Source organism: Phyllobates terribilis, unplaced genomic scaffold (assembly GCF_046119375.1).
Source record: "Phyllobates terribilis strain yellow unplaced genomic scaffold, ASM4611937v1 Scaffold_7__3_contigs__length_470593459, whole genome shotgun sequence".
NCBI lineage: Eukaryota > Metazoa > Chordata > Amphibia > Anura > Dendrobatidae > Phyllobates > Phyllobates terribilis.
In genome coordinates, this window is record NW_027362767.1 from 201510618 (window position 1) to 201798975 (window position 288358).

Consider the following 288358-nt stretch of genomic DNA (forward strand, 5'->3'; position numbering starts at 1 on the left):
ATTAAAGGAAGTGAGCTGACCGTTGTTCAGGTGTTTTCCGCTGCGAAGATGCTCTATACAAAAGTCAATGGGAAAGTTCAGAAGACGCCCGGACATCTTTTTGAGCGTTTTGCCAAGTTATTGATTGTAAAACCGCTAGCTAATTCTTCATTGTTGAATGGAGCTAAAAGAATGACTGGAAAAATGACTGCCATAAAAATGCTGGAAAAATGTTCAAAAAAATACCGGAGGCTAAAAACTTTGAAAAGCACTCAGGAAAAGAGGAACAAAAAAAAATAGTCTTTAAAAAGTTGGGCAAAAATTTTTGGAGTTGGGCAAAAATTTTGCTACTTTTCACTAGAGTTTCGCCCAGCACTGCTTATATGTGTGGAGCTGGGGCATTACAACACAGTTTGTCTAATTTTTGACGAGCTGTGGCATTCCTTACTGGAGTTCCCTGACTTGAGTAAGATTTGTGGCAAGACACACGGAGGAGCTCACCACTTGTCAGCATGCACATCTTTCTTTAAAAAAAAAAAATCTTTATGCGAGAAATGAGAACATAAAATTTTTCGACAACAGACCAACAGTTACGATAATGATATTAAGCATCAAGTTATATTAACATCATATGAGCATCAATTAAATGAAAAGAAGCTTGTCCCTGAAAATTAATAAAAGCTGAGGAGGGATCCACAGTATGGTAACTGAGTTCCTTCAAAAGAATATTTAGTCTTGCAATTTTTAATTTTATAAGAGAGGAAAGCTAAAGAAGAAAAATAGAAGAAAAGAAAAGAGAAAAAAAGCAGGGGAAGGGTTGGTAAGTCTGGGAGGATTAGGTTTCCATATTCTCTGGCTCATTAAAACTCGATCCAGTGGTACTATGTTTTGTAGAAAGCATCATATCTATTGTAAAGAGTCCTCCATATACATTAAATCATATATCTTGGAAGTTCAGAGGGAGAGGTGAGGTGAAATTGTTGTCTTAAAAAGTAAAGTGATGCAGGCACTGGCCGCCATCACTAGGAATCCAAAAAAGGAGCGTTTCTAAGAGGAAACAGAAGTTTTGCAAAGGTGAAGGAGAAACAGTTCAGGACTAGTGATGAGCGAGCGTGCTTTGTTAACCCTTTCGGCAAGCATGCTTGGGTGCTCGCTGAGTACAGCTTTAATACATGTGAGGAATGCCTAACAAACAGGCATTCCTCACATGTATTAAAGCTGTCAAACAGTCGCAAAGCATGCACTCACAGTGACTCAAACATAACATTCGAGCAGGCTGAAGATACTCGGAAAACACCCAAGCATGCTCGTAAATCTCGAGTAAAGAGCATGCTCGTTCACCACTATTCAGGACCCATCTCTGCTTCATGACCAGTGACTAGCCTAATTATACCTTTCAAGTTTGTCCTGAAGGGTTGTAGAACTGGGCAGGACCAGAAGATATAGAGAAAATTTCCCTCATGACATCTACATCTCCAATATACAGAATCAATGGAAGGGAACATTTTATTTAGTTTAGTTGGAACTCTATACCATCTGGAGCATTCTTGCAGATGTAAGCTTATTGATGATTTATGAGCCAAGGACAGTACCTTTACCCTTTGATCGGCTGAGAGATAAACACCCAAATCATCCTCCCACTGAGTCAACAATCCATAAGGTGGCTGATCTATTGGATCAACTAGGAAGGAGTACACGATAGATAATGTATGGTGGATTATACTCTCACCCAAACAAAGGGTGTCAAAGGCAGTTGGCTTACATACATATTGGGTATAATTTGGAAGGGAGCGAAAAAAATGGTGAAGTCGAAGTAAGCGCCAGGTTCCAAACGGGGCGGGTTCCACTATTCGTTGTAAGGCCTTCAAGGAAGGCCACTCTAGGCCCAAACCAATCTAAATAGCTATAAAATCCCCCATAGAAATCCAGATTTGAAAGACTGGATCTGTTAAGCTTGGAGAACCAACGGGAGAGAAAGGTAATGGGATGCATAAGAGTTGTTTCTATATCTTTGAATTGTCAATGTGGGAGAGTTGATGAAAATAACCCTAGAAAGCTCTGCACTATTTGAACCCACGTCTTCTTGAACGCATGTCTACACCAATCTAATACTCCTGACATAAGGGTAGACAGACAACCCTTAAATCTGGAAGGCCCAATCTGCCCCTATTTTTAGGTCTACAAAGAAGGGCCCACTGTATTTTGGCCAGTTTGCTAGACTTTATTTGGGCAATCTGCAGAGAATCAATGGATTTAAAGAAGGATCTAGGGGTTTTAAAAGGGAGAGTTTGGAGAAGATATAAAATATGTTGAAGGATTTTCATTTTCTTCAGGAGTGAAAACATTGTGAATATTGTGAATATCATCATTTTCTGAAACTGAAGCCACATCCCATGACCAGCCCTGTTATGAGTCATCAAGGTGAGGTGTGTGGGTGTAACTTTGGTGCTGTCTCTCTGGTGATTGGCAGCACTGTCTTACCTGGAGCGCACATTGTCTGCAGAGAAAGCTCAGGTCAGCCAGCGCTGTCAATCACCAATGAGTAAGACGGGGATATGCAAAACCAATGGGCAGAAAGGTGCACTGAGCCTCTTGGCCCCGCCACAATGCACCAAGCACCCTAATTAGCATACTTGATTAATCTTCAGTTTCTGCAGATTGGAGGCAGCGATTAGACTCTGTCAGATGTCCATTTTTAATGTATTTTCTTTGTGTGGTTTTCATTAATAGAACACATACCGATTATAATCGATGGAACTGTTCACAAATAACAGAGACATGTACATTTTTGATCAGATGATCAAATTGATCAATTTTGATTTAAAATTACCCAAAACAAGTCTATGGATCCATAAAATGTAACTGATAACATACAGTGTCATCCGTGTGCAATCTGTGCGCTGTCCCTTTTTACCATTGTAAAGGCTCGGAGAAGCAGTGCAAAAAATCACCAATAAAAGATTGATAAAAACTGAAACACTGGTGGAAACCAGTCTGTGTCCTCACGCACAAGAAACGTCACCGATGTCTGAATGAAGCCTAAAAGTACGTTATCCCACAAAGGCAAAGCCTTTTTGTATGGCTGTGAGTTTATTCCCTAAGTCCCGTTGATCAGATGTTATTGCAAGAGATTCAATGCACATATCAAACATTGCAGGGAAAATGTAGGATTAGAATAAACCGAGTGAACGCCCTTCCATATAACACACGGACACATCAGAGATCACCATTTATTTTCAACAATATAGGGTAACAATTTTTTCGGTAAAGGTAAGAAATATGAAAGAGGCTAAGAAAAAGATGTATGAAATAGAATTTCTGCTGAAATTCTGTAGAGTTACTGTATAGGGAAAGTCTTGGCTTTGAAATTCCAGAATTCATTCTTCGAATTCTTAATAAAAGAAACTAAGGATTTATTGGAAATTTTGAAAATAAGCCAATGTCACTTTCTCCACAATAGACATCAAAGTGAAGTGTAATTTAACGTCACACCCTTGGTTTCCTGCTGTGAAATTTCCTTCCTTTTCAAAGGCAGTTAACAAAAAATTAAAGGAAGGGCATCTACTAATAAAAGGAAGATTAAGGCACATCCAGAAGTGAGACATTCTTGGGTGACAGCTTGCGCCCACAATGAGGCCAGCGAGCTTCCTTCTGCTGTCATCTTTATGTCACCCATGTGCGGCCGTCACAAGAATATTCTATATAGCTGCTGTGGAACAGCTGTGGAATTACAGGGATGGGACAGTGTTTTCGGGAGAAGACAGGTAAACCTCACTGCATCAGTACAAGACTATTGTTGATTTGGAAATCTTATATTTTCTTGCATGTGTTTCAGTTTTCACCATTACAATATTGTGGTGCTGCCAAAACTCAGGAGTCACAATTGATTTTAACAATTTTCAAGAACATTATCTACTCCCAAAAAATTTGTAGTAGGTGACCTGGCTGATAGTTTTCAGCTTACAAAGTAATGTTGTACAGTATATTTATTTCATATGGGAATTTCTGTATTTTGCTGATGATAAAATTGGAATGCCACCCTTGTAACTGGAAGACATTTTCAGTCTAGCAGAAATGTTGCTACGTAATGTAAATCAATATTGTTTTAATAAATGGGGAGAATTCATCGTCCCCTCAACACCAGTTTTCAAGTGTCAAAAAGTTGCTTAATGTGTCTCAAGTGTTAATTGCGCAAAATTTTATGAATGTTTGCTCTTTTCTAAAAAGCGGTTGGGATTTCTCAGAAGGGGATATGACCTACTGCTGCACAACAAACTGTAATGTACACCAGAAAAGGGATGTACTTTGTAGCCAAAATTTACTTCAGTTCAAGGTTGGCATAGATTTCGTTTTTTGGCACATGGAAATCCCACCTTTTTTTAGGTTGTAGGTAGAGATGAGAGAACACAAACTCAAAAGTTTGGGGTTCGTACCAGACAGTTAGTGTCTGGTGGTAAATGCCGAACACGGACTTCTCCTGGAAGTCCGTTGAAATGTTCCGGGGGAAGAAGAGAGACATAATTTTCCAGCTCAAAATTTCGGGTCACCAATTTTTTTCAATGGGGTTTGGGTTCTGATTCAGGTTTGGGTACAGATCTGGTACCCGAAGTAAACTTTGGAATAAAGATCGGGTCGGGTACCAGAACCCAAGGCTCCATGGATCCGCTCATCCCTAGTTATAGGTTCATAACTGGCATAGGAAACATCAATCTTGATAAATTCCCCCCCGATGAAAGCCTCTAGTGCCATGGATTAATAACACGCATGCCTTACCAAGAGCACCATTTTCTCTATTCAATCTAAAATATGCCAGATAATTCTGCAAATTTACACTATTACAGAATAAGAAGAAACTATCTTGCAATTACCAACCAGGAGAGGTGACCACACTATAAAAGTCTTGCAACATGACGAGGGACAAGTGCCAAGCCAGAAACTCAACTAATTCAGCTCATCAATGTGAAACAGAGTCTGGCTGAGTGTAACACCCTTCTAGCAATGTGGGGGAAATACTGGGTCTTCCCAAAAGAGACCAGAAGAGACTCATTTGGCAATGCTCCATGAAGGACAAATATGCATCGATGGGGTTTATCATGTGGTAGATCCAGCACATTCATTCATTTTGTTTTTCTGCTATTATAATGGAGCAGAACATTGGAATTAGAAATTCTGATGTGAACAAAGCCTAAAGATAAGCTAAGATGTTAAAAATTGCAATGCATCTTAAATATTATTAGATTAATTTTCTTATATATATGCAAAGCCAAAAAACTGAGCTAGACTATAAGCTGGTATATGTGTGAAGTGTAAGAGCACGTTCACACTGTGGCCATCTCACAGACAAAACCCAAGAAAAAAAGCAAAAATGAGCATAATCCCTACAACAAGTAAATCAGTAAACGGTATTAGTACATGTAAATTATATACGGTACTTAGATAACACTATTTTGATCATAAAAGCATAAAAGCCATCCCACCACGACAAGGTTTACCCATCGGGACAGTCCCCTTTCTGAGCAAAGTATTCCATCTGTCTAGCTTCCCATGGACGGGTGTCTCAATCTGGCCTTGTCTTGCTCGGCCCTTATTCACACTGACATTGTTTGACACATGGTAAGGTTTTTACACTAGAGACAGGTTAAGACCATCCCGATGGGTACACCTTGTCGTGGTGGGATGGATTTTATGCTTTTTTGATCAAAATAATGTTAATTAAGTCTCCTAAGTTATTTACATGCACTATTACCATTTACTGATTTACTTGCTGTAGGGTCTATGTTCATTTTTGTTTTTTGAGGTGTTTTTCTTGTATTTTTTTCTTAAATATATGGCAGTCAGTTGTTCATCAAACACTTCATTGATGACTGTATAAGGAGTATGGCATCACAAATAATATAATGCCCACCCAAAACTATAGTGTGGCATCCAAATAATGACATCATACAGCCGCTAAAAGATAAGTACTACCAAACAGTGGCCACATAACACTGCCCAATTTGTTTCCTACACAATATCGCCATTCGCTGTCTGAATAAAACTGCAAATCAATGTCTAGATAATGCAAGTTGCATGTACATAACTTTGTGCCAAGTAGTAATAGTTACCTAAAGGGGTTCTCCAAGATTTACATATTGATGAGGTATTCATAAGATAGGTTATTAATATGAGATCGGTGGGTGGTCCGGAACCTCTACTAATCAGCTGAAATTAGCTTTAGAAGCTGCCCGATATAAGTGAGGTATGGGGTGGAACAAGTTATCCCTGCACATTACATAGCGGTGGCTGGCCAGTGCTGCACTTTATTTCCCATTCAGGAGACGAAGAGCAGCGCTCGGCAGCAGCTACTGAGCAATGTACGGAGCTGCTGTGCTGCCCAAAAAGGACTTCATTCCGGTCACTCGAGGCCCAATTTTCAGATGATCCGCGAAATATGTCATCAATGTGTCAGTCCCGGACAATCCCTGTTAAATGATATTAAATAGAGTGATATTGGGGGAGTAATTGCAGTATTTCCTTTAGTGTACATGTATGTTTAAAGTTTGTGTTTTCTGATTGCATATTTCAGGCCATTTTTAAGACCACCGGGTTCTCAAATATACAAAAAAGCCCTTTATGTGGAGTACACTGATGGCAATTATGCCGACATCAGACCGCAGGATCCCTGGACAGGTAGGAAGGTGGAAGAACACACGTATTGTATGGAAATTGTATGGGAATCAGTGCAGAGGGAATAAGCTGCAATTAGGCTTTATTCACATTTGTGTGATAACATCCGCTGTATAAGAGGGAACTGCTCTCAGCTTTTATTGGCTTGGAACATGCAAAAAGAGGGGGACCCATCGCTCCATCCAGCCCTAATGTAGAAGGAGTGTCAGTCAGGGCCGGAGGCGCGATTACAGCAAACGCTCTGTATTCTCAGAGCAATGACTGAACCGGCGCCACCCTTCACCCCATGACTGAAACCGAATGCTGGCGGAGAGAATAAAGAATAAATAATTTTCTCCCTGCTGCATTCAGCTGCGTGCAGGCGCCGGGCAGCAGAATAACTCTATTAACCTGCAGACTAACCCCATATCTGCCGGTTAACAGCATTATTTCTGGCAACAGGTTCCCTTTAACTTTTTAGTACAATACTTCAATAAAATGACGCCGGACTCAGCGTATGCGGGGCCATTTTTTTGAAGACCCTGTGTCTACAAATTCGCATATACAGTGTCTTCCATAAAATTGCACCGGATAGCAAGGTATGCCCACACGCTGAGTCCAGCGCCATTTTATTGAAGTAATGTACTACAACAGCAACATAGCAGTGCGCACGCACCGTCCATCACCATTATACCTATGGCTGTCGCCTCGCACTGCTATGTTGATGTTGTAGTACATTACTTCAATAAAATGGCGCTGGAGTCACACTGTATATGTGAATCCGCAGACAGTGTCTTAAAAAAAATGGCACCAGAAATGTACCAATAAAAATGCTCGTTACCCGGGCGTAGAACGGGTTCACTAGGTAGTATGTATATATATACCGTATATACAGTGGTGGCCAAAAGTATTGGCACCCCTGCAATTCTGTCAGATAATACTCAGTTTCTTCCTGAAAATGATTGCAATCACAAATTCTTTGGTATTATTATCTTCATTTAATTTGTCTTCAATGAAAAAACACAAAAAGAATTGTCCTAAAGCCAAATTGGATATAATTCCACACCAAACCTAAAAAAGGGGGTGGACAAAAGTATTGTCACTGTTTGAAAAATCATGTGATGCTTCTCTAATTCATGTAATTAACAGCTCCTGTAACTTACCTGTGGCACCTAACAGGTGTTGGCAATAACTAAATCACACTTGCAGCCAGTTAACATGGATTAAAGTTGACTCAACCTCTGTCCTGTGTCCTTGTGTGTACCACATTAAGCATGGAGAAAAGAAAGAAGACCAAAGAACTGTCTGAGGACTTGAGAAACCAAATTGTGAGGAAGCATGAGCAATCTCCAGGCTACAAGTCCATCTCCAAAGACCTGAATGTTCCTGTGTCTTCCGTGCACAGTGTCATCAAGAAGTGTAAAGCCCATGGCACTGTGGCTAACCTCCCTAGATGTGGACGGAAAAGAAAAATTGACGAGAGATTTCAACGCAAGATTGTGTGGATGGTGGATAAAGAACCTCGACTAACATCCAAACAAGTTCAAGCTGCTCTGCAGTCCGAGGGTACAACAGTGTCAACCCGTACTATCCGTCGGCGTCTGAATGAAAAGGGACTGTATGGTAGGATACCCAGGAAGACCCCACTTCTTACCCCGAGACATAAAAAAGCCAGGCTGGAGTTTGCCAAAACTTACCTGAGAAAGCCTAAAACGTTTTGGAAGAATGTTCTCTGGTCAGATGAGACAAAAGTAGAGCTTTTTGGGAAAAAGCATCAACATAGAGTGTACAGGAAAAAAAAGAGGCATTCAAAGAAAAGAACACGGTCCCTACAGTCAAACATGGCGGAGGTTCCCTGATGTTTTGGGGTTGCTTTGCTGCCTCTGGCACTGGACTGATTGACCGTGTGCATGGCATTATGAAGTCTGAAGACTACCAACAAATTTTGCAGCATAATGTAGGGCCCAGTGTGAGAAAGCTGGGTCTCCCTCAGAGGTCATGGGTCTTCCAGCAGGACAATGACCCAAAACACACTTCCAAAAGCACTATAAAATGGTTTGAGAGAAAGCACTGGAGACTTCTAAGGTGGCCAGCAATGAGTCCAGACCTGAATCCCATAGAACACCTGTGGAGAGATCTCAAAATGGCAGTTTGGAGAAGGCACCCTTCAAATATCAGGGACCTGGAGCAGTTTGCCAAAGAAGAATGGTCTACAATTCCAGCAGAGCATTGTAAGAAACTCATTGATGGTTACCGGAAGCGGTTGTTCGCAGTTATTTTGGCTAAAGGTTGTGCAACCAATTATTAGGCTGAGGGTGCCAATACTTTTATCTGACCCATTTTTGGAGTTTTGTGTGAAATGATCAATGATTTGATTTTTGCTTCATTCTCTTTTGTGTTTTTTCCTTGCAAGCAAATTAAATGAAGATAATAATACCAAAGAATTTGTGATTGCCATCATTTTCAGGAAGAATCTGAGTATTATCTGACAGAATTGCAGGGGTGCCAATACTTTTGGCCACCACTGTATATATATTTATATATCTATCGTGTCTAGTTGCACTTTATTAAATACAATGGAATAAAATAGACACATCTCAGATTATACTTTGTTCTTTTCACAACCTTATTATTTTCCTATTTTCCCCCTTATCGGTCAGTTCTCTATTAGGGTAAATATGTACAGTTCTCAGAAAAACCCCATCCAATTTCAAAAGATATTAATGTCAATTTTTTTCTCACATATTAATGAACTATGATCATATGTCTTTTTTTTATTAAAAAAATGGATCAATTTAATTATATCAATTTGTTTAAGTCACTCTATGGGAACTATTTTCTGTCCAGTGTTATCAACTTCCTTTCTGCGTTCACGGTTAGTACAGTAGAGAGGGAATTGATTTACAGCTCTCTGTCTGTCTGACCAAAACTCTTACCATGGTGAATTTAAGGGTGGTGGATTCTACTCGGATTTTATAAAAATCTGCATTCACCAAAATGCAGATTTTTTGTATTTTGCTTCATTATTGATTCAGCAACTCTCCGACCTCTCTGCATCACCCATCTGGTCCTCGCCGCAGCTCGTGATGAAATAGGCTTTGATGAGGCCGGGAGAATTCTGTGAAAGTGCACAAAAGATCAAGGTGCCATGATGTTCGCAGTGACCTTTGTAAAAAAGCAGGCAGTGAGGTCCTGGATGGCAGATATGTGCCACCGAAGTGGTTGGCCTCGCTATTGTAAAAATCTGTACCAGTAACATTAGGTTACTGAGGGGGTTAAAGTGACTGGATTTTGGGTCCGGGATTTGAGAATATGTAAAAGAGTCTGGGTGGGAAGGTCATTCCCATAATCCAGCTCGATGTAATCAGCAGGGAGAGATAGATATAAATCTAATGATATAAATGATATAAAATCTAACTTTTATCAATATCATTAAAAATAGATAAATCTAGTGTAGAAGGACAAATTTATACCGACCAACCTTCACAAACATATAAAGTGCAAGTGCTCATAATAGCCAGTGCTCATAAAAAATGTTTCAGCCTCACCCATGTGTCTTGATGAGACGTATTCCTCCAAGGTCTAAGGTAGGCAGGAGCAGTTGCAGAATGGAATCTGGCACTAAAGTATCCTGTTGTGCCCCTTGTAAGACTCCTGCCCTTACATGTACCCAAGGGTGTACCCTAAAGTAACCCTCCTACGCGTTTCCTCCTTTGTGGGGAGGACTCTTCAGGGGGGAATATGTATTAGCATAAAGGGGAGAGAGGCAAAAAGAAGGGTCCTGCAGTGACAGGAGACCCTAAACAGCTTTGCATGATGTTGCAAAACCTTGCTCAATCAATATGGTAATCCCATATGACCTTATGAAAGACCATATTGATTGATCAAGCTGATGCAAAAATGTGTAAACTTGTTTAGGGTCTCCACTACAGGACCCTTCCCCCCTTCCCCTCCATTTTGCCTTTTTGATGTGCATTTGCTCCTCTACTTCACCTGTCTGTGCCATCTGCCCATAATCCAATGCTGCCCACTAATGCTGTCATGTCACCGGCATCTTAGTACACAAGAAAATGCAAGAGTATTGCTTTAACTAGCAGTGCCCTGGACACCCGCAATGGTTCCTCAGTGACACCCTACGTGAGCCATTTTTAGACTTGAGATCTATTTCCCAGGTGGTCACTGGAGACCCCCACCGACCGGTCAAAAACTGTGCAGAAGCACTCAGCTCCAGCATGAGCACACGTACAGCGGTATACGAGCTCTATAGAAAGACACATGTGCTCATGCAGGAACTGAGACTGGTGAGGGTCTTAGACCCCTGACGCCCTTCCACATACACCACTTTTAAGAGACTTCAACAATTAAAAAAAAAATAGTGATACATTTAAAAGACAGTAACACTTTAGTTTTTGTAAGAAGTTGTGGGCCCTTTTTCAGGCCTCTACTGACCACGTATCGCTTTCACATAACTCTTCACAGATCTTGTACCAGGTTACCACCGATCTATTATTAATCAGCTTAATCCTATCCAATTGCTGGTTCATTATGCAATTAAAGTCATCTGAGACCAAGACAGGTACATCTCCCAAATCAGTGTTTTCCCCAACTTTCAAAGTTTTTTTTTAAATGGGCCCAGAGTGGGATAATTAAAAAATAGTGCAATCCTCAGCTCCTGAACCGGCATTGCTCCTGAGCAGTCCCAGCTGTGTCCCTGGCCGGTCTGCTGGCATCAGCATCTGGCAGGGGCTTCATGTGATCGCGGCAGCCTTAACATTCTGTGAAAGTGGAAGAAGTCGGCATAGACGGAATGTGAAGACTCCAGATGTTTAACCACCCTTTGATTGGCAGTAGAGGTCATATGACCTCATGTGATGCCAGTATACCAACGGGGTACTTAGCAGTGAATGCGGAGAAGTGTGGCCGCTCCAGGAAGTGGGTATAGCATTTTTTTTTATTAACCCACTTTGGGCCCATTTAGAAAAACATTTAACCCTTTCACCACCTTGGTATTTTCCATTTTTTGCATTTTCGTTTTTTGCTCCTCTTCTTCCCAGAACCATAACTTTTTTATTTTTCCGTCAATATGGCCATGTGAGGGCTTATTTTATGCAGGAAAAGTTGTACTTTTGAACGACACAATTGATTTTCTCATATAGTGTACCGGAAAGTGGGAGAAAAATTCCAAGTGCGGTGAAATTGCAAAAAAAGTGCAATTCCACACTTGTTTTTTGGGTTTTTATTTACCATGTTCACTAAATACTAAAACTGAGCTGCTATTCTTATTCTCCAGATCATTATGAGATTGTAGATACCAAACATGTAGAGGTTCTTTTTTATTTAAGTGGTGAAAAAAAAACCAAAGTTTGTAAAAATATATATATATATGGTGCCATTATCCCGAGACCCGCAGTGTCTCCATTTTTCAGGATCTGGGGCCGAGTGAGGGCTTATTTTTTGCGTGCCAAGCTGACGTTTTTATTAATACCATTTTGGGGTAGATCCGATGTTTTGATCGCCTATCATTGCATTTCATTGCAATGTTGCGGCGACCAAAAAAAATGTAATTCTGGCGTTTTGATCTTTTTTCTCGTTACACCGTTTACCGATCAGATTAACTCTTTTTATATATTGATAGATCGGGCAATTCTGAACATGGCGATACCAAATATATGTTTTTTTTTAATTTTTTTATTGTATTATTTTGAATGGAGCAAAAGGGGGTGATTTGAACTTTTATATATTTTTTATTTTTTTTATATTTTTAAAATAATTTTTTTTACTTTTCACTTCCTTCAATAGTCTCTGTGGGAGACCTGAAGCTGCGATCGTCTGATCTTTGTGCTACACATAGCAGAGCTTCAGCACTGCTATATGTAGCAGAAATGCTCATCTGCTATGAACGCTGGCCACTGGGCGGCACTCAGATAAGCAATGACAAGCATGTAATGCCAACCCTTTGGCGCCCCCGCGGTCATGTAACAGGGATGCCGATGGGAGGGGTTTGTGACGCAATTCCGGCAAGCACATGTTAAATGCCACTGTCAGAGATTGACAGCGGCATTTAAAGTGTTAACGCGATTCCACCCATGACTGTTAGGGGCACATGACAAATGATCAGATCAGCTGTCATGTGCCTGAAAAGAGGCGGGCACAGCTCCAGAGCCCACACCAAAGACAGGGAGGCTACCTTGGACATACCTATATGTCATCGGTTGTAAAGGGGAAAAGTAGGGGAAAACCCCTAGAATTTTTTTTCGACTGCACTTATATTGTATCTTATGATGGGACATAATTCGAATAACAGTTGAATAGTTGAGATGTTAAAACTGAAAATCTTGACTAGACTATTGTTACACGTACGCCGCTAGGTTCAGATAGGGGCGAGACGGGTTTCATGAATTTGTTGGAATCCTGGGGGAACCGTTACTCAGGGCGACCATAGGCTGCGGCTTCTCTAAGGCACACAATAGATTCAGTTGCTGACCAGACACATCTGACAAGAGTCTTTTTCAACAGTTTAATAGTGCAATTTAATCTGAAGCACGGCTAGTGCAATTCAGGGATATTACAGCAACAATCTTCATCACAGTACAGCTTCATAAAGCAGGCACAGTAACGTCAGTCTCTTCAGTATCATAATTCAGCATAGATTAGATCTCTTAGCAGCACACTTCTATGCATACATAACCACAGGTTTTTCCTTCACAAGGACACAATAGTACACAGCATTCTTTATCCTGCATGGAGATGGAGGGGGGGAGGGTTTGATGAGGGAGATGATCCCTGTGACACAACTCCTTCCAGTGCTTATCTTCCTGCCCTATAATACTCTCCACTGTTAGTACAGGGAATTTATCTGACCTGTGTTTAGTTTCTCTCCTGATCTGAATCCTGTTCAGTTGCCTTCTGTCAGATCCAGATAACACACCACCTTTCTCTTCGGCTTCAGCCAGACTACAATAACAAGTTCCCTACAATCCCCCTGGGGCTCTGCTAAAACACTCCCTGTCTCCTGTGACTGTGTTAACCCCTCTAGTTGCTGGATGCTTCTGAAGCACAACACTTCCTGTCTCCTGTGCTTGTGTTATTTGTAATAGTTGCTGGATATTTTTGAAGCAACAGCACTACTTCTGCATGTAACACTACTTTTGTTTTTCTTAAATATGCTATAAACATACTTATTTTTCTTCACTCATGTGTTTCGGTCAAACAAAGCACAGCTAGCCTGTGTCTATTTACAAGATGAAACAATGGCACAACTTTTATTTTTATCACCAATACCTTTAATATTAAACATGACTAACTTTTTACTTGTTTAAAGTGAAAATAAAAATAAAATAAAAAAGGGGAACCAAAACGTCTGCGAGACACCTATCCACTCCCAACACACAAAATCGGGTCTGCAAAAAACCACAAACCTGCATCCTGTTTCTCAACATCCTCGGATGAACGTATTGAATTTAGTTACACATATTCAGAGAAAAAAGAGGATAAAAGTGAGGTCTCTAATACCATCTATCGGAGGAAACAATTTTAGAAGTTATTATTGGCCTTTTATAGAGGACCTTTGATCAAGTTTTCAAGTTGAGCTGGGCTCATGATGTAATAGTGGCTGCAGAGCGGAATACAATTTTAATTTTTTTATTTCTTCTCTCTGTTATGAAGATATTAGCAATCAAAGTATTTGGCACCTAATTAGTTATTTTTCATTATGGGTGTTATCACATAGTTTCCACTTGGGGAGTGTAATTATTCCTCTGTATGTTGTTGCCCAATCATAAGCAGGCAGTAACACTCAGGGGAAAGAAGAACACACCCCCACTATAGCTTAGAGCAGGTTTTTCAGTGTGTGAGATGTAATGATAAAGCCTTGATCTCCTGGTCTAACCTCCTGCATGATTGTGCTGGGAGCATAGCACAGAAGACCAATATATTTCAGACAAGGTCACGGCAGTGAGTGTGGGGAGCGAGTCAGCACAACTGAGCTTAACTGTGTCACATTATAAACCCTTCTACCAGCTCTTCTCCTCTTTAAAGAGACTTTCACTCACTCTAAGTGATGTCTTATCTCCTGCCATGCAGACTTCAATGTGCGTTACTGATTAGTAATTCCTCCTCCAGGAAAAGGACCGCCATCTCTGTGCTCTGTACATGCTTACATTCATTTAATTAGCTTATACTTCCCTTCATATGAAGTCTGGTCCGCCCCCGTATTTGAACTCCTAACCTGTAGCACTGGAGGGAGCAGGAATAGCCATAGGCAGCAATGTCTAGTATAGAACTTTCTGTGCTTGAATATGCATTGTAATGTTGTTCTACTACAAGCACATTGTACCTGTACATAGACATACATCTCTATATACCAGTGCATTTCTTTGTACCTGTAAGGGTAAGATTTTTTTTTCTTCCTCTAAAATTGGGTGTGACCAGGGGGTGTGGTGAGGGGCTTGGCCAAAATGCACTGCATAGTTTGTCCCTCTTTCTTTTCTTTAAAAGATGGGCGTTATGTATTATGGCATCTAGTCTGTGGCTTTGTCACTATAGTTTGTGTGATAATTTCTTCACTATGCTCATTTCTGAATGTCAAAATAGTGATTGCCGTCACTCATAGTCTGTGTCGCATTGTGGTGATAAATATATAGTCTATTGTGACATCATCTTATATGAACAGAAACTTTTCCCATAACCTGTTTTCAGCTGTACTGACAACACAGTTTTACTTCTCTTAATCCTTAGGCTGCGCTCTATTGTGCTGATGTCAGCAATGGATTTCATTATTTATAAGCAATGGCTACTGATGATCGACATCAATAGTGTTTATCACGATTTATGAGCAGTGCTCTAATTTCATACAATAGACTTATCCACATATATAATGGATGCTGTGTCCTATCAGGATGATGGCACTGTAGTGCTTGTCCTCATCGCTAAACTGTAGGGTGAAGAAGACCTGGACCCCAAGACAGCAATGGGCCCCAAACATCTCATAGAAAAACGCACCATCTTGAGCAGAGTATGGAGTTTATTTTATTAGCTTATATAACGCCAATCTTCATTAATCATCAAAATCTATTTCCTACGAGTTGATCTTGTAGACCTTCCTGATCATTTGTCCTGGGTGCCATGATCTGTTTTAGGTGCAATAATAGTGAACATGCACATTTGAAATATGACAACTTGCTGTCATTCTCTCTTTTATATATATGTATAGAACGGCAAACATACAGGTTGTAAGGTCCTAGAACCAAACTCCAGATAAACAAAATCCAGCTCATGGGTAGCGACCGATCCGGGACAAAGAGTAGCCTCCCTTCTGTGAGCGTTGGAAGCGGGCACCGCAGTGACAGCAGTTTGCAGTCTTTGAATGGCTCTCACTGGGGGTATAGTGACCGTGCCTGGAAGCTGAAGGCACACATTAGACAACATTGATTTTGTCATACGTATGTGTTCACCTGCGGGTGAACACATATTAAATAGCAATTCTATGGGATCCAAAAGAGCCGACTCTTTTTAACGAACGGAGCCAAATTAACCAGTTTACCAAAAAGAGCCGGACTACCCACAACTACTCATCAGAGCACTTCCTAAACAGTATGACTTCCCCGTCTCTCACACACAAAACAGTAGCTACATTACATGTAGTTTGCATGCAGTTTGAGAGCAACCACATTGCTCTGTCCGGAGAGCGACCAGACTGTGTCCAGCTAGAGATCTCCGTCCGTCTCGTCTCTTTAATAATAAGATCTTAGCAAAACCAGTAGTTGGCAAAGAATGGAGGCTGTCTCACCCAATACACCAAAGCCCCCACGTCCAGGCCATACTGAGACTAAGGGTACATTTCCATGAGTGTATTTTCGGTCAGAGTGACGTCTGTGAAAAATGGACAGCACTTGAACCAATAGGACAATGCAAGTCAGCGATTTTTTCACGAACCAAATCTGCTGATGAAAAAAAATCACAGCGTGCACTAGTTTCTTTAGTGTATCAGATGAGACTCACCCATTCAAGTCTGTGCATGCGCTAGAATGCTTGGATTCCATAGGGAGCCATTGAATAGCATCCCATTTTTACAGATACGTTGCAATTCTTTAACATTGGGAACTGTTTTGTAAATTTTTAATAATTGCTGATGTATAAAAATTCCATGTGAATGACAAATGAGAAAAAAATCATCCAAGTTTTCTGGATGAACTCAGACAATTTGTTACAGTACAGACCAAAAGTTTGGACACACCTTCTCATTTAAAGATTTTTCTGTATTTTTCTTGACTATGAAAATTGTACATTCACACTGAAGGCATCAAAACTATGAATTAACACATGTGGAATTATATACTTAACAAAAAAGTGTGAAACAACTGAAAATATGTCTTATATTCTAGGTTCTTCAAAGTAGCCACCTTTTGCTTTGATGACTGCTTTGCACACTCTTGGCTTTCTCTTGATGAGCTTCAAGAGGTAGTCACCGGAAATGGTCTTCCAACAATCTTGAAGGAGTTCCCAGAGATGCTTAGCACTTGTTGGCCCTTTTGCCTTCACTCTGCGGTCCAGCTCACCCCAAACCATCTCGATTGGGTTCAGGTCTGGTGACTGTGGAGGCCAGGTCATCTGGCGTAGCCCCCCATCACTCTCATGCTTGGTCAAATAACCCTTACACAGCCTGGAGGTGTGTTTGGAGTCATTGTCCTGTTGAAAAATAAATGATGGTCCAACTAAACGCAAACCGGATGGAATAGCATGCCGCTGCAAGATGCTGTGGTAGCCATGCTGGTTCAGTATGCCTGCAATTTTGAATAAATCCCCAACAGTGTCACCAGCAAAGCCCCCCCACACCATCACACCTCCTCCTCCATGCTTCACGGTGGGAACCAGGCATGTAGAGTCCATCCGTTCACCTTTTCTGCGTCGCACAAAGACACGCTGGTTGGAACCAAAGACCTCAAATTTGGACTCATCAGACCAAAGCACAGATTTCCACTGGTCTAATGTCCATTCCTTGTGTTCTGTAGCCCAAACAAGTCTCTTCTGCTTGTTGCCTGTCCTTAGCAGTGGTTTCCTAGCAGCTATTTTACCATGAAGGCCTGCTGCACAAAGTCTCCTCTTAACAGTTGTTGTAGAGATGTGTCTGCAGCTAGAACTCTGTGTGGCATTGACCTGGTCTCTAATCTGAGCTGCTGTTAACCTGCGATTTCTGAGGCTGGTGACTCGGATAAACTTATCCTCAGAAGCAGAGGTGACTCTTGGTCTTCCTTTCCTGGGGCAGTCCTCATGTGAGCCAGTTTCTTTGTAGCGCTTGATAGTTTTTGCAACTGCACTTGGGGACACTTTCAAAGTTTTCCCAATTTTTCGGACTGACTGACCTTCATTTCGTAAAGTAATGATGGCCACTCGTTCTTCTTTAATTAGCTGCTTTTTTCCTGCCATAATACAAATTCTAACAGTCTATTCAGTAGGACTAACAGCTGTGTATCCACCGGACTTCTGCACAACACAACTGATGGTCACAACCCCATTTATAAGGCAAGAAATCCCACTTATTAAACCTGACAGGGCACACCTGTGAAGTGAAAACCATTTCCGGTGACTACCTCTTGAAGCTCATCAAGAGAATGCCAAGAGTGTGCAAAGCATTCATCAAAGCAAAAGGTGGCTACTTTGATGAACCTAAAATATAAGACATATTTTCAGTTGTTTCACGCTTTTTTGTTAAGTATATAATTCCACATGTGTTAATTCATAGTTTTGATGCCTTCAGTGTGAATGTACAATTTTCATAGTCATGAAAAAACAGACAAATCTTTAAATGAGAAGGTGTGTCCAAACTTTTGGTCTGTACTGTATATGCTTGTATGAACCCAGCTTAACTAGGAGCCTTTTACTGTATATGTGTGTGATATCTGTTTTAACATATAAATATATACTGTATATACAGAGGGGGAAATAAGTATTGAACACGTCACCAATTTTCTAATTAATATATTTCTAAAGGTGCCATTGACATGCAATTTTCACCAGATGTCGGTAACAACCCATCCAATCCACACAGGCAAATAAATCACCATAGATGTCCATAAATTAAGTTATGTGTAATAATGAGAAATGACCCAGGAAAAAGAGACTGAACACATGAAGAAAGAGAGGAGCAAAAAGCCACGGAAAGTTATGATGCCCGCTGAAATCTATCAGTAGAAAGCAATCCTGCCACTTAGTGAAAAATAAAATCAGCTGGTTCAATTGGTGGACTTCTTGATGGTTAAAATCAGTGAGCTGTCTCAAGACCTTTGCAACCTTATTGCTGCAAAACATACTGATGGCATTGGTTACAGAAGAATTTCTAAATTACTGAAAGTTCCAGTGAGCACTGTTGGGGCCATAAACCAAAAGAGGGAAGAACATCATTTCATCATAAACCGGGCATGACCCTTCAAGATTTCAGACAGAGGAGTGAAAATAATTATCAGAACAGTTGTCCAAGAGCCAAAGACCACCTGTGGAGATCTTCAGGAAGAGCTGGAATCAGCAGGTACAATTGTTTCAAAGAAAACTATAAGTAATGCACTCAACCTCCATGGCCTGTATGCACGCTCACCAAGACTCCATTGCTGAACAAAAAGCATGTTTAAGCACATTTAAAGTTTTCTCAACAACATTTAGACAAGTCTGTGAAATACTGGGAGACTATAGTCTGGTCTGACAAGACTAAAAGTGAATTCTTTGGATGCCATAATGCACACCATGTCTGGAGGCCAAAAGTCTCTACATATCAACTCAAAAACACCATACCAACAGTGATGTTTGAAGGTGTGGGGCTGTTTTTCAGCATATGGCACTGGCAAACTTCATGTAGTTGAAGGAAGGATGAATGGACAAATGTACTGAGACATTCTTGATAAAAATCTGCTGCTATCTACCAGGATGATGAAGATGACATGAGGGTGGACATTTCAGCAAGACAATGATACTTGAACGTTCCAACATGACAACGATCCAAAATACAAGGCCAAGTCGACCTGTCATTGGCTGCAGCAGAACAAAGTGAAGGTTCTGGAGTGGTCATCTCAGCCTCCTGACCTCAATATCATTGAGCCATTCAGGGGAGATCTCAAGCGCGCAGTTCATGATAGACAGCCCAGGAATTTACAGGAACTGGAGACTTTTTGCCAAGAAATATGGGCTGCTTTACCATCTGAAAAAATAAAGAACCTCATCCACAACTACCACAAAAAACTTAAAGCTGTCATTGATGTTAGAGGGGACAATACACAGTATTAAGAACTGGGGTATGTCAACTTTTGATCAGGGTCATTTGGAAGTTTTTGGTTGTCATTAAGATTTAGAAAGAGAAAACACAGTAGTTTGACAATAAATGGCTTCACCCAACCAATAACCATGAGTGGAGAAAAAGTTTTTTTGTTATCATTCATATTCTCTGAAACAAGGCCAAGAAAGGAAAAATTCTGCCGGGGTTTGTAAACTTTTGAGCACAACTGTAAAGTCACTCAGAATACAAAAAAATTCCAGCATAGAAAAAACTTCATAAAAGTTATAAATTTAATGATAATTTTTTAAAAAATTTGAAGCTTGGACATTTGAGAGACAAAAAGATATATTTTGTCTCTTTTATATGCTTTGTCTCTCAAATGTCCAAGCTTCAAATTTTTTAAAAATTATCATTAAATTTATAATTTTTATGAAGTTTTTTCTACACTGGAATTTTTGTATTCTGAATACTTAACCTGTGGCATTGCCAGTTTTTTGTGCTTGAAATTTCAACTTTATTCAATACTGGGTGAGCTCAGCTGATTATTTTTCTTTTTTTTCAATGTAAAGTCACGGTTCGGTCAGTTTGGTGTGGAAGAACTTGGCAGAGCCTTGACCTTCAAACCATTGAATACTTTTGGGATGCCCTTGAATGGAGATTCTGAGCTCTGTCCTGTACTCCTACATCAATATCTGACCTTACAACTACCTTTCTAGATAAATCAGCAAAAATTCCAACAGACACCTCCAAAATCTTGAAGAAAGTCTTCCCAGAAGAGTCCAAGCTGCTTTAGCTGCAAAGGAGGAACCAACTGCAAACTAATGCCTCTGGATTTAGAATGGGTTGTCACCAAAGCTCTCGGAGGTGTAAAGTCCCAGTGTGGTAATGTGGTATTGATGACTGTTCATGTGAATACATTTTCTGTTATAAGAATAGGTGTAAACTTTCTCTTACCAATGTTATTACTTTATTTTTTCAGGACTATTGGGTCCCACCATTCGGGTTGAAACATTTGATAATGTTGTTATTCACTTTAAGAATCTTGCCAGTGTTCCATACAGTCTACATGGCATTGGTGTATCATATGGAAAAAGGTCAGAAGGTGAGAAAGCCATCTTATAGTATCCAAGCTACACATTCCTTTTTTCTATATTGCATAGGTAAAAAACTAGCCCTCACACCAGGGAGTAAACCTGCAGGTGGCTCAGGGCTGCTCTTGGCTAAACATGTACAGTATGCCCAAGGTGGTCATAGGTGTCTAATAAAGATAACTAATTTTATGTTCCCTAATCGAATATGTGGTAGTCAAAGAAAGAAAAGAGCTGCAATCAAAGAATAGATCATGCTATGGCGACTCGTAGAGATTAGTGGATCACTTTGTGCAACCCTGCTCTATGGTCCATGTCAGTACTCTGAGCTGCAGGAATATCTTGACCTTCTGGGTTCCTCAGTGCTTCGCTTGGTTTGCTGGTCTGGTGTGTTGTCTTCTGGTGGCACACAGCTAAATATAAGAAGATATTAAGATCCCAGAAGGTGAGGAAACCTGTTCACAGCCAGAGAGCAATGACACGGAAAGTGCACTGAGGTTGCACCAACCGATCTGCTCATGTCTACTGGCAAGCTCAACCTGTCCATGTGGATGACATAGCTGGCCATTTCTATGCATTAGAATCTATTGTGTATGAATAAGTAAAGAACGCTGATGGGCCAGATTGTGGTTTTAAACTGGAGTTGCTTAGCAAACTATATTGTCATATTACAATGTACTGTATATTGCAAGCATTCACTCACTTTCAGACAGCTGGGTAGCGTTCACACAGGCACAAAGTTCTTGTCTCAAACAGGAAGGTCTATTAAAAAGTTCATAACACTTCCAAAGCAAAAATAAACAGCTGTTTTTCAGCCATAATATATGTATAGCATAAAATAAAACAGTCCCACAATAGGTACAGGCTCACCCATTTACAATAAGCTCTGCACTCAGTCAGATTCCTGACAAGCTTGAAAAACACCTCACAGGTCTTTCCACCTTCACTTCCAGACTGTTATGAGCACCTCAGCTGCCCTTTTTATCTGAGCTGCATCTCCTAGATTGGAGGATGGGAACAACCAGTCCCGTCCAGCTCTTCCAGACATTCCTTAAACCCGGACCCATGCTGTACCTATTAAAAAACCTTCTCACTACCTATTAGAGTTAGAGCCTTCTTTCCAGGTTTCACATCACTGAGGCAAGGCACCTCAGTGACACATATACTCAATCCAGGACTTGACCATCAGCCACCTTACAATATCTATTATCAGACACTGTACATAGTGCAACAAGTGATAAAGAGATTAATATTAGATCAAATTGGGGAATTGCTCTTATATGGTTATTTTGATCTTATTAAATTTTGCATCCTTTTCTTTACATCTTATTGCCTAGGAGACCGACCACCACTGCTGTCTAGCTTAGAAGCACTGTACCGAAGCTGGCTGGGACTAGGAGGCAACAGCCCAATCCAATGATCCAGGCTAGCATCAAAATAGTGCTTACAAGCTCAATTGAAAAAACATGAGCAGCGCTTTTTCTATTGAGCTTGAAAGCACTGTGCATTCTCTACTGTGTAGCAGCAGTGGTTGTTCTCTAAGGAAACAAGCTGTAAAGTGTTAACATCTTAAGAAAAGCTGAAAATTTTAATATGCAGTAATTTGCAAAATTATTTACAAGCAATATCCGACAAGATAGGAATAACCCTTTAGTTTACATCCCATATCAGGTAGCCAGGTAAGTTATGGCAAGAGCAGTTATTACACTCACATTACTATAGATGCCAACAGTCCCGAATTTGCTTTCCCTTACTTTATTAACGTAGTATGGAGTATGAATTACAATGTCAACCACTCAGCCCATAATATCTCTCTGACTTGTGTGTTACTAGCGCACACTGGCCTAGTATCTTCATGGTTTTCCGGTGCTTTGGACTTTCTAAGCCAACCAAGAATATAATCAAAGATCTCTACAACAGAAATGTAACATTTACTGACAATATGACCAAAAATAATAATGGATGAGCTGTACTTCCAAATGGACTAATGTAAATTTGTCTGAAAAAATGATTTTATTTTTCAATATGACAGTCCTTAGCGAGTGAAAATTCATTGTCGATGTAGATAATAATGGTAGGCGGAACAATGTTTAAAAAGTACTGTACCATGTGCCTCCTTATATAAATTAATATCAATTGATTCAACAATGTGAACTATATTACGAAAGAATTTCTTTATCCTCTTTCCCTCTCTTTAGGTGCAGGATACAGTGATGGAACGGACAAATTGGAGAAGGCCGATGATGCCGTCCCACCTGGACAATCATATACTTACATTTGGAAAATTCCTGAAAACTATGGACCAGCAGAATCTGACCCCATCTGCATAACCTCTGCTTATTACTCTCACAGTAATTCCTCGTATGATATCAATTCTGGATTAGTAGGAGCAATCCTTATCTGTAAACCAGGTAAGATAGACATCTGCCTTAAAAATCTGTCAGTTGGTCGTGGCCTTCTGGGTTAAGATGAAATCGAATATGCTTTCATCCATTGAGTCAGTGTCTGGGGTGTCTGGGGTCCTACTGCCCACTGCTGCTCTCCTGCCCGGGTCTATTGCTTTTCATGCAGATTCAACCTCTAGCCAACTCTTAGCTTTTTAATCAACTTTCCTATTACCTGGACATTGCTTAAAGAGGACCTGTCACTTGGTCAAACAATTTGAGTTAAACGTCTTATAAAAAATCCCTGAACTCCTCTGGTCCTGACTCTCTTTTCCATTTTGCACTGCGTTGCTCCATTGCAGAGATATTCACATTTCGTTTTTTTATGGAGCGCACTATGTGAAATCTCTGCTTTGTAGTCCAAGTAAATGTTTCTTCAGAGTCTTCTCTGGGGGCGTGTGCTTTCATCCCTCCCTCCAAGATGCTGCCAATCACAACTCAAGCAGAGTTCAAGACTGCTACATCAGCTGTCGAACTGTGATTGTTAGCTCCTGAGAAGCGCAATCCACCAGAGAAGAGTCTGAAGAAACATAAAGTTGCACTACAAGCAGAGATGTCACATGCTGCGCTCCAGAAGAAACAAATGTGAATATCTCTGCAATGGAGTGACGCAGCACAAAACTGAAAAGAGTGGCAGAATCAGAGGAGCTCAGGGATTATTTTACAAGGTATTTAGTTGTCATTTTTGAGATTTTATTGTTGGCATATGTGGCGCCCCTGTGGGTTCAGTCGCCACAGAAGTACTGCATCTTATCCAGAGGTGTGGTATCCCACTCTCAGGTAAGGATGGAGTACTGCCCGGGACCCACACACTTGCATCTATTACACTCCACTTCAGAGGGAAGGGCGAGATTGCTCCTAAGGGAGAGCACAGTCCCTGGTCCCTAGCTGGAGGGTGGAAGCATGTAGTGGGTGTGGGTGGAGGAAGTAGTTCAGGGGAGCACTTCAGAAGGAGTATAAGAAGGAATGGAACCATCTAGAAGCAGCCAGTCCTGCTCAGGAGAGCAGTGGAGGAGGTCCAGACTCCTGGCTCCACTGCTTGGAGCAGGAGTTGAGAGGAGTGGGGCCTAGCCTGAGAGGCCCAGGAAGAGAGAGAGAGAGAGGACGGGAGGAGGGAAGGCTCCAAGAGGAACAGAAGGGATCCTAGGGGCACAGGAAGGGCGGATGCCACCCATGCGCCCGAATCTGCTGGAACGTAGAGGGATCAGGCCGCAGAGGGGACCGGCCCCTAAACTAGTGGAGAACTACAAGGCTCAGCTAGAAACCGGAGGCTGCTGTATTTGCAAGGTGCAGCTGCCAACCACCACAATTACATCTCCGAAAAGGTGGCCACAGAGGGTCCAGGGGACTGCAGGTCGCCCGACAAGATCCGAGGCTAGTAGCTTGGGACACTGATTGTGAGGCGCAGGGCAGGATGGTGAGAGCCAGCGCAGGAAGATGACTGAGGAAGGCACATAGAACGGGGTCCCTGAGTTACTTGAGAGATTGCTGAACCCCTTCCTTGGTGAACGCAGGACAACATGGGAGGTTACTCTGGTACTGGTAACCTTGAGTTCAACAACTGTGAGTAAACCATGAAGACTGTACCCCACTGTGTCCTAGAATTATTATCTGTGCCATCCCCTGCACTACACAGCACCAGCAACATCTACCTCATCTATAACATCACTGCACCGACCTGGAGCTACGCTCTACCTGTGGAGAGCTGAACCAACTCTGCTGCGTCACCATCAGCTCCAGAGGATCTGCACCCCAGCGGCGGCTCCATATAGCCGCATACCACAGGTGGCGTCACGAACATTAAACTATAAAAACTGTTATGGATCCGGGTGGTGGAACCTCTGTGCCGCGGTGCAAGGAGGGACCCAGAGGGGCGTAACTAAGTATCAACTCAGACCGACCCAGGTCGTACGGCGGCTAACGACTCCGTGACCAGGGAGGGACCGAGCAGAGGGACCAGGTGCTACTCTGGGGACGACCTTGTAAGAGAGCCGGTGGCTCCCACGGGTCAGCAGACTGGGACTGACCGGTATAGCGGATGGACACAACAAGCAGGCAGAAGTCTCTGGGTTAGTTGACAGGTGGTCACGGCACGTGACGGCAGAGCAGGCTGAAGTCTCTAGGTTAGCAGACAGGTAGTCTCGGCAAGTGACAGCAGGAGCCTCCAGGTAGGCTATCAGGTGGTCACAGCAAGTGATGGCAGAGCCTCCGGGTAGGCTAGCAGGTAACAGGCAGGTAACAGGCGAGTGCTCCCAGGTGAGCGGGCTAGCAGGCACGGCTGGTAGCAGGCAGGTAACTGGCAGGTGCTTCCTGGTAAGCAGGCGGACTTGCCCATAGACAGACTGGCAGGTTGAACGGAAGACAGACTGTTGGGCTGGAGAGTAGTCAGACTGGCGGACTGGAACAGTAGTCAGGCTGGCAACTGGACCTGAGGGCTGAAGCAGAGATAAGTATGCTGTGCAACAACTATTGCTCGGGCACCTCCATTTTGGAGGAGGTGCCTTATATATGGGAGGTCCTCCGGCTATTGGCCGGGGACTCCTTAGGACGGCGCTCGCGGCCCCCTTAAGAGAGGGGGAGCGCGCGCGCGCCCTAAGCACAGTGCCCGGGAAGCTGCGCGCGCCGGCAGCAGCAGGAAGAGGAGCGCAGGAGGACGCCGCGCGGGGATCGGGGAGGTGAGAGGGACGGCGTCTCTGCCTGGCAGGGGGCAGAGATGCCGATGCTACAAAAACTATAATCCCCTTTTATTGACCGCCCTAGGTCACGGACCGGGTCACTGCCATTGTGACATCCCCTGCACCGACCGGCCCAGCACTGAGTACCCCACGGCCCAGGGGGCGCGTCACATACACATTAATTAGATATATTATCAATGTCTATTCCGTGGTCATCTGATTGTAGAAATTGCAACACTGCAGTGGTAAAATAGAGGAATGCGATCATTTAGGTTCCAAAAAATATTGTAGCATATCACATTGTACATGACTGTGCTTCCTCTTTTGCAAAGTGTTGACAGAAGACTACGTCTAAATAATTTGTGATATATGTCGTAATGATTTGGAAAATGGCTTCTTTGAACCAAAAACAGTTTTGTGTGAAGCTTATAGCCATTACCCTGCTTGTGATTTTTTTTTGCCATTTCAATTGTACTGCATGTGTTTTCAAATTCATAGGATCACTTACAGAAGATGGACGTCAACATGGCGTACAGGAAAAAATAATTGCCCTAGCAGTGTTTGATGAAGGTAAAAAATATTCATCTTTAAATTAGAGAAAGCATTGCATCCAGATGAAGATCTGGAACTGTTCTCTGGCAATTTTTATATCCCTGCAATCAGGGATGGATTAAGAGTAGCAAGGGCCCCGGGCAGTTTAGAAGGCGCAGCCCCCCCCACACACACACATCTGATGTATCACATGTCACATGATCCCCTGTGATAGATCATGTGATAGTTCACGTGAAATTAATTTGGCACAATATTAATTATAATATTTTTTTTAGGCTATGTGCCCACTATGCGTATTTTAAGCTTTTCCGCAGTGGCAATTCCGCTGCAGAAACGCTTAAAAAACGCATGGTAGAAGGCCTGCCATGGTCCCCAATGATAATCCGCATGTGCTGTGCACATCCTGCGGAAATTTCCGCTGCGGATTATCATTGCGGAAAAAAACACAGCATTACCAATTATTTTGCGGAAGCTCGGCGCTTTCGCCGCCATTGACTTGCATTGGAACACATGTAAATAGCATCACTTCATCTGTACATGCAGAATCCATGCGTTTCAATGTGCGGATGGTACCCGGGTGTGGAGGACAGGAGACTCACCTCCGGACCCGGGTACCACAGAACCTGTAAAAAAAGAATAAAATAAAAAATAAATATCATACTTACCTTCTGATGGCCCCCGGTGTCTTTATCCGATGCGTCCTGGCTTGCCGGCAGCTCACGATGGTCTGAAAAGGACCTGCTGTGACGTCGTTTAGTCATGTGACGGGTCACGCGACCGCTGACGTCGGCAGGCCATCAGAAGGTAATTATATATTTATTTTTTATTTTTTACCATTCTTTTACGGTCACACTATATAAATTCATGCTGGTTGCCTGTATTTATATAGTGTGACCAAGTTGTCAAGCACTTTCCAAGTGATACTAAAATCGCTTGTCAACCCACATGTGGAATTGCAAGTGAAGAACGCTTCTCATCCGCATGTCCCTGGCAGGAAAAACGCATGTACAATCCGCATGTACAATCCGCATGTACAATCCGCATGCGTTTTTTCTGCCAGGGAGATGCAGAAACGATCAAAAAAATCCGGATCATTTCTGCATCGTGGGCACATAGCCTTACATTAATTGTATGACTTAATATGGAGAACACGTAGCCATCTATACACAGCAGGAGGCCGCACGTAGCCATCTATACACAGCAGGAGGCCGCACGTAGCCATCTATACACAGCAGGAGGCCGCACGGCGCCATCTATACACAGCAGGAGGCCGCACGTAGCCATCTATACACAGCAGGAGGACGTACGTAGCCATCTATACACAGCAGGAGGCCGCACGTAGCCATCTATACAGAGCAGGAGGCCGCACGGTGCCATCTATACACAGCAGGAGGCCGCACGTAGCCATCTATTCACAGCAGGAGGCCGCACGGTGCCATCTATACATAGCGGGAGGCTGCACGTAGCCATCTATACACAGCGGGAGGAAGCACGTAGCCATCTATACACAGCAGGAGGCCGCACGTAGCCATCTATACACAGTGGGAACCCGCACATAGCCATCTATACACAGCAGGAGGCCCCACGGCGACGTCTATACACAGCAGGAGGCCGCACATAGCCATTTATACACAGCAGGAGGCCGCACGTAGCCATCTATACACAGCAGGGGGCCGCATGTAGCCATCTTTGCACAGCAGGAGGTCGCACGTAGCCATCTATACACAGCAGGGGGCCGCACATAGCCGCATGTACAAACCGCATGTACAATCCGCATGTACAATCCGCATGCGTTTTTTCTGCCAGGGAGATGCAGAAACGCTCAAAAAAATTCCGGATCATTTCTGCATCGTGGGCACATAGCCTTACATTAATTGTATGACTTAATATGGAGCACACGTAGCCATCTATACACAGCAGGAGGCCGCACGGCGCCATCTATACACAGCAGGAGGCCGCACGTAGCCATCTATAAACAGCAGGAGGCCGCACGTAGCCATCTATACACAGCAGGAGGCCGTACGTAGCCATCTATACACAGCAGGAGGCCGCACGTAGCCATCTATATACAGCAGGAGGCCGCACGGCGCCATCTATACACAGCAGGAGGCCGCACGTAGCCATCTATACACAGCAGGAGGCCGCACGTAGCCATCTATACACAGCAGGAGGCCGTATGTAGCCATCTATACACAGCAGGAGGCCGCACGTAGCCATCTATACAGAGCAGGAGGCCGCACGGTGCCATCTATACACAGCAGGAGGCCGCACGTAGCCATCTATACACAGCAGGAGGCCGCACGGTGCCATCTATACACAGCGGGAGGCTGTATGTAGCCATCTATACACAGCAGGAGGAAGCACGTAGCCATCTATACACAGCAGGAGGCCGCACGTAGCCATCTATACACAGCGGGAACCCGCACATAGCCATCTATACACAGCAGGAGGCCACACGGCGACGTCTATACAAAGCAGGAGGCCGCACATAGCCATTTATACACAGCAGGAGGCCGCACGTAGCCATCTATACACAGCAGGGGGCCGCACGTAGCCATCTATACACAGCAGGAGGCCGCACGTAGCCATGTATACACAGCAGGGGGCCGCACATAGCCGCATGTACAAACTGCATGTACAATCCGCATGCGTTTTTTTTGCCAGGGAGATGCAGAAACGCTCAAAAAAAATCCGTATCATTTCTGCATCGTGGGCACATAGCCTTACATTAATTGTATGACTTAATATGGAGCACACGTAGCCATCTATACACAGCAGGGGGCCGCAAGTAGCCATCTATACACAGCAGGAGGCCGCACGTAGCCATCTATACAGAGCAGGAGGCCGCACGGTGCCATCTATACACAGCAGGAGGCCGCACGTAGCCATCTATAAACAGCAGGAGGCTGCACGTAGCCATCTATACACAGCGGGAGGAAGCACGCAGCCATCTATACACAGCAGGAGGCCGCACGTAGCCATCTATACACAGCGGGAACCCGCACATAGCAATCTATACACAGCAGGAGGCTACATGGCGACATCTATACACAGCAGAAGGCCGCACGTAGCCATTTATACACAGCAGGGGGCCGCACGTAGCCATCTATACACAGCAGGAGGCCGCACGTAGCCATCTATACACAGCAGGGGGCCGCACATAGCCATCTATACACAGCAGGAGGCCACACGGCTATATTTATACAGAGCAGGAGGCCGCACGTAGCCATTTACACACAGCAGGAGGCCGCACATAGCCATCTATACACAGCAGGAGGCCGCATGGTGCCATCTATACGCAGCAGGAGGCCGCACGGCGCCATCTATACACAGCAGGAGGCCGCACGTAGCCATCTATACACAGCAGGGGGCCGCACGGTGCCATCTATGCACAGCAGGGGGCCACACGGTGCCATCTATGCACAGCAGGAGGCTGTACGGTGCCATCTATACACAGCAGGAGGCCGCACGTAGCCATCTATACACAGCAGGAGGCCGCACGGCGCCATCTATATACAGCAGGGGGCCGCACGTAGCCATCTATACACAGCAGGAGGCCGCACATAGCCATCTATACACAGCAGGAGGCCGCACGTAGCCATCTATACACAGCAGGAGGCCGCATGGCTCCATCTATACACAGCGGGAGGCTGCACGTAGCCATCTATACACAGCGGGAGGCTACACGTAGCCATCTATATACAGCGGGAGGTCACACATAGCCATCTATACACAGCAGGAGGCCGCACGTAGCCATCTATACACAGCAGGAGGCCGCACGGCGCCATCTATACACAGCAGGGGGCCGCACGTAGCCATCTATATACAGCAGGAGGCCGCACGTAGCCATCTATACACAGCAGGAGGCTGTACGGTGCCATCTATACACAGCAAGGGGCCGCACGGTGCCATCCATACACAGCAGGAGGCCGCACGTAGCCATCTATACACAGCAGGAGGCCGCACAGCACCATCTATACACAGCAGGGGGCCGCACGTAGCCATCTATACACAGCAGGAGGCCGCACATAGCCATCTATACACAGCAGGAGGCCGCATGTAGCCATCTATACACAGCAGGAGGCCGCACGGCTCCATCTATACACAGTGGGAGGCCGCACGTAGCCATCTATACACAGCGGGAGGCCACACGTAGCCATCTATGCACAGCAGGAGGTCACACATAGCCATCTATACACAGCAGGAGGCCGCACGTAGCCATCTATACACAGCAGGGGGCCGCACGTAGCCATCTATATACAGCAGGAGGCCGCACATAGCCATCTATACACAGCAGGGGGCCACACGGTGCCATCTATACACAGCAGGGGGCCACACTGTGCCATCTATGCACAGCAGGAGGCTGTACGGTGCCATCTATACACAGCAGGAGGCCGCACGTAGCCATCTATACACAGCAGGAGGCCGCACGGCGCCATCTATACACAGCAGGGGGCCGCACGTAGCCATCTATACACAGCAGGAGGCCGCACATAGCCATCTATACACAGCAGGAGGCCGCACGTAGCCATCTATACACAGCAGGAGGCCGCACGGCTCCATCTATACACAGCGGGAGGCCGCACGTAGCCATCTATACACAGCGGGAGGCTACACGTAGCCATCTATATACAGCGGGAGGTCACACATAGCCATCTATACACAGCAGGAGGCCGCACGTAGCCATCTATACACAGCAGGAGGCCGCACGTAGCCATCTATATACAGCAGGAGGCCGCACGTAGCCATCTATACACAGCAGGAGGCTGTACGGTGCCATCTATACACAGCAAGGGGCCGCACGGTGCCATCCATACATAGCAGGAGGCCGCACGTAGCCATCTATACACAGCAGGAGGCCGCACAGCACCATCTATACACAGCAGGGGGCCGCACGTAGCCATCTATACACAGCAGGAGGCCGCACATAGCCATCTATACACAGCAGAAGGCCGCATGTAGCCATCTATACACAGCAGGAGGCCGCACGGCTCCATCTATACACAGCGGGAGGCCGCACATAGCCATCTATACACAGCGGGAGGCCACACGTAGCCATCTATGCACAGCAGGAGGTCACACATAGCCATCTATACACAGCAGGAGGCCGCACGTAGCCATCTATACACAGCAGGGGGCCGCACGTAGCCATCTATATACAGCAGGAGGCCGCACAAAGCCATCTATATACAGCAGGAGGCCGCACATAGCCATCTATACACAGCAGGAGGCCGCACGTAGCCATCTATACACAGCAGGAGGCCGCACGACGTCATCTATACACAGCAGGGGGCCACACGTAGCCATCTATACACAGCGGGAGGCCGCACGTAGCCATCTATATACAGCAGGAGGCCGCACATAGCCATCTATACACAGCAGGAGGCCGCACGTAGCCATCTATGCACAGCAGGGGGCCGCACGTAGCCATCTATACACAGCGGGAGGCCACACGGCGACATCTATACACAGCAGGAGGCCGCACATAGCCATTTATACACAGCAGGAGGACACACGTAGCCATCTATATACAGCAGGGGGCCGCACGTAGCCATCTATACACAACGGGAGGCCGCATGGCGCCATCTATACACAGCAGGAGGCCGCACATAGCCATCTATACACAGCAGGAAGCCGCACATAGCCATCTATACACAGCAGGGGCCACACGGTGCCATCTATACACAGCAGGGGGCCGCACTGTGCCATCTATACACAGTAGGGTGCCGCACAGTGCCATCTATACACAGCAGGGGGCCGCACGGTGCCATCTATACACAGCAGGGGGCCGCACGGTGTCATCTATACACAGCAGTGGGCCACACGTAGCCATCTATACACAGCAGGAGGCTGCTCTTTGCCATCTACTGTATACACAGCAGGGGGCCGCATGTAGCCATCTATACACAGCAGGAGGCCGCACGGTGCCATCTATACACAGCAGGGGGCCGCACGTAGCCATCTATACACAGCAGGAGGCCACACGGCACCATCTATACACAGCAGGAGGCCGCATGGCGCCATCTATACACAGCAGGAGGCCGCACGGCGCCATCTATACACAGCGGGAGGCCGTACGGCGCCCCCTCCATAGACAGCAGGAGGCCGCACGGCGTCATCTATACTCAACAGAAGGCCGCACGCAGTCACGCACACACACAAACATATACAAACATATACATACATACACGCATAAACACATTTGAAACACAAAAATACATATAAACAGACATCACACAATGATATCTGCCTGCACACACACACACACACACACTCAGTCTCACACACTCTCACACACTCACAAACACTCACCATCCCCCGGCTCGGCTCCAGTCCTCCTGCTCCTCTCCGGTGCAGCAGTGCAGGCCGGGCGCGCACTGCGTGACGTCACAGCTAGGAGACACGGCCGCGCACAGAGCCGTGTCTCCTAGCGGTGACGCGGCCGGGCCAGCACAGGGAAGTTAACTGCTGCAGTGCTGGCTCGGCCGAAGAAGATGCAGCGGCCGTGCGCGGCTGCTGGGGGAACGGTCCGGGGGCCCCCCCGCCACTGTCTGCTGGTATGTGCTGGGGCGCCGCACATATAATGAGGGCAATCTGGCCATAGACACCCCGGAGCCCCGGGCCCCCTGGAGGCGCGAGGCCCCGGGTGGTAGCCCAGATTGCCCTCATTATAATCCGCCTATGCCTGCAATGACGTAGAGATATTGACGGGAAGCTGGAATAGCCAGACATGAGTCCATGCAGGCCCCGGTGTCTGCTTATGACCACCAGAGCAAGGAGTCACCACAATACCACAATGCTGATGATTATAGGCTGACACACAAATGACAACACAGCACATCAAACTTTTTTTCACTATTCTGATTTCTTTTTTTTACTTTTTATGTAATCCACATATCAACAGTCGACAAGCAGCACAGTGAACTTGGAATCCACAAAATAGTTCAGATTTTCTTATTCTTCTTATTTGATGGTTTACAGAAGTGCAGAAAATGAGTAATGAAATACTATCATGCTCTGTGTGCAAATGAAAAACTATAACGTAAGGATATCCACAAAATAGAGCGCAGGTATACGAATAGCAGGAGCCTACTCGCCGACATCGCTGCTGGCAGAATAGGGACATTCAAGCTCTACCCTAATCTTGCCCGGGAATGCTTCCAGACTGGGTGAAGCCATTCAGTTTTAGTTGGGTTTAGATAGACCTCAACCCCTTTTTGGCCTGCCACAGTCTTAAAGTGAATCTGTCACAAGGTTTTGTTATGTAATCTGAGAGCAGAATCATGTAGCGACAGAGACTCTGATTTCATCAATGTGTCACTTACTGGGCTGCTTGCTGTAGTTTTGATAAAATCCCTGTTTTATCAGCAGAAGATTTTCACTAGAGGACTCGTAAACCTGCTGCCATGAAGTCCTCCATATTCTGGAGCTCTGTATAACCCTGCCCAAACTACTGATTGGCAGATTTCTGCCTATGCACAGTATACACAGAAAGCAGCCAATCAGTGGTGTGGGGCGGGGTTATACAGAGCTCAGCTTTCAGAGAACTGGTAAATCTGCAGCAGAGAAAAACAGGGATTTTATAAAAATGACAGCAAGCAGCCTCGTAAGTGATACATCACTGGAATCAGGGTGTTTTCACCTACATTATGCTGCTATCCAATGATCAATTCATTAAAATCCCTAATTATTCTGGGCTTACATGGGTCCATGGAGCCGTTCTAATCAGTGATTGACAGCTATCTCTGTTTGAAGACTGATACCAGAAAGACAACCAAAGTCTAGGTTCGGACGGCCATATTTCATGGTCCCTATGCAATGTCCGGGCTGACTGTGGATCTCCTGACCCAGACTTACAGCCCCAGAGGCTGATATGAGGCTGTGAGATATATTCGGGAGACCGTGGTCAGTCCGAGCATTGTGGTACATATCCAGACCGTGAAATACGACCATCTGAAGCCGGCTAAACACTGATTGCAGACCAAACCCCTGACTGCTGAGCCCAGAATGAGCAGGAACTGCAATCCCTAAAAAATCAGATTGCATTCGTATAAATGTAATCCTGTGATGGTGGGCTCAGCTCAGATCGGATCACGATTGGACTGAAAAAAAAATCACAGCATGCTGTGATTGCATGCCGGATTTGGATCGCACGCACCCATATAAGTCTATGGGTGCATATGAAACATTGCACTGCACTTGGATATCACCCGAGTGCAGTGCGATTCCCGCTGACGCCGGCAACAGAGGAGATGGAGAAATTACTTCCTACGTCCCTTCCACAGCTGTGCTCTGATTCTCTCTGTGCAAGAGGATTGGAGCACAAAGCACTGACACTCGGCTCCCGCTCGCAGTAGAGCAGGAGCCGAGTGTCATTACCGTATCACATCCGATGCCATTTGCTAATGTAACTCCGGCCTAAGGCCTCACTCAGATGTCAGTGGCTTTTTTTCGTATGCAAAAAATTTTGAGTTTGGTCAGAGTGTCATCAGAGTTTGGTCAGAGGTCATCAGAGTTTGGACAGAGTTTGGTCAGAGTTTGGTCAGAGTGTCATCAGAGTTTGGTCAGAATTTGGTCAGAGTGTCATCAGAGTTTGGTCAGAGTGTCATCAGAGTTTGGTCAGAGTGTCATCAGAGTTTGGTCAGAGTGCTGTCAGAGTTTGATTAGTGTCAGTCTTTACCATCAGACTTTCATCAGATTTTCTTGGATGAAGTAAAAAACTGATGGAGATTTCTCAACCTTGTATCAAACAGTCCGTGAAAAACATACAGCACGAGGGTGGCTCCGAGTACTGTCTGATCTTTTCACAGACCTATAAACTTGCATTGATGATTTTGATCTGAGAATCAGATTAAGATCGGATGTCTCTGCGATTTTATGCGAAATTATCAGATTGCAAGAATACACAGACATGTGAACAGCGCCATAGACTACAATAGGCACGAGTTCTATCCGTGAAAACAACTTATAGATCTTGTACGACAAAAACTGATGTGTGAATGAGCCCTAACTCCTGATTTCAATCCAAGAAAGAAATTAACTTTAAAAATTGTTTCTCCATTCAGGTCACAGTCACTATGCACATGATGGACGCGTTCAGCAATTGCATACAATTAATGGACACATAAATGCCTCCATTCCTGGTAAGTAATGTACAGAATAATGTAATAACATTGTATAATGGTCTTTTTTTCTTACACTTTTCTAACAAGTCTTTCAGCTTAGCAGTGGGTTCTGTTTCTTCAGTATCACCCTTTATATGAAGAGCCGCATTGGCGAGATAGTCACCAAATGTAACTCCAGGACATATTGTTGCAGTGGAGATATTCATTGTCACATCATGAATTGTTGGTGCTGATAAATTGCAGGTTTATTTTTAAAGGTAATGTGTCAGTAGGATCGTCCCTCCGGAGCCGTCTATAGGGGCATGTAGATCATAGGAAGCTGAATAACATGACACCCTGATATCTGCGATCTGGTGTTTTATTCCTGAGAAATCCACATTTTTCTTAATATGTAAATGAGCTGTTGGGATCTCTGGGCCGGACATAGATCTCCATGAGAATCTGCCCCCAGATATTATTGTAAATGACAGGGGGCGTTACCAGTGTGAGACATGTAATGACTGACAGTCCGCTCTCCTCATCTACATGTCACCCCCTTTTAATTAAAATTATCTTTGGAGATAGATCTTTAGGGAGATTTATGTCCGGCCCAGAGATCTTAATGGCTCATTTACATATTAAGGAAAATATGAATTTCTCTGGAATAAAACATCAGATCACAGATATCAAGGTGTCATGTTATTCAGCTTCCTATAACCTACATGCCCATATAGACGGCTCAGGAGGGACGATCCTACTGACAGTTTCCCTTTAATTACAATTTGCAAAATGGCTAGTATCTAGATTTGAGATGATATCATGTGTCCATGACGCACCCCCTGGGGCCGTGGGGTACTCGGTAGCCGGGCCGGTCGGTGCTGGGGATGTCACAGTGGCAGTGACCCGGTCCGTGGCCCCGGGTGGTCAATTAAAGGGAAAGTAAGAGGGGAAATAAGTTTTTAGAGATAATGTTCATGACGCCACCTGTGGTATACGGCTATATGAAGCTGCCGCTGCGGTGCAGATCCTCTGGAGCTGATGGTGACGCAGCAGAGTTGGTTCAGCTCGCCACAGGCAGAGCTTAGCTCCAGGGCAGTAGATGGTGATTTTATGAGGTAGATGTTGTTGGTGCGGTGTAATGCAGGTGATGGCGCAGATAATGAGTCAAGGACACAGTGAGGTGCAATCTTCAGCTTTACTCACAGTTCTTAAGTTCTCCAAGTTACAGTCACCAGTGTGCAACCGCCCACGTCGTCCTGTGTCCTCCGGGGTGGTGATCCAGCACACTCTCAGGTATTTCAGGAGCACTTGGACAGGACCCCGTTCTATGTACCTTCCCTGGTCATCTTCTCTGCGCTGGCTTTCGTCCTCCTGCCCTGTGCCTCACAATCAGTGGCCCCAGGCCTAGTGGGGTGACGTGCAGTCCCCTGGACCCTATGTGGCCACCTTTTCAGCGATGTAATTGTGGGTTTTGGCTGCAACACCTTGCAAATGTTGCAGCCTCCGGTTGGCTAGCTGAGCCTTGTTGTTCTCCGCTAGTCTGGGGCCGGTCCCCTTTTGAGGCTTGACCCCTCCACGTCCGTGTGAATTCGGGCGCACAGGTGGCTTCCTGCACTCACCGTGCCCCTGGGATCCCCTCTGTCACTGCAGCCTTCCCTCTGCTCCTGTCCTCTCTCAGTCTCCTCCTGGGCCTCTCGCATTAGGCCCGACTCTTTTCCTCTCCTGAGCAGAGCTCCTCCTGAGCTCCCACTCCCAACTGTCTCCTCTCTGTACTGTCTGACTGAACCCCTTCTAGAAGGTCCCCCTCCTTCTTATACTCTTTCTGCCTGTGCTCCTCTGATCTACTTCCTCCACCCACCTTCTCTACCTAGTTCCACCCTCCAGCTAGGGACCAGGGACTGTGCTCTCCCTTAGGAGCAATCTTGCCCTTCCCTACTGAAGTGGAGTGTAATTGTAAGGTGCCCCAGTGAGGTAGTCGTGGGCGAGCTGTAGCCCCCTCTCGCTCTGGCACCCTACAGACAATTTGTGTCCTCCCTCTGATGTGTGGCTGTGTATGTGGGGCTCTCCACTTACTTCAAACCATCCGATCGCGGCTGTCTCCAGGCATTTCTCTTCTGGGACCAGGGCAGCAATAAATTCAGAGGACACGAGGTTCTTAACCATAACTTGGACTTTACTTGGGGAAGAGGAATATGTACAGCATTTACAGGCAGATATAATGGATAAGGCCCGACAGGTTATTATCTCCCTCACAGGCGCTGGCAACATCTTCAGCCCTGGTTCCCTCTTTAAGTGAAGCATCTCTGTGACTCTAATCTCTAGCCCAAGAGACTCTTCTGCAATACCGACAGTGTTCCAGATCCGATATCTCCCCCACGTCTTAGCCTGGAGTCCTATTTATCCTCCTCTGCTTCCTGCAGACTAGAAGTGCCCCGGGTCCTCAATACCTTTGTTGAGTTTCTCCGGCCGGCTAACAGGACTCTTGCGTAGGGAGACTTTTACACTGGTGATCCCACTGTCTGAGGGTATGGAGCTCCCGTCTACCCTAGCAGCCACCATATAGTCAGGCTGCCCATACAGTTCACTGTCCTATCTCTTACTACTCATCACTTCCTGCTTCTGGAAACTAAGCAGAGATTTTCCTAATGTGCCCACCCTCTGTGGGCTATCATCACACAGCATTAACCCCATCACTGTCTGTAACACTGCTGGCAAACTCAACCTGACATCTGCACCCAGGGCAGTGGCATCTTGTGGCTGGTTACAGGTACTGCAGCCCACAAGGAATTATGCCAGGAACAAGCTCTATAACACTCAAGGCTTGATCAGGGCACTAAGTTCCACCTCTACTCTACTAACTGGACCACTGAAGCTAACCCCTTAGCTTGGCCTTCCGAGAGTCCAGAGAGGTTTAACTACGGGAACACTTTCTTTAACTACTTCAGTGCCAAAGGAAGGCTGCGTCCTTCCCCACTATTACATAATGGATGTGTGTGTGTGGGTCCCGGGTAGTACTCCGTCCTTCCCTGAGAGTGGGGTACCACACCTCTGGGTGAGATGCAGTACCTCAGTAGCAACTGGACCCGCAGGGGCGCCACATCCACACCTGAAAAGTCCAGGACGTCTTCACAACATATTCATGATAGGAAAAAAGGTGTCAAAATATTTATTACAGAACTTTTCAATATATTTCTTTCTCTTTTTTTATGTTCTTCTATGTTGTAAAGAACTTTATATATATATATATATAAATATATATATATATATATATATATATACAGTACAGACCAAAAGTTTGGTCACACCTTCTCATTTAAAGATTTTTCTGTATTTTCATGACTATGAAAATTGTACATTCACACTGAAGGCATCAAAACTATGAATTAACACATGTGGAATTATATACTTAACAAAAAAGTGTGAAACAACTGAAAATATGTCTTATATTCTAGGTTCTTCAAAATAGCCACCCTTTGCTTTGATGACTGCTTTGCACACTCTTGGCATTCTCTTGATGAGCTTCAAGAGGTAGTCACTGGAAATGGTCTTCCAACAATCTTGAAGGAGTTCCCAGAGATGCTTAGCACTTTTTGGCCCTTTTGCCTTCACTCTGCGGTCCAGCTCACCCCAAACCATCTCGATTGGGTTCAGGTCTGGTGACTGTCGATGCCAGGTCATCTGGCGTAGCACCCCATCACTCTCCTTTTTGGTCAAATAACCCTTACACAGCCTGGAGGTGTGTTTGGGGTCATTGTCCTGTTGAAAAATAAATGATGGTCCAACTAAACGCAAACCGGATGGAATAGCATGCTGCTGCAAGATGTTGTGGTAGCCATGCTGGTTCAGTATGCCTTCAATTTTGAATAAATCCCCAACAGAGTCACCAGAAAAGCACCCCCACTCCATCACACCTCCTCCTCCATGCTTCATGGTGGGAGCCAGGCATATAGAGTCCATCCGTTCACCTTTTCCGCGTCGCACAAAGACACGGTGGTTGGAACTAAAGATCTCAAATTTGGACTCATCAGACCAAAGCACAGATTTCCACTGGTCTAATGTCCATTCCTTGTGTTCTTTAGCCCAAACAAGTCTCTTTTGCTTGTTGCCTGTCCTTAGCAGTGGTTTCCTAGCAGTTATTTTACCATGAAGGCCTGCTGCACAAAGTCTCCTCTTAAGAGTTGTTGAAGAGATGTGTCTGCTGCTAGAACTCTGTGTGGCATTGACCTGGTCTCTAATCTGAGCTGCTGTTAACCTGCGATTTCTGAGGCTGGTGACTCGGATAAACTTATCCTCAGAAGCAAAGGTGACTCTTGGTCTTCCTTTTCTGGGGCGGTCCTCATGTGAGCCAGTTTCTTTGTAGCGCTTGATGGTTTTTGCAACTGCACTTGGGGACACTTTCAAAGTTTTCCCAATTTTTCGGACTGACTGACCTTCATTTCTTAAAGTAATGATGACCACTCGTTTTTCTTTACTTATCTGCTTTTTTGTTGCCATAATACAAATTCTAACAGTCTATTCAGTAGGACTATTAGCTGTGTATCCACCAGACTTCTGCACAACACAACTGATGGTCTCAACCCCATTTATAAGGCAAGAAATCCCACTTATTAAACCTGACAGGGCACACCTGTGAAGTGAAAACCATTTCTGGTGACTACCTCTTGAAGCTCATCAAGAGAATGCCAAGAGTGTGCAAAGCAGTCATCAAAGCAAAAGGTGGCTACTTTGAAGAACCTAGAATATAAGACATATTTTCAGTTATTTCACACTTTTTTGTTAAGTATATAATTCCACATGTGTTAATTCATAGTTTTGATGCCTTCAGTGTGAATGTACAATTTTCATAGTCATGAAAATACAGAAAAATCTTTAAATGAGAAGGTGCGTCCAAACTTTTGGTCTGTACTGTATATATATATATATATATATATATATATATATATATATATATATAATGCTTTCAACATTTTCTCCTTTTCTATTTTAGAGCAAAACATTTGTCTTAAGAAGCCAATACATTTCCATGTCATTGGATTTGGGACCCATTTTGAAGTTCACAGCATTTCTCTGGAGAGACACAGCTTTGTGATAAGAGACCATCGTGTCCCTGTACTTTCTGTTACTGCCTTTAGCTTTCTAACAGCCATAGTCCACCCAGGAGAGAAAGGAGTCTACAAGCTATCCTGCCAGTCCTGGACCCATCCAGAAGGTACTTATAATGGCTGAAGCGTCCTCTAATCAGCGGTATCTACTAGATGTCCAGAAAGGGTTAAAGTAATCGGCAATAAAAGCATCCACTATAGAGACACCTTAACGCACCTACAAAAGTCCAGAATGAAAGAAATAACGCACTAGAAAGATCTACAAATATAGCACTGCAGTCTGTACTAATAATACTGATTAATTACTAATAACTTTTAATATTTATACATTTCCATTGTCCATCAAATGATATTTAGACACAAAATGATGCCGCACGCGCCAGCATTACTTCAATAAAATGGCCCCGGAGTCAGCGATCTCCAGCACCATTTTATTGACGACACTATATATGCGAATTCACAGACACAGGGTCTTCAAAAAATGGCACGCATACCACTGTATACGCACGCTCTGACTCCAGCGCTATTTTATTGAAGTATTGTGATACAAAATTAAAGGGAACCTGTCACCGGAAATAACGCTGTTAACCTGCAGAGACGCAGTTGAACTACAGGTAAACAGCGTTATTATGCTGCCCGGCGCCTGCACACAGCTGAATGCAGCGGGGAGAAAATGAGCTTTATTCTGCCCGCCAGCATTTGGCTTCAGTCATAGGGACGACGTTGGTTCAGTCATTGCTCTGGGTATACAGAGCAGCTGTTGTAACTGCGCTCCCGGCCCTGACTGACACTGGGTCTGCATTACGGCTGGCTGTCTGTCAGGGCCGGGGACGCAGTTACAGCAGCCGCCTCCATGACTGAAACCGAATTCTGGTGGGGAGAATAAAGTTCATCTTCCCCCGCCTCATTCGGCTGTGTGCAGGAGCCGGGCAGGTTAATAAAGCTATTAACTTGCTGATTAACCCCATACCTGCAGGTTAACAGCATTATTTTTGGTGACAGGTTCCCTTTAACATAGCACAAAAATGTACCAACAAAAATGCTCACCACCCGGGTGTGGTATATGCTTCCCCCATCCTTGTATATGGTCTCCCATCCTGGTATATGCTCCCCCATCCTTGTATATAGTATCCCATCCTGGTATATGCTCCCCCATCCTTGTATATGGTCTCCCATCCTTGTATACAGTCTCCCATACTGGTATATGCTCCCCCATCGTGGTCCCCCATCCTATTATATGCTCCTCTTTCCTGGTATATGCTCCCCCATCCTGGTATATGTTCCCTCATCCTGGTATATTCTCCTCCATGCTGGTAGATGCTCCCCATTCTGATATATATCCCCTATCTTGGTATATGATCTCCCATCATTGTCCTCCATACTATAATATACTCCTCCAGCCTGGTATATGCTCCCCCATCATGGTCCCCCATCCTATTATATGCTCCCCCAGCCTAGTATGTGCTCCCCATCCTGGTATATGCTCCCCAATCCTGGTATATGCTCCCCCATCCTGGTCCCCCATCCTATTATATGCTCCCTTATCCTGGTATATGCTCCCCATCCTGGTCTGTGCTCCTCCCATATAGGTATATTCTCCTCCCATCTTGGTATATGCTTCACCATCCTGGTATATGCTCCACCATCCTGGTATATGTTCCCCCATCCTGTTATGTACTCTGCATACTGGTATGTGGTCCCCCATTCTGGTATATGCTTCCCCATCCTGGTATATGCTCCCCCATCCTCTTATATGTCCCCCATCCTGGTATATGCTCCCCATCCGGGTATATGCTCCCCCATCCTCTTATATGTCCCCCATCCTGGTATATATGTCCCCTATCCTGGTATATATGTCCCCCCATCCTGGTATATATGTCCCCCATCCTGGTATGTGCTCCCACATACTGGTATGTGCTCCCCCATCCTGGTATATGCCCCATATCCTAGTATATGTTCCCCAATCCTGGTATATGCTCCCCAATCCTAGTATATGGCCCATATCCTGGTATATGCTCCCCCATCCTGGTATATGCTTCCCCATCCTGGTATATGCTCCCCATACTGGAATATGCCCCCATCCTGATATATGCCCCACATCCAGGTATATGCTCCCCCATCCTGGCATGTGATCCCCCATCCTAGTATGTGATCCCCCATACTGGTATGTGCTCCCCCATCCTGATATATGCTCCCCCATACTGGTATGTGCCCCCCATCCTAATATATGCTCCCCCATCCTGGTATATGTCCCCCATCCTGGTATATGCTCCCCCATCCTGGTATATGCTCCCCCATCCTGGTATATGCTCTCCCATCCTGATATGCTCCCTATACTGGTATATGCGCCCCCATCCTGGTATATGCCCCCCTTCCTGGTATATGCTCCCCCATCCTGGTATATGCTCCCTATACAGGTATATGCTCCGCCATCCTGGTATATGCTCCCCATTCTAGTATATGCTTCCCTTCCTGGTATATGCTCCCCCATCCTGGTATACGCTCCCTATACTGGTATATACTCCCCCATCCTGGTATATGGACCATATCCTGGTATATGCTCCTCCATCCTGGTATGTGCTCCCCCTTCCTGGAATATGCTCCCCTTCCTGGTATATGCTCCCCCATCCTGGTATATGCTCCCCTTCTTGGTATATGTCCCCCATCCTGGTATATGTTCCCTATACAGGTATATGCTCGCCCATCCTGGTATATGCTCCCTTATCCTGGTAACCCCATATCCTGGTATATGCTCCCCCATCCTGGTATATGCTCCCCTTCTTGGTATATGTCCCCCATCCTGGTATATGTTCCCTATACAGGTATATGCTCGCCCATCCTGGTATATGCTCCCTTATCCTGGTAACCCCATATCCTGGTATATGCTCCCCCATTCTGGTATATGTCCCCCATCCTGGTATGTGCTCCCCCATCCTGGTATATGCTCCCCCCATCCTGGTATATGCTCCCCCATCCTGGTATATGCTCTCCTTCCTGGTATATGTCCCCCATCATGGTATATGTCACCCTTCCTGGTATATGCTCCCCCATCCTGGTATATGCTCCCTATACAGGTATATGCTCTCCCATCCTAGTCTCCCATCCTGGTATATTTTTCCCCATCCTGGTATATGCTCCGTTATCCTGGTATATGCTCCGTCATCCTGGTATATGCTCTGTCAACCTGATATATGCTGCCCATCCTAGTATGTGCTCCCCCATCCTGATATATGCTGCCCATCTTGGTATATGCTCCGTCATCCTGATATATGCTGCCCATCCTGGTATATGCTCCGTCATCCTGATATATGCTGCCCATCCTGGTATATGCTCTGTCATCCTGGTATGTGCTCCCCCATCCTGGTATATGCTCTGTCATCCTGGTATGTGCTCCCCCATCCTGGTATATGCTCCGTCTTCCTGCCTGTGCTGTAGTTGTTCAATACATACATAGAAACGAACATAAAACACTCCTGCTCACTTTTCCCCCGCTTCCCTGCGGAGAGTCATCTGCATTTGATATTTAAATAAATTGGTGCCGAAGTCAGCGTGTGCATACTGCACTATATGGCGCTATTTTGTTGAAGACACTGTGTGTGCAAAATTGTCTTCAATAAAATGGTGGCGCAGATTGCGGTATGTGCAGATGCTGACTTCGGTGCCACACTCCTCCTCCAGCGTCGTCTGCCGCCCTGTCACCTCGAGGCACTGGACCGATGGTGTATTAACGCTGGATGCGTCCTTCTGCCTCCGGCCACACTGCACAAGCGCAGCCTATACCGGCTTTGGACAGAAGGACGCATCCAGCGTTATATTATTATTATTATATTATATTATTATATATTATAATATTATTTATTTGGCTAATTTTTCCGATTACTATGATACATCCCTCTCATTATAGGAGTTTATATTAAGTCGCATTACCTGGACTTCTCCACATAAGACCCCCATTGGACAGGTGAATGTTCTGATTGCCTTCCCTGCTCCGATGGTTTAATTACTTATCTTTGTTCAGATAATGAAATTTACACTAATTGTCCTCAACAGGAAAGATGACATCTGTGATGAGCGTACAAGACTGCACAACTGAGTCTAAAATGCAAACGCGTGTATTAGACAATAATGATGATGAGTATGAAGATGATTATTACGAGTCTGCAGTATTCGATGTAGATGAGGGCAATGATGTTCCACATGTTCTTGTGAGATCTCATGGAAAACGTAAGCCAGTCACATGGACGCATTATATTGCTGCTATAGAGATGGAATGGGACTATCAGCCAGAAAAAAGTGACAAAAGGTAAGAAAAAAGGAAAATCACAAACATTTACGAAGTTGTTATTAAAAAGATTATCTCCTTTTAGACATTGGTGGCATATGGCTAGACTATGTCACTGATCTCTTATTAGGATCACACTACTTTGAAATAGATCCCATTCGGGATTCAGCGGGACTATCCTGATTTGAGGACTCAGTCCCGCTGTCCCGGCTTCTGATAGTCAGCTCTCTCCCACGTTATAATTGCTCTATTGCTCCTCCTCGGGGAAGGGGGGCATGGCTGTATCACTCTCTGCACTTACATATTACATATCAAATTATAATATTCACTGCTTCTCCATGTTTGCAGGCAACAGCTCTACCTGTGAAGAAAGTCCATAATGATATAGATAGGAGAATTTTTTAATCTTGGTAACCTTGAGCTGTATTGCAGGCAGTGAACCAGGAAGTAGATTACACAGGTACATAGAGATATATTGTATATAACAATGTATTCCTATGTTGCCTGTATAGTAGAGGTGAAGAAAAAGTCCGATTTTTTTGTTCCTATAAAACTACTAAAAATTATAAGAACTTAATTTTTTTCTTTTTGTGAGCCTCCCCAGGACTCAAACCTACAACCTTCAAGATGACAAGCAGAAGCTAAATCTATTGAGCCACAGGCTCTGGCATGTTAGTGTGAGAATTTTGTGCACTTAATCTATATTGCAGGCTCTGACTCCGCAGGCAGATTGTTATACTGATACATTGTACATAGCAGTGTATTTCTATGTCCCTGTATTCTAGAGGCAGAGTAAAAGAGATTTTTTTCTAATAATAATAAAACAACCACAAATACTACCGCGCTAAGTACACGCAGAGCTGGTGGCTCTGACTAGATGGGTAAATACAAATAGAGAAAATGAAAGTGCAACCCAAATGGATATCCTACTTCTAACTGCCCCCTCAGTGAGGATACACACATAGATCCTAGCTATAATCAACAATAGCTCTATGAGAAAGAAACAGCATAAGTGGCAGCACTTACTCTGAGAAGTATGGGCTACTTCCGTAGAAAGGTGTGTTGATTAGGCAGGCTTTCCAGAATCACAGCCATCGGCTGTTGGTTGTGGCGTGGAAGTCATCAGCCAGCCAGACCGAGCACAATAGTTCAGCAGTTGATGCACGCTGTTACCATACGTCCAGCTGGGTCTGTACTGATGAGCCGGCGGGGTAAAGCGGGAGCGTCCTCCAGAAAAGGTGCCTCTTACCCACTCTGTAACGCTGGTACAAACGCGGCGTGATCCGGCCGGAATCTTGGCCGCGTGAGCGCAGAGCTGGTGGGGCGCGGCACTGTGACGTCACAGCCCAAAGTACGAGATGTACAGGGGGCCACAAAAAAGGCCGATGCGTTTCGAAGGACACAGTCCTTCTTCCTCAGAGCGGGTAGGAGGCACTTAGCACGGTAGTATTTGTGGTTGTTTTATTATTATTATTATTACATTGTGCAGGCAGATACACACAGAGCCTGCTAACTACCAGCAGCTTCTATATCCTGTGTGAAGCGTCAGTGTGTTTTTTAGTCTTTTAGATTTTTTTTTTATTCCTATAAAATTACTAAAAAATAATGAAAAACACAACGATGTCAGTTTTAATTTTTTTTTCAACTTTTTAAAAAAATAACCATCACAGATCAGCAAATAACTTGGACATGTTTGGTGTCCCTGTGATCGTAATGACCTGCACAACACAGAAATCAGATTATTTACTGTGATAGATAAATAGAGCAAAAAATGGACTAACTGATATTATTTCTCTATTAAACCCGTAAAAAAATGTAATAAAAAGGTAACGCTGAGGCCGTGTTCACACATAGCATAAATGCTGTGTTTTTTCTACTGCTTAATTTTGTGCACATTTTCTGCAGGTGTCCTCACCATAAGATGTAACAATAATCTTCTCTGATTATTGCGTGTTGGCTTCTTTTATGTGTTTTCCTCTCCTATTGATGCGATTTTGGGGCAGATGTGAAGCTGCGGTTTTAACACTATTTTATAATATTATAATACAGAAAAACTTTGATTCTGTGCTTAAAAGTTCCACAAAGAAGACTATAAAGGAAAAAAAAGCACCAAAACAGCAGAGTTCAGCAGCGCCTTTACACGCAGCAAGGGCGGAGTTTTCATGGAATCACATCCTCTTTACTTGGGAATTTACACCGTGTTCACATGTAACGTAAATGCTGCGTATTTTCTGCTGTTTTTTTGCAAAGAAATTCTGCTGTGCTTAACTGTTCAAGCAAAGTGGATGTGATTTAATGAAAACTCCAACTCTCGGTGCGGCTAAAGACGCTGCTAAGCTGTGCGGTTTTGGTGCTTTTTTTTTCTATTTTCTTCTATGTGGAGCCTAAAAAAAACCACATGTAAATATGGCATATAACATAACTACCCATATAACTGTAGGTTATCAGCCCAGGAGAGGTATCAGATTAGGTTAGGTTCCAAGAAAAGAAGGTCGTCTTGTTGACGGCTATTGGGCACACATGAATTGGCCAAGTTATGTGCTATGCGCTAAGTATCTTCATTTTAACTTTTTTTCTAGCGCAGCAATGTCATTCCAATCTCATATATTCCATGTTTGCATACTATAGCGTTACGGAGTGCAGCTTTAATTTGTTTGTTAGATATAAAAAACTGCAAATACCTTTTTTAAGTAGAGAATCAACCCTTTTCTGTACTATAAAAAACACTTTAAAAATGCGGCTTCACAGAAATTACAACCTAGCTTGCCTTTTTCGATATATAATAGATTGACTTCATAAAAGACATACATATTCGGACTACTCGCTAGATTCTAACTGTGCATCCCCCTACAACTTAACAGTTCTCCTCCACTCACGATTTACCTCGCTACCCTTAGTAATCAGGAATTCTGTGATCTTTAGAGATACTATCTCTACATGGAAAGCAGTCAGGAAAAATCTGGCCTTTCATTCAGAATCTCAAAACACCTTCCTTTGTGGCACAACCCAGAATTCCCCCAAGGTAGTGAGAATAAACTCTTTATAAAATGGCAACAAGCAGGTGTTGTGAACATATCTCATCTTCTTCACCCAATTGAACAGAGATGGCTAACATGTGCAGAAACTTTGGGAAAATATGAAATATCCCCACAGCACTATTTCCAATATGAACAGATCAAACTCTCCGTCATGGCTAACTTAAGGGATGTTACCTTTGAAACTTCCCGAAACGAGCTGGATAATATCCTGTCATCTCCAATGGGTACCCCCTCAATATCTACACTATACTCATCAATGAAACCTAACCTTGTGGAAACACACCCAGATACCTTTTTCAAGTACTGGAAACAACAATTTGGTGATGTAGATATCCCCGAGAAGATTAGAATGGGTTGGAGGATATTCAGGAAACATATTATAAATGAGCCGTGGAGAGAAACTCTGTTCAAAATGGTGCGATATACGCCTTTGTAGCGCCCCGTGGGTTCGGTCGCTACAGGGGTATTGCACCTCAACCAGAGGTGTGATATCCCACTCCCGGGTAAGGATGGTGTGTGGACCGGGACTCAGTTAGCTGCATGCATCACACACACCCCATTTCTGGGGAACAGCTCAACGGTGCTCCCATTAGACAGTAATGCAGGCACGACAGCATCTGTTCCTGGCTGGAGTGGGGAGGGGGGAGGAAAACCCAGTGATGTAGGAGCAGATAGGGGTGGGTTTCTGGGCATAGGTAGGAGCCCATTGGTTGCAAGTCACCTGGGCTCATACACAGAGAGGGAGGTATATAAGGTGGGCACCATCTTAGAACAGTGTTCAGTCTGAGAGAGGAAGTGACAGAGCAGGGCCTCTGTGGAGCTCTGCTCCGGAGGCGGGCCTAGCCTGTGAGGCCCAGCCAGCACTGGAAGAGAGGAGAAGTTCAGTCAGTGGAGTGAGAGAAGCAGCTCAGCCAGAGAGGGCTGACAGGGAGCTGTGGCTCAGTCTGGGCCCAGCTCCACGAGGCAAGCCTGGAGTGAAGGCCAGAGCCAGAAGAAGGGAACAGAAAGGAACAGAAACAGAAAGGAACAGAACACCAAGAGAGGCCCAGAGACACGAAGGCAGAAGGAACCCTAAGGACCCAGGAGATTGCGGGTGACGGGTTGGCAGAACAGGGTACCAGATCCCAAGTTGGTGGAGGCGACTAATCCTCAGCCAAGGACCGGCGGTCGTGACCATTTACTGGTGCGACCTCTCGCTACACCTACTAGAAAGGCACACCACATAGGGTCAGGGAGGTGAGCACGAAGCCCTCCCAAGAGAAGGCCCGCGGGAGCTGGACAGACGTAGTGTCTCTGGTGGGCCAGAGAAAGGAATAGAAGGGAGTCCTGTGACACACTCTGGAATTGCCTGGGGGTTGACCGAGCCCCGCATCTGGTGGACGCAGCACGGCTCGGGCAGTCATTGTCGGCGGAGTGACTCGGAATATAAAGAAATGTGAGTAAAGAACTTGAACTGCAACCCCACGTCTCTGTGCTTGATCGCCGCACCAGCACTACTAGTGCTGGGACGCCCGTGCACCATCGCTCCAATCATCCACTCTTACTGCCCTGGGGCTGCACTCTTCCCGTGGGGAGTCACACTACCTCAGCTGCATACACCATCAGCCCCAGCGGTCTACCTTGCAGCGGCGGTCCACACTGACCGCAATCCACGGGTGGGGTAGTCGGACATTAAACCATAAAAACCCCATAAATAGACTGCCATTGGTTTGACCACCCTGAGCCACGGGACCGGGTCGCCGCCACGGAGACTACAACCCCCAGCATCCCACAAGAGGCCCAGTTCCGGGTTCTCCACGCGGCCCAGGGGGCGCGTCAACTTTGGCGTAGTCGGCAGGATCGTGACCAACCCGCCACAAACGGGTATTGCGTGCCTGAAAAAGACTTTGCAGTTACCGGAGGGAAGTTTCCCACCATCCGGAGTCGTCTCCCGCCATCTTCAGTCGTTTCCCGCCATCTTCAGCCGTTTTCCCGCCATCTTCAGCCATCTTCAGGACGCCGCACGGGAAGAAGAGGGGCGTGGACGTCAAAAACGCGCGAAGTCCGAAGCCCCGCCCCATGCGCTGACGCCGCACAAGGTCCTGGAAGGAACCCAGCGAGCGCTGACGTCAGCAGCACGCGACGCCAGGTCCTCAACGCAGACCATCGCGAGCGGAGCCGCGGCCTACAGAAGAGGATCGCCGGAAGGTAGGCCACGGTTAACCGGGGGGGAGGAAGACATCAGGAACGGAGAGCAAGATGGCGGACCGGCAGCAGACTAAGCTGCCCAGCATCGGCAGTGCCCCAGCCGTCGCAGGCCCCGACCAGCGCCAGGAGAAGACGCGTGACACAGGAGCGGTCGCGGGAGCAGGTAAGAGGAGTCTCCCTGTCCCGGACGCTGCCAGCGTCAGCCTGCTCCCGGGCCCCTGGTGAAGCCGCCGATCCCGGGCGTCATCAACAGCGGCCCTCTCCAGGCCCCGCCGCAAGGCCTACTGCATCGCGGCGCAAAGGGCTGGTATGCCCTCAACATCCACCGAGGGGGCGCAGAGAGTCACACTGCTGAGGACCCGGACGGGTCTGAAGATCGTCGCCATGAGGAGCAAGGCGCGGCTGGAGTGTATCGCTACCAGTGAACAGTGGCATACCATTGTATATAGTTACCCGACAGAGTACATGGGACTGTTCCAGATTTGAGTGTGGTCCCCGTTGGGACTATTATGGGACTGTTACCTGCTAAAGTTGTCCCCTTCCCCAAGTTACCTGGCTGAGGACTGAGAACAGCCACCCCTTTTTCCTTAACCTGGCTGAGGACTGAGAGCAGCCATTCCCCTAATAGAAAAATGGACACCTGGTCGCAAGTTGCACAGTGGCCAGTGAAGAAGAGAATTTACTAAAATGTTTTACCTGAAAAAGTTTGATATGCTGAATAGTTTTATATGCTGCTAGAAAATGTTATATGACAAAAGAGTTCCAGTAATATTAAAAGTGCAGTATAATATCTAGTAAAGAGAAAGTGTTTCCCATAAAGGGAAGTTGAATAATGCTGGCCGGTTTCTAATGTGAAAAGTTTTGAAAAAGTATTGCATGTTTTTGAATTGTCTTGACTCTTTTCCAGCCCGAGGACGTGCTGTGGTTTATTGGGGGGGAATGTAGCGCCCTGTGGGTTCGGTCGCTACAGAGGCATTGCACCTCAACCAGAGGTGTGATATCCCACTCCCGGGTAAGGATGGTGTGTGGACCGGGACTCAGCTGCATGCATCACACACACCCCATTTCCGGGGGACAGCTCAACGGTGCCCCCATTAGACGGTAATGCAGGCACGACAGAATCTGTCCCTGGCTGGAGTGGGGAGGGGTGACAAAAACCCAGTGATGTAGGAGCAGATAGGGGTTGGGTTTCTGGGCATAGGTAGGAGCCCATTGGTTGCAAGTCACCTGGGCTCATACACTAGAGGGAGGTATATAAGGTGGGCACCATCTTAGAACAGTGTTCAGTCTGAGAGAGGAAGTGACAGAGCAGGGCCTCTGTGGAGCTCTGCTCCGGAGGCGGGCCTAGCCTGTGAGGCCCAGCCAGCACTGGAAGAGAGGAGAAGTTCAGTCAGGAGGAGTGAGAGAAGGAGCTCAGCCAGAGAGGGCTGACAGGGAGCTGTGGCTCAGTCTGGGCCCAGCTCCACGAGGCAGGCCTAGAGTGAAGGCCAGAGCCAGAAGAAGGGAGCAGAAAGGAACAGAAAGGAACAGAACACCAAGAGAGGCCCAGAGACACGAAGGCAGAAGGAACCCTAAGGACCCAGGAGATTGCGGGTGACGGGTTGGCAGAACAGGGTACCGGATCCCAAGTTGGTGGAGGCGACTAATCCTCAGCCAAGGACCGGCGGTCGTGACCATTTACTGGTGCGACCCCTCACTACACCTACTAGAAAGGCACACCACATAGGGTCAGGGAGGTGAGCACGAAGCCCTCCCAAGAGAAGGCCCGCGGGAGCTGGACAGATGTAGTGTCACTGGTGGGACACGGCCAGAGAAAGGAATAGAAGGGAGTCCTGTGACACACTCTGGAATTGCCTGGGGGTTGACCGAGCCCCGCATCTGATGGACGCAGCACGGCTCGGGCAGTCATTGTCAGCGAAGTAACTCGGAATATAAAGAACTGTGAGTAAAGAACTTGAACTGCAACCCCACGTCTCTGTGCTTCATCTCCGCACCAGCACTACTAGTTCTGGGACGCCCGTGCACCATCACTCCCATCATCCACTCTTACTGCCCTGGGGCTGCACTCTTCCCGTGGGGAGTCACACTACCTCAGCTGCATACACCATCAGCCAAGCGGTCTACCTTGCAGCGGCGGTCCACACTGACCGCAATCCACGGGTGGCGTAGTCGGACATTAAGCCATAAAAACCCCATAAATAGACTGCCATTGGTTTGACCACCCTGAGCCACGGGACCGGGTCGCCGCCACGGAGACTACAACCCCCAGCATCCCACAAGAGGCCCGGTTCCGGGTTCTCCCGCAGCCCAGGGGGAGCGTCACCTTTAATCTACCAAAAAAGACCCACTTTCTAATAGACTAATTGCATGTCCCAAGTGCCAATATCCACACTCTGACTTCCTACACGGCTTTTGGTCCTGTCCTGCATCAGTTTCCTATTGGGACCAGGTATGTCCTTTCTCCATGTTTAGCCCTGCTGCATGTTTGGACAACAAACAACCCTAACAAATTAATAGCGAGTCCCCCCAAGTTACTACATACCTGGCTTATATTGGCGAAAAAACAGCTCCTAAAACATTGGCTAGATCCCAATATCCCCCCCATTACGAAACTAGCACAAATGAAGCATTATATGGAGGTAGAACAACAAGACGCCCTATGTAATAAAAAGAACCAAGCAGGCAAATTCCTTCTAAAGTGGAAACAGTTTATTATAAATTGTTGTTCAATAGAGGACAAAAGGAAAATGGTAGAACCCTTTACATCTACAGCATGGTATATACTAGAAGATCTCAAAAATAACTTACCGTATTTTACGGACCATAAAACGCACTTTTTTCCTCCAAAATTTTGGAGGAAAATGGGGGATGCATTTTATGGTCCGAATGTTGGGGGGGATGTATATTTATGTGTGGTGTGGGGGGAGCGGTATCGGTGGAGGAGCGGGGCACAGGAGGCAGCAGCCGCCCACTGCAGCCTACACTGTCCCTGCTGCTAAAGAAAATGAATATTCACTGCTCCCCACGCCCATGGGGCGTGGGGAGCACTGAATATTCATGCTCCTTAATAGCGGTATACAGTGTAGCCACGCTGCGGCTGCTGCTGCTGCCACTATCTCCTGTGCCCGCTGTTAAAGGCATGAATATTCAACCTCTCTCCACGCCCATGGGCATGGGGAGGGGGTGAATATTCATGCCCTTTAATGAGCGGGCACAGGAGATAGCAGCAGCAGCCGCAGCGCGGATCCGCTGTGTGCCGGCTATGAAGGAGACTGAAGTCACTGCTCCCCGCGCACACAGACCTGGCGTGGGGAGCAGTGACTTCCGGCAGCTGATTTCTCCTTGTGAGCCGCGCATGGCAGTGACGTCATGCGCGGCTCACATGGAGAGATCAGTGCAGGCAGACCAGATGCAGCGCTGGAGGAGAGAGAAGAAAGGTGAGTATGAGTGTTTATTTTTTTTTAATGTGCAGCCTGATGGGGATTAGGGGTGCCATGCATACCTGGACAGGGATTAGGGGTGCCATGTGTAGCGCCCCGAGGGTTCGGTTGCTACAGGGGTATTGCACCTCAACCAGAGGTGTGATATTCCACTCCCAGGTAAGGATGGAGTGTGGACCAGGGCTCAGTTAGCTGCATACACGCATTTATGTGACACCCCAGGGGTCTGGTTGCCACAGTGATAGAGATATTACGTCTGAGAGCAGGTGGGAGGTCTCTTGGTCAGGAATCCTATGCATGCCACACCTCCTGCCCAGTCCTGGGAGGGGAAGAACTTCCCCTATATAAACCTAGGGCTGAGGCAGGGTTAGTGAGTAGAGAAGAAGTAGAGACAGAGAAAAGAAGCAAATACAGGAACAGAACATCAGGAGCTCTGTGGGAGCAGTGTTACAAGGAGTCAGGGGCTGGCAGCTGCAGAGCTCGCCCTGACTGAGAAGATTTCTTACCGGACCCGGAGTCCGAGGCTGTGGGGACTAACTCCTACCCAGCAGCAGAATCCGTCAGGCAGGGGATTCCAGGTCCTCTGGCCAAGAAACCCGAGTCACCGGCCATACGGGTGAGCACCACACGGTACACTCAGGGACGTGGGCTACTTATACCCGCCTCTAGCAAGGTAGCCAGAAGAGTACAGTTAGTTTGGGAGGCCTACAACTCCGCCTGGCCAGGGGAGATCCCATCTGCTCAAGGACTGACCAGGCCCCAATCGCTAGCCAGTACTCCGGGAGGGTCTATCTTTGTCACCAGTAAAGACCCTGAACTACACCGTACCGTCTCCGAGTGGTTCCTGCTACCCCCATCATCCACGTCGGCTGCCCTGAGGCCATACCCCTCCCGTTGGGGGTTATACTATCACGCTGCACAATCCTACCACCGGCCTCAGCGGTCTGCCCTGCAGCAGCAGCTCCTTAGCTGTACTCAACGGGTGGCGTAGTCGTCCAACATCTACCGCTGATACATCGCCGCTCAGTTTGACTCCCTGGGCACGGACCGGGTCACCGCCACGAGACTACAACCCTCAACAGATCCGGCTCCGGGTAAGCTCCCGCGTGCGCAACGCAGCGCGACACAGGCCCAGGGGCGCGTCAACTTTTGGCGTAGTCGGCAGGATCTCGTGCCCGCAACCACCGGGTACTGCGTGCCTGAAAAAGACTGTTCAAACTTACCTGTGGTGAAGATTCCCGCCATCCGGCGCCATCTTCAGCCTTCTTCCCGCCATCGGTGAAGATTCCCGCCATCCGGCGCCATTTCCAGCCTTCTTCCCGCCTTTCGTGGAGTTTTCCCGCCGTTGGACGCCATCTTGAAGACGTCGCGCGGGAAGAAGAGGGGCGTGGACTCCGAAAGCGCGCGAGAACTGAAGCCCCGCCTCACGTCCGGACGTCGCGTAAGGTCCTGGAAGGAGCCCAGCAGACGCCGACGTCACAGGAGCGCGACGGAAGGTCCTCAACCCTGACGATCTACTGCAGAGCCGCGGCCTACGGAAGAGGATCATCGCAAGGTAGGCCACGGTCCACTAGGGGGGAGGAGGATGTCGGATATGGAGGAGAGCTTCACTGCCTCAACCCCCGCCAGCGCCACCGCTGCTGCAGTCATGCCTTTCACCATGCCCTATATCCCGGGAGCGGCCTGGCTACCCCAGTACTCAGGGGAGTCACATACCCTGCATGACTTTAGAGAAAAGCTGGATAGCCTCTTCCAGGTGTACCCCCTCACAGAAGAGCAAAAAGTGAGCATCCTGGTGGCCCAATTAACTGGGGCAGCCCGAAGGGAGGTAAAGTCCTGGCCACCTGGGGGGAGGACTGTCGCAGGGATACTAACCCGGCTGAGGGACACCTTTGATACCCGCACCTCAGCCGAGATCAAGCTTAGATTCTACGGGTGCAAACAGCGGGCACATGAGAGTATAAGGGACTATGCCCTGAACCTACAAGAGGCCCTGAGAGCCATTAAGCAGACCGACCCTGACGGCGTGGGAGACGAGGACAGGCTGTTGACTGAACAATTTATAGAGGGTTTATATTGCAATGCCCACCGAACCCAGTTGCGGGCAATGGCCTTACAGGACCCTCATCTGGGATTTGCACAGTTCAAGGACAGAGCCATCCGGGTGCTTCGAGAACCGGCACCAAGTGGCGTTGTGACCCCCAGACGCCCCACTACCACTTACCACCAGGAGGCGGCGCCCTTGTCGGCAGGGCCTGTGGGAGCTGATGCGCAGGCTTTGAACAATGACCCGGCTCCAGACCTGCACCATCAGGTCCAAGAGCTAGCTAAAAGTGTTGCTGCGCTAACCCGAACTGTGCAGTCTATACAGGTTTCTACTCCAGGGAAGATCCAGCTGGCATCCGGACCGGAGGACATCCCGTGGCGTCGACCAAGGAGGACCCCACCGGCCAGAGGAAGACCCAGCGACCGATACAACGAGGACGGACGACCCATCTGCCGCCGCTGTAATCAACCCGGACATATGGCAAGGTACTGTCCTTTAAACTGGCACAACCTAGGGTAGAGGGCCAACCCCTAGGAAAAAGATCATCAGGCCCATCGAACTGGCGCGACAAATATGTGGGAGGACGTCCAGTCTTGCCCGTGGTACTGGATGGCATTCCTATGAGTGCCCTACTGGACACCGGGTCACAGGTCACCACCATCCCGTACGTGCTCTTCAAGCAGTACTGGAATGACTCGGATATTACCCGCTACCCTGACGACGACTTGAGTATCATCGCCAGCAATGGTCAGCCCGTGCCACAGATCGGATTTAAAGAGGTGACCATTAAAATTGGTAGAGTTGAGCTGGCAGCACAGGGACTGATCATTGTAGACGTTGACAAACACGAGAGTCACCCAAAGATAACTCTAGGAACTAATGTAATTGAAAATTGTCTTGCAGAGGTGATTTTCCTTTTACAGCAGGTTGCCAAGAACGCCAGCTCCGGCGAGCAGCGAGTGCTCCAAAAAGAGATCCGGGCACTGATGCGACGGCAACAGGTGGAACTCTCCGGCGGTGAGATTGGTAGCGTGAGAATGTGTGACCCTTTCCCTATTGCCATGCCCCCAAAAAGTGAAATGATGATTTGGTGCCGGGCAGCTATTGGTCTGAGAGGTAGAGATTACCAGGCAATGGTAGAACCAGTTTACTCAGACAGTAGGCCCACCATCTTGACAGCACGGGGGGTGGTTAATGTACGCCATGGGAGGGTGCCCGTTCGCATAATCAATATCGGGAAGAGGGAAGTGTACCTGCCCCGGTATGCCACGCTAGCCAAATTATATACCATTAACCAAAATGCTATACAATCTGTGGAACCCTTGCCTCCATCTCACCCGGAGGAAGGTAACGGCTCTAAGAAAACAATGGAGGACTGGTGTCAGCAACTACATTTGGGTACTGACTCCACTCCCTCACACCAGAAACAGGGAGTCTATCGGGTGGTTCAAGAGTACGAGAGAGTGTTTAGTAAACACCCGTTAGACTTCGGGCGAGTCAAGGGGGTAGAACACCACATCCCCACGGGAGACCATCCTCCCATAAAAGAGAGGTATCGACCCGTACTCCCTGCACACTACCAACATGCCAAGGGGATGCTTAGAGACATGAAGGAGGCTGGGGTGATCAGGGATAGCTGTAGCCCCTGGGCAGCTCCACTAGTCTTAGTCAAAAAGAAAGACAACACCATGAGGATGTGTGTAGATTACCGGAAAATCAACCGTATCACACACAAGGATGCGTACCCCTTACCAAGGATAGAGGAGTCTTTGGCTGCTTTAAGATCTGCTAACTTCTTCTCTACCTTGGATCTCACTAGTGGGTACTGGCAGGTTCCTGTAGCAGAGGCGGACCGGGAGAAGACCGCATTCACCACCCCGATGGGACTTAGCGAGTTTACCTGTATGCCGTTCGGACTCTGCAACGCACCAGGAACCTTCCAACGATCAATGGAGTGCTGTCTGGGCCACAGAAACTTCGAGATGGTCCTGTTGTACCTGGACGATGTCATCGTATATTCTAAGACTTATGAGGACCACCTGAAACACCTGGCGGAAGTGTTCGAAGCTCTGGCAAGCTACGGCCTAAAGGTGAAACCCTCCAAGTGTCACCTCCTGAAACCAAAGGTGCAGTACCTGGGACACGTGGTGAGCGCTGACGGAGTGGCTCCCGACCCTGATAAGATCACCGCAATTAAGGAATGGCCAAGTCCCTCCAGTGTAAAGGAAGTGCGGCAGTTCCTCGGGTTGGTAGGCTACTACCGCAGGTTCATCCCCGGTTTCACCAAAAAGGCAGCTCCTATGCAGGACCTCCTGATAGGCCAGTCCCGGAAGGCCAAGAACCAGAAGCCGCCCTTCAGATGGGAGAAGTTGGAAGAAGAGTCCTTCCGCCAGCTGAAGATGGCCCTCACGGGGGATGAAATCCTGGCGTACCCGGATTACAGCCAGCCCTTTATCCTCTACACCGACGCAAGTAACATCGGGCTAGGAGCCGTGCTGTCCCAGATCCAGCAGGGGAAAGAGCGAGTAATCGCTTACGCCAGCCGAAAACTGCGACCCACCGAAAGAAACCCTGAGAATTACAGCTCATTTAAGCTAGAGTTCCTGGCAGTGGTGTGGGCAGTCACCGAACGCTTTAAGCACTACCTCGCTTCTTCCCGGTTCGTCGTGTACACGGATAACAACCCGTTGACACACCTGGACACGGCAACACTCGGTGCCCTAGAGCAGAGATGGATGGCCCGCCTGTCCAACTACGAGTTCACCATCAAATACCGGGCAGGACGCTCCAATACCAACGCGGACGCCCTGTCCAGGATGCCAAACCTACCGGACGTAGGAGAAGATCCAGAGGGACTGGAAGAAGTCGAACTCCCCGCGTTTCACCGTCATGGGACTATCCAGTATTCCCATCGGGTAAGGAGTAAGCAAGGCGCTACGCTTAACCCCTTACCTCACTACAACTGGGCGGAAACGCAAGACAGTGACCCTGCCGTCCGGCTGGTGAAGGAGATGCTGACTCGGCCAGAGGCTCGCCTTGACCCAGACGCTCCGGAGGAAGCCAAGCAACTGTGGGCAGAAAAGAGTAGACTGTTCCTTTACAAGGGGAAGTTGTGCCGTAGGATGGTTAACTCCCGGACGCATGAACTAATCTGGCAAGTAGTGGTGCCACGACGAGACGCAGCCATGGTGATGGAGGCATACCACGATGGAGCTGGGCATTTCGGATGGAAGAAGCTGGAGTTCCTGCTGCGCGGGCGGTTCCATTGGGTAGGCATGAGGGGAACCATCGAGAGGTGGTGCAGAGACTGTGGCCCGTGCAACCTGAGGAGGAAGGACCGTGCCAGCCAGAAGACTCCCCTGCAGTCCATCGTCACCCGGCAGCCGTTGGAACTGGTAGCCTTGGATCATGTAAAACTGACCCCAAGCAGAAGTGGCTACGTCTACGCGTTAACCATCGTGGATCATTACTCCCGGTTCTTGGTTGTCGTCCCCGTCAAGGACTTAACGGCTCAAACAGCAGCTAGAGCCTTCCAGCAGCACTTCTGCCGTCCACACGGGTACCCGGACCAAGTGCTGACGGACCAGGGACCTGCCTTTGAAGCGGAGGTCTTCCAGGAATTCTGCAATCTGTATGGCTGCCGGAAGATAAGGACGACACCCTATCATCCGCAAACTAATGGACTTTGTGAGAAAATGAACCAGTTGGTAATGGATCTTCTGAAAACGTTGCCCCTGGAAGAACGCAGTCTGTGGCCTGAGAAGCTGCCCGATCTGGTGGACCTATACAACCACATCCCGGTAGGTTCCACCAACTGTACCCCGGCTTACCTAATGAGGGCGAGACCTGGTAAGTTACCTGTTGACCTGGAAATGGGAGTCCTGACACCCGAGGACACTTCACCAGAAGCAGACTGGGACACAGAGAGGCAGCAGCAGTACCGGAAAGTACAGGAGAGCGTGGAGCGAAGTCTCTGTCAGGCTAGGGAGAGACAAGAGAAAACTTACAACCAGTATGCTCCCGCTGTTCCCCTGGTGCCCGGAGAGCAGGTCTTGAAGAGGAAAAGACGGCTCCACAAGTTGGACAACCAGTGGGAGAAGGACCCGTACACCGTACTGCCCTCAAGCCACGAGAACCCGAAGGTCTGTACCATCAGTAAAGACGGAGGGGAGACCACAGCCATTGTATCCCGGGATCACCTGAAGAAGTGTCCTGAACAGCTACGGAACCCTGAAGAGGAACAAGAAGACCATCGACCCGTAGAGGAAAGGGAAGATATGGTTAGTACTGTGCTCGGAGACTTCCCTCGGTCTTGGACTCAAGTCAATGGTGCAGTTGTGGTACCCGTACTCACCTTCCTCCAACCAGCATCCCAAGCACCTACGGAGCAACAGGTAGAGCTGGAAGAACAGCCGGTCCAGGAGGCAGAAGATCCCACACCAGCAGATCAGGAGGATCAACCCTCTGCTTGCAGTGAGCCTGCCATATCCCTAGTGAGCCAAAGGGCCCGTAGACAGCTGCCCAATTTACCTTTGACAGCTCCTACACCCTGTAGTTCAGGGCCAGACAGTCAGCTCCGTAGGTCCACTAGGGCCACTAGAGGCCAGTTACCCGCACTTTGGAGGATTTGAAGTGTATAAATTGTTTTATTTGTGGTTACCTGTTTTTCTTGTTGCTTGTGTATAATTATGTGTTTCTAGTTGTTTATAGGAGTCTTTGGTGGATTTACCGGGAATCCTGTGTACATAGTTGGAGCGTAACCCAGGATGGACTAAAGACTGTTAAGGACTCGGGGCAGGACAGACCCCTACCTGGTTACGTCTCCCTGTTTTGGTGAAATGGACACCTTGCTTTCTTCAAAGACTGCACCCGGTTACGGACATGCCGTGACCACCTTTATGTGTTTCTTTATTGTATTGTTATTGTTATATCTTGTTATGTTTTTCTAAAATATGTTTAGTCCCGGAGTACTAAATTTCACTAGGGGGGAATGTGACACCCCAGGGGTCTGGTTGCCACAGTGATAGAGATATTACGTCTGAGAGCAGGTGGGAGGTCTCTTGGTCAGGAATCCTATGCATGCCACACCTCCTGCCCAGTCCTGGGAGGGGAAGAACTTCCCCTATATAAACCTAGGGCTGAGGCAGGGTTAGTGAGTAGAGAAGAAGTAGAGACAGAGAAAAGAAGCAAATACAGGAACAGAACATCAGGAGCTCTGTGGGAGCAGTGTTACAAGGAGTCAGGGGCTGGCAGCTGCAGAGCTCGCCCTGACTGAGAAGATTTCTTACCGGACCCGTAGTCCGAGGCTGTGGGGACTAACTCCTACCCAGCAGCAGAATCCGTCAGGCAGGGGATTCCAGGTCCTCTGGCCAAGAAACCCGAGTCACCGGCCATACGGGTGAGCACCACACGGTACACTCAGGGACGTGGGCTACTTATACCCGCCTCTAGCAAGGTAGCCAGAAGAGTACAGTTAGTTTGGGAGGCCTACAACTCCGCCTGGCCAGGGGAGATCCCATCTGCTCAAGGACTGACCAGGCCCCAATCGCTAGCCAGTACTCCGGGAGGGTCTATCTTTGTCACCAGTAAAGACCCTGAACTACACCGTACCGTCTCCGAGTGGTTCCTGCTACCCCCATCATCCACGTCGGCTGCCCTGAGGCCATACCCCTCCCGTTGGGGGTTATACTATCACGCTGCACAATCCTACCACCGGCCTCAGCGGTCTGCCCTGCAGCAGCAGCTCCTTAGCTGTACTCAACGGGTGGCGTAGTCGTCCAACATCTACCGCTGATACATCGCCGCTCAGTTTGACTCCCTGGGCACGGACCGGGTCACCGCCACGAGACTACAACCCTCAACAGATCCGGCTCCGGGTAAGCTCCCGCGTGCGCAACGCAGCGCGACACAGGCCCAGGGGCGCGTCATTTACACACACCCCATTTCCGTGGGACAGCTCGACGGTGCTCCCATATAATTGCAGGCACTACTGACCATGTCCCTGGCTAGAGTGGGGAGGGGGGAGAGAACCCAGTGATGTAGGAGCAGAGGGGACGGTTTCTGGAGCATAGGAAGGAGCTCATTGGGTGCAGGTCACCTGAGCTCAGACACAGAGAAGCAGATAAAAGGTGGGAGCCATCTTAGGTCAGTGTTCAGAGATAGAAGGAGTTCAGCCAGAGAGAGCTGACAGGGAGCTGTGGCTCAGCCTGAGCTCAGCTCCACGAGGCAGGCCTGGGTAGAAGGCAGGGGCCAGAGAGGAGAAGAGGAGAAGGAGAAGAAAGGAAAGAGGAGAGACAGAGGAGTAGAAAGGCTCCAGAAACAAGAAGGCAGAAGGGACCCTAAGAGAGCAGAACGGACAGCAACCGTTGCAAACCCGCGTTATATCGGGTGAAGGGTCAGGCCGCAGAAGGGTACCGGATTCCAAAGTTGGTGGAGGTAAATCATCCCTCAGCCAAAAAGCAGAGGTCGTGATCATTTATTGGTGCGACCCCTTGCTACACCCGCTAGGAAGGCACCACATAGGGTCAGGGAAACTGGCGCCAAGTTTTACCAGAGAAGGCCCGAGGCAGCTGGACAGAAGCGTGGTCACTGGTGGGGCACGAAAGGCCAGAGAAAGGATAGAAGGGGGTCCTGTGCCATACTCCTGAATTGCCTGGGGGTTGACCGAGCCCCTCACCTGGTGGACGCAGCACGGCTCAGGCAGTCCTTGCCGACGGAAGTGACTTGGATAACAACTGTGAGTAAAAGGCCTGAACTGCACCATTGGACTCTGTGTGATTTATGCTGCGCCTGCACCATCACCCCCAGCATCCACCTACATTGCCTTGAGGCTACACTCTTCCCGTGGGGAGTTATCCTATCCCTGTGCTGCACACCAACATCAGCCTCAGCGGTCTGCCTTGCAGCGGCGGTTATCTCTGACTGCAATCCACGGGTGGCGTAGTCGGACATTCATAACTCTACAAATAGACTGCCACAGCATTTGGTCTGGCCTCCCTGAGCCACGGGATCGGGTTGCCACTACTACCCCCAGCATCGCACAGAAGCCAGGTCCCGGGTGCCCCACGGCCCAGGGGGCGAGTCACATGCATACCAGGAGAGGGATTAGGGGTGCCATGCATACCAGGACAGGGATGAGGGGTGCCATGAATACCAGGACAAGGATGAGGGGTGCCATGCATACCAGGATAGGGATGAGGGGTGCCATGCATACCAGGACAGGGATGATGGGTGCCATGCATACCAGGACAGGGATGAGGGGTGCCATGCATACCAGGACAGGGATTAGGGGTGCCATGCATACCAGGACAGGGATGATGGGTGCCATGCATACCAGGATAGGGATTAGGGGTGCCTGCATACCAGGACAGGGATGAGGGGTGCCATGCATACCAGGATAGGGATTAGGGGTGCCATGCATACCAGGACAGGGATTAGGGGTGCCATACACAGGGATGAGGGGTGCCATGCATATCAGGACAGGGATGAGGGGTGCCATGCATACCAGGATAGGGATTAGGGGTGCCATGCATACCAGGACAGGGATTAGGGGTGCCAAGCATACCAGGACAGGGATGAGGGGTGCCATGCATATCAGGACAGGGGTGAGGGGTGCCATGCATACCAGGACATGGATGAGGGGTGCCATGCATACCAGGATAGGGATCAGGGGTGCCATGCATACCAGGACAGGGATTAGGGGTGCCATGCATACCAGGACAGGGATGAGGGATGCCATGCATACCAGGACAGGGATGAGGGGTGCCATGCATACCAGGACAGGGATGATGGGTGCCATGCATACCAGGATAGGGATTAGGGGTGCCATGCACAGGGATGAGGGGTGCCATGCATACCAGGATGGAGGGATGCCATGCATACCAGGATGGGGATGGGGACCACATATAAAAGGAAGGGGGCGGCATATATACCAGGATGGGGGATATTGTCAGAATTGGGGGACATTACCCTATACCAGTGTCAGCAGAAGACCCCCTCCCTCTTAAAAGTGCATCATGACCACACTTAAATTTTCATTTTTTTATTTTCCTCCTCTAAAACCTAGGTGCGTCTTATGGTCCGGTGCGTCTTATAGTCTGAAAAATACAGTAGGTCCACTTCGTTTAACTTAAAATGAAGAAGAGTATGGTGAGGAGAACAATCAATGGGCCAGGACTTCTGGCATAGATATAAATGCATTAATTATCCATGATGGCTTCAATGAGATATAAGACATACTGTCTACTAATTCATTTTGTTGGTTGTTATATCTGTTATACCAATTAAATATGTGAATAGAGTTGTTATAGACCCAGTCTGTGTACGGGCACTCTGACCTCTCTATGTATCAGATTAGATGTATGTTATGTTTTTGTGTCATGGAAAATCAAATTAAAATGATGTTGGGAAAAAAAAACACGTCTTCACATCTGCACCAGAAACGCATCAAATAAGGGGGAAAAGGCATAAAAAAAATGCAACAAAAATGCAATAACCAGAGAAGATTGTTATTGTGTAGTTCGGTGCGTATCCTGCCGAAAACACAGTATTTCTGCACTGTGTGAACACAGCCTTACAGACACCAAAAAGTGAAATGTCAGGTAATGAAGCTACATAAAGATGAGAAAGTTCTGGCTCCTCCGACTGTGAATGAAGGAACAAAAAATAATCCACAACTAGAGATGAGCAGGACGCACAGATGACGTCCCGCCAGCTCTGGTTAATAAAAAGCCGCACCGGGGACACCGGATGGTTAGAGATTCATGGCCTCCCGTCTAGCTGCCTGGTACCACTGACCTGGACGCTGGACCGGAGACCTGTAAATCCATCCGCTCATCTCTAGTCCAAACTGTCCCGGATACAGCGGACATTCCCGGATTCGGGTCTACGCCCTGCAGTCTTGAGCGCCTGCTGAATGTCCCTCATTACCAGCGCCCCTCTGACAACTCCTCCTGCCAGGGGAGAAAGAAATGGTAAATGGGTGGGGATTGGGGTGTGGCCAGGGGCGTGACCAAAATTTGCCACGTCGCGCTACACGCACCGCTTGATCTGTCCCTCTTTCTGTTCGTCAATGATTAAGAGGTACGGTGTATCCTATTGTTTGCTAGGACGGCACTGTGCTCCTTTGTCTTTTGGGGGGCTCTGCCAGGATTTTCATTAGTGGTCACATAAATGTCTCTTTAATTCAATAGGAAAAACAAAAGAATTAAGAAAATCTTTATGTGAGAAGTGGACGTACCACATACAGTAGACTGTACGGCTTCGGGTGTTGTTCTAGGGTTGATATGTTTCATATCTGTATCTGATACGTTTCATTTACATTTTTCTTTTCCATCTTATTTAGGACACGGATTACTAAAGCAGTGTACAGGGAATTTACAGACTCGCGCTTCACCCATCCGAAAATATCAGAAATTCCAGGAACCGGGATCCTCGGACCAGTTCTTAGAGGAGAAGTTGGAGATCAAATCCGGGTAGATATTTCCCCTTGTAGATTATGAAGTTCATTAAGTCCTTGGAACTCTTAAAAAACTGTTTGGAGATGTAATATTGTCACATACTGATTCCTTCTGTGAAATGGTGAGATGCGGATGTGGATGATAAATAAGAGGATATTATATATTTACTACATTCACTCATGGCATCATAATACAGGAAGGCTTCCTCACTCTCATGGGTGCTACTATATCATGTCCCAGTGTTAGCCCCTCTGCTGGACCTAGAAAAATTACACTTGCACTAAACCACGGAAAAGTTACTTTCATTTGATTTGTTGCCAGCAATGAGGAAGACTCTGCAGGTTACTTGCAAAAACATTTTTATATGTCCCAGTGTAGCTTGGGTAGACACCATGGCCCATTTCATCAAAGCTTTTGCAGCAAATTTCTGGCTTAAAAAGCTTTGAAAAGTCGCAAAATGTTGGCGCACCACTAGGCTGCTCCAAGATTAGAGCAAAAGAACAAATAGAGTACCGAAAACCACCAATACAATAAAAAGATAATTTATTGAACAAATCATTTAGAAATAATTACCATTAGGTACACAAATGAGTTAAGAAAGGAGGAAGGAAAAGGGTTGGGGAGCTACAAAAGAGTCCAATAAGTAAAGCAATCCAATATACACAGTATAAAGCAGCACTAAATGTGCAAAAACACCTACACAACAAGTCTCAGAGAATCATATGTAGTAAAGAGAGCCAAATAGCCATAGACACAAAGTGAAACAGAGAAGATAATGTAAGTACGGTGTTGCTTACCCACAATGAGGGGGATTGATTGAACCCAACAACAACTGCCCTGACGCGCGTTTCACGTGTAGCTTTCTCAAAGGGAGGTATCAAATAGTAGTGTCCTATCCATTATTTATACTATAGTCACAGGTGCCTCTTCAAACAGCGCATGGGCGCTGCTGCTCATGCCATTATAACGATGTCGCCTGCAGCCATAACGGCAGTGCACGCGTGTTGGGCTAATCAGGCCCTGTGACGCATATACACACGCGTCGCAAAATAGATGACCGGACAGAGTGATGAGGTAACAGAGTACAGCGCGTATGCGTATATTGGCTGCCATGTTTAAGAAGTCCACAGTGAGTGGCCATTTATACATATCGGCGGCCATATTCAAGAAGTCCACAGTGAGCGACCATTTGTAAGACCGTCGCCATAACTAAGTGTGAGAATTATCAAAAATGCAGGAAAGAGGATGAGGGTGGATAGGGAGGGGAAGGGAGAAAAAGGGAAAGCAGAAGAAAGGGAAAACCAAGGAAATACCAGGAGGCCCAATCTTTCATAAGTCACAGTGGACTAGTAAGGCGCAAAGTGCAAATGAGGACAAAGTGGCTAGTGCAGATAATGACCCATGTCAGGTGGCAATGCATCCCAGAAAGTCAAAAAGACAGGAAAACAACCCATAACAACCCATAATGGATGCATATATACTGTAATACCAATAGTGGCAAAAAACGATCAATGAAAAGAAAAATAAAAAATGAAAAAGGTGAGCATTATATTAGGAAAAGTAATGGTGCCATCACTTACATAGTGACAGAGAGTAAAAAATACTTTTACCATGTGAGAGGCTTTTTTATGAGCCAATAAAAAGTTCAAAACCCCTCTGTTCTCAAAACATTATCATAATCCCCCCAGCCAGAAAAGAACCCCCAAAACAAGAAAATCAATTGATGTTAGTGACAGAGGAGATCCATCTTCAAGCCCCACATAATAGGTGATCCACACTGATTGCTGGAGATTGTGTCAGAGATGGTGAGGACATCAATCACTGTAGGCGTGAACCATCAAAGGACATAATGGCATTACTATAAAAACAGGACACACAAAAAATAGGGGTTAAAATAATAATAATTGCAAGGAATAGATACGTTATTAGGCCAACTTATTGGGCATGTGAAGACGCGGTTGCACAGGACCAGAATTATTTTATAAATAGGGGGCAAAGCTGATCTTTTGTTAAACCCTATTGTGACGAAGTGTTATAGAGAAATCCAGGCAAGAATCTGCTTAGCATTTCCCCCTTTAATGCCACAAGTAACCCTACCAATGGCTGGTACCTTAAGCCTTCGGGGATCACACTCATGGGACATCTTAAAGTGTTTTGGCAAGGTTTTCAAAAGGGACAAATCCGACACCCCTTTCGCAGCCACAATATCCCTAACATGTTCTCTAATGCGTGCTCCAAGATGTTGCAAGTTTTGGTGTTATTATGCCATATTCGCCCAGCTCTGACAAAGTGGACGAGACAGGGGCATGGCAGAGCATGGTAACCTCCATGTATCAAATTCATGACAAGCAGTGGCACATGTTACGCCACAAATCTTTTCCAGTCACCGACTGGAGTAAAATTAATGCAAAACACATGTCACTTTGTGCCTTACCTGATTCATTAAACGGTTGGCTCCTCCTAATGAATCAGGCGCTTTGCTCTTCAGCACGTCCATTCCTCAAGACCAGTGTGTGTAATATGCCGGTCTGGATGAATCGGAGCCAATGTTTTGGGGCAGTCACGATAGAGGATGCATACACCCCCAGGTTGCATTGTGCACATGTACGTCAGCTCATTGACCACCAACTTTACTGCCAACATCTCTGGCTACGGTTTATCTCATGGAAAACAAAGTATCGACAGTCCGAAATTGGACATGCCAGACAATCATCTGAATGGGGTCCCATACACATCAGCTCACTGAACCCTTTGATATTGATTGGTTTGGCTGACGTTAATCTAAAGTGCATGGGGGGCTTTGGACAAATAAAATGTGTAAAACACAAATTACATGCCACACAATACTTTACACATATAAGCCCTGCCCAGAGTCATACCACTTGCCACAAATTATAAAGTTATGAAATATTATAAAAGTCTATTTCTGTGATTTCAGATTGTGTTCAAGAACCTAGCTCATCATCCCTTCAACATTTATCCCCAAGGATTAAGCAATGTGAGCTCCACTCATCGTTTCTTGACAGGTATTGTAATATTATGATATTAAAATGACAGGAGACAAAGGCTTAGTTGACACGTGTGCTTGAAATGTTTGCTGTAGATTCTGCTGGCATAGAGCGCTGTACTATTTGTTTCTGTTAAAATGACAATAACATGTGAACCAAGGCACCCCATTATAAATTAATGTTCTCCGGCAGGCATCATTGGTGTTCCAGCACTACTATTTTGCTACTATGATAGATAATTCTCAAGTTGTCTCTTGAGCAGCTCACAGCTCTGCAGTCTCCACACTTCCTGGTTGCTTGCTCCTCCTTGATAGTTCTTGTCAGGAGCTCCATCCTGCTACTACACATTAACGATCTGTCAGTGTTTGGTCTGAGTCTAAACTGTCATCACTATGACATATAGCAACAACAGGGCGTTTGAACAAGCACACAGCTCAGGAAAGTGAGAGCTGTGATTAGGAGAACTGCTGTGGAAGCTGCCGATGGGGTGTACCATGGCGGATTGGGATTCTACAGACTTGATAAGAGCACTGTGGTCAGGAGCTGAAAGAGACAAAGAGGGAGGTGAGCAGCTAACTTCTGTGGAGAAATCAATAGGTGGGAGAGAGCTGACTTGCATATTAGGAGTTAACTCCTCATATGAAATGTAACCACGGCGCACTCTCAGCCAGGCTCCGATGGCAAAGCTCATTGGAAACAATCTTTACACTATGTAAGATAAAAGCTTTCACTGCAGGAGAATAAAATCAGATAGAAAAGGCAAGTCAATTGCAAACTTGCTTACTTTTATGTTTTCTAACTAAATTAAATAATTTAATAATATTAGAATAATCCTTTAAGGAAGATTTTCCTGTACTATCTAGGTGGAAAGACCTTGAAGGACAATTATTATAATGACTGAGCTCAGTATTTCTACTTACAGCTTCCTGCTGGGTTTAGAGAAGAAAACTTACTTCATCCATGGAATTTGGGTTACAATTTCATACAGTGTGGGAAATAAGTATTGAACATGTCATCAATTTTCTAAGTAAATGTATTTCTAAAGGTACCATTGGCATGAAATTCTCACCAGATGTCTGTAACAATCCATCCAAATCCACACACGCAAAGAAATCATCCATAGATGTCTATAAATTATGTGTAACAATGAGAAATGACACAGGGAAAAAGTACTTAACACATGAAGAAAGAGAGGTGCAAAAAGCCCTGGAAAGTCATGACACCAACTGAAATCTTTCTGTTAGAACTCTCCTGTTAGGTTTTTTCTATCTTGCTGGTCACATGACCTTGTTTGCCTATTTAATCCTGCTCCGCCCTCCTGGCCTTGCTGGACTTCATTGTAATTTCTACTCTTAAGTTAGCCTGGTGCTTAGTTACCTTTCTCAGTCAGTTTAGCTTGGTCTTCGGACCTTTATGTTCTATGTTGTGTGTTTGTCTTTTACTGCTACAATTTCTGCTAGGAGGTGCCCAACTTTATCCCAGTCCCTGGTTCTTGTAGGGATCCCTCCCTTGCATCTATAGGTCTTCGTACAGACTAGCCGAGGACTTTAGCGGGTCTGATCGCAGGATCAGGTTCCCCGTTACATCGTAGGGATCTAGCTTAGTTCTATTGTAGGGACAGATCTCCTTTCTTTCCTTAGTGCTTGTAGCAGATCATAACAGTAAGTCCAGCCAAAAAATATCTCTAAGGAAAGACTTCCAGTTTCCATCATGGTGTCGGTTCAGGATTTGGCTCAACGCCTGCAGGGACTCTCTCTGGAGGTGGCCAAGCTCCAACAACACGTGAGTAGCTGTTCTGGAGCACATTTTGTGGAGCCAAAGGTACGTTTGCCTGATTTATTCTTTGGTGATCAACAGGAATTTTTTTCCTTTAAAAATGCTTGTTTATTGTATTTTCGTTTGAGACCCAGATCCTCTGGTGATGAATCACAGCGCATAGGGTTCATAATGTCACTTTTGCGCAAAGAACCTCAGGGATGGGCCTTTTCTCTCCAACCTAGTGATCCATGCTTTAGATCAGTGGATAGTTTTTTTTCTGCTTTGGGTTTGTTGTATGATGATCCTGATCGTGTCTCATCAGCTGAGACTGAATTAAGACATTTGAGGCAGGGATCAGGTAATGTGGAAAAATATTGTTCTCACTTCCGTCGGTGGTCTGCCCAGGTGGGGTGGAACGATTCAGCTTTGAAAAGTTTGTTTCTTGCGGGGCTAGGTGAAAGGGTTAAGGATTTGCTGATTGCTTATCCCACACCTGGAAACTTGCAGGAGGCTATGCAATTAGCTATACGGGTGGACAGGAGACTGCGTGCAAGGGTTAATGAAAGTAAATCCTCTGCCATGTCAGCTCCGAGTCTTGAGAGGGTCTGTACTGACATTGGAGAGCCGATGGAGATTGGGGCGATGGCACCCCGCTCTCAGGAAAAAGACCGCAGATCTTCTGAAGGTTTGTGCTTTTATTGCGGGAAATCTGACCATTTTATTAAGAACTGTGTGCTTCGTATGAACAAAGAAAAAAAAAAGGTCAGTTACGCCCGTATTGCCTGTTTAAATTCTAAGGGGGTATTTCTTTCTGCTACTACTGCTGCTCAGGAAGAATTAATTGAATTTCGGATATTTGTGGATTGTGGTTCTACTCTGAATGTGATTGATGGGGGATTCTTGGAAAAACTTAAATTAAAACCCAAACTTTTGTCATCCCCTATTGCTGTGGTTTCTGTCGATGGCTCCCCCTTGAAGAGTGTTACTCACAAGGTCTGTGAATTTCCCCTCACTATTAATGGTATTCACCAAGAAAATTTGGATTTGGTGGTATTAAATAATTTGCCTTCTCCAGTAATTTTGGGGTTACCCTGGTTAAAATTGCACAATCCTGTACTGGATTGGTCTACCAATGAAATTAAGTCCTGGAGCCCTAAGTGTTATGACAAGTGTTGTAACGGGCGCATTGCTGCTGTGGATAAAGGGGAATTACCTGTACCTATTCAGGATTTTTGGAGAGTTTTTTCTGAGGAGGAGTCGCAGGTTTTGCCTCCCCATAGAGACTATGATTGTACCATTGAATTTGTCCCTGGAGCGACTCTTCCTAAAAGTCATTTATTTAATCTTACTATTCCTGAGAGAAAGGCTTTGGAGGAATACATACAGACAAGCTTGGCAGCCGGTCACATTAGGCCTTCCAAGTCTCCTGTGGCTGTTGGATTTTTTTTTGTTAAAAAAAAGGACGGCGGTTTACGTCCTTGTCTGGATTTTCGTGAGATTAATAAAATTACTGTACGCAATCCTTACCCACTGCCATTGATTCCTGATCTGTTTAACCAGTTAGTGGGGGCCAAGTGGTTCTCTAAAATTGATCTCCGGGGGGCATACAATTTGTTGCGCATGAAGGAGGGTGATGAATGGAAGACTGCTTTTAACACTCCTGTGGGTCATTTTGAGAATCTGGTTATGCCTTTTGGTCTTACCAATGCTCCAGCATTTTTTCAGAATCTTATTAATGACATCCTTAGACCTTTGATCGGCAAAAATGTGGTTGTGTATTTGGATGACATTTTGATTTATTCACCGAATCTGGAGTCTCATTGGCGGAGCGTACGTGAGGTATTACAGTTATTAATTGACAATTCGCTTTTTGCTAAGCTGGAGAAATGTGAGTTCGCTGTACAGAGAATTAGTTTTTTGGGTTACATTATCTCCAGCGAGGGCTTTGAGATGGACCCTGTGAAGGTTCAGGCGGTTCAGGAATGGCCTAGGCCTATTGGTTTGAAATCGATACAGAGGTTTTTGGGTTTCGCCAATTATTACAGAAAATTCATTAAAAAATTTTCTATTATTGTCAAACCACTGACCGATCTCACCAGGAAAGGTGCTAATGCGGTTCAGTGGACTTCTGAGGCCATTGAAGCGTTTGTGTTTCTAAAGGAGAGGTTCAGTTCTGCCCCCATCCTTATGCAGCCTGATGTGACTAAGCCGTTTTTGGTTGAGGTTGATGCTTCTTCTGTGGGGGTTGGTGCGGTGTTGTCTCAGGAAAACAAGGATGGAGTACATCCCTGTGCTTTTTTTTCAAAAAATTTTTCTGAGACTGAGCTTAATTACGATATTGGTAATCGGGAATTGCTGGCTATTAAACTCGCATTTGAACACTGGCGTCATCTCTTGGAAGGTGCTGAATTTCCCATTCAGGTTTTCACTGATCATAAAAATCTGATCTATCTTGATGCTGCCAAGCGCTTGAATGCCCGTCAGGCTAGGTGGGAACTTTTTTTCTTGCGGTTTAATTTTTCCGTTACTTACATCCCGGGTACCAAGAATGTTAAAGCTGATGCTTTGTTTCGCAGCTTTTCTCCCATGGTTGGTACCAAGGAGGAGGAGAGCATTTTACAAGAAGGTGTTGTGATTGCTGCATTGGACTCCGTTTTGGAAGATGAGATTCTTAAAGCACAGGAGAATGCCCCATCTAACACTCCCCATGGGAGGTTGTTTGTGCCTAGGACCTTTAGGAGAGATTTGTTTGTTGAGTGTCATGAGTCTCGGTTGGCAGGTCATCCAGGAATTTCTGAGACCAAGAGACTTGTGGGTCGCAGTTTTTGGTGGCCTGGATGGCAGAAGGAAGTCATTAAGTGGGTGCGTCAATGTACGGTGTGTGCTAGATCTAAGTCTTCACATACTCCTGCAGCGGGGTTGCTTTGCCCTCTGGAGGTTCCTAGTGCACCTTGGACACATCTGGCTATGGACTTTATTACTGACCTTCCCCCCTCTGAGGGTTTCACAGTCATCTGGGTGGTCGTGGACCGTTTTAGCAAGATGTGTCACTTGGTTCCTTTCATCAAACTGCCCTGCGTTAAGACACTTGCTAAGGCCTTTGTCAAGGAAATTGTCAGACTACATGGCGTTCCTACTGACATTGTTTTGGATAGGGGACCTCAGTTCGTGGCTCGTTTTTGGCGTTCTTTTTGTGACAGGTTGGGAGTTCATTTGTCGTTTTCATCCGGATATCATCCTGAGTCTAATGGCCAGACAGAAAGGAAGAATCAGAATGTTGAGCAGTTCTTGCGTTGTTTTGTGGCAGACAATCAGGAGGGGTGGTCTGAGTTTCTGCCACTTGCTGAATTTGCTCTTAACAACCATACATCCTCTTCTGCTGGTTGTTCGCCTTTTTTTTTGTTGTTCTGGGAGACATCCGTCTTTTGGGTCATTCTCCAAATTGGTATCGGCTGTGCCTGAGGAGGAGAGTTTTTCCGGTGACTTGGAGAGAGTTTGGACGGATGTGCGTGGTAATCTTCAGGAGGCTAACAAAAAATCTAAGAGGTACTTTGATAGGAAACGGCAAGAGGTTTTGTTTGCTATTGGTGACATGGTTTGGTTGTCCTCTAAGAATCTGCGGTTGAGGATTCCTTCTAAAAAATTGGGTCCCAAGTTTGTAGGGCCCTTTAAGGTGCTTCAGGTAGTTAACCAATCTGCTGTTAGGTTGGAGGTTCCTACCTCCTGGAAGATTAATCCGGTGTTTCATGTTTCTCTGTTGAAAAGAGCTTATGTGTCGGATGGAGACGTCTCTGCCACTGTTCCTCCTTTGGTGGAGGACGGGGAATACGAAATTTCCCGCATCCTAAATTCTAGACGGTATAGAGGGAGTTTGCAGTATCTCGTCGCTTGGAAAGGTTTCGGACCCGAGGATAACTCATGGGTGAGGGCGGATGATGTTTCTGCTTCCAGACTTGTCAGAGCGTTTCACAAGAGGTTTCCTGATAAGCCTGGGCCTAGGGGATCCGGAGGATCCTCATAGAAGAGGGGCTACTGTTAGAACTCTCCTGTTAGGTTTTTTCTATCTTGCTGATCACATGACCTTGTTTGCCTATTTAATCCTGCTCCGCCCTCCTGGCCTTGCTGGACTTCATTGTAATTTCTACTCTTAAGTTAGCCTGGTGCTTAGTTACCTTTCTCAGTCAGTTTAGCTTGGTCTTCGGACCTTTATGTTCTATGTTGTGTGTTTGTCTTTTACTGCTACAATTTCTGCTAGGAGGTGCCCAACTTTATCCCAGTCCCTAGTTCTTGTAGGGATCCCTCCCTTGCATCTATAGGTCTTCGTACAGACTAGCCGAGGACTTTAGCGGGTCTGATCGCAGGATCAGGTTCCCCGTTACATCGTAGGGATCTAGCTTAGTTCTATTGTAGGGACAGATCTCCTTTCTTTCCTTAGTGCTTGTAGCAGATCATAACACTATCAGTAATTAGAAAGCAATCCTGCCACTTAGTCAAAATAATATCATCTGGTTCAACTCAGGTGTCTCATTACCAAGGTGCCACATAAGAAACATCTCTTGATGGGTAAAACCAGAGAGCTGTCTCAAGACCTTCGCAACCTTATTGTTGCAAAACATATTGATGGCATTGGGTACAGAAGAATTTCTAAACTATTCAAGCTTCCACTGAGCAGTGTTGGGGCCATAATCTGGAACTGGAATTTCACCATAAACTGGCAACGACCAGGTGCTCCCTGAAAGATTTCAGACAGAGGAGTGGAGAGAATTAACGGAAGAGTTGTCCAAGAGCCAAGGACCACCCGTGGAGAGATACAGAAATACCCTGAATCAGCAGGTACAATTGTTTCAAAGACAACTATAAGTAATGCACTAAATCACCATGGCCTGTGTGCACAATGAAATGAAGTTGGACATTTCAGCAAGACATTGATTCCAAACACACAGTTAAGGAAACTCTCAATAGGTTTCAGAGAAAGAAAATAAAGCTGCTAGAATGGCAGGCCTGAATCCAATAGAAAATGTATGGAAGGAACTAAAGCTCAGAGTTCATAGAAGGAGCCCACTGAAGAGTCAGGATTGGATTTGAAGAGTGTTTCTGTGGAAGAATGGGCTAAAATCTCATCTGAGCAATGCCTGCGACTAGTTTCTCCATACAGAAGGCATCTTGAAGTTGTCATCACCAACAAAGACTGTTGTATGAAATATTAAATAAATTTCAGTAAGCGTCTTCAATACCTTTTCCCTGTGTCATTTCTCATTATTGCACATAACTTAATTTATGGACATCTATGGTGATTTCTTTGCCTGTGTGGATCGGATGGGTTGTTACTGACATCTGGTGAGAATTTCATGTCAATAGCACTAGTGATGAGCGAGCACTAAAATGCTCGGGTACTCATTGCTCGGGTCGAGCAAATTGGAATACTCGGGTGCTCGACCCGAGAAACGAGCCCAATGTAAGTCTATGGGAAACTCGAGCATTTTTCAGGCGGCTCCCCCCGGCGGTCTGCAGAGGGCCTAAAAATTGCCCAAATCAATGGGATATTGCCCAAATCAAATGATATGGGAACAGCATAGGGAAGACCCCTGGAAGCATCTCTGACTCCCAGATCACTGCTGTCAGCAACGTGGTCAGAGTATTACACCTCTTTTATGGACTCACAATAAAACATACAAAAACGAAACCAAAATGGATTTTCCAGGGAAATATGTTAAGGAACATCCTTTCCAGGGTAATGACAGGGTATATAAAGCAAAATAAATAACCAAAAACAAAAATACTCCTCCATAGCTTGGGCTATGTTCACACGTAGCGTTTTTGATGCATTTTTGCACTTTTGAATTGCTTTCAACCAAGATAAATGCATTCACCAGGAAATGTCATTTTAACATTTTACAACTTTATCTGGCCATGCGGTGTGTGACACTTCATCAGACACATGCATACAGTGCTGAAAAGACATGGGAACAGCATGGGGAAGACCTCTGGAAGCATCTCTGACTCCCAGGTCACTGCCTAAAAGTGTGCCTATCATAAGTGATCCTTGGCGCATGTGAAGATGCCTCCCGCCATGCACCTGTCGTTGCAGACTTGCAACAATCACCGTCCACGTCCTTGTCGCACTGCAGCGTTCAGTTGTCCCTACCCCATTCCTTGGAATGCAAGCACAAGTATGCAGCCAGCCACCCACCCACCCAAAGGCCGCAACACTAAACTGCCAGATTTCTGGGCAGCTCTTTGCACTCGAAATATGGCCTTTTAAGCTCGTGGAGGCGGAAGCTTTTCACAACCTCATGCCGGTGGCGGCCGGGTGTCCATACTCGGTCCCCAGCCGCCACTATATTTCCCGGTATCGCCTCCGCCTTCCACAAGCACGGGTCCCACAATATTACCCGTGCCCTCCCCAGTGCACTTACTGGGAAGGACCGCCTAACCACAAACACGTGGACAGGTGAATGTGGCCAGGGATGGTACGAAGCCTGTCCACAACTTTTTTGGCTGAGAGTTGTATTTAGCTCGGTGAAAGGACTGGCATAGAGGGAAACCGTATCTACCCTGCGTGTCATTTCTCCCAGGAAGTCCTCTAAAGCTGCTTGCACTTGAAATGTGACCTGAACATTACTGCTGGTACTTTTCTGTGTGAATTTGCTTGCCTCCTACCAACCTGGAATATTTCCAGCAAACTATGGTATGACGCCATGGTATTAGCACTGTCCCCAGTACCAGTAGCGAAGCCATCTCCAATTTCCTTCTCAGGAATTTTATTTGGTAGACTGAGTGGCTGCCCAAATACATTTTCTCACAAAGGAGCTGAAGATAGAGTGGCAGTAGGTGCAAGTTTCTCCAGCCTGTTAGATATTAGAGGGTGAACGGCAGCACATTGGATCAGTGGTTAGCACTGAAGCCTTGCAGCACTGGGATCCTGGGTTCAAATCCCAGCAAGGACAACATCTGCAAGGACTTTGTATGTTCGCCCCATGGGAGCGTGTGTTTCCTCCTCAGTAAAAAAGCAGCCATAGAGTGTCCGGGAACCTTCCCACACACTTTTCTTAGCCAGGACTGCTTCTCAGCAGGGTTGGACGGTCCCACCAGAGAATCCTCTGGTGTGCCTTGGCTTCTACCTCAGGAGAGTTCATGATAGCACTAACTTTGCAGCTGCTATGGGGCTCTTGAGAGGGTGAGAAAGGTTAGCCCTCAGAATCAAATCCTCTGGTGAGCACAATGTTTTTCAATCTCAAACAGCTTCTCAGTGGGAGTTGTATTTCACCACAGCCATATTCTTTAGCTCGGTGAAAGGACTGGCATAGAGGGAAACCGTATCTACCCCGGCTGTCATTTCTCCATCACCAGGTTCCGCCCATTGTCACACACGACCATGCCTGGCTGTATATTCAGCTGTGAGAGCCACAGATCAGGCTGCTGTGTTACAGCCTTCAACAACTCTGCAGCGCTGGGCGGTTTGTCAATTAAGCATTAAGCATGTTATCTTCAGCACAGCCTGTTGCCGCTTGGCCAAGGCAGTGCTGCAGTGCTGTCAGCTTGTGACTGATGTGATCATTTCGGAGATGGAGAAGGAGGTGCATGAGCTGAACAATGTGATTACATTGAGGTTAAATTGGTGACGCTGTTTTTTATAATAAAGAAAGATCCTATTGCTTTGTTTTTTTGCGTTATTTTTTAAGACAAATGCATTCACCGGGAAATGTCATTTTAACATTTTACAACCTTATCTGGCAATGTGGTGTGTGACACATCATCAGACACATCCTTTTTGAAAGTCATAAAGCCTATTTTTACAAGGACATCAGACGGCCCTTACTATTCTTAAAAGGCCAGCAGTCGGCCCTCGCTATTGTTAGAGAGCCATCAGCCAGTTATGCCTTGCTGTTTCCATTATTAACAAGTGGGTCTCCTACACTGTTATTGCGTATCCAGTGACTGCAAGGGCTGCCAAACAATTGGACGCAACCTAATACCCCTTTGAAGAGACATAGAGGAGGGTCTCAGTAAAAAAAAATGTTCTCATTATAAAGGAGCAGGTCTCCTATAGTGGTAATGCCCATGCTGTGACTGCAAGGGCTGCCAAAATTTGGGAAAACCCCCACTAAGAATTTAAAGACACATAGAGCAGGGCCACAGTAACAAGTACGACATGTTCCCATTAGAAAGGAGAGAGTCGGCTATACAGTTATAGGGTATGCAGTGAGTCCAACGCCTGACCAATTTTAGGAAAAACCCCACTAAGAATTTAAAGACACACAGAGCAGGGCCACAGTAAAGACAAATTCCCATTAGAAAGGAGAGCGTCTCCCATAGTGTTGGCCTATACAGTGAATGCAAGGGCTGCCAAAAATTTGGAGGCACTTCAATGCCCCTTGGAAGAGATGTGGAGGAGGGCCTCATAAAAAAATGTTCCCATTAGAAAGGATCGGGCCTCCTATACTTGTAATGCCCATGCACTAAGTGTATGGGCTGACAAACATTTACCCCTGGGGGGTATACATGAACATACTGTATAAAAAACAAATTTCACGGGCATAATAAACACCCTTTAAAAAAATTATGTGGGTGTTGCATCACGGACCACGGTCACTCTGGTGATATGGTGGTGGAGGATGAGGTGGTGAAGGAGGATGACAAGAGCAAATAGACAAAATCAGGAAGCGTATACCCATGTGTGGGTGTGAAAAGGTGCATGGGAATACACCTCCCAAGAAAAGACACTGGATTTGAATTTATGTTACGCTGCTATCATTCGGTGGTGTTGAGAAGTCTGGCCCAATCCAGCCCTTGTTCATTTTTATAAGAGTCAGCCTGTCAGCATTATCAGTTGACAGGCAGATGCGCTTATCAGTTATAATTCCACCAGCGGCACTAAAAACACGCTCCGATAAAACGCTGGCGGCAGGGCAGGCCAAGACCTCCAAGGCATAGAGAGTCAGTTCATTCCACGTATCCAGCTTGGATACCCAATATTTATTAGGCACAGAGGAATCACAGAGGACGTTGGTACGGTCGGCAAGGTACTCCCTCAGCATCTTCCCAACTTTGCACTCCTTGTGAGAGTACCCCGCGCCTCAGGGCCTGTGTGATGGGAAGGTCTGAGAAAACTCTCCCAGAACTTGGACAGTGTTCCCCTGCCTCTGCTGGTTTGAAGTTGTGTCTCTCTCGCCTGTACTCCTTGGTTGTCCAACGAAGTGTGCCCTCTGCCGCCAGCGTTTTCAGATGTGAATTTTTTTAATAGTTCCGCAACAAGGGCCTTCTGGTATTGCCCCATTTTTGTAGACCTGTCCGCCTCAGGAATAAGAGATATAAAGTTCTCCTTGTAGCGTGGGTCTTGAAGTGTCACCTACCAGTAATGACTGTCACCCAAAATTTTGAGAACGCGAGGGTCATGGGAAAGACAGCGTAACATAAACTCAGCCATGCGTGCCAGACTACTAACAGGCAAGACTTCCATGTCCTCACCAAGAGGATGACTGACCATGCTCTCCTCCTCCTCCTTCTCCTCTCTGTCATCTGGCCATCCATGCTGAACAGACGGTACGACAGCTGTGCAGGTAGTACCGTCTATAGTGCATGAAACTAGCTCCTGTCCTTCCTCCTCCTCCTCCTCTTCCTCATTGTCACCCAATCCACGTTGGGATGAGATGAGGCTTGGCTGTGTGTAATCACCCTGTATGGTTCCTTGCTCCATCTCATCGTGCTCCGCCTGCAATGCATCCTCTTTGATTGTGAGCAGACAGCGTTTCAGAAGATAGAGAAGCGGGATGGTGACGCTAATTATGGCGTCATCGCCGCTCACCATCTTGGTGGAGTACTCAAAGTTTTGGAGGATGGTACATATGTCTGACATCCAAGTCCACTCCTGAGGTCTTATGTGTGGAGTCTGAACTGAATACCGACGGCCTTGTTGATGCTGGTACTCAACAACTGCCCTCTTCTGCTCACAAATCCTTCCCAACATCTGCAGTGTAGAGTTCCAATGCGTGGGGACATCACACACCAGTCTGTGAGCCGGAAGCTGCAAATGCTGCTGAAACACTGCAAGGGCGGCGGAAGCTGTAGCTGACTTTCTAAAATGGGCACACAGGCGGCGTACTTTAACAAGCAGATCCGGCAGCTCCGGGTAGGATTTGAGAAACCGCTGAACCACGAGGTTAAACACATGGCCCATGCATGGTACGTGTGTGAGCTCGCCTCGCCTCAGAGCCGCCACCAGGTTCCGGCCATTGTCACACACGACCATGCCTGGCTGTAGGTTCAGCGGTGTGAGCCACAGATCTGCCTGCTCTTTCAGAGCTGTCCAAAACTCTTCAGCATTGTGCGGTTTTTCACCTAAGCATATTTGCTTCAGCACAGCCTGTTGCCGCTTGGCCGAGGCAGTGCTGCAGTGCTTCCATCTTGTGACTGATGTGGTCATTTTGGAGATGGAGGCTGAAGAGGAGGAGGAGGATGAGGTGCAGGAGCTGTAGACCGTGGGGGCAACCCTGATTGACCTATGGTCCGCAATCCTTGGCGTCGGGAGGACGTGTTCCGTCCCAAGGTCCGACTTGGTCCCGGCTTCCACTATGTTAACCCAGTGTGCCGTCAGTGAGATGTACCGTCCCTGCCCACAAGCACTTGTCCACGTGTCCGTGGTTAGGTGGACTTTACCCGTAACTGTGTTGTTGAGAGCACGGCTAATGTTTTGGGACACGTGCTTGTATAATGCGGGGACGGTACACCGGGAGAAATAGTGGCAGCTGGGGACCGAGTACAGAGGGACGGCCACCGCCATCAGGTTGCGGAATGCTTCCGTGTCCACAAGCCTAAAAGGCAACATTTTGAGCGCAAGCAGTCGTGAAATGTGAGAATTTAGTAGTGTGGCCTGTGGGGCGTTGGCTGCATATTTGCGCTTGCATTCCAAGGACTGGGGTATGGCCAACTGAACGCTGTGCTGGGACAAGGACATGGACATGCTTCCTGATGCTGCTACTTGAGAGTGTGCAACGACAGGTGCAGGGCAGGAGGCATCTTCGCATGCACCATGGACAGGGGATTGGCTTGCATGCACAACAGCGGAAGAAGCAATGGTGCCACCTGCAGACACTGTTCCTGGACCCTGTGGTTCGGCCCACAAAGTCGAGTGCTTTGCTGCCATGTGCCTGATCATGCTAGTGGTGGTCAGGCTGGTCGTTTTGCCACCCCTGCTGATGCTGGCCTGGCAGGTGGTGCAAATGGCCTTTTTGGGGTTATCGGCAGAGTCTTTAGAAAACAACCAGACTCGGGAAGACCTAACAGTTGTACTGGCAACTTCCTTCATGTTGGTGTTACGGGGAACGGTTGCCTGCCTTATGTCTGCAGCCACCACACTGCTTCTTCCTGCCTGTTGGGTTGCTCTGCCTCCCTCCCCCTGTGTGCTGCTGTCCTCGCTCTGCATGTCGTCCTGCCAGGTTGGGTCAGTTACTATATCATCCATCACCTCATCTTCCACTTCCGCACCCTGGTCCTCCTCCTGACTTTCTGGCAATTGTGTCTCATCATCGTCCACTTCTTATGACACTTTCCCACCGTCGCCTTCGTGTGACTGTGGCTGCTCAAATATTTGGGCATCGCTACACGCGTTCTCCTCTTGACTCGCTTGAAGCTGGCCGGGCGAGAGGCCCGAATCTATAAATGGAAAAGTGAACAGCTCTTCAGAGTGTCCAAGTGTGGGATCAGTTGACTCTGGGCACTCGGCTTGGTGGGAGGAAGGAGGATCAGGGTGAGGAATATGCGGTCCAGACTCACGGCTACTGAGACTTGACTGTGTGGAAGACAGAGTGGTGGTGGAGGCTAAGTGACTGGAAGCATTATCCGCTATCCAACCAATAGCCTTTTGACACAGCTCTGGGTTCAATAGTGGTGTGCTGCGGTCCCCTAGAAATTGGGACAGGAAGGTCAGGCGAGAAGATGTGGGTGTTTGTGGTGGCACAATTTCGGCTTGCCCACGGCCTTGTCCTCGGCCTCTGCATGCACCATCACCATCACGTCCAGTTCCCCATCCCTTGCCACGTGACTTGCCCATTTTAAATGGAGGACAATATCTTCCACGCTCACTACAAATGACTGAGTTTGGAGCGAACTTATATGTGATCCGTGTGACGGAGAAAACAGAGTTTATACCCGGCATGTAGGTAAGTAGTTTGAACAGCAAACTGCTGTGAATTGCTTCACTGACACACTAAAGGACATTTTTAATGGAGGCCAGAAATGACAGTATTTTCTGACAACGTATTTGTGATCCGTGCGACGGAGAAAACACAGTTTTAAATAGCTGGATTTCTAGCGCTGTAATATGGAAAGGACCTGGCTGTATTCTGCAGTGCCAACAAGCAAATGGCGCAGAAAAAACAGTGTTCTCTGGATTGCTTTTTAAGTAAATAATGAGGATTAGGATCCAAAGAAAAGTATTCCTGGCCCCTGAGACCTGGGCCTTTGTATAGAAATATCTAACAGCAGCAGAAGGCAGAATTAGAATGGAGCCTCTTGTGCTATGTGCACTGCAGTTTGCTATATACACTGCCTGCCTGCCTATATACACCCTGCCTGCCTGATATCTCTGCAGATGGGCTAGTTAGTCCTCAAAAGGACTGTTTGTTAAGATGGATATGTGTAATGTACGGTTTTTCTCCTTACAATACCTAATAAATCTCTCCCTAGCTCAGCAGCACCTCTCCCTGCACTGTCTGATTCCGGAGTGACTGACGAGCATGGCGGCGCCAGATCTGATATAGACCTGATGACGCTGTGCGGCCAGCCAATCACTGTAATGCCACAACCAACATGGCTACGGCATTACAGTGAGTGGCAGACTATCCCTGCATGTTCATTGGCTCTCTAAAGAGCGCCAAACATGCAGGGAGGGGACCCGAGTTCCCACCCGAGCTACCCGGAAATACTCGGCGAGCGCTGAGCATCTCGAGCAGTGAGATGCTCGGGCGAGCACCGAGCAGTAGCGAGCATGCTCGCCAGGGGTGGATTAAGAGTAGCAAGGGCCCCGGGCAGTTTAGAAGGCGCGGGCCCCCCCCCTCACACCTGATTTATCACGTGACATGTCACATGATCCCCTGTGATAGATCATGTGATAGTTCACGGGAAATTAATTTGGCACAATATTAATTGTGCTGCCTCATCTGAGAGCAGCACAATATTGGGGCAGATACCCTGATTCCAGCGATGTGTCACTTTTTCAGCTGCTTGTTGTCATTTTGAGAAAATCACCGTTTTATCTGCTGCAGATCTAGCAGCTCTCTGAATGCTGCGCTCTGTATAGCCCCGCCCACACCACTGATTGGCAGCTTTCTGCCCATGTTCAGTGTACACAGAAATCTACTGATCAGTGATGGGGGTGGGGTCCTACAGAACTTACTAGTCATCTAGTGATAATTACCTTCTGACAAATCAATGATTTTATCAAAACAACACTAAGCAGCCCAGTAAGTGACACATTACTGGAATCAGTGCCTCTAACCCTACATTATGCTGCTCTCAGATTAGGTGGCAAAAACCTGATGACAGATTCCCTTTAAAGGAGCTGTAAACACAAAAAAAGTTTATATTAAAAAAATACAAGCCATTTGTTAAATTAACTTTTTTTCATTGTTAATTCACATTAGACTGTATCTTCAACACTTTTGTCAGCAGGTCTTATTACAGACTCTGAATAGGGCAGCTCTCTCCCTCTCCCTCAGCAGAAAGTCACAGCATGGTTAAAAAACGGGATCTTTTATGATTTTCTCATAATAAATAAAAAAGGACATGCAAGTCCTCCAAACTATTTTCCGTTTCTCTATAGAGGAGGTCCTAAATCTTTCTTGTTCTTTAGTTGATCACATGTCAAAAAGGCAAAGCATTTACTATGAACTCGCCTAAAAAAATATACACTTGGAGAGTAATATCATCATCTGCATGTAAATATTCCTTGACTCTAAGGGCTCGCTCACACTGTCGTATAACAAGGCCGAATGCTATGTGATGTTTTATCGGATAGGACTCGGCCTTATGTTATACTATGGGACAGTGCAGATCTGCTATTATTGGCATGAGAAAATAATCTCATTCGATATTCGGACCATGTGCACCCATACAAGTCTATGGGTGCACGTAAAACATTGGACTGCACTCGGATGTCATCCAAGTGCAGTCCGATGAACACTCACAGAGACTATAGAGAAGATGGAGAAATTAAGTTCTCCATCTTCTCCATATCTGTGCTGCAAGAGAATCGGATCACACTCAGTTGAAGCTCTGACAGAGTTTGAGCCGAGTGTCATTAGCATAATTGGCCCTATTCTCTTGCATGAGAGAATATATGGCTTAGTGAGTGGACCCTAAAACTGAATAGTAGTGACGGACAGGCACCTCACAAGCGGGATCCATGTAGCTCTCAGATGTCATGTAGGTAGGGCTTCATTCCATGGGGTAGGGCTTAATTTCAAGGTATATAAAAAAATGGACTTCAAATAAAAATTAAATGAACACAAAAAGCACTAATTGAATTATTTTTTTCGTATTTATGTTTGCAGCCCCTTTAAAAACCCTTTGAGGACCAAGGCACATATATGTCCCATAGTTTTAAACTGGAAAAAAATTTGATTGAATAAAATTTAAGGTCCTCGAAGGTTTAAGTAGGTCATAAATTCATATGAATACTTGCTCATACAATTGCACATGCCATAAGATGAAGAAGAACAGAATCAAAAATATGACATTAAGTGGAGCACTTACAGGTATTCAAGGTGAAAGAGACCAGCAAAGGCATCGTCTCGAATGACAGTAAATGAGTTAGAATTCAGCAAGCTGAAAATGAAGACAGCAGGTTAGAAGCGAACCAGACTTTATGGTGCTCAGAATTAGTCAAGCAGAATTTATTGACTGCTCTTGCAAAGCACTGAGACTCCCGCAGTGTATAGATGGCTATGTGCGGCCTCCCGCTGTGTATAGATGGCTACGTGCGGCCTCCCGCTGTGTATAGATGGCACCGTGCGGCCTCCCGCTGAGTATAGATGGCGCCGTGCGGCCTCCCGCTGTGTATAGATGGCGCCGTGCGGCCTCCTGCTGTGTATAGATGGCGCCGTGCGGCCTCCTGCTGTGTATAGATGGCGCCGTGCGGCCTCCCACTGTGTATAGATGGCGCCGTGTGGCCTCCCGCTGTGTATAGATGGCGCCGTGCGGCCTCCCGCTGTGTGTAGATGGCGCCGTGCGGCCTCCCACTGTGTATAGATGGCGCCGTGTGGCCTCCCGCTGTGTATAGATGGTGCCGTATAGATGGCTACGTGCGGCCTCCTGCTGAGTATACGTGTATAGATGGCTACGTGCGGCCTCCTGCTGAGTATAGATGCCGCACGGCGCTCCCCCCAGAGACAGCAGGAGGCCGCACAGCGCCATCTATACTCAGCGGGAGACCGCACGTAGCCATCTATACACAGCAGGAGGTCGCACGGCGACATCTATACTCAGCGGGGGGCCGCACGTAGCCATCTATACACAGCGGGAGGCCACACGTAGCCATCTATACACAGCGGGAGGCCGCACGGCGCCCCCCCCAGAGACATCAGGAGGCCGCACTGCGGCAACTATACTCAGCAGGAGGCCGCATGCAGTCATACACACACACACAAACATATACAGACACGCATAAACACATTTGAAACACAAAAATACATACAAACAGACATCACACAATGACATCTGCCCACACACACACACGCAAACAGACAGACATCACACACACACACACCTGCCCACACACACACACCTGCCCACACACACACACCTGCCCACACACACACACACCTGCCCACACACACACACCTGCCCACACACACATCTGTGTGTGTGTATGTATAGTGTGTGTATAATGTGTGTGTATGTATAGTGTGTGTGTATGTATAGTGTGTGTGTGTGTGTGTGTGTGTATAATTTGTGTGTGTGTATTTTTTTTTTAAGTTAAAAACAAGTAAAATGCATGTGGCATCAATATCAAGACTCCAGATATAAGGGCCTATTCACACTGAATTTTGCAATGCATTCATCTCCTCTTTCCAGGCTTCTATCTAAATCTCTGAAAAATGGCATTCAGATGGGCCTTGACATAGCCATTGATTTGAACAAAGGCAAACCGAGGCTAAAGTCTGAATCTTTAGGCTCCATTTACTCTGCTTTCAGATGTCTCATTTCAGACAGCACAATCCTGAATTTCAGGGATTCAGTTGTAAGCCTTGTGTAAAGACCTGAATGCAGCGCTGAATGTGGTGTGAATAGGTCCTTACATCCTACACCACCTCAGGGGATTGTTGTTATGGAGTATTGCCCCTGAGTGGCCGCAGTTATGACCACCACCAGGGCTCGCGGTCACCCACCCTAGCTTTGGTATTCTGGGGAGCTGGTATAATGAATATCTGAGAAGAGCCCTAGAGAAGCAAGAACATTGGACAACCAAGAGGTGGTGGCCTCAAGTCAGGTGTAGTGTTCAACAGGGCAAGACTTTCTAACCTGCCCACACACACACACACACACACATCTGCCCACACACACACACACATATCTGCCCACACACACACACACACATCTGCCCACACACACACACCTGCCCACACACCTGCCCACACACACACACACATCTGCCCGCACACACACACCTGCTCACACACACACACACACAGACACCTGCCCACACACACACACCTGCCCACACACACACCTGCCCCCCCCCACACACACCTGCCCCCCCCACACACACACATCTGCCCACACACACACACCTGCCCACACACACACACCTGCCCACACACACACACACATATACACACACACACCTGCCCACACAGACACCTGCCCACACACACACCTGCCCCCCCACACACATACACACACACACACATCTGCCCACACACACACACCTGCCCACACACACACCTGCCCACACAGACACCTGCCCACACACACACACACCTGCCCACACACACACAGACACCTGCCCACACACACACACACCTGCCCCCCCCGACACACACCTGCCCACACACACACACACATCTGCCCACACACACACACACCTGCCCACACACACACACACCTGCCCCCCCCCACACACACACCTGCCCACACACACACCTGCCCCCCCCGACACACACCTGCCCCCCCCACACACACACATCTGCCCACACACACACACACCTGCCCACACACACACACACACACACATATACACACACACACAGACACCTGCCCACACAGACAACTGCCCACACACACACCTGCCCACACACACACACACATATACACACACACACCTGCCCACACAGACTCCTGCCCACACACACACCTGCCCACACACACACACACCTGCCCACACACACACACACCTGCCACCCCCCACACACACACATCTGCCCACACACACACACACCTGCCCACACACACACACCTGCCCCCCCCCACACACACACATATACACACACACACACCTGCCCACACAGACACCTGCCTACACACACACACCTGCCCACACACACACACCTGCCCACACACACACCTGCCCACACACACACACACACCTGCCACCCCCCCACACACACACCTGCCCACACACACACACACCTGCCCCCCCACACACACACCTGCCCACACACACACACCTGCCCACACACACACACACACCTGCCCCCCCCACACACACACCTGCCCACACACACCTGCCCACACACACACACCTGCCCACACAGACACCTGCCCACACACACACCTGCCCACACACACACACGCACACACACACATATACACACACACACCTGCCCACACACACACCTGCCCACACACACACACCTGCCCCCCCCACACACACACCTGCCCACACACACCTGCCCACACACACACACCTGCCCACACACACACACACACACCTGCCCACACAGACACCTGCCCACACACACACACGCACACACACACATATACACACACACCTGCCCACACACACACACCTGCCCACACACACACATACACCTGCCCACACACACACCTGCCCACACACACATACATACACATATATACACACACACACACACACCTGCCCACACAGACACCTGCCCACAAACACACACACACCTGCCCACACACACACACACACATATACGCACACACACACACATATACACACACACACACACCTGCCCACACACACACACCTGCCCACACACACACACACACCTGCCCACACACACACCTGCCCACACACACATACATACACATATATACACACACACACACACCTGCCCACACACACACCTGCCCCCACACACACACACACACCTGCCCACACAGACACCTGCCCACAAACACACACACATACACACACACACACCTGCCCACACACACCTGCCCACAAACACACACACATCTGCCCACACACACACATACACATACACACACATTCACCATCCCCTGGCTCCATTCCTCCTGCCTGCTCTCTCTCCTCTCCGGTGCAGCAGTGCAGGCCGGGGCGCACTGCGTGATGTCAGAGCTAGGAGACACAACCGCGCACAGGGCCATGTCTCCTAGCAGTGACGCGGCCGGGCCAGCACAGGGAAGTTAACTGCTGCAGTGCTGGCCCGGCCGATGAAGAAGTAGTGGTGGCCGCTGCTGGGGGAGTGGTCGGGCCCCCCCCCCTTCCGCCACTGCTACCGCTATGTGCCGCGGTGGCCCGCACATATAATGAGGACAATCCGGCATTAGACACCCCGCCTGGAGCCTCGGGCCCCCTGCAGGCTCGGGGCCCCCGGCGGTCGCCCGGATTGCCTTCATTATAATCCGCCTATGATGCTCGCTCATCACTAAATAACACCTTTAGAAATAGATTTACTTAGAAAATTGGTGACGTGTTCAATACTTATTTCACCCTCTATAGATGCTTTGCTTGTGTTATAACAACATCACCTTTAATAGTTGGGATATACAGTATATTTTCTATTTATTTAGGAGAACAACTGAAGGATTATCCCATCCAGCCAAATGAGTCTATTACATATATATGGCCCGTGACAAAATATGACAGCCCTGCGTCTTCTGATCCACGGTGTCTTACAAGGTACTATGGCAGTTTCCACAATCCACAGAGAGACTTGGCATCGGGCCTTATTGGACCGCTTCTAATCTGTTCAACACAAAGTTTGGATCAAGGTGGAAATCAGGTACTTGTGAGATACACCATGTGCTGTGCTGCTTTTTGACTAAGTATGGCAGAAAATTACCTGGACTCAGACAAATATTGTTATAGTCTCTCTAACAGCAGATATTTTATTGCTGAGCTTTTCCACAAACTTTTCTGAAGTATACAGTATAAGTATATATATATATATATTTTTTATATATACTTCTACTTATCAGGTTTCCTTCAAACTTACTATATAAAAATATATATTTCCTCTCTTTATCAACATTGTATTGTTCTGCTTGTCTCGTGATGTCACGGCTTAGTTAACACACGTTATTTATTTTTAACCAAATGTTTCTTAGCAAGACTTATACTTAAAATGATTAGTTGTTCAAAGACAGGAAAGACCTTTACATTTTCTTTGACGGCTTTTATATTACAATGCAACATCCTCAAACTATCAATAGCCAATGCAAAAGAAAAAGAAATGTGGCGCTCGCTCCCACCTCTGTACTTATACCCTTCTACCACCCCCACCCTCTGCTTCTTCTACAAATGCTGATTGTTCCGCCATCCCCCTGGTTATTTCATTACAATCATTCTAAGCTAAGAGAAAACTTCAGAACACATGAGACTGATCATTTGCTACACCACTTATTTCGGCCCATTTCTTCCTTCCATTCTGTAACATCCTTGTGGAATTAAAATGAAAAGTCTTTGCTTCCCAGATAATCTCCAGTTTAGCTGGGTATATCACTGAGAACTGAATTCTTGCAGCTTTGAGATCCCATTCTGTGTTTTTTTGCTACCACTGAACAGTCTAAGAACACCATTAGTGTTGGACCCCCGCAGCTTCTCTTGACTTATTAATAATGGCTTTGCCGTCCTGAGAATACCATTTTGCAAACAACTGGACGGTGATATTGTCCTGGATCAATATTATTTTTACTGCAATCCCATGGGCGTTTTCCACAACACATAATTTGGTAAAGCCCCCACGGCTAAAAGTGGCCAATAGCCCTTTCTCTATTAACACTAACGGCCACATCACAGAATAGTGACTGCAGAGCCGAGTAACGTAGTTTTGATTTTTTAATTTCTCCTCTCCATTGAGGAGATATTAGCTAGTAACATTTAGGTTAGAATTTATTTTTAGGCATTATCAGAGATTTTTCAGGGGAAGATGTCGATTGGGTATGTCAGATTTCGGGCTGATGATCGCTTTTGTCACAATACTGTTGACTGATAAACCGGGACCTACCCTGTCCCTAATGCTATTGGCGCAATAGCTACTCCTATTCCCCAGGTTACTTCTGATGGTGAAGATGCTGGGGCCACGTACTGTGCTGTACTCCTGAATCGGCCCTTATCTGTCTCCTCCCCCACCCAGGGAAGTGGGGAGGAATAGTGTATGTAAATAGCCAAACCAGACAAACAAGGAAGGACATACAGGGACAAATGTCAATACCAAACATACAAAATATACACTCACAGACAACAGAGGGAAACACCACAAGGATTAGGAGAGTAAACAAAAATAGAAGAGGAAGGGACTATGCACACAGCAAAAACACCAAGCAACAGTCACAGAACAACTCTCCATAAACGCTTCTACCAAACACCGAATCCTCCACTCCTCACCAGGCAGTACAAGACTTAACACTGGCAATCCAGATTGCCAAAGCAGAGACTATATAGGAGAGGGGAGTGGCTGATGCTGCCCAGCTGAGAACTTCCAAGAAGGAAGCTACAGAGACTCAAGGCTGAGCAGTGTAACTCCTGCACTGCTGAAAGAAACCAACACCATTTGATAAGAGGGAGAAGTGCTTCTATTCAATGCAGGAGTATGTGAACTCAGATGCTGCGGTCTTCTGGCTCCTCTCTGTCGCATTAAACCAGCTTTGTTATCTCCTGGTGATTAGATGCCACCAGAGATGTCTGGCGGTGGGTTTCTCTTATAGAACACAGGAGTGCTCAGCCAAACGAGTACTTTTTCCATTTTTAATGTGAAAGCTAGGCCAGTTTCACACAAGCGCATTGATGAACGTCAATAATCTATGTACGCAATCTGTATGGATTACTGATGAAAATATATATTTGTGTCATCGGTATATCATCAGATGTAGATGGAGCTTTACCGTCAGGAAAAAATTATAAAATATTGGTGAAAAATGCGCTGACGTGAAAGCAACGTTGGGATTTTCTGGATGCTTTTTGCTATTTTAAAGTAACCATTAGGACTGTTTCGCAAAAGGAAACCCATGCAAACGATATTCTTGGTGGGAATTGAACCCGGGGAACCAGTCTTGCAAGGTAATAATTCTAACCACTGAGCCACCCTCCATGTACATCCTCAGTATTGCATCTGATGAAGACAGAGCTTTACAAAAAGAAAAAAAACTATAAAATGCAGAATAGGCTCGTGATTAAAAATCATTGTGTGGTTAAAGGGATGATCCAACATCTAACACTGATGGCATATTAATAGAATGTCCAACTGGTGGGAGGTCCAAGGAGGTCCAAGCCTCTACGTCTACTCAACAGATAAGACAGGGGAACAGATCAGACTAGATCAGTAATACAAAATGTTTATCGTAACCAGACATTTTTCATTATAGATTGTCACGGATAAGGAACATATTCTTTTCTTCACTGTATTTAACGAAATGCTGAGCTGGTACCGCGATCAAAACTTCCAAAGTTCAGAAAACATAACCACAGGTGAAATGTCACCAAGGGAAAGTTTGCAATATAGTAAGTATACCGCAATGTTATATTTGACAAAAATGTTGCCCCACGCAGTGCTAATCTTTCTAATAGGGTGATCCAAGTATTTGCTCAGTATTTTACACCAGTCTTTGTACACCAAAACCAGGAGTGATAAATACAGAAGTGGTGACGCGTTTCTATTATGGTTTTGGGTGCATCGGTTATAGTTGGGTGCATCGGGAACCAATGGGATCTGTAGTTTAGCAGATCCCTTTTTTTATCACTTTCTTCAATAATATATGGAAGAGTTTCCAAACCTCAATCGTCAAATTCCTCCAATAGGATTTAATGTAAAGATAGAATAATTGCAGCAATTCCTGATGCACTGACAATAATTATATAATCTGCGGAAAATCCAGAAAACATGGCCCCTTAGCAGAAATTCTCATATACGGTCTATATTATCATCAAAATAAAGGAGCTGTACAGGCTTTTTACAAAAGTGCGTTATGAGGATTCTCCGGTGCTGGTGACGAGATCGAGCGGTCACTCGATACTTCCAGCCACACTCCAGCTAGACGTGCACGGTCCCACTCATTACAAGTCAGTGAGGCTGCACACGTCTAGTGGGAATGTGGCCGGGATTATGTATATCACATACTTGCAGTCACATGAGTGCTCGGCATCGGAGAATCCTCATAGTGCATGATGTGAGGACTCACATAGAGTGACTGCAAACATTTGTGGAAAGCCTGGACAAGAAACCAGAAAATATCTAAAACCAGACATTGCTGTGTCGATATAATGCATGATGCGGTTTCTTTATTATATATGCTATAATAACCAATGTCCTGCTTCCCCAGCTATAAACGGTTTTGTGAGCTCTCTCCAGATCCCCATTTGCCAGAATGAGGTCAGTGTGTTGCACGTTTTGAACCTCGTCCATTACACAGAGCTGCTGTCCGTTTACTTTGGAGGAAATACATTCTTTGTAGACTCAAGCTATGAAGAAACCCTGACGCTATTCCCAATGAATGGAAAGACCCTTGTGATGGTCATGGAGAAATCAGGTTAGAACGGTGGTATAGTTATCAACATGGTCACTGGAGATCAGTGGCTGCTGGGATTTACAGTACCGTAGACCCCGGGTTGGATGGAAAGAGTCGGACCCCCACCCACCCAGAATTTAAATCAATAACTTTCAGAGTTGGGCTTTCTGGAGGCTTATGAGCAACTGAATGTTTCTTCCTTAAAGGGAATCTGTCACCAGGTTTTTGCCACTTAATCTGTGAGCAACATAACATAGAGACAGAGACCCTGACTCCAGCGATGTGACACTTACTGGGCCGCTTGCTATTATTTTCATAAAATCAGAGTTTAACCAGCAAGATATTATCAGTAGAGGACTAGTGAACCTGCTGCCATGTAGTCCAACCCCGCACCCACCACTAATTGGAAGCTTTCTGCCTATGCACAGTGTACACAGGAAGCTGTTAATCAGTGGTGTGGGTGGGGTTATACAGAGCTCAGCATTCAGAGAACTGCTAGATCTGAAGCAGAGAAAACAGAGATTTTATCAAAACTGCAGCAAGCAGCCCAGTAAGTGACACATATGTTTCTTCTGCTTTATCATTTCATCATTTGTTACTTCCACATAAAATAACATGTTAGATTTGTAAAAATGGGCCTCATCCTTGAGCCCCAAATAGTCCATGTCATTAAAGGGAATTTGTCGTATGAGAGCAGCATGATATAGGGGTAGAGACCCTGATTCCAGCAATGTCCCTTACTGGGCTGCTTGTTATTATTTTGATAAAATCACTGTTTTATCAGCAGAAGATTACCACAAGAGGACTAGTAAACCTGCAGCCATCTAGTCCAATCCTGCCCCACCACTGATTGGCAGCTTACTGCCTATCTACAGTTTACACAGAAAGTAGCCAATCAGTGGTGTGGGTGGGGTTATACAGATGCTAGATCTGCAGCGAATAAAACAGGGATTTTATCAAACTTACAGCAAGCACCCCATTAAGTGACACATCGCTAGAATCAGGGTCTCTGTCTCTACATCATGCTGCTCTCGGACGAGGAAGTAAAAACCTGGTGTCAGATTCCCTTTAAGAGGTTAATAGTGATAGTCAATAAATTCCAGCACAGGCATTACCAGTGCTTGTAGTTCTTTTATGCTCGTTTTACCGGGCTCTGAAAACTGTTGCTTCTTCTTTTATCAATGCAGGGTATTGGCCGGTGACATCCAAGTCATCACTGGCAGATTTAAGTATGAGAGCAACGCTGAAAGTTTCACACTGTGAAAATAACCCGGAGGAATACGATGATTACGATCACGACGATCACAAGGACTTTCTAGAAGACTCTCCAGCGTATGAAGACCCTGTGGATGCACATCACAGAATGTATCCCTCCGGACCCCGCAGCTTGTCTAATAAAAAGAAACCTGCCGGACACGTGCAAAACATACACAGTGCTGACCATGAAGACCATGGTCTGGGGCTTTTTATTAACTCGTCAGATCCCGTTATAGCAATGGAGAGCGACGCTGTCGAAAAGGAAAATGCAGGAAGAAGAAGAGAGAACGAACGTCACTCTGTAAATAAAGTACATGGAGAAGACGAGCCGGAGAGCAACCGTCCAGTCCAGAAACTACAGGACGAGTCGGAACTTCCCGAGTCGGCAGCAGATCACTCTGACTTTTACGACTACGATTACAATAGTTCTGGCCTGGAGGACATTGATATGTATGGAGACCTCCCCGAAAAAGACCCTCGTAGTTCTCAAGGACAACTGCGGACATATTTCATTGCCGCTGTGGAAGTCGTGTGGGACTATGGAGCCGGGAACTCCTCCTTCTATACAAAAGACAAGTCAGTACCTAAATATCTTTAGATACTTAGTGATCAGCATTATTCTATTACATCTAGTAGATAAGAACTTTACAATGGTGAAGTGCTTGGATACATTGATGGTTTCTTCATTGTCATCTGAAATAGCGCTGCGCCTAAAGACCTGTAACATACCGTGACTCCTCGGTCATGAGCATCGGGTTTGTACAGGAGTAAGTTATGTTACATCATGGATTTTATATGGAATGATAGGGCCTTGTTCACATTACGTTTCCGCAGTGTGTTCAGCTGATTCCTTCTGAATCCCCTTAAAATGGGAATTAAATGAATGGACCCCAAAGAAGCAATAACCCGCAGTGACATGAACAGATTTCAAAGGAACGCTTTGTTTTTATTCTGAATATCAACTTGTTCCGACGGACACAGAAACGTAGTCTGCTACGAGCAAAAAGTCATGTTCACGAATAAAAACACAAATGAGCTTCATTTGGACTCCATTTGTGTCATTGCAGTGTTTGACTCTGGTGGGTGTCCCATTTTTAGGGGGATTTAGATGAAGCAAGAAAATGCAGTGTGAACAGGGGCTTAGGCTCCCAACACTATGTGAGACACTGTAAGTAACTTCTCTGTGACATGAAGCCAGCTGGTTAGCTTCCACGCCTCTCATATACTTATTATTTATAGATATGTTATATATATACACAGACAGCAATTTATTACAAATTACTTTCCTACGGTTGGTGTCCAATGGGAAATGAAATAGGAATTAGGGAAACAGGATAATGGGACATTCTGACTTGGATAAGGTGAAATATTTTAATATCCTTATTTAATACAACGGACGGTACATTAGGACACCTACCCATTACATTACAGGGGCTTTCATGACATGCTGATGAAGTGACCGCGGGCAAGGCCGCGCGTTGGTATCTATGATCTGGCCCAGCAAGATCCCCACACACAGACTCCATCTTGATAACCGTATCTTTACTCGTATACATTTTTAACATAGCAGAACACAGTAAATGACAACCGTAAATGTTCACAGCAATAACGTGTACTGATAAGCTGACCCTCACTGTCCCTACTCACACATTACCAGCCCTTTACTCCAGAAGGATGTGTCCCCCGTCGCAGGCCTGTCTGTCTTTGCAGGAGGGCGTCCCAGCCGGAAAAAAACAGGAACAGCAGACTTCGCGAAAAGAAAGGAAGGGATACTCTCGCCAGAGGTCCCGCTTACAGTCTCTCTGATCCGGGTAGTAGCTCCTGTGGATTCCCTTGTGTAGTCCACACTCCAGTAGCAGGGAGTGTAACAGCTGAATCCTTCAGCAGTGCGGAAGCTGGGGAAAACTCTGAGGATAAGATGTCAGATAACAGCAGCCACGTTGAGAGTATCCTCTACGGCACAGACGAGGACCTGCACACCGTCCTGGCTCTTTACACAGACTCTCTCAGAATCTTCGCGCGCTTTTTCCTGCTTCTCACTCTGCTCACGTGACTCTCCAGGGTGGGACACAGGAGACTCAGTCTTTTTCTCTGTCATCACATCCTGCGCAGGTGCAACCTCTGGCCACAAGGTGGCAATACCATCCTGCGTTATCTTTTCTGTCACAGGCTCTATCTCAATTATCACAGAACAGCCAGAGCCGGCCAGCTCACTACACGCCCCCCCACGCAAAGGTTGGCAGTCCCTGTCAACGACCGGCTCCAGGGCGGAGATGGCTGTGGATGTGACAGGGGGCGGCTGGGAAGAGGGCCACACATATTGGTCTCTGTAGGACTGTCCTGGAGGTACCCCTGCAGTGGTCCTCGTTGTCCGCCTAACGGGTTGGATCCCCTCTTTCCGACCAGTAACCCCACTCTCTTTCCCAGTCGACATGTCAGTAGAGGAGGTAATCGGTTTAAGTGCGTCAGTCGGACGGACAGGGGTAGGCATGCATTCAATCTCTACATCCCCGGGGTCAGTGTCTCCGACAGTATTAGTGATATCCATCTCTCTAGGTATCACAGTAGGGGAGTCAGGCTGGGAACGGCAGGGGCGCAACATATTACGGTGCAAAGTTTGGATGCTGCCGCTGTCTTCACCCTGCACTCGATAGACGGGGCCACCGGGGTACGGCTGTCCAATTACTCGATAGACTTCAGTCTCCCACTTGGGCCGGAGTTTCCCTTGCGGTTTCTTTATACGGACTAGGACCAGTTGACCTACATTCAGTGAGTCCTCTTGTACCGGAAGTGGGTCAGCGTGCACTTGATCCTGAATTTGTCGGCCTACTAGCCGGTAGACAGTCTCCATTCTCTGGCGGTGTGTTTGTAGCCAGGAAGGATAGGTACCACAGGTATCTTCTTCGGAGCTAGACAGTTGCAACTCATGGATGTCTTTGCCTGTACGGCCAAAGAGAAGGGTGTATGGGATGTATCCGTTGACGGAATGGACTATAGTCCCACAGCAGTTCTGGGAGGAATCGAGGCCAGTCGGGCTTTTTGTCTTCAGCCAATGTCCGGATCAGTTGTAAGAGGGTCCGGTTAAAGCGTTCACACGCGCCATTTCCTTGTGGATGGTAAGGGGTGGTCCTGGACTTCTTGATTCCATACATCCGTTGGAGTTCTTCAATGACTCGCCCTTCGAAACAAGCCCCCTGATCAGAGTGCAGCCGCTCCGGACATCCGTAGACCCGAACGAACTGCTGACAGATGGCCTGTGCAGCTGATTCGGCAGTCTGATCTTTGGTAGCAACAGCGACGGCGAATTTCGTGAAGTGGTCCACCATCACCAGACAGTACTGGTAGCCACTATTCGCCGTTCCGATCAACAGATAGTCCACCATCAACAGCTCGAGGGGCCTCGACGTCTTAATAGTCTGGACGGGGGCACGCTGCTCCGCGGACTTGTGGAATTCACAGGTACGGCATTCTTGACAGACGTTTTCAACCAGCTTACGGAGCCCCGGACAAAAAATTAACTGCTGGGTCCACCGGAGGGTCTTGTCTATGCCGAAGTGGCCGTTCCTCCTGTGAGCTTCGCCCACCATCTCATGGGCCAACTGCACCGGGATGACAATCTGCAAACACTCCTCCAGCATATGGGATAAAAGGGCCCTGCGACACAGGACTCCATCTTTCACGATCAGCCGATCCCATTGAGCAAGCAGAGCCAAGGCTCCGGTCGATAGTCGGGCTCTCACTTCGGAGGGCGGTTTCTCTTGTTAAGTTGACGCGCCCCCTGGGACATATTCCTTTCTGAGGGGAATACCCGGCACCGGATCAGATGGGGGGTTGTAGTCTCCGAGCGGCTGTGACCCGGTCCCGTGCCCAGGGCGTCAAGCTCAGTGTTATGTGGCAGTCTTTACTGATGTTATTAAAGTTCGTTGTGTCGACTACGCCACCCGTTGTGATGCGGTCACTGTGGCCGCCGCTGCAGCAGGGTCCGCTGAGGCTGATGGTGGATGCGCAGCTTGGTGGGATAACCCCCAACGGGAGGGGTATAGCCTCAGAGGGGACAGGCGCAGAGGATGGGGGTTGTGGTGGTGCGGTGCAGCCGGTAATGATGACAGACTCGGGTTGTGCAGTTAAGGGTCTTTACTTACTGCAGATGTTCCTGGTCACTCTAGCTCCAAGTGACCTCCCGAGCCGTGCTGCGTCCACCAGGTCCTGGATCCGGTCAACCCCCAAACAAGTCCGGAGCGTGGCCCTGAGCTCTCCCTCTGTCCTTTCTTCAGCCGTCCCCACCAGTGATTCACCTAAGTCCAGCTCCCTCGGGCCTTCTGTTGGGCAACCTTTGGCCTAAGGTTCCCTGACCCTTCCTGTGGTGTGCCTTCAGGGTGAATGTAGTGGGTGACCGTGACAGACACTGCCCACGGTCTCCGGTCTCTGGCTGGGGAATGTCTTTGCCCCCACCAGCTTGGGTTCCGGTACCCTTCTGCTGACTCCTCACCCGGTGTTCTTATTTGGGTTCTTGGGTCCCTTCTTTGTCCCCCCTCTGGGTCTTTCTACACTCCACTCTCTCTCTTCAGGGCCTCTCTTTCTTTCAGCTGCTCCTCTGCCAGCTTCCGCTCCTCCTCATCTGACAGGCTCCTCTGCGTCTGACAGGCTCTCTGCGTCTGACCCTGATTCTAAGTTGGTGCCCTCCTTATATATCCCTCTATGTGTGAGCTCAGGTGACCAGCACCCAATGAGCTCCTATCACTACCCAGACTGCTCCCCCTATCTGCCCCTACACTACATGGGATGTTCCTCCCCCCTCCCACTCCAGCCAGGAACAGGCTCGGTCGCACCTGCACATTTCTAAGTGGGAGTGCCGTCGGCCTGCTCCTCTGGAATGGGATGTATGTAGTGCATGCAGTCTATCTGAGCTCAGTTCCACACTCCTTCCTTACCCGGGAGTGGAATATCACACCTCTGGGTTGAGGTGCAATACCCCTGTAGCAGCCGAATCCTCAGGGTGCTACATTCCCCCCTGGTAAATCACAGCACGTCCTCGGGCTGCAAAGACAAAAACACCAAAACATACAAATTTTTTTATAAACATATAAAACATATAAAATATTATATATATATAAACTTTTTCATATAGACATCATTATAACATTCTCGTCGTCTCGTTCTTTCTTCCTCCTCTGGTCACCGTGCAACTCGTGACCAGGTAAAGTGCGACAGTCTTTTGATAAGCAGTTTCTCATAAAACCAGTAGGGGGCGCCTTAGGAAGCGCAACTATGTACAGGGAAGTTTTGGCCGTTCTCAGTCCCCGGCCAAGTAAAGGGAATGGGATGGCTGCTCACAGTCCTCAGCCTGGTTTGGGTAGGGGACACACGGGTTAAACTGTTCACTGGTCCCAACGGGGACTAAACTTTAAAGCAGCCACGGTTACTTGGGTACCCCGACGGGTAACTATTTACATCTCCTTTGTACTATTTCAGTCATAGTACCTTCTAGCCTTGAACCCGTCCGGGTCTTCTGGCTCCTCCTCCCTACACCGCAACTCCTCCTCTGTCAGGCGATGCACGTGGAGGGCGTAAGGTCCCTTGGCACACTTGTGCCGGGTGAACGTTACCTCGTCACCGACGTAGAGGTCACGGCCTTTGTGACCCTCTGGCAGGTGAGACTCGACATCCCGTCGGGTAACGAAGACGTCACCCATGGTGTTCCGGTCCTTTATGAAGCCCCACCCATGCTGCGCATTAAACTTTATTACCGTCCCGATGGTACGGGGACGATCTGCTGCATAGGGGTCCCTTCTGGTCCGACTCTTTTGCTCCGCGCTGCGGGTCCGGGCCCATTGCTCTCTGGCCCGCCTCTCCTCCCGCTCTCTCTTGAACTCTGCCAGCTGTTGACGGCAACACTCGGTACGCTCTGCTGCAGCTGCCCGAGTCTCTCCGGTGAACCCCATCAAATCTTCTCCCGTGGGGTCCCACACGAACTGGGCTTCCTCGAGTGGAGGCGAGACCCGAGTCACGGGCTTTGGAGCCGGGATCAGGGGCTCACACAGGGGACCTAACTTCTTTTGTCGCTCCAGTTCCAAGAATTCTTTGGGCCAGATGAAAGGCCGCCCGTCCGGCCACGCTAGCTGGCTGAAGGGGTCCTCTCCCAGATATGGCACCCTTGGTGTTGCGGGTGCGGGCGCGATGGTGGGGGCGCCCAGGTTGCCCAGGCCTTGCGGCCAGGCCTGGGGCATCTGGAAGGTAAATGGAACTGTTAACACGGCGGCACCCTGGGCCACCTGGCCTTGCGGCCAGGCCGGAGGCTCCGCGGAGGTAGATGGCTCTGCTGGGGATGCGGCGCCCGGAAACGCTAGGCCCTGCGACCAGGCCGGAGGCTCCTCTTCCTTAGCCACGCTCCGGGTCACGACGCGTGACGTCACCGGGGTCGCGACGGCGGCTTCCGGTCGGGGCCTAGTCGGTGGCGGTGTCATGGCGATCTCGGGTACGGCCGGGGGACCTTCGGGCTCTGCGACGGGGAGCTGGGGCAGGTGGGCGGTCTTCCGGTATGGGGTATAGGCGTCCCCCTTACCTGCTGCCATACGTCTCGCTCCCTCTTCTGCGCCGTCTCCGGCCTTGGGTCCTCCCGCGTCATCCGCAGAGGTAGTCGGTGTCTTCTTCCAAGGGAGCGGGTTCCGTGGACGGATTCCAGCTTGCTGGGCCATCTCCCGGCCCCACTCCGCCAGGATCTCCCTCTGCACTCGGGCCATCCTTCCCGCGAGGCCCTCCAGGGCACTCCGCGCGCACTCCCGATCTCGGGGAAGCTGCGCCAGGATCTCCGCTAAGCCCAGCGGGGTTGTTGACTCCAGCAGGCTCCTGACCATCGGGTCGGTGCTGCTCTGCTCTGCTTCCGGCAGGCTCCTGGCCAGCGGGCCGGTGCTGCTCTGCTCTCCTCCTTCTTCCTTCTGCAGGCTCCTGGCCAGCGGGCCGGTGCTGCTCTGCTGCCGCTCCATTCCCGGGTCTACTCTTTCTCTTCTCGACTCCGGGTGCTCTCGCTCTGGACACCTTGCCTCCGGGTGCGCTCGTTCTAGACTGCCCCAAGCGACACCCATCTTTTCTCTTCTCTTTCGTCTCCTCCCACTTAGAGGGCGGTCCCGGGGCAACTCGGTGACTGTCAGCTCCAGGGGGAGTTCTTTCACGCTGACAGACACCTCCAGCATCACAGTCTCTGTTGGTGGGGGCGGTTTCCACTTTTGGCGCCATTTTCTGTCCTGGCCCACGATGGGAGGTGGCCTCTTGCCCTCCTTTGGCACGCCCATAATGGCGTCCGCTGCTCTTCCAAGGCGGGAAATCTGCGGTTTTGGCGGGAAGCGTCGCCCAGTGGCGGGAAACTCTGCAGATGGCGGGAACAAGCTGGAAATGGCGGACAATCGGCGGGAAACGACTGGTGATGGAGTCCGATGGCGTGGACCCTCCGGAACCGGCGGGAGACTTCTTTCTGAGGTAAACTTGCACTTTTCTTCAGGCACGCAGTACCCGGGTGTTGCGGGCACGTAATCCTGCCGACTACGCCAAAGTTGACGCGCCCCCTGGGACATATTCCTTTCTGAGGGGAATACCCGGCACCGGATCAGATGGGGGGTTGTAGTCTCCGAGCGGCTGTGACCCGGTCCCGTGCCCAGGGCGTCAAGCTCAGTGTTATGTGGCAGTCTTTACTGATGTTATTAAAGTTCGTTGTGTCGACTACGCCACCCGTTGTGATGCGGTCACTGTGGCCGCCGCTGCAGCAGGGTCCGCTGAGGCTGATGGTGGATGCGCAGCTTGGTGGGATAACCCCCAACGGGAGGGGTATAGCCTCAGAGGGGACAGGCGCAGAGGATGGGGGTTGTGGTGGTGCGGTGCAGCCGGTAATGATGACAGACTCGGGTTGTGCAGTTAAGGGTCTTTACTTACTGCAGATGTTCCTGGTCACTCTAGCTCCAAGTGACCTCCCGAGCCGTGCTGCGTCCACCAGGTCCTGGATCCGGTCAACCCCCAAACAAGTCCGGAGCGTGGCCCTGAGCTCTCCCTCTGTCCTTTCTTCAGCCGTCCCCACCAGTGATTCACCTAAGTCCAGCTCCCTCGGGCCTTCTGTTGGGCAACCTTTGGCCTAAGGTTCCCTGACCCTTCCTGTGGTGTGCCTTCAGGGTGAATGTAGTGGGTGACCGTGACAGACACTGCCCACGGTCTCCGGTCTCTGGCTGGGGAATGTCTTTGCCCCCACCAGCTTGGGTTCCGGTACCCTTCTGCTGACTCCTCACCCGGTGTTCTTATTTGGGTTCTTGGGTCCCTTCTTTGTCCCCCCTCTGGGTCTTTCTACACTCCACTCTCTCTCTTCAGGGCCTCTCTTTCTTTCAGCTGCTCCTCTGCCAGCTTCCGCTCCTCCTCATCTGACAGGCTCCTCTGCGTCTGACAGGCTCTCTGCGTCTGACCCTGATTCTAAGTTGGTGCCCTCCTTATATATCCCTCTATGTGTGAGCTCAGGTGACCAGCACCCAATGAGCTCCTATCACTACCCAGACTGCTCCCCCTATCTGCCCCTACACTACATGGGATGTTCCTCCCCCCTCCCACTCCAGCCAGGAACAGGCTCGGTCGCACCTGCACATTTCTAAGTGGGAGTGCCGTCGGCCTGCTCCTCTGGAATGGGATGTATGTAGTGCATGCAGTCTATCTGAGCTCAGTTCCACACTCCTTCCTTACCCGGGAGTGGAATATCACACCTCTGGGTTGAGGTGCAATACCCCTGTAGCAGCCGAATCCTCAGGGTGCTACATATTCACATACTGTTTCAGTAAGACGTGCTCGGGATCTCGATCTTGAAGCTTGGCCCATTCTTGCTGGGACAGGGGAGATCCCACTACGGCTTCAATCCCTCCTACAGCATACTGGCGGCTATCTTCTATTTGCTTTGCGAGCCGGGCAAAGTCAGGCATCTCATCTTCCTCCAACTCTTCATCCCGGTCCCCCACTGGCGGGGATGATGTCACTCTAGACAGGCTGTCAGCATTCTGATTCTTGTTCCCCGCTCTGTATTTAATTTTGTACTGGAATCTAGAGAGCCTGGCCATCCAGCGCTGTTCCATTGCCCCTAGTTTGGCATTCTCTAGGTGGGCAAGAGGATTGTTGTCCGTCATGACCAGCACCTCCGCCCCCGTCAGATAGCCAGCAAATTTCTCCGTCATAGCCCAAGTCAGAGCCAAGAGTTCCAAGCGAAAGGAGCCGTAGTTGACGGGATTCTTTTCGGTGTCACGGAGAGACCTACTGGCATAGGCTATCACGCGTTCTTTATTATCTTGAACTTGAGAGAGGACCGCCCCTAGACCTTGAAGGCTGGCGTCGGTATGCAACTGAAACGGTAATGTGTAATCTGCATACGCCAGAACAGGGGGTGATGTTAGAGCAGCCTTAAGTGCCTGAAAGGATTTTTCTCGGTCAGGCCCCCAACTGATGCTTCGTCCTCTGGGACTGTTCACGGTCCCTCGGAGAACCTCATGCAGTGGTTCAGCAAGCCGAGTGAAGTCCTTGACAAACCGACGGTAGTAGCCTGCCAGCCCCAGAAAAGCCTGGACTTCTTTGACTGTAGTTGGCTGCGGCCACTCTTGAACGGCTGCTATCTTCTCCGGAGAGGGCTGGACGCCTTCGGCCGAGATCCGGTGACCCAAGTAGTCGATTTCCTGCTGGAACAGACGGCACTTGCTGGGCTTCAACTTCAAGCCGTGTCCCCTCAAGCGCTGGAACACTTGGCCAAGCTTGTGAAGATGATCCTCGAAGGTGGGGGAGTATACCACGATGTCGTCAAGGTATATCAGCGTAAACTCAAAGTTAAAGTCTCCCAGACAGCGTTCCATCAGTCTCTGAAAGGTCCCTGGTGCATTATTCAAGCCGAACGGCATCCGGTTGAACTCATACAGGCCCATGGGAAGGATGAAGGCGGTCTTTTCCCTGTCCTTCTCACTCATTGGAACCTGCCAATATCCACTGGCCAGGTCTAGGGACGAAAAATATTTGGCCTTCTTTAGGGAGGTCAGTGACTCTTCGATCCGGGGAAGTGGATATGAGTCCCGGATAGTGCAAGCGTTCAGCCTACGGTAGTCCACGCAAAATCTCAGGGAACCATCTTTCTTTTTGACTATCACCACGGGTGCAGCCCACGGGCTCTGGCTTTCACGTACCACTCCGGCGTGTAGCATGGACTCTAATAGGCTTTTCACCTCCTGGTATTGTTGAGGTGGTATCTGCCGGTACCTCTCGCGGATAGGGGGGGTATCGCCCGTGGGTATCTCGTGCTGGATACTGGTGGTACACCCAAAATCTGTGTCATGCTTTGCAAAGGAGTCTTGGTGTTCCCGCAGGAGTTCCTCCACTTGAGACACTTCTTGTTTGGTGTATTGAGACGTGTCTAGCTGTACTTTTTCCCGTAGTTTTCGCCCAATGTCTTCATCGTCTACTTGAGCGTTTATGGCTGAGACGGTTACCGTCCAGTCGCCTTCTGTAGACGGGGTGAATTCTAGGGGTCCAATGGGATTCACTTCCATGGGTAGAGCATATACCCGGGCAAGTTGAGTGCCGGCTTCAAGGGCTAGGCCTACGTCCGCGGTGTTGTTTAGCCTGACAGGGACTCTCCCGTTCCTCACGACGGCTAGAGTGCGAGCAACTAGTGGGTTTAGCTTACCCCCACTTGGGGTCCTCGGCTCGATCAACACTTCAACCCCCTCAAGTTGTCGGTGGGTGTTAAGGGGTAAGGAAATGACTGTCTCTTTTTCAGCGGGCAAAGTAATCCGAGTACGGCGTGGCACCGTAATGGCGGCTAGGGGTAGTTGTTCCTCTGCCTTCTGTTGAAGTCCAACGGTCCGGATTACGCGCTGGAACGCCAGACGAGTCGGCTTATGTTTGGTGACTTTCTGCCAGTATTTGGGTCCTTTTCTTGTCGACAGCATAAGATCCAGGTCTTTCAAGATGTTCATTCCAACTATCACTGGGGTCTCGGAGCCGAAACCTTCCTTGACGATGACAATCCCTCGTTTCCCTAAGTCCTGTCCGCAGGCCTTTGTGTCCATCCAAGCAACTCCGGTCACTGGAATGGGTAGATTATTAGCTGCAATAATCTTAATGGCGGTGTCTGGGTCACAAGCAGTTCTTGGTTTGAGGTAATTTTCGTAAAACTGTTCAGAGATCGTGGTCACTTGTGACCCAGTGTCCATCAGTCCCTGTATGGCAATTCCTTCCAGGACAACTTCAAGTGTCGGGCTGCTCGAGGCAAGAGCACTCCGCCGTCGGCTCTGTCTTTCCACACCCCTCTCTTTGGCCTCCCCTGCTGCGCGAGCCTCAGCTGCACAGGTGTCTAGTTTAACGGCGGCCATTGTGGTGAGGCCCGGCGTGGTAGCTCTGCTTGTGGATATGGCTGGGGTTCCATTCGCTGGTCTGATCGAAAATCCCTTCGCTGAGGTGACTGAGGGTTTGTTCGTTGATGCAACGGAGGTTTTTGTGGAGGGAAGTGTTGAGGACAACGATTTGCCCTATGGCGAGGATCACCGCATGACCAACACTGTCCCACGGGACGACTAGGCTGTCTTCGCTGGTCTCCCTGTCGGTCTAATGTTAACTGTAATACCTGTTTCTGTAAGTCTGCTACCATCTGTTTCAGGTCTTCCATGTCACTGTTCGGATTTTTAATGTCAGATATGGATCTGCACGCAGCACCTTGAATCCCCACATCCATGACGGGTCCCCTTGAACGTTCTATGGCTTCCTGTTTGACTTCAGCAAAAGTAAGAGTCGGCATCATCCGGATCAAGTCCTGTAACGTGCGGTTAAGATACTGGTCTCTCAGTCCTATTACAAATTGGTCTCTCAGTACCAGGTCACGAGGAGCCATACCAGCTAGTTGTTCCCCTTTTCCACAGGCTTGTTCAAGGAGTACCTGAAGGGCGTTCGCATATTGGGAAATATCCTCCCATTCAAGCTGCGTCCGTCTAAAGAACATGTGTCGCAGTGTTCCCTGGTATGTGGTCGGCCCATAAGTGTTCTCCAGCACCCGCACCAAATCATCCACTGTACGCTGGCCCCTGACCGTCTCCAGTCTGACTGTCGTCCATGCCTCCCCCTCTAGCGTCAGTACCGCCATTTCTGCCAAGGTCTTAGGGTCAATATTATACATTTCTCCCAGTATCCGGACTTGTTCCGCCCACTCTGGTACAGGGTAGTTTCGTCCGCCAAATTTCCTGACCTGATTCACAATAGACACCGGCGGGGCTTTCTGACTGTACACGTGGCCTGGGTGGGAATCTTGTTGGTCACAGATCCTGCCGACTATGCCAGATGAAGTGACCGCGGGCAAGGCCGCGCGTTGGTATCTATGATCTGGCCCAGCAAGATCCCCACACACAGACTCCATCTTGATAACCGTATCTTTACTTGTATACATTTTTAACATAGCAGAACACAATAAATGACAACCGTAAATATGCACAGTAATAACGTGTACTGATAAGCTGACCCTCACTGTCCCTACTCACACGTTACCAGTCCTTTACTCCAGAAGGATGTGTCCCCCGTCGCAGGCCTGTCTGTCTTTGCAGGAAGGCGAACCAGCCGGAGAAAAAAACAGGAACAACAAATTACGCTGAAAGGAGGGAATACTTCGGCCTCTCGCCACAGGTCCCGCTTACAGTCTCTCTGATCCGGGTAGTAGCTCTTGTGGATTCCCTTGTGTAGTCCACACTCCAGTAGTGGGGACTGTAACAGCTGAATCCTTCAGCAGTGCGGAAGCTGGGGAAAGCTCTGAGGAAAAGATGTCAGATAACAGCAGCCACGTTGAGAGTATCCTCTACGGCACACACGAGGACCTGCACACCGTCCTGGTTCTTTACACAGACTCTCTCAGACTCTTCGCGCGCTTTTTCCTGCTTCTCACTCTGCTCACGTGACTCTCCAGGGCGGGACACAGGAGACTCAGTCTTTTTCTCTGTCATCACATCCTGCGCAGGTGCAACCTCTGGCCACAAGGTGGCAACACCATCCTGCGTTATCATTTCTGTCACAGGCTCTATCTCAATTATCACAGAACAGCCAGAGCCTGCCAGCTCACTACACTAAATCCATTGGCATTAATATCGAATCCACAGCTAAAACTGATCCCGCTCTTCTGGGAAGGTTTTTGCCACAATTTTTGAGTGTAATGTAGCGCCCCGAGGGTTCGGTCGCTACAGGGGTATTGCACCTCTGCCAGAGGTGTGGTATTCCACTCCCGGGTAAGGATGGAGTATGGACCAGGGCTCGGTAGGCTGCATGCATCACACACACCCCATTTCCGAGGGACAGCTCAACGGTGCTCCCATTAGACAGTAATGCAGGCACGACAGACCATGTCCCTGGCTGGAGTGGGGAGGGGGGAGGAAAACCCAGTGATGTAGGAGCAGGAGGGGACGGTCTCTGGGCATAGGTAGGAGCCCATTGGTTGCAAGTCACCTGGGCTCATACACTGAGAGGGAGGTATATAAGGTGGGCACCATCTTAGCTCAGGGTCTGTTCAGGGAGAGAAGGAGCTCAGCCAGAGAGGGCTGACAGGGAGCTGTGGCTCAGTCTGGGCCCAGCTCCACGAGGCAGGCCTAGGGTGAAGGCCGGAGCCAGAAGAAAGGACAGAAACAGAGAGGAACAGAAAAGAAAGGAAGAAAGGAACAGAACACTAAGAGAGGCCCAGAGACACGAAGGCAGAAGGAACCCCAAAGGCCCAGGAGATTACGGGTGACGGGTTGGCAGAACAGGGTACCGGATCCCAAGTTGGTGGAGGCGACTAATCCTCAGCCAAGGACCGGCGGTCGTGATCACATCTTGGTGCGACCCCTCACTACATCTACTAGAAAGGCACACCACATAGGGTCAGGGAAGTGGACATCCAGCCTCCCAAGAGAAGACCCGAGGCAGCTGGACAAAAGTAGTGTCACTGGTGGGGCACGGCCAGAGGAAGGAATAGAAGGGAGTCCTGTGCCACACTCTGGAATTACCTGGGGGTTGACTGAGCCCCCTGCCTGGTGGACGCAGCACGGCTTGGGCAGTCATTGCCGGCGGAATGACTAAGAATATAAAGAACTGTGCGTAAAACATTTGAACTGCAATCCCACGTCTCTGTGCTTCATCGCCGCACCAGCACTACTAGTGCTGGGATGCTCGCACCATCACTCCCACCATTTACTACACTGCCCTGGGGCTACACTCTTCCCGTGGGGAGTCACACTACCTCAGCTGCACACACCATCAGCCCCAGCGGTCTGCCTTGCAGCGGCGGTTCGCACTGACCGCAATCCACGGGTGGCGTAGTCGGACAACTAATCTAAAACTTTCAAATAGACTGTCACTGGTTTGACCACCCTGAGCCATGGGACCGGGTCACCGCCACAGAGACTACACACCCCAGAGAACTGGTTCCGGGTAACCCACATGCGTGCGCAAACGCGGCCCAGGGGGTGAGTCAGTAACTCTGGGGATTTTTTGTTGATTCATCTAGAAGAGGATTTGTTCGGTCAGACACTGATGTAGGACAAGACTGACGAGATCTCAGGTCAAGTTTATCCCAAAGGTGTGTGAAGGGTTTGAGGTCAGGGCTCTGTGTCAAGTTCTTCCAACCCAACCATGACTTACTGGACCTTGCTTTGTGCACCGGGCACAGTCATAATGGAACATAACAGGACCTTCCCCAAACTCTTCTCACAAAGATGGAGTCATACAATTGTCTAAATTGTCTTGGTATTGTCTTGGAAAACAAGCCCAACTTCTCATCTACACCAAACTTTACAGCTGGCACAATGCAGTCAGGTAGGTAACTGCTCCAAAAATATTTTCCAAAATGATCCCGGACAACCAGATTTATTCAGATTTGACTTTCACTGCAGAAGTTTTGTCATAAATAGCAGCAAGTTTATAATGAATAGATTGTCAATGAATGTTCTCTGTATATAACAGCAGCATGCTGTGTGCACAATACACAGTCTCAGGCCGAGTTTACCTACAGGTGCATCTCACTAAATTAGAATATCATCAAAAAGTTAATTTATTTCAGTTCTTCAATGCAAAAAGTGAAACTCATATATTATATAGAATCATTACACACAGAGGGATCTATTATATAGAGTCATTACACACAGGGGGATCTATTTCAAGTGTTTATCTTTGTTAATGTTGATGATTATGGCTTACAGACAATGAAAACACAAAAGTAATTATCTCAGTAAATTGGAATAATTAACAAAAGACACCTGCAAAGGCTTCCTAAGTGTTTAAGAAGGTCCTTTAGTCTGTTTCAGTAGGCTCCACCATCATGGGGAAGACTGCTGACTTGACAGATGTCCAGAAGGCAGTCATTGACACACTCCACAAGGAGGGTAAGCCACAAAAGGTCATTGCTAAAGAAGCAGGTTGTTCACAGAGTGCTGTATCCAAGCATATTGATGGAAAGTTGAGTGGAAGGAAAAAGTGTGGTAGAAAAATGTGCACAAGCAACCGGGATAACCGCAGCCTTGAAAGGACTGCTAAGAAAAGGCCATTCAAAAATTTGTGGGAGATTGACAAGGAGTGGACTGCTGCTGGAGTCATTGCTTCAAGAGCCACCACACACAGACGTATCCAGGACATGGGCTACAAGTGTCACATTCCTTGTGTCAAGCCACTCATGACCAATAGACAACGCCAGAAGCGTCTTACCTGGGCCAAGGAGAAGAAGACCTGGACTGTTCTCAGTGCTCCAAGGTGCTGTTTTCAGATGAAAGTAAATTTTGCATTTCATTTGGAAATCAAGGTCCCAGAGTCTGGAGGAAGAGTGGAGAGGCCACAATCCAAGCTGCTGGAGGTCTAGTGTGAAGTCTCCACAATCAGTGATGGTTTGGGGAGCCATGTCATCTGCTGGTGGAGGTCCACTGTGTTTTATCAAGACCAAACACCAGGACATTTTACAGCCCTTCATGCTTCCCTCTGCCGACAAGCTTTTTGTTATGCACACGCCCGGGCTAGAGCGGCGTGTGCATGTGATTGGTAGTGATTCCACTGGACCGTGCCGGAGAGTGTATGCCTGGAGGGGCGTAACTAAGTATCTACCCGATCCGACCAAGGTGGCACGACGGCATACGACGCCAGTGCACCAAGGAGGAACCGAGCAGAGGGACCAGGTGCTACTCCAGGACAGACCCCGGACACGGCTGTTGACCCACACAGGGAAATACAGGAACAGACTGGTATGCAGGCAGGCGGGTATGCAGGCAGGCGGGTATGCAGGCAGGCGGGTATGCAGGCAGGCGGGTAAAGGCAAGCACAGCTAGAGTGCAGACGGGGAGGCACTAGCAGGTAGGAACACAGGCGGGATAGAGCCCAGTACACACCGGGACTCAGGAACAATACAGGCAGGATAGGGCCCAGTACACACTGGGACTCAGGAACAATACAGGCAGGATAGGGCCCAGTACACACTGGGACTCAGGAACAATACAGGCAGGATAGGGTACAGGCAGGGCAGGACAGGACTGCCGGAGCAGCGGGCAGAAGCAGGGCAGGACAGGACTGCAGGAGCAGCGGGCAGAAGCAGGGCAGGACAGGACTCTGTTCACACGGAACAGACAGGAAGGGAAAGACAGAGCCAGACACCCACAGGGTACTTGCAGTGAAGTAGCGAGTGGACCAAAAACTCACAAACGGGAGTACAGAGACAACAAGCAGGAGTTAGGTACGAGTACAGACTCTGCAGGAAAAGGAAGGGAATGGACATAGACAAAACAGGTAAAGGATAGGAGAGAGTTCAGACTGGAACTGAGTGTACGGAGGAGACCGACACTGCAGCGGGATACAGGAGCGGGTCTGGGAATACTGCCCCCAGAGAGGCGGGACGAACAGGCAAGGAGCGTGTTCAGACAGGACAGACAAGATACAGGACACAGTTCAGACACGGGAGCTGACACCGCAAGGCAGGAGACATACAGGACTTAGTTCAGACACGGGAACTAATACCGTAAAGCAGGAGACATACAGGACACAGTTCAGACACGGGAGCTGACACCGCCAGGCAGGAGACATACAGGACTTAGTTCAGACACGGGAACTAATACCGAAAAGCAGGAGACATACAGGACACAGTTCAGACACGGGAGCTGACACCGCAAGGCAGGAAACATACAGGACTTAGTTCAGACAGGCCTGGAAACAAGCCTCCAGGAAAGGCGGACAGGGAAACAAAGACGGGACCTGGCACCTTCAGAGTGCAAGCACACACTGAAAGAAACACATATGCTCAGGCAGGGATAGAAGGGAGCTGCTGAACTATATACCAAGTGACAGACAGCGATAGGCTGAGGACGCACAAGGGGTGTGACCCACAGCAGGTACAAAAAGCAGGAAGTGATCGGGCGCCGCCCTTAAGCAGCAGAGACAGACACAAACAGACAGCATGGAGGGAAGCCAGAGAGACATGCTGGACAGGAGATCAAGTGCGCTCTCTTGCACAGTGGGAGATGGACCACCATGCAAGGACGCCGCCAGGTATGTTACAGTACCTCCCCCCTTACGCCCCCTCTTCTTCAGGCCTGCCAGAATCTTCCGCAGGGAATTCGAGGACCAGTCGTTCACTGGGTTGGAGGGGAACAGAGACTTTAGGGTAATCTCTGCTTCGAGGTACATCTTGTCAAGCTCACAGGAAGAAATAGACGGGTTATCAGGTACATAATGAGGAAAAGTCACTGTCTCTTTGTTATCTGGTGGTACCCCGGAGGATTCAGGAAACAACTGGAGGTCCTCCGCCGGGTCAGAAGAGTACTGAGGCTCAGAGAAAACATCTGCTTCAGAGTTCACTAGGTCGGACTCACTGGAGGAAGCAGGCGAGGTATCAGGTGCAGGAAATAGGAAAGTCTCTGTCCATTCACCACCAGGTGGCACCCCGAAGGGTTCTAAACACAACTGGAGGTCCTCCGCCTGGTCGGAGGGGTGTAGAGACTCGGGAGTAACTTCTGCTTCGGAGAACACTAGGTCGGACTCACTGGAGGAAGCAGGCGAGGTATCAGGTACAGGAAATAGGAAAGTCTCTGTCCATTCACCACCAGGTGGCACCCCGAAGGGTTCTAAACACAACTGGAGGTCCTCCGCCTGGTCGGAGGGGTGTAGAGACTCGGGAGTAACTTCTGCTTCGGAGAACACTAGGTCGGACTCACTGGAGGAAGCAGGCGAGGTATCGGGTACCGAGTATAGGAAAGTCTCTGTCCATTCACCACCAGGTGGCACCCCGAAGGGTTCTAAACACAACTGGAGGTCCTCCGCCTGGTCGGAGGGGTGTAGAGACTCGGGAGTAACCTCTGCTTCGGAGTACACTAGGTTGGACTCACTGGAGGAAGCAGGCGAGGTATCAGGTACAGGAAATAGGAAAGTCTCTGTCCATTCACCACCAGGTGGCACCCCGAAGGGTTCTAAACACAACTGGAGGTCCTCCGCCTGGTCGGAGGGGTGTAGAGACTCGGGAGTAACCTCTGCTTCGGAGTACACTAGGTTGGACTCACTGGACGAAGCGAGCGAGGTATCAGGTACAGAGTATAGGAGAGTCTCTATCCTTTCATTACCAGGTAGCACCCCGAAGGGTTCAGGAGGTCTCAGGGAGGACAGACCCAGGCGTGACTGCTTGCCTCTAAGTCTAGCACATCTGGACTGCCTCTTGAGGTTGGGAGAAGTATTCCGGAAAGCGTAGTCACCCTGTGAGGATTCTGGGTGGGCAGTAGTCTCATTGGGCTGGAGAACTATTGCGCTACCCACACACATTACCCATTGGGGCTGCTCCGGGATACTGGGAAGTGAAGCTTCAGCAGGAGCCTCCGGGTTAGGATCATCGAAGACCATTAGAAAGGCCACCAGGAAGGCCATTAGGTCCCGGAGGATCGGATCCTGTGTCTCATATAGGGGGTTGATCCATTCCAAGGCATCCCCCGCCAGGTAAGACATAATAAAGGCCACTTTAGCCCAATCGGAAGGAAAATAAAGAGGGTAGGCCTTAAAGTGTAGCATGCATTGCTCCACAAATGCACGACACTGTTTTGGATCTCCATAGTAACGTGGCGGATCCGCAGGAACGAGAGCTGATAGATCCATCTGGACGGTGCGTAATTCGCCTGGAACTCAGCTAAGGGAAAAAAAAATTTATTTATTTATTTTAATGCATGTATTCGCTGGAAAACTTCTCAGAGAGCGAAGGCCGTGGGGCTCAACGGGAACCATGGCCTGAGCATGCTGTTATGCACACGCCCGGGCTAGAGCGGCGTGTGCATGTGATTGGTAGTGATTCCACTGGACCGTGCCGGAGAGTGTATGCCTGGAGGGGCGTAACTAAGTATCTACCCGATCCGACCAAGGTGGCACGACGGCATACGACGCCAGTGCACCAAGGAGGAACCGAGCAGAGGGACCAGGTGCTACTCCAGGACAGACCCCGGACACGGCTGTTGACCCACACAGGGAAATACAGGAACAGACTGGTATGCAGGCAGGCGGGTATGCAGGCAGGCGGGTATGCAGGCAGGCGGGTATGCAGGCAGGCGGGTATGCAGGCAGGCGGGTAAAGGCAAGCACAGCTAGAGTGCAGACGGGGAGGCACTAGCAGGTAGGAACACAGGCGGGATAGAGCCCAGTACACACCGGGACTCAGGAACAATACAGGCAGGATAGGGCCCAGTACACACTGGGACTCAGGAACAATACAGGCAGGATAGGGCCCAGTACACACTGGGACTCAGGAACAATACAGGCAGGATAGGGTACAGGCAGGGCAGGACAGGACTGCCGGAGCAGCGGGCAGAAGCAGGGCAGGACAGGACTGCAGGAGCAGCGGGCAGAAGCAGGGCAGGACAGGACTCTGTTCACACGGAACAGACAGGAAGGGAAAGACAGAGCCAGACACCCACAGGGTACTTGCAGTGAAGTAGCGAGTGGACCAAAAACTCACAAACGGGAGTACAGAGACAACAAGCAGGAGTTAGGTACGAGTACAGACTCTGCAGGAAAAGGAAGGGAATGGACATAGACAAAACAGGTAAAGGATAGGAGAGAGTTCAGACTGGAACTGAGTGTACGGAGGAGACCGACACTGCAGCGGGATACAGGAGCGGGTCTGGGAATACTGCCCCCAGAGAGGCGGGACGAACAGGCAAGGAGCGTGTTCAGACAGGACAGACAAGATACAGGACACAGTTCAGACACGGGAGCTGACACCGCAAGGCAGGAGACATACAGGACTTAGTTCAGACACGGGAACTAATACCGTAAAGCAGGAGACATACAGGACACAGTTCAGACACGGGAGCTGACACCGCCAGGCAGGAGACATACAGGACTTAGTTCAGACACGGGAACTAATACCGAAAAGCAGGAGACATACAGGACACAGTTCAGACACGGGAGCTGACACCGCAAGGCAGGAAACATACAGGACTTAGTTCAGACAGGCCTGGAAACAAGCCTCCAGGAAAGGCGGACAGGGAAACAAAGACGGGACCTGGCACCTTCAGAGTGCAAGCACACACTGAAAGAAACACATATGCTCAGGCAGGGATAGAAGGGAGCTGCTGAACTATATACCAAGTGACAGACAGCGATAGGCTGAGGACGCACAAGGGGTGTGACCCACAGCAGGTACAAAAAGCAGGAAGTGATCGGGCGCCGCCCTTAAGCAGCAGAGACAGACACAAACAGACAGCATGGAGGGAAGCCAGAGAGACATGCTGGACAGGAGATCAAGTGCGCTCTCTTGCACAGTGGGAGATGGACCACCATGCAAGGACGCCGCCAGGTATGTTACACTTTTGAGAGATGGAAATGTCATTCTCCAGCAGGACTTGGCCCCTGTTCACACGGCCAAAAGTACCAATACCTGGTTTACACACAACAGTATCACTGTACTTGATTGGCAGCAAACTCGCCTGACCTTAACCCCATAGAGAAACTATTATAGAGAATCTATGGGGTATTGTCAAGAGGAAGATGAGACCCCAGATCCAACAATGCAGACGAGCTGAAGGCTGCTATGAAAGCAACCTGGGCTTCCATAACCCCTCAGCAGGGCCACAGGCTGATCGCCTCCATGCCACATTGCCGCATTGATGCAGTAATTGATGCAAAAGGAGCCCGACCAAGTATTGAGGCATTTACTGAACAGACATTTCAGTAGGCCAACATTTCGGATTTTAAAAAAATTTTTCAAGCTGTTGTTATAAAGTATTCTAATTTACTGAGATAATGACTTTTGTGTTTTCATTGGCTGTAAGCCATAATCATCATTATCAGAAATAAACACTTGAAATAGATCACTCTGTGTGTAATGACTCTATATAATAGATCACTCTGTGTGTAATGACTCCATATAATAGATCCCTCTGTGTGTAAGTGTGACACCCCAGGGGTCTGGTTGTCACAGTGATAGAGATATTACGTCTGAGAGCAGGTGGGAGGTCCTTTGGTCAGGGATCCTGTGCATGCCACACCTCCTGCCCAGCCTTGGGAGGGGAAGAACTTCCCCTGTATAAACCCGGGGCTGAGGCAGGGTTAGTGAGTCCAGGAAGAGTAGAGACAAGAGCAGCATAGGAAGCAGCAGAGTCACAAGGAGTCAGGGGCTGGCAGCTAAAGAGCTCGCCCTGACTAAGAAGATTCTTTACCGGACCCGGAGTCCGAGGCTGTGGGGACTAACTTCTACCCAGCAGCAGAATCCGTCAGGCAGGGGATTTCAGGTCCCCTGGCCCAGAAGCCCGAAGGCCCGGTCACACGCGTGGGACCAGCACCGCCATCGTGGAGCGGAAGCCATTAGAAGGCCCCGAGTCACCGGCCATACGGGTGAGCACCACACGGTACACTCAGGGACGTGGGCTACTTACATCAGCTTCTAGCAAGGTAGCCAGAAGAGTACAGTCAGCTTGGGAGGCCTACAACTACGCCTGGCCAGGGGAGATCCCATCTGCTCAAGGACTGACCAGGCCCCGTTCGCTAGCAAGTACTCCGGGAGGGTCTATCGTTGTTACCAGTAAAGACCCTGAACGCTACCATACCGTCTCTGAGTGGTTCCTGCTACCCCCATCATCCACGTCGGCTGCCCTGAGGCCATACCCCTCCCGTTGGGGGTTATACTATCACGCTGCACCATCCTTCCACCGGCCTCAGCGGTCTGCCCTGCAGCAGCAGCCCCCCTGGCTGCATTCAACGGGTGGCGTAGTCATCAACCATTTTCTACCGCTAACAGACTGCCGTCCAGTTTGACTCCCTGGGCACGGACCGGGTCACCGCCACGAGACTACAACCCTAAACAGATCCGGCTCCGGGTAAGCTCCCGCGTGCGCAACGCAGCGCAACACAGGCCCAGGGGCGCGTCAACTTTGGCGTAGTCGGCAGGATCACGTGCCCGCAACCACCGGGTACTGCGTGCCTGAAAAGCAAAGACTGTTCAAACTTACCAGTGGTGAAGATTCCCGCCATCGGTGAAGATTCCCGCCATCCGGCGCCATCTTCAGCCTTCTTCCCGCCATCGGTGAAGTTTCCCGCCATCCGGCGCCATCTTCAGCCTTCTTCCCGCCATCCGTGGAGTTTTCCCGCCATTGGACGCCATCTTGAGGACGCCGCGCGGGAAGAAGAGGGGCGTGGACTCCGAAAGCGCGCGAGAACTGAAGCCCCGCCTCACGTCCGGACGTTGCGTAAGGTCCTGGAAGGAGCCCAGCAGACGCCGACGTCACAGGAGCGCGACGGAAGGTCCTCAACCCTGACGATCCACTGCGGAGCCGCGGCCTACGGAACAGGATCATCGCAAGGTAGGCCACGGTCCACTAGGGGGGAGGAAGATGTCGAATACGGAGGAGAGCTCCACTGCCTCAACCCCCGCCAGCGCTACCGCTGTTGCAGTTATGCCCTTCACCATGCCCTATATCCCGGGAGCAGCTTGGCTACCCCAGTACTCAGGGGAGTCACATACCCTGCATGACTTTAGAGAAAAGCTGGATAGCCTCTTCCAGGTGTACCCCCTCACAGAAGAGCAAAAAGTGAGCATCCTGGTGGCCCAACTAACTGGGGCAGCCAAAAGGGAAGTAAAATCCTGGCCACCTGGGAGGAAGACTGTCGCAGGGATACTAACCCGGCTGAAGGACACCTTTGATACCCGCACCTCAGCCGAGATTAAACTTAGATTCTACGGGTGCAAGCAGCGAGCGCATGAGAGTATAAGGGACTATGCACTCAACCTACAAGAGGCCCTGAGGGCCATTAAGCAGACCGACCCTAATGGAGTGGGAAACGAGGACAGGCTGTTGACCGAACAATTTATAGAGGGTTTATATTGCAATGCCCACCGCACCCAGTTGCGGGCAATGGCCTTACAGGACCCTCATCTAGAATTTGCACAGTTCAAGGACAGAGCCATCCGGGTGCTCCGAGAACCGGCACCAGGTGGCGTTGTGACCCACAGACGCCCCACTACCACTTACTACCAGGAGGCGGCGCCCTTGTCAGCAGGGCCTGTGGGAGCTGATGCGCAGGCTTTGGACAATGACCCGGCTCCAGACCTACACCATCAGGTCCAAGAGCTAGCTAAAAGCGTTGCTGCGCTAACCCGAACTGTGCAGTCTTTACAGGTTTCCACTCCAGGGAAGATCCAGCTGGCATCCGGACCGGAGGACATCCCGTGGCGTCGACCAAGGAGGACCCCACCGGCCAGAGGAAGACCCAGTGACCGATACAGCGAGGACGGACGACCCATCTGCCGCCGCTGCAATCAACCCGGACATATGGAAAGGTACTGTTCTTTAAACGGGCACAACCTGGGGTAGAGGGCCAACCCCCAGGAAAAAGATCACCAGGCCCATCGAACTGGCGCGACAGATATGTGGGAGGACGTCCAGTCTTGCCTGTGGTACTGGATGGCATTCCCATGAGTGCCCTACTGGACACCGGGTCACAGGTCACCACCATCCCGTACGTGCTCTTCAAGCAGTACTGGAATGACTCGGATATTACCCGCTACCCTGACGACGACTTGAGTATCATCGCCAGCAATGGTCAGCCCGTGCCACAGATCGGATTTAAAGAGGTGACCATCAAAATTGGTAGAGTCGAACTGGCCGCACAGGGACTGATCATTGTAGATATTGACAAACATGAGAGTCACCCAAAAATAACTCTAGGAACTAATGTAATTGAAAATTGTCTTGCAGAGGTGATTTTCCTTTTACAGCAGGTTGCCAAGAATGCCAGCTCCGGCGAGCAGCGGGTGCTCCAGAAAGAGATCCGGGCACTGATGCAACGGCAACAAGTGGAACTCTCCGGCGGTGAGATTGGTAGCGTAAGAATGTGTGACCCTTTTCCTATTGCCATGCCCCCAAAAAGTGAAATGATGATTTGGTGCCGGGCAGCTATTGGTCTGAGAGGTAGAGATTACCAGGCAATGGTAGAACCAGTTTACTCAGACAGTAGGCCCACCATTTTGACAGCACGGGGGGTGGTCAATGTACGCCATGGGAGGGTGCCCGTTCGCATAATAAATATCGGGGAGAGGGAAGTGTACCTGCCCCGGTATGCCACGCTAGCCAAATTATATACCACTAATCAAAATTCTATACAATCTGTGGAACCCTTGCCTCCATCTCACCCGGAGGAAGGTAACGGCTCTAAGAAAGACATGGAGGACTGGTGTCAGCAACTACATCTGGGTACTGACTCCACTCCCTCACACCAGAAACAAGGAGTCTATCGGGTGGTTCAAGAGTATGAGAGAGTGTTTAGTAAACACCCGTTAGACTTCGGGCGAGTCAAGGGGGTAGAACACCGCATCCCCACGGGAGATCATCCTCCCATAAAAGAGAGGTATCGACCCGTACCCCCTGCACATTACCAACACGCCAAGGGGATGCTTAGAGACATGAAGGAGGCTGGGGTAATCCGGGATAGCTGTAGCCCCTGGGCAGCCCCACTAGTTTTAGTCAAAAAGAAAGACAACACCATGAGGATGTGTGTAGATTACCGGAAAATCAACCGTATCACACACAAGGATGCGTACCCCTTACCAAGGATAGAGGAGTCATTGGCTGCTTTAAGATCTGCTAACTTCTTCTCTACCTTGGATCTCACTAGCGGGTACTGGCAGGTTCCTGTAGCAGAGGCGGACCGGGAGAAGACCGCATTCACCACCCCGATGGGACTTAGCGAGTTCACCTGCATGCCGTTCGGACTCTGCAACGCCCCAGGAACCTTCCAACGATTAATGGAGTGCTGTCTGGGCCACAGAAACTTCGAGACGGTCCTGTTGTACCTGGACGATGTCATCGTATACTCCAAAACTTATGAGGACCACCTGAAACACCTGGCGGAGGTGTTCGAAGCTCTGGCGAGTTACGGCCTAAAGGTGAAACCCTCCAAGTGTCACCTCCTGAAACCAAAGGTGCAATACCTGGGACACGTGGTGAGCGCTGACGGAGTGGCTCCCGACCCCGATAAGATCACCGCAATTAAGGGATGGCCAAGCCCCTCCAGCGTAAAAGAAGTGCGGCAGTTCCTAGGGTTGGTAGGCTACTACCGAAGGTTTATTCCCGGTTTCACCAAAAAGGCAGCACCTATGCAGGACCTCCTGATAGGCCAGTCCCGGAAGGCCAAGAACCAGAAGCCGCCCTTCAAATGGGAAAAGCTAGAAGAAGAGTCCTTCCGCCAGCTGAAGATGGCCCTCACGGGGGATGAAATCTTGGCGTACCCGGACTATAGCCAGCCCTTCATCCTCTACACCGACGCCAGTAACATCGGGCTAGGAGCCGTACTGTCCCAGATTCAGCAGGGGAGAGAACGAGTAATCTCCTATGCCAGCCGAAAACTGCGACCCACCGAAAGGAACCCCGAAAATTACAGCTCATTTAAGCTAGAGTTCCTGGCCGTGGTATGGGCAGTCACCGAGCGCTTTAGGCATTACCTCGCTTCTTCCCGGTTCACCGTATACACGGATAACAACCCGTTGACACACCTGGACACGGCAAGACTCGGTGCCCTGGAGCAGAGGTGGATGGCCCGTCTGTCCAACTACGAGTTCACAATTAAATACCGGGCAGGGCGCTCCAATACCAACGCGGACGCCCTGTCCAGGATGCCCAACCTGCCGGACGGAGGAGAAGATCCGGAGGGACTGGAAGAAGTTGAACTCCCTGCGTTCCACCGTCATGGGACTATCCAGTATTCCCACCGGGTAAGGAGTAAGCAGGCTGCTACGTTGAACCCCTTACCTCACTACAACTGGGCGGAAACGCAAGACAGCGACCCTGCCGTCCGACTGGTGAAGGAGATGCTGACTCGCCCGGAGGCTAGCCTGGAATCAGACGCTCCAGAGGAAGCCAAACAACTATGGGCAGAGAAGAGTCGACTGTTCCTTTACAAGGGGAAGTTGTGCCGCAGAATGGTTAACTCCAGGACGCATGAACTACTCTGGCAAGTAGTGGTGCCACGAAGAGACGCAGCCATGGTGATGGAGGCATACCACGACGGAGCTGGACACTTCGGGTGGAAAAAGCTGGAGTTCCTGCTGCGCGAGCGGTTCCACTGGGTAGGCATGAGGGGAACCATCGAGAAGTGGTGCAGAGACTGTGGCCCGTGCAATCTGAGAAGGAAGGACCGGGCCAGCCAGAAGACTCCCCTGCAGTCCATCGTCACCCGGCAACCGTTGGAACTGGTAGCCTTGGATCATGTAAAACTGACCCCCAGCAGAAGTGGCTACGTCTACGCGTTAACCATCGTGGATCATTACTCCCGGTTTCTGGTTGTCGTCCCCGTCAAGGACTTAACGGCTCGAACAGCAGCTAGAGCCTTCCAGCAGCACTTTTGCCGTCCACACGGGTACCCGGACCAAGTGCTGACGGACCAGGGACCTGCCTTTGAAGCGGAGGTCTTCCAGGAATTCTGCAATCTGTATGGCTGCCGGAAGATAAGGACGACACCCTACCATCCGCAAACTAATGGACTTTGTGAGAAAATGAACCAGGTGGTAATGGATCTTCTAAAAACGTTGCCCCTGGAAGAACGCAGTCTGTGGCCTGAGAAGTTGCCCGATCTGGTGGACCTATACAACCACATCCCGGTAGGTTCCACCAACTGTACCCCGGCTTACCTAATGAGGGCAAGACCTGGTAAGTTACCTGTTGACCTGGAAATGGGAGTCCTGACGCCCGAGGACACTTCACCAGAAACAGACTGGGACACAGAGAGGCAGCAGCAGTACCGGAAAGTACAGGAGAGCGTGGAGCGAAGTCTCTGTCAGGCTAGGGAAAGACAAGAGAAGACTTACAACCAGTATGCTCCCGCTGTTCCCCTGGTACCCGGAGAGCAGGTCTTGAAGAGGAAGAGACGGCTCCACAAGTTGGACGACCAGTGGGAGAAGGACCCGTACACCGTACTGCCCTCAAGCCACGAGAACCCGAAGGTCTGTACCATCAGTAAAGACGGAGGGGAAACCACAGCCATTGTATCCCGGGACCACCTGAAGAAGTGCCCCGAACAACTGAGGAACCCTGAGGAGGAACAGGAAGACCATCGACCCGTGGAAGAAAGGGAAGATATGGTTAGTACCGTGCTCGGGGACTTCCCTCGGTCTTGGACTCAAGTCAATGGTGCAGTTGTGGTACCCGTACTCACCTTCCTCCAACCATCATCCCAAGAACCTACGGAGCAACGGGTAGAGCTGGAAGAGCAGCCGGTCCAGGAGGCAGAAGACTCCACCCAAGCGGAACAGGAGAATCCACCCTCTGCTTATAGTGAGCCTGCCGTACCCCTAGTGAGACAAAGAGCCGGTAGACAGCTGCCCAGTTTACCCTTGACAGCTCCTACACCCTGTAGTTCAGGGCCAGACAGTCAGCTCCGTAGGTCCACTAGGGCCACTAGAGGACAGTTACCCGCACGTTGGAGGATCTAAATGTTTAAGTTGTTTTACAATGTTTACCTGTTTATTGTTGCTTGTGTGTAATTTTGTGTTTCTAGTTGTTTTTAGGAGTCTTCGGTGGATTTACCGGGAATCCTTTGTATATAGTTGGAGCGTAACCCAGGATGGACTAGAGACTGTTAAGGACTTGGGGTAGGACAGACCCCTACCTGGTTACGTCTCCCTGTGTTGGTGAAATGGACACCTTTGCTTTTCTTCAAAGACTGCACCCGGTTGCGGACATCCGTGACCATCTTATTGTGTTTCCTTATTGTATTTTATTGTTCTTTGATATACCTTGTTATATTTTTCTAAAAAGTGTTTAGTCCCGGAGTACTAAATTTCACTAGGGGGGAGTGTGACACCCCAGGGGTCTGGTTGTCACAGTGATAGAGATATTACGTCTGAGAGCAGGTGGGAGGTCCTTTGGTCAGGGATCCTGTGCATGCCACACCTCCTGCCCAGCCTTGGGAGGGGAAGAACTTCCCCTGTATAAACCCGGGGCTGAGGCAGGGTTAGTGAGTCCAGGAAGAGTAGAGACAAGAGCAGCATAGGAAGCAGCAGAGTCACAAGGAGTCAGGGGCTGGCAGCTAAAGAGCTCGCCCTGACTAAGAAGATTCTTTACCGGACCCGGAGTCCGAGGCTGTGGGGACTAACTTCTACCCAGCAGCAGAATCCGTCAGGCAGGGGATTTCAGGTCCCCTGGCCCAGAAGCCCGAAGGCCCGGTCACACGCGTGGGACCAGCACCGCCATCGTGGAGCGGAAGCCATTAGAAGGCCCCGAGTCACCGGCCATACGGGTGAGCACCACACGGTACACTCAGGGACGTGGGCTACTTACATCAGCTTCTAGCAAGGTAGCCAGAAGAGTACAGTCAGCTTGGGAGGCCTACAACTACGCCTGGCCAGGGGAGATCCCATCTGCTCAAGGACTGACCAGGCCCCGTTCGCTAGCAAGTACTCCGGGAGGGTCTATCGTTGTTACCAGTAAAGACCCTGAACGCTACCATACCGTCTCTGAGTGGTTCCTGCTACCCCCATCATCCACGTCGGCTGCCCTGAGGCCATACCCCTCCCGTTGGGGGTTATACTATCACGCTGCACCATCCTTCCACCGGCCTCAGCGGTCTGCCCTGCAGCAGCAGCCCCCCTGGCTGCATTCAACGGGTGGCGTAGTCATCAACCATTTTCTACCGCTAACAGACTGCCGTCCAGTTTGACTCCCTGGGCACGGACCGGGTCACCGCCACGAGACTACAACCCTAAACAGATCCGGCTCCGGGTAAGCTCCCGCGTGCGCAACGCAGCGCGACACAGGCCCAGGGGCGCGTCATAATGACTCTATATAATAGATCCCTCTGTGTGTAATGACTCTATATAATAGATCCCTCTGTGTGTAATGACTCTATATAATAGATCACTCTGTGTGTAATGACTCTATATAATAGATCCCTCTGTGTGTAATGACTCTATATAATAGATCCCTCTGTGTGTAACGACTATATAATAGATCCCTCTGCGTGTAATGACTCTATATAATAGATCACTCTGCGTGTAATGACTCTATATAATAGATCCCTCTGTGTGTAATGACTCTATATAATAGATCCCTCTGCGTGTAATGACTCTATATAATAGATCACTCTGCGTGTAATGACTCTATATAATAGATCCCTCTGTGTGTAATGACTCTATATAATAGATCCCTCTGCGTGTAATGACTCTATATAATAGATCCCTCTGCGTGTAATGACTCTATATAATAGATCGCTCTGTGTGTAATGACTATATAATAGATCGCTCTGTGTGTAATAACTCTATATAATAGATCCCTCTGTGTGTAATGACTCTATATAATAGATCGCTCTGTGTGTAATGACTCTATATAATAGATCCCTCTGTGTGTAATGACTCTATATAATAGATCACGCTGTGTGTAATGACTCTATATAATAGATCCCTCTGTGTGTAATGACTCTATATAATAGATCCCTCTGTGTGTAATGACTCTATATAATAGATCCCTCTGTGTGTAATGACTCTATATAATAGATCCCTCTGTGTGTAATGACTCTATATAATAGATCGCTCTGTGTGTAATGACAAACATATATAGGGCGGCACGGTGGCTCAGTGGTTAGCAAAACCCACCAAGGACGACATCTGCAAGGAGTTTGTATGTTCTCTCTGTGTTTCTATGGGTTTCCTCCGGTTTCCTCCCACATTCCAAAGACATACTGATAGGGAATGTAGATTGTGAGCCTCAATGGGCACAGTGATGATAATGTCTGTACAGCGCTGTGGAATTAATGGCGCTATATAAGTGACTAAAATAAATAAATAATGACTCTATATAATATATGAGCTTCACTTTTTATATTGAAGAACGGAAATAAATGATCTTTTTGATGATATTCTAATTTAGTGAGAAGCACCTGTATGTGGGAACTTCACCATCCAGTCCCTCAGCACTTTGGACATTGGTACCAATCTAGGTGTTATAGCTTCTCCATAGCAGGGAACAGCCATCCTCCATGGACGAACTCAGCAACTTGGGAACTGGGATCTGGGAACTGCAAATTCCCTGTGACAAGAAGACGTGGCTAATGGCGGTGCAGCAGTTCTCCGTCTGAGCACCAAATCAAGGGTGGAATAACGCAGGTTAGGGATGTCAGACAGATGGTGGGTTTTGTGATACCGTGGGACTTTAACAGAGCCTGAGCCATAAAAGAAGAAACTAACTTAAGAAACAAATGAACACACACTCAGTGTACCAAGAAAAAGAGGTTACTGAGAATCCAAAGTATAGTTTCACCTGCTCTCCTTAGGAGGAATCCAGCACTCTCCCGATCTGTTACTTATAGCTGAAAAATACCATGAATGTTAGCCCCATGATGATTTCATATGGGTGGTGTTTAAATGATATCCATAGGATATGCCATAAATATCTCATCGGTGGGGCCTTTTTGGAGCCCTAGGGTGCTTTGTGACTCTATTGTACAAGCTATACACGTGCAGGTTGGACTGGCCCACCAGAGAAGCGGAGAATCCTCCGGTGGGCCCTGGCTTCTCCTTCAGGAGAGTTTATAGTGCAAACCTTGCAGCTGCTATGCAGCTCCTGAGTGAGGGAGAACCTGGTGCCACCATCTGGATTTCACCAGTATGTGAACAATCACGTGATACTGATCGAATCACCAAGCAGAGCCCGATCCTAACATTGTGTATGCTATGACTATAACACTTCATATGGTGCCTGATAAAAATTAGTCTGGGTCCAAAAACCTACTTTAATAATAATGCATTGGTTTTGTATAGATGAAAGGTGCTCTGGTGGGCCAATGCTCTTCAGTCTGACACTGCGTGCGTAGCTTTCACTACTAGAAACATCTCAGTGTTCTGCATTCTGGTAAATACATATAAAATGAGTTCACATAGGTAACACTGATCTGTCACCAGGTTGTTGAAACACCAGCATGATTCAGGAGCAGACACCCTGATTCCAGCGATGTGTCACTTACTGGGCTGCTTGATGCAGTTTTGATAAAATCAGAGTTTTTTCTGCCGCAGATCTAGCAGAGCTCTGAATGCCGAGCCCTGTAAAAACCCACCCACACCACTGATTGACTGCTTTTTGTTTACACTGTGCATAGGCAGAAAGCTGACAATCAGTGGTGGTAGTGGGGTTACACAGAGCTCATGAATATGGAGGACTACATGGCAGCAGGTTTACTAATTTTTCAGTGATCATTTCCTGCTTATAAAACAGTGATTTTATCAAAACTACAGCAAGCAGCCCAGTAATTGACACTTTGCTGGAATCAGGATCTCTGCCCCTGTATCATGCTGCTCTCAGATTAGGTGGCAAAAATCTAGTGACCAACTCCCTTTAATAGTAAATAGGCAAAAAAGATTACAAGAGAATAGAATGTGAAAAATAAGAAAATTGCCGCAAATATGAAAGATTGAATTATCAAAGGTAGAAACACACATTTAAAAAAAATGAAGATTTTGGTTTAATTAAGAAAAGATAATAGATGGCTATTTACATGATGCATAACAATTGTTTTTATGTTTGATCAACAACAACTAACTCCGAACCTTACAAATGGCAACAATAGTAATTATATGTGAAGAAGCTTCCTAACTCATTGACCTAATCAGGCTCCAGCCTTCGCTTTGGAATCTTCCTTCCTCATCACATTATCTAACGAGTTACTTAGAAGATGGTTCTCCAGCGTCTCTCATTGTCCTTTTTTACGTTTCAGACATCCGGATTCCCATGGTTTCCAGAAATATAAGAAAGTAGTATTTCGTGAGTATCTAGATAGCCGCTTTAAGGAACCCGCTCTTCGCGGAGAGAGGGATGCTCACCTGGGACTATTGGGGCCGTGTATCCGCGCAGAAGTGAATGATGAAATCATAGTAAGTGAAATACTACATATTCTAACAGTCATCTCATAATAATTTACTACAGCATCAAATCTCACCTCACATTGAAAAATAAACTCATTCTCTTGGGGCTTTATTTAACTGGAAATTGTCAGGAATGTATTAAAAATGAATGATATTCAGCCAATACTGTTGCATAAGTTTGCTACAGATTGACATTGAAAAATGTGTAGTTGTATTGAATGAAAAGTGCCGTCTACTGTGGTCATGGTTAGCCTTGTAGAGTCTATAGTCAAGTCCATCTCTTAGTGTTGGCTCTTGTCCAAAGTGTCGTGTCCCTACAGACTGCCAGTATCACACTGTGGATACAAAAGGGAATAACAACACCTACCTGTCTATTAAACCTCGGCCAAACAAACATTTTATACATTGTAATAATGCTACTCACTTGGGAGCGAGATGAGCTCTCACAGGAACCGTTTCTGTTTAAAAGTCCGTCTGGTTTATTTCAGTCGTCATAAACCACATCAAAGGAAAACTCAAATACAGCCCTTGTTCAGCATAAGGTAAACAGTCCATACAGTAGTGATGGTTAGCCCGCTTAGGTTTGAGTCCAGCTTCTTTGTCCTTTAGCAAAGGTTCACAATCCTGGAGGTCTGCACACCTCCTCACACAGACTATGTATGAGACAAACAGGTCTCATTTTATAATGTGAACCACACTCAGAGGTGGAGATATGGTGAGCATCTGTCCCGCCCAACTCTTCAGTTGCTCACATTAAACTCAGCCCTGTCATGGCCGATCAACACCTCTGTGAAGACCCGGGGTCTTCAGTAGGCATAATACCACTCAGACAACACAGGGTGAGGGTAAAGCGGTGTGGCAATACTTTATTGAACCACCAAACAGACAATAAACACATAGAGCAGTCTCAGCAAATACGTGCAAAATTACACAGTCTCACCCTTCCACTGGCCCGCCGAGAATAGAGCAGCTGTGACTTTGGGACTTCCAGGGCAAACTACCTCAACCAGTGACCCCCGCTTTTGGTGGGTCCCAACAGAGAGACGGTAGCAGCAAGCTTAGGAAGCTGACAGTCCATCAAGGTACAAGGCCAGGAGACAGGAGGGTCCCACCCTGGCCTCTCCGAGAGTTTCCATGGGGCCAGATGACCGGCTGGTCCCAATCTAGCACCTCCGAACGTCTCCATGGGTTCCAGGCGACCGGAGGGTCCCACCTGGCAACCCCAAACAACATATCCATGGGGCCGGATGACTTTATCGCCCCAACCTGGTCTCCCCAAATGTATCCATGGGTTCTCTGATGGTCAATGGAGCAGATCCATATCCTTCCAGTCAGAGCCATATACCCTTAGGCCGGAATCATGTAGAATCCAAATCTGTGTCTCTCTGGATCGAGCCATGCTACCAAGCTGAAGAATGTGTCTCTGATCCTCTACTTTTCCATGATTTTCCTTGCAGCAGGATAGAAACCCCTTTTATATTTACATAGGTGGCTAAGGTCATCAGTCACAGGTCAGAGGTAAAGGTGCAGGGCTGACTCAGGTCTCATTGTTTGAGCTGATCCCCCTGCTCTTGTAAACAAACTAGCTGGTTTAGTACAATATGCAATTAGCATATTAACCAACATCATGGTTTCCAAACACTGAGTCACTGTCCTTCTTGACCAACCAAAGAAACACATACACTCAAAGGTCAACACAAAGATAATAGTGTATTTCTCCTAGCTTAACAAATCTAAACGTCTGCCTGATTACAATAAGAAGCTTTTTCGTCACACCCTCTTAGTACTATGTGTACTAGAGCATTATTCTAGGTTTTCATCACAGAGGACATCCACCTCTGTGATACATATCTCCCATCCACTATGTGTCCGGCAGCCACCTTACAGCATCCATTTCTGGAATACAAGTATTTACTAAAACAAACGTGCCAAGTTCAGTGGCTTATAGGTTATCTTCTCTAATTGTAGATGCTCCCTCTTTTTTTTTTTCTCCATCCATCCCAAACCACTACAATGACTTCTCCTGATGACTGCAGAGTTTTTGCCCTGATTTATGCCAAGAACTCGTGACAAAACTAAAATGTATAGCAAATATTCTAGCACGTGGGTCAGCCATGGACTTGCCAGTAGCCTTGGGCTCTAATGCCGGTATCATTCTCTTATAGGTACAATTTAAGAACATGGCCTCCCGTCCATACTCCTTCTATTCCAATGTTCTGGCAGTACCATGGAGAGAGGAGAACGTTCCCCCACAACAGACCCGTACATACACCGGAAAAGTCAGCTCTCAATTTGGACCCACAGATTCTGAAGAGGAATGCAGGACTTGGTTTTACACCTCTAATGCTCATCCGGTAAATAACCAAATATTTTTTAGTCTTAAATAAATGGGGGCAAACCGTCATCTTGATGGCATCTCCCGCCTCTGCCCCGCCTGGTTCAGCTAGATTGACAGGTTTTTCACTATACATAGTAAGGGTAAGTTCACACAACTGTATAAAAATTGGAAAAGCGGGACGATTTTTTCGTACTTGTCATCCATGTACAATCTGTTTTTATGGAGAGGATGGAGAACATTTATTTTTCATCTTCTCCACATTCGAGAAAAATCGAATCACCCTGTGGTCACACTCTGATAAGATGTCGTTTTTAACGTTACGATTTTCTGGTGTATAAGACTTTTTCATCACTTTATTACACCTTTTGGGAGGTGAAATGAAGAAAAGAAAACAAATTGTGCTTTTTTTTCTTGATTTTTTTTAAACACTGTTCACTATTGAGTTCGCAGATTGATGTGATAATGACAATACCAATTTTTTATATTTGTTTATGGTTTACTACTTTTACATTAAAAAATCTATTTTTTCTTAAATCATATTTTGGGCTGTTCCAAGACCAATATGTTTTCTTATTTTTCTATAGACAGAGCAGTGTAAAAGTGGTCATTTCCACTGGTGCTTATTTGTCTACGTGCAACTTTTTATTTCTTATTTTGTGAGACTTTGTATTCTGAAAGCCATAACTTTTTCATTTTTTCAGTTATCGAGGCTGGGGATGAGCGGACCCATGGACGTTCGGGTTTGTGGGGATCAACTGGATTTTAATCCAAAGTTCAGTTCGAATACCAGAACTGTATTCGAATTTGAACCAGAACCCGAACGCCATAGAAATCAATGGGGACCCTAACGTTGGAGCTGGAAAATATCTTTCTCTCTCTAATAGTAGCCTACGAGGGTTACATTTTCTCATAACAAACTGTAGTTTTCATTGCTACCATTTTGGGATAAATACAACTATTTGATTACTTTTTATTTCATTTTTGTGAGGCGGAATGAGCAAAAACAGCAATTGTTGCTTTGTTGTTCAAATTCGAAAAATAGATTAACCCCTTCCTGACATTTGTAGTATATATATACTGTATATGTCATTGTCGGGGAGGACTTCCCAACCAATGCCGTATATATATGGCATGGCTATCACCCGCGCACAGGGGGCTGTGCGCGGGCAATCGCTGCCATGTGTCAGCTGTTTCTGACAGCTGACACCTGGGACTTAGTGGGAGGTAGTGGTGCCCACGCCGCACCACGATCGCACCACGATCGCAGCATTAATCACGCAAGCAGAGAGAAGAAAGTCCCTCTGCCTTTGGATTGTAGACCCCACGACATTATCGTGGGGTCCTGATCGTTGCCATGGTGACCCAATGTCATCATGACAACATCCGGGTCACCAGAGCTAGCAAAGTTGCTAGATCATGCACAGTGCATGATCTAGCAACTTTGTGTGTCAGTGCAGCACTGACAGTTTATAAGGCATAGGAATACTCCTGCATCCCTGTGCTTTATAAGCGATCAGAGTGATAAAAGTGAAAGTCCCATAGTGGGACAAAGTGTAAAAGTAAAAAAAAGTTTAAAAAAATGAAAAAAAAAATTGTAAAAATATTTTTTTAAAAATCACAAAATAATAAAAAAATATAAATATATTGTATTCATAAATAAAAAATTTTATGAAAAAAATAGTACACATATTTGCTATAGCCACATCCGGAACGACTAGACCAATGAAACTGTCCCACAAGTTAACCCCTTCAGTGAACACAGTAAAAAATAAAAAATGAGGCAAAAAATTATGCTTTATCATGAAACCGCCAAACAAAAAGTGGAATAAAACACAATCAAAAAGACAAATGTAAATATAAATGGTATCTCTGAAAACATCATCTTGTCCTGCAAAAAAACAAGCCTCCAGACAGCTGCATTAGCGAAAAAATAAAAAAGTTATAGCTTTCAGAATAAAGCGATGCAAAAATAAATATTTTTTCTATAAAAGAGTTTTTATTGTGTAAAAGTGACAAAACATAAAAAACTATATAAATGCGGTATAGCTGTAACCATACTGACCAGAAGAATAAAGTTGCCTTATTAATTCTACCACACGCAGAACGACATAAAAAAAACACAAAAAAACAATTCCTGAATTGCTGGTTTTTGTTCATTCTGCCTCCCAAAAATCGAAATAGACAGCGATCAAAAAATGTCACGTGCCCGAAAATGGCACCAATAGAAAGGTCAACACGTCCCGCAAAAAAACAAGTTGTCACATGACTCTGTCGGCCGAAATATGGAAAAATTATAGCTCTCAAAATATGGTGATGCAAAAAACTAGATTTTGCAATAAAAAGCGTCTTTTAGTGTGCGACAGCTGCCAATCATAAAAATCCAATATAATTCTGGTATCGCTGTAATCGCACCGACCCGAAGAATAAAGTAATCTAATCATTTATTCCGCACGAGAAACGGCGTAAAAAATAAATAAGACCAATTCTTCATCTGTTCATTCTGCCTCCCAAAGATTGCAGTAAGGCTCAGCACACATTTATCCTGTGCTCTGCGCTGAGCGCTTACACCGCGGTTTCCGTGTAAATCTCTAAAATACGTGATTCAGATGGAAACCCCGGCGGAATATTTCCTGTAATGAGGCAGATGGAGGCACTGTGAACACTGTCTGACCTGTGATCCGGCAGTGTCCGTCTTTTTAGGCATGCATAAAAATGCGGTGCAAGGAAAACACTGAAGAGATGCCAGACGGAGTCCAGAGTAACTCTGCTGCCTTATTATAATGAATGGATCCCCCGGGGGTTCATCTGAATCATGTCACTCAGAGATTTTGATGGAAACAGCGGTATAAATGGTCAGCGTAAAGCGCAGGATAAATGTGATCCAAAATGTTATGTAAAATAGTCACAATAAAAGCTTCAACTCAATCCACAAAAAAGCAAGTCCCCACTCAGGTCTGTCATCAGTTATTGTAAATATAAGGGCTTCCACGTTACTGGTAGCACAAAGGCTCTGGAAAAGTGCCATGGCTCCACGACACCCCAAAATTTTTTAGCAAATTCCGCGCTCCCAAATTCAAATGCTCCCTTCTGAGCTCCAATGTGTGCCTAAACCGCAGTTAGCGTCCACATATTTGGCATTTCTGTAGCGATAAGAGCCCGCCTAATATCAGGTTCATGTCTCCAGAAGCATGAGCTGGGCATAATATACTGGTCAGTACAACATACTGGTCACTATAATGGCAGGTTGCAATTTTTTCCATTTTTACTCATTTCCCAGTGTGAAAATGTAAAATCTGGGGCTAAAACAAAATTTTGGTGGTAAAAATGAAATTATTTTTTTCTTCAGTGCCCAATGGTATAAAATTCTGTAACCCACCTGTGGTGTCAATATGATCACTGCACCCCTAGATGGATCCATTGATAGGTGTAGTTTGTAAAATGGGGTCTTTTGTGGGGGGGGGGGGTCTGCTGTTCTGGCACCTCTGGGGCTCTGCCAATGTGACATGGCACCCTCAAACCAGTACAGCAAAATCTGAACCCCAATATGGTGTTTCTTCCTTTCTGAGCTTTGCACTGTGCCACAAAAGTAGTTTTTGACCACATATGGGGTATCGGCGTACACAGAAAAAATTGCACAACAATTTTTGTGGTCCATTTTCTCCTGCTATCCTTGTGAAAATGAAAACAATGTGGGGCTAAAACATTTTTGTGGGAAAAATATATATTTTTCATATTTACAGATCCACATTGTAAAATTCTGCGAAGCACCTATGGGTTCAAGGTGCTCACTACACATATAAATAAATTCCTTGAGGGGTCTAGTTTCAAAATGGGGTCATTTGTGTGTCTTTTCCACTGTTTAGACACAACAGGGGCTCTCCAAACGCCATTCCATCAAAGTCTGCGTTCAAAAAACGTCACTCCTTCCTTTCTGAGCCGTGCCGTGTGCCCAAACAATAGTTTCCCCCCACATATGAGGTATCTGCGTGCTCAGGAGAAATCGCACAACAAATTTTGGGGTTCACTTTTTCCTGTTACTCCTTTGAAAATAAAATATTTGGGGCTAAAAGAACTTTTTTTGTGTGAAAAATTGGATATTTTTTATTTTCAAGGCTCTACGTTATAAACTTCTGTGAAGCACTTGGGGGTTCAAGGTGCTCACCACACATCTAGATAAGTTCCTTGAGGTGTATAGTTTCCAAAATGGTGTTACTTGTGGGGGGTTTCCTCTGTTTAGGCACATCAGGGGCTCCCCAAACACGACATGGCTTCCACTAATTATTCCAGCAAATTTTGCATTCAAAAAAGTCAAATGGCGCTTCTTCTCTTCCAAGCCCTGCTGTGTGCCCAAACAGTAGTTTTCATTCACATGTTGGGTATTGGCCTATTCAGGAGAAATTGCACAACCAATTTTATGGGGCAATTTCTCCTGTTACCCTTATGAAAATGCAAAATTTGTGGCTGAAAATATTTTTGTTGGAAAAATATTTTTTTTTTATTTTCGTGGCTTAATGTTATAAACTTCTGTGAAGTACCTGGGGGTTCAAGGTGTTCACCCCACATCTTGATAAGTTCCCTGGGGGGTATAGTTTCCAAAATGGTGTCACTTGTCTGGGGCTTCCACTGTGTAGATATATCAGGGGCTCTCCAAACGCGACATGGCATCGCCTAATTATTCCAGCAAAATTTGCATTCAAAAAGTCAAATAGCATTCCTTCTCTTCCAAGCCCTGCTGTGCACCCAAACAGTAGGTTTCCTTCACATATGGGGTATCAGCATGCTGAGAAGAAATTGTACAAAAAATTTTGAGGTCCATTTTTTCTGTTAGCCTTGGAAAAATAAAAGACATTGGGTCTAAAGTAACATTTTTGTGAAAAAAGTTAAATGTTTATTTTTTCCTTCCTCATTCCAAAAATTAATGTGAATCACCTGAAGGGTTAATAAAATTCTTGAAAGTGGCTTTGAGCACCTTGAGGGGTTCAGTTTTTAGAATGGTGTTACATTTGAGTATTTTCTGCCATATAGACCCCTCAAAGTCACTTCAAATGTGATGTGGTCCCTAAAAAAATGGTTTTGTAATTTTTTTTTTAAACATTCTTTATTTAAGTAAATAGAACAGAAACAAATGACATCAGTGCAGCATATTGAATTATAGACAAGGAAATTGAGATATCATAACAATATCAATAAAAAGACAATAGTATCTCAATGGAACAAATCAAGGCACTTGAAACAATATATAACAAGACAAATACGAAACTAAAGCTAGTATACCTAGACAACAAGAGACCTAAGCTAGGGAAATGAATAATATCTGAATAAAGTATCAGAAAAGAATTAATGCAAGAGAGCATAATGTATGAGAGACATCACATACCAAAACAAAGTTATGTGTGTTGCAGAATATGTTGGCACTATATAAATAAAAAATTATTATGTGTGTTGCGGCGCGTTGGCAAGATTAATAAACAATCTGAATGAGGTAGGAGATAAACAGTAATGGGAAGGAGAAGGAGGTGCTCAAGATATGACAGAATAAGTAGTAGTTATTTTTAACCCACAAAACCACTAAACCGGCCAGGTAGGTTTCCAGGTAAAACAAACCTCAAGAAAATGGGAATGCCGGGAAGTCTCCCAATTAGTGAGCTCCCCCAACCTCCTAATCATGTCAACCTTATTCAACCACTCAACGTGAGTGGGGGGTGTAACCTGCAACCAGTGCAGAGGGATCAGGTATTTCACCGCCCCGAACAGTAGAGGGAGCAGATCATGTTTTTTAGGTTTAAAATTTTGAGATGGTCAGGATAGTAAGACTTCTTTCGGAGACAAGGGACTCCTTATCAAACCTAGGTCTTTCAACGTCTCCTCTATTTTAACCCAGAAAGTTCTAATATTAGGGCAGTACCAAAATATATGGAACATGTTCCCCACCCCTGCTTTACATCTCCAGCAAAGATTAGAGTCAGACAATCCATAATGGCATAAAAGTTCTGGCATTCTATACCACTGTGTTAACATTTTGTACGAATTCTCTTGCAGAATTAGTAAGAATGGATTCGACTTCTTCATCCGGCAAATAAATGTTAAGTTCCTTTTCCCAAGAGTATGTAAAGGAAGGTTTTTGGAAGGACTGAGGCAGGATCATATGGTTATATATCTTCGATATTCCTTTAGGAAAAGAGAACGAGAGTTTACATAGCATGTCCATCCATGAACCTCCTCCCGCACCAGGGAATTGAGATTTAAACATCGAAAGAATGTGGGTGACATGTTTGTGTTGTAAGAAATTAATGGGGCGCGTGGAGGAATTAACTGGCCATGAATCCAGCAATGGGATTTTATTGGTCAGGAACTGTTTGATTGAATAGTTCGGCAAATCAGACCAGAGATGATAGGGATCTGAATAATTTGGGTCTAGAAAGTACGGAATGGTAGAAATAGGGGCCCGAGCTGAGGGAAGTATGCTCTTTTTTAGATCTTTATCTAAGTCTCGTTTAATCTTAATCTTAAGGGAAGTGGTAATAGTAATATCACTTATGGCCTCGGAAGTGGGAACAACCTTTGCCCATATGTATTTGTGTGGATTATTACCCAGGAGTAGAAGATCAATGTCTGAGGCATCCCCTCTCTTGGATGCTCTGGCTAATTTGAGCCATCTATTTAAGTGGATTGCTTTATAATAGTTTAGGACACTAGGAAGGCCAATACTCCCCTTATGATTAGGTAGGGTTAGGATTTTATGAGGAAGTCTAGATTTTTTATACTTCCAAATGTATTAGGATAGGACCTTTATTGAGGAAAAGAAGGCTAAAGGAAGATTTATAGGGAGCTTATTCATGTGATAAATAATTTTGGGGAGGATATACGCTTTGACTACATTTTTTCTACCTATCCAGGATAACAAAGGATTATCATATGTTCTAAAGAGGGATTTAATTTTCTCAATAAGAGGCATAAAGTTCCTATAGTATAAAAGGCTGGGATTATTAGTAATCTGAACTCCTAAGTATTTGATACTGACCTCTGGCCATTTGAAGGGTGCAGTTCTCTGGAGTAATTTTACGTTGCTTAAAGGAGTCGAAATGTTAAGAGCCTCAGACTTTTCAAGGTTAATTTTGAAGTTTGATATTTCCCCAAATTGTTCTAATATCATTAGAAGTCTGGGGATTGCTACGACGGAGTTAGATAACATTAGGAGAAGATCATATGTGAACACCGCAGCCAACAACTTCATATTTTTGATTTTAATACCCTGGACATCTGGATCTTGTCTGATTTTCAGTACAAGCGCCTCCATAAGTAGGATGAAGAGGGAAGGAGAGAGGGGGCACCCCAGCTGAGTCCCATTTTGAATATCGAAACTCCCTGACAGTGTGCCATTAATTCTAACACGAGCAGAGGGGGTAGAGTATAGCGAGAGAATGGCTTTCACAAAAACTGGCGGGAAGGCAAATTTTTCTAAAGTATAAGCTAAAAAGCGCCAACTGACTCTGTCAAATGCCTTCTCCGCGTCTGTGGACTGCAAAATCCCCCTACTCCTAGCAAATAAGAGATGGCGTGTATAATTTTAATAGAATTATCTTTTCCTTCTCTCCCTCTGACAAATCCCGCCTGATCTTGATTAATTATATATGGAAGTACATCCTCTAGCCTCTTGGCCAGAATTTTTGCCCATAATTTTATGTCTGCATTTAATAACGAAATTGGACGATAGCTAGCACAGTGTGTGGGATCTTTACCTTCTTTGTGTATTATTGAGATATGAGCTTCTAAAGTCTGTTTGGCTGGGACTTCCCCCTCAAGGAAAGAATTAAACAGGGTTACTAGATGTGGGAGCAGAGATTTGATAAGGTTTTGTAAATTTTGTTGAAGAAATGAGAAATCGCTGGTCACCTTTTAAATCTTAGAATTTCCTTACAAATAAAATTTATGTTTCCAAACTTGTGCTAATGTAAAGTAGACATGTGGGAAATGTTATGTATTAACTATTTTGTGTGACATAACTCTCTGATTTAAGGGCATGAAAATTGAAAGTTTGAAAATTACAAAATTTTCCAAATTTTCGCCAAATTTCCATTTTTTTTCCACAAATAAACGCAAGTGATATCGAAGAAATTTAACCATGATCATGAAGTACAATATGTCACGAAAAAACATTCTCAGAATCAGTTGGATACGTTGAAGCGTTCCAGAGTTATTAACTCATAAAGTGACAGTGGTCAGAATTGTAAAATTTGGCCTGGTTATGTACGTGAAAACAGGCTTGGGGGTGAACGGGTTAAACTATATATATATATATATATATATATATATATATATATATATATATATATATATATATATATATATACAGTACAGACCAAAAGTTTGGACACACCTTCTCATTTAAAGATTTTTCTGTATTTTCATGACTTTGAAAATTGTACATTCACACTGAAGGCATCAAAACTATGAATTAACACATGTGGAATTATATACTTAACAAAAAAGTGTGACACAACTAAAAATATGTCTTATATTCTAGGTTCTTCAAAGTAGCCACCTTTTGCTTTGATGACTGCTTTGCACACTCTTGGCATTCTCTTGATGAGCTTAAAGAGGTAGTCACCGGAAATGGTTTTCACTTCACAGGTGTGCCCTGTCAGGTTTAATAAGTGGGATTTCTTGCCTTATAAATGGGGTTGGGACTATCAGTTGTGTTGTGCAGAAGTCAGGTGGATACACAGCTGATAGTCCTACTGAATAGACTGTTAGAATTTGTATTATGGCAAGAAAAAAGCAGCTAAGTAAAGAAAAACGAGTGGCCATCATTACTTTAAGAAATGAAGGTCAGTCAGTCCGGAAAATTGAGAAAACTTTGAAAGTGTCCCCCAAGTGCAGTTGCAAAAACCATCAAGCGCTACAAAGAAACTGGCTCACATGAGGACCACCCCAGGAAAGGAAGACCAAGAGTCACCTCTGCTTTTGAGGATAAGTTTGTCCAAGTCACCAGCCTCAGAAATCGCAGGTTAACAGCAGCTCAGATTAGAGACCAGGTCAATGCCACACAGAGTTCTAGCAGCAGACACATCTCTGCAACAACTGTTAAGAGGAGACTTTGTGCAGCAGGCCTTCATGGTAAAATAGCTGCTAGGAAACCACTGCTAAGGACAGGCTACAAGCAGAAGAGACTTGTTTGGGCTAAAGAACACAGAGAATGGACATTAGACCAGTGGAAATCTGTGCTTTGGTCTGATGAGTCCAAATTTGAGATCTTTGGTTCCAACCACCGTGTCTTTGTGCGACGCAGAAAAGGTGAACGGATGGACTCTACATGCCTGGTTCCCACCGTGAAGCATGGAGGAGGAGGTGTGATGGTGTGGGGGTGCTTTGCTGGTGACACTGTTGGGGATTTATTCAAAATTGAAGGCATACTGAACCAGCATGGCTACCACAGCATCTTGCAGCGGCATGCTATTCCATCCGGTTTGCGTTTAGTTGGACCATCATTTATTTTTCAACAGGACAATGACCCCAAACACACCTCCAGGCTGTGTAAGGGCTATTTGACCAAGGAAGAGAGTGATGGGGTGCTACGCCAGATAACCTGGCCTCCACAGTTACCAGACCTGAACCCAATCGAGATGGTTTGGGGTGAGCTGGACCGCAGAGTGAAGGCAAAAGGGCCAACAAGTGCTAAGCATCTCTGGGAACTCCTTCAAGATTGTTGGAAGACCATTTCCGGTGACTACCTCTTGAAGCTCATCAAGAGAATGCCAAGAGTGTGCAAAGCCGTCATCAAAGCAAAAGGTGGCTACTTTGAAGAACCTAGAATATAAGACATATTTTCAGTTGTTTCACACTTTTTTGTTAAGTATATAATTCCACATGTGTTAATTCATAGTTTTGATGCCTTCAGTGTGAATGTACAATTTTCAAACTCATTAAAATACAGAAAAATCTTTAAATGAGAAGGTGTGTCCAAACTTTTGGTCTGTACTGTATATATATATATATATATATATATATAATTTTTATTGCAAATTTTTCATGATAATAACATCAACAAATCCAACACATTAAATTGATAACAATTTTGTCCAGTACGCAGACTGGGTAAACAAAAGTTTGGTCTATGTCATAATTTCGGGATACTTATTGGAGATCATTCAGTCAATTAGTACCCAAAGTCTTAGTTGGAAGAGGGGAAAATAAATAAGGGTTAAACAATAAAATAAATAATCATAAAGCCATCTTAAAAAGAGGAATAAGAGTATTAATTACATCAATTGTCAACTAGCCATACTTTTTCACATTCTCAGTCAACTATCAATTCGGAGCTGGCCCAAATTGCAGTCAATACTAAAGGTTGTGTAATTTTCTAAACATTTTTTTTACTAGGAAAACTAGGTTTTGGACAGTGTTTTTTTTATTTAGTGTTTTAAACACTTACAACACTTTACAATATCTATTGTTCACATAAGTAAGACACTGCACTACTTATCCTGTTAGTATAACAATAACAAAGCAACCTATCAGCACCCTGTGATAGCCCCAGGGGGGTGACAAAGAGATGACAGAGGGAGCGCTCTCCCTCTGTCAAACTCCTCATTAGCCTCTGTTACTATAGGAACCATTAAACTTCAGGGATTGGTGAGGACACTGATCCTAGCAGTTAAAGCAGGAGGCTGTGTATATTAGTCGTGCTCCTGCAGCTGATTGCACTGGTACAGAAGCTGTCAGCATGTTGGATATATCCATCAAGGAGCACAAACTAGTAAACCGTGCTCATGATGGATATATATAGGTAAAATTGTGCTAAGTAAAACCCAGATGACTGCATGAAGAGAGTCTGCGCCTGTGTCATGCTGCTCGAAGTTCAAGCTAGAAGATTTCCTTGGGTGACATAGTATCCAAAGTGGGATCCCTTGTGTTGGGGGGGTTTAGACTTTTTAAGCACCATTGGGGCTTTTCAAATGCAATATGGTGCCGGCAATCTATTCCAGCAGTAATTGCACTGCAAAAGTTACATAGCGCCCCTTCCCTTCGGCACCCTGTTGTGTGCCCAAACAGTAGTTTCCAACCACAACAAATTGTGGAATCCAATTTCACCTTTTACACCTTGTGAAAATGAAAAATGTGGGCTAAATCAACATTTTAGTTAAAAAATTTTTTCATTTTTACATTTTTTCCCTTCAACTTTGCATTAATTCCACAGAACGACCTGAAGAGTTATCAAACTTCCTAAATGTGCTTTTAAATAACTCGAGGGGTCCAGTTTTTTTAAATGATGTCTTGTTTGAAGTTGCTTCAAAAGTGAAGTTGCCCCTAAAAAACGTTTTTGTAAAATTTGATGAAAATAATGAAAAATTGCAGCTAAACGTTTAACCCTTTTACATTCTAACAGAAAAAAATGATGCTGACGTTAAGTTGATGTGGTAAAAGTTAATTATTAACTGTTTTGTGTTGTATATTTGTTTTAAGGGCATAAAAATTCAAAGTCTGAAACTTGCAAATGTTCCTAAACAAAAATTTACCACTATCATAAAGTAAAATATGTCATGAAAAAACCTTTTTTAGATTCACTGGGATACATTGAAGCTCCAGAGTTATTACCATATAAAGTGACGCATAGCAGATTGAAAAATTTAGCCTGGTCAGGAAAGTGAAAACCAGATTAATGCAGGAAGGGGCTGGAAGAGGCATGAACTCGCGGGAGAAGAACAGAATGCTACCACTTTACAAAGCGTTAGCGGACCCCATCTGGAATATGTAAGTCAGTTCTGGGCACCAGTACATAGAAAGGATGTCCTGGAGATAGAGAAGGTACACAGGAGAGCCACAAAACTGATAAGGAGCAAGGGGGACCTTCATTATGAGGAAAAATGAAAAGAACTACATTTATTTAGTCTTGAGAAGAGACAATTAAGGGGGAACACGATTAACAAATCTATAAAAAGCCCTTATGAGAGAAAGAGATATGGCGTCGCTATGCATATAATTTTGTTGCAGGATTCAATTTTTGGCAAAACAGTCTGTATCTAAAGTTCTATGTTTAGTATAGGCCATTAATATTAGAACGGTGGGACCCGACTTTCAGAACTGCTGCCGGTCATCTGCTTGAAGGGGACCCATGCAAACACTGCAGCCCCCTGTACAGCACTTTTTGTAGTGGTGGTCAAAGTTATTGCAGCATTGTCCCATTCACATGAACTTGACATATACAGGTGCTTCTCACAAAATTAGTATATCATCAAAAAGTTAATTTCAGTTCTTCAATACAAAAAGTGAAACTCCTATATTATATAGAGTCATTACAAACAGAGTGATCTATTTCACGTGTTTATTTCTGTTAATGTTGATGATTATGGCTTACAGCCAATGAAAACACAGGAGTCATTATTTCAGTAAATTAGAATAATTAACAAAAAAACAAAAAAGGCTTCCTATGCATTTAAATAGGTCCCTTAGTCTGTTTCAGTAGGCTCCACAATCAAGGGGAAGACTGCTGACTGCTGACAGATGTCCAGAAGGCAGTCATTGTCACACTCCACAAGGAGGGTAAGCCACAAAAGGTCATTGCTAAAGAAGCTGACTGTTCACAGAGTGCTGTATCCAAGCATATTAATGGAAAGTTGAGTGGAAGGAAAAAGTGTGGTAGAAAAAGGTGCACAAGCAACCGGGATAACAGCAGCCTTGAAAGGATTGCTAAGAAAAGGCCATTCAAAAATTTGGGGGAGATTCACAAGGAGTGGACTGCTGCTGGAGTCATTGCTTCAAGAGCCACCACACACAGACGTATCCAGGACATGGGCTACAAGTGTCGCATCCTTGTGTCAAGCCACTCATGACCAATAGACAACGCCAGAAGCGTCTTACCTGGGCCAAGGAGAAGAAGACCTGGACTGTTCTCAGTGCTCCAAGGTGTTGTTTTCAGATGAAAGTAAATTTTGCATTTCATTAGGAAATGAAGGTCCCAGAGTCGAGAGGAAGAGTGGAGAGGACACAATCCAAGCTGCTGGAGGTCTAGTGTGAAGTCTCCACAATCAGTGATGGTTTGGGGAGCCATGTCATCTGCTGGTGGAGGTCCACTGTGTTTTATCAAGACCAAAGTCAGCGCCGCCGTCTACCAGGACATTTTAGAGCACTTCATGCTTCCCTCTGCCGACAAGCTTTTTGGAGATGGAAATGTCATTGTCCAGCAGGACTTGGCCCCTGTCCACACTGCCAAAAGTACCAATACCTGGTTTACACACAACAGTATCACTGTGCTTGATTGGCAGCAAACTCGCCTGACCTTAGCCCCATAGAGAATCTATTATAGAGAATCTATGGGGTATTGTCAAGATGAAGATGAGAGACCCCAGACCCCACAATGCAGACGAGCTGAAGGCTGCTATCAAAGCCACCTGGGCTTCCATAACACCTCAGCAGTGCCACGGGCTGATCCCTCCATGCCACATTGCTGCATTGATGCAGTAATTGATGCAAAAAGAGCCCAGACCAAGTATTGAGGGCATTTACTGAACATACATTTCAGTAGGACATTTTGGATTTTAAAAAATTTTTTCAAGCTGTTGTTATAAAGTATTCTAATTTACTGAGATAATGAGTTTTGTGTTTTCATTGGCTGTAAGTCACAATCATCAACATTAACAGAAATAAATACGTGAAATAGATCCCTCTGTGTGTAATGACTCTATATAATAGATCACTCTGTGTGTAATGACTTTATATAATATATGAATTTCACTTTTGTATTCAAGAACTGAAATAAATTAACTTTTTGATTATATTCTAATTTTGTGAGAAGCACCTGTATGTACAGTGAAGGAAATAAGTATTTGATCTCTTGCTGTTTTTGTAAGTTTGCCCACTGACAAAGACATGAACAGTCTATAATTTTAAGGGTAGGTTAATTTTAACATTGAGAGATAGAATATCCAAAAAAAATCGAGAAAATCACATTGTATAAATTAGATACATTTATTTGCATTTTGCAGTGAGAAATAAGTATTTGATCCCTCTGGCAAATGTGGCGCCCCTGAGGGTTCGGTCGCCACAGAGTTACTGCATCTCACCCAGAGGTGTGGTATCCCACTCTCAGGTAAGGAGGAAGTGCTGTCCGGGACCCTAACACCTGCATCCAACACATCCACTTCAGTAGGGCAGGGTGAGATTGCTCCTAAGGGAGAGCACAGTCCCTGGTCCCTGGCTGGAGTGGAGGGGAACCAAGTGAGGGGGAACCATGTAGTGGGTGTGGGTGGAGGAAGCAGATTAGGGGAGCACTTGTGAAGGAGTTGTATAAAATGGGAAGCCATCTTGAGGGAGTGTGGTCAGTTGGAGGAGGAAAGTGAGGGGAGCAGGGACTCTGCACGAGCACTGCTCCAGAGTGGGCCTAGTAAGAGGCCCAAGACTGAGGAGAGGAGAGGAGCAGGAAGGAAGGCTCCAGGAGGAACGAGGGGATCCTAGGGGTACGGGCAGTGCTGGAGGCCACCCGTACGCCCGAATCTACCAGGTGTGGAAGGATCAAGCCGCAGAGGGGACCGGCCCCTAAACTCGTGGAGAACTACAAGGCTCAGCTAGAAACCGGAGGCTTCTGTACTTTTAGGGTGCAGTTGCCACAGCCACAATTACATTGCTGAAAAGGTGGCCACAGAGGGTCCAGGGGACTGCAGGTTGCCCGACAAGACCCTACCGGATTGGGACACTGATTGTGAGGCGCAGGGCAGGAGGGTGAGAACCAGCGCAGGAAGACGACTGAGGAAGGCACATAGACTGGGGTCCCGTTAAGTGCTCTGGAATTACCTGAGGGATTGCTGAACCCCTGCCTGGTGAACGCAGCGTGACGTGGGAGGCTGTAACCTGTACAGTGCAACCTGAGGAACTTAACAACTGTGAGTAAACTCTGAGGACTGCACCCCATTTGTCTCTGTGAATTACTGCTGCGCCATCACCCCTGCACTACAACGCCCAGCACCACCTATAACATCTACAGCAGTGGTTCTTAACCTTGTTTGAGGTACCGAACCCACCAGTTTCAAATGCACATTCACCGAATCCTTCTTTAGTGATAAATCAAACATGATTTTTTTCCAAATTCAAGACATAGCTATATGTTTTTTTACTGGTACACAAAATGAACCGTGCATGAACATCACCTTGATCAAAGAACAATACCAACACAGTGCATGAACTCACAACAAATTACATACCTGCAAATCAGTGTGACTTCTGCTGCTGTTTTTGAGAGACCAGTTCAGATATGCGTGGCTTCACCTTGGCAAGTGCTACTCTCATGTCATTTTCACAGCAAAGTCTGTTCCTTTTCTTTGTTTTTATGTCCAGCATCCTCGAAAAGGATTGTTCGCAGAGATATGTTGTAACAAATGGTATAAAAAATTCCAGGGCTTTCTTAGCAATAATTGGGTACTTTTCCAACTGTCGACACCAAAACGTCGAGAGTGTTGTTGTTCTGAAGAGTTGCTGTTGAACCTGGCTCTGCTGAATTTCAATGATTTCGTCGAGGTATTCATAATTGCCATTTGCTGTCTCAACAGCAAACGTGAACGGCTGTCTCACCCATGCTGGATATGACTCTCTTGTAGGGAAATATCTGTCGAGAGACTTTTCAAGCTCGTCTAAGTGCATGGCAATTGTTTGCTTCAGTTCCATGGATACAGAAATGTCTCCGATTCCAGACACATCTTCGATCTTACTTACACAGTCGTCCAGAAGGGGAAAGTTTGCAAAGTTATTGTTCTCTGTTCGTCGTTTCCATAACGGTAGTTTTTTTTTAAAAGCCTTCAGGTTTTCTTCTGCTTCCATGATGTTGACTCCACCACCCTGCATCTGCTGATTGAGATGATTTAGAGCTGCAAATATATCAGCCATGTACGCTAAAATGAGAATGAACTCAGGATTTTTGAAGCAATCTGCATGACAATGTTGGTGCTCTTGCAAAAACAGGGCTAATTCCACACACATGGCAAAAACACGATTCAGCACCTGTCCCCGGGATAACCACCGAACATTAGAATGGAGGAGGAGTACAGGAGTACCTCGAATTCAGAGCCTATTTCTTTACACAGCTCACTGAAGATGCGGTGCCTCAGAGCACTATTTCGCACATAGTTCACACATTCCACTACAGTTTTTAATACTTCTGCCATTTTTGAAGGCAAGGTTTTTGTTGCCAATGCATGCCTGTGCAGAATACAATGCGTAACAATGATTTGTGGTGCATCGGCTTTTACTAGCGCACCAAAACCAGACTTTCTTCACAGCATGACTGGAGCTCCGTCCGTACAAACTGCAGAAACCATATCCCATGAAAGATTGTTGTCTCTGAGGAAGTCATCCACAAGCTTCTTCACATCGGCTGCCTTAGTTGTTGTTGTAAGAGGCTTACAAAATAAAAACTCTTCTTTTATCATGTTGTCTTTCACATAGCGCACGAAAACAGCAAGCTGGCTTAGATTAGAAACGTCTGTGGTCTCGTCGAGTTGAAGGCTGAATTTTGCCGGACGTGAAATTAGATCTGCGACTACTTGAGCCAAGATATCTTTACTCATGCACTCTATTCTGTCACTGATGGTGTCATTTGAAAGAGGAATTTGGGATAATTTACCTTCGGCCGCTGTTCCGAGTATCAGATTCGCCATCTTTAACGCTGCTGGTTTTATGAGTGTTTCACCGATGGTGTGCGGCTTGCCCTGCTTTGCGATCAGGTAAGCAACTTCGTACGATGCGGTGAGGATCGGTTTGTTCACGGGTACAAATCCAAGAACAGGCAGAGTGGCCCTTTCATCGAATCTGGCTCTTTTCACCTTGAATTCAGCAAGCGTTGTGTTCTTGTATTCCCCATCTCCATGCAGCTTCAAGAAGCGTTCCTTCAGTTTTGCCGGTGCGAGACTAGAGTTGCTCAACTTGGCATTGCAAATCATGCAGATAGGACGCTGACTCCCATCACGTTCTGTGATACATGTGAATCCATGTTGTACATATTCGTCCGACCACTTTCTTTTTTTGCTCGACATAGTTAGTATGGATTAAAATATTAAGAAAGAAACCACACAACGTACGACTACGACAGTCACACGGTGACTACTGAGCACACTAAATTCCCCGCAGCACTGATTGGCCAATTAATGTAACGTGATCATCTGCAGCAAGTGATGGCCAAGCGGGGCGTGTCATCACAAATTTACTTAATGAGTCGGGTGTGTCTTGACCTCCGGGGCGGAGGCTCCACCGAACCCCTGAGACCGACTCACCGAACCCCTAGGGTTCAATAGAACCCCGTTAAGAGCCACTGATCTACAACATCTACACTGCCCTGCAGCTAAGCTCTACCTGTGGAGAGCTAAACCAACTCGGCTGCATCAACAACAGCTCCAGAGGATCTGTACCGCAGCGGCGGCTCCACATAGCCGCATACCACAGGTGGCGTCACGAACTGTATATAAAAACCATAAATCCCCTATAAATATTCCCCTTTTGATTGACCACCCTGGGTCACGGACTGGGTTACCGCCACTGTGACATCCCCCCTAGCAACGACCAGCCCGGCACCGAGTACCCCACGGCCCAGGAGGCGCGTCACAAACAACGCTTAATACTTGGTGGCAAAACCCTTGTTGGCAAGCACAGCAGTCAGACGTTTTTTGCAGTTGATGATGAGGGTTGCTCACATGTCAGGAGGAATTTTGGTCCACTCCTCTTTGCCGATCATCTCTAAATCATTAAGATTTTGAGGCTGTCGCTTGGCAACTCTGAGCTTCAACTCCCTCCATAAGTTTTCTATTGGATTAAGGTCTGGAGACTGGCTAGGCCACTCCATGACCTTACTGTGCTTCTTTTTGAGCCACTCCTTTGTTGCCTTGGCTGTATGTTTTGAGTCATTGTCTTGCTGGAAGACTCAGCTGCGAACCATTTTTAATGTCCTGGCGGAGGGAAGGAGGTTGTCACTCAGGATTTTACAGTACATAGCTCCATCCATTCTCCCATTGATGCGGTGAATTAGTCCTGTGCCCTTAGCAGAGAAACACCCCCAAAAACATAATGTTTCCACCTCCATGCTTGACAGTGGGGATGGTGTTCTTTGGGTCATAGGCAGCATTTCTCTTCCTCCAAACACGTCGAGTTAATGCCAAAGAGCTCAATTTTTGTCTCATGTGACCACAGCACCTTCTCCCAATAACTCACAGAATCATCCAGGTGTTCATTGGCAAACTTCAGACAGGCCTGCACATGTGCCTTCCTGAGCAGGAGGACCTTGCGGGCACTGCAGGATTTTAAACCTTTAAGGTGTAATGTGTTACCAATGGTTTTCTTGGTGACTGTGGTCCCAGCTGCCTTGAGATCATTAACAAGTTCCCCCCGTGTAGTTTTAGGCTGATCTCTCACCTTCCTCATGATCAAGGATACCCCACAAGGTGAGATTTTGCATGGTGCCCCAGATCAATGTCGATTGACAGTCATTTTGTATTTCTTCCATTTTCTTACTATTGCACCAACAGTTGTCTCCTTCTCACCCAGAGTCTTACTTACGGCTTTATAGCCCATTCCAGCTTTGTGCAGGTCTAGGATCTTGTCCCTGACATCCTCAGAAAGCTCTTTGGTCTTGCCCGTGTTGCAGAGGTTAGAGTCTGACTGATTAATGGAGTCTGTGGACAAGAGTCTTTTATACAGGTGACTATGTAAGAGAGCTGTCTTTAATGCAGGTAACGAGTTGATTAGGAGCGTCTACCTGGTCTGTAGGAGCCAGAACTCATAATGGTTTGTAGGGGATCAAATACTTATTTCTCACTGCAAAATGCAAATAAATGTATCCAATTTATACAATGTAATTTTCTTTATTTTTTTTGGATATTCTATCTCTCAATGTTAAAATTAACCTACCATTAAAATTATAGACTGTTCATGTCTTTGTCAGTGGGCAAACTTACAAAAACACCAAGGGATCAAATACTTATTTCCTTCACTGTAACTATGTATTTTGTACATGTCATACCAATAAAACACGAGCAAATTAATTAAGTTTTATTAACTAGTTAATCTTCTTTCCTTCTTACAAAGTACAAAGACTTCCATTCCGGACTCTTCGGACCTCTGCTTATCTGTCGACCTAAAGTCTTAAAGAAGTCTAATGTTCTTCAGCTATCAATGAAGGACTTCTCACTTGTATTTATGGACATTTCTGAGTCTGAGAGCTGGTATTTCAAAGACAATTGGCAGCAACATTGCTCTGCGACATGCACTTCTAAAATAACGGCTTCCTGCTCTGCAGCATGTAACATGGAAAATGCTTCTAAGGATTTTAGGCCAGAGCACAACTTTCATGGTAAGTTATTCAGTAGTACATGTGCCATGCTGTCTATAAGTCATACATCATCATCATCATCATTTACTGCATGTATTCAGTTTAAGCTACCTGAAACACAATGAGTGGTGATCAAATATATGTAATGACATTATCTGTCGTCTACTGTTTTTGTAGCATTCCTCATCTTATTAATGATTCCCAATCTTTAACTGATATGTAAATGTACAAAAACACTTGGAGTAAAACAAAAGGCTGTGGTATGCCTTCTTCAGGATAGTGTCACGTAGAGCCCTGTGACTAACCCAGCTATGTTGTTATTTCCTGTGTGTCGGACTACACGGGTGGCCTAGGACAAGATGTTCTGTCATGAAGCCAAACACCAGTGACATGGGTTCCTCTGGGTGTGTGGTTGTAACTGCTGTAGATGTTTTCGGTTTAGGCTTCACCTTACCGGATGGTACAGGAACCCAGTATAAGCAAGTAAAGAGTCTCTCTAGTTTCCTGATGGAACTTATATACAATAGGTAGCCGGTACAAAGCTTAATCTTTACATGTTTTGTATTACACAGTTACACACTTTGCGGTTGCAGGTGGTGATAAAAATCTAGTGAGATACGTTACCGTGATACAGCATACTTGAACAAGGCCCCCCATTTTGTAGCTTTCTTTCCTGCCAACCATAGCTCACTTCCAGATGTTACCTGTGCCGCAGCCTGACAAGCCCAGTATTTCTTCACTAATGCTTCCAGATCTGGCTTACACATAGATTCTGCCCCAAAAACTTTGTTTGTGCCGTCTCAGGGTCCCCACTAACCCATGGCTATACCTTCGCACTTTCAGCTCTGAACCCCGTAAACTGAGCTCTCCTTTCTGTCTCTCGTCCAGACTCTTCAGGCACCCAGACTTGCCTACTGTCTCTGGACCCGAACTGCCATGATCCAATGCAGTTACTGGCTTCCTGCCTGTGTCACTTTCGTATTCCTTTTGCACACACCCAAATTGCAGCCTATTCTGTCACAATACCTGTGACTGACTTCACTCTCCTTCTCTCACAGCTCTCTGTCTCCAACTGCCTGGAACTTACTTTCAACTCATTTGTGCTTCTGAAACTCCCACAAAGACTTGCTAACTGTTAAAGGGGATGTCCAGGACTATTATATTTTTTTACTATGGGCCTAAAAACTAACAGGCAAGCAGGTATGTAGTTGCTAACAGAGGCCACTACCTGCCTGTTCTACCAGGCAGCGGCTCAGAGCGGTCACCCACTGCTCCTGCTTGTTATTCAGCTGCTCTACATCGACAGGGCAGCTCTTCTTCTTCCGGACTGCTCTGTCGACGGTTGACAGCCAGATCACTGCAATTAGGCAGTGGGGAGACGGATGTCAATCAGCCCCATCAACGGAGCAGAGGGAAGAGAAGCCACTGAATCGCCGGCAGGAGTGGTCCACGACTGCTCTGTGCCGGCAGAGATCTGCGCCCGGCACAACAGGCAGGTGGTTAGCAACAGTTATGTCAGGCACCAACATGCACTAGAACACATTAATGTAGCATATCATCATATCAAAAAGGAGAATAGCGATGTCTTCAGCTCAGCCATCTTCTCACTCCTTTACAAACTTGCTTTTGTCACCATAGTAGGTCCATTTTGCTAATTATTAAAATTTGCTTGGAGTAATGCTTCGATAATTTGCTTCGATAATTACCCCTTTTAAGACAATGAAGATTTAGACACATATCTATATTTTAGACTGTTTTGTCCTATAAAAATTCAGGCAGAAAACTGGCTAAAACAGAATACCGAATAACTCTACTTGTGATTTCCTGTGTTTTTTTAAAAAAATTGATGTTGATAAAATGGAAAACCTAAATTATCACATTTCTTAATGGCATTTTCTTATTATAGCTATCAATGGATTTGTTGGTGACTCGATGCCTGGTCTGGTTCTGGCTTTGGAGAGAAAAGTACGATGGCATCTACTGAGCATAGGAAGAAAGGAAATTATTCCTGTTCAGTTTCATGGGAATATCCTTACACAACGGAGCCATAAAGATCATCCTATCAATATTGTGAATCTGTACCCCGGTAAGGACGGAGACATCTTGCAATCCCTTTAAGTCCAAAAGTTAGATTCCTCATCAGATTGTCAGTGTATGAAAGCATGTGATACTTAGCCCTATACTGGACAAACAAATGAGTGCTATACACAGAACATATAGGAACTGTAGACTCTACTACGTACAGTAGTGTGGTCTCATCTACAAAAGCAAACAATATTAATCCCATCTTGCATATCATTAATTAAGTTGAATTATAGTGGACTTGGACGTTGAGCAAAAATATTGTGACTTTTAGCGTTTACACGCAAGTCTGGGCCAGCTAGTCCAATATGGTCATAGCATAGGCGGAGAGGGGCATGGCTACCCCCACAAGTCAAATTCATGAAAAGTTATGCCACTAAAGGGCTGTAATTTACTCCAGTCCCTGACTAGGGTACATTTCTCCTGGAAGCGCATGACAATTAAAAGATATAGAAAATTCATTAAGTGGCATGATTCTCTTAATAAATTAAATGCATTTTATCAAAACTGCAGCAAGCAGCCCAGTAAGTAATGCATCAATGGAATCACAACCTCTGTTTCTACATTAGTCTATGTTCACACGTTGTGCTTTTGCTGCGTTTTTAAATGCAAATTAAAAGCTGCTTTTTATAGTACCAGCAAAAGCTATGAGATATCAGAAATCTCATGCACGCGCTTGTTTTTTTCTTCCTGACTGAATTGGAAAACTGCAGCGTTTTTGAAAACTGTAGTATGTCAATTCTTTTAGAGGTTTTGCAGCATTTTTTCACCCATAGAAAGCAATGACTAAGTGCAAAAAAGCAGCAAAAACTGCTGCTATCTGTTTGTCCAGCGTTTTTGGTGAAAAAAAACAGGCACAGCAGGATGCGAAACCCATTTTATTTTTGTGATTTTTCCCAAGTTTAAACCACAAAATCTTGGTGTCCTCACATAGATGATAGTATTAGTACAGTTTAATTAAATTTGTGATATATGTTAAAGTAAACAATGTCCTAACAACTCAGTGCCCTACCAATGTGTGAACGTAAACAATGCCCAACCAACTCAATGCCCTACCATATGTGTTGAAGAAAACAAAGACTGACCAACTTAATGCCCTACCAATGTGTGAAAGTGAACAGTGCTCTAACAACTCAATGCCCTACCAATGTGTAGAATAAAACAATGCCTGACCAAATTAGTGCACCACCAATGTATGAAAGTGAACAATGCCCAACCAACTCAATGCCCTACCTACCAATGTGTGAAAGTGAACAATGCTCTAACAATTCAATGCCCTACCAATGTGTAGAAGAAAACAATGCCTGACCAACTTAATGCCCCACCAATGTGTGAAAGTGAAAAATGATCTACCAACTCAATGCCCTACAGTAGCGTCGGCGTCTCTGCCTCCTGCAGGGCAGAAACGCCGTTCCCCTCACAGTCGCGGTCCCGGTCCGGCGTCCTCCAGCTCCCCTGCTGCTGCTGCGCGCACTGCACGCAGCTTCCCGGGCACTGTGCTTAGGGCACGCGCGCGCTCCCTCCCTCTTGAAGGGGCCGCACACGCTGTCCTAAAGAGTCCCCGGCCAATGGCCGGAGGACCACTCCTATATAAAGCACCTCCTCCAAAATGGAGGTGCCTGTGCAATGTTGTTGTTTGTGTGCTAACACTCTCCTCAGCCCTCAGGTTCCAGTGCCCGCCAGCCTGTCTGTTAGCCATGCCCGCCAGCCTGTCTTATCGGCCGTGCCCGCCAGCCTGTCTATCAGCCATGCCCGCCAGCCTGTCTATCTGCCGTGCCCACCAGCCTGTCTGTCAGCCGTGCCCGCCAGCCTGTCTGTCAGCCGTGCCCGCCTGCCTGTCTACCCGGATCACCTGTCAGGTTACCTACCATGTCCGCCTGCTTGCCTACCTGAATCACCCATCTGGCTACCTGCAATGCTCATCCTCTGTACCTGTCAGCTTCAGCCATATGACCCGTGGGAGTCGCCTGCTCTCACACAAAGTCGGTCCCAGAGTGGCACCTGGTCTACCTGCCAGTCCCTCCTTGGTTCTCGAAGTCGACTAAGCCGCCGTGCGACCAGGGTCGGTCCGAGTAGGCACTTAGTTATGCCCCTCTGGTCCCTCCTTGCATCCCAGCACAGAGGTTCCACTACCCGGATCTGTAACAGTTTGCACAGGCCATGGAGCCCGGTGGCTCCCAGGCTCCTTCTCTCTCAGACTTGTACCAAGAGGTCTCTTGCCAGAGATCCCAACAGGATACTATTCTGTCCTATCTGCGGACAGTCAACTCCCGATTGGACGCGCTGTCCACCCTGACTGTGTCCGCTTCTAACCGAGCGGCACCCGCTCCAGTGGCACCTCAACCCAGTGGTGCTGTGGTACCCGGCTTTGGACCCCGGCTCTCTGGGCCTCCACGTTTTGATGGTGTCCTATGTCGGGGTTCAGAAATCAGTGCACGTTGCACTTTAAACTCCTAGCACACCAGTTCACCTCCGACTGGGCCAAGGTGGCGTCCATCATGTCTCACCTCACTGGAGAGGCATTGGCGTGGCTTAACCCTCTGTGGGAGAGAGGGGATCCTCTGGTGTCCGATCTTCAGGCTTTCCTCGCGGCTTTCCGGAAGGTGTTCGATGAGCCCGGACGAAAATCATCTACTGCCTCCTCACTTCTCTGACTCCGCCAAGGGAGTCTCACTGTGGGCCAGTATGCCATACGTTTCCGAACCCTCGCATCTGAACTTGCCTGGAACAATGAGGCCCTGGTGTCCACCTTTTGGGAGAGCCTTTCTGGATGGATTAAGGATGAACTAGCCGGTCGTGACATACCTCCCTCCCTGGACGACCTTGTGTCATTAGCTACCTGGATTGACATCCGTTTCCTGGAACGCGCTAAGGAGATGACCCGTGAGAGGAGACCTCCGCGCCGATGGTCAAGTCTCGCCAGTAGACCCGTCGTGCCAAGGGGAGTTGCTTCTATTGTGGCAATATAGAGCATCAGATCCGCTCTTGCCCGGTGAGACCGGGAAACTCCAGTGTCTAGGACCACTAGGAGAGGTCGTCCTAGGCAAGAGTTCTTCATCTCCGCCCTTGACTCTGTCCGTTTCCATTACCAGTGGTGAGACCCGCTTCTTCGAGACTGCCCATCTGGATTCTGGAGCCGCTAGGAATCTCATCTAACAGGCCATTGTGGTGCGTTTTCAGATTCCTACCATACATCTGGCGGATCCTTTAGCGGTTTCCTCTGTGGATGGAAAGCTTCTCCCTGAAACCATCTTGTTGGTCACTGAGCCGGTAACTCTTCAGGTGGGAATGCTGTACTCGGAGATGATCTCCTTGTACGTATTGTCCGGCCTCTCTCATCCCATCTTGCTTGGCCCGTCTTGGTTACAGAGACATGAGCCCATCCTGAACTGGAGCTCGGGAGAGGTGCTCCATTGGGGTCAGGAATGCCATAAGACCTGCCTGGTTCCGGTTCGTCCTGCTCGACCCCCGTCTACTCCGGCTAACCTACCTGGCCTGCCAGCACCCTACTGGTCCTATGCGGACATTTTTGATAAAAAGGAGGCAGAGACACTACCACCTCATAGGCCGTATGATTGCCCCATCGACCTAATACCTGGTGCTTCACCTCCTCGCGGGCGAATCTACCCCTTGTCGCTTGCCGAGACCCATGCCATGTCTGAATATATTGAAGAAAATCTTGCTAGGGGATTTATCCAGAAATCCACCTCTCTGGCTGGAGCAGGATTCTTCTTCGTCAAGAAGAGAGACATCTCTCTTCGTCCTTGTATCGACTATAGGGGCCTAAACCAGATTACCATCAAGAATAAGTACCCCCTGCCTCTCATCTCAAAGCTGTTTGACCACCTAAAAGGCGCAAAGATCTTCACTAAGCTCGACCTGCGTGGGGCATACAATCTGGTCCGGATCCGCCAGGGAGACTAGTGGAAGACAGCATTCAACACCCGGGATGGTCACTACGAGTACCGCGTGATGCCCTTCGGTTTCTGTAATGCTCCAGCCGTCTTCCAGGAGTTGGTGAACGACATCTTCCGAGATCTCCTGTATTCCTGTGTGGTGGTGTACCTGGACGATATCTTGGTGTTCTCCCCTGATCTGCCCTCTCACCGGAGGAATGTTCGTCAGGTTCTGCTGAGGCTCCGGAAGAATCGCCTGTACGCTAAGTAAGAGAAATGCCTCTTTGAGTCGACCTCCCTACCATTTCTGGGGTATATCATCTCCGAGACCGGACTGCGGATGGATCCCAAGAAGGTGTCTGCCATCTTAAAGCTGCCCTGACCTGAGGGGTTGAAGGCTATTCAGCAGTTTATGGGATTCCCTAACTATTACTGCCTCTTCATTCCTCATTTCTCCTCCCGGACAGCTCCCATCTCTGCTCTTACCCGTAAGGGAGCAAATCCCAGGGAGTGGTCTTTCAAGGCAGAGAATGCCTTTATCTCTCTTAAACATGCCTTCTCCTCTGCTCCTGTGCTATACCATCTGGATGGCAATAAACAGTTCTTCCTGGAGGTTGATGCCTCTTCCTCCGGAGCCGGAGCAGTGCTCACCCAGAAATCCTCGTCCGGGTGAATGGTGACCTGCGGCTTCTTCTCCAAACTCTTCTCTCCGGACTAGCGCAATTACTCCATAGGAGATCGAGAACTGCTGGCCATCAAAATAGCTCTGGAGGAGTGGCGCTACTTGCTTGAGGGGGCTTTGCACCTGGTGGTCATCTACACTGACTATAAAAACCTTGCGTATTTGCAGACCGCCCAAGACTAAACCCGCATCAGGCCAGATGGTCTTTGTTCTTTCCTCAATTCTACTTCAATCTCCATTACTGCCAGGCAGACAAGAACATTAAAGCCGACGCTCTATCCCGCTCTTTTCTGTCTTCTGACCTGGAAGAGGAGCCTCTACACATCATTGACCCCTCCAGAATAATGACTGTTGCTCCTTTTGACCTGTTGCATCTACCTCCTGTTAAGACCTTTGTAGAGGCTCAGGATCGGAAGAGGGTCTTACTCTGGGGCCATTCCTCCAAACTGGCTGGCCATGCCGGCCAGAGGAAGACACTTTTGCTCATTTCCCGGCACTATTGGTGGCCCACCCTGCGCAAGGATGTTGCGGATTTTGTCGCAGCTTGTTCCTCTTGTGCCCGCAACAAGATACCTAGGCACCTTCCAGCCGGTCGTCTTCTTCCTCTTCCCGTGCCTTCCACTCCGTGGCAACATATTGCAATGGATTTCATCACGGATCTTCATGTATCGGCCGGTTGTACTGTCATTTGGATGGTCGCCTACCGTTTCTCCAAGACGGCTCACTTTATTCTTCTGCCTGGTCTTCCGTCTGCACCCGTGCTGGCTAAGGACTTCATCCATCACATCTTCCGTCTACACGGCTTATCCCTCCACATTGTCTCGGACCACGGAGTTCAGTTCACTTCTTGCTTTTGGAGAGCCATGTGCAAGCTGCTGGATGTCTCTTTGGATTTTTCTTCGGCTTATAATCCTCAGTTCAATGGTCAAGTGGAACATATCAATCAGATTCTTACCAGTTTTCTTCGGCACTTTGTCAACGCTCACCTGCCCTGGCTGAGCTCCTGCCCTGGCCGAGTTTTCCTATAACAACCATGTGAGTGAGTCTTCTGATAAGTCTCCGTTTTTTGTGGTCTACGGTCAACACACCCGGATTCCGTTTCCCGTCTCCGCTTCAGTGGACAATCCTGACGCGGAGTTTCTCGTCAGTGAATTTTCGATGATTTGGGAAGACACTCGATCTGCTCTCCTTCAGTCCTCCGAGCGGATGAAGAAGCATGCTGATAAGAGACGCCTGGATCCGCCTCAACTCCGCCCGGGAGACAAGATCTGGCTTTCCTCCAAATATGTCCGTCTCAGGATACCATCATACAAGTGGGGTCCGCGGTTCATTGGTCCGTTCGAGATTCTGAACCAAATAAATCCAGTGGCTTACAAGCTGAAACTCCCGGCCTCCTTACGGATCCCCAACTCATTTCACGTGTCTCTCCTCAAACCGGTTGTCCTTAATTCTTTCTCTGATGATCCAGGTACCACTCCAGCTCCAGTCTCCTCTGAGAACGTCTTTGAGGTAGAGAACATTTTAGCCATCAAGAGGGTAAGAGGAAAGACTTTCTTTCTTGTGGATTTGAAGGGGTTTGGTCCTGAGGAGAGATCTTGGGAGCCCAGGGAGAACATTCATGCCTCTCGTCTTCTTTAAAAATTTCTTGCGGGCCTAAAGAAGAGGGGGGCGTAAAGGGGGGGAGGGGTACTGTAGCGTCGGTGTCTCTGCCTCCTGCAGAGCGGACTGGACTAGTAGTCAGGTTGGCGGACTGGACTTGTAGTCAGGCTGGCGGGCTGGACTTGTAGTCAGGCTGGCGGGCTGGACTTGTAGTCTGGCTGGCGGGCTGGACTGGTAGTCAGGCTGGCGGACTGGACTTGTAGTCAGGCTGGCGGGCTGGACTTGTAGTCTGGCTGGCGGACTGGACTGGTAGTCAGGCTAGCAGCAGGACCTGAGGGCTGAAGCAGAGTATCCTACACAAAGCTACAACCTTGCACGGGCAACTCCATATTGGAGGAGGTGCCTTTTATAGGGGAAGTCCTCCGGCCATTGGCCGGGGACTTTTTAGGACGACGCGCGCGGCCCCTGTAAGAGGGAGGGAGCGCGCGCGCGCGCCCTAAGCACAGAGCCGGGGAAGCTGCATGCACCAGCAGCAGCTGCAGGGAGGCCAGAAGATGCCGGAGCAGGATCATGGCGGTAAGGGGGACGGCGTCTCTGCCGGGCAGAAGGCAGAGATGCCGATGCTACAGTACCCCCCCTTACGCCCCCTCTTTTTCAGGCCAGCAAGAAATTTTTTAAGGAGAAGCGGGGCGTGGATGTTCTCCCTGGGTTCCCAAGTTCTCTCCTCTGGGCCAAACCCCTTCCAATCCACCAGAAAAAAGGTTTTACCTCTTACCCTCTTGGTGGCCAGAATGTTCTCTACCTCATAGACGTCCTCAGCGGAGACAGGAGCTGGGGAGGTACCTGGATTGTCGGAAAAAGAATTAAGCACAACTGGTTTGAGGAGAGATATGTGGAAGGAGTTGGGAATCCGTAAGGTGGCCGGGAGTTTTAACTTGTAGGCTACTGGGTTAATTTGCTTGAGGACTTCAAAAGGGCCGATGAACCGTGGGCCCAACTTATAGGAGGGTATTTTGAGACGAACATGTTTGGAGGAGAGCCAAACCTTGTCTCCCGGACGGAATTGAGGTGGATCCAGACGTCTGTTATCAGCATGCTTCTTCATCCGCTCGGAGGATTGGAGAAGTGCGGATCTAGTATCCTCCCAAATAGTGGAAAATTCGATGATCAGAGACTCCGCGGCCGGGTTGTCCACTGAAGAGGAAACGGGAAACGGAATCCGGGGTTGTTGAACGTAGACCACAAAGAACGGGGCACTTGGAAGAAGATTCACTCTCATGGTTGTTGAAGGAGAACTCGGCCCATGGTAGGAGCTCCACCCAATCGGTATGGTGAGCCTTGACGAAGTGCCGGAGGTAGCTGGTAAGGATCTGGTTGATACGCTCCACTTGGCCATTGGACTGCGGATGGTAAGCGGAGGAGAAATTCAGGGTGACATCCAGCAGCTTACACGTAGCACTCCAGAATCGCGAAGTGAACTGGACCCCTCGATCAGACACAATGTGGAGGGGGAGGCCGTGGAGACGAAAGATGTGATGGATGAAGTCCTTAGCCAGCAGGGATGCAGACGGGAGACCAGGCAGAGGGACGAAGCGAGCCATTTTAGAAAAGCGGTCAGCGACCACCCAAATGATTGTACAACCGGCGGAAACAGGGAGATCCGTAATAAAGTCCATAGCAATGTGTTGCCACGGGGCAGCAGGTAAGGGAAGAGGCAGGAGACGGCCGGCAGGAAGATGTCTGGGAACCTTGTTGCGGGCACAGGACGAACAGGCCGTGACGAAGTCTACCACATCCTGGCGCAGGGTAGGCCACCAGTAATGCCGGGTAATCAGCAGGAAGGTTTTCTTTTGGCCAGCATGGCCGGCTAGTTTGGATGAATAACCCCAGCGAAGAGCCTTCTTACGATCCGGAACTGCTACAAACATCTTACCGGGTGGGAGACGAGACAGATCCAAGGGGGCCACATTCATCACTTTGGAGGGATCAATGATATGTATAGGCTCCTCCTCTTGATCGGAAGACAGGAAGGAATGGGACAAGGCGTCTGCTTTAACGTTCTTGTCCGCCGGGCGGTAATGTAGGGTAAAGTTAAAGCGGGCAAAGAACAAAGACCACCGGTCCTGACGCGGAATGAGTCTTTGGGCGTTCTGAAGATAAGCCAAATTTTTGTGGTCAGAATAGATGAACACCGGGTGCAGAGTCGAGCAGGTAACGCCACTCCTCCAGAGCCAATTTGATGGCTAGCAGTTCTCGATCTCCTATGGAGTAGTTGCGCTCAGACGAGGAGAAGAGCTTGGAGAAGAAGCCGCAGGTTACCATTCTCCCGGATGGAGATTTCTGGATGAGCACCACTCCGACTCCGGAAGAGGAAGCATCAACCTCCAGAAAGAATTGTTTGTTGTTATCCGGACAGTGCAGCACAGGGGCAGAAGAGAAGGTTTGTTTTAAAGAGAGGAAGGCCTCCTCCGCTTCGGACGGCCATTCCTTAGGATTTGCTCCCTTTCAGGTGAGCGCAGAGATGGGAGCAGTACGGGAAGAGAAATGTGGGATAAAGAGACGGTAATAGTTGGCGAAGCCCAGGAATCGCTGAATCGCCTTCAACCCCCTCTGGACGAGGCCACTTTAAAACGGCAGAGACCTTCTCGGCGTCCATCCGTAGACCAGTCTTAGAGATAATATAGCCCAGGAACGGAAGAGAGGACTGCTCAAAGAGGCATTACTCAAATTTTTCATATAGGTGATTCTGCCTGAGCCTAAGCAGGACCTGACGAACATCCCTCCGATGAGAGGGAAGATCCGGAGAGAAGACCAAGATGTCGTCCAGGTACACCACCACGCAAGAATATAAGAGGTCACGGATGATGTCATTAACTAATTCTTGGAAGACGGCGGGAGCATTACAGAGACCGAAGTGCATCACACAGTATTCATAGTGACCGTCCCGGGTATTGAATGCGGTCTTCCACTCGTCTCCTTGGCGGATCCGGACCAGGTTATACGCCCCACGAAGATCAAGCTTGGTGAAGATTTTCACGCCTTTAAGGCAGTCGAACAGCTCAGAGATGAGCGGCAGGTGGTATTTGTTTTTGACAGTGATTTGGTTGAGTCCTCTATAATCGATACATGGGCGTAGTGAACCGTCTTTCTTTTTAACAAAGAAAAATCCGTCTCCAGCCAGGGAGGAAGATTTCCGGATGAATCCCCTAGCCAGATTTTCTTCGATGTACTCCGACATGGCCCGGGTTTCGGCCAACCACAACGGGTAGATACGCCCACGGGGTGGAGTGGCACCGGGTATCAGGTCGATAGGGCAATCATATGGCCTATGGAGTGGCAGAGTCTCTGCCTTCTTCTTGTCGAAGACATCAGCATAGGACCAGTAGGGTGCTGGTAAACCGGGTAAATTAGTCGGAGTAGATGGGGTTCGAGCCGGACGAACCAGAACCAGGCAGGTCTCATGGCAATCCTGCCCCCAACGGAGCACCTCACCGGATTGCCAATTCAGAACGGGTTCATGTTTCTGTAGCCAGGGTAGACCTAGCAAAAGGGAGTGAGAGACACTGGAAAGCACATGGAAGGAGATCCTCTCTGAGTGCAGCATTCCCACCTGCAGGGTTACGGGCTCTGTGACGAGCAAGATGGTCACCGGAAGGAGTCTTCCATCCACGGAAGCGACTGCCAATGGTTCGGCCAGAGGTTTGGTAGGAATCTGATACTTCTCTACAAGGGACTGGGCTATGAGACTCCCAGCGTCCCCGAAATCCAGATGTGCGGTTTCAAAGAAGCGGTTCTCTCCTCAGGAAATAGAGACAGATAAAGTCAAGAACGGAGAGGATTTACTCTTGCCTAGGACAACCTCTCCGAGCGGTCCTAGACACTGGAGTTTCCCGGCTTCACCGGGCAGGAACGAATCAGGTGCTCCTTACTACCACAGTAGAAACAGCTCCCCTCAGCTCGGCATGTCTCTTGGCGAGATTTGACCATCTTGGTCAGGTCGATCTGCATAGGTTCGGGCAAGCGTGCCCGGGGAGTTGAAGGTTGGGAAGCAGGTCTCTGGAAAGCAGGAGCAAGACGAGGTATTCTTCTCTCCCGGGTAGTCTTCTTAGCACATTCTAGGAAACGGATGTCAATCCGGGTTGCTAGTGACACCTGTGTAACGGGTCTGGGAGGTGGAACCTCTGAGCTACTATACAAAGGGCAGTCCTTGTAAGGAAGCGGGTGGCTCCCAGGGAAGGCGGGTAGGTAGACACGGCAAGTGACAAGGACAGTCTCAGGGTAGAAGGGCAGGGCGGTCACAGCAAGTGACGGGGACAGTCTCTTGACAGGCGGGTGGTCACTGCAAGTGACGGGGACAGTCTCTTGACAGGCGGGTGGTCACGGCAAGTGACAACAGGGTAAGAGTCTCTAGGCAGGCAGGGGGTCACGGCAAGTGACGGCAGAGCCTCCAGGTAGGCTAGCAGGCAGGTAGCAGGTGAGCGCTCCCAGGTGAGCGAGTAAGAGTCTCTGGACAGGCAGGTGGTCACAGCAAGTGACGGCTAAGCCTCCAGGTAGGCTAGCAGGCAGGTAGCAGGAGAGCGCTCCCAGGTGAGCGGGTGAGAGTCTCTGGTCAGGCAGGTGGTCACAGCAAGGGACGGCTAAGCCTCCAGGTAAGCTAGCAGGCGGGTAGCAGGTGAGCGCTCCCAGGTGGGCGGGTGAGAGTCTCTGTACAGGCAGGTGGTCACAGCAAGTGACGGCTAAGCCTCCAGGTAGGCTAGCAGGCGGGTAGCAGGTGAGCGCTCCCAGGTGAGCGGGTAAGTTTCTGGACAGGCAGGCAGGTATCAGGCAGGTATCTGGCAGGTACTTCCTGATCCGCAGGCGGACTGATCCATAGACAGACTGGCAGGTGCTGGTAGGCAGACTGTCGGACCACAGGATTGCAAGCAGGCAGACCGAAATCAGGCAGATATCAGGCAGGTATCAGGCAGGTATCAGGCAGGTATCAGGCAGGTATCAGGCAGGTATCAGGCAGGTATCAGTCAACGGGACCTGAGGGCTGAAGCAGAGTTCAAAGGCTTTGCAACAACATTGCTGGGGCACCTCCATATTGGAGGAGGTGCCTTATATATGGTGAGGTCCTCCGGCCATTGGCCGGGGACTCCTTAGGACGGTGCACGCGGCCCCTTTAAGAGAGAGGGAGCGCGTGTGCATGCGCCCTAAGCACAGTGACCGGGAAGCAGCGCGCGCTGCCAGCAGAGCGGGAGGAAGACGCCGGGCACGGAGAGGTGAGGGTGCCTAGCAGGAGGCAGGGACGCCGACGCTACAGTACCCCCCCTTTAGGCCCCCCCTTTTTTAGGCTAGAGAGAAATTTATCAAGGATGAGAGGGGCATGGATGTTCTCCCGGGGCTCCCATGTTCTCTCCTCAGGACCAAACCCTTTCCAATCCACTAGAAAAAAGGTCTTTCCTCTTACCCTTTTGGAGGCCAGAATGTTCTCTACCTCAAACTCGTCTTCAGCGGAAACCGGAACAGGAGGCGTACCTGTAGACTTGGAAAAAGAGTTAAGTACCACGGGTTTGAGTAGAGATACATGGAAGGAGTTAGGGATCCGCAAGTTGGCCGGGAGTTTCAATTTATGGGCCACTGGGTTGATTTGCTTGATAACTTCCAGTGGGCCGATGAACCGAGGCCCTAACTTGTAGGAAGGAATCTTGAGCCGGACATATTTGGACGAGAGCCAGACTTTATCTCCAGGACGGAATTGCGGTGGATCCAGACGTCTTTTGTCAGCCTGTTTCTTCATCCGCTCAGATGACTGAAGAAGTGCGGATCTGGTACTCTCCCAAATGGAGGAAAATTCGCTAAGAAGAGATTCCGCAGCCGGGTTGTCCACCGAGGTGGAGACGGGAAACGGGATCCGAGGATGCTGACCGTAGACTACAAAAAACGGGGATTTGGAGGAAGATTCGCTCTCGTGATTATTGTAGGAAAATTCGGCCCATGGTAAAAGATCCACCCAGTCGGAATGGTGAGCATTAATAAAGTGCCGGAGGTAACTGGTTAAATTTTGGTTGATCCGTTCTACTTGACCATTGGACTGTGGGTGATAGGCAGAAGAAAAGTCCAAGGTGACCCCCAGCAATTTACACATGGCTCGCCAAAAGCGAGAGGTGAACTGAACCCCTCGGTCGGATACAATGTGGAGAGGAAGACCATGAAGACGGAAAATATGTTGTATAAAGTCTTTAGCCAACTCAGATGCAGACGGGAGGCCCGGCAGGGGAATGAAGTGAGCCATCTTAGAAAAGCGGTCAGCGACCACCCAAATGACCGTACAACTGGCAGAGACAGGGAGGTCCGTTATAAAGTCCATAGCTATATGCTGCCACGGGGCAGCAGGTACAGGAAGAGGAAAGAGGCAGCCGGCTGGCAGGTGTCTCGGAACCTTGTTGCGGGCGCAGGACACACAGGCTGAAACAAAGTCTATTACGTCCTTGTGCAGGGTAGGCCACCAGTAATGCCGGGTAATAAGCTGGAGGGTCTTTTTCTGACCAGCGTGGCCAGCTAGCTTAGACGAGTGTCCCCAGTGTAGGACCTTTTCACGATCAGGTACTGTTACAAACGTCTTACCGGGTGGAAGACGATTTAGATTCACGGGGGCCACCTGCATTACTTTCGCGTAGTCGATGATGTGCTTAGGGTCCTCCTCTAGATCAGAGACCAAAAAGGATCGGGACAAGGCATCAGCTTTGATGTTTTTGTCGGCCGGACGAAAATGAAGAATGAAATCAAAGCGGGCGAAGAACAAGGACCACCGGGCTTGGCGCGGGTTAAGTCTCTGGGCACTCTGGAGGTAAGCCAAGTTCTTGTGGTCCGTGTGGATTATTACCGGGTGAAGAGCCCCTTCGAGCAGGTAACGCCACTCCTCCAGTGCCAGCTTAATAGCCAATAATTCTCGGTCTCCTATAGAATAATTGCGCTCAGAAGAGGAGAAGAGTTTGGAGAAGAAGCCGCAGGTTACCATTCTTCCGGAAGACGACTTTTGGGTGAGTTCCGCTCCGGCTCCGGGGGGTCAACTTCTAGGAAGAATTGTTTGTTGCCGTCCGGACGATGCAGCACAGGGGCGGAGGAGAAAGCTTGTTTCAAAGAAAGGAAGGCCTCCTCAGCTTCGGGTGGCCATTCTCTGGGATTAGCGCCCTTACGGGTGAGCGCAGAGATAGGGGCAGTCCGGGAAGAGAAGTGCGGAATGAAGAGGCGGTAGTAGTTGGCGAAGCCCAGGAACCGCTGAATAGCCTTCAACCCCTCCGGTCAGGGCCACTTCTGGATTGCAGACAGTTTCTCAGGATCCATTCGTAGGCCGGTCTGAGAGATTATGTAGCCCAGAAACGGAAGCGAGGTCTGCTCAAAGAGGCACTTCTCATATTTTGCGTAGAGGTGGTTCTGCCTGAGCCTGAGCAGAACCTGACGAACGTCCCTCCGGTGAGTGAGAATATCCGGAGAGAAGACCAAGATGTCGTCCAGGTACACCACCACGCAGGAGTAGAGAAGGTCACGGAAGATGTCATTGACCAACTCTTGAAAGATGGCGGGAGCGTTACAAAGACCGAAGGGCATTACCAGGTATTCATAGTGGCCGTCCCGGGTGTTGAATGCCGTCTTCCATTCATCCCCCTGACGGATACAGACCAGGTTATACGCCCCACGGAGGTCCAGCTTGGTGAAGATTCTAGCACCCCTCAGACGGTCAAATAATTCGGGAATGAGCGGAAGAGGGTATTTATTTTTCACCGTGATCTGGTTAAGGCCTCTATAGTCTATACAGGGATGGAGTGAGCCGTCTTTCTTTTTGACGAAGAAGAAGCCTGCTCCCGACGGGGAGGTAGATTTCCGGATAAATCCCCGGGCCAGATTCTCCTCAATATATTCAGACATGGACCGGGTCTCAGCAGCGGACAACGGGTAAATACGCCCACGGGGAGGAGTAGCGCCGGGTATCAGGTCGATTGGACAATCGTATGGTCTATGAGGGGGTAATGTCTCTGCTTCTCTTTTATTAAAGACTTCCGCATAAGACCAATAGGGAACCGGTAGGCCGGGTAAATTGGCTGGGGTAGGAGAAGGACGGGCAGGATGAACGGGAACTAAACAAGTCTTATGGCAGTCCAGTCCCCAGCGAAGGACTTCTCCGGTCTTCCAATCATGCACGGGTGCATGTTTCTGGAGCAAGAAGTAGGCCTAGCAAGAGGGCGTGAGAGAGTCCAGGCAGAACATGGAAGAAGATGCTCTCAGAGTGCAGCATTCCCACCTGCAGAGTTATGGATTCTGTGATGAGTTGAATGGGATGCGGTAAGAGACCCCCATCCACGGAGGCGACAAATAAGGGTACAGCCAGGGGTTTGGTGGGAATGCGGTATTTCTCTACCAGGGATTGAGAAATGAGATTTCCGGCAGCTCCAGAGTCAAGTTGAGCTGGTTCAAAGTAACGGTTCTCCCCGCAGATGACAGAGACCGACAGCATCAGAGATGGAGAGGGTTTACTCTTGTCTAGGACGACCTCTCTGAGCGATCCTAGACACAGGCGTTTCCCTACCTCTCCGGGCAGGAACGGATCCGGTGCTCCTTGCTGCCACAGTAGAAGCAGCTCCCTTCGGCACAGCGTAATTCTTGACGGGTTTTGACCATATTTGTCTGGTCGACCTGCATAGGCTCGGATGAGTGCGCCTGAGGAGTAACGGAGGAAGTGACGGGTTTCTGGAAGGTAGGGGCAAGGCGTGGAAACCTCCTCTCATGGGTGACCTCTTTGGTGCGCTCCTGGAACCGGATGTCAATCCGGGTGGCAAGTGTTATTAAGTCTTCGAGAGTGGTAGGAATGTCCTGACCGGCGAGTTCATCTTTAATAAGGCCGGACAGACCCTCCCAGAAGACGGACACCCGGGACTTCGTTATCCCAGGCAAGCTCCGAAGCAAGGGTACGGAACCGTATGGCATATTGGCCCATGGTGAGACTACCTTGACGGAGACGTAGCAGAGATGAGGCGGATGAGGTCTTCCGTCCTGGTTCGTTGAAGACTTTCCAGAAAGCCGTGAGAAAGGCTGGCAGGTTGGACACCAGGGGGTCTCCTCTCTCCCATAGAGGATTTAGCCAAGCCAGCGCCTCCCCCGTGAGATGGGACATGATGAAGGCTACTTTGGCTCGGTTGGTGGAAAACTGATGTGCCAAAAGTTCGAAGTGCAGAGTGCACTGGTTAATGAAGCCCCGTGCCTGACCGGGATCGCCTCCAAAACGAGGCGGGGCGGAGAGGCGGAGACCGGGAAGGGATGCCATGGTGTTGATGGGCAGCGGCGGTACCGGGGTAGTAAGAGTGCGAGGGGAAGCTGCTCCTGATGAGGCAGTCAGTGTGTCCAGGCGGGAGTTAACACTACGCAGGTGACTCAGGATGGACTCCTGTTGGGACCTCTGACGGGAAAGTTCATGACATAGGTCCGAGAGCGAGGGAGCTTGGGTGCCACCAGGTTCCATGGCCCGAGCAAACTGTAACGGGTCTGGGAGGTGGAACCTCTGAGCTACTATACAAAGGGCAGTCCTTGTAAGGAAGCGGGTGGCTCCCAGGGAAGGCGGGTAGGTAGACACGGCAAGTGACAAGGACAGTCTCAGGGTAGAAGGGCAGGGCGGTCACAGCAAGTGACGGGGACAGTCTCTTGACAGGCGGGTGGTCACGGCAAGTGACGGGGACAGTCGACAGTCTCTTGACAGGCGGGTGATCACGGCAAGTGACAACAGGGTAAGAGTCTCTAGGCAGGCAGGGGGTCACGGCAAGTGACGGCAGAGCCTCCAGGTAGGCTAGCAGGCAGGTAGCAGGTGAGCGCTCCCAGGTGAGCGAGTAAGAGTCTCTGGACAGGCAGGTGGTCACAGCAAGTGACGGCTAAACCTCCAGGTAGGCTAGCAGGCAGGTTGCAGGAGAGCGCTCCCAGGTGAGCGGGTGAGAGTCTCTGGTTAGGCAGGTGGTCACAGCAAGTGACGGCTAAGCCTCCAGGTAGGCTAGCAGGCAGGTAGCAGGTGAGCGCTCCCAGGTGAGCGGGTAAGAGTTTCTGGACAGGCAGGCAGGTATCAGGCAGGTATCTGGCAGGTACTTCCTGGTCCGCAGGCGGACTGATCCATAGACAGCCTGGCAGGTGCTGGTAGGCAGACTGTCGGACCACAGGATTGCAAGCAGGTTGACCGAAATCAGGCAGATATCAGGCAGGTATCAGGCAGGTATCAGGCAGGTATCAGACAACGGGACCTGAGGGCTGAAGCAGAGTTGAAAGGCTTTGCAACAACATTGCTCTGGCACCTCCATTTTGGAGGAGGTGCCTTATATATGGTGAGGTCCTCCGGCCATTGGCCGGGGACTCCTTAGGACGACGTGCGCGGCCCCTTTAAGAGAGAGGGAGCGCTCGCGCGCCCTAAGCACAGTGACCGGGAAGCAGCGCGCGCTGCCAGCAGAGCGGGAGGAAGACGCCGGGCACGGAGCGGAGAGGTGAGGGGAACGGCGTCCCTGCCTAGCAGGAGGCAGGGACGCCGACGCTACAACCTGGTCATCCAGGGTGGTAGGAACGTCCCGGCCGGCTAACTAGTCCTTAATCCGACTGGAAAGGCCCTCCCAGAAGGTGGACACCAGGGCCTCGTTGTCCCAGGCAAGCTCAGAAGCGAGGGTACGGTGAGACTCCCTTGGCGGAGACGGAGCAATGAGGAGGCAGTAGAGATCCTTCGTCCGGGTTCATCGAAGACCTTCCGGAAGGCAGTGAGGAAAGCCGGAAGATCGGACACCAGGGAATCCCCTCTCTCCCATAGAGGGTTAAGCCATGCCAATGCTTCCCCGGTGAGGTGAGGCATGATGAATACCACCTTGGCCCGGTCGGAGGGAAACTGATGTGGCAGAAGTTCAAAGTGCAGCGTGCACTGGTTCAGAAAGCCCCGACATAGGACGGGGTCACCTCGAAAATGAGGAGGCGCAGAAAGCCGGGGTTTTAGGCTGGATGCCGTGGTATTGGTAGGTAGCGGCGCTGCTGGAGAGGGTGTTGCTCGACTTGAGGCGGACACAGGTGGGACAGACAGCGTGTCCAGGCGAGAGTTGACAGACCGCAGGTAGGTCAGGATGGTTTCCTGTTGGGATCTCTGATGAGAAACCTCCTGGTACAGGTGAGCAAGCGAAGGGGCCTGGGAGCCACTGGGTTCCATGGCCCGTGCAAACTGTTACGGATCCGGGTGGTGGAACCTCTGTGCTGCGGTGCAAGGAGGGACCAGAGGGGCGTAACTAGGTATCAACTCGGACTGACCAAGGCCGTAAGGCGGCTCAATCGACTCTGTGACCAGGGAGGGACCGAGCAGAGGGACCAGGCGCTACTCTGGGGACCGACCTTGGGGTCAGAAGGCAGGGACTGACCGGTACAGCAGATGAGCACGGCAGGCAGGCTGACGGGTGATCTGGGCAGACGGACTGGCAGGCACGGCAGGTAACAAGCAGGAGCCTCCAGGTAGGTGGGCTGGTAGGCACGGCTGGTAACAGGCAGGTGCTTCTAGGTAAGCGGGCTGGCAGCACGGCAGGTAACAGGCGGGAGCCTCCAGGTAGGCTGGCTGGTTGGCACGGCAGGTAACAGGCAGGAGCCTCCAGGTAGGCTGGCTGGTAGGCACGGCAGGTAACAGGCAGGAGTATCCAGGTAGGCTGGCTGGTAGGCACAGCAGGTAACAGGCAGGTGTTTCCAGGTAAGCAGGCGGACCGAGCCCATAGACAGACTGGCGGACTGGACTGTAGACAGACTGTCGGGCTGGAGAGTAGACAAGCAGGCGGACTGGACTAGTAGTTAGGTTGGCGGACTGGACTTGAAATCAGGCTGGCGGGCTGGACTTGTAGTCTGGCTGGCGGGCTGGACTGGTAGTCAAGCTGGCGGACTGGACTTGTAGTCAGGCTGGCGGGCTGGACTTGTAGTCTGGCTGGCGGACTGGACGGGTAGTCAGGCTAGCAGCGGAACCTGAGGGCTGAAGCAGAGTATCCTACACAAAGCTACAACCTTGCACGGGCACCTCCATATTGGAGGAGGTGCCTTTTATAGGGGAAGTCCTCCGGCCATTGGCCGGGGACTTTTTAGGAGGACGCGCGCGGCCCCTGTAAGAGGGAGGGAGCGCGCGCCCTAAGCACAGAGCCGGGGAAGATGCATGCACCAGCAGCAGCTGCAGGGAGGCCAGAAGACGCCGCAGCAGGACAGCGGCGGTAAGGGAGACGGCGTCTCTGCCGGGCAGAAGGCAGAGACGCCGATGCTACACTCGCCAGCCTGTCTGTTAGCCGTGCCTGCCAGCCTGTCTATCAGCCGTGCCCGCCAGCCTGTCTATCAGCCGTGCCCGCCAGCCTGTCTTTCAGCCGTGCCCGCCAGCCTGTCTATCTGCCGTGCCCCCCAGCCTGTCTGTCAGCCGTGCCAGCCAGCCTGTCTGTCAGCTGTGCCCGCCTACCTGTCTACCTGGATCACCTGTCAGATTACCTACCATGTCCGCCTGCTTGCCTACCTGGATCACCCATCTGGCTACCTGCCGTGCACATCCGCTGTACCTGTCAGCTTCAGCCATCTGACCCGTGGGAGTCGCCTGCTCTCACACAAGGTCGGTCCCAGAGTGGCACCTGGTCCACCTGCCCGGTCCCTCCTTGGTTCACGGAGTCGACTAAGCCACCGTGCGACCAGAATTGGTCCGAGTAGGCACTTAGTTATGCCCCTATGGTCCCTCCTTGCATCCCAGCACAGAGGTTCCACCACCCGGATCCTTAACACCTACTAATGTGTAAAAGTGAACAATGCCTGACTAACTCAATGCCCCACCAATGTGTGAAAGAGAACAATGCTCTAACAACTCAATGCCCTACCAATGTGTAGAAGAGAACAATGCCTGACCAACTTAATGCCCCACCAATGTGTGAAAATGAACAATGATCTACCAACTCAATGCTCTACCATATGTGTTGAAGAAAACAATGACTGACCAACTCAATGCCCCACCAATGTGTGAAAGTGAACAATACTCTAACAACTCAATGCCCTACCAATGTGTAGAAGAGAACAATACCTGACCAACTTATTGCCCCACCAATGTGTGAAAGTGAACAATGCCTGACCAACTCAATGCCCTACCAATGTGTGAAAGTGAACAATGCTCTAACAACTCAATGCCCTACCAATATGTGAAAGTGAACAATGCCTGACCAACTCAATGCCCCACCAATGTGTGAAAGTGAACAATGCTCTAACAACTCAATTCTCTACCAATATGTAGAAGAGAACAATGCCTGACCAACTTGTTACCCCACCAATGTGTGAAAGTGAACAATTCCCAACCAACTCAATGCCCTACTAATGTGTGAAAGTGAACAATGCCTGACCAACTTAATGCCATACCAATGTGTGAAAGTGAATGATACTCTAACAACTCAATGCCCTACCAATGTGTAGAAGAGAACAATGCCTGACCAACTTATTGCTCCACCAATGTGTGAAAGTGAACAATGCCTGACCAACTCAATGCCCTACCAATGTGTGAAAGTGAACAATGCTCTAACAACTCAATGCCCTACCAATGTGTAGAAGAGAATAATGCCTGACCAACTTAATTCCCCATCAATAGGTGAAAGTGAACAATGATCTACCAACTCAATGCCCTACCAATATGTGAAAGTGAACAATACCTGACCAACTCGATGCCCCACCAATGTGTGAAAGTGAACAATGCTCTAACAACTCAATTCCCTACCAATATGTAGAAGAGAACAATGCCTGACCAACTTATTACCCCACCAATGTGTGAAAGTGAACAATTCCCAACCAACTCAATGTCCTACTAATGTGTGAAAGTGAACAATGCCTGACCAACTCAATGCCCTACTAATGTGTGAAAGTGAACAATTCGCAACCAACTCAATGCCCTACCAATGTGTGAAAGTGAATGATGCTCTAACAACTCAATGCCCTACCAATGTGTTGAAGAGAACAATGCCTGACCAATTTAATGCCCCACCAATGTGTGAAAGTGAACAATGCCCAACCAACTCAATGCCCTACCAATGTGTTGAAGAGAACAATGCCTGACCAATTTAATGCCCCACCAATGTGTGAAAGTGAACAATGCCCAACCAACTCAATGCCCTACCAATGTGTGAAAGTGAACAATGCCTGACCAACTCAATGCCCTACCACTGTGTAGAAGAGAACAATGCCTGACCAATAGTGATGAGCGAGCATGCTCAGATATTGTGTTATCCAAGTGTGCTCGGGTTCGGTACAGTAGCAGGCGTGCCTGAGTGAAATGCTCATGTACCCGCGGCCACATGTTTTGTGGCTGATATGCAGCCGTTAAACATACAAAGAATACTCTATACATGGGCATTCTCCACATGTTTACCAGCTGTGTATCAGCCATGAAACATGTGGCCCCGGGTACAAGAGCATTTGACTCAGGCAAGCCTGCTACTGTATCCAAACCCGAGCACGCACAGATAACTCAATATCCAAGCATACTTGCTTATCATCACTACTGACCAACTCAATGCCCTACCAATTTATGCAAGTAAACAATGGAAGAACAATTCAACTACCCCTGCTGTTTTTACATTTGCAATTGTGTATTTTTTCATGAACTCATATAACCTTAGTTCAGTTAGTTCAGTTGCATTGGTGGCCTAACACCTTGTATTGTTCCTGCTTGCAGGGTACTGAGTTTGGTATCCTGAAAAACGCAGCAAAAAAAAAGCAACTAAAAAAGCTGCAAATTATGCTTTTTGTAAGCAGCTTATTTACTACCAATAGAGCAGGTTTTTCCTGCAGAAAAAAAACAGCAAAAAAGCAAGGTGTGAACATAGCCTTATGCTGCTCTCAGATTAGGCAGCAAGAACCTGGTGACTGATTCCCTATACATTGTGATGGTAATTATTAATACCAATGGTAATATAACTTTAGCAGAGCCTGTATTATTTTTTTTTAAAAGTCAGTGAATGAAAGTGGGACTGGGGGCTGGCAAAGGACTATTCCCCAGTATATGTAAGGTAAAGGATAATTCACACATTTATTGTATTAATAAGATGGTGAAGGAATAGATCTATTTTCATTGCAGGTGTTGGTGTCACCCTGGAGATGAAAGCTCACGCGACTGGTCTGTGGCACATAGAATCCGAGGCCGTATATGAAAGCAACAAAATGAAAGCTCTCTACCTTGTGTATGATCCAAGTGAGTCCATAATGGCTACAAGATATTCAATCAGTTGTGAGAGAAGTGCAACATTTTCATAATTGTTTTAAAGACGTCATACAAGTACATACAGTTCCAGGATCAAAGAAGACCCTGAGCCCGGAAGTGTAACCTCTTACATGCTGTGGTCAATAGTGAACACATCATCCAAGTGGTGAGACAAAGGGGGATGGGGGGCTTACTCTGCCATCCCATTGGTGGATTGCTTTGGAAGTAACAGCTTAGTAGTGACTTCCATTAAGAAGAGCAAATAAATTCGGGTGGAACTGAATCCTACTTGAAGTTGACAAAAATCAGAGTTTGCAAAAATTCGTATTTCACTTTCACGTTGATTCGGCACAATGGAAGCGACTGGCCACCATGTTTCTGAACCATAAAGGGTCATGAAAATGTAAAAAAATCCTTATACTCACCTTACTGTTCACCTCTCCGGCCCTTTCCTTCCTCACCATCACGAGCTAGGTCCTCATCCCATCTTCTGATCTTTGCCGCGAGCACTGGAATCCTCGAGCCTCTCGCACTGAGTCAGAACTTACGGCTCTGATGAGATCTGAGACGGTTCTGTGAAGGCGTGAAAGGTAGCGGCACTCGTCATGATATTGTGTCAGAACCCTCCCAGGTATAATCAGAACCGGAAGTCCCAGCTCAGTGTTAGGGGCACGGGGATATCAGTACTCGCAGCAGGGATCAAAGATGTGACCGGAAGGGTGAGGAGTGGAGGGGCCGGAGAGGTGAGCGTGGAGGTGAGCATAAGGATTTTTTTATTTTTACATATTAGGTTTCTTATGCTCTGGGGTCTGGAGAGAGATCCCGGTGCATAATCAGGGATATAAAAAAAAAAAAAAAAAAAAAAGTAATTCTCTGCAAATCGAATTTACCGGAACATTGAAAATGCACCAAAAACTCATTGTGGGAACGTAGCCTAAGAAGCTGCGATTTTGAAAATTTCGAAAATAAGCAGCACCAAAAAACTCATTGTAGGCACACAGCTAAAATCCGACTCTGGAGTTTTACTTTCACAAAGCCGCTTCAGGAAGCAGTCGTCGTTGGTTTTGCTGTCATTTTCGTGGCAGCTTTGTCGCCTGCGTCTTTATCCTATCTTCTTCCAACATAATCTGAAAAAAGAATTAAATAGTTATTTCTTTTAACCGCTGGTCTTTGGAGCATTTTGCCATCATTTTTGCTTCAAAAACTACTAGCCGTTTTTTAATTATTCATTGAAGTAAAAAAAAAAATGACTAGGAATTAGTAATGAGCGAGCGTGTCCTGTTAACCCTTTCGGGGAGCATGCTCAGGTGCTCGCCGAGTATTTTCGGCGTGATCGAATGTTGTTTGAGTCACTGTGTGTGCATGATTTGCAACTGTTTGACAGCTTTAATACATGTGAGGAATGCCTAACAAAGAAGCATTCCTCACATGTATTAAAGCTGTCAAGCAGTCGCAAATCAGGCACACACAGTGACTCAAACATAACACCGCGCACGCTGAAGATACTCGGAAAACATCCGAGCATGCTCACTCATCACTACTAGGAATCGATAATAAAAAAACCTTCACAAAACCCACAGGAAAACAGCAGAAAAAACAATAGAAAAATCTTCAGAAAATAAACGAAAAAAAAAAACACACAAGACTCTTAAGGAAAAAAACTCCAGAGTTTCCTAAAGCGTCTTGCTTGAAAAACTTTTCAGGTTCGCCTTAGTTTAGAAGATGCTGTGGGCACATAGTCACTGAGCAGAAACTTTAAGATTTTGAGGAGTTTTGAGATTTTGATCTGGAGAGTTTCTGCTCCAAAAACATTATTGAAAAACTCAGTTTGAACACACGTGGAAATTGCGTCAACAATCGCTGTCATTTTTTTTTTTGCCTGGAAGTATTATTGATAACATTTTGTAAATATTTCCTCAAGCTTTTGTTAATGTTTTGCTTTCTTTTCTCCTACAAATGTATTTAGTCTTTTTTTTTTTGCTTTTCTTTGCGTGTTTTATGTATTTTTGGGACAGATTTCCCACCTGTTTGAAAACTATTAAATAATGAATAAAAGGCTAGCATTTTTTGAGGCGTCCAGGCATCCTTCTGGTGTATTCTTCTTTTAGCCTTACCATTGACTTCTACTGTAAGGCATGGAGTGGATTCACAGCAGAAAATGCCTGAAGAATCGTCCGCTCGCTTTGTTTAACATTGTGGCATTTTTGGAAACCTGATGCATTTAAAAATGCACAAAAGCCTGAACGTAGGAACAGTGACTATAGCTAACACTTACTTTGCCTTAAGTTTGCTGCAATAAGTAGTGCAGAGTTGAATTTTTGTAGTTTTTATTGCAATGATTGCTTTCTCCACAGGGTGTCATCAACCACTGGGTTTATCAACTGGAAAAATTCAAGACTCTCAGATGTCTGCATCAGGACACTATGGTAGGAGATTCTGACTATATATATTACCATATTCTGTGTCTGAAAACATCTTATCAAAAATAACTTTGATTTGTATTTGTTGCTTGTAATAATGTACATACATTGAGGAGAATAAATGAGGAAACTGTGCAAGAATTCGGGCATGAATTGCACCAATAATGTAGAGCACATTGCATCTTCCACCTTAGTCATGTGTAGCGGACCCTAAGGATCAGTGCAATGACTGCTTCTGATCAGATAAGATATTAGTAGAGATGAGTGGATCACTTTGCACAATCTGGTCCATGGTCCAGGTCAGTATTCTTAGGCCGTGGACAGGAGCAGTGTGAATTTCCTGAGCTTCCGGGTTCCCCTGATGCAGCGTTTGTTTCGCCAGCCTGGCATGACATCATCTGCACGGCACACAGGTGACATCTTGCCAGCCCTGCTAATTATATACCAAGCTTTTAATCCCAGGGGGTAAGGAAATTTATGCAGCTCCTGTCTACGGCCCGAAAACACTGACCTGGACCATGGAGTGGGGTTGTGCTAAGCGATGCACTCATCAACTTGTTATTAGCAGCATTTTGGAAGATTAAATAAAACTATGTAATGAATACAGTCTATGGAAGATGTTTTCTAATTTTTTTGTCTTGAGGTATTCATTGTGCCAAAATCTACAAAATGGCGCATGCGGTTCCTGAATATTTTGCAAAGTTAAAAAAGGTCTTTATTTTTGTCTTTAACCTTTTTTTGCAACTATTTTCATGCACATCTCTGCTTCATTTAAGATGGGGCTGCAGAGCCCTGTTCTTGGGTTTTCAAAGCCCCATTTTTGGGATCACTGGGAGTCCGACCTGCAGCGATCAGCAAGTTATTCCCTATCCTGTGGGCAGGGTTACTGAGAATAACCCTTTAAGAATAGAATATTTATGGATAATGTCTTCCCAACACAGTGTGGTAGTTTTAGATGAAGGTGGTTCAATGTAGTTTACTAGCTTGAAAGGATGGAGAACTGACAGGCTTTGAGAGTTATTCCATGGCATTTAACCCTTTCCTGACATATGACGTACCAGTACATCATACCTTCTGGGTACTTCCCTTCCCTTGTGGACTTATCGGCATGTCATGAAGATTGTGCAGGCACAGGAGCTGTGCCCGCACGATTGTCGCCATAAGCTTAGCTTAAATGATAGCCGAGCTACAGCTGTCACAGCAAAGGGCAGAGCCTAAACTGCCCCCAGCTTTTTAACCTTTTAAATGCAGTGATCAATAGCGCTCACAGCATTTAAAAGGCTGCTGATGGTTGTCATGGCTGCCATAAACACGAGCTGCTGATAGCTGTCATGACAACTGACCTCTGGCTATGCCAGTTACGGTGGCCTGTTAGACCATGCCAGCAGCATGGTCTAAAAGGCGTTTTGTCAGTGTGCCACTGACAGGTATAGTGCATTTAAGTACATGTGTATTGCAATGCATTATACCAGTGATCAGAGTAATAAAAGTAAAGATGTAAAAAAACAAACTGTAAAATATAAAAAAAAAAACCCTAAGAATGAAAAAGATCGAAAAAAATGTAACACCAATAAATACATATATGTATATCAAAACAAAAATAAACAAAAAAAGTACATATATTTGGTATTTCCGTACCTGGAACAACCTGATCTATAAAACTGTCACACTATTTAACCCCTTCACTGAACACCATAAAAAAGTACCAAAAACGATGTTTTTTCATCATACAGCTGACAAAAAAGTTGAACAAAATGAGATCAAAAACTCGTATGTAAATTCAAATGGTATCACTGAAAACTTCACCTTCTCCCACAAAAAAACAATCCACCATACAGCTCCATCAGCGGAGAAATAAAAAAATTATAGCTCTCAGAATATTGTGATGCAAAAACGATTGTTTTTATTGTGTAAAAGCAGCAAAACATAAAAAAATGATAAATGTAATATCGCTGTAATGGTACTGACCTGAAAAATAAAGCTTCCTTATCACTTTTACATACTTAAAAAACAAAAAAAATTCCTGAATAGCTGTCGTTTGTTAATTTTGCCTCCCAAAAATCAGAATAGAAAGCAATCAAAAAATATTAAGTGTCCCAAAATGGTACCAATACAAACTCCAACTCATCCTGCGAAAAACAACATGACTCTGTCGGCAGAAAAATAAAAAATCTATAGCCTTCAAAATATTGTGATGTAAAAAACTTTATTTTGTCAAAAGCGTCTTTTAGTGTGTTGTGTGATAGTAGCAAAACATAAAAACAATATAAAACTTGTATTGCTGTAATCGCACCAACCCAAAGAATAAAGTCACTAATAATGCATGAGGAATGGCGTAAAAAATTAATAAAACCAATTCTTGCAGTTCATTTGTTCATTCTGCCTCCCAAAGATTGCAGTAAGGCTTGGCTCACATTTATCCTGCGCTCTGCGCTGAGCGCTTACACTAGGGTTTCTGTGTAAATCTCTGAAATACGTGATTCAGACAAATTTCCTGTAATGGGGCAGATGGAGTCATTTTGAAATCCCGTCTGGCCTTTGATTCGGCAGTGTCGGTCTTTTTAGGCGTGCACAAAAGCGCGGTTAACCACAGTTTTGTGCACCTTTGAAAAGACAGACACCGCCAAAACATAGGCCAGATGGAGTCCAGAGTAACTCTGCTGCCTCATTAGTGAATGGATCAATCAGGGGTTTCTTCTGAATCACGTATTTCGGAGATGTAAATGGAAATCCCGTTAAAAGTGCTCAGCGTAGAGCACAGGATAAATGTAATCCAAAATGTTTTGTACCCCAAAATGCTATCAATAGCATTCAACTCGAAAAGCGCAATGACTCCCCCACAAAACATAAATCTACCAAAATCTGTGCTCCCAAATCCAAATGCCCCTTTCTCTTCTGAGCCCCACAGTGTGCCTAAACCACATTTAAAGTCCACATGTTTGGCATTTCTGTGGTGATGAAAGCCCACTTAATTTACGGGTGCATATCTCCAGAAGTGCGAACTCAACATAATGTACTGGGCACTACAATGTACTGGGCACTACAATGTATGGGCACTACAACGTAATGGGTACTATAACGTACTGGGCACTACAACGTACTGGGCACTACAACGTACTGGGTACTATAACGTACTGGGTACTATACCGTACTGGGCACTACAACGTACTGGGTACTATAACGTACTGGTCACTATAATGGCAGATTTGCAATATTCACTAGGCAACATCCAATGCTGCTTGTCTCTGGGAAACACCCATGGAGTCAAAATAGTCACTACACCTGTAGATAAATTCCTAGAGGGGTGTAATTTCCAAAATGGGGTCACTTGAGGAGGGAATCTACTCTTCTGACACTTAGGGGCTCTGTATTTGGAGTCCGCAAACTATTCTATGAAAATTTGTTCTCCAAGGGTCAAATAGCGCAAGTCTTACCATGTGGCTAAACAGTACTGTACAGTCACATATGGGGTATTGCTACATACAGCAGAAATTGTGGGACAAATTTTGGTGCCATTTTTACCCATTTTCCAGTGTAAAAATGTAAAATCTGGAGATAAAACTATTTTTTTGTGGTAAAAACGTAATTATTCTTACTTTACCGTCCAATTGTATGAAATTCTGTGAGGCACATGTGGTGTCAACATGCTCACTGCACACCTAGATGGATTCATTGAGAGGAGTAGTTTGTAAAATGGGGTCACTTATGGGGATTTCTACTGTCCTGGCATCTCAGGGGTGTTGCCAATGCCAATGTGACATGGCACCCTCAAACCATTCCGAAAAATTTGAACTTCAATATGGCGCTTCTTCCCTTCTGAGCTTCGCACTGTGCCTCAGAAGTAGTTTTTGACCACATATGGGGTATTGACGTAATCAGGAAAAATTGTGTAACGAATTGTACCATTCATTTTCTCTCATTACCCCTTTTAAAAATTAAAAACTTGAACCAAAAACCACCTTTAGCCCAATGTTATACAAGTTCCAAAACTACAGCTTTTTCAAAAATTTTCATAAAATGTCCAACTTTTTTTTTATAAATAAACACAAATCATATCAACCTAAATTTACCACTAACATGAAGTACAATGTCAGTGTGTGACAAAAAGAAGCATTCTCAGAATCACTGGGATATATTGAAGCGTTCCAGAGTTATTACCGCATAAAGTGACACTGGTCAGAATTGAAAAATTTTGCCTTTTCAGGAAGGTAAAAACAGGATTTGGCGGTAAGGGGTTAATAAACATATTTTCCCTTATTAAACTAAATTGTATTTCATTTCACATGCACAAAGGCTCCTGGATACCATCACTAGCCAGATTGAAAAATAGTGGATCAATAAATGCATGGAGTGCGGACAGTGTGAATTCCTGGCTACAGGTGAGAGACAGAACATTCCACAGTACTTACTGCTTTATCTGCCTAATCTTTATTATATTTTGTGTAAAAAGTTATAATGTTTAAATCCAAGGAAATGAAAACGACATGTTCTATACATTACATGATATTTTATCTGTTTATGAGAACTTCAGTCTTATTGAATTGGGTTGTGTTATGAGATCACCTGATCAGGTAGATCACGGCACTTCCACTATTTCTTTAAAACTTCTCTTTTAATTCAGGAAATCCTTAAAAATTCCATTTAAAAAATGATATTCCACATGCGACATACACAGTGCCCTTGTCACAGTTTTATAGCAGAATCATGGGAAAAACCTTATAAAACTACAAACCTCCAATCACATGCTAATACAGAATGAACATATAATGTAAAATAACATCAAAAATCATTACATCTGAACACACTTTAGTACCTATCAATATATAAATGATAAATCATTTCGGAAATTCATCCCCTTAGGCTGTTCATTTAATGTCATTATCCAGAAGGTGTTCTTTAGCAAACATTTTCTCTGCCAGTCCCCTGGGTAATTGGATAATTAACCCTCCCTACACAATAGAAAACTAAAACAATTTACCCCCCTCCCCCATTGTGCATTTCCACAAAAAGTTTAGGTGAACTCTGAATAGGTTTTATTTTTTCTGATATTGCATAGGTGCTCAGCAATGCATCTTTTTAGGTTTCTAATTGCACACCTGACATATCGGATATCGCATAGGTAAATATCTAGACTCTATCCCCGTGATCTAATTATTTTGCAACCTATCCGGCATGCTAAATACCAAATGACTGGACTTACTACTATTCTGCTACTTTTTTCTTTCAGACTGAAACATTGATTGCTTATGGTTAATTTTTAAAGGGAATCTGACATCAGGTTTTTGCTATGTAATCTGGGAGAAACATTATATAGGGGCAGGGACCCTGATTTCAGCAATGTGTCAGTTACTGGGCTGTGTTTTTGTTTCAATAAAATCAGTGTTTTATGAGCAGGAGATTATCACTACAAGACTAATTGCCTCATGCCTCCTCGTCTATCCCCGCCCCCAGCACTGATTAGCATCTTTCTGCCTATGCACAGTGTACACAGAAAGATGCCAATCAGTGGTGTAGGCGGGGTTATACAGAGCTCAGCATTCAGAGCTCTACTAGATCTAGAGCAGAGAGAACTGTGATTGTATCATGACTGCTACACCCAGTAAACTAAGTGACACATCACTTGAATCATGTAGGGGCATCTGCCCCTACATCATGCTGCGGTTAGATTGCATAGCAAAACCTGCTGAAAGATCCCTTATAAATCTGCCACTTTCACTATGCTAGCATTACAACCACGAACTAACAATCTGACTTTTGCGTTTGGCTCTCACGATCTACTTGACTGTATGTACAGGATGGCAGTTAATGGCACTAATATGGTTATCGCAGATACTGCTTTATGAAACGTGGAGGTGGGAACAATGCCTATTCAATACCTTTCAATTTAATGTCCCAAAACTCAACTTGATTACCTGAGCAGAATACATCTTAAATAATTACTATTCAAATATTGTATAAAGTTTCATGTGGCCCCACATTGCCAGACCATATGTACAAAAGATCGTCTATGTAGCGACCATACCAGACTACCTCTGAAAAAAAACAGATTACTTTCTGAAAAAATAAACTGTTCTTCTCACCATCCGATAGGGGCTGTGTTCCTATAATGTGGAATCCAATAATATAAATTTACTACTTCACAAGTTATAAATCAATATTTATCTGATCATATGAATTCTATAAGATGATGTACTATCCCTTAAAAATCCCGATAACCTTTGTGCCAATGGTTGCCAATGTTTGGCCACTCAGGCACTGAGCCCCTCATTATGAAAGCCAATGCTTAAGAGAATTGGACGAAGGGGTAGGTGAAACACCTCCTTATGGCTCTTAGGGAGTCCATGAAAAATAGGCCTTATTGGATGTTCTCTTTCACAAGTCCCACAATGGTATCCCATATACACAATGATAGTGATCACACATAACTCCAAAAATATATATAACAACGACTTGTATATTGGATATTAATCCAAAGAACAAGAAACTGAGTATACAAGATCATAAAATTTTACTTTTATTTACAACACTAAAAAAAGTGTGGCTAAAAAGTATACACCAGTAAACTTCATAAAGTGGGTATCATCACCTAATGGCATTCAATGTAATGTTTCAATATATATAAATCACCAGGCATTAACAACAGTGTTGTGGCATACAGAAATATATATCAAAAATAGCTACAGTATACCATACCAAATTTTTGTAGTTGCAAAGCAATCCTATATATCGGAATTGGTATTTGTAAGCTAAAATAAAAAATTGAAATAAATCCAAGCTGTATGTTAAGCGTATTGAACCATAGGGTTCATTACCTGGTGAGATAGGCAAAGTGAATGTGCAGGACGACCCTCCGCTCTGACGCGCGTTTCGTCGACCTTCCATTGCGCTCCCAGAAGAACGTCGACGAAACGCTCGTCAGAGCGGAGTCATGAGACGTGGGAAAATTCTCCTGCACTTGCGGTGAGCGTGAGAGAATTCTCCTGCGCTCACTGCAAGCGCTGCAGAATTTTCCTATGCTGCGCCATTTCTGACGGCTGGTGTTTCTAGCCTGGGAGGGGGCCAATATTCATGGCACCGTTCCTGGGCTATTAATATCAGCCCCCAGCTGTCTGCCTAGCCTTTGCTAGCTATTAAAATAGGGGGGACCCCACGTCATTTTTTTGGGGGGCCCCCCATTTTAATAGCTAGTAAAGGCTAGGTATTCAGCTGGGAGCTGATATTAGTAGCCTAGGAAGCTCCGTGGGTATTACCCCCTTCCCAGGCTTCAAACATCTGCCCCAGCCGTCTACTTAACCTCCGCTAGAGACTAAAATTACGGGGAACCCCACGCCAATGTTTTTTTTTAATAAATCCTTTATTTTAACACTAAATGACAAGTACAGTAACCAACACTATCACTGTACTTCTTATATATGTGACTGACATGTTTCTATCTATCTAATCTATGTGTGATGCTCTATTTTTTCTGTTATAAATTGTCGGGTACCGGTGTATGCCGCTGATGAATTGCCGGCTTTTCATGTTTGACTGTGAGCACTGTTCCCATCGATTTGGGCAATCACTGTAATGCCACAACCACCATGGCTGTGACATTACAGTGAGTGGCAGACAATCCCTGCATGATGTGAAAAAATCCAGTATGCTTTTGGTGCACGAACAGTTATCAAACATAACCTCGAACAGCTGATTTTTTTGCGAATGACTCAAACACCGCCCAAAATAGCTCGAATTTGAGATTGGCGAACAGTTCTAGTCGAACAACGCTCATCTCTACACATGAGTAACAGACTGAGTGGGCTTCCCCAAAATACCATGTAACTATCACGTCACATGGAAGAGAGCCAACCAGAAGAGACTACGATACCTTGTGTCTCAGATGGTGGCTTTCTTTAAGCACCACTCACTGTGCGGGCACCTGAAAATTTGATGTCTCTCTCTGGTTTGGAAATGATTTTTTTTCCATCCCCACCTATATGATAATAACTGTAATGATGTCCACCATTTTGGTCGTTTTTTTACCTCCTTTAATAACACTGTGGGTATTGTAACAAAGTCACTCGCAAAGTACTGGAGGGGAGATACAGTACAGCCACCTTTTGCTTTGATGACTGCTTTGCACACTCTTGGCATTCTCTTGATGAGCTTCAAGAGGTAATCACCGGAAATGGTCTTCCAACAATCTTGAAGGATTTCCCAGAGATGCTTAGCACTTGTTGGCCCTTTTGCCTTCACTCTGCGGTCCAGCTCACCCCAAGCCATCTCGATTCGGTTCACTCTCCTTCTTGGTCAAATAGCCCTTACACAGCCTGGAGGTGTGTTTGGGGTTATTGTCCTGTTGAAAAATAAATGATGGTCCAACTAAACGCAAACCAGATGGAATAGCATGCCGCTGCAAGATGCTGTGGTAGCCATGCTGGTTCAGTATGCCTTCGATTTTGAATAAATCCCCAACAGTGTCACCAGCAAAGCACCCCCACACCATCACACCTCCTCCTCCATGCTTCACGGTGGGAACCAGGCATGTAGAGTCCATCCGTTCACCTTTTCTGCGTCGCACAAAGACACAGTGGTTGGAACCAAAGATCTCAAATTTGGACTCATCTGACCAAAGCACAGATTTCCACTGGTCTAATGTTCATTCCTTGTGTTCTTTAGCCCAAACAAGTCTCTTCTGCTTGTTGCCTGTCCTTAGCAGTGGTTTCCTAGCAGCTATTTTACCATGAAGGCCTGCTGCACAAAGTCTCCTCTTAACAGTTGTTGTAGAGATGTGTCTGCTGCTAGAACTCTGTGTGGCATTGGTCTCTAATCTGAGCTGCTGTTAACCTGCGATTTCTGAGGCTGGTGACTCGGATAAACTTATCCTCAGAAGTAGAGGTGACTCTTGGTCTTCCTTTCCTGGGGCGGTCCTCATGTGAGCCAGTTTCTTTGTAGCGGTTGATGTTTTTTGTAACTGCACTTGGGGACACTTTCAAACTGTTCCCAATTTTGCGCACTGACTGACCTTCATTTCTTAAAGTAATGATGGCCACTCGTTTTTATTTACTTAGCTGCTTTTTTCTTGCCATAATACAAATTCTAACAGTCTATTCAGTAGGACTATCAGCTGTGTATCCACCAGACTTCTGCACAACACAACTGATGGTCCCAACCACATTTATAAGGCAAGAAATCCCACTTATTAAACCTGACAGGGCACACCTTTGAAGTGAAAACCATTTCCGGTGACTACCTCTTGAAGCTCATCAAAGCAAAAGGTGGCTACTTTGAAGAACCTAGAATATAAGACATATTTTCAGTTGTTTCACACTTTTTTGTTAAGTATATAATTCCACATGTGGTAATTCATAGTTCTGATGCCTTCAGTGTGAATGTACAATTTTCAAAGTCATGAAAATACAGAAAAATCATTAAATGAGAAGGTGTGTCCAAACTTTTGGTCTGTACTGTATGTAGCACTGAGGTTGTTAGCTCCAGTAATTAAAAATAGGAAAAAGGTTCCAGCACACCAGTGGGTTAAACAGCCATCTTGGGAGCTAAGGTGATTGAACACCTGTTCATAGGGAGGAGGTCAGAGAATAAAATCACAGCCTGAAGAGCATTTGGTGTGGGGGTGGGTTGGAGGTGAAAGCTCTGAGTTGTTTGTTTCACACATGCTAGATATATGGAGATTGCAGGTCTCCTGGTGTGAATCCTTTTGTTAAAGGACATGGAAGCTGGACCCTAAGCTGGGTGGGCTAACCAGCACTATTGTATGGACTTGTTACTTTATCTTTTACCTTCTGCTGGACAAAGGCTGTATTTACGTTTTCTGGTGACATGGTTTATGAGGTTTGCAATAAACCAGACGCACTTTAAATAGAAACGGTTCCTGTGTCTACCTCTTTAAGAAGCCGAGTGAGTCGATCTACCACAGTATGTTCCGTGTTTCATTCTTGCTACCTATTTCCAAGCTCATTTTTGCCACAAAAAATGTAGCGTTTTACTGTACCAACAAAGTGACAGAGATTTCTGAAATCTTATGCACATGTGGCTTTTTTTTCCTTGCAGATTTGATGCTGTTTCATATCTGCAGCATGACAACTCTTTCAGCGTTTTTCACACATTCCAATGAATGGTAAAAAAACGCATTAAAAAATGCACGCAAAAGCCATGTGTTACGCAGCATTTGTCTTGCCACCACACTAGTATTTGAAGCAGATTTTTTTGCTGCAAATACTGAGCTTCTGCACATTCTCTAAGCGTTGTAACAACCTCCCTTGGTGCCAGGACTTCACAATGCACACACCCCACGCATTTCCTCACCAATTTATAATTTTAATCACATTTGCTCCCAATTTTTCTCCACCTTATCCTCTCCACAGTTGTCTGACCAGCTGTACATGTATTGGCTGCTTCTCTCTCTTCCAAATTACCGAGGCTCGTTAAACACATTATTAAAATAAGTAGTATACACTACTAGGAAACTTCAGTGTTAGTTACATCATTTCAGGACAACTTGCAATTAATTTATTAGTGTTGATCGAGGACTAAAATGCTCGGGTGCTCGAAGCTCGGGCCGAGCTCACCGTGATACTCGGGTGCTCGACCCGAGCAACGAGCCCAATGTTAGTCTATGGGAGACCCGAGCATTTTTGCGGTGGCACCCCTGGCAGTCTGTAGAAAGCCTAAAAAGTGCCCAAAACGATAGTGACAGTGCTCAAATGACATGGGGACAGCATGGGCATCGCCCCAGGAAGCATTTCTGACCCCCAGGTCACTGCTGTCAACAACGTGGTCAGAGTTGTTAAGCCACTTTTACGGGCTCACAATAAAACGTTCAAAAACAAAACTGAAACGGTTTTCCTGTGAAATATGTTAAGGAACATCCTTTCCAGGGTAAAGACTTGTGTATAAGGTAAAATAAATAACCAAAAACAAAAATACTCCTCCACACCTTGGGCTATATTCACAAGTAGCATTTTTTATGCGTTTTTGCACTTTTGTATTGCTTTCAACCGTGACAAATGCATTCACCGGGAAATGTCATTTTAACATTTTACAATCTTATCTGGCCATGTGCTGTGTGACACATGCATACAGTGCTGAAAAGACATGGGAACAGCATGGGGAAGACCCCTGGAAGCATCTCTGACACCCAGGTCACTGCCTAAAAGTGTGCCCATCAGAAGTGATCCTTGCCGCATCAGAAGATGCAGACTTGCAACTATCCCCGTGCAAGTCCTTGTCCCAGGGCAGTGTTCAATTGTACCTCCCCCATTCCTTTCAATGCAAGCGCAAGTATGCAGCCCGCCACCCACCCACCCCCAGGCTGCAATACCATACTGCTTGCTTGCACTTGAAATTGGGCCTTTTAGGCATGTGGAGGCGGAATCTGGCCACCACGTCATGGCTGCGTCGACGGCCTGGTATCCATACTCAGTCCCCAGCCGCCCGGCGGCCGGGTGTCCACGCTTGGTCCCAAGCCACCAGGGGGCAGCCGGGTGTCCATACTCAGACCCCAGGCCCACACACATTCCCAGCCGCCTGGGGGCGGCCCGGGGTCCATAAACGGTCCCCAGCCGCCCCTATTTGTCCCGGTGCGCCTTATACACAAGCGCGCATACCAAAACATTACCTGTGCCCTCCCCAGTGCTTTAAGTGGGAAGGACAGCCTAACCACAAACACGTGGAAAGTGAATGTGGCCTGGGATGGTCCATCTCACTGACGCCTTCACACTACGTTAATATTGTGGAAGCCGGGACACAGTTGGACACTGGGATGCAACACGTCCTCCAGACATAGAGGATTGCGGGTCCTGGGTCAATCAGGCTTCAACACAAAGTTCAGAAGGTAGACAGCAGCAGTGGTCGGCCTCCTACACAACGAGTAAATTATTCATGATCATGAGGCCATCCATCTCCTTAGCTTTCTGTTCCTTGGAATGCAAGTGCATGTATGTAGTAGCGGCTAGGCCTGAGGTGGTCAGCGTTTTGGCACATATCCTACCTCCTCCGAGGATTGCTGGATGTTTTCCTGCTACTATTCCAGTTCTATGACTCCCGTTAAAACAAAGCTTCAGTTGATGAATGATGGATGAGGTGGTGGCAAAGGAGAAAGAGCAGGAGGAACAGGGACCATTCACATCAATATCAGGCCAGTCAACCACACATGTCTTGTAGGATATGTTTCTATACCAAAGGAGCGGTTCGGCTACACAGTTATAGGGCATACAGTGAGTGCAATGCCTGACAAAAATTTCGAGGCACCCCAATGCCCCTTGGAAGTGACATGGAGGTCAGAGGGCCTTAACTAAACCATTTTTTCCATTTATAGCAACTGGGTCTCCTGTACACTGTTGGCCTAAGCAGTGAATGGAAGGCTTTCCAAAAATTATGAGGAACTGCAATGCCCCTTGAAACAGACGTGGATTACAGCGTACTAAAAAGCTTCTACCCATTATTGGGGAGTGGGCCTCCCTTAGTGTTCGCCTATGCATTGAAAAGCAAAAGCTGACTAAAATTAGGAGGAAATGCAATGCACGTTGGAAGAGTCGTGGAGGTTAGAGTTAATTAAAAACAACATTTCAATGCCCATTGGAAGAGCTGTGGAGTTCAGAGTGGTTTAACAAGACGGTTTTAATGCCCCTTGGAAGAGACGTGGAGTTCAGAGTGGTTTAACAAGACGGTTTTAATGCCACTTGGAAGAGATGTGGAGTTCAGAGTGGTTTAACAAGACGGTTTTAATGCCCCTTGGAAGAGACGTGGAGGTCAGAGTGGTTTAACAAGACGGTTTTAATTCCCCTTGGAAGAGATGTGGAGTTCAGAGTGGTTTAACAAGACGGCTTTAATGCCCCTTGGAAGAGACGTGGAGGTCACAGTAGCTTAACAAGACGGTTTTAATGCCCCTTGGAAGAGACGTGGAGGTCACAGTAGCTTAAAAAGACGGTTTTAATGCCCCTTGGAAGAGACGTGGAGTTCAGAGTGGTTTAACAAGATGGTTTTAATGCCCCTTGGAAGAGACGTGGAGGTCACAGTTGCTTAACAAGACGGTTTTAATGCCCCTTGGAAGAGACGTGGAGTTCAGAGTGGTTTAACAAGACAGTTTTAATGCCCCTTGGAAGAGACATGGAGGTCACAGTAGCTTAACAAGACAATTTTAATGCCCCTTACAAGAGCCATGCAGTACAGCATATTAAAAACATTATTCCCATTATTGGGGAGTGGGTCTCCCATAGTCTTTGCCTATGCCTTCCAAGCAAAAGCTGCCAAAAATTAGGATAGAGATACTTGCAATTCTGGCAACACAGACCACGGTCACCCTGGTGGTATAGTGGTGGTGGAGGCTGAGGATAAGGATAAGAGCAAAAAACAGCCGAAATGAGGAAGCGTATACCCATGTGTGGGTGTGAAGCGAGGCATGGGAATACACCTCCCGAAATAACACAGTGGATTTGACTTTGTTACTCTGCTGTCATTTGGTGGTGATGAGAAGTCTGGCCCAATCCAGCTCTTGTTCATTTTGATAAGGGTCAGCTTTTCAGCATTGTCAGTTGACAGGCGAGTGCGCTTATCAGTTATAATTCCCCCAGCGGCACTAAAAACACGCTCCGATAACACGCTAGCGTCAGGGCAGGCCAGGACCTCCAAGGCGTAGAGAGCGAGTTCATTCCAAGTGTCCAGCTTGGATACCCAATAATTAAAAGGCACAGAGGAATCACGGAGGACGCTGGTACAGTCGGCAAGGTACTCCCTCACCATCTTTTGAAACATTCCACTCCTTGTGAGAGTACCCCGCGCTTCAGGGCCTGTAAGTGGGCGGGTCTCAGAAAACTGTCCCAGAACGTTGAAAGTGTTGCCCTGCCTCTGCTGGATTGGAGTTGTGTCTCTCTCGCCTGTACACCTTGGTTGGGCAACGAACTGTGACCTCTGCCGCTAGCGTGTTCAGATGGGAATTTTTTTAACAGTTCTGCAGCAAGGGCCTTCTGGTACTGCCCCATTTTTGTAGACCTCTCCACCTCAGGAATAAAAGCATGAAAGTTCTCCTTTTAGCGGGGGTCTAAAAGTGTCACCAACCAGTAATAACTGTCACCCAATATTTTGACAACGCGAGGGTCACGGTTAAGGCAGCGTAACATAAAGTCAGCCATGCGTGCCAGACTGGTAACGGGCAAGACTTCCGTGTCCTCACCAAGATGACGACTGACCATGCTCTCCTCCTTCTCCTCCTCCCCCCTGTCCTCAGGCCACCCATGCTGAACCGATGGTATGACAGTTGCACAGGTACTACCGTCTACAGCGCATGATACCAGCTCCTGTTCTTCCTCCTCCTCCTCCTCTCCCTCATTGTCCCCCAATGCACGTTGGGATGAGATGAGGCTGGGCTGTGTGTAATCAACCGCTACGGCTTCTTGATCCATCTCATTATACTCTGGCTGCAATGCCTCCTCTTTAATTCTCTGCAGAGAGCGTTGCAAAAGACAGACAAGTGGGATGCTGATGCTGATGACGGCGTCATCGCCACTCACCATCTTGGTGGACTCCTCAAAGTTTGTCAGGATGGTACATATGTCAGACATCCAGGTCCACTCCTGAGGTCTTATGTGTGGAGTCTGACCTGAATATCGACGGCCTTGTTGCAGCTGGTACTCCACAACTGCTCTCTTCTGCTTACATATCCTTTGCAACATGTGGAGGGTAGAGTTCCAACGTGTGGGGACATCACACACCAGTCGGTGTGCTGGAAGCTGCAAACGCTGCTGCAACACAGCAAGGGCGGGGGAAGCTGTAGCCGACTTTCGAAAATGAGCTGACAGGCCGCGTACTTTGACGAGCAGATTTGGCAACTCGAGGTACGATTGAAGAAACCGCTGAACCACGAGGTTAAGCACATGAACCAGGCATGGTACGTGTGTGATCTCGCCTCGCCTCAGAGCCGCCACCAGCTTACGGCCATTGTCACATACGACCATGCCTGGATGTAGGTTCAGCGGTCTCAGCCACAGATCTGCCTGCTCTTTCACAGCTGTCCACAACTCACACGCAGTGTGAGGTTTATCACCTAAGCTTATGAGTTTCAGCACAGCCTGTTGCCGCTTGGCTGAGGCAGTACTGCAGTGCTTCCATCTTGTAACTGATGTGGTGATATCTGAGATGGAGGCTGAACATGAGGAAGAGGAGGAGGATGATGCGCAGGAGCTGTACACTGTGGGGGCAACTCTGACTGACATAGGGCCCACAATCCTCGGTGTGGGGAGGATGTGTTCCGTCCCAAGGTCCGACTGGGTCCCGGCTTCCACTATGTTTACCCCGTGTGCCGTCAGGGAGATGTACCGTCCCTGGCCACAAGCACTTGTCCACGTGTTCGTTGTCAGGTGGACTCTCCCAGTAACTGCGTTGTTGAGGGCACGGCAGATGTTTTGGGACATGTGCTTGTGTAGAGCGGGGATGGCACACCGGGAAAAATAGTGTCGGCTGGGGACCGAGTACCGAGGGACAGCCACCGCCATAAGGTTGCGGAAAGACTCCGTCTCCACCAGCATAAAAGGCAGCATTTCCAACGCAAGCAGTCGTGAAATGAGCGAATTTAGGACTGTGTCCTGTGGGGCGTTGGCTGCGAATTTGCGCTTTCGTTCAAAGGTCTGGGATATGGACTATTGAACGCTGCGGTGGGACGTGGACGTGGACGTTGATGCTGTTTCTTGAGAAACTGCCATAACAAGTGAAGACTGAGAGGAGGGGGCATCTTTGCATGCAGTATGGACAGGGGATTGCCTTGCACGCACAACAGGGGGTTCTCTTACACGTGTAAGGTGCCCCAGCGAGGTAGTCATGGGCGGGCTGTAGCCCCCTCTCACTCTGGCGCCCTACTGACAATTCGTGTCCTCCCTCTGATGTGTGGCTGTGTATGTGGTGCTCTCCACTTACTTCAAACCATCCGATCGCGGCTGTCTCCAGGCATTTCTCTTCTGGGACCAGGGCAGCAATAAATTCAGAGGACACGAGGTTCTTAACCAGAACTTGGACTTTACTTGGGGAAGAGGAATATGTACAATATTTACAGGCAGATATAATGGATAAGGCCCGACAGGTTATTATCTCTCTCACAGGCGCTGGGAACATCTTCAGCCCTGGTTCCCTCTTTACGTGAAGCATCTCTGTGACTCTAATCTCTAGCCCAAGAGACTCTTCTGCAATACCAACAGTGATCTGGATCCGATCTCTCCCCCACGTCTTAGCCTGGAGTCCTACAGTTATATGAAAAAGTTTGGGCACCCCTATTAATCTTAAGCTTATTGTTTTATAAAAATTTGTGTTTTTGCAACAGCTATTTCAGTTTGATATATGTAATAACTGTTGGACACAGTAATGTTTCTGCCTTGAAATGAGGTTTATTGTACTAACAGAAAATGTGCAATCTGCATTCAAACAAAATTTGACAGGTGCTTAAGTATGGGCACCCTTAACATTTTCTTGTTTTAAATACTGCTACCTACTTTTTCCTGACTTACTAAAGCACTTTTTTTGGTTTTGTAACCCCATTGAGCTTTGAACTTCATAGCCAGGTGTATGCAAGCATGAGAAAAGCTACTTAAAGTGGCCACTTGCAAGTTGTTCTCCTGTTTGAATCTCCTCTGAAGAGTGGCATCATGGGCTCCTCAAAACAAGTGTCAAATGGTCTGAAATCAAAGATTATTCAACATAGTTGTTCAGGGGAAGGATGAAAAAAGCTGTCTCAGAGATTTAACCTGTCAGTTTCCACTGTGAGGAACATAGTAAGGAAATGGAAGAACACAGGGACTGTTTTTGTTAAGGCAGGCCAAGAAAAACATCAGAAAGGCAGAGAAGAAGAATGGTGAGATCAGTCAAGGACAATCCTCAGACCACCTCCAGAGAGCTGCAGCATCAACTTGCTGCAGATGGTGTCACTGTGCATCGGTCAACTATACAACGCACTTTGCACAAGGAGAAGCTGTATGGGAGAGTGATGCGAAAGAAGCCGTTTCTGCGAGCACGCCACAAACAGAGTCGGCTGAGGTAAGCAAAAGCACATTTGGAGAAGCCAATTTCTTTTTGGAAGAAGGTCCTGTGGACTGATGAAACCAAGATTGAGTTGTTTGGTCATACAAAAAGGCGTTATGCATGGCGGCAAAAAAACACAGCATTCCAAGAAAAACACTTGCTACCCACAGTAAAATTTGGTGGAGGTTCCATCATGCTTTGGGGCTGTGTGGCCAATGCCGGCACCGGGAATCTTGTTAAAGTTGAGGGACGCATGGATTCCACTCAGTATCAGCAGATTCTTGACAATAATGTTCAAGAATCAGTGATAAAGTTGAAGTTACGCAGGGGATGGATCTTTCAGCAAGACAATGATCCAAAACACCGCTCCAAATCTACTCAGGCATTCATGCAGAGGAACAATTACAATGTTCTGGAATGGCCATGCCAGTCCCCAGACATGAATATCATTGAACATCTGTGGGATCATTTGAAGAGGGCTGTCCATGCTCGGCGACCATCAAACTTAACTGAACTGGAATTGTTTTGTAAAGAGGAATGGTCAAAAATACCTTCATCCAGGATCCAGGAACTCATTAAAAGCTACAGGAAGCGACTAGAGGCTGTTATTTTTGCAAAAGGAGGATCTACTAAATATTAATGTCACTTTTCTGGTGAGGTGCCCATACTTATGCACCTGTCAAATTTTGTTTGAATGCAGATTGCACATTTTCTGTTAGTACAATAAACCTCATTTCAAGGCAGAAACATTACTGTGTCCAACAGTTATTATATATATCAAACTGAAATAGCTGTTGCAAAAACACCAATTTTTATAAAACAATAAGCTTAAGATTAATAGGGGTGCCCAAACTTTTTCATTTAACTGTATTTATCTTCCTCTGATTCCTGCAGACTAGAAGTGCCCTGGGTCCTCAACACTTCCTTTGAGTTTCTCCGGCCGGCTAACAGGACTCTTGCTCTTGCGTAGGGAGACTTTCACACTAGTGATCCCAATGTCTGAGGATATGGAGCTCTCGTCTACCCTAGCAGCCACCATATATTCAGGCTGCCTGCACTGTTCACTGTCCTATCTCTTACTCAATTTCTCTTCCTGCTTCTGGAGACTAAGCAGGGATTTTCTTAAAGTGCCCACCCTCTGTGAGCTGTCATACTCAGTATTAACCCATCACTGTCTGTAACACTGCTGGCAGACTCAACCTAACATCTGCACCCAGGACAGTGGCATCTTGTGGCTGATTACGGCTACTGCAGCCCACAAGGATTTATGCCAGGAACAAGCTCTATAACTCTCAAGGCTTGATCAGGGCACTAAGTTCCCCCCTCTACTCTACTGACTGGACCACTGAAGCTAACCCCTTAGCTTGGCCTACCAACAGTTCAGAGAGGTCTAACTGTAGGGACACTTCCTTTAACTACATCAGTGCAAAGGGAAGGCTACGTCCTTCCCCACTATTACACACGCACAACAGCGGAAGAAGCAGTGGTGACACCCGCAGACACTGGTCGTGGACCCTGGGGTTCACCCCACAAAGTCGGGTGCTTTGCTGACATGTGCCTGATCATGCTGGTGGTGGTCAGGCTGGTAGTTTTGTCACCCCTGCTGATGCTGGCCTGGCAGGTGGTACAAATGGCCTTTTTGTAGTTATCAGCAGTCTTTAAAAAAATTCCAGACTCTGGAAGACCTACCGGTTGTACTGGCAACGTCCCTCATGTTGGTGTTACGGGGAACGGTTGCCCGCCTTCTGTCTGCGGCCACCACACTGCTTCTTTCGGCCTGGTGGGGTACTCTGCCTCCCTCCCCCTGTGTGCTGCTGGCCTCACTCTGCATGTCCTCCTGCCACGTTGGGTCAGTTACTAGATCATCCACCACCTCCTCCTCTTCCGCACCATGGTCCTCCTCCTCACTTCATGGCAATTGTGTCTCTTCATCGTCCACCTCTTGTGACAAATTGCCAGCGTCGCCTTCCTGTGGCCGTGGCTGTTCAAATATTTGTCATCGCTACATGGGATCTCCTCTTCCACCACTTCAAGCGGAGCAGGTGAGGGGCACAAATATGGAAACGGACCAGTGAACAGCTCTTCAGAGTGTCCAACTGTGGGATCAGTTGCTGTCTGACGACACTTGGCATGGTGGGAGGAAGGAGCATCAGGGTGAGGAGGAGTATGCGGTCGAGACTCACGGCTACTAACACTTGACCGTGTGGAAGACAGACCGGAGGTGGTGGTGCCCAGTTGAGTGGAAGTATTATCTGCTATCCAATTAATAACCTGTTCACACTTATCAGTTCGCAATAGTGGTGCCATTGTGTTCTTCCCTAGTAATTCGGTCAAGAACTGGGAGCGAAAAGATGTGGCTGTTGGTTGTGGCACATTTTCACCTTGGCCACGGCCCCGTCCTCTGCACGCACCATCATCAGAACGTCCAGTTCCACGTCTCTTGCCACGCGCCTTGCCCATTGTAAATGAAGTAAAATAGCTTACACTCGCACTATCAATGGCAAAAGGGTAATAGAAAGGTGATTTGAACCGTAGAAGAGGAAAACCTCAGTTCTAGTTCTCTGGCCTACACCAGAATCTTTTAAACAGATATATTGGTGTCTGAACAGTCAGCGAGACACTCAAAATGTTTTTTTTTATGGAAAAAGGCAAAAAAGTGGATAATACAGAGATTTGAACCGTGGAACTGCAAAACCACAGTTCTAGTTATCTGGCCTACACCAGACTATTTTAAACAGATATATTTGTGTCTGAACACTCACAGACACACTCAATCTTTTCTTTTGGGGGGGGGGAATACCAAAAGGTTAATAAGATGGGTATTTGTACAGTCTGACTGAGGGGAAAAAAAAAGATTTAGATGAAAAAAAAAAGGATTTTTCCTTGCCCCTGAGACCGGGAGGATAAGTCTAGCAATTTGAAAAGCAGCAGCACACAGGACTGTAATGCAGCGTTTGTTGGTATAACCACTGTGTCTCCTATACAGCCTGCCTGATATCTGGGATGGATATTAGTCCTGAGAAGGACTGTTTGTTTGATTTGGCAGGCTTTAGAGACCCTTCGCTACCTATTTCGCAGTATAAATCTCTCCCTAGCTCAGCAGCACTGACCCTACACTGTCTGATCCGGAGCGACTGTGTCCAAGATGGCGGCGCCCGGTTTTAAATACTCGAGGTGACGCTGTGCGGCCAGCCAATCACTGTAATGCCCACAACCAACATGGCTGCGGCATTACAGTGACTGGCTGGCAATCCCTGCATGTTCATTGGCTCTGTAAAGACCGCCAAACGTGCAGGGCGGAGACCCGAGCTCCCGCCCGAGTAACTCGGAAATGCTCGGTGCTCGCCGAACATCCCGAGTAGTGAGATGCTCGGGCGATTACCGAGCAGTGTCGAGCATGCTCGCTCAACACAAATTTTGCCAAATTCTAATTCCAAAAGGTTTAATCATCTCTAGTGGTAATGCACTTTGTCAAATACTGGTAAGAAAGAATCCTATAGTTAGCCATTTCACCCCCACTGGCGGTTTGATGTGTTTGACATATGTGGCGGCTCCTCGATAAAATCCTTTGCACGGTGCAGTTTGGATATAGAAAAATGTGTGTTCAATAAGATGTGACAACTACCTACAGTTAATATTAGAAGTAATATTATTGCTTGTTCCTCATCTATTAAATGATTTATCACTCTTTTCCAGGTGGACCTTCTAACGCCCATGCTGGTCCACAGCATACAGACACAAGGTGCCCGCCAACGCCTCCTTTCTATATACATTTCCCAGTTCCTTATATTCTACAGCTTGAATGGAAAGGAGTGGAGCCCGTATCAGGGAAACACCAGCAATAACCAAATGGTACGTTCTCACCAGATGAGAACAATATTATACTGGCACAAAATATATTTCAGCTCTGTGATTTAATGACATTGATCTCCAGTTGTTTTAGTTGAAGAAATTAAGGGACAACATCTCCTAATTTTCATACTGTATATTCAGTATTTATTACATAGTTTGATTTAATCTGCCAAAAAAAGAAGTTAAAGAGTAACAATAATTTTATAAATCAATAGTGCACATGAAAATAAGACATTGTGTAATATATCATATCAGAAAAATCTGCTTCTTTCTTCTCCTGGACTGATTATTCACTCTTAATTCATGGGAAAAATCTGTTCAGTGAATATCTATTTTCCCATTACTTAGATAAGAGATGACAGTTGGTGCTTTTAAAATTCTATGGAGGTGAGAGGAGCTGGAGGCAGATACAAACATTCTATTGCAAGTTCTCCTGAGGTGGGAGGAGCTAGAGAAAGACACAGACATTCTGCTACAAGTTCTCCTGAGGTGGGAGGAGCTAGAGGCAGATACAGACATTCTACTGCAAGTTCTCCTGAGGTGGGAGAAGCTAGAGGCAGACACACACATTCTTCTGTAAGTTCTCCTGAGGTAGGAGGAGCTAGAGGCAGATACAGACATTCTACTGCAAGTTCTCCTGAGGTGGGAGGAGCTAGAGGAAGACACAGACATTCTACTGCAAGTTCTCCTGAGGTGGGAGGAGCTAGAGACAGATAGAGATTTTGCAGCAAGTTCTCCTGAGGTGGAAGGAGCTAGAGGCAGACACAGACATTCTGCTGCAAGTTCTCCTGAGGTGGAAGGAGCTAGAGACAGATAGAGATTTTGCAGCAAGTTCTCCTGAGGTGGAAGGAGCTAGAGACAGATAGAGATTTTGCAGCAAGTTCTCCTGAGGTGGAAGGAGCTAGAGACAGATAGAGATTTTGCAGCAAGTTCTCCTGAGGTGGGAGGAGCTAGAAGCAGACAGACATTCTGCAGCAAGTTCTCCTGAGGTGGGAGGAGCTAGAGGCAGACACAGACATTCTGCTGCAAGTTCTCCTGAGGTGGGAGGAGCTAGAGACAGATAGAGATTTTGCAGCAAGTTCTCCTGAGGTGGGAGGAGCTAGAGGCAGAAACAGACATTCTGCTGCAAGTTCTCCTGAGGTGGGAGGAGCTAGAGACAGATAGAGATTTTGCAGCAAGTTCTCCTGAGGTGGGAGGAGCTAGAGGCAGACACAGACATTCTGCAGCAAGTTCTCCTGAGGTGGGAGGAGCTAGAGGCAGACACAGACATTCTGCTGCAAGTTCTCCTGAGGTGGGAGGAGCTAGAGACAGATAGAGATTTTGCAGCAAGTTCTCCTGAGGTGGGAGGAGCTAGAGGCAGAAACAGACATTCTACTGTAAGTTCTCCTGAGGCTGGAGGAGCTAGAGGCAGACACAGACATTCTGCAGCAAGTTCTCCTGAGGTAGGAGGAGCTAGAGGTAGACATAGACATTCTGCTGCAAGTTCTCCTGAGGTGGGGGGAGCTAGAGGCAGACACAGACATTCTGCTGCAAGTTCTCCTGAGGTGGGAGGAGCTAGAGGCAGACACAGACATTCTACTGTAAGTTCTCCTGAGGTAGGAGGAGCTAGAGGTAGACATAGACATTCTGCTGCAAGTTCTCCTGAGGTGGGAGGAGCTAGAGGCAGACACAGACATTCTGCTGCAAGTTCTCCTGAGGTGGGAGGAGCTAGAGGCAGACACAGACATTCTACTGTAAGTTCTCCTGAGGCTGGAGGAGCTAGAGGCAGACACAGACATTCTGCAGCAAGTTCTCCTGAGGTGGGAGGAGCTAGAGGTAGACAGACATTCTGCTGCAAGTTCTCCTGAGGTGGGAGGAGCTAGAGGCAGAAACAGACATTCTGCTGCAAGTTCTCCTGAGGTGGGAGGAGCTAGAGGCAGACACAGACATTCTGCTGCAAGTTATACTAAACAATGACATTTACACTTTTCCATAGAACTTTATGAGCACCAACTGACTTCTCCTATCTCAGCAATTGGAAAGTCTGTATTCATTAAAGACAAATTTTACCTTTGAATTAAGAATGAAAGATCAGTCCAGGAGTAGAAAGAAGCAGTTTTCTCTAATAAGATGCATTATAAAGTTGCTTATTTTTCATATGTACTATTGATTTATGAAATAAAAATTAAAACAATGATTATTCTTTAATAACTGGATTCTTTGCGATGAACCTTACTTATAACTAAGGCATTGCATGCAATCTACTTTGCATTTGTGGCACAATTCCTGCCAGACTGGCACATTTTCTTTAGCTACCCCACCCTTCCCAATGTATAGATGATGAATAGAATAAGGAACATTGTAAAAAACAAAGATATTTCCGAGGAATTTTCTTTATTGTAAACAGATTATAGTAATGGAACAAATGATCAGAAAGTCACAAAACACAGTTCTTCCCCCCCCCGGTGACTTGTAGGATATCCTTACAATATGGTACGTTGCTCGTTTTTCCTCTCTTCTTCAAAGAACCACAACTTTTTTATTTTTCTGTCCCCATAGCCATATGAGCGGGTTTTTTTGCGGGACGAGTTATACTTTTGAATGACGTCATCCATTTTATCATGCCGCAAACTGGAAAGCGGGAAAAAAAATCCAAGCATCCTGAAATTGCAAAAAAGGTGCAATTTCACAATTTTTTGGGGGGGAGGAGTAGGGTTATTTACCATTTTACCATGTTCACTATGCGGTAAAACTGACCTGGCAATATGAATCTCAAGATCAGTACGATTATGCAGATACCAAACATGTATACATTTTTTTTTTCAATTTTCGGGATCTGGGGATGTGTGAGGGTTATTTTTGGGCCCAGAGCTGACGTTTTTAGGGATACCATTTGGGGGTAGATACTATGGTTTAATCACCTCTTATTGCAGGGTTACGGCGACCAAAATAAGTAATTCTGGGGTTTTGATTTTTTGCTGATGAATAAGGGACCAGAGCACCAAGATAAGACCCTGCCCACAGGCCGGCCCGATGCACCAAGATCTCATTAAATGAAAACATTACACAAAAATTAAGCAAAAAAACACAAAACAGATTTTTTCACCACAGGTATCATCTTAATCAGTATCACAGCGCCAATATGGCCATGTCTGTACTTTACTTTGTAAAATCCTGCTGACAGATTCTCTTTTAGGGTCTGGGTTAATTTTCATTTTTTGCACTTTCCTTCCTTTCTTTTCGCCATATCTATTTATTCTATTATTTCTCTGTCGGCATGGCCGTATGAGGGTTTGTTTATTTTTTGTGGGTCGAGTTGGAGTTTTAAACGACTCCATTTGTTTTGCCATGTAATGTACTGAAAAGCTTGAAAAATATTCCAAGTGAGATGAAATGGTGAAAAAAAATTGTGACATTGTTTTTTGGGGGGGGGGAGAGGGTTTGTTTTTACTGCATTTATTGTGTTGTAAAAGTTACCTGACAACATGATTCTTCAGGTAAAGTTTGTGTACAATTGCAGCCTCTGGAGGATCCTACACCTTGAGGTTCGCAGACTCAAGAGGCACAAGCAGCTTCCAATACCTATTTGCTGCTTTGAAATTGTATTTTGGCAGCTACTGTCTCTATCCAATGAATTTGTCTGGCAGAAATCTTCCTCATTATGCCTTTATCTGCACAAACCCATCTGTGCTCTGTATCAACCATAAATCTTTTCACAGTACGATGGTCACGCTTAAGTTTTCATGAAATATCTAATGTTTTCATACTGTGTCCGAGGTATTGCACGAGGTGATGCTTTTCAGTAGCAGAGAGCCTTTTTCTTTCTCATATTGCTGGAAACCTGTAACTGCTTAACCACTTCGCGCCAGAGCCTGTTTTTGCCTTCGTGACCAGGCCAATTTTTTCAATTCTGACCACTGTCACTTTATGAGGTAATTACTCTGGAACGCTTCAACGTATTCCCCTGATTCTGAGATTGTTTTTTTGTGACATATTGTACTTCATGATTGTGGTAAAATTTCTTCGATATAACTTGTGTTTATTTGTGAAAAAATCGGAAATTTGGTGAAAATTTAGAAAAATTTGCAATTTTCAAACTTTGAATTTTCATGCCCTTAAATCAGAGAGATATGTCACACAAAATAGTTAATAAATAACATTTCCCACATGTCTACTTCACATCAGCACAATTTTGGAACCAAAATTTTTTTTTGTTAGGGAGCTATAAGGGTTAAAAGTTGACCAGCGATTTCTCATTTTTCCAACAAAATTTACAAAAACATTTTTTTAGGGACCACATCATATTTGAAGTCACTTTGAGGGGTCTTTATGACAGAAAATACCCAAAAGTGACACCATTCTAAAAACTGCACCCTTCAAGGTGCTCAAAACCATATTCAAGAACTTTATTAACCCTTCAGGTGCTTCACAGGAATTTTTGGAATGTGGAAGAAAAAAATTAACATTTAACTTTTTTCACAAAAATGTTACTTTAGACCCAATTTTTTTTATTTTCACAGGGGTAACAGGAAAAAATGGACCCCAAATTTTTTTGTGCAATTTCTCTTGAGCGTGCTGATACCCCATATGTGAGGGAAAACCACTGTTTAGGTGCACGGCAGGGCTCGGAAGGGAAGGAGCGCCATTAGACTTTTTGAATGTAAAATTTGTCTGAATAATTAGTAGACACCATGTTGCGTTTGGAGAGCTCCTGATGTGCCTAAACAGTGGAAACCCCCCACAAGTGACACCATTTTGGAAACTAGACCCCTCAGGGAACTTATCTAGATGTGTGGTGAGCACCTTGAACCCCAAGGTGCTTCATAGAAGTTTATAATATTGAGCTGTAAAAATAAAATTTTCTAATTTTTCCCACAAAAACGTTTTTCATCCCTTAATTTTGCATTATCATAAGGGTAATAGGAAAAATTGCACCATGAAATTTGTTGTGCAATTTCTCCAGAACACGCTGATACCCCATATGTGGAGGCAAACCACTGTTTGGGCGCACGGCAGGGTTCGGAAGTGAAGGAGCGCCATTTGACTTTTTGAATGTAAAATTTGTTTGAATAATTAGCAGACGCCATGTCACATTTGGGGAGCCCCTGATGTGCCTAAACAGTGGAAACCCCCCACAAGTGACACCATTTTGGAAACTAGACCCCTTAGGGAACTTATCTAGATGTGTGGTGAGCACCTTGAACCCCAAGGTGCTTCACAGAAGATTATAATATTGAGCTGTAAAAATAAAATTTTCACATTTTTCCCACAAAACCGTTTTTCATCCCTTAATTATGCATTATCATAAGGGTAATAGGTTAAATTGCACCATGAAATTTGTTGTGCAATTTCTCCTGAACACGCCGATACCCCATATGTGGAGGCAAATTACTGTTTGGGCACATGGCAGGGTTTGAAAGGGAAGGAGCGCCATTTGACATTTTTAATGTAAAATTTGTTTGAATAATTAGGGGACGCCATGTCGCATTTGGGGAGCCCCTAATGTGCCTAAACAGTGGAAACCCCCCACAAGTGCCACCATTTTGGAAACTAGACCCCTTAGGGAACTTATCTAGATGTGTGGTGAGCACCTTGCACCCCCAGCTGCTTCACAGAAGTTTATAATATTGAGCCGTAAAAATAAACTTTTCACATTTTTCCCACAAAAAATGTTTTTCATTCCCTAATTTTGCATTATCATAAGGGTAACAGGATAAATTGCACCATGAAATTTGTTGTACAATTTCTCCTGAGTACGCCGATACCCCATATGTGGGGGAAAACCACTGCTTTGGTGTACGGCAGGGTTCGAAAGAGAAAGGAGCGCTATGTTGGCTGGGATAGGTTGCAGACACCATGTCACATTTGAAGAGTTGCTGACATGCCGAAACAGCAGAAACCCCCACAAGTGACCCCATTTTGTAAACTACACCTCTCAAGGAATTCATCTAGGGAAGTAGTGAGTATTTTTTAATTTTTAAATTTATACCATTGGGCAGTGAAGAAAACATAATTATATTTTTACCACAAAAAAATGTTTTACCCTCAGATTTGACATTTTCACACAGGGCAATGGGTAAAAATGGTGCCGAAATGTGTCACACAATTTCTTCTAAAAGTGGCAATACCCCATATGTGGCTGTATGGTACCGCTTAGCCGTACGGCGAGATCTGGGGGGGACGGAGCGCTATTTGACAATTGGAGAACAAATTATTGTAGAATAGGCATTTGGATTTGGGAGCACAACATTTTCTGAATTTCTTTTGGAGGGCAAGGGCCATTTCGCTTTTCCAGAGCCTTTCTGCTACTAGTAACTTGGAAGTCCCTTATATTTTTAACAGATGACGGACCTGAGTGGGGACTAGCTTTTTTTGAGGACTGAGTTGAAGCTTTTATTGGGAACATTTTACGTAACATTTATCCGGCGCTCGAGGCTGAGCACTTACATCGGGGTTTCCATCTAAATTTCCAAGTGATGTAATTCAGATGAAACCCCTGCGGGATCCATTCACTGTAATGAGGCAGCAGAGTTACTCTGGACTCCGTCTGGCCTCTGTTTAGCGGTGTCCTTTTTTTCAGAAGTGCACAAAACTGTGGCCAACCGCACTTTTATGCTCGCCTAAAACAACTGACACCGTGGGATCACAGGCCAGACGGCGTCCACAGTGGCCTATATCTGCCTCATTACAGGGAATCTTCCGTCATGGGTTCCGGCTGAATCACGTGTTTCAGAGATTTACACGGAAACTCTGGTGTAAGTGCTCAGCGCAGAGCGCAGGATAAATGTGAGCAGAGCCTTACTGCGATCTTTGCGAGACATAATAAACAAATCAGTAGCTGGTGAAGAATTTGTTTTATTTATTTTTTATGCCGTTCCTAGTGTGATATAACTGATTAGATTACTTTATTCTTCGGGTCGGTGCGATTACAGAGATACCAGATTTATATCGGGTTTTTATGATTGACAGCTGTCACACACTAAAAGACGCTTTTTTTTGCAAAATCTAGTTTTTGCATCGCCATATTTTGAGAGCTATAATTTTTCCATATTTCGGCCGACAGAGTCATGTGACGGCTTGTTTTTTGCGGGGCAAGTTAACATTTTTATTGGTACCATTTTTGGGTACGTGACATTTTTTAATCGCTTTCTATTCCGTTTTTTGGGAGGTAAAATTAACAAAAACCAACAATTCAGGAATTGTTTTTTGAGGTTTTTTTTTATGCCGTTCTGCGTGTGGTAAAAGTGATCAGGCAGCTTTATTCTTCGGGTCAGTACGTTTACAGCGATACTACACTTACTGTATTATTTTATGTTTTGGTGCTTTTACACAATAAAACAATTTTATAGAAAAAAATATTTTTTTTGCATTGCTTTATTCTGAGCGCTATAACTTTTTTATTTTTCGGCTGATGGAGCAGTATGGCAGCTTTTTTTTTGCGGAACAAGATGACGTTTTCAGTGGTACCATTTTTATTTCTATTTTCCTTTTTAATCGCATTTTTTTCCACTTTTTGTTTGGCGATATGATGAAAAAGCATTTTTTTGCTCCGTTTTTTATTTATTTTTATTACGGTGTGCACAGAAGGAGTTAATTAGTGTGACAGTTTTATAGCTCGGGTTGTTTCGGATGCGGAGATACCAAATATGTGTACTTTTTTTTGGTTTTGTAAAAATATACGGATTTATTGGTTTAATATTTTATTTATTTATTTTTATTTATTTTGTGATTTTTTTTAAACAGTTTAAAAACTTTTTTTTTAACTTTTTTTTACATTTTTACTTAGTCCCTGTATGGGACATTAATTTTTATTTTTCTGATCACTGATCTCATGTAATGTAATAGACATGTATTACATTAGATGAGGTCTTCGCTGACTGTTTCACAGTCAGTCTCCTGCCTGGCTTCAACTGCAGGCTGAGCCAGGCAGGACACCATATATGGCAGATCTGGAGGCGGTCATGTGACCTCCAGCTGCCATAGCAACCCCAGGTCCTGGAAGCTATCAGGGGTCGTCGGAGAGGTAAGTAAGACCACCCCCTTTCCTCCTTCTATCTTCTATATGCCGCAATCACTATAGATCGCGGCATATAGAACATAGCAAAGGGTTAACATCACTGGGACCTGATCCAATCAGGTCCCGATGATGTCCCCTGTCAGAGCTAACGCTCTGCACCGGAATCGCAGCGCTTGCAGGACCCTGGGGGTCCTGAGCGCTGCGAGACCACCCACCGTTTTTAAACGTCGGCGCTGTACAGAGCCCAGCAAGCGCCGACGTTTATCTACAGTGGGCGGTCGGGAACCGGTTAATAATGCAGAACATCCTTCTTACGTAGTTTTCCTTTAATTGGACCTCACCTGGCAACTAATTTATATCACAGGTGTCTGAGATTGATGTCAGTGATCCAAAGACCCTGAGACACAAATCTTCCATGACGTTATGGGAAAAACAAAAAATTACATTATTATGACACTTACACCAATTACAAATTATTATGCAAATTGGATTTATGTCAATTTTTATAACATTTGTGTAATTCCCCAGTGAACAAATTACTAAAATGTCCTGCACTAGATTGGTGTATATTGTTATCCAAAATCTATCATTTAGCTGCTCACTAAATAAAGATGTAAAGCTGTTTTATCTATAATATTGCAATTTTGAATTATATCTGTTTTAATTTGCGAGCGTCATGTTACTGTGATACTTTTAGGTTTTCTTTGGGAATGTAGATGCTTCAAGTATCCGAGAAAACCACTTTGATCCTCCAATTATCGCTCGTTTCTTACGAGTCCACCCAACGCATACCGGAGCAAGAGCTGGACTGCGGATGGAAATTTTTGGTTGTGACCTTAATAGTAAGATACTTTCTGTTTCTAATAACATTTGTCAATTATTTATTCACACATGTATACATTATACACATATACGATAGTATGGAAAATTCAGGCCATATTTTTTATTTTAAAAAATGTGAAATTTAAAATTCAGAATGTACAAAATTTAAGAAAATTATTTTCCACCAGATATACAAATTTCCAAATCTTTTCTACAGCCAGCTAACACTTTACACACGGCATATTGGGTTGCAGTAATTTCTGAAATTGAAAATCTGCTCCATTTATCATAAATGGGTAGAATTGGATTCTACAAGCCCGATATGGATGAATGGGATAGATGCAGAATTTTCTGCAAATACGCTGAAGATTTTCCATAGTTCAGTAACAGTAAAGCGGATGAGATTTTACCATGTGCCATTCACATACCACATAGACAAATGTGTGCGGAAATTGACCTGCGCTGTGGAGGTCAATTTATGCTGGACGCTGGTGCAAATACTTACTAACATTTACCATCTTTGTACAATTCAATATTTTTACATTTTTAATATTTTACAGGTTGCTCATTGCCCCTTGGTATGCAGTCAGGTGCAATCTCTTCTTATCACATATCTGCTTCCACTTACTCTCATTCTATATTTTCTTCATGGGCTCCCAATTTAGCAAGACTTAACCAGCAAGGTCGCATTAATGCATGGAGACCACAGGTACGTTTTACCTTTTTGGGAACAAATGTATGCTAAACATGTAGTTTTTGCAGTCACATCTCTAAAAAGGGCAACTATGGACAGGCTTTGCATTGGATACTCCAACTATCAGGTCCCAAGGGAGCCACAACTCCAACTATCAGGTCCCAAGGGAGCCACAACCTTCACCCTTTAAACCCTGTATAGGGATGTTGACTTACACAGGGCTGAGTCCTGAGAGAAGTCGATGGCCAGTGGCGCAGGCTGGCAGAAAGAATGATCTAATAGACGGGTCTGATCCAGGAGGTACAAGTAAGCATAAAATTGTCAGGCAGGAGAATGGTCAGGAAACAAGCAGAGGACAGAATCAGGAATATCCAGAGGAAGCACAGGAGATCCCCAGAGCTAGTCTAGCTATAACTGGTAGTGGGTAGCAAAACGTCAGGAGTATAAAACACAGGCTAGACAGCAGCGAGCAAACACTAACAATAGCTAACGCCTGAACTCCCAGAGCACAGTCTTGTAATGTGCCAGAGAATATTGCGTGAAGTTGGTGCCAGCGCATGCGCATTACAGGACTTTGCTCTGCCGTTAGTAGCCCGGCTGTGTATATCAGCCAGGACTCCTGCAGCTGATTGCACTGGTATGACATAATAATCTTTATTTATATAGGGCCAACATATTCCGCAGCGCTTTACAATTCAGAAGTTCATATACAACAGTAAAAGTTAAAGATAATACAATAATTAAAGCAAAAATAATGACGACCCTGCTGGTTAGAGCTTACAATGTCCAATGAGGTGGGGGTGACGCCAAGTACAGGTGCATCTATTTATCCGTCATGCTCATGCTAGATACGTGTGCATATAACGCTAATGGGTTAAAACATAGATTTTGCTCAAAAGGTACTAAAAAGTTCTAGCAAGACCCTTGAATAAAAAAAAAGTTACTAATAGGATACTTGAAATGGAAAAAGCATTTTTTTCCAGGATGGGTGGAAACAAAGTAGAGAAGATAAATGCACAAATGATCAAACATGGCAGGTCTCATGTATGATGGAAAGTTTGAGCGCATTGTTTTGGCTTTTCCAGAACAACATAGTATAATCTGCAGAAGTGGAGATAGCTACTTCGTTCCTGACTACAACGCCTTTTTTGAGTAATTGGAAGCCGAAATCATAGGAAGACAAAGCGGCTGCTGTGCTATATTGCAGATAAAGTGCAGGCTGGAGAAATTCATACAATCTGGCTGCAAAATGCCACCGCTCCCACATTACTCACTGGACGTTTGTAGAAGGAATAATGACCGCATTGTTTGAGATGATGCTTTAATGACTGACGGAGATAAATGACAAGTGTAAAGCAGTAATCATGGACAAGATGAATATGAAGCTGACTGTACTGTCTGTATCTTATCGAAGCAGTAGAGTAAATTGTATCAAGTGAAATAAAGAAGCCATGTCCACGTTACATCAGTTTTATAATATTACCTGGACTGGATGCTATGCAATTCATATTCTGATAGTCTACAGGTTGTGCGTACCTAAACAACCATATGAACCGAATTATTTCATATGCTCTACTGAGAAAAATATTGGGACACCCACAAATTATACCTACAGGAACAGTAATGACGTCTGACTCTAATTCCATAGCCATTATTATGTAGTCAGACTGCCACTCTTCTGGAAAAACTTTGGAGAATTGTTTTTTTCATGGAGTGACGGATCTTGTACAAAGTCTAGTGGAGGGTAACCTTACACCACTCCATCCAGCACTTTGCCTTCATTGTGCTTGGTGATGTAAGGCTTGCATGCAACTTCTTGGCTATGGTAACCCAATTCATGAAGTTCCCGATGCAGTTTTTGTGCTCATCTTAAATTACTTTTACCGATCTTTATGTTACCTGTAAGTCACTCCATAGCTGAGCTTCTGTGGTTCCTAAAGGCTTGCGCTTTCCAATAATACCACACATGGTTGATTGCGGAATATTTAGGAGGAAGTATATTTCACAAGGTGACTTGTAACAACGATATCATCCAATTACAGGACCATGCTCAAATTCAGGGAGTTCTTTAGAACCACCTATTCTTTCACAAATGTATCTAATGGCAGACTGCATGGCTAGGGGCTTGATTTTATACACCCATGGCCAGGGCCAGGACAAGGGGTAGGCACCCACCTACGGCGCTACCTCCTGCCTACCCGAGAGGTGCGCACTTAAAAAAAAACCAAAACACCTGACACTGATGAATACCTGCAGCCGTCTGGCTCCTTTCCCCAGCTACAGGTATTCAGCATAGTGACGGCCGGGGTGCCAACACGGAGGTGAGCGGTGTCAGTCACCCTCTCTCCACCTGTGCCCCAGCAGTCGCTCCCTTCCTGCACTCAGTTGTATTCGCTTCAGTAAGACGCAAATACAATTGATGGCACAGGTGCAGTGGAGCTGTAATCTGCCGCAAGATGCAGGGGGGAATAAAATGAGGGTCTGTGCAGATGGGGGAATAAAATGAGGGGCTGTGCAGAGGGGGAGAATAAAATGAGGGGCTGTGCAGAGGGAGGGAATAAAATGAGGGGCTGTGCAGAGGGAGGGAATAAAATGAGGGGCTGTGCAGAAAAGGGAATAAAATGAGGGGCTGTGCAGAAAAGGGAATAAAATGAGGGGCTGTGCAGATGGGGGGAATAAAATGAGGGGCTGTGCAGGGGAGGGAATAAAATGAGGGTCTGTACAGAGCGGGGTAAAATGAGGGGATGTGGAGAGGGGGGAATAAAATGAGGGGCTGTCCAGAGAGAGGGAATAAAATGAGGGGCTGTGCAGAAAAGGGAATAAAATGAGGGGCTGTGCAGAGGGGGTAATAAAATGAGGGTCTGTACAGAGGGGGTAATAAAATGAGGGGCTGTGCAGAGGGGGTAATACAATGAGGGGCTGTGCAGAGGGGGTAATAAAATGAGGGGCTGTGCAGAGCAGCATGAAATGAGGAACTATGCAGGGGGGCATAAAATGAGGGGCTGTGCGGTGGGGCCATGATATGTGGGGCTTTGTGGGGGGGTCAAGAAATGAGAAGCAGTGCGTGGGGGGGTCATGAAATGAGGGGCTGTGTGGGGCCATGAAATGAGGGGCTGTTTTGAACATACTGTATATGAGGCTGTGGAGGTCTTTATACTGGGGACTGTGGTGACCATTCTAGATAAGCGACTGTGCTGGATATCACCTTTTTTTAGGTGGTGTCTGTGGGTCATAATACTGTATGGGGTGCTGTGGGAGCCATTATAGTATACATGGGGGCTATGTTGGACATCATACTATTTATGGGGGCTGTGGTGGTGACCATACTATATATTGGCGGCTTGTTGTGGATATCATACCATATGGGCGGCTGTGGTGACCATCATACTGTGTAGAGGGACACTGTGAGGAGTGATTACAGTGTGAAGAGGGCAGCGTGGTGGGCAGTATGAGGACATAGTGTGAAGAGGGGGCACAGAATGCATATGGAGAGGAGACAGCGGGAAATGGAGGGACAATATGGAAAGGGGTTAGCACGGCGGGGAGACATTGTGGAGATATAGAAAGTGGAGTAGAAAATTAGAAAGGGGACAGCCATGGTATAGGCCGTGGTTCATAAGTGCAGATAGTGGGGCGGTTATAGCTGATAGTGGTAGACAGTGTGGAGGTCATATACCATAGGAGGCTTATTTAGGGTACATATTCCCTAAAACAACCTGAGAGCAGTATACTCATATCCCAGGATAGAAAGAGACACAAGCAATCAAAAATGTAAAAATAATTTTTTATTGAACAGATACAGAAAATCAAATACTAAATATAAAATTATTAAGGAAAACCTCTACAGGAACACAGAAAATGCCTGATGAACCAATGAACATGATATAGAGATTCATACATAGGAAAAGCCAAGGGTATTAGATCATAAAGTGCCAGAGCTGTGCAGTAATGAGGGATATATTAAGCCCCACCTAAATGGTTAACCTAATGTGATCCCAGGATCCAAAAAACCTCAAGGTGGCATTACATAATATGCAAGACATATAAAGGGTAAGTTATCTATATTAAATGTGCCGCCTTAGAGACCTCAGGCTCGGAGTCCCACTACCCCAATGCCGTTTCACCTTGCTTCTTCCAGGGGCGCGTGACACCTGAGATCACTTTAGGCAAGGGAGAGGGAAAGGGAGAGAGAAAGGGTGAGGGAAAGGGAGAGGGAAAGGGAGAGGGAAAGGGAGAGAGAAAGGGAGAGGGAAAGGGAGAGAGAAAGGGAGAGGGAAAGGGAGAGAGAAAGGGAGAGGGAAAGGGAGAGGGAAAGGGAGAGGGAAAGGGAGAGAGAAAGGGAGAGGGAAAGGGAAAGGGAGAGAGAAAGGGAGAGGGAAAGGGAGAGGGAAAGGGAGAGGGAAAGGGAGAGAGAAAGGGAGAGGGAAAGGGAGAGGGAAAGGGAGAGGGAAAGGGAGAGAGAAAGGGAGAGAGAAAGGGAGAGGGAAAGGGAGAGGGAAAGGGAGAGGGAAAGGGAGAGAGAAAGGGAGAGGGAAAGGGAGAGGGAAAGGGAGAGAGAAAGGGAGAGGGAAAGGGAGAGGGAAAGGGAGAGGGAAAGGGAGAGAGAAAGGGAGAGAGAAAGGGAGAGAGAAAGGGAAAGGGAGAGGGAAAGGGAGAGAGAAAGGGAGAGGGAAAGGGAGAGGGAAAGGGAGAGAGAAAGGGAGAGAGAAAGGGAGAGGGAAAGGGACAGAGAAGACATCTGGTGATTTATCATCTTTGTTGAAAATTCCATGGGAGAAAAGGACGCAAATCAGTAAACTCTGAAAAAGGCGGTCTGTAAATCAGCTTGAAGACTTGGCATTTGTCGCTGATCATGGTGCAGGACTCATTAAAGGGTTGGTCATTGAGTTACAGTTTAGGGTAACTACCTTTCTTTCCTGGGTGGTACTTGTGAGAGAGCTCTTTTGCAGAAGTAAAAACTAAGTTGCATAAAGCTGCTTATCTCTCAGATCTGGCTTTTGATTTTAACTGCCCAATCCTTACCTGTCCTAGCCAGAGCCAATGGGAAAAGGCCCCTAAACACATTAGATGGTCAGCAAGTAACACCGAAATCATCTGGTTCAGCCCACTATACTTTTGTATGGGGGCCTCATGAGATTATCCACTCTGGGTTCTTTGATTCTAGTAAATGATAAAATATGATTTCTATGATTACAAAAATGCCTTCTTTCAGAAACTCCACATTTGTCCTAAAAGAGGTTGCCTGGTCTTCTGCTAAAACTCTGAATCCTTACAGCATGCGCAGTGCATGTGACTCGCCCCCTGGGCCGTGGGGCACGCGGATCCGGGCGATAGGGGAACGATGGGGGCAGTAGTGGCGGCCCGGTCCCACGGCCCAGGGTGGTCAGACCAATGGTAGTCTGCTACGTGCTTCAGATAATGTCCGACTACGCCACCCGTGGATTGCGGTTATTAGGAACCGCCGCTGCATACAGACCGCTGGGGCTGATGAGGCGTGCAGCTAGGGTAGTGTGACTCCCCACGGGAAGAGTGCGGCCCCAGGGCAGTGCAGTGGATGGTGGGAGTGATGGTGGTGAAGGTCCCAGTACCGGTAGTGCCGGAGGAGCGAAGGAGCACACGGACAACAAGTTACAGTCCAGGGTCTTTACTCACAGTTCGTTTGTTCCGGGTCACTTCCGTCGGCAGTGACCGCCCGAGCCGTGCTGCGTCCACCAGGTGAGGGGCTCGGTCAACTCCCAGGCAGTTCAGGAGCATGGCACAGGACCCCCTTTAATTCTTTCTCTGGCCTGCCTCACCAGTGACCCACTTTTGTCCAGCTGCCGCGGACCTGTGCGGTTAAACGTGGGCCCCGTCCTCCGCTGTCCTATATGGTGCCTTCCTAGCAGGTTTGATGAGGTGTCGCACCAATATATGATCACGACGACCGGTTTTGGCTGAGGGTTGTTTCTCCTCCACCAACTTGGGATCCGGTACCCTTAATCTGCCTGACCCTGCACCCTGGATTCTCGTGGGTTCTTAGGGTCCCTTCCACCTTCTTGTTCCTGAGCCCTTCTGTTTCTCTGTCTCTTCTTCTCTTTCTTTCCTGTTCTGTTCCTTTCTTGTTCCGTTCTCTTGGAGCTGAGATGAGCTAGAATCTCAGCTCCCCTTCACCTCCTCCTCGGCCTCTCACTAGGCCCTCCTGGAGTAGAGCTCCTACAGAGCCTCTACTCCCTGTCTTCTCCTCTGGCTGAACGAACCTAGATCTAAAATGGTGCCCACCTTTTATACCTCCCTCTGACCATGAGCCCAGGTGACCAGCAACCAATGGGCTCCTACCTACGCTCAGGAACCGCCCCCTATCTGCCCCTACAGCACTGGGTGTTCCACCCCTCCCTCCCCACTCCAGCAGGGACATGGTCGGTCGTGCCTGCACTTATGTCTAGTGGGAGCACCGTTGAGCTGTCCCTCGGAAATGGGGTGTGTGTGCTGCATGCAGCTAACTGAGCCCTGGTCCATACTCCATCCTTACCCGGGAGTGGAATATCACACCTCTGGACTGAGGTGCAATACCCCTGTAGCGGCCGAACCCTCGGGGCGCTACATTCCCCCCTGGTAAAGCACAGCACGTCCTCGGGCTGGAAAAGAGCAAAAACAGTTGATTACAGGACATGCAAAACTTTTTCAATAACTTTTCACATCAGAAAACAGGTAATACGGTTCAATTCCCTTTATGGGAAACACTTTTCTTTTCTTGTCACTGTTATAAAACACTTTGCTAATGCCTCTGGAACTCTTTTGTCATATAAAACATCTTTGTAAAACATTTGCATTATTTCCTAGCAGCATATAAAACTTTCTCATGTAAAACATTTTTAAGCAAGACACATTCTTGTATTCTTGGATCATGGCCGCGGTGTAACTTGCTACCAGGTAAAGGTGCAACAGTCCAGTAAATCTTGAGGTAGACGTTGCGGTTTTTGTATAAAACCAGTAGGGGGCGCTTTAAGAAGCGCAACTATATACATGGAATTGGCCGTTTCCAGTCCTCGGCCGGTGGGGATAGGGGAATGGCTGCTCACAGTCCTCAGACTGTTAGGGGAAGAGGGATGGCTGCTCACAGTCCTCAGCCAGATTACTTAGAGGATAGGGGCACACAGGTAACAGTTCGATACTTGTCCCAACGGGGACCACACTTTCAAGACGGGAACAGTCCCAAAAACGATTCGGATGTCCTGACGGGTAACTATGTACACAGGTACTTTGCTACTTACTAGTAGCGGTGTCCTCCATAGGCTCCTTCTTCCTCCTCATATGGCTCTTCAGACCCGTCCGGGTCCTCTTGGCTCTCCTCATAGCCGCGGTATTGTAGCTCCTCCTCGGTGAGCCGGTGGACATGTAGGGCATATGGTCCTTTTGCACCTACGTGGCGGGTGAAGGTGACCACATCACCAGGGTACAGGTCACGGCCACGATGCCCCTCAGGTAGATGACTTTCGACGTCCCTGCGGGTCACAAAGACGTCGCCTGCTGTTTCTGGGCCCCTGATGAAGCCCCAGCCGTTCTCCATGTGGAACTTGACTATGGTCCCGGTGATTCGGGGACCACGGGCAGCTTTGGGGTCTTGGCGGGCCTTACGTTTTTGTTCAGCACTCTGGGCTTGGAGCCGTTCCTTCCTGGCGCGTCTCTCTCGTCGCTCCCGCTCAAAGGTCGCCAGTTGCTGATGACAGGCCTCCAGACGACGGACCGCGTCTGCCCGAGTCTCTTGGGAGAACCCCATCAAGTTCTCGCCGGTGGGGTCCCACGCAAATTGGATGTCCTCCAGTGGGGGTAGGGGGACCTCCACGGGTTCTGGAGCCGGTAACAGAGGCTTGCGCGGGGGCTGGGTCTTCCATGGCTGATTGCTAATGACTTCGGCCGGCCACTCCAGGGGCAGTCCATCCGGACCGGTATGATGGCAATCAAGTCCACACCCAGTCGTGGTATGGTAGAGGGATTTGATCTGGGGGCAGCGCCCGGGGGCACTCGGCCTTGCGACCAGGCCAGGGGTCTCTCGGTCGCGCTAGGTGGTAGTCCCGTCCGGGACAGGGGCGCAGGCTCAGCGATGGCGCCCGGGTCATCCAGGCCTTGCGACCGGGCCGATGACGCTTCTCGTTTTACGGCACCCGGGGTCAAGGGGCGTGGCGACGGGCGGGGCGTGGCCGCGGCGCTCACCGCTTGAGGCCTAGCTGGAAGTAGTGGCGGCGCGGCAACAGGCGCGGTGAGTGGGGCTTTGGGTGCCGCGACTGGGGGCTGGGGCAGGCTTGCAGTTGCTGGGCTTGGGGTGGTGACGTCCCCTTCACTTGCCTCAGTCCTCGCGGCTCCCTCCGCGGCGTCGCCTCCGGTCCTCTCTCCTCTTGCGCCGTCCTCCGAGGCAGGCAAACCGCGGGGTGCGGCTGAAGTCTGTCGCTGGTGGGTCTCGGCCTGCCGGGCCAGTTCTTTTCTCCACTCTGTGAGTGCATCTTGCTGCGCCCGGACCATCCTCCGCTCCAGGTCCTCCAGTGCAGCTTGCGCACGCTCCGGATCTCTGGGGAGCTGTGCCAGGACTTCTGCTAGGCTGCAGAGCGGTTCGGCCTGCAGCAGGCTTCGGGCCAGGAGACTGGTGCTGCTCAGGGCGTCCATTCCTGGGTGCGGTCTGTCTGGACTGATCCAGACCATCCCCTGCCCAACAGTTTTCTTCTCTTCCCACCCCCATTGGGGGCGGCCCCGGGGCAACTTGGTGACAATCACTTTCAGGGGCAGCCCCCCCATGTTGATAGACATCTCCACTGCTGCATTCATGGCTGGTGGGGGCGGGCTCCTTCTTTGGCGCCATTCTGGGATCTGGCCCACGATGGGAGGTGGCTTCCTGCTGTCTTTTGGTGCACACATAATGGCGTCCGCAGGGGCGGACACAGACTGTAGTGGGCCCCTGTGCAAGAAATTTTGGGGGGCCCCCCCTGCCCTTCATAAGGCAACAAAGTTATGTAAACATAACCCCCCATGTGCATCTCTCACCCCCCCATGTGCAGCTCTCATCCCACCCATGTGCAGCTCTCACCCCCCGTGCATCTCTCATCCCCCCCATGTGCATCTCTCATCCCCCCATGTGCATCTCTCATCCCCCCCATGTGCATCTCTCACCCCCCCATGTGCATCTCTCACCCCCCCATGTGCATCTCTCATCCCCCCCATGTGCATCTCTCACCCCCCCATGTGCATCTCTCACCCCCCCATGTGCATCTCTCACCCCACCATGTGCATCTCTCACCCCCCCATGTGCATCTCTCACCCCCCCATGTGCATCTCTCATCCCCCCCGTGCATCTCTGATTCCCCCCACTCCTAGTTAATTAATTGTATTTAAAAAAAATAAAACTTGTTATACTTACCCCCATGCAATCCCTGCAGAATCCTGGCGCTCGTCCACGTCGCTGCCACCAGGTTCTCCTGACGTTCGGCCATGTGACGGCGCCACATACATAGCCATCAGCTTTTGTTTTGGCCAAAAGATTTTTAAAGCCGCCACCACGATAAGGTAGACTCTTCTGGGCGGGCCCTACTCTAACCTATTAAAATTTTCTTAAAATATCCAATACTCTTTTTAGATATATTTTTATTTAGTTTTCTTTAAGGGAATGTGTCATATACATTTTTTTTTTAAATGACCAATAATACCACATACAGGGAATACCGCCACACCATGACCAGACCACATATTACCACAACATAGTGACCGAATAATACCACACAGAAGGGAGAAAAACTGCCACACCATGACCAGACCACATATTACCACTACATTACTAATATTACCACCACATTACTAATATTACCATAAATGTCATTATACACGGGAGCTCTATACATGGTATGTATAACGTAAGTGTCCAGGTAATCTAGTGATCACCAGTGAAATTATACACAGTAGCTCTGTATATAGTGTCAGTGTACAGGTAATACAGTGATCACCAGTGACATTATACACAGGAGCTCTGTATATAGTGTACAGGTAATACAGTGATCATCAGTGACATTATACACAGGAGCTCTGTATATAGTGTCAGTGTACAGGTAATACAGGGATCACCAGTGACATTATACACAGGAGCTCTGTATATAGTGTCAGTGTACAGGTAATACAGTGATCACCAGTGAAATTATACACAGGAGCTCTGTATATAGTGTCAGTGTACAGGTAATACAGTGATCACCAGTGACATTATACACAGGAGCTCTGTATATAGTGTCAGTGTACAGGTAATACAGTGATCACCAGTGACATTATACACAGTGTACATGTAATAGACTGACTCACCGGTGACGTCTCTAGGTGAAGTCCTTCATCTTCGCTTTTCTCCTTCATCCAGCACAGACCGCCATCACGTCTTCCAGCCAGGACTCGTCTCTGCATAAAATAACACAGTTATCTAGAGCACATTCCCCAACTTCTACATTACGCAGCTGAATACAGACGTGCATCCACCATCAATATATGGTTAGTTATTATGCAACCTACCATTCCAAATATAAATTGTAATCCACCACTGTGCCCCCATTAACTGTAAATAGGCACTTAATATATAATTTAATTAGAACCTCTACTCTTTCCGCCAATTTGATACCAGTCACACTCCTGCATCCGCAACGCCCCCTACTCTATAATTCCTGCTCCCCGCATTCAATATTTACATGCACCCCCTGCCCCAATTCATTATATCATGTCCGTGCTCTCCCCACCCCATCATCATTTATCATTTACTCTCCCCCACCCCACATTCGTTATGTGCAGCTCATTATCCCCCTACTCCCAATTCCCCCATGTGCAGCTCTCAAACCCCCCCATGTGCAGCTCTCATCCCCCCCATGTGCACATCTCTCACCCCCTCCCCCACATGTGCCCCTCTCTCATCCCCCTCCCCCACATGTGCCCCTCTCGTCCCCCTCCCCACATGTGCCCCTCTCTCATCCCCCTCCCCCACATGTGCCCCTCTCTCATCCCCCTCCCCCACATGTGCCCCTCTCTCATCCCCCTCCACCACATGTGCACCTCTCTCATCCCCCTCCACCACATGTGCACCTCTCTCATCCCCCTCCACCACATGTGCACCTCTCTCATCCCCCCCCACATGTGCATCTCCCATCTCCCCCCCCCCACACATGTGCATCTCCCATCTCCCCCCCCACCACATGTGCATCTCCCATCTCCCCCCCCACACACGTGCATCTCCCATCTCCCCCCCTACCACATGTGCATCTCCCATTCCCCCCCCACACATGTGCATCTCCCATCTCCCCCCCTACCACATGTGCATCTCCCATTCCCCCCCACACATGTGCATCTCCCATCTCCCCCCCCCACACATGTGCATCTCCCATCTCCCCCCACACACACATGTGCATCTCCCATCTCCCCCCCACACACATGTGCATCTCCCATCTCCCCCCCACACACATGTGCATCTCCCATCCCCCCCACACACATGTGCATCTCCCATCTCCCCCCCCACACACATGTGCATCTCCCATCTCCCCCCCCACACACATGTGCATCTCCCATCCCCCCCCCCACACACACACATGTGCATCTCCCATCTCCCCCCCCCCACACACACACACATGTGCATCTCCCATCTCCCCCCCACCACATGTGCATCTCCCATCCCCCCCCACACATGTGCATCTCCCATCTCCCCCCACACACACATGTGCATCTCCCATCTCCCCCCACACACATGTGCATCTCCCATCTCCCCCCCACACACATGTGCATCTCCCATCCCCCCCCCACACACATGTGCATCTCCCATCTCCCCCCCCACACACATGTGCATCTCCCATCTCCCCCCCCCACACACATGTGCATCTCCCATCTCCCCCCCACACACACACATGTGCATCTCCCATCTTCCCCCCACACACATGTGCATCTCCCATCTCCCCCCCCCCCACACACACACACACACACACATGTGCATCTCCCATCTCTCCACTCCTAGTTAATTGTATTTTAAAAAAAATAAAACTTGTTATACTTACCCCCATGCGATCCCTGCAGAATCCTGGCGCTCGTCCAAATCGCTGACAGCAGGTTCTCCTGACTTCCGGCCATGTGACGGCGCCGTCACATGACCGGAAGTCAGGGGAATCATGAAGGCGCTGCTGCAACAGCGCAGCTCAGCGCTGAAATGTCCCGGACCCGGCGCATAGCATGGGGCCGGGGGCCCCATGAGGAGAGAGACGCACAAGAGGGGGGCCCCCGAGGGAGTCAGGGCAGTCATGCCCTGATGGCGGCCCTGCTGGAGGCTGGAGGGGCCCCCTCTCCCTCGGGGCCCCCGTTCAATGAACCGGCTGCACGGGCGGTAGTTCCGCCCCTGGGCGTCCGCTCTGCCAGGGCGGGAAAAACGGATGAAGACGGCGGGAAACGGTCCAAGATGGCGTCTGATGGCGGGAATCGGCTCCGGATGGCGGGAAACGACTCCGGACGGCGGGAAACTTCTTTTTAAGGTACATGTGCAATTTTCTTCAGGCACGCAATACCCGCTTGTGGCGGGTTGGTAATGATCCTGCCGACTACGCCAAAGCTGACTCGCCCCCTGGGCCGTGGGGCACGCGGATCCGGGCGATAGGGGAACGATGGGAGCAGTAGTGGCGGCCCGGTCCCGCGGCCCAGGGTGGTCAGACCAATGGTAGTCTGCTACGTGCTTCAGATAATGTCCGACTACGCCACCCGTGGATTGCGGTTATTAGGAACCGCTGCTGCATACAGACCGCTGGGGCTGATGAGGCGTGCAGCTAGGGTAGTGTGACTCCCCACGGGAAGAGTGCGGCCCCAGGGCAGTGCAGTGGATGGTGGGAGTGATGGTGGTGAAGGTCCCAGTACCGGTAGTGCCGGAGGGGCGAAGGAGCACACGGACAACAAGTTACAGTCCAGGGTCTTTACTCACAGTTCGTTTGTTCCGGGTCACTTCCGTCGGCAGTGACCGCCCGAGCCATGCTGCGTCCACCAGGTGAGGGGCTCGGTCAACTCCCAGGCAGTTCAGGAGCATGGCACAGGACCCCCTTTAATCCTTTCTCTGGCCTGCCTCACCAGTGACCCACTTTTGTCCAGCTGCCGCGGACCTGTGCGGTTAAACGTGGGCCCCGTCCTCCGCTGTCCTATATGGTGCCTTCCTAGCAGGTTTGATGAGGTGTCGCACCAATATATGATCAATTAATCTGCCTGACCCTGCACCCTGGATTCTCGTGGGTTCTTAGGGTCCCTTCCACCTTCTTGTTCCTGAGCCCTTCTGTTTCTCTGTCTCTTCTTCTCTTTCTTTCCTGTTCTGTTCCTTTCTTGTTCCGTTCTCTTGGAGCTGAGATGAGCTAGAATCTCAGCTCCCCTTCACCTCCTCCTCGGCCTCTCACTAGGCCCTCCTGGAGTAGAGCTCCTACAGAGCCCCTACTCCCTGTCTTCTCCTCTGGCTGAACGAACCTAGATCTAACATGGTGCCCACCTTTTATACCTCCCTCTGACCATGAGCCCAGGTGACCAGCAACCAATGGGCTCCTACCTACGCTCAGGAACCGCCCCCTATCTGCCCCTACAGCACTGGGTGTTCCACCCCTCCCTCCCCACTCCAGCAGGGACATGGTCGGTCGTGCCTGCACTTATGTCTAGTGGGAGCACCGTTGAGCTGTCCCTCGGAAATGGGGTGTGTGTGCTGCATGCAGCTAACTGAGCCCTGGTCCATACTCCATCCTTACCCGGGAGTGGAATATCACACCTCTGGACTGAGGTGCAATACCCCTGTAGCGGCCGAACCCTCGGGGCGCTACACATGCTGTCAAGATTCTCCGGTATTGCTGGTGAGTGTGTGCGGTCACATGACCTCAAGCATGCGCAGCCACATTCCGACTAGACATGCTTCTATTACTTGTATTGAGCAAGGTCGAGCGCGTCTAGTTGGAATGTGGCCAGAGGCATGCAGATTGCATGATTGCAGTCATGTGACCACCCACACTCACCCGCAGTACCAGAGAATCCTGACAGCGTGCAGTGTGTGCCACACGCTGTAAGGATTCAGGAGTTTACAGTCACATCATCAGCCGAGAAAGATGCAGACTCAGTGTGTGAGCCCGCATTAAAGTCAGAGACACGACATATGAAGTAAGTATACGTCATATGTCGTGAAGGGGTTAAAAAGGAGCTGTCACCAGGTTAAATATAACTAGTATTTGTTCTTATTCTGTTCCCTCTGTTCCCCTGAAAATTTTTCTTTTTTTTAAAATCCACATTACGGTTCCAGAGTGAGGCTATGTGCCCACGATGCAGAATTGAAGCAGAAAATTTCCGCAGCATTTCTGCATGTTCTTGGCCGTAAAAACGCTTGCGGATTTGACTTGCATTTTTCGAATGCATTGAGCAGTCAAATCCGCATGCGGAAACGCACAAATAATGGACATGTTGCAGATTTCTACGCACAGAAAATCCGCTGCGGAAAAGTCCGCAGCATGGGCAGAGCACATGCGGATTTTGATTGGGGACCATGGGGCACGTATTACCAAGCGTTTTAAAAGCGTTTCCGCTGCTGAAATTCCACATCCAAAACGCTTGAAAAACGCATTGTGGGCACACAGCCTTACATGGACTTTTTATTTGATGCTAAGTTTGGCCATGGGGGCGTGGTTCACAGTATTTTCTGGGGGCATGTCTTTAGGCTGTGCACCACGTCCCCTTGTAAAGAGCATCCAAATAGCACTAAGTAAAAAGGCCCATATCTCTGGAGCCATATGGTGGAGTAAAAAAAAAAGTGGAATACTCTGGGAAGCAGCGTGAATAAAATAAGAGCAAAAACTGAGCACTTTTGTCCTGGTGATAGGTCCTCTTTAAGACAACTGTTTACTTGTAAATGATACTTTATGTCACCAATTACTCATCACCGCTGTTCAGATTCTCTGTTCTCCCTGTAATATACCTGGTGACTCGTCTATTTTGGTCTTTTTAAGGCAGGTCTGCATTCCTGGAGTTGGGCAAGTGACATTTAATCTTGGGTTGTCGTCATCACCTACTTCGGATAGGCTATTTCTGCTACCGGTTGAGCAATTTCTGCAGTTTTCTGTCCTGATGTTTCCGGTCTTTCCTGATCGGTTTTGGTTGTTGCAGTTCACACAAATAACCCGAGAGCCTCCCATGTGCTGCTATATTCTGATGGAAAATAAAGGGCTGCACAATGAGAAGCCTCATAGCGGAGAGCCAGATATTTCATTCTTAACCCCTTCACCACCCTCAACCACCTTGAGATATTAAGCCCTAATCCTCTGTAAAAAAAAAAAAAAACTAATCTTTATAGTAGAATTTATAATATATTATTATAAAATGATGAATAACATGTTTTCTATTAAAAACAGGCAGACACAAGTGGTGAATGGCTTCAAGTAGATCTAGCTCAGGAGACGAAGGTGACCGGATTAGTAATTCAGGGTGCACGCTCATCATTTACTTCCATGTACATCACGCACCTCCTTGTGAGCTTCAGTAACGATGGGAAAAGCTGGGAATTTGTACGTGAACTAAATGGTCAACGAAAGGTATGTGACAGTTTATCAAGAGATACTTTACATTTTGTATTAATGCATTACGGTTTCTGTCATAGAGAAAAATTAAAAATCGATAAGAGACATCTCTAGAGAGGGAACGTATCACTCTCACATTGAATATTTGGGATTATTTTGACTGAGAGAAACTAATTATAACTGAGGATGAGAGAAACTAGAGAGAGCGCTGACATTTCCATATCCTCTGAAGTGGGGGCCTCCAGTAGTGACCATGTAATTACAGCAGGGAGAAACGCTGGGAAAAACACACCAAGGCTGAGATTTGTTTGCACAAAGGTGCAGAAGTACGCTTCCAAACCAAAGAGCTTCCTCTTATCAAAAGAATCTTTCTGAGACACTTCAGAGCAAGTGGTCAGTGATGAATATTGGGGTCTGCATCGATCCAATATTTATGAAAGATATATTTTTGGCGTCATTGTGAAGGGACAAACATAACCCATTCACTCTCATCACATCAGTTCATAACTATTCGATGGATGATGGTATCCAGGCAATGTCTCATCTCTATATAATGGTAAAATTGCGATAAGAAACATGATGAAAATATCTACCGCCTGGGACCTCCTCCTGCGAAGATATCCTGTAAGTTGGGGATCTCATAAAATTCTGAAAGACTTAGCACATTCCACAAACAGTCCCTCATATCAGCTCACCAAGAGGAGGTAAATATGCGTAAATTTAATCCAATAAAAAGCAGAAATTGGGTTTGGTCATTTGTCAGTCCTGGAAGGTACAGCTCGCTGTAGTTCTGTCCTAAGGAGTACCTCCCTCCACTAAGCCTTCAGCCATTTCCGTGACATCAGGTTTAGTTATTTTCTTTTGTTATTTCTTTTTATTATATGTAATTGTACATACCGTATTGTTTTGTTCCCATTTTGTTTCATCTTGTACATTTTTATAAACACTGCCTACTTTTTGGATTAAATATATAAAATGTAATAGCTCCGTTACTCTTGGTCTGTAAACGGCACCACTGAAGCCATACGCTATCTGTAACGAGTGTCCAGTCGGCCTGTATAAACCATTGCTGGTGACAGCTAGTAGTTGCCTTTTGTTATTGTTGAGTTGACAGTGACCGTACCGGGGTGTATATATAGAAATAGATTCCATACGTTGGAGTCCGAGGTGTGTATACCATACACTCACTGTGAGTTCCCCAATAACTGGCCTAGTAGTGGAAGCAGCTGCGGTCTCGTCCATCACTCATCAGTCAATTGCGTAATTGTCCTGGTGATTGGAAGCAGCAGAATTGCGTCTCCTGACATATTGCTGACAGTGGTGGGTTCTGCGCTACCCCCCAGTGTCAACCTTGACAACTGTTGTCAGCGGTGGTATCTGCGTGACCTCCACGGCTGTCATCCTTGACAGTTACTATAATTTTACATTAAATCCAATCATTATGTCAATTGCATTACCTGAGGATATTTTATGTAAGTAAATTAATTAGATTGTTTCAGGACAGATGGAAAATGCTTTACCTAGTTTAAAAACAACTGTAACCAATGTTTTATCCATCAACAAAATTACTCACTTGGCCAAATAAGTAAAGAGGACCTGTCACTTGCTCAAAAAATTGAGTTCAATACCTTGCAAAAACCCCAGAGCTTCCCTGATTCTACCTTTCTTTCCCATTTTGCAATGTCTAGCTCCAATGCAGAGATATTAACATTTGTTTACACGGAGCACACTATGTGAAATCTCTGCTTGTAGTGCAACTGAGTGTTTCTTTACGTTCTTCTCTGTGTTTGTGCGCTGGCTTCCAGCTACAGCTTGGCAGCGCCTGAGACTCGGATTGCTAGATCAGATGCTGAACTGTGATTGGCAGCATCTGGGATGGAGGGGTGAAAGTGCACGCACCTAGAAAGACTGTGAAGAAACCCCAGTTGCACTACAAGCAGAGATTTCACATAGTGCGCTCCAGAAGAAACAAATGTGAATATCTCTGCAATGGAGCAACTAGGCGAGCTGATGAATTTCTACAAGTTAAAATAAAAAATAGTTTTTTTATTTTTACTGTAATACATTTATTTGTCACTAAAAAGCATTTTAGAGATTGTGTTTCATTAAAAATAGACTAAGTATCACAAAACATAACTAGTCTCAGAATGAGTGAAATCAGAGTTTGATTTCAGGGCCTGTAAACTTTATCTGTCTTTATGAACAAATCAAAGTTCAACTGAAAGATGTTCACAAACGAAGAGATAAGGTTTACAAAGTCTGGTGTCGGACCAGCTCACTGAAAGATTTCACTGTTAAAGGGTGACTCCTCAAATAATAAATAATTCCCTTTTGTGGGATACGCGATAACTTACTGATCGTTGGGGGCCACCAGCAGGAACCCCTTACAATCCCAGAATCCAGGCTCTGAATGGAGCGGAGGTGTGCAGGCGACTTCCGCTCTTCTTATTGTCTATGCTGGACAATTGCCGAGAGTTTTATCGGCATTCTCCAGCAGATCATTAGATAGTGAATGGAGAAGGTTGAGTATGTGCACGCCACTTCTTTCAAGATGGAGCTCTGTACAGCTCGGTCTCAGAGCCCCATTCTTGGGATCACTGGGTGTACCTGCAGTTGGACCCCCAGCGGTCACCAAGTTATTCCCTAATAATAGAGAGGGAATAATTTACTATTTTAGGAATAACGATTTAATGGTGAAATCCATTAGTGAGCTTGGAATAACCCTTTAAAGGGGTTGTTCAACAAAGATAAGTTATCACTAAAAATGAGCGAACAAAGTCAAGTGGAATTCAATTCCACTTGACTTTACAAAAAAATCACCTTTGCCAAAATGCATATTTTTTGTAATTTGCTTACATGCGGCCACCATTTTTCTGAAACATAATGGACCATCAAAATGTAAAAAAAAAATCCATATACTCACCTGACCACTCACCACCACCTGTCTGGTCGTCGTCGCATCTTTTAATCCCCTGTTGCTTGCGCTGGATTGCCCATGGCGGGGACCAGCGGTTAGACCACAACTGATCTTTAAGTTATTACTTATCCTACCACAAATCTGATAACTGCTTTAATAAGCGACAAGTCATTTATTGAAGCTATTACTGGGTGGATTACGCCCCTCATTCCCCACCCTAGCTCATTGTGGCTAAGCCCATGAAAGTTGCTGCAGCTCAGTGCAAAATTGTGCAAAAGTTATGTGATTTTGGCATTTTCATTCCAGTCTAGGCTAACTCTGCCAAGGTGGGCAGAACTAAGATGGGGCGGACAAAGTCCACCAAATTCATCAAAATTTATGCCAAAAAAGTGGTGTAAATTACACAAGAAATGTAGTTCAGCCCCTGGCTGCAGTAACATTTCTGGCAAAGGCACATGGGAGTTGTAAGATGCTCCAAACTCATTAAGTATTTCCCGACCGGCCATAGCTGATAAACGTCCTAGTGGTCTGTGTTCTTCTTCTATGTCATTGTAAATCGTCACAGTCATGCAGCTACACGTCTCCGGCTGTCAGACACAGCCCATAGATAAGGCAGAGATGGATTATTACCGTCTCTGCCTTCCGGATCGCTGTGTACACAGAGCTGAGCAAGCACGGAATACAAATCATAAAGGAAGCGCTGACAGCGCCCCCTCCTCCAGACGCAGCGGTCATGTGATCGCGGGAGGGAGCAGGAGTTGGTGGGTCCTAGGAGTTAGCTCCGCTGTGCATTCAGGCGGCTGGATTTCCTCTGTAACTGAGGCTAATATACTAATCCCACTTCCAGGGGAAATCAGGTAAAAAAAAAAAAATTAAATGCTGAAATGCCCCCAAAGGTCTTTTATGGCCCCATGAGGGACAAACTATGTGAAATAAATGAAAAAATAAATAAATAGCCGAAAACAAATGAATAAAAGAAAAGCTAAATAATTGTCACTGGCTCTGCCCCCATTGAAATAAAAAATGTGTCCGATATATAAAAATATATATAAAAATAATTGTTATGGAAAGGGGAGCAAAATTTTAAATGTATTAGTGGTCCTTTTGTGGTTATAGAAAAAAAATAGACAGATATTTCCTTTATTTTTCCACCTACATGTTATGAAAATAACAAAAATGAAGTCCCACGTATCATGAAAAAAATATGCAAAAATTAGTTGAATATCTGAACAAGAATTTTTTTAACTAGTTAATAGCTGCACATCTATTAATGAATTTGGCGCATCATAATCCACTACACTGCCTTCATTACGACTGGCGTACAAAACGTGTAATTGTAAATTTATCGCTGATTGTTAATCCCTTACCGACATGCGCTGAACATGTACGGTGCAAGACAGTAGCGGCTGTAAGGAGCCGGGTCATGGGGTGATAATAGCTGAGATGCACGGCCAGGACTGGTCCCATAAAAAACAAGCCTCATATGTGGACAGAAAAATAAAAAAGGGGAGGAAAAAGTAAAATCGGAAATTGGCCACGTCGGAAAGAGGTTACTGTCCATGTTTTTCTTAGAATCCGTGCAGCCATTACCATCTGCAATCTATCTTGATTACTTATAATCTACTGAAACTTTCATGATAGAACAGGTCACGTCACCGCCACGTAGGCGGCTCATAAGACACCGCTGCCTGTGACCCTACACAACCAGAGTCCAAAAAATGTTATATGAATACCTTCTGGACACTATGAAACTGATTGCACAAGAATGTACAATTCCATCACAACCTCTGAAAAGATCAATTCTGTCTAGATATCATTCCTACCTCTATATTTATGAGCTGCAGCGGGTGACGTTTTTATTTTTTGGACAAGGAAAGATGTGCCAAATTTCTTATAAGGTGTGCGTCTCCCAAAAATGTGCACATTTCAGATTACAGGCATTAAGTGAACCTGACAGCTGATAGGTGCTGACAGATCCATGGGCAGCGTGTATCCGACAATGGCTGTATGGTGTCAGCCAGGGATGTTTGACTCGGAAACGTGACGACATTTCATAAAAAAAAAAAATAGACTAGTCGTACAGGCGAGTCCTTGGTGGCTTCTCCCCGCCCGCTGCCTGGAGTGACAGCTCTCTCCCTGCATGCATGTAGAGGAAGGGACCTGTCAGTCACTGGCAGTGGGCGGGGAGAAGCCACCATGGACCCGCCTGTCCGACCAGTCTCCTGGCTTTTAAAGTCTGTTTATCTCTGAAATGCTGCAGCGTGTCCAAGTCAAACATACCGGGCTGAGATGGTGCAGCCAGTGCTTCATACATGCGGACCTTGGATTGGCAGCAAGTATCAGCGGTCAGGTTCCCTTTAAATGCATATGTTTATATATTTAGTAGTCATTGAATTTTATTCAGCATGTTTCTAACAGAGCGTTGGCATCTGTGGGGGGGCACACAAAAAAAAAAGAGCCGCCGATCACAAAAAATTCCATGACGTGTGTGAACAATAACATAGCAGCGACAACTCCACTCATCAGAGAGGAAATCTACAAAATCTCATTTTTATTTTAGCTGGAGCATAAATCTGTGATCTTAATGGCTGCAGCGACGCTGAAAACAAAGTAATTGCATTAGATACGGCTGACACATTTCCTGATCATTTAGGAGCTGACGGCCTCAACGAAGATTTCATACGGTAACAGGAAAAACGCAGGATCAACCTAATAATGAACAGATAAGAGAAAGCGTACATGCAATGCCGGGACATTTATATTCATTTTTTACAATTTATGACTGCAGTTTACAAGCTCTGCTTTAACCATAATTGTTGAGGAGTGTAGATTTTTTTTCAGTGTTTATCATGCAGGATAAATGCCAAGTAATTACATTTTAATCAGTGTTGTTACAGATGCAACAATGCCAAGTCAATTGTCCAAATTACACTCCTCAACACTGAAAGTGCAAGACCAAGAAGCAAAAGATGTGGAATTAGGCCACGGCCCCACTATCAGTATTCGGTCAGTATTCGGTCAGTATTTTTTCTCAGGAGTGGGAGCCAAGACCAGGAGAGGGTGATAAATACAGAATTGGTGCATTTGTTTCTATTCTACCTTTTCTCTGATTGCTCCTCACCTGGTTTTGGCTCCCATTCCTGAGAAAGAATACTGACCGAATACTGACCAAATACTGGTAGTGGGGCCGTGGCCTTATGGAAATCACAGCATAGACAGACGAGTTACTGATATGAAAATGATGAGAAAATGGAAACAAAATGTAAAAAGACATCTTAATTCAGTGTGGAGTATGAGCCACTGATTACCAGTAACGGCTGCTATCAATGAGGTTATTGATGAGGATTTGCCCTCATTCAGTGGCAGAACCTTCCGCTGACGACCACTAATAACCTCAGTGACAGCCGCCGAGGCTGGAAGTGCTGGATTTCTGCACAGGGCATGTTTTTAACATTTTTCCACCCTGTGCAGATCAGTGGCACATCCATCCATCCTGTGATTTCCATGCTTCGATGACTTCTTGGTGCTGTCATTTCATTGTTTCTGCATCTCCCTGGCAGAACAAACGCATGCGGATTGTGCATGCGGATTGTACATGCGGATTGTACATGTGGATTGTACATGCGGATTGTACATGTGGATTGTACATGCGGATTGTACATGTGGATTGTACATGCGGATTGTACATGTGGATTGTACATGCGGATTGTACATGTGGATTGTACATGCGGATTGTGCATGCGGATTGTACATGCGGATTGCACATGCGGATTGTACATGCGGATTGCACATGCATTTTTCCTGCCAGGGACATGCGGATGTGAATCGTTCTTCACTTGCATTTCCGCATGCGGGTTATCAAGCGATTTTAGCATCACTTGGAAAGTGCTTGACAACTTGGCCACACTATATAAATCCATGCAACCGGCATATAGTGTGACCGTAAAAGAATGGTAAAAAATAAATATATACTTACCCTCTGATTGCCCCCGGTGTCTTGCTTCTCTCCATTCTCCCTTGTTGGGAGATCGCAGTACACTGAGGGAACTGCCGACGTCAGCGTTGCATAACCCGTCACATGACTATGACATCAGCGCAGGTCCTTCAGTCCATCGCGATCTGCCGGCAAGCAGAGACAGGGACATCGGGGGCCGCCAGAAGGTAAATATAACATTTATTTTTTATTTTATTCTTTTTTTCACAGTTTCTATGGTACCCGGGTCCGGAAGAGAGTCTCCTGTCCTCTAGACCCGGGTACCATCCGCACATTGGAATGCATGGAATCCGCATCTACATCTGCAGTGATGCAGGATCCAAGCATTCCAATGCAAGTCAATGGCGGCGAAAACGCAGCACTTCCGCAAAATAATTGGTAGTGCTGCTTTTTTTTCCGCAATGATAATCCGCAGCGTAAATTTCCGCAGCATGTGCACAGCACATGAGGATTATCATTGGGGAACATGGCAGACCTTCTACCAAGCGTTTTTTAAGCGTTTCTGCAGCGTTTTTGCCGCTGCGGAAACGCTTAAACGCATCGTGGGCACACAGCCTTAATATTGAGCAGAATTAAGTATGCTGACATCCCTCTATATACAGTTTGAGCCCCCACATAGCTCTCTAGATACAGTATGAGCCCTCACATAGCTCCCTAGATACAGTATGAGCCCCCACATAGCTCCCTAGATACAGTATGAGCCCCCACATAGCTCCATAGATACCGTATGAGCCCGTACATAGCTCCCTAGATACAGTATGAGCCCGAACATAGCTCCCTAGATACAGTATGAGATCCCGCATAGCCCCTATATACAATATGAGCCCGCACATAGCCTCCTATATATAGTATGAGCCCCCACATAGCTCCCTATATACAGTATGAGCCCGTACATAGCTCCCTATATACAATATGATCCCGTACATAGCTCCCTATATACAGTATGAGCCCGAACATAGCTCCCTAGATACAGTATGAGATCCCGCATAGCCCCTATATACAATATGAGCCCGCACATAGCCTCCTATATATAGTATGAGCCCCCACATAGCTCCCTATATACAGTATGAGCCCGTACATAGCTCCCTATATACAATATGATCCCGTACATAGCTCCCTATATACAGTATGAGCACCCACATAGCTCCCTATATACAGTATGAGCCCGTACATAGCTCCCTTCTGTGATCGACTGTCGGTTCCACAGCAAGCTCAGAGAATGGTCGAATGCAAAATGCAGCTGCCTGGGAGACACCTCTGACCACCGCATGAGGTGGCCCGGAGGCACCCCCTGACGGCTGTACCCAGGTCACATGCCCCTCCTCTTCCCCTAGGTACGGCCCTGTATAGTTTATATGACAATACATGACTGGTATCTATAGTATAATCAGGGATGTGTCCTTCTGCCAGAAGCCTCTATAGATTGTGCAAGCGCAATACCTGCGCAGTCCGGCCACAGACAGAAAGACACATCCACATCCCAGACAGGGATGAGGAGTGTGGCGCCGGAGATCGCGGTATGCATAAGCACTGAGCGCATACCGCGATCTCCGGCACCATAAATACATATGTGTTCGGTCCTGTCATCTCTGGAGAGGCCGGGGGAGGAGTATGGTACAGGCGCCGATTTCCGGCACTATTTTAGTGAAGACAAATATGAACAGTGTCTTCGACAAAATGGACAGCGTGGTATGCGCATGCGCGTACTTTGGCGCCATTTTGTTGAATACACTCTGCACATTTGTATTCATTCAAATGAAACCAGATATCGCGTTATGCAGACATGTGGAGCATGGACCAGAGTGAGGGGGGAGCATATACCAGGATGGGGGGAAGCATGGACAAGGATGAGGGAGTATATACCAGGATGGGGGAGCATATACCAAGATGGGGAGAAGCATGGACCAGGATGAAGGAGCATACACCAGGATGGGGAAGCATACATCAGGATGGGGGAGCATACACCAGGATGGGGGAGCATATACCAGGATGGGGAAGCATGCACCAGGATGGGGGAGCATATACCAGGATGGGGGACCAGGATGTGGGGAGCATATACCAGGATGGGGAAGCATACACCAGGATGGCAGACCAGGATGGGGGAGCATACACCAGGATGGCAAGACCAGGATGGGGGAGCATATACCAGGATGGGGGAGAATATACCAAGATGGGGGACAAGAATGGGAAAGCATATACCAGGATGGGGGACCAGGATGGGGAAGCATATACCAGGATGGGGGAGCATATACCAGGATGGGGGAGCAGGATGGGGAAGCATATACCAGGATGGGGGACCAGGATGGGGAAGCATATACCAGGATGGGGGAGCATATACGAGGATACGGGGCCAGGATGGGAGAGCATATACCAATAAAAAAGCTCGCCACCCGGGTGTAGAGCAGGTTCAATAGCTAGTATGATATACTGTGATACAGACATTAGATGTTATATGCTATACACATTGTTATATCCCATCTGATGTGTTTACCACAGTATACCATACACTAATCTGTTTACTGGATGACATTTTTTGTACATGGGTATACACTGTACTGATCACACCTGGACCTGCCTACAGGACCTCACATATTATATATGGAGCAGTATAGTATGTGATGTCTTGTAGGTTCAGGGTTGATCAGTCAGTGCAGGATCCGCTCTGCAGATCTGGTGACCCTGGAGCCGATGACCTGGCACTGACAGCGCGACCTGATCTGCAACAAAGGTCAGACTCCGGCCATAAGTCATACAGAGCCCCAGCATAGCGGCCGCCGACCTGACACTAAGGGATCAGTGTGAACTCATCAGGAGGGGAGCAGCGTCCTGCAGCCCCCTCCTCACTCCAGACATCCTGCTCAGGGCCCGACCTCGTATTTACTGCCATCCACTGATGCACGAGCTCCTCTCCGGCAGGATGAAGTGAAGAAGCTCCAGGCGCTGCTGTGTGACGTTAGTCCTGGAAACGCAGCCACAGCGTGCAGGGGGCATGTCTGTCTCCCTGATGTGGCCGGCCAGCGTCTAATGGTAATGTGTGATCCCCCTGCCCCTGCCTCTGCAGAAAACATTATAATGAGGGCGATCTGGCCGTGGGCCCTGCCGGAGCCTCGGGCCCCGGGCGGTAGCCCAGATCATCCTCATTATAATCCGCTTATGCTCTCCGTTGGGTCAGGAGATCTGCAGCTTGTTTGGAAATGTCTGCTGCGACGATTTCTGCTGTTACCGGCAATCGCTGTAGAAATGAAGCGTACGGCCTCATTCAGATGTCCGCTGTTCTCGTATCAGTGCTGTCTGTGGTTTTCATGGATAGCACTTGTACCTGTAACAGTCTATGGGGACATTCACATGTCTGTGATTTTTTGTGGACCGAGCAGTAGGCGGAAAATTAAAACTAATTTATAAAAACTTCAATAAAGTGGATTTGTTTCTTTTCAGGTATTTCAGGCGAGTATGAATCCGGACACACCGGTGTGGATCACCTTCGACACTTCTATTATAACTCGTTTTATAAAACTGCATCCTGATAAATGGAAGGGAGGAATCGCTCTGCGGATGGAGGTCATAGGCTGCAATATATAACTTGTTATCAAGATATATACCTGACAGTTCTCCATTACAGCGTGGATTGTCTTTTCTATTACATTTTTTCAATGCATTACAAATATTTATTTTGCTTTATTGAAGCATTTACTGTAAATGTAGGTGATATAAATGTGCAAAAAACTTTTCTCTGCTTGAGCTTTATGGCTGATTGTGCAGATTAGTCAAAGTCACACAGCGTTGTATTGCGATGTTACGCACAATTTCGTAGTGGTTTAGTATCTGTGGTGTCAGTCTCTGTACGCTTTGTGCCACTTTTTAAAGGGAATCTGTCAGCATGTGTTATGTAATCTGAGAGCAGCATCATGTCGTGGCAGAGATTCCAGTTATATGTCACTTACTGGGCTTTGTGCTGTAGTTTCAATACAATTAGTGTTTTATCAGCAGGAGATTATCACTACAGATCTATGTGCCTCTTGTTCCCTGGTCTGCCTGCTCTGTGTAACCCCGCCCCCCACAACCACTGATTGGCAGCTTTCTGTTAATATACAGTGTACACAGAAAGCAGCCAATCAGGGGTGTGGGTGGGTTATACACAGCTCAGCATTTGAGCTATGCTACATCTACAGCAGAAAAACTGCGGCTCTATCACAACTGCTGCACCCAGTAAACTAAGTGACACATCACTGGAATCAGAGTCTCTTTTCCTACACTATGCTGCTCTTAGACTAAATGTCAAACACCTGGTGACAGATTCCCTTAGTTGTCTTTTACATATATATTTTTCCTCCAGATGTTTTAAACAGATTCATGAAATGCAATTTTTGCTAAAATGCATTTTTTTGGTCCTCTTACTCCAATCCCTGCCTGGAGTTCGGGTTCTGGCCGAGTTTTCAACAGTTTTAGACAAACCTGTGTCTTTTTAAAGGATTTGCATCTTTTGACGCTAAAAAGTTGCAAAGAGCGATTAAAGACAAAAATAAAGAGCATTTTTTATTTTGTTCCAAAATCATGAACAAAATGCGCCGGTTTGAAGAATTTGGCGCATAAAAACATCAGTGGCTATCACAAGACAAAATAAATTGCAAAATGATGATGAATCAGGGAATTGTATCTCGATCAGTTACATGAGACGTTCCATCTTTCCTGTGGAAATTGTTCAGAAAAGAAAAACAAGTCTCATATTGTGGATGCTACAAAAAATGAAAAATCTAATTTTTGAGATCCTGCTGCAAGAAAAAAAAAATTGTTTAAAAGGCAGCGGCGTGGCTCCGATAATTCCCTAATGGAGTTTTCTTAAAGATATAGAGGATGGTGATGTAGATTGCAAATGACGTGGTTTTCCTGTGTTCGTGCCAACAACCTATAGGCTATTGTTCTCAGATAGCATGCAACCCTACGAAAAAAAAGCCTTAATATTCGGCGGGGTCACAGAGGAGCATATCTCACAACTTTGTAGCCCTTACAAAGTCATTTTCTCCTATATAGTCCTCCATACAGTATAATGGGCCCCACATAGTCCTCCATACAGTATTATGGGCCCCACATAGTCCTCCATACAGTATAATGGCCCCACATAGTCCTCCATACAGTATAATGGGCCCCACATAGTCCTCCATACAGTATTATGGGCCCCACATAGTCCTCCATACAGTATTATGGGCCCCACATAGTCCTCCATACAGTATAATAGGCCCCACATAGTGCTCCATACAGAATAATAGACCCCACATAGTCCTCCATATAGTATAATGGGCCCCACATAGTCCTCCATACAGTATTATGGCCACCACATAGTCCTCCATACAGTATAATGGGCCCCACATAGCCCTCCATACACTATTATGGGCACCACATAGTCCTCCATACAGTAATATGGGCACCACATAGTCCTCCATACAGTATAATGGGCCCCACATAGTCCTCCATACAGTATTATGGGCACCACATAGTCCTCCATACAGTATAATGGGCCCCACATAGTCCTCCATACAGTATTATGGGCACCACATAGTCCTCCATACAGTATAAAGGGCACCACATAGTCCTCCATACAGCATAATGGACCCCATACATTGCTCCATACAGAATTATGAGCCCCATATATTGCTCCATACAGTATAATGGGCCCCATATATTGCTCCATACAGAATAATGGGCCCCACATAGTCCTCCATACGGTATTATGGGCACCACATAGTCCTCCATACAGTATAATGGGCCCCACATAGTCCTCCATACAGTATTATGGGCACCACATAGTCCTCCATACAGTATAATGGGCACCACATAGTCCTCCATACAGTATGATGCAGGGTTCCCCAACTCCAGTCCTCAAGGCCCACCAACAGGTCATGTTTTCAGGATTTCCTTAGTATTGCACAGGTGATGGAATTATTGCCTGTGTAATACTAAGGAAATCCTGAAAACATGACCTGTTGGTGGGCCTTGAGGACTGGAGTTGGGGAACCCTGGTATAATGGACCCCATATATTGCTCCATACAGAATAATGGGCCCCACATAGTCCTCCATACAGTATTATGGGCACCACATAGTCCTCCATACAGTATTATGGGCACCACATAGTCCTCCATACAGTATAATGGGCCCCACATAGTCCTCCATACAGTATTATGGGCACCACATAGTCCTCCATACAGTATATTGGGCACCACATAGTCCTCCATACAGTATAATAGGCCCCACATAGTGCTCCATACAGAATAATAGACCCCACATAGTCCTCCATATAGTATAATGGGCCCCACATAGTCCTCCATACAGTATTATGGCCACCACATAGTCCTCCATACAGTATTATGGGCACCACATAGTCCTCCATACAGTATAATGGGCACCACATAGTCCTCCATACAGTATAATGGACCCCATATATTGCTCCATACAGTATTATGGGCCCCATATATTGCCCCATACAGTATTATGGGCACCACATAGTCCTCCATACAGTATAATGGGCCCCACATAGTCCTCCATACAGTATTATGGGCACCACATAGTCCTCCATACAGTATAATGGACCCCATATATTGCTCATACAGTATTATGGGCCCCATAAATTGCTCCATACAGTATAATGGGCCCCATATTTTGCTCCATACAGTATAATGGGCCCATATAATGCTCCATACAGAATAATGGACCCCAGATAGTCCTCCATACAGTATAATGGCCCCACATAGTCCTCCATACAATATAATGGCCCCACATAGTCCTCCATACAGTATATTGGGCACCACATAGTCCTCCATACAGTATAATAGGCCCCACATAGTGCTCCATACAGAATAATAGACCCCACATAGTCCTCCATATAGTATAATGGGCCCCACATAGTCCTCCATACAGTATTATGGCCACCACATAGTCCTCCATACAGTATTATGGGCACCACATAGTCCTCCATACAGTATAATGGGCACCACATAGTCCTCCATACAGTATAATGGACCCCATATATTGCTCCATACAGTATTATGGGCCCCATATATTGCCCCATACAGTATTATGGGCACCACATAGTCCTCCATACACTATAATGGGCCCCACATAGTCCTCCATACAGTATTATGGGCACCACATAGTCCTCCATACAGTATAATGGACCCCATATATTGCTCATACAGTATTATGGGCCCCATAAATTGCTCCATACAGTATAATGGGCCCCATATTTTGCTCCATACAGTATAATGGGCCCATATAATGCTCCATACAGAATAATGGACCCCAGATAGTCCTCCATACAGTATAATGGCCCCACATAGTCCTCCATACAATATAATGGCCCCACATAGTCCTCCATACAGAATAATGGGCCCCATATATTGCTCCATACATAAAAAATAAGTAATCAAATACTCACCTCTCCCTGTTTCCCCGCTGCTCCAGTCTCCTCAGCATCTTCTGTCCCTCTGCACTGCTCAGCACAGACGGCGCACTGTAGTGATTTCATCGCGCCCTCTGCGCTAAGTCATCACATAGCTCAGACGCAGAGTGGGAATGATGGGAGAGGGAACGTCAGCTGACTCGCCCTCTACCATCATTTTTTTCAACTCTTTTGGCAACAGTTGAAAGCATGATGAAGTGGGGGTGGTGCCGACCCTGGCACTGGGCTCCCCCCCGACTCACGGGCCTCATATCGGCCGCGTGCTCTGCCATTGGCGGTACACCACGGCTTGTGGGTGTCATAGCATTGCTAAATATTGGATCCAGCATCAGATCCAATGACTGTAGCTGTCTGCTGGGTCAGGAGGATTTAACAAGTAATTCACATTTATGTTGGCAGGGTAGTAATTTGAGCTAGCACTTGGCGTTTTTCAGACTAGATTTTCTGTTTCGTTGATTTATTTGCTGTCATTAGCAACTCTTTGTAGTTTTTTTTCAATAAATAAAAACTTTAAAATGATTCTGACTGTTTTCCATTATTTGGTGATTAATGTGATACCACAGCTGATTCCGTACAGACGTTTCAGTGAAGCTACCCTGCCGCCCTTTGGCGGGTGTGCCAAGTTTCAAGGCATGCACTGATGATTTGACCAGAAGGGTGTCTGTTTGCCATTGATAGTAATCACTCACAGCGGCCTATTCAGAATACTGCTTGTCTTGCCGTAGTCAGTCAGAATACTGCTTGCCTTGCCGGAGTCAGTCAGAATACTGCTTGCCTTGCCGGAGTCAGTCAGAATACTGCTTGCCTTGCCGGAATCAGTCAGAATACTGCTTGCCTTGCCGGAGTCAGTCAGAATACTGCTTGTCTTGCCGTAGTCAGTCAGAATACTGCTTGTCTTGCCGTAGTCAGTCAGAATACTGCTTGCCTTGCCGGAGTCAGTCAGAATACTGCTTGCCTTGCCGGAGTCAATGAGAATACTGCTTGCCTTACCTGAGTCAGTCAGAATACTGCTTGTCTTGCCGTAGTCAGTCAGAATACTGCTTGTCTTGCCGTAGTCAGTCAGAATACTGCTTGTCTTGCCGTAGTCAGTCAGAATACTGCTTGCCTTGCCGGAGTCAGTTAGAATACTGCTTGCCTTGCCGTAGTCAGTCAGAATACTGCTTGCCTTGCCGGAGTCAGTCAGAATACTGCTTGTCTTGCCGTAGTCAGTCAGAATACTGCTTGTCTTGCCAGAGTCAGTCAGAATACTGCTTGCCTTGCCGGAGTCAGTTAGAATACTGCTTGCCTTGCCGGAGTCAATGAGAATACTGCTTGCCTTGCCGGAGTCAGTCAGAATACTGGTTATCTTGCCGTAGTCAGTCAGAATACTGCTTGTCTTGCCGGAGTCAGTCAGAATACTGCTTGTCTTGCCGTAGTCAGTCAGAATACTGCTTGCCTTGCCGGAGTCAGTTAGAATACTGCTTGCCTTGCCGGAGTCAATGAGAATACTGCTTGCCTTGCCGGAGTCAGTCAGAATACTGCTTGTCTTGCCGTAGTCAGTCAGAGTACTGCTTGTCTTGCCGGAGTCAGTCAGAATACTGCTTGTCTTGCCGTAGTCAGTCAGAATACTGCTTGCCTTGCCGGAGTCAGTCAGAATACTGCTTGTCTTGCCGTAGTCAGTCAGAATACTGCTTGTCTTGCCAGAGTCAGTCAGAATACTGCTTGCCTTGACGGAGTCAGTTAGAATACTGCTTGCCTTGCCGGAGTCAATGAGAATACTGCTTGCCTTGCCGGAGTCAGTCAGAATACTGGTTATCTTGCCGTAGTCAGTCAGAATACTGCTTGTCTTGCCGGAGTCAGTCAGAATACTGCTTGTCTTGCCGTAGTCAGTCAGAATACTGCTTGCCTTGCCGGAGTCAGTTAGAATACTGCTTGCCTTGCCGGAGTCAATGAGAATACTGCTTGCCTTGCCGGAGTCAGTCAGAATACTGCTTGTCTTGCCGTAGTCAGTCAGAGTACTGCTTGTCTTGCCGGAGTCAGTCAGAATACTGCTTGTCTTGCCGTAGTCAGTCAGAATACTGCTTGCCTTGCCGGAGTCAGTCAGAATACTACTTGCCTTGCCGGTGCCAGTCTGTACCCCGCCGTCCACTCTGCCTACCTGCGTATTGATGTAGCGTTGCTTTTCCTAACTCTTGAGGCTTCCACTATTAGATAAGCTTGCACTGACTTCCAATAGATGAAACGTGCTCAGAAGAAATGACCAGAGTCCATATAATAGTAGAAATTAACTTGGCACAAGTAATTTTGCCTGTATTGCCGACCGTTCCCTGCACAGATCATCTTGAAAAACACCATTTGTTCGAAATGTCGATCATGTATCTGTATCCACTGCCGCATCAGTCATCTCAACATATTCCTTTGGAAAATTTCTTGGGCCAAAGTTAATGTCTACTCTTAAGGCCTCCATACATATTAATGTCAGATGAACCCACCGATATAAATGGGTTTGGTCTAATATGTATGGGGGCCACTGATAAATGCTCATTGGGGAGATGTTAATCGGGATGTCTGATTTCGGATTACCAATCACTTTGTTTTCTTGGAGTGCTCCTGTGTAAGTGTCTGTCAGCCAAACGATGGGCCAAAGCTTAATTCGGCCGACAGCCATCTAATATGTATGGCCGGCTTAAATGCTTGACTGTTCCAGCTAAGCACAGGCACTCGGTGCACCATTGGCATGGCCAAACATTTACGTGCACCTTCCCACCTACTTGTTTTCTATCCCCACCATTCTCTGGCTCTATAAAGCCAGAGCTGTCAATCAAACAAGAGGAGAGGTGGAATTTGAGGGAAAACAAGTAGGTGGAAAGGTGCAAGTCATAGAAAACATTAAAATCCATAACACAACTCCAATGAGGGGGCATTCAACCCCCTCCTCTCTCACACAAAATTTCAAAAGGAGAAAGAACTTACAGTCTACAAGCCTCCTTGAAGTAGAACCACATGTGGGAAGTGAGGAAATTATATATGTCTGGGAACTGACAAAACGAATTAAAATCCCTTGAGGCCGGGACTGCCTGCGGTGATCTAAATAAGTAAGGCAGGATTGTGGGAATGGACTTGAAGTCTGGTGTTTGATTAGAAAAGGGACAGTAGGCTCTTCTCATGGATAAGCTGCTATGATAAAAGAACGTCCCCAGACTTTGTGCCTCCAATGTGCAGTTATGAATATTGAAGTTTGTATAGATCAGATATTGATGTGACATACATTTTCAACTTCAGGACTGATCGGGGAAGAATACGCATTTTTTTTTTATAACTGTGACACATGCCTATAAGTCCCAAATCAATAGTAAACAGATCGCTGACAACAGCCATGCCATGTTTCCTATCTATGAAAAAGTAAAATCCCGAAAAAAAAAAAGATGGCGATATCAAATGCCTGTGATCGTCAGGAGCGCAGATATTCCCAACATTCACTATATCATAATTTTCGGAAACTGAAGCCACATCCCATGACCAGTCCTGTTGTTGGTTACCAAAGGGGGGGGGTGTGGGTGTAACTTGGGTATTGATAAAAGGACAAGGCGAATTATGATCTGTGTTCAATGCAAGGAGATGCATATCTGTATATGCATGATCCCCCGTTCACTGGACGTTTCCAATCGCAGTTCTCTCCTTCGCTAGCTGAGCCATCTCTGTGACCAGCGTAACAAGTTTCTTTTGGTTATCCTTTTATTTTATGCAATTGTATATGCTGTATCGTTTTGTTCCCTTTGTAAAATCTTTTGTATATTTTTATAAACACTGCCTATCGTTCTGGATTAAATATTAAATGTAATAGTTCTGTTCCTTTTGTCCTGTAAACCACATTCCTGAAAGCCATTAGCTAGCAGAAATCAGGCGTCCAGTCGGCCTGTATAAAAGATTGGTGGCTGGCAGCGAGTAGTCCTTGGGTTATTGTAGAGTTAGCAGTGACCGTACCAGGGTATATATATATATAATATAACATGTATATTCCATGCATTGGAATCGGAGATGTATATACACTGTTAGTTTCCCAATAGCCGGCCTATTAATGGAAACAGCCTGCGGCCTCCTCTGTTAATCGTCGGTCAATTGCGTAATTGTCCAGACGATAGGAGGCAGCAGAGGGCTGTTCGTGACAAAAAGATAACAGCGTGACCCCCCCCAGGCTTTGATCTTTGACAGTGCACCTTAATGTTTGGCCGCACCAAGCGTGCATCGAGCACCCATACTTGGTTTGAGCAGTCAATCTGTGCTGATAGACTCCTTTGAAGTTTGCTGTGTTCCTTTAATCGGTCATTATTTCTGTACATTTTTCTTATTAATGTGCCTCACTAGACTCTTCTCCCTGGATTTCACATTCATCTCCTTGGGCTCCAACCCTACATCCTCCTGTGCTCCGCATTGTTACTGCATGATGCTGTCATTCTGTTTCAACCTTGAAGACACAGGGAACCAATTAATTCCATACCTAATTACAAGTGTTTAAAGGTAAAGAATAGGTGGATACGCTGAAAAAAAAAGAGCATGGATGGCACCTCCAAAAACTAATACAGTGATCTAATGCCACTAGGCAAAAATATACATAATTGAACATGTACATGGTAGTTTAACATTCTGATCAGACTGTATGAAGCCCACTGCCACGTCACGGCGAACCTCTCAGTGGGTCCTAACTTTTATTGCCTTAACAGTGGGATCCCTTAATTCCCCTACAAATATCCTTTAATACTCCTGCACATTAATCAAATCTCATCTGAACTCGTTGATGAAGACCTCCGGATTGTGCCCCGAAAGATGATGTTGATGGAGAGAAGAGTTTCAAGACCTGATCCTTTTGTTCTCCTAGGAGATAAACCGCCCCATTGGACAAGCCTACGGATAGGGGTTTTAGGTGATCTAATCAGTACAAAACCAACTAAAGTCTCAGGGTTGCATCTTCTGACATGCCTTATAAGTGTTGTGTTAAAGACAAAAGTTGAAGGATGTCTAGTCTACTGCCTCATATAACCTCCTGGTTTGCATTTCATATTCTTTTGTAGATTTTTATAAATAGTGCCATAAACTTCCAGCACTCCGTATATGAAATCTAAGGGCGTTGCTACATAGAGTATGGGCCTACATATTGTCAAATGAGTAAATACAGTTGACCACCTTAAGACCTCCATACACATTAGATAACTCATCTTAACCCCCTGATTTTGCCGGTATCATCTCTAGGACCTATCATACCCGATAACTGATTAGTGTAAATTGGGAAAAAAATAACTTGTTCATCGTTACTAAAACTTTCTAACTCGCGAAACAACCATTGCTCATTAATAGGTCAATGTAAATGGAAGTTGTTCATTCGTTCGTTCAGCAGTATGGTATCTCATCTAGAGGCATGTATACGCAAATATATATATTAGCCATGTGACTTCTTCAAATTGAACCTGGCTCCCATAGCACAGAAAGTGTTTAGGCTCATCTGGTGAGGTGGATCCTCTAAGCCTCAGGGCACCAGGCATTGGTGGACATGTGGGAAGGCACGTGGGAAGTGAGGACGTGGCACATTCAAGAACCTTGGAAGCAGCAGGACAGATGCAGTGGAACCCAGCAGGGATGGAGGCAAGTTAAAGCACGGTGTGCAAAGAAGGTGGAGCACACCAGAGCAAAGGTCTTCAAAGTCAATTCCAAGACACAGGTGGGTGGGTGTCAGTGGTCCTTAGACAGGTCTAACAAGAAGATGTCATTGATCCACGCCGGGCAACCTGCATAACCTGACGTTGAGCACAGCAGAGGGCAGCGAACCCAGGAGAAGGGAGCGGAGCCCGGGATACCCGGGACAGGTGTGTAAGAAAAAGAACTAGGAGGTTGGGCAAAGCCTGGCTAAAGGTAAATCGACATTAGCATTTTTTCATACTTTACCATTCCCACACTACCAATTATCTATTTTTTTTTTCAAATCACTGTATTTGGACAGTTATTGTATGATCTTATATTAACAATTTTTTACATGATCATTACATGTAAATGCTCGGCTGCCAACATGGTGGCGTCGCTCATGTTGATAGTATACTCTATCATTTATGTACTCTTCGAATTCTAGCATTAGGCTTTGTTTACACTTGTATTGAACTTTCCAAAAACCATTCTTCGTAGCTAAATCCATACTTGACGGCTTCACCAGAGCCCTATCTCTCCACTAAATATGATGTAATTGATCGTAACGACCTTCAGTTCAACTCCTAACGAGATCGAGAGCTTAGTGCAGAAGGACAAGAGACATGAAAGCCGAGGGCTGCAGAATATGAGGCTGTGTGTGAAGTTTGTTAGCTCGGGGCAGGACAATGCACATTTCTCTTCTGCCATCCCTCTACACATAGGGCGCGTGTAAAGCATTGAATGCAGTGAGTGAGGAATTTGTGTAGTTTGGCCAATAAACTGCAGCTCCTAATGTGTAGGCTCGATTGATGTCAGCCGGAGCCTGAGGCCACGTTCACACAGCAGAATTTACGTCAGTATTTCACATCAGGACTTAGGAGCCAAAACTAGGAATCAATCCAAACAATGGAGAAGTATCGTTTGTCTCTGCTTATATTCCTTTCCTGGTTTTCATTCACATATCCTGACACAAATGCTGCCCAAAATAATGCCATATGACAATGGTCTAAGAACGAGCATTGTAATTTTAGTTGTGCGAGAAAGACCTATGGGGAGAGTGATTCTGGATGATGGGCTCTATACAATAGTAACCCATTAGAGGTCAGGTATTTGGTTCCCGGATTCCCTCCTGCAGAGAAGGCCATTGATGGTTCCTTGTGTCTGACATGTTGGTGGACCTTGCCACGCTATACAGTTAGTTGGTGCTACTGCATCTGTAAGTGGGGATGAGGTACCACCCAAAGAGTGTGTTTTGGTGCCATTGGTGTGAGCAACGAGCCCATAAGAGACCGTGAAATCTGCTGTGAGATTCGGCATTGGTCTGGGCCAAATTACAGAGCGGCAGTAAATGACCATGCCTGATGAAGAGACCTGAGTAGTCTCAAAATCTTGCAACTTGTTACCATCTTTTCAGTTAGTCATTAAAAGGTATCAACCACTGAGGACTCTCAAATCTAAAGATATTTTTTTCTATCTACTGGCTAACATGGTACAAAGATATATATTTTCCCTGTAGTAAATGACCAGGGACTGACTGGAGCTGAAGAAGGAGTGGAGCTGGTGAGGGGGGTCAGCACAGTTAGGAATCATTCAGACATCAAATTTTCTCAAGTATGAGAAAAATGGACCGATTGTTTTGATCAGACTCTGATCAGAGTGTGGTCCAAGTGTCATCAATTGTTTTTCATGGACACATAAACTTGCATTGCCAATTTTGATCCGACCCTTCGATCAAAATCGAACATGTTCCAATGATTTTCTGCTCGGACTGCAACAAAAAAAATCACAGACATGTGAATGGCAGGTACAGGTGGTATCTGTAAGAACCAGAGATGGCACTCATTCGTAAAAATCGGATATGTGAACGAAGCCTTAGAGAAATGCATTCTGAAGAAAGAAACCTTCAGAGAAAACCGAAACAGACTGATGAGTCTGATGAAAAAATAAAAAAAGTTACCGGTCTCAAAAGTATGTGAACATAATAAAATGTTTGTTGGAAAAATTTGATTTTATTGTAAAATTAATAAAAAATAAAATGTTTGGTATCACCTTGACTGTATCGACCCAAACTAAAATTAACATGCTCTTTAAACTGTAGTTTTTTTTAATTGCTGTTTTTTAGTCACCTTGAGTCCTGAAATAGAATAAAAAGCAAAATGTCCAATGTACCCCCAAAATGGAATCAATAAAAACTGCAGCTCGTTCCACAATAAAACAAGTCCCCATACAGACCTACAGATAAAAAAGAATACAAAAAAAGAGCTGCGGCTCAATATAACGACACAAACAAACATTTTTTTTTTAATAGAGGTATTTTATTGACCAAAAGGTAATAAAGCATAAAAAATATACAGAATTGACATCACAGCAACATTACAACCTGCAGCTTGGATTGAGCTGGTAAACTCAATTATACCTTACGAGCGGACAATGTATCAGAATAGAGGCTGCTTGGGGAAATTCAATAAGATTTGGGATGTGTGGAACTCATCTCACCTTATTATATCAACACGTTGATAATGGTCCGGTACCATTATAATAGCTGTAGTAAAGAATACATTGACTCATACTTGATAGTATAATAATTTTAGTAACAATGTCGAAATCGCTCTTGGCAGCAGGGTAGTCTTAGTTTTTTCGTTCTTTAAGAATATGATTAGTGTTGAGCGAGCACTACAATGCTCGGGTGCTCGAAGCTCAGGCCGAGCTCACCGTGATACTCGGGTGCTCGACCCGAGCAACGAGCCCAATGTTAGTCTATGGGAGACTCGAGCATTTTTGCGGCGGCACCCCCGGCAGTCTGTAGAAAGAATAAAAAGTGCCCAAAACGATAGTGACAGTGCTCAAATGACATAGGGACAGCATGGGCATTGCCCCAGGAAGCATTTCTGACCCCCAGGTCACTGCTGTGAACAACGTGGTCAGAGGTATTAAGCCACTTTTACGGGCTCACAATAAAACGTTCAAAAACGAAACTGAAACTTTTTTCCTGTGAAATATGTTAAGGAAGTTCCTTTCCAGGGTAAAGACTTGTGTATAAGGTAAAATAAATACCCCCCCCCCAAAAAAAATACTCCTCCACACCTTGGGCTATGTTCACAAGCAGCATTTTTTATGCGTTTTTACATTTTTGTATTGCTTTCAACCGTGACAAATGCATTCACCGGGAAATGTCATTTTAACATTTTACAATCTCATCTGGCAATGTGCTGTGTGACACATGCATACAGTGCTGAAAAGACATGGGAACAGCATGGGGAAGACCCCTGGAAGCATCTCTGACTCCCAGGTCACTGCCTAAAAGTGTGCCCATCAGAAGTGATCCTTGCCGCATCAGAAGATGCAGACTTGCAACTATCCCCGTGCAAGTCCTTGTCCCAGGGCAGTGTTCAATTGTACCTCCCCCATTCCTTGCAATGCAAGCGCAAGTATGCAGCCTGCCACCCACCCACTCCCAGGCTGCAATACTATACTACTTGCACTTGAAATTGGGCCTTTTAGGCATGTGGAGGCGGAATCTGGCCACCACGTCATGGCTGCGTCGGCGGCCTGGTATCCAAACTCAGTCCCCAGTCGCCCGGCGGCCGGGTGTCCACGCTTGGTCCCCAGCAGCCTGGGGGCGGCCGGGTGTCCATCAACGGTCCCCAGCCGCCCCTATTTGTCCCGGTGCACCTTATACACAAGCACGCATACCAGAACATTACATGTGCCCTCCCCAGTGCATTTAGTGGCAAGGACAGCCTAAGCACAAACACGTGGACAAGTGAATGTGGCCAGGGATGGTCCATCTCACTGACTCCTTCACACTGGGTTAATATTGTGGAAGCCGGGACACAGTTGGACACTGGGATGCAACACGTCCTCCAGACATAGAGGATTGCGGGTCCTGGGTCAATCTGTCTTCAACACAAGGTTCAGAAGGTAGACAGCAGCAGTGGTCGGCCTCCTACACAACGAGTAAATTATTCATGATCATGAGGCCATCCATCTCCTTAGCTTTCTGATCCTTGGAATGCAAGCGCATGTATGTAGTAGCGGCTAGGCCTGAGGTGGTCAGCGTTTTGGTGCATGTCCTACCTCCACCGAGGATTGCTGGATGTTTTCCTGCTACTATCCCAGTTCTATGACTCCTGTTAAAACAAAGCTACAGGTGATGAATGATGGATGAGGTGGTGGCAAAGGAGAAAGAGCAGGAGGAACAGGGACCATTCACATCAATATGAGACCAGACAACCACACATGTCTTGTAGGATATGTTTCTGTACCAAAAGGAGCAGTTCGGCCACACAGTTATAGGGCATACAGTGAGTGCAATGCCTAACAAAAATTTCGAGGTACTCCAATGCCCCTTGGAAGTGACATGGAGGTCAGAGGGCCTTAACTAAACCGTTTTTTCCATTTATAATCAACTGGGTCTCCTGTACACTGTTGGCCTAAGCAGTGAATGGAAGGCTTTCCAAAAATTATGAGGAACTGCAATGCCCCTTGAAACAGACGTGGATTACAGCATACTAAAAACCTTCTATCATTATTGGGGAGTGGGTCTCCCTTAGTGTTCACCTATGCAATGAAAAGCAAAAGCTGACTAAAATTAGGAGGAAATGCAATGCCCGTTGGAAGAGTCGTGGAGGTTAGAGGTAATTAAAAACAACATTTCAATGCCCCTTGGAAGAGCTGTGGAGTTCAGAGTGGTTTAACAAGACTGTTTTAATGCCCATTGGAAGAGACGTGGAGTTCAGAGTGGTTTAACAAGACGGTTTTAATGCCCCTTGGAAGAGACATGGAGGTTCCAGTGGAATAAAAAGACAATATCAATGCCCCTTGGAAGAGACGTGGAGGTCACAGTAGCTTAACAAGACAATTTTAATGCCCCTTGGAAGAGACGTGGAGTTCAGAGTGGTTTAACAAGACGGTTTTAATGCCCCTTGGAAGAGACTTGGAGGTCACAGTAGCTTAACAAGACGATTTTAATGCCCCTTGGAAGAGACGTGGAGTTCAGAGTGGTTTAACAAGACGGTTTTAATGCCCCTTGGAAGAGACGTGGAGGTCACAGTAGCTTAACAAGACGGTTTTAATGCCCGTTGGAAGAGACGTGGAGTTCAGAGTGGTTTAACAAGACGGTTTTAATGCTCCTTGGAAGAGACGTGGAGTTCAGAGTGGTTTAACAAGACGATTTTAATGCCCCTTGGAAGAGACGTGGAGTTCAGAGTGGTTTAACAAGACGGTTTTAATGCCCCTTGGAAGAGACGTGGATGTCCCAGTGGAATAAAAAGACAATATCAATGCCCCTTGGAAGAGTCGTGGAGGTCGCAGTGGAATAAAAAGACACTATCAGTGACCCTTGGAAGAGACGTGGAGGTCACAGTAGCTTAACAAGACGATTTTAATGCCCCTTACAAGATCCATGCAGTACAGCATATTAAAAACATTATTCCCATTATTGGGGAGTGGGTCTCCCATAGTCTTTGTCTATGCCTTCCAAGCAAAAGCTGCCAAAAATTAGGACGGAGGAACTTGCAATGCCCCTTACAAGAGCCATGCAGTACAGCATATTAAAAACATTATTCCCATTATTGGGGAGTGGGTCTCCCATAGTCTTTGCCTATGCCTTCCAAGCAAAAGCTGCCAAAAATTAGGACGGAGGAACTTGCAATGCTGGCAACACGGACCATGGTCACCCTGGTGGTATAGTGGTGATGGAGGCTGAGGATAAGGAGAAGAGCAAAAAACAGCCGAAATGAGGAAGCATATACCCATGTGTGGGTGTGAAGCGGTGCATGGGAATACACCTCCCGAAATAACACAGTGGATTTGACTTTATGTTACTCTGCTGTCATTTGGTGGTGATGAGAAGTCTGGCCCAATCCAGCCCTTGTTCATTTTGATAAGGGTCAGCTTGTCAGCATTGTCAGTTGACAGGCGAGTGCGCTTATCAGTTATAATTCCCCCAGCGGCACTAAAAACACGCTCCGATAACACGCCAGCGGCAGGGCAGGCCAGGATCTCCAAGGCGTACAGAGCGAGTTCATTCCAAGTGTCCAGCTTGGATACTCAATAATTAAAAGGCACAGAGGAATCACGGAGGACGCTGGTACGGTCGGCAAGGTACTCCCTCACCATCTTTTGAAACTTTCCACTCCTTGTGAGAGAACACCGCGCCTCAGGGCCTGTAAGCTGGGCGGGTCTCAGAAAACTGTCCCAGAACATTGACAGTGATCCCCTGCCTCTGCTGGATTGGAGTTGCGTCTCTCTCGCCAGTACGCCTTGGTTGGGCAACGAACTGTGACCTCTGCCGCTAGCGTGTTCAGATGGGTATTTTTTTAACAGTACTGCAGCAAGGGCCTTCTGGTACTGCCCCATTTTTGTAGACCTCTCCACCTCAGGAATAAGAGAGTGAAAATTCTCCTTGTAGCGGGGGTCTAAAAGTGTCACCAACCAGTAATGACTGTCACCCAACATACATTTTGACAACGCGAGGGTCATGGTTAAGGCAGTGTAACATAAAGTCAGCCATGCGTGCCAGACTGGTAATGGGCAAGACTTCTGTGTCCTCACCAAGATGACGATGGACCATGCCCGCTACGGCTTCTTGATCCATCTCATCATACTCTGGCTGCAGTGCCTCCTCTTTAATTCTCTACAGAGAGCATTGCAAAAGACAGTTAAGTGGGATGCTGATGCTAATGATGGCGTCATCGCCACTCACCATCTTGGTGGACTCCTCAAAGTTTGTCAGGATGGTACATATGTCAGACATCCAGGTCCACTCCTGAGGTCTTATGTGTGGAGTCTGACCTGAATATTGACAGCCTTGTTGCAGCTGATACTCCACAACTGCTCTCTTCTGCTCACAAATCCTTTGCAACATGTGGAGGGTAGAGTTCCAATGTGTGGGGACATCACACACCAGTCGGTGTGCCGGAAGCTGCAAACGCTGCTGCAACACAGCAAGGGCGGCGTACTTTGATGAGCAGATCAGGCAACTCGGGGTACGATTTAAGAAACCGCTGAACCACGAGGTTAAGCACATGAGCCAGGAATGGTACGTGTGTGATCTCGCCTCGCCTCAGAGCCGCCACCAGGTTCTGGCCATTGTCACACACGACCATGCCTGGATGTAGGTTCAGCGGTCTCAGCCACAGATCTGTCTGCTCTTTCACAGCTGTCCACAACTCACAAGCAGTGTGAGGTTTATCACCTAAGCTTATGAGTTTCAGCACAGCCTGTTGCCGCTTGGCTGAGGCAGTACTGCAGTGTTTCCAGCTTTTAACTGATGTGGTGATATCTGAGATGGAGGCTGAACATGAGGAGGAGGAGGAGGAGGATGATGTGCAGGAGCTGTACACTGTGGGGGCAACTCTGACTGACATAGGGCCCGCAATCCTCGGTGTGGGGAGGATGTGTTCCCAAGGTCCGACTGGGTCCCAGCTTCCACTATGTTTACTCAGTGTGCCATCACGGAGATGTACCGTCCCTGGCCACAAGCACTTGTGGCACAAGCACTTGTTTTGGGACACGTGCTTGTGTAGTGCGGGGATGGCACACCGGGCAAATAGTGTCAGCTGGGGACCGAGTACCGAGGGACGGCCACCGCCATAAGGTTGCGGAAGGATTCCATCTCCACCTGCCTAAAAGGCAGCATTTCCAACGCAAGCAGTCATGAAATGTGTGAATTTAAGACTGTGGCCTGTGGGGCGTTGGCTGCGAATTTGCGCTTTCGTTCAAAGGTCGGGATATGGACAATTGAACGCTGCGGTGGGACGTGGACGTTGATGCTGTTTCTTGAGAAACTGCCATAACAAGTGAAGACTGAGAGGAGGGGGCATCTTTGCATGCAGTATGGACAGAGGATTGCCTTGTACGCACAACAGGGGGTTCTCTTACACGCACAACAGCAGAAGAAGCAGTGGTGACAACCGCTGACACTGGTCGTGGACCCTGGGGTTCGCCCTACAAAGTCAGGTGTTTTGCTGACATGTGCCTGATCATGCTGGTGGTGGTCAGGCTGGTAGTTTTGACACCCCTGCTGATGCAGGCCTGGCAGGTGGTACAAATGGCCTTTTTGGGGTTATCAGCAGAGTCTTTAAAAAAATTCCAGACTCTGCAAGACCTACCGGTTGTACTGGCAACGTCCCTCGTGTTGGTGTTACGGGGAACTGTTGCCCGCCTTCTGTCTGCGGCCACCACACTGCTTCTTTCTGCCTGTTAGGGTACTCTGCCTCCCTCCCCCTGTGTGCTGCTGGCCTCGCTCTGCGTGTCCTCCTGCCACGTTGGGTCAGTTACTAGATCATCCACCACCTCCTCCTCTTCCACTTCTGCACCATGGTCCTCCTCCTCACTTCGTGGCAATTGTGTCTCGTCATCGTCCACCTCTTGTGACAAATTGCCAGCATCGCCTTCCTGTGGCCGTGGCTGTTCAAATATTTGGCCATTGCTACATGGGATCTCCTCTTCCACCACTTCAAGCGGAGCAGGCGAGGGGCCCAAATATGGAAATGGAGCAGTGAACAGCTCTTCAGAGTGTCCAAGTGTGGGATCAGTTGCTGTCTGACGACACTCGGCATGGTGGGAGGAAGGAGCATCAGGGTGAGGAGGAGTATGCAGTCGAGACTCACGGCTACTAAGACTTAACCGTGTGGAAGACAGACCGGAGGTGGTGGTGCCCAGGTACCTAGAAGATTTGTCTGCTATCCAATTAATAACCTGTTCACACTGATCAGTTCGCAATACTGGTGTTGTTCTGTGCTTCCCTAGTAATTCGGTCAAGAACTGGGAGCGAGAAGATCTGGCTGTTGGTTGTGGCACATTTTCACCTTGGCCACGGCCCCGTCCTCTACACGCACCATCACCAGAACTTCCAGTTCCACGTCCCTTGCCACGCGCCTTGCCCATTGTAAATGAAGTAAAATAGCTTACACTCGCACTATCAATGGCAAAAGGGTAATAAAAAGGAGATTTGAACCGTGGAAGAGGAAAATCACAGTTCTAGTTATCTGGCCTACACCAGACTCTTTTAAACAAATATATTTGTGTCTGAACACACACAGACACACTCAAATTTTGACTGAGGTAAAAAATAAAAAAAAAGAAAATTTTTCCTGGCCCCTGAGACCGGGGTGATAAGTCTAGCAATTTGAAAAGCAGCACACAGGACTGTAATGCAGCGTTTGCTGGTATAACCACTGCGTCTCCTATGCAGCCTGCCTGCCTGATATCTGGGATGGATATTAGTCCTGAGGACTGCTTGTTTGATTTGGCAGGCTTTAGAGACCCTACACTACCTATTTCGCAGTATATATCTCTCCCTAGCTCAGGAGCACTGACCCTACACTGTCTGATCCTGGGCGACTGTGTCCAAGATGGCAGCGCCCAGTTTTAAATACTCGAGGTGACGCTGTGCGGCCAGCCTATCACTGTAATGCCCACAAACAACATGGCTGCGGCATTACAGTGACTGGCTGGCAATCCCTGCATGTTCATTGGCTCTGTAAAGAGCGCCAAACATGCAGGGCAGAGACCCGAGCTCCCGCCCGAGTAACCCGGAAATGCTCGGTGCTCGCCGAACATCCCGAGTAGCGTGATGCTCGGGCGAATACCGAGCAGTGTCGAGCATGCTCGCTCAACACTAAATATGATAGTTATGTTGGATGTATAGTATCATTCGGAGTTATGTTTAACTAAACATATAAATCTGAATAATGAGTCTTTTAATGACTCCTCAATTGTTCCATAAGCCTCGCAAAAGAATATGAACTTGTGGAATTGAAGTTTATACAAATAACTCATTATACAAACTTGCTGTTTTCTTATAAGTATTATGATGAGTGTGTATACGTTATATTGGTTATATACAAAACGTGTACTTTTTTTAAAGTTATTATTGCTGTTTAATAAACAAATAAAAAAAAAAAACATTACAACCTGCAACATTAAAAAAGACCTCCTACTATACACAACAACTTTAATAGAAAACTATTTAAAAGGGGGAGCTTTTAAATAATCCAGCAGGATTCGGTCACAGATATGAGCAATAGGGATACTGGCCCTAATTTTGGCCTAGTGGTTACTCTACCTTGCCGTGGAGAATGGCACCTTAGGAAGCGATATGGCCCCCACTCAACGTCTGTTTACTCTCTCTGATCCTAATAGACCCTGCAAAAACAACAACACCCAGGTATATGTGACCTTAAAAGACCATGAACATAAATACAGAAATACTCGTGTCAAGGACGCTGTATAAATGTCAGACCTGTCTCATGGGTTATTCAACTAGAGGCAGCTCACATAAATCACATAAACAGCAACAAGGGCATTGTTCAGTAAGAACAGGAGAAAAGTGGTGTCTATCAGATATGATGGGTCACAGAGACCGACACCTGAGATACTGATCCGAATTTATGGCTTAACAGTATCCCAACCCTGCCGGGGAGGTTGGCACCCTAAAGAACGATAAAGCGCCACCGCTCCATGTCGGCTTGCCCTTAGTGACCCTATTAGAACCTAGAAAAGAGAAAAAAGTGTGACTAGGATATATGTGACCACCCAAATGACAATTGGTAATCATCATGATATTTCCTTAACTTGTGACAATGTTCACATGGAAAATGCTGTCTGGTACACTGCTCCCCTGATGAACCCCCAACATGAGAGGGGGAAACGCATTGGGACAACACCAGTACTTCTACAATAAGTACAGTTTAGACATCATCTATATGTCTTTTCTGGGCCATTAGCCCCTTTGTGTGATTATGTTCCTGTGGCCTTAGATATATATGCTATGTCCCTGTACTGGGACTGTGTATACCCTGGTGCATGTGTGGAGGTTTCACCAATTTAAGATACACTAGGTAACTGCTCTCCTCCAAATTAAAGATGTCCGAGTGCATGCAGAGAAGCTAATTAACCAAATCTGCTAATCTGGTTGAAAAACTTCACTCAGAGACTGAACCACGCAAATGGCATAATGGCATACTTTATTACGTAGACATGGGGTTATACAGTATTCTCCTTCTAGGTGGAATTAGTAAAATTTATTGCTCTTTTCTGATAACTCGGCACGCTGTAATTTGCTCATCCATTTATCTTTTGACCTTAGTAACGCCTTAGGAATTCCGATGGGAGGGATGAGTTCGTCTCTCAGTGCCATCTTTGCCAACTCGACATGAATCTCTCTGTTATCAGCCATGCACATGCATACGCCATTCCCAGGAAATCATTTAGTTGTTCGTGTCTACAATAAGAATAGAAGCTGTTAGTTATATATTCATTAACTATTAACATAATCCATGTGCATATACACATTTGCATACATACAGTGCAGACCAAAAGTTTGGACACACCTTCTCATTTAAAGATTTTTCTCTATTTTCATGACTTTGAAAATTGTACATTCACACTGAAGGCATCAAAACTATGAATTAACACATGTGGAATTATATACTTAACAAAAAAGTGTGAAACAACTGAAAATATGTCTTATATTCTAGGTTCTTCACAGTAGCCACCTTTTGCTTTGATGACTGCTTTGCACACTCTTGGCATTCTCTTGATGAGCTTCAAGAGGTAGTCACCAGAAATGGTTTTCACTTCACAGGTGTGCCCTGTCAGGTTTAATAAGTGGGATTTCTTGGCTTATAAATGGGGTTGGGGCCATCAGTTGTGTTGTGCAGAAGTCAGGTGGATACACAGCTGATAGTCCTACTGAATAGACTGTTAGAATTTGTATTATGGCAAGAAAAAAGCAGCTAATTAAAGAAAAACGAGTGGCCATCATTACTTTAAGAAATGAAGGTTAGTCCGAAAAATTGGGCAAACTTTGAAAGTGTCCCCAAGTGCAGTTGAAAAAACCATCAAGCGCTACAAAGAAACTGGCTCACATGAGGACCAGCCCAGGAAAGGAAGACCAAGAGTCACCTCTGCTTCTGAGGATAAGTTTATCCGAGTCACCAGCCTCAGAAATTGCAGGTTAACAGCAGCTCAGATTAGAGACCAGGTCAATGCCACACAGAGTTCTAGCAGCAGACACATCTCTACAACAACTGTTAAGAGGAGACTTTGTGCAGCAGGCCTTCATGGTAAAATAGCTGCTAGGAAACCACTGCTAAGGACAGGCAACAAGCAGAAGAGACTTGTTTGGGCTAAAGAACACAAGGAATGGACATTAGACCAGTGGAAATCTGTGCTTTGGTCTGATGAGTCCAAATTTGAGATCTTTGGTTCCAACCACCGTGTCTTTGTGTGACACAGAAAAGGTAAACGGATGGACTCTACATGCCTGGTTCCCACCGTGAAGCATGGAGGAGGAGGTGTGATGGTGTGGGGGTGCTTTGCTGGTGACACTGTTGGAGATTTAATCAAAATTGAAGGCATACTGGACCAGCATGGCTACCACAGCATCTTGCAACGGCATGCTATTCCATCCGGTTTGCGTTTAGCAGGACCATCATTTATTTTTCAACAGGACAATGACCCCAAACACACCTCCAGGCTGTGTAAGGGCTATTTGACCAAGAAGGAGAGTGATGGGGTGCTACGCCAGATGACCTGGCCTCCACAGTCATCAGACCTGAACTTAATCGAGATGGTTTGGGTTGAGCTGAAGGCAAAAGGGCCAACAAGTGCTAAGCATCTCTGGGAACTCCTTCAAAATTGTTGGAAGACCATTTCTGGTGACTATCTCTTGAAGCACATCAAGAGAATGCCAAGAGTGTGCAAAGCAGTCATCAAAGAAAAAGGTGGCTACTTTGAAGAACCTAGAATATAAGACATATTTTCAGTTGTTTCACACTTTTTTGTTAAGTATATAATTCCACATGTGTTAATTCATAGTTTTGATGCCTTCAGTGTGAATGTACAATTTTCAAAGTCATGAAAATAGAGAAAAATCTTTAAATGAGGTGTGTCCAAACTTTTGGTCTGTACTGTACATACTCATAGATTATTCCATCATCTCTATATTGATTCACACTGATTATGTAATCTATTAAAAGAAACTAATTGATTTTCTATAATATATATATTTTACCTTGACACATGGATTCACATGATGGGCAATTACAATGTCTGTCTTTGAATTTATCGATTGGGTGCAATACATAACTTATAATATTATTATTACATTAGTATTCTAGGCCATTTGGACTTATGTAATATACCCTGATTTATTACCTAGGAGATTACACAGGATCATAGTCTAGACATTTGAATCTGGTTTCTTATATATTAAAGACTCACAATACCGATTATCTACTCGGGTGAGGTATATGTGACTTTTCAGCGTTTTTGGTAGACGATTTACATCTATTTGTGCTTTGGACACGATGACCTCTTTCTATATTATGCTGTAGGCAACCCAGGGTTACCAATTGTCATTTGGGTGGTCACATATATCCTATTCACACTTTTTTCTCTTTTCTAGGGTTTAATAGGGGCTCTAAGGGCGAGCTGACGTTGAGCGGGGGAGCTATATCATTCTTTAGGGTGCCAACCTCCACGGCAGGGTAGGGATAATATTAGGCCATAAATTCGGATCAGTATCTCAGGTGTCCGTCTCTATGATCCATCATATCTGATAGACACTACTTTTCTCCTGTTCTTACTGAACAATGCCCTTGTTGCTGTTTATGTGATTTATGTGAGCTGCCTCTAGTTGAATAACCCATGAGACAGGTCTGACATTTATAAAGTGTCCTTGACACGAATATTTCTGTATTTATGTTCATGGTCTTTTAAGGTCACATATACCTGGGTGTTTTTCTTTTTGCAGGGTCTATTAGGATAAGTGAGAGTAAGCAGACATTGAGTGGGGGCCATATCGCTTCCTAGGGTGCCAACCTCCGCGGCAAGGTAGAGTAACCACTAGGCCAAAATTAGGGCCAGTATCCCTATTGCTCATATCTGTGACCGAATCCTGCTGGATTATTTAAAGGCTCCCCTTTTGAAATATTTTTCTATTAGAGTTGCTGTATATAGTAAGTGGGTCTTTTTTAGTGTTGTTGATTATTGGGACCTGTTAAGGTGCTTTGATTTTTGTCTTTAAACATTACAACCTGAGCTATAACTTTATCCTGGACAGTGAAAAACTTAAAAAGAACATGAGTGGAATAAAAAAGGAAAAAGTGATCAAAATGTTGTATGTACTCTAAAATTAGGAATTCTTGTAGGGCTTTTATGAAACCAAGAAACAGCATAATAGTTACAGAATTGTCTTTTCAGTGGTACAAACCGGGGACAGCATATTTGGCACTAGAACCTCAGACATTTTTCAGCCAGTGTTGTGTAAATCACCAAATCAGGTCTCCAGCGGGAATGGTGCGATTCTACTGTTGACCTCAATCATATGTCCAGCCAAAAAGTTATCTTCACATGAAGGGAGTTTTTAAAACTGAGAAACAGAGCGGAATAATTAGCAAATTGTTCTATCGCAGTGGCACAAACTGGGCACAACACGTTGGGCGTTAAAATGGCAAATCTGTGGAATTATTACAATTTTCACTCTGCAGCACCAATACCCACTAAACCCTTATAAAAATGTGTTAAAGGGTCAATTATCCAAAATGAGGTCGCTCCTAGATTTCCATTTCCATCTTACCGGTAGCTAAGGAGATCGACAAATGTGACAGTGCTGGAGAACCATTTCAATAAAATATTCTTAGAAACTTGAAAGATTGCTGCTAAACCTTAAAGCCGTCTAAAGTTCCAAAAATATAAATAGACGTAAAAAAAGAAAAGAAAAAATAGTTGCAATGTAAATTAGACAAATGGTAGATGTTAGAGGTTGGCAACTAAATGTTTTTTTAATGAAGGCTTATCCTTTGGATAGTGGGGGTGCAACACCCGGCCCACCTCAGAGATCGACTGTTCAATAAAGCTGCTAATAGCGCTTCATCCACCTGCTCCACATGATCGGCCACCAAGAGCAGCACTGATAAACCAGCAGTGCCTGTTAGGAGGCTGGAGTTCCCCTGTAACTTGGGCTTAAGTGTCAGTCCCAGTTTCCCGACTGGACAATGTTTTGTTTTTGCATTTTCAATTTGTTTCCTCCTCTCCTTCCAAGAACTGTAGCGTTTTATTTTTCCAACAACATAGCCATATGAGGGGTTTTTTTTTTGTTTTTTTTTACAGAAGGTTTTGTAATTTTCAATTACGCCATTCACTTTACTCTACAATGTACTGAAATACAGTGGAAATAAAAAATACAAGTGTTGTGAATTGGTGGGAAAAAATGCAATTCTAACATTTTTTGGGTTTCGTTTTTATGAATTTCAGAAAAACGGCCTGGAACCAGGATTCTTCAGGTCATTACATTTACAGCAATACTAAAATGTTAGAGGTTTTTTTTTTATACTTAAGGGAATAAACATTTTTAGGGAACTATGTAAGAAAAAAAATTGGGGTTCATGTCTCCAATTTTAGAAATCCGTAACTTTTTTTACATTTTCCACCAATGGATCTACATGACGGCTTGTTTTGTTTGTGAAGTTTTTATTGATGCCGTTTAGCTTGTATATACAATCACTTTTTACTGCATTGTTTTGTAGAGGTGTGGTGACCTAAAAACAGAAATTCTGGTATGTCATTTTTTTTCTATTTTCCATTAACCATAACAGGCTAAATTTATACCCTTCATAGATAAGAATGTTATGGACACAACAATGTCAAATATGTTTGATCCCGTGATTGTTCTATATACTGCAATACTACAGTACTAGGTTGGCAGAGAATGGAATAGCTCAGCGTGCCCCAATGAAGGAAGCCAAGCACTTTCTTAATGTGTAGTTTTTTTCCCCTGGAACAGTCTTAGGGCTTATTCACATACTGCATTTTTACAGTGTTTTTTTCCTGCACGTTTTCCCAAGGGTAAAAAACGCTGCAGTTTGTAGTGCCAGCAAAGTGAATGAGATCTGCAAAATCTCATGCACGTGCTGCTTACATTTTTCATGCAGACGTGGGGAAAAACTCAAGTAAAAACACATAGAAAAGTGAGTATTTTATAGTGTTTTTATTGCCAACACTAGGGTATGTGCCCACGCTCAGTATTCTCAGATTTTCTTCACCAAAAACCAGTATAGGCATGAAAAACACTGCATAATATACACACTTTTTTATGCATTTTTTACATTATTTTTCTACACTAAAACCAGCAGAATTATAATAAATTCAAGTGGAATTCGCCAAAATGTGGCCACCATTTATCTAAACAGTAAAAGGCTCCCCAGTCACCCGTCTGGACCTCGCCGCATCTTCTGACCACCATCACCCTCGCAGCGGCTCAGCACATGGACCCGTTAGGCCATGCTGACCGTCGTTTGCAGAACCCTACTGGAAAATCCCTGTGAAGAGTCAAATTTGAATTATGCCCGATCTGCTGATCTGTAGTGGAGCGCGCTATTGCATTTCATAAACTTATCTACACTGAATGATTATTGAGATCTCCCAGGAACACTCATTCCCTGATAATCTGGCAGTGCAAACAGGCTGCCAATCACCCAACACTTGTTCATTGGGTGAAATGATTTTTAAGCTTTCTTACAAAATCATTGTTCTCGCAGGACATAGTAAACAGAACAACTACTACTGAGAACAATGACCGTCTATACGTAGAGAACGATGTATTGCATCTAAACCGTAGCCAACCTGACTAAACAGGCAAGTAAACAACATCCGATCGGCAAACATGTAGGCCGATCAGTGGTCGATTAACCGCTGTCCACATTTTGCATGCCGCGCGGCCATGTCTGGTGAAGTGCTGGCAATCAAGCAGCAGCGCCAGCAGTCCTGCGGAGATGCTGGGGGAGCAGCCCGGGCCCTGATGGCGAGTGGGCCCCCTTGATGGTCCAGGGCCTCGACACCTGCAAGGGTACGCCGCATGCTGATGCCGCCCCTGAGAGACATAAACTCCCGAAAGTTTGGAGGTCTCCTGACCCACATATAGTGAGAAAATCTCGGCACTCTTAAGTCATGTGATATTATGAAAATTATTTTTAATGTCAGTCCACAGCAAATAAAACAAAGGTTTTGGTCAACAAGACCTTCATCAGTGTACTGCAGCACAAAAAGAAAATAGAACAAAAATAAACAAATAGACAACAATACATTACAAACAGTGTCGGTCACAGTGTCATATATAAAGATACCGCTAAATGCAGAAAATTGTCCACTAGGGATTAAGGAGAAAGACAACTCAATGATGAAACTACTTACCGTTAACTTCCCGGAGATCCCACATCTCAAACCTGTGCCCTTATCACCTCCACCTTACACCGGTTTTTATCAGCAAGTACTATTGACACCAAAACTTATGAATACTTAACCAAAAAACACCCAATCACTCCAGTGTTTTACATATTACCAAAAATACACAAGAGCCTAAACCAACCACAAGGTCAACCCATAGTTGCCTCTACAGAGTCACTTCTCTCACCTCTATCCATTTTTCTTGAGAAAATACTAACACCACTTACTCAAAAGTAGTTCCTCATACCTACTAGACACAAGAGACTTTCTAAAATCTTAACTGAACTTAAACAGGTCTCCCCAGGAGCCATCCTGGTATCCTTTGATGTGAAAAATCTCTACATGTCGATTCCCCGCCATCAGGGTAGTACAGAACCTCTTACAGGAATCACGCACTGACCCCATGATTATAGACCTATGCATAGAATTGCTCACAGTGGTCCTGACGAGAAACTCTCTTTTATTTCAAGACTCTTACTATCTGCAAATCAAGTGCACTGCTATGGGCTCTAATGTGGCCCTCCCATACGCCAATATTTACATGGTCTCATTCAAATCACAAGTGGACTATCCAAACAGTCTTTTTCAAGCCCATGCCATTGTTTAGAAACGCTACATCGACGACATTTTCTGCATTTGAGGGGGCCCACAGGAAACACTGGATGAATTATTTTCCACTCTGAATTCATCCTGGCCTGATTTGGGCTTCACAATGATCCACGACTCTAGTCAGGCTAGCTTCCTGGACACATTGGTTATTAAAGACCAAGAAGGTCTTCTATCCACAGACCTTTTTACGAAACCTACAGACCTGTTACACTTCTCCAGCAATCACCCCAAACCCATGAAATCATCTATTCCTAAATCGCAATTTCAAAGGGTACGGAGAACTGTGAGTAGCGAGCCACTTCACAATCAAAGACTACGGGAGATGGGTCAGAAATTTTCTGAAAGAGTACCTGCTTGATATCTTACAGAAGAACAGAGAAAACAATGCGCTGTCTCGCCCTAGCACTCAGGACTGGGTCCCCTTTATACATACGTTTCATCCGTTCGCCTATATTCTCCACAAAACAATACGAAAACATTAGAACATCTTACTAACGGGCTAGCCGACCATCTCAGCCTTTCAATAATCCTTCCTGCCTTGCTTTAAAAGAGCGCCCAACCTTATGGACTCATTAGTCCATGCAGACATTGGCACTGCACGCCCAGGTCTAAGACAAAGGTTTCTACAAACCCCAAAATGGGCACATTTCCTTGCCTTCAATGTCGCCGTGGAACACATGCTTCCGGTCTGTGGAACGCATGCTTCCAGACGGCGGAGCGCATTCCAGTCTGTAGAATGCATTAATGGACTGCACGCTACCTAAATCGGACGGCCGCCTCTCCGCCACTGATGGGCCGGCTCTTCTAGTCACGTCACATCCGGTGACGTCACCCAGGCACCATAGCCCTTTCCAGCCACTCCACAACAGGCGCAATATGATTGGCCACCGCCAGCAATTAGGCCCACCTACTTCGCTTATAGTCCGGTCACCTCTTTGCCGCTATGGCGTCCTTTGGAACAAGCGGTGGACACAGCGTTTCCTGCCACTTCTAGTCCCCCCGGGATTCCAGGTATGCGTTCTTCTGGGCACTGAGCTATTCTTGGGTAATGATCTGCATGGTATATGGGACTATGGTTCTTTTTCTTTACTCTACAGATTCTTCTCGGTTGAGATACTGCATCCTTCTTCCTGTCTCTCCCTTGATTTCCAGCAATCGGGTAGGTCTATTCTCCTTAGGGTATGTGTTTTGCTGGGTATTTGCAGCAGATTTTTTTGTAAGTTTTCAGCTGCGACTGGCAGTAGCAGCAAAGTCTATGAGAAACCAGAATTCACTATTCCCACATGTTGCTTTTTTGTTTGCTGCATATTTTCAGTGATTAGAAAAACGCTGAAAGAAGTGACATGTCACTTCTTTCAGCGTTTTTTCACTCATAGGAAGTAATGGGGGGGATAAAAAAAACACTACAAATACGCAGCAAAAACTCCCCAAAAAACGCACATGCGTATTTTGCTGAGTATTTGCAGCGGTTTTGATGGCAAAATAGAATGGGAGACTTTTTTTTCACAGAACTTTATGTGCATTACTAAATAGAGACAGAAGGGCAGTGAAAAAAACGCTGCAAATATGCAGCAAAAATGCAACAAAAAATGCAGCTAAACCTGCATTTTTGACGCAGCTAATCTCCTGCCAGAGAAAAGTTATGTGCAGATTTTGGTGCAGAAAACATGCAGAAAAAACACAACGTGTGTGCACATACCCTTAATCCCTAGCGGACAATTTTCTGCGTTTAGCAGTATCTAATATATGACATTGTGACCGACACTGTAATGTATTGTTGTCTATTTTTGTTCTATTTTCTTTTTTATGCTGCAGTACACTGATGAAGGTTGTGCTCACCGAAACGTTTGTTTTATTTTCTATGGACTGCCATTAAAAATAATTTTCATATCACAAGATTTTCTCACTACTACTACGGCGTTGGACCCTACTCGAGCACCTTGGTCCAGTAATGCTGCGGTTTATTTCATTACTCCTGACCCACATATGGCTGTAGGAGTTGGATGAGTAGAATATAGGAATATCCACTGGTGATCAGCTCGGTGAGGGTCCAATATGCAGCATCAGCACCGAACAGCTGTTTGGTGCTCGGTTAAGGCCGGATATAAACAGTGACGGGTCTGTGTAATGACTGATCATAATTTCTGCGGTCCAGACCACATTGACTTCAATAGTAGCGGAGTAGCAGTGCCAGAGAATGTCCAGGACACACAGATCATCGGTGATGGTGGTGGGTCATCAGTACAGTAAGTCTGAAAAAACACTTTTAGACTGTGTTCCCACGATGATCTTTTGGAGAGTTTTTGTCGTTGCACCATTTCTGCACCTATTATGTAAATTAGGTCACTTGTGTTTTTTATATGAGAGTTTATCACGTACGTGACGCTGCGGTTTTTGTCTTTTTGTTTTTTCATGCTTTAAATAAAGCTGTTTTGTTTTTTATACTTCCTGCTGAACACTGCCCTCATCATAGTCCCCTGCCGGCGCTGCGATCAGGACAAGCAGGGACCATGATGAGAGTAGTAGTGTCTGCTCCCGGTGTCTCCACCTGTAAAAATAAGAATAAAATAAAAAAATCCATATACTCACCTAAGTGTCCCCCACTGTAATCCATGTGACCGCTCAGCAGAGGAGCGCAGCGGAGGTCCGAGGATTTTTTTTTTTAAAGGTGGAGACAGTGGGAGCAGACACTACTAGTCTTATCATGGTCCCCTACTAGTGCTGATCGCAGCGCCGGCAGGGAACCATGATGAGGGCAGAGTTCAGCACCCGGCGCTTGGGAACAGCGCTAACTGTACACTGATTCCCAGGCGCCGGTGTGATTTTGATGCGGCACACGGTTGCCACATACGTGCACACGGACACTGATATCTCCAGTACTGGTTTTTCTATTACCCAAAATATCCAGACGTGTGAAAGAGGCCTAAGTGGAATAGGGCTCCTTCTACCACCAGACATTTTTTCTTGGCTTTTTTTTTTTACAAATATAAAAATAAATGCCATGGTCACTTTACACAGCCTGATTTCAGGCCAGGAAGAAGTGGCGATCTTCTATGGTCTAGTCGCTCACTACTGTCGGGTTTCCACAGGCTGATGACAATGATGGGAACAGAAAGATGGGTAATAAGATCAGTCTGCCCCATATACTGCGGACATTATCCATATGGAGCGGACATTATCGCCAGCACATCATCTCTTTAAACATAAACAGTCAGAGAGGTTTTCTGAATTGTCGGGCGTTTGCATTAACGGATAAACGAGAATGAATGCGCAATGTCTGCAGAGTTAGCAGGACCTGGTCCAGCGGATGGAAAAGTGATATGCGATTGCTGGACGGGAGCCCCCCTGACATCTGCGGTTCTCCGATTGATTAGCCAGCCTAGCGCAATGTCATTACTGCAATATGTGACGCTGCACCAGACCGGCTAATCAAAAGAAGAGTCACGCATGTCGGCAGGCGCGCCCGTCCAGAGATCACATATTACCAAAGGCACTGACTGACCAGGTCCTGCGCACGAATTTGCACCAACTCTACCCATTCACCGATTATCAGGTGGTGCAGAAGGACTTTCGCGATGGCCGCTGTACACTATCGCTATATGGATCGGGCATTACAAAGCCGGCAGCTGACAGTGACTGATGCAATGAGCACGGAAAGATGCGCATAATTAACCCTTCACAACCTTTGACTTACATGCACATCAAAGCTGTGTCCTTACCTTTGACCCAAGCTTGCACGCCGAGCGCACATCTTTTCCCGCACATGTGGCTGATTTTATCACCTGTCATGTGGCTTTTACAGTCGCGGGTGAAAGCGATCAAAACTCTGTATCTGCCTCAAATGGTATCAGTGAAAATGTCAGCTCAGCGCACAAAAAAATAAGCTCTCCCCAGATATCAAAAAATGGTGACGCTACAGGTCTCGGAAAATGGCGACAAATGCAAAAACTTTTTTTCATACAAATTTCTGAATTTTTCACCACTTAAATAAAACATGAACTCTACATGTTTGGTGTCGGCGCACTCGTACTGACCAGGGGAATTATACTGCCCGGTCAGAGTCACCATATACTGAACATGGGAGATAAAACAACAGTTGTGGAATTGCACTTTTTTAAAAAAATTTCAACATATTTGGAATTTTTTCCCACTTTCCGATGCACCACATGATAAAATGGATGGTGTCATTCAGAAGTACAACTCGTCCCACAAAGAAGAAGCCTCATATCACTATGGGGATAGAAAATAATAACGTTGGAAGAAGAAGAGGACAAAAAGAAAACTAAAAATCACCCTTATTATTATTTATTTATATAGCGCCATTGATTCCATGGTGCTGTACATAAGGGGTTACATGCAAAATACAAGTATCACTTACAGTAAATGACTAACAATGATAGACTGGTACAGAGGGAAGAGGACCCTGCCCTTGCGGGCTTGCATTCTACAGGAATGGGGAAGGAGACAGTAGGTTGGGGGGTTGCAGTAGCTCCGGTGTTGTCGAGGTGGCAGCAAGCAAGGTCACGGCAGGCTGTAAGCTTGTTTGAAGAGATGGGTTTTCAGGTTCTGTCTGAAGGATCCAAGTGTGGCAGATAATCAGATGTGTTGGGGCACAGAATTACATAGGGCGGGGGATATTAGGGAGAAATTTTGGAGGCGACTGCGTGAGGAGCGAATAAGTGTGGAGGAGAGAAGGAGGTCTTGGAAGGACCGGAGATTAAGTAAGGGAATATATAGGGAGATTAGTACAGAGATGTATGGAGGAGAGAGGTTATGGGTGGCTTTGTAGGTCAGTGTTAGTAGTTTGAACTGGATATGCTGGGCAATTGGGAGCCAGTGAAGGGATTTGCAAAAGGAGGGTAGCAGAGGAGTAGCGAGGCGACAGATGGACCAGTCGCAAAGCAGAGTTAAGGATGGACTGGAGGGGTGCGAGAGTGCTAGCAGGTAGGCCACAGAGGAGGATGTTGCAGTAGTCAAGGTGGGAGATGATGAGGGCATGCACATGTGGCGCCCCTGAGGGTTCAGTCGCCACAGAGGTACTGCATCTCACCCAGAGGTGTGGTATCTCACTCTCAGGTAAGGATGGAGTGCAACCCGGGACCCTAACACCGGCATTCATTACATCACACTCCAGAGGGCAGGGCGAGATTGCTCCTAAGGGAGAGCACAGTCCCTGGCTGGAGTGGGAACCATGTAGTGGGTGTGGGACGGAGATCAGGGGAGCACTTCAGTAGCTGTATAAAAAAGGGGAGGAGAGATATAGAGAGATAGAGAGAGAATCCTAGGGGTATGGGCAGTGCTGGAGGCTACCCGTACGCTCGAATCTGCCAGGTGGTGGAGGGATCAAGCCGCAGAGGGGACCGGCCCCTTAACTAGTGGAGAACTACAAGGCTCAGCTAGAAACCGGAGGCTTCTGTACTTTCAGGGTGCAGTGGCCACATCCGCAATTATATCGCCGAGAAGATGGCCACAGAGGGTCCAGGGGACTGGGTCGCCCGACAAGACCCGAGGTTACCGGATTGGGACACTGATTGCGAGGCGCAGGGCAGGAGGGTGAGAGCCAGCGCAGGAAGACGACTGAGAAAAGCACACAGAAAGGGGCCCCGTTAAGTGCTCCTGAACTATCTGGGGGATTGCTGAGCCCCTGCTTGGTGAACGCAGCGCGACGTGGGAGGCTGTACCTGTACAGTGCAGCCTGAAGAACTTAAGAACTGTGAGTAAACTTGGAAGACTGCACCCCACTGTCTCTATGATTATTGCCTGCGCCATCACCCCCTGAACTACAACGCCCAGCATAACCCATAACATCTACACTGCCCTGGAGCTAAGCTCTACCTGTGGAGAGCCACACCATCCCTGCTGCAGTAACATCAGCTCCAGAGGACTGCTCCGCAGCGGCGGCTCCCCTAGCCGCATACCACAGGTAGCATCACAAACTTTATACAATCACTATAAATCCCCAATCAATAACCCCTTTTTATCGACCGCCCTTTGTCACCGCCACTGTGACATCCCCCAGCATCTACCGGCCCGGCACCGGGCACCCCACGGCCCAGGGGGCGCGTCACACAAGCAGTTTAATAGATTGAGGGTTTAGGAAAGGACGGATTCTGGAAATATTTTTGAGCTGGAGGTGACAGGAGGTGGCGAGAGCTTGGATGTGGAGTTTGAAGGACAGGGCAGAGTCAAGGGCTACTGCGAGGCAGCAGATTGCCGGCACAGGGGAAAGTGTGATGTCATTTATTGTGATAGAAAGATCAGGTGGGGAAGATATGCGAGATTGGGGAAAGATGATGAGTTCAGTTTTGTCCACATTGAGTTTAAGGAGGCGAGAGGAGAAGAAGGAGGATATGGCTGCTAGACATGCTGGGATTCTGGACAGCAGAGAGGTGACGTCTGGGCCATAGTGGTAGATCTGGGTGTCATCAGCATACAGATGGTACTGGAAGCCATGGGATTTTATGAGCTGTCCCAGGCCAAGGGTATAGATTGAGAAGAGTAGGGTTACTAGGACAGAGCCTTGAGGGACTCCAACAGAGAGGGGGCGGGGTGAGAAGGTAGTGTGGGAGCGGGAGACGCTAAATGTGCGGTTAGAAAGGTATGAGGAGATCCAGGATAGAGCAAGGTCTTTGACTCCAAAGGAAGAGAGGATCTGTAGTCGGAGGCAGTGGTCAACTATATCGAAAGCAGAGGACAGGTCAAGAAGAAGGAGTACAGTGAATTGTCTGTTAGGCTATGTGCCCACGTTGCATTTATGAAGCAGAAAATTTCTGCTGCATAAATGCAAGTCCTCTCCCGGAAAAACGCATGCGGAATTCCGCACGCGTTTATCGCGCATTTTTCGCGCGTTTATCACGCGTTTTCCACATGCGGAATTGCCTTGCGTTTTTTATGCATTGGACTAAGGCAATTCTGCTTGCGGAAACGCAAAATTAAATGACATGCTGCGGATTTTTGAACGCGGCATAAACGCTGCGGAAAAATCCGCAACATGTGCATAGAACTTGCGGAATCCCATTGGGGACCATGGGGTGCGGATATACATGCGTTTTTCAAGCATATACGCTTGAAAAATGCTACGTGGGCACACAGCCTTAGCTTTGGCTGTGAGCAGGTCATTGGTGAATTTGGTAAGGGCAGTTTCGGTGGAATGGTGGGGGCGGAAGCTGGACTGTTGGCTGTCGAAGAGAGAGTTAGAAGAGAAGTGGGAAGAAAGTTCAGCGTGAACGTGTTGCTCAAGGAATTTGGAGGCAAATAGGAGCAGCGATATGGGGCGATAGCTGGACAAGGCGGTTGGGTTGAGGGATGGCTTTTTGAGGATGGGCGTGAATGTGGCATCTTTGAAGGCAGCAGGGAAGGTACAAGAAGATAGTGATAGGTTGAAGAGATGGGTTAGGGATGGGATGAGTGTGGGGGTGAGGTTGGGGAGGAGGTCGGATGGGGTCGAGTGCACATGTGGTGAGGTGTGATTTGGAGAGGAGATGAGTAAGGTCTCTTTCCGTGATGTTGGGAAGGAAGGTTATGGGGAAAGGGCAATAGTGTGGAAAACAAAGGGGTTGTGGTGGTCGGACAGTAAAGGCTTGCCTTGTTTGGTCAATCTTGTTTTTGGAGTGTGTGGCAAACTCTTCAGCAGAGATGACGGAGGTCGGAGGGGGCAGTGAAGGGCGGAGGAGAGAGTTAAAAGTGTTGAATAGCTGTTTGGGGTTGTAGGATAGGGAAGATATGAAGGTTGTGAGGTAGGCCTGTTTAGCAGAGGTGAGTGCTGATTTGAATACGAGTGTTGCTTGTTTGAATACAGTGAAGTCATCTTGAGAATGTGTTTTCTTCCGCCGCTCCGCAACCTTGGACTCTTGCCAAAGCTGTAGAACAGAGTCAGAGAGTGTGTGAGTGTCTAGATGTGCAAGGTTTCTGTGGGGGTGTGCTAGTTGCTGGACATGTGTGACAGGTGAGGAGGACAGGGATGAGAAGGTGAGTAGATGGTGGTCAGATAGGGGTAGGGTGGGTTGTGAGGTTAGATAGGGAGCAGAGTCGGGTGAAGATGAGGTCTAGTGTGTGTCCGTCTGTGTGGGTGGCTGAGGAGGACCACTAAGTCCAAAGGATGAAGTAAGCAACAGGAGTTTGGATGCTGCTGGCGAGTGTCAGTGGGGATGTTGAAATCGGCCATGATGACTGTGGGAATGTCAGCAGAGAGACAGTAAAGAAGCCAGGTGGAGCCGTGGTCAATAACGGCAGTGACCCCTTAGGTGAAGGGGTTGGGCGTCCATTTTGCATACTAAGCCCACAGTACAGGGCAGAGGGGGAGCAGCCCCGCACCTCTACTATAGTCTTAGGAGCGGTTTTTATGTGGATTTTGGAGAAGACTTTGCGTCCAAAAAAAAGAGCACTGTGTGAACGGATTCTGAAAATGTCACAACCAATCAGATGCAAGAGGCGGAAAGACAAAGCTGCAGCCATCTGCACTCACAATAGAAGCCAGCTGTAGGGAGTGACGTCTGTCGCCGCCCTGTGAGCAGTGGTCACCCGGTCACCTCTCCCGGCCGCGCTGCCAATGACACCTATGTGATCAGCGCTCGCCCCATACATGTTACCTGCTGGGGAACCGAGCTCGCCGATTGGCTCAGACATTTACGTCACTGCGCAGAGACCGCTGCCGATTGGTTGATCTCCCACCACGGGTTCTGAGTCTCGGCCTGTGATTGGGCGCAGTCGCTGCCGATCACACACAGGTGTCAGCCGCATTGTAGGCGATGAGCAGTCGGTACCGTGCCTGCGCCCGGGGAGCTCTGCGGACGGACATCGCTGCGCTCCTGTAGGCGAGGCCGGGCAGGAAAATGGGAGATGGCTGTACGAGCAGGGACGGCGTTATACCTGGCGGCCGCCTGTGTGCTGCTGCTGCTGCTACGTAGCTGTAGGAGCCTGGACTGGAACCAGACCGCCATCTACCCGGAAGATCTGAATGTTACCGCACCGGCTTACGATCCCGGGAACACAACGACTACAGCAGCCGAGAACGGAACGGAGCCCGCGGTCCCTCCAGAAGCGGTGACCGGGTCCAGCAGCGACAGCAGCGCGACAGAGCCGGGACTAGCGCCGACAGCAGCGGCCAGCACAGTGTCCGAGGACCGAGCACCGGATCCGGGGACGGTGCACAGCTACGGAGAGCTCGTCCCCCCGAGCACCGGCCCCGCGGAGACATCGGCAGAGGCGACCCGGGCAGCGACAGCCCCAGCACCGGCGACCCCGACACTGCCCATCACTACAGGCCCCACCGGCGACAGCAGCACGACACAAGGTGACTATCGCGACATCCCCGTGCACCCTGCCCGCACTGTGCCGGGACCGGTCTGTAGATGCCGCCTGTGCTCAGTCAGTGCTGCTGGCTCTGCTCTTTGTTCCGGTGACGTCACAATGCCGCTTGTCACTGTGTGCAGGCCTGACTGCTGCTGCACCTGATGCTACTGGTCACAGGGGTCTCCTCCCCATACTGCAGGGGGTCCCCAGGCCAGACTGCTGCTGCACCTGATGTTACTGGTCACAGGGGTCTCCTCCCCATACTGCAGGGGGTCCCCAGGCCTGACTGCTGCTGCACCTGATGCTACTGGTCACAGGGGCCTGGGGTCTCCTCCCCATACTGCAGGGGGTCCCCAGGCCTGACTGCTGCTGCACCTGCTGCTACTGGTCACAGGGGTTTCCTCCCCATACTGCAGGGGGTCCCCAGGCCTGACTGCTGCTGCACCTGATGCTACTGGTCACAGGGGCCTGGGGTCTCCTCCCCATACTGCAGGGGGTCCCCAGGCCTGACTGCTGCACCTGCTGCTACTGGTCACAGGGGTTTCCTCCCCATACTGCAGGGGGTCCCCAGGCCTGACTGCTGCTGCACCTGCTGCTACTGGTCACAGGGGTTTCCTCCCCATACTGCAGGGGGTCCCCAGGCCTGACTGCTGCTGCACCTGATGTTACTGGTCACAGGGGCCTGGGGTCTCCTCCCCATACTGCAGGGGGTCTCCAGGCCAGACTGCTGCTGCACCTGGTGCTACTGGTCACAGGGGCCTGGGGTCTCCTCCCCATACTGCAGGGGGTCCCCAGGCCTGACTGCTGCTGCACCTGATGCTACTGGTCACAGGGACAGGGAGTCTCCTCCCCGTACTGCAGGGGGTCCCCAGGCCTGACTGCTGCTGCACCTGATGCTACTGGTCACAGGGACAGGGAGTCTCCTCCCCGTACTGCAGGGGGTCCCCAGGCCTGACTGCTGCTGCACCTGATGCTACTGGTCACAGGGGCCTGGGGTCTCCTCCCCATACTGCTGGGGGTCTCCAGGCCAGACTGCTGCTGCACCTGGTGCTACTGGTCACAGGGGCCTGGGGTCTCCTCCCCATACTGCAGGGGGTCCCCAGGCCTGACTGCTGCTGCACCTGATGCTACTGGTCACAGGGGCCTGGGGTCTCCTCCCCATACTGCAGGGGGTCCCCAGGCCTGACTGCTGCTGCACCTGATGCTACTGGTCACAGGGGCCTGGGGTCTCCTCCCCATACTGCTGGGGGTCTCCAGGCCAGACTGCTGCTGCACCTGGTGCTACTGGTCACAGGGGCCTGGGGTCTCCTCCCCATACTGCTGGGGGTCTCCAGGCCAGACTGCTGCTGCACCTGGTGCTACTGGTCACAGGGGCCTGGGGTCTCCTCCCCATACTGCAGGGGGTCCCCAGGCCTGACTGCTGCTGCACCTGATGCTACTGGTCACAGGGGCCTGGGGTCTCCTCCCCATACTGCAGGGGGTCTCCAGGCCTGACTGCTGCTGCACCTGATGCTACTGGTCACAGGGGCCTGGGGTCTCCTCCCCATACTGCAGGGGGTCTCCAGGCCTGACTGCTGCTGCACCTGATGCTACTGGTCACAGGGGCCTGGGGTCTCCTCCCCATACTGCAGGGGGTCCCCAGGCCTGACTGCTGCTGCACCTGATGCTACTGGTCACAGGGGCCTGGGGTCTCCTCCCCATACTGCAGGGGGTCTCCAGGCCAGACTGCTGCTGCACCTGGTGCTACTGGTCACAGGGGCCTGGGGTCTCCTCCCCATACTGCAGGGGGTCCCCAGGCCTGACTGCTGCTGCACCTGATGCTACTGGTCACAGGGGCCTGGGGTCTCCTCCCCATACTGCAGGGGGTCTCCAGGCCAGACTGCTGGTGCTACTGGTCACAGGGGCCTGGGGTCTCCTCCCCATACTGCAGGGGGTCCCCAGGCCTGACTGCTGCTGCACCTGATGCTACTGGTCACAGGGGCCTGGGGTCTCCTCCCCATACTGCAGGGGGTCTCCATGTCTGGTTTAAATGGGGAAATCGGTCCAGTCACGCTTGCAGGTTGCGGATGGCGCTGGGTCCATGTGCCGTCTGCTTTTGGAGCAGTATTATTTAGGGTAAATAGACTATAGAGTAGTGCCTGCCCTCACCCGACTGCAGAACATCAGTCCATGTGCACAAGGTATAATGGGTTCATGATACACGCGGGCCTGTTACACCCCCATCCGGACTAGTCCTGAGTGTCATCTGTGGCTGCAGGGGACGAGTGATTATTAATACTTTTTTACTAGTTTTTATTAACTTTTTCAAACCCTCTAAATTTTGGATGTTTCTTCCATTGGTTCAGACACTTCTAGGACGTGATTATAGGTGTGTTGTCTCCATGGACAGTGTCCTGTGCTGCATTCAGTCATGGTGGGTGGCATCTGTTGGGGTAGGATGAACCGAATTCTTTATAAATTTGTCACCTTTTGGGTTGTCGAAAAGCCCCTCCGCCACCTGTTAAAATGGCTGTATGACAGTGAAATGGTGTGGATGGTTACAAAAAATAAACTATATTTGCCTTACAGTGCCAGCGCGGCTCCTGAAACTGTGTGCTCTGTTTGGAAGTATCAGGACCGCTGCAGCCTGTGTGTTACTGCAGCGGTCAGGTAACTAGTAGAGTGCATTGTCAGAGACACATCCGCGCTCTCCTAATCACCTGACCGCTGCAGCCACAGCCGTCCTGGGACTAACGAACAGAGCAGACGCTGCCTCAGGAGATGGCGCGGACCCCCTGCGCTGGATCTCTAGGGGAACAGGAAGGGGAGAAAGTATGTAATGTAAGATTTTAAAATGTCCCATGCCTGATGCCTTGCCGTTAAATTGGCAAGAGCAGCATAAAGTGACAGCAGCTGCAATTATTATTGTTGCACAAAACAGACACCTTTTTTTTCTGTCTGTATAGTGGCGCTAATTAAGTAGATGATGGAATCTCCCATATAATGTTAGCTGAGTAGTTTTGTGCCTCCATAACTATTACAAGTATCAGACCAATAAGTGGCTTCACAATTATCTATTCTTTTTGTGGCAGTTTCTTTAAAGAGAACTTGTCATTAGTTTTCGCTTATTATCTATACCCATCACCTTTAAGGTCATGTGAATGGGGTCCCTGCAGCCCCTTTATATGCTCAGAGGTGCCCCTGCACACCTCAGGGGTTAATACATAGTAAGATAGACTTAGTCTTCCTTCAACCTTAAAAACTATCTAGTTCAACCCATAGCCTAACATGTTGATCCAGAGGAAGGCAAAAAAAAAAACACGTGGCAAACACCAAGCTCCACATTGGGGGAAAAAAATTCCTTCCTGACTCCATACGACAATCAGACTAGTTCCCTGGATCAACGCCCTATCAAGGAATCTAATATATATAACCTGTAATATTATACTTTTCAAGAAAGGCATCCAGGCCCTTCTTAAATGTTAGTAGTGAATCACTCATTACACCATCATGCGGCAGAGAGCTCCATAGTCTCACTGCTCTTACAGTAAAGAATCCGCGTCTGTGATTATGATTAAACCTTCTTTCCTCCAGACATAGAAGATGCCTCCTTGTCCCCGTCTCAGGCCTCAGAGTAAAAAGATCAGTAGAAAGGTCTTTGTACTGTCCCCTCATATACTTGTACATAGTAATAAGATCACCCCTCAGCCTTCTTATTTCCACAGTAAATAACCCCAAGTGTAATAACCTGTCTTGGTATTGCAGACCCCCCAGTCCTCTAATAACCTGTCTTGGTATTGCAGACCCCCCCAGTCCTCTAATAACCTGTCTTGGTATTGCAGACCCCCCCAGTCCTCTAATAACCTGTCTTGGTATTGCAGACCCCCTAGTCCTCTAATAACCTGTCTTGGTATTGCAGACCCCCTAGTCCTCTAATAACCTGTCTTGGTATTGCAGACCCCCTAGTCCTCTAATAACCTGTCTTGGTATTGCAGACCCCCCTAGTCCTCTAATAACCTGTCTTGGTATTGCAGACCCCCCAGTCCTCTAATAACCTGTCTTGGTATTGCAGACTCCCCAGTCCTCTAATAACCTTTAAATAGTCTTTTTCAGTTACAGTTTTGCCCAGTGTTTTACCATTAAGCATATAATTATACATTTTATTTCCTCTGCCCAAGTGCATTACCTTACATTTATCCCCATTAAAGCTCATTTGCCATTTATCAGCCCAAGCTTCTAGTTTACATAGATCCTCCTGTAATATAAAATTGTCCTCCTCTGTATTGATTACCCTGCAGAGTTTAGTGTCATCTGCAAATATTGAAATACTACACTGTATGCCCCCTACAAGGTCATTAATAAATATGTTAAAAAGAAGCTGGCCCAATACTGACCCCTGTGGTACTCCACTGTTAACTGAGACCCAGTCTGAGTGTGTTCCATTAATAACCACCCTTTGTTTCCTATCACTGAGCCAGTTCTTAACCCACATACATATATTTTCCCCTATCCCCATTGTCCTCATTTTATGTATCAACCTTTTGTGTGGAACCGTATCAAAATCTTTTGAAAAGTCCATATACACAACATCCACTGCATTTCCTTGGTCCAGTCTGGAACTTGCCTCCTCATAAAAACTGATCAGATTAGTTTGACAGGACCGGTCCCTCGTAAACCCATGTTGATATTGGGTCATGAGGTTCTTCTTCTTCAGATACTCTAGTATAGCATCTCTTAGGAAACCCTCCAGGATTTTACCCACAGTAGAGGTTAAGCTTACGGGCCTATAATTTCCAAGTTCGGTTTTTGTCCCCTTTTTGAATATTGGCACCACATTTGCTATACGCCAGTCCTGTGGTACCGACCCTGTTATTATGGAATCTTTAAAGATTAAAAATAATGGTCTATCTATGACGTTACTTAATTCCTGCAGTACTCGCGGGTGTATCCCATCCGGGCCCGGGGATTTGTCAACTTTAGTGATTTTTAGACGCCGCTGTACTTCCTGCTGGGTTAAGCAAGTGACATTTAATGGAGAATTTTTGTTATCACTGATCATGGGAATACATGTCCCACCGATACTTGTAACGCATATGGGTGTCTCCGGATTGTGATCAGTACCGCCCCGGTCCCTTTAAACGCCACCTCTTCTGACTGCATGTAAGTGGATGAGGTCTGTGTCATCCTCACAGTGCCCGAGATCTGGCGCCTGCGCAGTGCGATCTGTGCATTCGCGCCTCTGTGCCCCATTATACAGCCAGTTATTGCACTGCGCAGTCGCAAGACTTCAGGCGCTACATGGATGACGTAGAGACCGTCATCCAATTAAATCCTGAGCGAAGTGGCAGCGTTTTTAGGGGACCAGGGCATCTGGATTCGCCTATTGGACCACGGAACCATGCAGCACGGAACAAGTACAAAACGCTTTTTCTGAGGTGTGCAGGGGCACCTAAGAGGGATATAAAGGGGTGGCAGGAGCCCCATTCACATGATCTTAAAGGTGAAGGGTGAAAAAACTGGTAACAGGTTCCCTTTAAACCAAAGCTATGATTGGATACTTATGGAAAGTAGAATTTAAAGGGAACAATGGACAGCATGCATCTTTTCTGGTGTTTCAGAGAAAGTGTGCTTACAAAAGCTGGGGACCGTAGGGTCTGGATTAGTCCGGCGACACGCCTGGCCGGCTCTTCCCTGCACCGTTCTATTGATTGTCAGGTATTTCACATGCGTGTGCATAGACACCTGTCAATCATCTGGAGTGGGGCAGGTCTCCTCTCTCCCTGTAGTCCCCGACTGGCTCTTCAAACCATGTTTTCTCACAAGTGCCGGAAAGCGTACCTGGCTGCGATCGCTCCACCAGGCTCCGGTTCGTGCTCCCTGTGGTTTGGGCAGCATGAATTGAGTAACAGGTTCCCTTTAACACAGAAAAATACAATATTTTGTCTTGGGCAATAATTTTGGCCCTACTAATAATTAACTGGACATTTTTTCTACCGTAAGGTACATTAGTCAATATTGGGACCGTAAGTACAGATGAGCCTAGTCCAGCGTTGCCCCCCGGCCGACTCTAACCAGCGCCGCTCCACATGATTAATGGCTCTCACTATGGGAAAGATCTGTCAATCACCTGGAGCTGCAGTGGGTTAGAATCCCAGAGGGGGCCCGGCCAGACTGGTCTCTGTGACCCCTAAGTTGTGCTAAAAGGATAACCACATATACTAGGGCGCTATCTCTCACCACTTGTATATCAAACTCAAAGGCTGTAACACTTTCTCCAAGAAATCTCCCATAGACCAGCAGATTTGTATTGGAGGAACCAGTGGGCGCTGCCATCAGCTGCTGTGGTGACGCAGGTTCCTTGTTTGTGACGTTTCAGCATGTCTCCGAGTCCTCAGGTGTTCATCATGTGAAAGGCGGACGAAGGAGTCAGACTGGAATGTAACGCAGCTGCTATAGATGGTTGTCCTGGGATCTGTCATTTCGGAGGTCTGACGACTACAACCAAATACAAGATGGAAACTATTCCTAGTATTTGTAGAATGCAGCTACATGGGGCTGCTGCACACATTGTATGTCTCTGGTTGTAGATTGCGTGGAAAGAATGGTGTGGATCACTGTTTCTGTGGCGTAAATCCACATGTTACTGACAAAAAAATCCACATCACTGGTCCGTTTACTCTGTGGGGATTTTCTGCAGCGTGTGGATGAGATTTTTCTAAAATCTCTATTTTGCTAATCCATCAGTTCCCTTGTGGAAAGTCCCAGTGTGACCATCACATGGGGGTGTAATATTAAATGGTTGTGAGTGGACATACAAATCTTAGAGAATCTGTCACCAGTTAGTTATCAGCCCTCTACTATGGCCATACAGGGTATAGAGAAGTAATCAATACTTACATGTATGGCCCATAGCAGAGGTCTGATTGCAGAGAAAAGCACTTTAATCAATTCTATTTTGTACAGGCTTGGCGTCCAGGGGAAGAAATCCCCGCCTATGTGCTTATTATTCCCCCAAATCCCCACCTATATGCTTATCATATCCCCCCTCCCCTTCACGTCACAGGGCCTTGATGAAGCAAAGCGCGCTCTATGTGAGCGGCGCTCTGCACATGCCCGGCACGAGAGGGAGCACCATGCACGTCGCAGGGCCCTGTGACGTGCAGGGGAGGAGGGATATGATAATTAAGCATAGAGGCTGATTTGGAGGAATAAGCAGATAGTCGGCGATTGCTTCCCGTCCCCCGGACACCAAGCCACTACAAAGTGGTGACAGATTCCCTTTAAAGTTGTCGGCTATTCTGACAACCTCTTCTCAATTACTATAGTCCCCTGTCTGAAATAAAAACAGGTCATACTCTCCTCTGATGCTGTACTAGTGACGCTGGTGCCGGGCCTCGGGCCATACCCTCCTCTGATGCTGTACTAGTGACGCTGGTGCCGGGCCTCGGGCCGTACCCTCCTCTGATGCTGTACTAGTGACGCTGGTGCCGGGCCTCGGGCCGTACCCTCCTCTGATGCTGTACTAGTGACGCTGGTGCCGGGCCTCGGGCCATACCCTCCTCTGATGCTGTACTAGTGACGTTGGTGCCGGGCCTTGGGCCATGCTGTACTAGTGACGTTGGTGCCGGGCCTTGGGCCATACTCTCCTCTGATGCTGTACTAGTGACGTTGGTGCCGGGCCTTGGGCCGTACTCTCCTCTGATGCTGTACTAGTGACGTTGGTGCCGGGCCTTGGGCCATGCTGTACTAGTGACGTTGGTGCCGGGCCTTGGGCCATACTCTCCTCTGATGCTGTACTAGTGATGTTGGTGCCGGGGCTTGGGCCATACTCTCCTCTGATGCTGTACTAGTGACGTTGGTGCCGAGGCTTGGGCCATACCCTCCTCTGATGCTGTACTAGTGACGTTGGTGCCGGGCCTTGGGCCATGCTGTACTAGTGATGTTGGTGCCGGGCCTTGGGCCATACCCTCCTCTGATGCTGTACTAGTGATGTTGGTGCAGGGGCTTGGGCCATACTCTCCTCTGATGCTGTACTAGTGACGTTGGTGCCGAGGCTTGGGCCATACCCTCCTCTGATGCTGTACTATTGACGTTGGTGCCGGGGCTTGGGCCATACCCTCCTCTGATGCTGTACTAGTGACGTTGGTGCCGGGCCTCGGGCCATACTCTCCTCTGATGCTGTACTAGTGACGTTGGTGCCGAGGCTTGGGCCATACTCTCCTCTGATGCTGTACTAGTGACGTTGGTGCCGGGGCTTGGGCCATACCCTCTGATGCTGTACTAGTAACGCTGGTGCCGGGCCTCGGGCCATACCCTCCTCTGATGCTGTACTAGTGACGCTTGTGCCGGGCCTCGGGCCATACCCTCCTCTGATGCTGTACTAGTGACGTTGGTGCCGGGCCTTGGGCCATACTCTCCTCTGATGCTGTACTAGTGACTTTGGTGCTGAGGCTTGGGCCATACCCTCCTCTGATGCTGTACTAGTGACTTTGGTGCCGAGGCTTGGGCCATACCCTCCTCTGATGCTGTACTATTGATGTTGATGTTGGTGCCGGGGCTTGGGCCATACCCTCCTCCTGATGCTGTACTATTGATGTTGGTGCCGGAGCTTGGGCCATACCCTCCTCCTGATGCTGTACTAGTGACGTTGGTGCTGGGGCTTGGGCCATACCCTCCTCTGATGCTGTACTAGTGACATTGGTGCCGGGCCTCGGGCCATACCCTCCTCTAGCGAGTATAGCCAGACTAGCAACTGCTCTTCTTCTAGATATCAGTTATGTCCAAAGGAAGTGAGAGTGAAGCGGCCGCTGATTGTCTACATCCCCTTTAATGCAGCCATATATTTCACATTTGGGGCCGTCACATACTAATTATTATGTTGGTAGGATGACTTCCGGGCAATGTCTCTGCCTGGCATTAATTCCCAGGGGAGTATTGCATGGCGTACAAGTCTCTCTATGCCAGCTTGGCGCTCTCCACAAGGAGATATGTTCCCCTCCATCGCCCTCACACCCCCAGCATTATGAGGGCATATATGGTGTTAGGGGGGCCCTTGTGGGGCATTTGTGACAAGCGTGCTGCGTAGGAATTGTTGGGGTAGGAAGTGACTGACCCCTGATATGTATGTCTGACGACGGGGCGTCTGTGCCGCAGAAGTGTGCGGACAACGGTCGGCAGCATGTGCTAGTGGCAAATCGGTTTTCTTATTTTTGAGACACCACTATTTACCATCCAATGTATTTTTTTCACACGCTACCATTTTATTCTTTGTTGGTGTAGGAGGCAGCTGGTGATAACGTGCCGGGCTTAAAGGGGTTGTTCACTATAGGAAAAGCCCTTCTTAAATCCTTAAGTGCCCCAGATGAAAAAAAATAAACACCAACCTCCCGGACCGGCACTGGTCAACCAAAGTTGGCGCTGTCTTGTCGGTCATGTGACCTGTCCGCTGATGGGCAGCAGCCTTCATTGTTCTGTCTAAAGGCTGCAGCTGAACAATGTCGCATGATCGCTGTGAGACTCCGCCCGACATCACCGTAATGTCGCCGAGGAAGTATGTGTGTATTTTTTGTTTTTTTTCCTGTGGCACTTTTGCATTTAGACATGGTAGTGCAGTAGTAGACAACCCCTTTAATAAGGCACCCGCTCATGACATCACCAATTTTGGAGCCCCCCAATGTGTTTTGAGCTGCCCCCTACTTGAGGTCTGAGCAGCGTTCTGGTTTATAAGCGCCTAAAAGACGGCCGCCTTTGTCCCCCATAGCAACCAGAGGTCGGCTTCATTGTGTGACCTGCTGTGGTAAAATGGACGCTGCTCTGCGGTGGCTATGGACGACCAGCTCTAATGAATCTGCCACGCTGTTTTTTCTCAGCACTGTATGTGCATTTATATAGTGTTTTATTCATAATTTTGTTTTTAGTGGCATTTTTTTTTAATTTAACCTGATAATGACCCGGTGCCATAGATTTACGGCACTTGTCTTGGGCTTTAGACTAAGCGTTATTGTAAATTTACATCCGTGGGTAACAGGTCCGGTCCCAGATGTCCGTTTATTGCCTCTTCTGTCTATTATTTTGCCACCAACATAGCGCTATGGTAATGCTCATGTAGGACCTGGCGGTCATATGGTCGCCCGTATCTGCCCAGCATGGCAGACCCCGATCAGGCCGTGTCGTCTGGCGGTCATATGGTCGCCCGTATCTGCCCAGCATGGCAGACCCCGATCAGGCCGTGTCGTCTGGCGGTCATATGGTCGCCCGTATCTGCCCAGCATGGCAGTCCCCGATCAGGCCGTGTCGTCTGACGCTATAGGACGGCTCTCTTCTTGTCCTATGGACGCCCTATTAACAGTGCAGATTTGGTCCTGATGTGCCAGCAAAGTGAATGAGAAGCCTGCAGACATTGCTTATTTTTGATGTGTATGTTAATTCTCTCTGCGTTTTTCACTATTGATTTCACTCCAATCAGTCTAATACGCACGGCTCACACATGTTTTTGCAGCTGCGTTTTTTTTATTCCTGCCAAAAGATGCAGAAATGTTACTGAACATGTGCATACACCCTAACGAAAAATCCACACCACCGTAATAACCTGGGGAATTCATGCAACACGTTATTTGAATCACTAAACCAAAAAACTGCTCAGGGTTTTAATTGTTCCTAAAAATAATCCAATTTGTACAGACGCATCAATGCAAAAAAAAACAAGTTATGGGTACTAAAAGCGAAGGCAAAAAACGGGAAAATAAATGAGTCTGTGTTTAAGGCCCATGCAGGGCTGGTATCTCAGGGATAATGAAAACTGCCAGGAAAAAAGTATAAAGTACAGTCCTATCAAACAATCTCTGGGAAAACCCCCGGCCCGGAGTCTTGAGCCCCTCAGGATGCTTTGTATAAAGGGCTTTTTATATTCTGTAACATCTGGTGATGAAAACAGTAAATCCGGCTGTGCTGCACAACATGGAAACTTGAGAGCAGCGTTATACAGCGGCATCACATCCTGTGCTGGGAAGCAGTGGTCCCATCTGTGCCGTAATGAGCCGCCGGCCCCGCTCCGTGCTGCACAGGGACAGCCACCGTTTTGGGTTTTTATCTTATTTTTGCTATTGGTGTTTGTGAAAACAGAATCCTCTTCAGAGAGAGATGTCAGACTGTCCGAAAGTGTCCTAATAATTCCTGTGCTCACTCTTGTGTATTCTTCCCGTGAATAGGCTATTATTACTACTATAGTAGTCCTGTCTGTATACTCTTTTCCTTCCTCCCCTGCTGTAATGTCTGTATACTCTTTTTTTTTTTTCCTTCCTCCCCTGCTGTAATGTCTGTATACTCTTTTTTTCCTTCCTCCCCTGCTGTAATGTCTGTATACTCTTTTTTTCCTTCCTCCCCTGCTGTAATGTCTGTATACTCTTTTTTCCTTCCTCCCCTGCTGTAATGTCTGTATACTCTTTTGCTTTCTCCCCTGCTGTAATGTCTGTATACTCTTTTGCTTCCTCCCCTGCTGTAATGTCTGTATACTCTTTTGCTTCCTCCTCTGCTGTATTGTCTGTATACTCTCCTGCGTCCTCTCCTGCTGTAATGTCTGTATACTCTTTCTCCTCTGCCCAGGAGATGTGGTATGATCAGACCATGTCCCTGCACAGTGACACACAGCCATTACACAGTACACAGCAAGGGCACATTTATAAGATTATCTCAGCACAGGAACATTTTATATAAACACATCCAATTGTGGAAATTATTATTATTCCAGGATCTATTGATTAAAATTAACTTTTGCTCATGGGGAAAACCCCTTTTAAGTTGGGGCTACACGGTGTCATTGGCCGTTATACCTGACTTGTGACCAGGTGTCTGCTACATCGCAGCGCAATACCAGTGAATGGGGTCGCATTGGCCGCGAGATACTGCGACAAGCACGGCACAAGAAATCTGACGTAGTCAAACTCTTTGCCACTTGTTGAGGTCGCAGTGTGACTCAATTCACTTGTATTGCTCCGAGATGTAGAGGCGACACCTAGTGAATGTCATCCAAAGTCACCGTGTAACCGCAGCCTAATGGGCACGTTCTACTAATATATGAACATTAATAACCTATGGTAAGGCTCGGTGCAGAAAACCGTGTAGTCTCTCATCCAGGAGAATTGGGCCAATTACGGTGGTCTCCGAGCGTGTATACGCAAAAATGTTGAGAACATAGGACAATCTTTCCAATCAAAAGTTATATTACCTGTGCAAACACTGACTATATAAAGGCCCCTGTGGGATCGAGCTCAATAGATCCTGACATTGCACATATGGCTGTAAGGTTATTGTGGAGCGTGCTTCAGTGTCAGTAATATCCAAGGTTCCATGTTTGGTGCTGCGTCGGCTGTATAGAAGTATAGGTAGACGCCATCAGACAGCGCCTCGTATCTAAATGCAGGACGCGGGTTGTGGTGCTGACGTGACCAGTTGTAATCAGTGGACAACCCCTTTAACTCCTGTGGATAACAATGCTCCGCTGGTGTGGACATGTCTGTCGCCCCGATTCATCACTGCTGCTTCTCCAGTTTTGTGGAATAATTTGTGCCTTATACTTTTTTTTTTTGCGCTATTTCTTCAGTTGTCTCATGTCGTTTTTTTTCTTTGCACTGCTGTCTCCAGTCTCTTTCTAAATGAGTTGTCAATATGGGGCATTTTTGCAACTTTTTGGTGTTTTGAAAAGTCTCAAAAGTTTTCAAAGAAAAAAAGTGTTTATTTTGCACCAAAAAGCGTAATCAAATATTACAAGACAAAACAAAAAAAAAAAGTGACTTTGATGAATTGAGGCCCGTTGTGTCCAAATTGGTTAATCTCTCAAGATTTAGTCAAGGTGCAGTGACACAATATGGCGAGAACTGTGATGTTTTACGTTTTTCATTGATTATTATTCTTCTTTTGTCCTAGATCTAGTTACAGAGAGTCCTGCAACGCCGACCCCGACATTGGCCGGACATGTCACCACAAGTACCAGCACACCAGCTGCCATTACTACAGTGGAAGTTCTTCTATCAAGCAAAAGTTTCCTAACTACGACGTTGCAAAGCTTTTATATAACCAGTCCCTCGGATAACAGCACCTCTGCACTAGCGGATATGTCATGGACTCAATTCAATATCATCATCCTGACGGTCATCATCATTGTAGTGGTTCTGCTGATGGGATTTGTGGGGGCCGTGTATATGTACAGGGAATATCAGAGCCGGAAGCTGAACGCTCCTTTTTGGACCATTGAACTGAAGGAGGACAATATCAGTTTCAGCAGCTACCACGATAGCATCCCCAATGCCGATATTTCGGGGCTTCTGGAAGATAACGCAAATGAAATTGCGCCAAATGGCCAACTCTCGTTGTCGGCTCCTATACACAACTATAAACCCTAAAGACGAGCTCTGATACCTAGTATCACTAGGTCAATGTGACTTGGAGATTGCAACTAATATCTTCAAGATCTGTATGTATTGAGCAACTAACTCGATGTTCAATATTGAACGTGGCATTTTGGATTTTTTATTATTTAATAAAGCCATGGCTTGCTTTTTATTTTAAGGGAAAAGATCAAGCCAAACGGTGTTTTTTTGGCTTAGGATTATTAATGGGGCTTTTTTTTTTTTATTTTATTCATTCCTTTTGTCCATTCCTTCTTCTATACTATGTCTTCCACCCTTATTTTCTACCAAACAGGAAAACCATTTTCAAGACGCTCTGCATAGATAGAAGTAACTCAACTATTGTCAATAAAGAAAATATTAACCCCCTTCCTGATTTTGGATGCAACCGTACATCCTGGATTTGGTGTTAATTACAGCATCGGTTACGTTTCAGGGATGGCACGGCCACAACGTCAGTAGGAGCCGGCTGTAATATATAGCTGAGCTGCTAAGTGAGCTGGGACTGGAGCTGGCTTCGATCTCCGCACTTTAACCCCCTTAGATGTTGCTGTTCTTAGTGACCGTGGCATGTGAGGAGTTTGACAGAGGGAGAGTGCTCCCTCTAGAAGTCCATTGGCACCCCGCAACACGATCACAGAGCGCTGATGGCAACCAGAGGTCTAACAATAAGCTGTAATAGGGCAGACCCATCAGATCTGGGGTCTAATAACCTGTCAGTCTGAGGCTATTCAACAATGATATCGAAGCGACATGTTGCAACATTGGAAGTAATGATTTTCTATGGTGAAACGCTGTGACCTGGGACAGTTTTTGAGTCACGGGTCACAAGTTTCACACAACATGTGACTTTTCTGCAGTTTGACTGTTATTTACAGCAATATTAGAGCTCTAAAATAGTCATGTGAGAGTAGATGACAGACAAGTTGCATAAATGTTTTTTTGCTATGGAATATACGTCATCTTGTAGCCCGAGCCTTACTCCGACAGGTTGGATAATACACTGCATACCTGCATCATGGATGTGATCAAAGGATCTCATGTTCTGGTCCCCTATTTGGGACTAAGTATTGGAAAAAAAACTCTAGAAACAGAAGAAAATGAAAAACAAAAAAAAAAAAACTCCAGTTTTAGTAGTAAGGTTTTATGTGAAAATCCATATTTTGTAGCAATTTGTACTATAAAACTAATTTATTTATCCCACATGGTGAACGCTGTTGGTAAAAAAAAATAAAAATAAAAAAGCCACAAATGTTATTTTGGTTCAAAAATGAAATAAAAAGTTGTATGCATCCAAAGATAGTGCCAACAAAAACTACAGCTCGTTACTCAAAAGACAAGGCGTGATCCAGCAACAACAACAAAAAATCTGAATTGCTGCATTGTTTACATTTTCCCCATAAAGAGTTAATAAAAGTTTGTTATAGTTGCCGCAAAATGTCGCCACTGAAAAAATACAAACGAGTCCTCAAACGGCGAAGTAGGCGCAAAAGTAAAAGAAAAGTGATGGTTCCTGGTACACGGGAATAAGTGGGGGGAGAATGGCTCAACATAAAGACCAAAACTGGCCTAGGTGGAAGGGGGGTAAACAAAAAGTTTAATTTTTAGATGAAATTATCTTATGTAAATGAGGGTATAAAAAAAAATTGTAATACAGAAGGTGGTGAAGAAGGCCGGGTAAGGATTCCTTGTTATGTCCATTGCAGGACTCAAGGTTTCAAAGAGCAAACTGAGGACTAAGATTAGTCGTGTCGTGTCCCCTCGGGCCGGGTACCAGACATCATTGTTCTGCTGTATTGCCTGAAGGATTCCTTCAGTATTGGGAGAACGGGACACTTTAGTGCCGTATACAAACTCAATACTAATTCCTTTCTTCTAATTCTTTAAAGGGATTATCTGACAATGTGCAGAGCCTCCGCCCATGTCGTTATGACCTGCCGAGACGTCTGTATGTTACCTGCTGATTGTACACATGTTGCGTAATGAACAGGATATACCTGCTTATTGTGCAGGTCGTAACCTTATCAGCACCTATCCCTTCTAATACAGAAGTGTGCGTTTCTAAACCTCGTCAGGTGACCCCTTTAAAAGGAAATGTCATCAGTTTTTCGCCACCTAATCTGAGAGCCGCATCATGTAGGGACAGAGACCCTGATTCCAGTGATGTGTCACTTACTGGGGTGCTTGTTGTAGTTTTAATAAAATCCCTGTTTTATCAGCAGATTATCACTAGAGGAGTAGTAATCCAACCACGCCCCCGCCACCAATTGGCTGCTTTCTGTGTACACTTTGGAAAAACAGCCAGTCAGTGTTGTGGGCGGGGTCATACACAGCTCAGCATTCAGAGAACTGCAAGATCTACAGCAGAGAAAACAGTGATTTTATTAAAACTACAGCAAGCAGCCTAGTAAGTGATATATCACTGTAATCAGGGTCTCTGACCCTATATGATGTTTTGATCAGATGGAGTAGCAAAAATCTGGTGATAGATTCTCTTTAAAGAAGTTGTCTACTACTTCGACAAACCCTGTTCATACCCCTCGCTTGGCGCCAATAAAATAATAAAGCTTATACCCCCCTCCTGTGCTGTTCCCGTGGTGTCAGCACTCGCTCTCACCGGGGCTCCTGTTCTGCTGTTGTGACACCGGCGCCCAATCAGTGCTGGCATCGCTGTCCCCGCCTATGTACCGATTGAAGAGGAAGCCAGGGCTGCAGCTGATCAGACTTCCTCTTCATGTTCAATCTGTACGTAGGCGGGCACTGGCGCTGATTGGGCGCCGGTGTCACAACAGCACGGCAGCCCCGGGACCGCGAGTGCTGACACTGCTGGAACGGCGCTGGCACGGGAGGGGAGTATAAGCTTTATTATTTTATAGGGGCCAAATACTTTGATGAAGAAGGGGTTGTCCTAGTAGTGGACGATCCCTTTAAGGACACGGCCCGTGTGGACCTGAGACACAGCCCTGTATTTCAAATCTGAAATGTCATTTGATGTTGTAATAACTTTGGAATGCTTCTACTTATCCAAGTGATTTTTGGGATTGTATTCTCATGATGCATTGAACTTTACATTAATAGCAAATTTTAGGTTTTGTGTTTTATTTATTAAATATTTTTTTTCCAAATTTTCTGTAAATTTCATTTATCAGTTTTAAAACTATTTCTTCTGACCTTTTATAACGGTTCCCGTGCATCTACTCTACTTTGACATAATGTCAAAAGCTCATAAGTTTAGCAGCAATTGTTAACATTTTCCGCACCTTTAAAAATCTTTTTTTTGGGGTGGAGGGATGCTACAGATTAGTATATAATAGTGACGGATTTTTTTTTCTATCATAGACCCATAAAAGTAATGTTTAAGAAGTTTACCTTTATTTTGCTTTAATTCCCGTGAAGCATCTTGAAGGGTTGGTTTATTTTTTTTACAGATATTCTGTCTTTCTTTTGCCGCAACAGAGAAGGCAAAAGGAATATGTATTACTCCTATGTGGCGTGCTCTTGAAGTAGTCCACACGTTGATTCATATATGGCCTCAAGTAGCAGAAACCTTGCGGTCCCAGAGTATAAGGAACCTGAAAGACCCCTGTTATGGAAACTTCACCCTCAAGAAATAAACCTAAGAGTGTTTTTCCATAGAAGTTTTATAAAATTAATAACACACAGGCTGTGAAAATAAAAAAATTACAGTTTTAAAATGTTTCTTTAGCCCTGAATTTTTCATCTTGACAAGAGGTAATAGGAGAATTGGCAGCACTGCGGGAGATTTAGCAATACGATCAGGCGATAAAGGCGGAAACCTTGTTCTGATGAATACAGATTTTAACAATAACACCGTACAAAACATCAGATCGTAATAATAAGTCATTGAGAAAAGATCCTACGGAAAGGAAATCCTTTTAGCTGAAGGAAGAAAAAGTGATGCCGTCAGTGAGGAAAGAATACAAATATATGTATAATGGTCATCATAACATTCCTACATTGTATGCACTTAGTCTAGTGCATGAAGCTGTATTCACACTGTGTAATTATCGGGAATGAGATTGCCTACGAACGGTTGTTTTACGATAATCATAAAATCTAAACGGGCTGATGATCACCCGATGGGCTGATCTTTTGATTTGGTCTGATTACACTTTCAAAGCAGAAATCACATCAGATAGGGTAAGGCAGAGGTGCACAACATTTTTTGGTCCAAGGGCCACGTTGCCATACTGAACCAATCCCAAGAGCTGCAAAAGATTTTAAAAGGGATAATTACAGGACTACATCAACAGAACCACTGTTAGTACATTAATATATCACCAGAACCAAGTTTTGAGTATTTGAGAAGGATTTGGAGAGTTTGTACTAAAAATAAAAATCAGTGTGAACACACGCTAACTTAAACCGCATTTTTGGAGCAGAAACTCACCAAATCCTCCTGATTATCTAAAAACTCTAAATTTTAAGGATTTTTAAGTTGTAATCAGTTTTAACATAGCCATGAAGCATGTTATGGATTGCTACATGTGTACAAGATCAGAACCACCATCGGCACATGAGTGCGGCACCAGAACCACCGTTCATGAATGCAGCAACAGAACCACCGTCAGTACATGAATGCAGGGTCAGAAACTCCATCAGTACATCTATGCAGCATCAAGCTTAGAACAGGGATCGATTGTAATGTCAGGTCAGCCCCATATACAATTGTATCGCATGAAACTACAACTCTCAGTATATCCTTAACCAATGGTAAGGAGATGCTGGAAGTTGCTGTTACTAGTTATCAGACTGTGAACCGTACAGGAACCACAGTACTGATGAGACGCAGGCAGGATCACAAATATTTACATCCAGGTATCTTATAGGTGACATCTGCTCTGATTGAAGTCATTTTCTTCTCTATTTTGTCCAGACGCCATGATAATATTTCACGACCACAGCTGGTCTTCGCAGACTTCCCTCTTTTTTCATCTTCAGCAGCACATCCTGATATGCTGCCCTTATCTTTATATATGGAGCAGTATAATGATAAAAATAAAAGTATCTCCTATGCTGCACTCCTTAATAAATAATTGCGCCTCATTGTGCTTCCTGCACAAAATATCTCCCTCATACTGCCCCTCTCTATAATATCCCCCACATTGCCCCTCTTTATAATATACTCCCCCACGCTGACCCTCTCCATAATGTCCATCCTCACAGCCCCTCTCCATAATATACGCCCCTCACAGTCCCTCTCCATAATATTCCCCCTCACAGCCCCTCTCAATAATATTCTCCCTCACAGCCCCTCTCCATAATATTCTTCATTATAGCCCCTCTCCATAATAATCCCCCTCTCCATAATATTCTCCCTCACAGCCCCTCTCCATAATAATCCCCCTCACAGCCCCTCTCCATAATAATCCCCCTCAAAGACCCTCTCCATAATATTCCCCCTCACAGCCCCTCTCCATAATATTCCCCCTCACAGACCCTCTCCATAATATTGCCCCTCTCCATAATAATCCCCCTATCCATAATATTCTCCCTTACAGCCCCTCTCCATAATAATCCCCCTCTCCATAATCTCCCTCACTGCCCCTCTCCATAATAATCCCCCTCTCCATAATCTCCCTCACTGCCCCTCTCCATAATAATCCCCCTCACAGTCCCTCTCCATAATAATCCCCCTCACAGGCCCTCTCCATAATAATCCCCCTCTCCATAATCTCCCTCACTGCCCCTCTCCATAATAATCCCCCTCACAGCCCCTCTCCATAATAATCCCCCTCACAGCCCCTCTCCATAATAATCCCCCTCTCCATAATCTCCCTCACTGCCCCTCTCCATAATAATCCCCCTCACAGCCCCTCTCCATAATAATCCCTCTCCATAATAATCCCCCTCACAGGCCCTCTCCATAATAATCCTCACAGCCCCTCTCCATAATAAACCCCCCACACTGCCCATCTCCATAATATCACCCCAAACTGCCCCTTTCCATATCTCTCACACAGTGTGTTTCTTCATATTGTCCCTATTGCCCCTCGCTATACTCTGCCCTCACAATCTGCCAATTGCCCCACGATGTTCTCCATTGCTGTATAATGTCCTCCATTGCCCCTTTATGTGCCCCCACCCTTTTAACCCAACCCTTTGCTCTCCCTGCCCCCTCATCTAAACTGAAAACCCATTCCTTCAGCTCGCTAACCTGTGCCTGTGCGGCCCCGGTGCCGGCAGCAGTGTGGTGATGCCGGCAGCAGTGTGCGCACGTCGGGGCTTGGACTAACGCGCGCTGCTCTGCCCCAGTGTTCAAATGGATTTGCGCCTGAGACACGAATACATTTAGATACTGGAAGAATGGAGCAGTGTCCCGGACTGCTGCACGGGCCGCACAACATCGCTTGGCAGGCATGCGGGCCGTATGTTGTGCAGGCCTGGAGTAAGGGATTAAAGCAATTATGTGACTAGGTGTTTTATGTTTTCTGTAAAAAAAAAAAAAAATTCCAGTGGAGATTTTGATTGATTTTTATGATTATTAATACAATTCCAAAACATTTAAATCTCAGGGTAAAAGTAGGAAGCTTTCTGTGTCTGCACATGCAGTGGTTGACAATCTTGATGGAGACATTGAGTCTTCACATAGTAATCACCTCAAACAACATTAAAAAAAATCTCCTTTCTCTTCTAAAATTTTCTTTTGGAGCACTTTTCTTTTTTATTACTATTTGCCACTTTTTCATGATCTAAGGAGGACAAATTATGCCTCATTATATGCAAATCTCCTCCTGGGCTGGTGGGAAGACCGAGACGTCTTCAATGATGATCTGGCAGTTTATTTGCACCAATGGGTACAATATATTAATGATTTTTTTGGGGATGGCACAAAATCACAATTTATTATAATTTTTTTTTTACATCCGAAACGAATGAAAAACATATCCGTTTCCTTGATCTTACCATCTCGATACACTATCAGTTTGATATAAACAACAATGTATCAAATAGACTATAGATACATTAAGATACATAGACGTCCATTTTTTGATGGCTGTGTAAAAGATACTAAGAATCTAATGGTTAAACGTTTGCCATTTTTTTGGGGGGGCTCATTGTGACCTGAGAGATCTTTCGCACGCTGTGATCATAGAGTTCACTGTGCACGCAGCAATCTTATTAATGGTCACCTCACAGTCAGGAAGACTTCATGTGAAAATTGGCTTCAGAAATGTGGAAATTACAAGGCCTGTTCCTACATGCCCAACACAAAAGAAACGAAATCTGGTAGATCAGAAAACAATATCAGATCGTACAATTGTATCTAAAGCGGAGTTGGACATGTAGCGTCTATATACTGGTAAAACGATCCAAGGGTTTTACAACACATCAGCTCCATTATTACTCTATTATCCCATCATATGAGCTGTCACCATGATACATACAAATTAACTCCTTATTAACCACTGATATATCTTTTTACAGCAGTCAATTAGCATCCTTATTCATCAGCGTCGCATTTTTTACAGCACTGAGAAATAAGGGATTAGCATCCACGAAGTGTGAGGATGTAGCAAGTGCCAGCTGTATAGTAGTATGTTATAGCTGACACTTTGCTTCATTGGCCATGATCAGTTTCAGCACAGATCATTGTTGTTTAAACCCCCTAGATGCAAATGTTAATAGTGACAGTGGCATCTAGATGGTTGACAGAGGGAGTTACTAGTCAACCATCTAGATGCTACTGTCACTATTGACAATTCACTCCATCGACAACCCTTCAACACG

At 46.8% G+C, this 288358-nt stretch overlaps 2 protein-coding genes and 1 long non-coding RNA gene across 3 annotated transcripts; 2 read left to right on the forward strand and 1 right to left on the reverse strand.

Moving 5' to 3' along the window:
• Positions 1 to 3512: 3512 nt before the first annotated feature.
• Positions 3513 to 232899, forward strand: LOC141154162 (coagulation factor VIII-like). Its single transcript, XM_073639666.1, has 26 exons — positions 3513 to 3743; positions 6545 to 6648; positions 20865 to 20987; positions 23172 to 23384; positions 26591 to 26662; positions 35710 to 35787; positions 40736 to 40957; positions 44901 to 45153; positions 65188 to 65317; positions 68241 to 68328; positions 89068 to 89279; positions 91861 to 91996; positions 92815 to 93021; positions 94188 to 94833; positions 126466 to 126622; positions 128779 to 128967; positions 148011 to 148275; positions 150161 to 150340; positions 171623 to 171736; positions 174100 to 174171; positions 178459 to 178544; positions 194860 to 195015; positions 203709 to 203853; positions 204394 to 204542; positions 219911 to 220090; positions 230422 to 232899. Exons 1-26 carry the CDS (start codon positions 3610 to 3612, stop codon positions 230563 to 230565), a joined length of 4455 nt encoding a protein of 1484 aa, XP_073495767.1. The 5' UTR covers positions 3513 to 3609; the 3' UTR covers positions 230566 to 232899.
• An 18146-nt stretch (positions 232900 to 251045) lies between these two features.
• On the reverse strand, positions 251046 to 266764 carry LOC141154164 (uncharacterized). Its single transcript, XR_012247409.1, has 2 exons — positions 266398 to 266764; positions 251046 to 251319 (listed from the first exon to the last, which is right to left on the reverse strand). It is a non-coding gene; the product is annotated as an uncharacterized lncRNA (long non-coding RNA).
• On the forward strand, positions 266607 to 283731 carry LOC141154163 (uncharacterized). Its single transcript, XM_073639667.1, has 2 exons — positions 266607 to 267225; positions 280125 to 283731. The coding sequence occupies exons 1-2, from the start codon at positions 266772 to 266774 to the stop codon at positions 280598 to 280600; spliced, it is 930 nt and encodes a 309-aa protein (XP_073495768.1). The 5' UTR covers positions 266607 to 266771; the 3' UTR covers positions 280601 to 283731.
• Positions 283732 to 288358: the final 4627 nt, after the last annotated feature.

What these genes read in the sequence shown, in the direction of transcription:
- LOC141154162 (XM_073639666.1), top strand. Translation starts at nt 3,610, where the DNA reads ATGAGGCCAGCGAGCTTCCTTCTGCTGTCATCTTTATGTCACCCATGT. An exon ending in AAGTTGGAGATCAAATCCGG is followed by an intron (nt 65,318 to 68,240) that starts GTAGATATTTCC and finishes CTGTGATTTCAG; the next exon opens with ATTGTGTTCAAGAACCTAGC. An exon ending in GTCTGCATCAGGACACTATG is followed by an intron (nt 174,172 to 178,458) that starts GTAGGAGATTCT and finishes ACATGCACAAAG; the next exon opens with GCTCCTGGATACCATCACTA.
- LOC141154163 (XM_073639667.1), top strand. Translation starts at nt 266,772, where the DNA reads ATGGCTGTACGAGCAGGGACGGCGTTATACCTGGCGGCCGCCTGTGTG. An exon ending in CGACAGCAGCACGACACAAG is followed by an intron (nt 267,226 to 280,124) that starts GTGACTATCGCG and finishes CTTTTGTCCTAG; the next exon opens with ATCTAGTTACAGAGAGTCCT.